This window comes from Sphaerodactylus townsendi, linkage group LG05, assembly GCF_021028975.2.
Source record: "Sphaerodactylus townsendi isolate TG3544 linkage group LG05, MPM_Stown_v2.3, whole genome shotgun sequence".
Classification (NCBI taxonomy): domain Eukaryota; kingdom Metazoa; phylum Chordata; class Lepidosauria; order Squamata; family Sphaerodactylidae; genus Sphaerodactylus; species Sphaerodactylus townsendi.
Genome location: NC_059429.1, coordinates 76,502,103 through 76,706,878, shown reverse-complemented (window position 1 = coordinate 76,706,878; position 204,776 = coordinate 76,502,103). Strand labels below are relative to the sequence as shown.

The window sequence follows — 204,776 nt, the reverse complement described above, 5'->3', positions numbered from 1 at the left end:
TCTGTGTGCACTTCACTAGTTTTTTGTACTAAGTCCCAAAATATGCAACAAATCAAATTAAAGCAAACATTAATGTATTTCCATTTTCCATTGCAAAACCTGTTCATATTTGGACAAGTCCAGCCAGGAAAGGAGGCATGAGGAACACTTCATTCGTGTAGGAGCAGCATGGTATTTTTTTTTCAAAGGAAGAGGTATGCAGGTCCCTACAAGGCCCAAGTTTCCAATCAGATTTTTTGTTTTGCATTTCAGACTTCTTGCACCACCAAGTGAACTCCAGTTATCTTAATGAATCTGGAAATTCCCTATAGGTGGTTTTAAGGAACTGCTGTTTGAGCTAGCATCCTCACCTTTTAAAATCCCATTCTGTTCATCTGGAAACACTGAAAACCAATTACCCAAATAATGAATTGTTTCTGTGCTCACATGCAGTCAATTATTTGTCAGGCTAGTTCAAGGCCAGTTTATGAGCCTCCAATTTAGCCAGAGACACAGACCAAGCAAAAATGTTAGACTAGGTTGCCTTAGCGGAGAGGTTGTTAGCAAGTTCATTGCTACTTACCAGCTGCCCAAGTTTCATAACGCCCACTTAACTAATACCACAACAAGCACCAAGTTCTGCTCACAAGCCAGAGAGAGAGAGAGAGAAAGAACGAACACAATCAGGTAAACAGCAAAGGACAGACACAAAAGTTCATACACTAATCAATAATCATGTGCATCGGTGTCAGCAAAAACTCACTTCTTCAACTTAAAAAACACAAACAAAACACATCTCTGAAATACACTTTGGGTTGATTCAAAAGGATTTAGGAATAAGTATGCATAAAATTCTAGGAAGCTCACATATAGACATTTAATCAGATTCAGGGGTCTGACAGTTTGGTCCTGAATTCTACAAACTGTTATTGCATGTACATTTGAGTATCTATAGTTCTTACCTAATCTAGAAGTTTTTAGGCACAGATTTAGAGTCTGTGGTATAAAGTAAAACTTAGGGTGTTTTCCCACTCACCATGACCCCCCCCCCATGCCGCGCACTGCTCTCAGGGCGCATCATTTCTGGTGCGTGCCTGGGCGTCCCCACACCCCCGCGCTCTGGGCAGAGTCATCAAAAGGCGCCGTTTACAAGACCGCCAGGAATGACGCGCGCTGAGGGGGCGCGACAGCGGCAGCGTCGGGGCGGCTGCACTGTCGCTGCCCCTGTAGTGGGGAGTGCCGGGGGACCCCGCACTACTTGAGGAGAGTAGCACGGGGCTTAAGGTAAGTGGGGAAAGGCCCTTAGATTGTATTGTCGAAGGCTTTCACGGCCAGAATTACTTTGGTGCTGTGTGGTGTCGGGCTGTATGGCCGTATTCTAGCAGTTACAACACGGCCATACAGCCTGGAACATGGCTAGTACACGGCCATACAGCCCGGAAACCATACAGCACCCAAAACTTAGGCCGTTTCCGCATGGCCACAATTAGGGTTGGGTCAGTGTACAACCGGGTACAACCGGGTACAACCAGAAACAACCGGGAAGACGGCGCTGCGGAGCGCCGTCGCCCGGTCGACCTACTGTCGCCGCAGCCGTCCGGCGCGTCACCGAGGCCTGGGCACATGCCCCCCTGCCCTGCGCGACATCGCAGGGCAGGGGGGGCGTGTTCCCAGCCCTCAGCGACGCACTAGACGGCCGCAGCGACGGTAGGTCAACAGTTAAAAGGGGGGAGGGAGGGCGCCTTCGAGCCACTGCCGTTCGCATGGCAGCGGCTCGAAGCCGCCGTTTTCCGTAAACCTCGCTGGGGAAGCAAGGTCGGAAAATGGCGGCTTTGCGCCACTTGGGAGGCGCGAGGGCGGCACGGCTGCGCAGCAGCTGCGCCCCCTGTGCGAACAGCTCTCTGGGGACAGCGTTTTTGCCGTCCCCAGGGCGCTGTTAATGGCCCGTGTGGAAAGGGCCTTAGATTCTTTCTCGGTGTCATTCAAAACTCTCCTAGTTCATAGCTCAACTCCCAATTTGAAAAAAATTACCTATCTATCATACTTTATTCCTCTTCTCCTCCAAGGAGCATAGGACAGTTTATATGGTTCTCCCTACTTCCATTTTACTCTGACAACCCTATGGCATAGGATAACATTCTGGCCAATGGTCACTCAAAGAATCTCACAGCTAAGTAGGTGTCTGAATCCAGACCACTTCAGTTCCAGTTGGCCTTATTAACCACTTAACCACAACACTTGCTCATTAATACATCACAGGTTTTTGACAGAATTGCAGATCCCAGGTGAGTAAGCTAAAAAAGAGCACCTATTGATCAAACCACCAAAAGGCTCAGACAAAAGATTCTATTATCAGGCTTAGAACAAACTCCAGTCCCCAGATTTTGAATAAGCATTCCCAAATGAAGAAATACTGTACTTTTAATACAGAGAAGTGGCTCTTACCCTAGTCAGGCTGACAACCTCAAAAATACTCTCAGCTCCTGGTATCAATTCTAGGTACAGAGATAAGGCGCCACAAGTCTTGCTTGTTTCCATTAAATTAAAACATAGTTGTAGGGATGCACTGCTGACCCAGCAGCACCGTAAGTAGAGCGCTGGCACACCGGTGCTCCTACGGCCTTCTGGTCGCACCGCTCCCCCACCCCTCATCCCCCGCCCCCCCCCCCCACCCCCCCCCCCCCCCCCCCCCCCCCCCCCCCACCCCCCCCCCCCCCCACCCCCCCCCCCCCCCCCCCCCCCCCCCCCCCCCCCCCCCCCCCCCCCCCCCCCCCCCCCCCCCCCCCCCCCCCCCCCCCACTCCCCAACCCCCCCCCCGCCCCCCGCCCACCCCCCCTCCCCCCCACCCCCCCCCCCCCCCACCCCCCCGCCCCCCCAACCCCCCCCCCCCCCACCCCCCCCCCCCCCCACCCCCCCCCCCCCCCACCCCCCCCCCCCCCCACCCCCCACCCCCCCCCACCCCCCCCCCCCCCCACCCCCCCCCCCCCCCACCCCCCCCCCCCCCCACCCCCCCCCCCCCCCACCCCCCCCCCCCCCCACCCCCCCCCCCCCCCACCCCCCCCCCCCCCCACCCCCCCCCCCCCCCACCCCCCCCCCCCCCCACCCCCCCCCCCCCCCACCCCCCCCCCCCCCCACCCCCCCCCCCCCCCACCCCCCCCCCCCCCCACCCCCCCCCCCCCCCACCCCCCCCCCCCCCCACCCCCCCCCCCCCCCACCCCCCCCCCCCCCCACCCCCCCCCCCCCCCACCCCCCCCCCCCCCCACCCCCCCCCCCCCCCACCCCCCCCCCCCCCCACCCCCCCCCCCCCCCACCCCCCCCCCCCCCCACCCCCCCCCCCCCCCACCCCCCCCCCCCCCCACCCCCCCCCCCCCCCACCCCCCCCCCCCCCCACCCCCCCCCCCCCCCACCCCCCCCCCCCCCCACCCCCCCCCCCCCCCACCCCCCCCCCCCCCCACCCCCCCCCCCCCCCACCCCCCCCCCCCCCCACCCCCCCCCCCCCCCACCCCCCCCCCCCCCCACCCCCCCCCCCCCCCACCCCCCCCCCCCCCCACCCCCCCCCCCCCCCACCCCCCCCCCCCCCCACCCCCCCCCCCCCCCACCCCCCCCCCCCCCCACCCCCCCCCCCCCCCACCCCCCCCCCCCCCCACCCCCCCCCCCCCCCACCCCCCCCCCCCCCCACCCCCCCCCCCCCCCACCCCCCCCCCCCCCCACCCCCCCCCCCCCCCACCCCCCCCCCCCCCCACCCCCCCCCCCCCCCACCCCCCCCCCCCCCCACCCCCCCCCCCCCCCACCCCCCCCCCCCCCCACCCCCCCCCCCCCCCACCCCCCCCCCCCCCCACCCCCCCCCCCCCCCACCCCCCCCCCCCCCCACCCCCCCCCCCCCCCACCCCCCCCCCCCCCCACCCCCCCCCCCCCCCACCCCCCCCCCCCCCCACCCCCCCCCCCCCCCACCCCCCCCCCCCCCCACCCCCCCCCCCCCCCACCCCCCCCCCCCCCCACCCCCCCCCCCCCCCACCCCCCCCCCCCCCCACCCCCCCCCCCCCCCACCCCCCCCCCCCCCCACCCCCCCCCCCCCCCACCCCCCCCCCCCCCCACCCCCCCCCCCCCCCACCCCCCCCCCCCCCCACCCCCCCCCCCCCCCACCCCCCCCCCCCCCCACCCCCCCCCCCCCCCACCCCCCCCCCCCCCCACCCCCCCCCCCCCCCACCCCCCCCCCCCCCCACCCCCCCCCCCCCCCACCCCCCCCCCCCCCCACCCCCCCCCCCCCCCACCCCCCCCCCCCCCCACCCCCCCCCCCCCCCACCCCCCCCCCCCCCCACCCCCCCCCCCCCCCACCCCCCCCCCCCCCCACCCCCCCCCCCCCCCACCCCCCCCCCCCCCCACCCCCCCCCCCCCCCACCCCCCCCCCCCCCCACCCCCCCCCCCCCCCACCCCCCCCCCCCCCCACCCCCCCCCCCCCCCACCCCCCCCCCCCCCCACCCCCCCCCCCCCCCACCCCCCCCCCCCCCCACCCCCCCCCCCCCCCACCCCCCCCCCCCCCCACCCCCCCCCCCCCCCACCCCCCCCCCCCCCCACCCCCCCCCCCCCCCACCCCCCCCCCCCCCCACCCCCCCCCCCCCCCACCCCCCCCCCCCCCCACCCCCCCCCCCCCCCACCCCCCCCCCCCCCCACCCCCCCCCCCCCCCACCCCCCCCCCCCCCCACCCCCCCCCCCCCCCACCCCCCCCCCCCCCCACCCCCCCCCCCCCCCACCCCCCCCCCCCCCCACCCCCCCCCCCCCCCACCCCCCCCCCCCCCCACCCCCCCCCCCCCCCACCCCCCCCCCCCCCCACCCCCCCCCCCCCCCACCCCCCCCCCCCCCCACCCCCCCCCCCCCCCACCCCCCCCCCCCCCCACCCCCCCCCCCCCCCACCCCCCCCCCCCCCCACCCCCCCCCCCCCCCACCCCCCCCCCCCCCCACCCCCCCCCCCCCCCACCCCCCCCCCCCCCCACCCCCCCCCCCCCCCACCCCCCCCCCCCCCCACCCCCCCCCCCCCCCACCCCCCCCCCCCCCCACCCCCCCCCCCCCCCACCCCCCCCCCCCCCCACCCCCCCCCCCCCCCACCCCCCCCCCCCCCCACCCCCCCCCCCCCCCACCCCCCCCCCCCCCCACCCCCCCCCCCCCCCACCCCCCCCCCCCCCCACCCCCCCCCCCCCCCACCCCCCCCCCCCCCCACCCCCCCCCCCCCCCACCCCCCCCCCCCCCCACCCCCCCCCCCCCCCACCCCCCCCCCCCCCCACCCCCCCCCCCCCCCACCCCCCCCCCCCCCCACCCCCCCCCCCCCCCACCCCCCCCCCCCCCCACCCCCCCCCCCCCCCACCCCCCCCCCCCCCCACCCCCCCCCCCCCCCACCCCCCCCCCCCCCCACCCCCCCCCCCCCCCACCCCCCCCCCCCCCCACCCCCCCCCCCCCCCACCCCCCCCCCCCCCCACCCCCCCCCCCCCCCACCCCCCCCCCCCCCCACCCCCCCCCCCCCCCACCCCCCCCCCCCCCCACCCCCCCCCCCCCCCACCCCCCCCCCCCCCCACCCCCCCCCCCCCCCACCCCCCCCCCCCCCCACCCCCCCCCCCCCCCACCCCCCCCCCCCCCCACCCCCCCCCCCCCCCACCCCCCCCCCCCCCCACCCCCCCCCCCCCCCACCCCCCCCCCCCCCCACCCCCCCCCCCCCCCACCCCCCCCCCCCCCCACCCCCCCCCCCCCCCACCCCCCCCCCCCCCCACCCCCCCCCCCCCCCACCCCCCCCCCCCCCCACCCCCCCCCCCCCCCACCCCCCCCCCCCCCCACCCCCCCCCCCCCCCACCCCCCCCCCCCCCCACCCCCCCCCCCCCCCACCCCCCCCCCCCCCCACCCCCCCCCCCCCCCACCCCCCCCCCCCCCCACCCCCCCCCCCCCCCACCCCCCCCCCCCCCCACCCCCCCCCCCCCCCACCCCCCCCCCCCCCCACCCCCCCCCCCCCCCACCCCCCCCCCCCCCCACCCCCCCCCCCCCCCACCCCCCCCCCCCCCCACCCCCCCCCCCCCCCACCCCCCCCCCCCCCCACCCCCCCCCCCCCCCACCCCCCCCCCCCCCCACCCCCCCCCCCCCCCACCCCCCCCCCCCCCCACCCCCCCCCCCCCCCACCCCCCCCCCCCCCCACCCCCCCCCCCCCCCACCCCCCCCCCCCCCCACCCCCCCCCCCCCCCACCCCCCCCCCCCCCCACCCCCCCCCCCCCCCACCCCCCCCCCCCCCCACCCCCCCCCCCCCCCACCCCCCCCCCCCCCCACCCCCCCCCCCCCCCACCCCCCCCCCCCCCCACCCCCCCCCCCCCCCACCCCCCCCCCCCCCCACCCCCCCCCCCCCCCACCCCCCCCCCCCCCCACCCCCCCCCCCCCCCACCCCCCCCCCCCCCCACCCCCCCCCCCCCCCACCCCCCCCCCCCCCCACCCCCCCCCCCCCCCACCCCCCCCCCCCCCCACCCCCCCCCCCCCCCACCCCCCCCCCCCCCCACCCCCCCCCCCCCCCACCCCCCCCCCCCCCCACCCCCCCCCCCCCCCACCCCCCCCCCCCCCCACCCCCCCCCCCCCCCACCCCCCCCCCCCCCCACCCCCCCCCCCCCCCACCCCCCCCCCCCCCCACCCCCCCCCCCCCCCACCCCCCCCCCCCCCCACCCCCCCCCCCCCCCACCCCCCCCCCCCCCCACCCCCCCCCCCCCCCACCCCCCCCCCCCCCCACCCCCCCCCCCCCCCACCCCCCCCCCCCCCCACCCCCCCCCCCCCCCACCCCCCCCCCCCCCCACCCCCCCCCCCCCCCACCCCCCCCCCCCCCCACCCCCCCCCCCCCCCACCCCCCCCCCCCCCCACCCCCCCCCCCCCCCACCCCCCCCCCCCCCCACCCCCCCCCCCCCCCACCCCCCCCCCCCCCCACCCCCCCCCCCCCCCACCCCCCCCCCCCCCCACCCCCCCCCCCCCCCACCCCCCCCCCCCCCCACCCCCCCCCCCCCCCACCCCCCCCCCCCCCCACCCCCCCCCCCCCCCACCCCCCCCCCCCCCCACCCCCCCCCCCCCCCACCCCCCCCCCCCCCCACCCCCCCCCCCCCCCACCCCCCCCCCCCCCCACCCCCCCCCCCCCCCACCCCCCCCCCCCCCCACCCCCCCCCCCCCCCACCCCCCCCCCCCCCCACCCCCCCCCCCCCCCACCCCCCCCCCCCCCCACCCCCCCCCCCCCCCACCCCCCCCCCCCCCCACCCCCCCCCCCCCCCACCCCCCCCCCCCCCCACCCCCCCCCCCCCCCACCCCCCCCCCCCCCCACCCCCCCCCCCCCCCACCCCCCCCCCCCCCCACCCCCCCCCCCCCCCACCCCCCCCCCCCCCCACCCCCCCCCCCCCCCACCCCCCCCCCCCCCCACCCCCCCCCCCCCCCACCCCCCCCCCCCCCCACCCCCCCCCCCCCCCACCCCCCCCCCCCCCCACCCCCCCCCCCCCCCACCCCCCCCCCCCCCCACCCCCCCCCCCCCCCACCCCCCCCCCCCCCCACCCCCCCCCCCCCCCACCCCCCCCCCCCCCCACCCCCCCCCCCCCCCACCCCCCCCCCCCCCCACCCCCCCCCCCCCCCACCCCCCCCCCCCCCCACCCCCCCCCCCCCCCACCCCCCCCCCCCCCCACCCCCCCCCCCCCCCACCCCCCCCCCCCCCCACCCCCCCCCCCCCCCACCCCCCCCCCCCCCCACCCCCCCCCCCCCCCACCCCCCCCCCCCCCCACCCCCCCCCCCCCCCACCCCCCCCCCCCCCCACCCCCCCCCCCCCCCACCCCCCCCCCCCCCCACCCCCCCCCCCCCCCACCCCCCCCCCCCCCCACCCCCCCCCCCCCCCACCCCCCCCCCCCCCCACCCCCCCCCCCCCCCACCCCCCCCCCCCCCCACCCCCCCCCCCCCCCACCCCCCCCCCCCCCCACCCCCCCCCCCCCCCACCCCCCCCCCCCCCCACCCCCCCCCCCCCCCACCCCCCCCCCCCCCCACCCCCCCCCCCCCCCACCCCCCCCCCCCCCCACCCCCCCCCCCCCCCACCCCCCCCCCCCCCCACCCCCCCCCCCCCCCACCCCCCCCCCCCCCCACCCCCCCCCCCCCCCACCCCCCCCCCCCCCCACCCCCCCCCCCCCCCACCCCCCCCCCCCCCCACCCCCCCCCCCCCCCACCCCCCCCCCCCCCCACCCCCCCCCCCCCCCACCCCCCCCCCCCCCCACCCCCCCCCCCCCCCACCCCCCCCCCCCCCCACCCCCCCCCCCCCCCACCCCCCCCCCCCCCCACCCCCCCCCCCCCCCACCCCCCCCCCCCCCCACCCCCCCCCCCCCCCACCCCCCCCCCCCCCCACCCCCCCCCCCCCCCACCCCCCCCCCCCCCCACCCCCCCCCCCCCCCACCCCCCCCCCCCCCCACCCCCCCCCCCCCCCACCCCCCCCCCCCCCCACCCCCCCCCCCCCCCACCCCCCCCCCCCCCCACCCCCCCCCCCCCCCACCCCCCCCCCCCCCCACCCCCCCCCCCCCCCACCCCCCCCCCCCCCCACCCCCCCCCCCCCCCACCCCCCCCCCCCCCCACCCCCCCCCCCCCCCACCCCCCCCCCCCCCCACCCCCCCCCCCCCCCACCCCCCCCCCCCCCCACCCCCCCCCCCCCCCACCCCCCCCCCCCCCCACCCCCCCCCCCCCCCACCCCCCCCCCCCCCCACCCCCCCCCCCCCCCACCCCCCCCCCCCCCCACCCCCCCCCCCCCCCACCCCCCCCCCCCCCCACCCCCCCCCCCCCCCACCCCCCCCCCCCCCCACCCCCCCCCCCCCCCACCCCCCCCCCCCCCCACCCCCCCCCCCCCCCACCCCCCCCCCCCCCCACCCCCCCCCCCCCCCACCCCCCCCCCCCCCCACCCCCCCCCCCCCCCACCCCCCCCCCCCCCCACCCCCCCCCCCCCCCACCCCCCCCCCCCCCCACCCCCCCCCCCCCCCACCCCCCCCCCCCCCCACCCCCCCCCCCCCCCACCCCCCCCCCCCCCCACCCCCCCCCCCCCCCACCCCCCCCCCCCCCCACCCCCCCCCCCCCCCACCCCCCCCCCCCCCCACCCCCCCCCCCCCCCACCCCCCCCCCCCCCCACCCCCCCCCCCCCCCACCCCCCCCCCCCCCCACCCCCCCCCCCCCCCACCCCCCCCCCCCCCCACCCCCCCCCCCCCCCACCCCCCCCCCCCCCCACCCCCCCCCCCCCCCACCCCCCCCCCCCCCCACCCCCCCCCCCCCCCACCCCCCCCCCCCCCCACCCCCCCCCCCCCCCACCCCCCCCCCCCCCCACCCCCCCCCCCCCCCACCCCCCCCCCCCCCCACCCCCCCCCCCCCCCACCCCCCCCCCCCCCCACCCCCCCCCCCCCCCACCCCCCCCCCCCCCCACCCCCCCCCCCCCCCACCCCCCCCCCCCCCCACCCCCCCCCCCCCCCACCCCCCCCCCCCCCCACCCCCCCCCCCCCCCACCCCCCCCCCCCCCCACCCCCCCCCCCCCCCACCCCCCCCCCCCCCCACCCCCCCCCCCCCCCACCCCCCCCCCCCCCCACCCCCCCCCCCCCCCACCCCCCCCCCCCCCCACCCCCCCCCCCCCCCACCCCCCCCCCCCCCCACCCCCCCCCCCCCCCACCCCCCCCCCCCCCCACCCCCCCCCCCCCCCACCCCCCCCCCCCCCCACCCCCCCCCCCCCCCACCCCCCCCCCCCCCCACCCCCCCCCCCCCCCACCCCCCCCCCCCCCCACCCCCCCCCCCCCCCACCCCCCCCCCCCCCCACCCCCCCCCCCCCCCACCCCCCCCCCCCCCCACCCCCCCCCCCCCCCACCCCCCCCCCCCCCCACCCCCCCCCCCCCCCACCCCCCCCCCCCCCCACCCCCCCCCCCCCCCACCCCCCCCCCCCCCCACCCCCCCCCCCCCCCACCCCCCCCCCCCCCCACCCCCCCCCCCCCCCACCCCCCCCCCCCCCCACCCCCCCCCCCCCCCACCCCCCCCCCCCCCCACCCCCCCCCCCCCCCACCCCCCCCCCCCCCCACCCCCCCCCCCCCCCACCCCCCCCCCCCCCCACCCCCCCCCCCCCCCACCCCCCCCCCCCCCCACCCCCCCCCCCCCCCACCCCCCCCCCCCCCCACCCCCCCCCCCCCCCACCCCCCCCCCCCCCCACCCCCCCCCCCCCCCACCCCCCCCCCCCCCCACCCCCCCCCCCCCCCACCCCCCCCCCCCCCCACCCCCCCCCCCCCCCACCCCCCCCCCCCCCCACCCCCCCCCCCCCCCACCCCCCCCCCCCCCCACCCCCCCCCCCCCCCACCCCCCCCCCCCCCCACCCCCCCCCCCCCCCACCCCCCCCCCCCCCCACCCCCCCCCCCCCCCACCCCCCCCCCCCCCCACCCCCCCCCCCCCCCACCCCCCCCCCCCCCCACCCCCCCCCCCCCCCACCCCCCCCCCCCCCCACCCCCCCCCCCCCCCACCCCCCCCCCCCCCCACCCCCCCCCCCCCCCACCCCCCCCCCCCCCCACCCCCCCCCCCCCCCACCCCCCCCCCCCCCCACCCCCCCCCCCCCCCACCCCCCCCCCCCCCCACCCCCCCCCCCCCCCACCCCCCCCCCCCCCCACCCCCCCCCCCCCCCACCCCCCCCCCCCCCCACCCCCCCCCCCCCCCACCCCCCCCCCCCCCCACCCCCCCCCCCCCCCACCCCCCCCCCCCCCCACCCCCCCCCCCCCCCACCCCCCCCCCCCCCCACCCCCCCCCCCCCCCACCCCCCCCCCCCCCCACCCCCCCCCCCCCCCACCCCCCCCCCCCCCCACCCCCCCCCCCCCCCACCCCCCCCCCCCCCCACCCCCCCCCCCCCCCACCCCCCCCCCCCCCCACCCCCCCCCCCCCCCACCCCCCCCCCCCCCCACCCCCCCCCCCCCCCACCCCCCCCCCCCCCCACCCCCCCCCCCCCCCACCCCCCCCCCCCCCCACCCCCCCCCCCCCCCACCCCCCCCCCCCCCCACCCCCCCCCCCCCCCACCCCCCCCCCCCCCCACCCCCCCCCCCCCCCACCCCCCCCCCCCCCCACCCCCCCCCCCCCCCACCCCCCCCCCCCCCCACCCCCCCCCCCCCCCACCCCCCCCCCCCCCCACCCCCCCCCCCCCCCACCCCCCCCCCCCCCCACCCCCCCCCCCCCCCACCCCCCCCCCCCCCCACCCCCCCCCCCCCCCACCCCCCCCCCCCCCCACCCCCCCCCCCCCCCACCCCCCCCCCCCCCCACCCCCCCCCCCCCCCACCCCCCCCCCCCCCCACCCCCCCCCCCCCCCACCCCCCCCCCCCCCCACCCCCCCCCCCCCCCACCCCCCCCCCCCCCCACCCCCCCCCCCCCCCACCCCCCCCCCCCCCCACCCCCCCCCCCCCCCACCCCCCCCCCCCCCCACCCCCCCCCCCCCCCACCCCCCCCCCCCCCCACCCCCCCCCCCCCCCACCCCCCCCCCCCCCCACCCCCCCCCCCCCCCACCCCCCCCCCCCCCCACCCCCCCCCCCCCCCACCCCCCCCCCCCCCCACCCCCCCCCCCCCCCACCCCCCCCCCCCCCCACCCCCCCCCCCCCCCACCCCCCCCCCCCCCCACCCCCCCCCCCCCCCACCCCCCCCCCCCCCCACCCCCCCCCCCCCCCACCCCCCCCCCCCCCCACCCCCCCCCCCCCCCACCCCCCCCCCCCCCCACCCCCCCCCCCCCCCACCCCCCCCCCCCCCCACCCCCCCCCCCCCCCACCCCCCCCCCCCCCCACCCCCCCCCCCCCCCACCCCCCCCCCCCCCCACCCCCCCCCCCCCCCACCCCCCCCCCCCCCCACCCCCCCCCCCCCCCACCCCCCCCCCCCCCCACCCCCCCCCCCCCCCACCCCCCCCCCCCCCCACCCCCCCCCCCCCCCACCCCCCCCCCCCCCCACCCCCCCCCCCCCCCACCCCCCCCCCCCCCCACCCCCCCCCCCCCCCACCCCCCCCCCCCCCCACCCCCCCCCCCCCCCACCCCCCCCCCCCCCCACCCCCCCCCCCCCCCACCCCCCCCCCCCCCCACCCCCCCCCCCCCCCACCCCCCCCCCCCCCCACCCCCCCCCCCCCCCACCCCCCCCCCCCCCCACCCCCCCCCCCCCCCACCCCCCCCCCCCCCCACCCCCCCCCCCCCCCACCCCCCCCCCCCCCCACCCCCCCCCCCCCCCACCCCCCCCCCCCCCCACCCCCCCCCCCCCCCACCCCCCCCCCCCCCCACCCCCCCCCCCCCCCACCCCCCCCCCCCCCCACCCCCCCCCCCCCCCACCCCCCCCCCCCCCCACCCCCCCCCCCCCCCACCCCCCCCCCCCCCCACCCCCCCCCCCCCCCACCCCCCCCCCCCCCCACCCCCCCCCCCCCCCACCCCCCCCCCCCCCCACCCCCCCCCCCCCCCACCCCCCCCCCCCCCCACCCCCCCCCCCCCCCACCCCCCCCCCCCCCCACCCCCCCCCCCCCCCACCCCCCCCCCCCCCCACCCCCCCCCCCCCCCACCCCCCCCCCCCCCCACCCCCCCCCCCCCCCACCCCCCCCCCCCCCCACCCCCCCCCCCCCCCACCCCCCCCCCCCCCCACCCCCCCCCCCCCCCACACGGACACCCGCGCTCCCGCTGCTGGCGCTCTCCACCAGATGAAACCTCCGCGTCTCGCCTCTTCCTTAGCGACGACCCTGCGGGGATGACTACAATAGTTCTGTGCTGAAGGTTCTGCTGCTGAGACTTGTTTGAAGGTAAATAGAAGGGCCATAAAATAGACACTTAGTTCATTTTATTAATTTCAAAAGAACACATTGGAAGAAACTTAATTGGGAATGTAAAGTATACATTAAAGAAACACATGAAGTGGTGCTCATATGGAATGGTGGCACCAGGGATCCCTGCACCTTTTCTTCTTCATACCTATAACTTTATGGAATAGAAAATAGTATTCCATAGTATTTATGGAATAGAAAATAGCAAGAAGAGCCAGCAAAAAATCCAGAAGAGCCAGCAAAAAATCAGACACTTAAGGCCCCCAAAAGGAAAGAGGTTGATTTTAATGACTGCAACTGCTCTGGGGTTCTGCTGCCCCCTACCTGTATCCCACCACTCCTTGGATATGAGCAAAGAACATATTAGTTGTAAAATCAGATACATCAACAGAAGGGCAGGAAGGAGAACTTGGTGTCCATGTTCTAGTGAAAATTGCTTCAATAGTGAAAAAAAAATCCTCACAATATTCTTGAAGCAGTAGTTGAATTTGCAGGAAATATATGATCTTTCAACGTTGGTATCAATGTCCTCTTTCCCCAGAACATGCCAAAAGAAGCAGGCAGGGACCTGTGCACTGTAGCATGCTCAGTAGCACAAAGAAAGATCCATAGGAACCATTCTGGCCTCACTAGCTCTAGGACCCAGCTGGAGACTCGTGTTGAGATCCATAATGTCTAGTAAAAGAGCTGTAAATTAATCCTCAAACATTCCAAATGGGAAAATGACATATAAATGCACTAAATGCCTACTACTAAAACTCACTGCAGGACAATGTTGCACAATAAATGACAAACCGTCTCAGCTGATAATAGATGCACATATACCATTCTTAAAAGACACCTGTTATCTTAAAATGTATATCTTAAGCCATGTGCCAGTCGCAAAAGTCATATAAATAAACAGAGCAGAGCTCAACCTATGGCTCTCCTGAGCCTAGAACGTATCATGCTTGGTTTCAGCAGCACATCAAGGCCCCAGATGAAGTCAACTTTGCTGTAGAAAAACAGTGTGATAGAATCACAGCTTCCAGGCAGACACTGAATAAGCAACAAGATTAGGAAGAATTATGGGAATTCTGTAACTGCCTATTGTATGTAAATTTTATAACAGCACAAATGCTTTTGGCAAAATGACTACATAGTTAAGCATGCACATGTTTAATATTTCAAGACATAGACTCAGAACCCTTTGGTATTCAAGGAAAAGTGAAAGGTCCACACCGTGTTCACCTCCAGATTGAGTTCAGATTGGTAACACTGCATGGCTCTGTCACATACGCAAACCAATTCAGCTGGCAACAAGCCACTGTCTTTCACAGTCCACAGCAGCAGCAGCAGGAGGAGGAGGAGGAGGAGGAGGAAGTGGAATGTCATAAATTTGCAGTCTCTGCAAATATAAAGGCAACTCTGATGCCCAAAATCTACATATTTGACAGGAAAACAAATGGACAGTTTATTGCTCAGCAAACACACAATGCAAACTTCCTACTGGCCCTAGAGGTATCACTACCAGCAGTGTCAGAGAAACCTGGAACATTGATTCAAGGGAAGAAACAGTGAATTTTTCATCAAGGGCTAGAGAGACAGATTGATGCAGCAAACACCCAAGAGACAGGATCAGAGCTGTTCAAAGGCAAAGTGAAAGATCTAGTTGAACTACTCTCATTCCCAGGTCAGGCATTCACAGGTAAAGCAGAAAGGCTGCAGCAAAGTACAGGTCATGAGCGCAATAGAGTTTCTCCCCCAGATTCTGATCAACATTCTTGGGTTATAGAAAAGGCTGAACCTGTCTAGTGAACAAAACTATGTTGAACTCCCCAGGCATCTTATCAAAAGAAGAGGTCAGAACTGGCATAATTAGAAACTTGGTTCATACGCTGAAATGGAATAGACATCATTTCTTCCATCTTCACACACCAAAATGAAGTTTTCACCACTGACAGCAAGCATCTAGGTTACCTCACCTGACTCTGGTCATTCAGCACCACGTTCTCAGCCTCAAAATCAAAATTTGCAAAGACCTGGTACCAAATGGGTAGTATCCATAGATCTTGACTTTTTTTCTGAGCTGAGTTTAAGACCTGGTGAAAGACACTGTTTGTCACATCAACAGGAAATGGTGACCACCATATAACCCTATGTGTCAATGTGGGACGGGGGAGAGGAGAAGAAGAAAGGAATAGTTTGGATTTATACCTCCCCTTTCTCTCCTGTAAGGAGTCTCATAGTGGCTTACAATCTAATTTACTTTCCTCTCCCCACAACAGACACCTTGTGAGGTAAATGGGGCTGAGAGAACTATCACTAGCCCAAGGTCACTCAGCAGGCTCCATGTGTAGGAGTAGGGAAACAAATCTAGTTCACCAGATAAGAGTCTGCTGCTTCTGTTGAGGAGTGGAAAATCAAACCCAGTTCTCCAGTTTAGAGTCTATCTGCTGTTAACCATTACACCATGCTGGCTCATTACCCAAAAAACATTGATTTTAAAGGAACATTACAAAAATGAGGAGACTAGTCAGAAAGAAGCTGAAGGGAGAATCAAGGGTGCCATAGATGTCTGGGGTTACTCAGAAGTTACACTAATTGAGGCTTAGATGGAATACATGCCCTAGATTAGGAAATGTACCACCAATGTCTAAAATGACTACTCTGCGATTAACAGCCTGATCAACAAACTCATAAAAGGCTTTCTTTTAAAAATTGGAAGATTTACCGAAACTATGTAAACAAAAAAAAGGAGTGTAGGTTCTGTTTAAGAAATTAAGCAGACCATGAGAAGAACAAAAAGAATTTGAAGAGCAAATTGCTAAAACAAAACACATTAAGACAAACAGTCTTTAAATCTATCAGGACCAGGAAACTAGTCAGAGAGATAGCTAAGCTGCTGAATAACAGGCCATGTACATTCTCCTCTATCAAGCTCCAAAATCTGAAGCAAGTTTGGCTGGATGTGTAATGAATGCCAGCATTTAAAAAAGATATTGAAGCTACCAGGGGGAGGGATGGGGGTGATAGCTCTGTTGTGGGATGCTCCATAGAGGTTCTCTCTCTAGTTACTTGCACAGAAATAAGGAAAAGAAAAAACACAACTTGTTGCCATCTTCTGACAAAGAGGAATGTATGTGTGTGCACAAGTTCACAAAGAACAAAAACCCAGTTTCTAAATTTTGATATGATGGTCTTAAAAGTGACCTATTTAGGGATTAAATGAAAGAGGAAGAAAGAGTTATCATGACAAAGTGTTTATTTGTAATACAGCTCTAACTCTACAAAGATCACTCAAGTGTCTCCTGTATCTCAGCCTACAGGTGGCTTCATATTTTATCCTGCAGAATCACTTTTTAGAAACACAATTTTTCAAATGGAAATTACTGGGCATTCCCCCTCCAGTCCCCAAATCCTAGCTAGTTAATTCAGACATCATTGGGTTATGTTTTCCCCCTCAGAAGACCAACAGTAAAAGGGATAATCCTGTTTGTTTTGCACTTTGGTATGCGGGATTTGGAGTTCATAAGCTTACGCACATCTGCAATGTGCCATTTTTTCTTTTGCATGATCTCCCCCAAATCCCTCATACAGCACTAGAGGCCTTCAAACGAAAAAGGGAAATACTTTGCTGCAGAGGAGACAGGCTTACTCTGGGAAGGCAGAAGATCAGCTGCTTCCACATAGAGGGCTTTTTCTCCATTTTGGTTCTGAAAATTTGGGGTAGGAGCCAGACCTCCGCACAATGTCATGCTGAAATTGACCTGCTTAACATTTATCCCTGTCCTCAATACATTCTTTACCAACTCTGCTTTACTCTGATCTTTTCATAAAGAACACAGCCCAAGCACATTAGCATACTGTCTGGAAGGAATAATACCCCATCCCGTAGAAGTCCTGCCCACATAGGAGCCATTTTCTTGCAGCCATGCTCTTGTGAGCACTTTTTCCTCAGCATTTTTTCCTGCTGCATCTCTGGGGGACATTTTGAGGGCCTTTAAAACTGGGAATTGCTATGCACACCATAAGACTCTACTGCCATATCTATTTCAAATTTTAATAGCATCATTATAGCACTATAGTACATGCATAAACAAAAGGAATGAAAAAAGCAAATCAACAAATAACTGTAGTAGCCATGACGATCATGTCCCCAAGAGTGATGCCTCCAAGACCCTCATCCAAGCACATGTAGAAGGGAAATGTTGGATGGAAAGACAGAAAAGGTGCACAGCAAATTAACACATGTGGAATGTTGTGCATCAGTGAGAATGGTTCCGCATTTTCAGCAACAATGAAAGCAGCAGGGGTCTATTGGATTCTGGCCTTTGAGGGGAGATAGACTGCTCTGCGCCCTGCTGCAATGGTTTTGTTCAACACTTTGCAGGTAAAATCTTTTCTGTCCAATCTGACTTGAACTGTACATTGGCAGTAGGAGGATCTGATGGTCCCAGGGTGCCAACTGGCCCAGTTGTGTGAGATACCGTTTAACCTGTCCAGTGTGAGGATGTGAACAGGACTCTTGGAAGTTTCACAGCTTTGTCCCTCCTCCCTTCTGAAATAGGCTGGGAGGTGACTGGCAGACTGGGACCAGAAGACAATAAATGCTGCCCTGAGAGAGGCGGTAGCCCCCCTTCCTTGAAGGGTGTGGATGCATCCACTTCTAAAAAACTCACCCTGGACCCAGGAGATCCCACTAACAATTAAGCAGTTCCAAATTTCCATTTTTCAGCAGTGACTGAAAGAATTGTGGCTATATTGTCGCTTGAGGGATTCCTGAATGATGTGGATTGTTTGGATCCATTACTGTCTGTTTTCAGGCCTGGTTAAGGAATTGAAACAGCCTTAGTTTCAGGATATGTGCTGAGAGACAGGGATTAACAGGGAGTGCGACGCTGTTAACCTCATGCATATTTTAGCTGCTTTTTTGATACCATTATTCAGCTGCTTTTGATAATCATCGTTCATCGTATACTTCTGGACCATCTTTTGGGGCTGGGACTGGGAGGCACCATTTTGCAGTAGTTTCAGTTCAACCTTGAAGGTATGTCTCACAGTGTGCTGCTGGGTTGCTTCTTGGCCCCTAGCAGGGCCGGAGCGAGAGGGAACTGTGCCCGGGGCATGCGTGTGCCATGCCACACCATGCCACGCCCCCAGTGCATTGCTCACCCCCCATCCCCTTGGCACTACGTCACTGGTCCCTGGTCTAGGTGATCCAGAGGTTTAGGCTGAGTTACCACCAACATGCAGATAGCAATCAGCTTTGTCTTGCACTTCTAGCAGTTCTTGGGAGAGCTAGAGGAGCTAGGAACAAATGCCTGGGGGCAAGTTTTGGATAGATGAGGGTGAACAAGCTGAAAATTCTGACAAAACAAAGGTACTACTAGTGGGGTGAAGGTCTGACCCAAGATCTGGGATATCTTCTATTCTGGGTAGAGTTGACCCCCCCCCCCCCGCCCCAAGAAGCAGCTTCATAGCTGCAGAATACTTGGATAGATGGCAGTAGTGGTTAAGGATTCCTTTCACCAGGGAAGCCAGCTGTGCCTCTACTGTAATGCAGTCTATAAGGAGCTATTCTTGCAATATGGATGGAAATTACAGTTGCTACAGAATGCTGTTGACAAGAGTAGGTCGTAGGAAACCTATTACTCTCGTCTTGTTCTATCTACATTGGCTCCCAATGTTTTCCCAAGTGCTGATATTGGCTTTTAAAGCACTATATAGTTTGGAGCAGTGGTGGGATTCAAATAATTTAACAACCAGTTCCAAAAGGACTCAGTGGTGGGATTACAACCAGTTATCAGAACTAAACAAAAAATTAGCTACCGGTTCTACCGGACTGGTATGAAAAGGCTGAATCCCACCACTGGCTTGGAGCCAGCATAACTGAAGGACTGCTTGTTCCCATAAAAACCAATCTAATCACTCTGATCATTTTCAGAGGCCTGCTTCAGGTGCCCCCATCATCTATAGATATGATCATTTGACCCCCGTTCCCATGGGCAGTACGTCCCTGTGTGGGGAAGCAGTACATGCTTATTTTTCTTTGCTGAAGACAGTTTTGCCCATTTTATTCCATCTGGCAAAAGTAAAATGACAGGGCTTCTTTTTGTCTTCACCTACTAAGCAAATCTTTCTAAAACATTGGGGGGAAAAAGTTATCTATTTCATTCCGCCATTGGTAAAGCAAAACTAATCCCCAAACCCTGGACAAAAACTGTTAAATATGTTTTCTGATTTATCTCACATTGACACAACATTTTAAAATGTTTTAAAAGAAAGAATCCAATATATGATATGAATGTCAGGCAGTTGTGTCCCTGAATATAATTTTCATCACAGGCGGTATCATATACGTGCCCATACTAATTATGCAACTGCATTCCAGATCACAAATGTGAGCAGCCAAGAGCTAGAACTATGGTAATTTGCAATCAGTGCTATACACTGCCTCTGATATAAACACACTTACCAGCTTTGGCCACACACAAGAGATAAGAGAACAAATAGCTCCTTCCAGTCATGCCTATATCTTCCAAACAACTCTCATGTTCTTGGCACATGATGGCAATACATCGTATGTTTTGCAGCCTCTTTTCTTATAATCCTCATTCCAAATGGTCCTTTTCATCTCCAGCAATTATAGAAATACAACCTAAAAACCTTAATACCATTTGGGAAGAGAGGCCATACAGAAACCAGGGCCAGAGACAGTAGAGAGTAAAGCTGATAGAAGTCTAAGACCAAAACTGCAATCTTGTGCACATTTATGTGGGAGTAAGTCATACTACAATAAGTGGAACTTACTTCTGAGTAAAAATGGATAAGATCAAGCTTGTCATGCCCCCATGGCACAGAGGCTTTTGTTATTTCCCCACTAAGCTTCAGTTTCCCCATAGTTAGCATGGATTTAGTTCATTGTTAAGTCTTCTAAGGGAGGGTATTTTAGTTAGCCCCTGTCCCTTTAAGACATTTTCCAATAGGCAGTCTTCCCTCTTTACCCAGCAATCCCGTTTTAGCTCTGGCCAGTCAGTCAGAGCAAGGTGCCAAGGGTAGCTGGGGACTGGAATATTCGTGATGTATATGATGATAGATAGAGCACAAGTTAAGGTTAACAGCAATTAGAACCAGACAAAGACTGAAAAAACTAAAAGGAAGCAAAACACAGTGGACGTTCTTGAAAGCAGCCAAGAGAAGACACAGTCTACAGCTTCAGATCTGCTCAAGACAAGCAAGTACTCTGATTTAGATAGACCAAAGGGAGGAGTTAGGGTCTTAATCCTCTTAATAAACCTATTGTTGAACTGTTGAACCTGGCTTGTGTCTCCCACACTCTCTCCTAGCCAAGTAAAGGGACCAAAAACAGATTCACTTGGGGGGCAGAACAAAGCTTCCGAAGTTAAAGGACATTGAGCACATACTACAGTTCAGAGAACATACATGCTTATTTGAAGGCAGTGGCCCCTTGTGAATGTGGCATGACCCCTGGTGGTTAAAGGAGGGAGATCAGACTCAAGAATGAGAGGCTGTTGTGAAGTCACTGGAAGCCCATCGAGTAGACAATGGGGGGTAAAAAGGCTCAGTACAGGTTCTTGAGGGTGCAGATAATTGGGCCATGTTTTCTACTAGATTCTTAGAGTTTGAAATGAGGGTCCATTTCCTCCTCCTCCTCCTCCTCCTCCTGCATGTCACGACTGGGTTCAATGTAGTTATCCTCAATGAAACCATCATCATCTTCTGGGTGGCAACCAACTGCTCCACAGTTCCTCCTGGAGGTCACATCCATGTCAGTTTCTCCCCAGTCGGGTACATCCTCAATACGGCTGCTCCCAACTGAATGAGAATCTGGCAGCCGCTGGTGATGGTAGCTGGCACGATTCCTCTGGAGCAATTTGCATTTTGCAATTAGTGCAATTCCAATGGAGATGCCAACAGCCAGAAGCACAAAAACAGCAAAATACACCCAGTTGTTTACAACTTTTCCAGGTGGTGGCATGGATGCTGCAAAGGAAAGACAGATGGGTGGGACTGGGTGATTCAGGAAATGCCTGTGTTCTCATTGAGGAAAGACCTTTAGCCTCTCTCTCCTCACTCAGTGGGTCTGAACAGAAAGCATTCAGTCCCTGTCCAGAATACAGCAAAAGGTCTCTGACAAAAATGACACCCATTTCTTTGGAGAAAGCCAAATCATGAAAATTGATCAGGTGTTGCTATTGTTTAGCAGGTGCCTACTTTAAATCAGTGATCTGCACACAATACACTGGGAGGAGAATGAGATAAGAGACCAGGAAATGGGTCTAACGACATTTGATAGTTATTAATGTCAACACACGGTCCAAAGGATTACTGTATTTACACAGCTGCCAGCTACAGTGAGGTCTCATACAGTGTTACATTCCCCCATGCCCCCTTGAATTTTACAAAGTTATCTAATCTTGGCTTAATGTAAAAGAGTGGCATAAAAGGTAACTCAAAATGATTGGAAGAAAGTTTGTGGACGGTAATCTCTAAGATAACCGTAAGAAAAACAAAGGTGAAAATTCTTCTTGGTTGGTTTGTGGATCAGGGTATTTTGAAATTTGGTTGCTGGATTGGGATGCAGGAGGAACATAGCCTGCTGACTGTCAAGGAGATTTCAGTACAGACAAATTATTAAAATCTGGAGAAGACAATGGCAGGAAATGTATGATCCAAACACATGAAACATCGTTAAATCTGAGCAGGTTCCTGTTTTTGTTTTGTTTTTTTGGGGGGGGTTGTTTTTTAATTTCCTCAGAGGGAATAATCTGTAGACATTAGTTGGATGAAAAAAGAACGTAAAAAGGAAACTGCTTAGATGCCTCGTGATAATTGAGATAATAGCACTTATTTCCTTGGATGTGTTCATTCAGAAATTATCCATATATATCAGGGCTTGAGCCCACACCAGTCTCCTTAAACAACCACAAAGACAACAGGGCCACCCACGGGACCTGACTTGAATATTGATCAACCTCTATTATCAGGGCTGTATGAGGAGGGCAACTCCATGGAAAATAGTGCCATGGACAAGGGCTGCTCCTCTGGTTGCATGCTACCATACCCAGTTAGAGTGGGAGCTACTGCATGTGGCCATCTCCTCAGATTTCTTAAATCTCCTCTAACCATACTAGAAACTTTTGCTTTGTTTTGATCATATCCTTCAGTGGAGAGAGAGAAGCTTATAACAGTTGTGGAGAAACTGGTATCTGGAATTACTGACTCATTTGTTAATGGCTTTCCAGGAGCACAACTATCAGGTAGACTTTTCTGATCAAATGTGTTATTCCAATGAGCAATATTTTCCAGTAAAAAGTAAGTATTGTTGGAAACACCTCATTAAAAAGGTAGGCATTCACCACTTATATGGATGTTTAGCACAATGTTATCTCTCTGTCTGTACTGCCAGTTCTCTAAGTGCATCTGGATTAGCAGTGAATACAACATATATCAACCAGCTAAATGCAGAGATTTTGTTGGGCCCTATTTTTGAAGACTATTACAAAACTCCAATTGGTACAGATTGGAGGTGCAACTGATAATTGGCATACTATTGTGGAGGCATCACACCAGGCATAAAAGGATTTTTCTGACTGCTAGTTTGTTTCCAGGCACAATTCAGAATGGTGATGCTTAAAGTTATAAATTGTTTGGGGTCGAGTATCTGAAAGACCACCTTTTCCCATACAAATCTGTTCCAATCTGGATCAGAGGTCTTATCCTATGAGCTTCCGTCTGATGTGACTGTTAGAAGAATCAAGGCCTTTTCTGCAGTGATGCCTTGATTATGAACATGCATACACAGAGCATTCTGACTGCAGCTTACTCTTTTAAGCTTTAGCAACAGGTGAAAGCATTCTTGTTTAAATCTTATTTTAACTGCTGACTTTTATTTCAGCTAATCTACTTCTGCTTATTTATGGTCTTCTAACAGAATTTACTGAAAGGGGTTTTTTTGCATTTTATATCAGTGTGAACTGGTTCAGCTACATTAGCTGGGACTTGGGAGGCAGTTTAGAAAACGTTTAAATACATAAATAAATGAGGACTTTGTTCTCTCAAAAAGGTCTGTTTGAAAACTATCAGACAATGACTATTCCTATGCTGAGTGGAGAAAAATGCCTCATGAGAGATCTATGGAATGGTCTGTGGCATTTACATCTTATATTTCAGTGATGGCAAACCTTTTTGAGACCGAGTGCCCAAACTGCAACCCAAACCCCACTTATTTATCGCAAAGTTCCAACCCGGCAATTTAACCTGAATGCTGAGGTTTTCTGTGTATTGTCGAAGGCTTTCACGGCCGGAATCACTTTGTTTTCAGGGCCTGGTTAAGGGTTGTGAAATGGATGTGCTGGGCTGTGGCTGTGGTTTCCAGGCTGTATGTACATTCTAGAAGCATCCTCTGAAGATCGCCAGCCACAGATTGAGCAGCATCGCTGAAACGTCCTCTGAGAGAATGCTGGCCCATCTAGAAAGCATCGCATCAAGTACAGCCCGGAAACCACACAGCACCCAAGCTGAGGTTTTCGTTTAGAAAAAAACGGTTGGCTCTCTCTTCCTCCGCTCCACCCGCTTGAGCAGGAACCAGCCTGTTCTAGCATCCAGCAAGCCCCACGTGCACTGCTCTGTGCCTCTCTAGCATCTCTGCCTCCTCTGTACCCCCCCCCACCCTCAGTCAGCAGCCACCCAGAGCACAGGCACCAGGCCTGCCAGGCGAGTCCTCCCTGCTCACCACGGTGCGCGCATGTCATGCTCAGTGGTCAAGGCCAGCCTAGATGTGTGTGTGTGGGGAGGGTGATTTTCCACCCCCACATCACGAACTCTGTGTGTGTGTGCCCACAGAGAGGGCTCCGAGTGCCACCTCTGGCAGCCGTGCCTTAGGTTCGCCATCACTGTTATATTTTGTTTTGCTTAGGCCCAAATCACATGAATGTAGTAGCAAAGAAGAATGCTGAAATGAAACTGTGAATCAAACTTCTTACATGGCAGTTAACTGATTCAAAAGCCCAGCCACTTCAAATGCACGCTTCAGAAACCTGACATTCACATATTTAGAATTGCCTTTCTGTTTTTTGCACATGCATACTGATAGCAAGAGAGGGTCTGAAAAGCACTTTAAATACGATGGATTAATTCAAACTTACTGTAATTTGTTGGTGGTGCTGTGGCTTCTTCCCGACGAAGCCGATATTTTGTTCTCTGGACTAAATCCTGATAATTGAGAATAGTATTTTCCTGAGTCTTGAATTCTGGGTGTGATTCATGTAGGATCTGTTTAACTAGAAAACAAGAACTAATATGTGGATCTCAAGACTGACGTTGGTTCCATCCCACCTCCATTCTAACATGGGTCACCAGTTTCTTACAAGATCTTACAGCACAGCAGATCAAAAACTTTTCACCCACTTACCAATTTAAGATAGTCTAAAGTCACTTATCAATTTGCAGAACAAATCATAAAGAAAGATTAGATTTAGACAGTGGTGGGATCCAAAAAAATTAATAACAGGTTCCGATGGTGGTGGATTCAAACAGTGGCGCCGCCTCACACACGCACCTCCAGTCCCTATTGGGCAGGGAGGTTGCTTTAGTAACCCCTTCTCAGCACTCAGAAAAAATTAGTAACCACTTCTAGAGAAGTGGTGAGAACTGGTTGGATCCCACCTGTGGATTTAGATGAAGGTGGCTTGAACACTGGTGGAAAGAACCAATGACATATCTAGGAGGGACAATTAAAGCCTATAAAGAAACAATACTATAATATATAAAAACATAGTAAACAAACAAGAGAAAATCAAATTTTGGTAGGAAATTAAAGATCAAGGAAAGAATATCCAATGGCTGACATATTTTCAAATAGCATCAAGACTTAGAAGAAATCCAAAGATAACAGGAGGTATCTTAAAAGAAATTTCAAGAATTTGAAAAAAAATCAATCAGCAGGAGCAATGCTTCTTATGAAGAATTCACATTATTACTTAAATATGATACCAAATAACAAATCAAAACTTGCATGACAAAGCGAATGCAAAACTTTTCAGAAGAGATTACCTTCCAGCAATGGGAATTACTATGGACTAAAAGGGTAGAACTTATATGTCAATCCTTAAAAGAAAATCGGCATAGAAAGTTTTTCAGATGGGATCTAACTCCAAAAGATATTAGGAAAATTGATTAAAAGTACAAGGGAACATGCTGGAAATGTGAATCATTGTTTCATATGTGCAAAAAGGTGAAAAGGTTTTAGAAAGACATGCAAAAAATACTGAAGTTTAAATTCCAAATGGATTCAAATACCATGTTGTTAGGCATCCTTACAAAAAACTTGCCAACAAAATTACAAGAACTATTTTTGTACTTATTAACAGCAGCCAGAGTTTCAATAGCATCCAATGAATCCTCCCTCAAAACCAAAATAACTGTAGAAATTCTCTGTCCCTCCCTTTGATTTTTACTGAAAGAAGGCTTGAAAGCTGGTGATACTGTTGTGGTTGCCTAGCAATGAACATAGAGAGCATTCATTTCTTAAAGTTTCAGGTGTTGTTTCTACTATTTGTAAAGTTAATCCCAAGTTTTTAATTTTTGTTCATTTTTATTAGATTTCAGATTTTTCTACACACTTGGAGGTTTTTTTTAAGTTTGTAGAAAGTTTTGTCTTGTCTGTTCATGGCCCAAATTCCTGGATTTAAGTATACACAGATTTGTCCATGTTGAGAATGAGATATATTGATTTGCACGTCAGTTAAAGTACAATTCCCTTTCCTTGCCTCACCTTCTCTTTGTTGGAGTCCTTGCTGGACAGGAGTTATGAAGCCATTGTACACCCATGGATTCCCTTGAAGCTTGACGTGGTGGATTTGTTGCACAAGTAGTGGAATGAGTTCACCTGCAGAGGACAGCTCATTGTTTCGAAGGTCCAGCTCAACAAGGGTCCAAGGAACAGGGAATATGGAGGGGTCAAGAGATTGAAGTTTATTGTTTTTTAGGAGCAGCATGTGAAGGTTCCTCAAGCCTACAAAGCTCTTTGGGTGTATGATAGAAATGCTGCAGCTGCTTAAATCCAACAGTTGGAGAGACTTGAGGTTACAAAATAGTGCTGGATAAAGAGTAGGAATGATATTACTGGAGAGGTTTAAGGAGCGCAGAGAAGGGAAGCTTCTCAGAAATTTTCCATGTTTGGGTATTTGCAAGGAGTTAAAGGACAGATCCAGGATGGTAATATTTCTGGGGAGGGAGCTTGGAGCATGGTGAAGATTCTTCCCACTGCAATCAGCCCATCCCTGTGAAAACATAATACATGCATCTCAAGAAATTCAAGCATCATCTACTGAATCAGGTTTTTTACAGGAGCTTATCTGAAGAAAATAGTGCCCAGGGCAAGTACTGAAATTGTGTCCCCCACCCTGCTCCACAAACTTGCTGACCTCCAAGTGGGATCTTTGGCTATTACAATTGATCTCCAGAAAACAAAGATCAGTTCCCCCTGGAGAAAATGGCTCTCTTTTTTTTTTTAAAGTGGACTCTATGTCTCTCTTTTCAAAAAATAGTTTTTTTATTAATTTACAAATCACATACATAACTTTCTGAAAGAATTATCCAGAAAAGACTAGTTTTACAATATGTAATTCAACAATTTCACTGTACCATTCCTTCAATGCAAATTTAAAAGACTTCTTACTGGAAATAAATCTAATCCTTATTTGTCGACTACTATTTATGCATCTAAACAGTTAACTACTCTCCTGTACTCAATAAAACAGTGAGATTATCACAAATCATATACATTACTAACTTACATCTCTCTTGGTTTACTCACACCTCCTCCGGTGAAAGAAAAGTTTTTTTAGGAATGACCATCTCTCACTTTGAACACTTAAGCCTGGGCAAGTAAGCACCAGATCTCCAGAATACCAAATGAATTACAAGTAGTACTAAAAGTACAGCCCCACCCTGTACAGCCCTTGAAGCTCTGGCAATTGGCAGAGGCCAGTGTGTGCACATGGAATGTGGGCTGCAGGGTCACAGGACAGCAGGATTCCCTTCCCCCTCCAGCATTGCCCCCTCCTCCACATACCCAGGCATGGGAAAGGAACTGTGAGAGCTGGAGTGTTGGGCTGCTGGTAGAGGTGGCGTTTCTCCTTCACCTTCTCTCTGCCGCAGCCCAACCATCTTGTGCCTAGCCAGATGCAGTGATCCGTGGCAGCCAGCCAGGCAGAGGACATTGAGGGGGGGACTCTGGGCTTCCTTGCGCCCCCCCCCCCCAGTTGTGTCTTGGGCACTGGCCCACTGTCCTCCCTAAATATGCCAATGATTTTTCAATTAATATCCCTTCCCTAGCAGAATCACTGGGCATTAGATGTCAAAAATATATTGTAGATTTTACCTAAAACTGAAAGTCATGGGAATCCCTTGACAAGTAAATGAATAAATTGTTCTGTGGTCAAGTATGTGTTTTGCATACAGAAGATTCAGGTTCAGTCTCTGGCAACTCCAATTAAAGAATCCAGTTAAAGAATCAAAGAAAGACCATTCTTTGCTTGAGGTCCTGGAGACCTTCCGCCCATCATATTAAGCACTACAAAACTAAATGGGCCAATGGACTTATTCAAGGTTGGGCTTGCATGTTACACAGTGAAAGTAGTCATGGTTTGCAAGAGACATCACTTTCAGTAGTAAGTAAACAAATAGCAAAGAGTTTAATGAAGTGATGAATTTGTACTGGAAAATTACATTGATGGATGGAGAAGACCTCCTGCACTCATGACTGCACAATTAAGCAGTACACTGGGAGCGCAGAAAACACTAGATGAAAAATGCAGGATTTGTTACCAGCCAGCTCCCCCTATCCCCCTTGCTGACCCTGCTAATCTGACTTCCACCACAATCCATCTTTTAGACAAGCAGGGATCAGTATGGGGGTTGGCACTGCTAGTTGAAGACTTTGATCCCTTTTCCTCTGCACCTAAGAACTTTGTTTCAGATTGCAGGCTTGTTAATCATCCAGTTTCAGAAAAGATAAATTCACACTGTGCCTGACTAAAAGTGGAATGGTTATTTCACTGCAACCCTCTACATAGGATTAAGTTCCATTGAACTGCATGGGATTTACACATTTGAACAAATGTGCACAGGATCAGACTGCAGGATTCTTAATGTTGTGACTGTTGATTAGTAAATAGCAACTAAAGAAGCCAGCCTGAAGGCAAGAACAGTTGCCATAAAAGACAGCTAGGGCGCATTGTTTCCACAGTGCTAACATTCAATCAACTAAGGTTGGTAAGGATTATCCTGGAACTAAACCTCACATAGAAGAAACAGATTATCCTATGCCTAACAGAAGCATTCCTTACTCACCTGTTGGTCAGTGTTACAAGGATGTCCTGACACCACAGACCAGATCCAGAAAATGATGGAGACCCAGATGTACAAGGAATCTGCCATTTTCCTTCAAGAAGCTGCAAAATGAAGAAAAAACAAACATGATAGTATAAAGCCATAGGAGGAATATAATAAGACTGTGAAAAACATGCCTCCATTTTATAAGTCAGGGATCACCAAACTATGGCCCTCCAGATTCATGGACTACTGTTCCCATCAACTCTGTCTATTGGTCATGCTGGGAGAGGCTGGTGGGAATTGTAGTCCATGAACAACTGGAGGGCCATAGTTTGGAGACACCTGCTGTAAATAAAGGTGGTGCATGTCAATTCAGGGACTACTAAAATAGCATGCAGTTTTCCTTATTATCCAAATTATATGTGTGCACGCACACAAAAATGTGAAGAACTAAAAACGACATGAGCTTTGCAGTTACGAGGTTAGGATAAGAATGCAGGATTAAGATCGGGACGCAAACTTGGTATTAAAATTCAGTTAGGACAGAAGGGCCTGAATTTTTCCCTTTCCAATGACTCTTTGAACTTAGATATTTTCTGTTACTGTGTGTGGCCTGATTTCTTTTTTCTCCATCTGCTGACCATCACTCAGGAACATGGTCCATTCTAACATTCATTTCACCATTCTACTGGCTCTGTGCAAAGATCAAGTTCTTGATTTTGACCTCTGGCCTGAATTCAGACCCTCAGTTTGTGTTTCGCTTCCTCACCTGTATAGCTTCCTTCAGTTTGTCTTTCACATCTTGCCTTGAACTGACATTCTGAGCCTTTTAGGACTGAATCTGAGGAGAGGGAGGTAAATAATAAACAGTTACATTTGGAGGAGGAAGTGCTGAGTAAAATCAAGCACTGACCTTCCTAAAATAGAAACGTTTTCCTGACAGGCCTCTGTGCTGCCTTTGATGACTGTTGCCTGAAATCTCTAAACTAAGTCTGAAATCTCTAAACTGTTGCCACATAGAATGTTGTTTGCTGACATTGCTGTATACAAGATACACCAAAATGCAAAGGTTTGCCTTGTTCGGGGGGGCGGGGGGGGACTGGTTTCCTGACCTCAGCTCCATGCGGCAAACTTAGTTCTACAGTGCCAGAGAAGACATTCCCTTGCTCCCAGCTTCCCAAACGTACCTTGCTATGAGGACTAATCGTGTCTCTTTGAAATATTTGCCACCTTTGCCTGGCCCCCACTCTTCCTCAAATAATCCCAACTGGAGGAAAAGCCTTTACCTTGGGGGTTACGCCAGGATGGGAGTGTTCTGTCTCTCTTCTTTCTCTTTCTTTCTGTCACTCTCACTCTACTTCCTGGGTTTGTGTGTTGAGGGAGTGGCAGGTGCCTGAGAAAGTGCACATCTGACCATGGTAAAAGGTAAAGGAGGCTGTTACACATTAACTGGAATTAGCCTCTCTTGCCCTAAGACAGAATACAGAAGGGAGGGGTGCCCACAAGTCACCTTGTTAACACAAACACAAGGAACTTTAGTAATACCTCCAAAGAAGTTCTTACAGCCAGGATCAAATGTGTATGCATTAATTGTAAAAGACAGCTTTAGGGCATCCCTGCCCTTTTGTGGTTTTTTTTTTTTTTTGGAGAAAGAAAATCCACATTTTATTATCTGCCTGAGACAACAAAGGAACCTCACCTACCCTTGGTGTGAAAGATCAGTGATGAAGATCTCAAGGTAAAAAAAAAAGTTAAATGCAGCTGTATGGGGTCCAATTTAGAGTGCCTTAGAGAAGGGAAGGGGGATATTTAACCCTATGCTGTTTTCCTGATGCAAACCCCCCCCCCCCCCCCAGTCCTCCTCTACAGTAAGAAATGTGCAGTTATCATATGGAATATGTGTGCAGCGTGCCAGTGTTTCTGCTTTGGGGGCTCTGGTTTCCTCTCTTTGTGGTGCTATTAAAAATAGTCATGGCTACAAAACATAGCTGGAATCACTGCTTGCTGGGAGATGTAATCTGATAGGATGGGAAACAGAAAGGAGGAGGAGATTTGGACTGGGTCCAGTCTACTTGAGTAATGCAACTATTGTTGTGCCTGCTTAAACTATACAATAAACCTAGTTTTTTGAAGTTAAATTACTTTCAGCTGCTTTACACAATAATCCTGTCTCCAAGCATACCTGCTTAAAAGAATATAGATGCAAACAGGAGGCTATCTCTTGCCAGCTGTCAAGCACTGGGGCTTATAAAGGTTCCTGGCCACTGCAACAAGGTACCAAATCTCCAAACTTATGGGATCCTCCATTTTTAAACGCTAGAGATGCCTTGGTAGTTTCTACACACCACCAATTGGAAGTAAACCTTAAAAAATTCAATTCTAGACTGTGAAGAAAATGTACATTTTGCCCTTAAGTTCACTGGGAGATAACTTACCCAGCATGACAACCATTTGGTCTTTCTCTTGGCATGGCCTAGCTAGGTCATAAACAACAAAACCCCTTATGTTTCCACAGAGGAGATTAGATTTTCAAGGACCATATTCTAAAACCCAACCTGCCAGATCAGCATGATTGATCTAATGGGCCAAACGGATAGAAAGGCCATATAACTCAGGTCACATGGATTGGAGGAAAGATTCTGTTTTGAGGGAGACAGAGAAACAGACTTGTCCAGTCTGATGTCTACCACTGCCTAGCTTTGCTTAAATTGGAACTTGTTTTATTTTCCTTTATTTTCTTTCCTTTTAATAAAATCTTTAAAAACTCAGCGGTTTCAGAGTATCTGGATTAAAGAACCCTGTTTTCGGTACGTTACATAGGAAAGGGCACCACACACATCCCTTTTTCCTTACACAGACTTCTCAACATCAACCGAAAATACACCCTCAAGCGTATGTCTGTCTGCATAAGGGAAAGGACTAGAAGTTTAGAAGAGCAGGCACATCATGCAAGGACGTAGGTAAAGGGGGGTTCTCAGGTTCAACCCCCCCATTGCATGTCTGAAGCTCCACCCCGTTTGTGGGTTTTTTGTATTTTAAAATGTTTTTTTGGTTTTTGGCCTGCAGGGGGCGCATTTTTAGGCTAGCGGCACCAAAATTTCAGGGTATCATCAGGTGACACTCCTGATGATACCAGACAGGTTTGGTGAAGCTTGGTTCAGGGGGTCCAAAGTTATAGACCCCCAAAGGGGGTTCCCCATCCCCCGTTGTTTTCAATGGGAGCTAATAGTAGATGGGGCTACCCTTTTGAGGGTCCATATCTTTGGACCCCTTAAATCAAACTTCACTAAACCTAGGTGGTATCATCAGGATAGTCTCCTGCAGACACCACCCAGGGTTTGGTGAAGGTTGGTTCAGGGGGTCCAAAGTTATGGACTCCCAAAGAGGGTGCTCCATCCCCCATTGTTTCCAATGAGAGCTAATAGAAGATGGGGGCTACATCTTTGAAAGTCAACAACTTTGGACCCCCTGAACCAAACTTCATCAGACGAGTGGGGGGCGGAGGGCAGGGCAGGGCAGGGGAGTCTGCCATCCCTGGCCTCGGAGAGCTGCTTTTATAAGCACTGAGACCACGGATGGGGCTTGGGGAGGTGTGGCCACGCCCCCGGGGTGGGTGGGGGCATGATCTCACCCCCGAACCCCCCATAAAAAACCTAAACCTACGTCACTGGGCACATGGGTAAATAACACCTAGAAGTCCCTTCATTCAAAGTGGCAAGTTTTAGAGCCTTTATTACAAAGCACACAGATAAAACTAATAGCGGATAAATCTACAGAAAAGTAGAAAGAATTATAGAATACAAAACAAAACTCAGCTGTTTGCTTTCAAAAGCTTACTCAAATGCTTCAGACAGTGACTCTCTGCCTGGGAGAAGGATCAGCTGCCCCCCTTCATTCCATATCTAGCCTGGTATCCAGTGACAGGCTGCCAGGCCAATGGGCTCGCTGACCATTGACCTGTTGGGTGACTGACAAATGGTTACCACCTTGTTGATCATTTTTTAAGTATCTCATGGGATACAAGCTTGCTTTTTGGAACAGCCAGATAGTGGGGTGCCTTGATGGTGGAAAGTGTCATCAAATTACAGTCAACTTTCCGTAACCCCTGTAGGATTTTCAAGGCAAGAAGCCAACAGAGATTGTTTGCCATTGTCTGTCCTACATAACCGACCTGGGCTTCCGTGGTGGCCTAACCTTCCTTAATTTGAGTGCTTACGGATGGAAATATTTAATGTGTGGGCTTGGATCCACCAGTAACATAGGGACAATGACAATTTGTATTGATTCCAAAAAGTTCAAAGAGCATGCAGAGATCTGGAAAGATCAGTATTGGCATCACTGTCCAGTATAGCACCAAACCATTGGACTACTTGATTTCTCCTCCTTGAGGAACTATTCCCTGCCTGATTTTAATGTAACAGTAGACCAGCTGTGAGAGGAATTGCTGTCTGGCAAAGAGTAGGAAAAGTATGGCCGTTTCCCCACTTTTAAAATGACGTTGGTTTCGTCTGGTCCAGGACCTTTTTAGCGCGAGGGTCATGTTCCCCGGGCTCCCCCACTGCCCCACACTCTGCGCGGGGTCATCAAAAGGCACCGTTTTGAGCAGCGCCAGAATGACCCACGCTGAGGGGGCGCAAGAGCAGCAGAGTGGGGGGGCTGCGTTGTTGCCGCCCCTGTAGTGGGGAGTGCAGTTGGACCCCGCGCTACTTGGCGAGAGCAGCACGCAGCAAACAGTGAGTGGGGAAAGGGCCTATGTCAAGGAGAGCCAAGTACTCAGGACAAGGGGAAACATCAAACACTCCCCACCTTTTTTCATATGCTATTAGAATGAAACAGACTATTCCAGCTGGCTACAATAAGCACACTCACCTTATCACCTCACCGCTTCTCCTTGTGCCCTCCGGGTCTTAAAGAGGGTTGTTTTCTGTACAGATTCCCTAAATTATTTGACACCAGGATGGCATTGTTACCTTGTAGCTGAATTCCCTGGTTTAGAGTGGCTTCTCTAATTGTCTGAGGAGAATTTCCTCCCTTCCTTTGGCAGGCTGCTGACTTTTCTTCTATTAGAGCTAGCCAAGTGGGCCAAAGCAAAGCTTGCTTATGTTTTTATCTTCTGTATGTTGCCTTAAGCCTATGTGTTTTAAATAAAAGGTTTCATCCCCTGAACTGCTCTGGAGTTGGGTGGACCTGTCATCTGAAGATTATGTAGCCTTAAGGAAAGAACCATTTGTCCTAAAATTATTTTGATCTGAGGGTTCTTTTTAAAATATTGACATGCCCCCCCAAATTTCTTTCTAGTCAGAAATAACATCGGTATTTTACCTAAACATTACTATCTGAATTTTATTGTTTTTAAAACAGTGTTATTACATTTTAAGACAACCTTCCCCCATGATGCTCAGGGCAGTGCACATGATTCTTCCTTTTGTTGTCACAATAATCCTGTGTGGTAGATTAGGCTAGACCACAAGGTTACCATGTGAGTTTTGTAACGAGACAGGGCCTTGAATCTGTCTTTCTCCTGTCATAGTTCAGAACTGATCCCAGCATCACATGGGCTACAGAGAGGTTCAAGCTTTTAGGTCCCCAGTGTCATCAAATAAAAATTAGTAATGTTTCATGTGGTCACAAACCACTTGTAAAAATCAACGTGTCTACATTTGAGGCTTGCTTTGAGCTTGAGGGTCAGGTCAAATGGCTTTCTTGGTTCTCCAATTAGCTCTGGTTCTGACCATCTACCCTGATTTCATAAATAAAATACTTGAAATATTTCCCAAAATAGCATATTTTTTCCAAGAAACAAAATTGGTAGGAATGGCCTCTGCTTTGGAAAGGATGCAGACAGAATGTGCAGTTTTTCTTGTCCCTCCCAGTAACAGGAATAAAAGAGACAGGAAGCCAAATGTCTTTGCTCAGTGCCCTTTTTATCCCTATAGCCACCTGGCAGTCCAGGACCTGCTTCCTCTATGGTAGCTGATAGGAAACTGCTGGAGCTGTGAGTGATCCTACCCTTCCCTAGAGAACGAAAGATTGCTGACAATTCTCCCTACCTTGCAGCTTCCTTCTAAACACAATCCACCTTTCCCTTAACCAGAACCTCTTGATACACCCCATCCTGACCCTTTAACATTCTGCCAGCTAATTTCCCCATATGATTTATGTTCTAGATTAGAGTTGCCACTTTTGTTGCTAGTGATGTCAGACACCTGCCATTTGACTAATGATCTGTTCTCCATTCATAAATAGGGGCCCAATTTTTGTCAAGCAGTTCAGTTGTTCACAAACAGTTCAAGCCTGTTCAGTGGGTAACTTTTCATAAATTCAAACAGTACAGTATATTGCAATTGGTAGTGTTTCATGCATGTACATTCTCACACAACTGGATGGGAGTCCTACTTTTGCACTCCCTCACAGATATGTTACTGGTGCATGCCAAATATATAAACAAACTGTGGCCAATGAATCAGTCAATCAATAATTACAAATAAACAGGTTTTTTAAGTCTTAAGGTTTGGTGTTTAAGTACATGTTATTTATGTCATTTTACATAAATGTGCTTTGGCTTTATTTAGGCTGTCATTGTACTGTCAAAATATCCCTGTGTGAGCATTCCGCACAGTTCCCAAACCTGCACAGGGTCTGTCCCGGTGTCACCCCACGATATTTACTTTAGCCCGGGATTTTAAAAAATCACCAGTTTGGAGGTTCTTTCTAAAAATCCTGGTGTTACCCTGCTTGTGCCTATACGATGCAAAAACCAATCAGGAGCAGGGGTGGTTTTATTGTCCTGCCCAGCAGCCTGATCTCCCCACCTGATGTTCATTCAAGCTGTCACTCAAAAACAACAGCCAATCAGAATGCGGGACGCAGGCAAACTCACAGGTGCTTGTAGTTGCCACTCAAACACAACAGCCAGTCAGAACGCGGGACACTGGGCTTGCTCTGACATGCTTCCAAAGTAAATACAGAAGTCCGGCTCGTGTGGAGCAAACTGGAGCATTTCCGACTGGATCTAACTCTGCTCCTGGGCAGAAGCAAGGAGCCATGCAAAGGGAGAACCCGGGATAAAAAAGCCCAGGTATATATGATCCCCGGTGTAATTGTGCCATGCAAAAGCAGCCTTAGTTACCTGACTGAACTATCCATGACTGTGGGAAGTAAAACTGGGACTTCTGAAGCATCTGGAAAGGCCTTGAAACCTAAGAAACTAGTCATTTGGGGGCATATTATTTACTAGTGGGACTTCCTCCCCTTTGTACAATCTAGTCATTAAACTGCTACAGTAAAACATACGTAGGACTGTGGATTCATGCTGGGAACTCAATTCATAGGCGTGCAGAGATCCTCTGTTGATTGCAATCACAGCACTTGGGGGGGAGTAGGAGTAGGAGGAGTTTGGATTTATACCCCACCTTTCTCTCCTGTAAGGAGCCTCAAGGTAGTTTACAAGCTCCTTTCCCTTCCCCCCTCACAACAAACACCCTGTGAGGTGGGTGGGGCTGAGAGAGCTTCAAAAAACCTGTGACTAGCCCAAGGTCACCCAGCTGGTGTGTGTGGGAGTGCGCAAGCTAATCTGAATTCCCCAGATAAGTCTCCACAGCTCAAGCGGCAGAGCAGGGAATCAAACACGATTCCTCCAGATTAGAATGCACCTGCTCTTAACCACTACACCACTGCTGCTCTTTCCATGACTGTGGGAAGTGGTTTAATCTTTCCTCACATGCCATTTACCCAACATAAAACAGCCTCAGGGGCCACTATTTGCTCCACAGGAGAAACCTATTTGCAGACATCAGCACATGCCAGTTTTCCCTGCTGGCGCAAAAGGCAGCTCCCTAAGGCCATTTTAGGATGAGAAAATGTTAGACCCTTTCTCCCCACATGCCATGGCTGCAGTCTGAATTGGGCCCTGCACACCTGAAAATAAAGCTTGCAAGGCACTCATGACTGACAGTCCACGTGGCAGACCCGGGGGGAGGGATGCAAGGAAAATATAACATAACGTTAGGCCTTAAATCCTTCTGGGTCAAAAAGACAGGCAGATAAGTCATTTTTCACAGCTGGGACTCTGAGCAATCTGAGGAGCTCCATTACTCATGGGGAAATAGCACAGAAGGGAAGAGAGAGTTGAACCTTTCCAGCCATGGAACTTTGGCATCCTGTGTAATCTGCCTCTAATTTGTAGTGTAGATACATCATCGAAAACATAAAGCTAAATGTTCACTTGTACTCAAACATCTAGTTCCTACCATTGGAGGGAGCTATGACCACACCATGACCAAGCGGCTTTATCTGCCTCATTTCATACATGGAGCAAGCACTCCGTAAAAGGTGCTGCAGATACTGTGTCCAAAATTAAGCAGGGGTCACAATACGTATTTGTGGTGAGGGGCAACAAATTACATAATGCAGAAATTACATAGTTCCTACTCACTTCTCAGCTTTTATTACTATACACAGTTCACAACCAGGAAAGATATTTTAGTTCCACCTTTATTATTTAGCTGCAGCTTTCTAAACACTGGAACAACTATTCATGTGTATTTATGCCTAGTGGGATTTGTACAGACATATAGAAGAAGGAGGTGAATGTATGTATTTGGCCAGTGGGTTTAGGAAAGGTCAAGGAGAAGTCAGTTCCTGCTTTTACAGTCTGCCAGTGAAGCTATATTTGCCAAGCAGCTGTCCCTGTGTTTACATGCAATTTCTCTAAAGGAAAAAAAAAGGAGTGACTCTTGGAAGACTGGCTCAGCGGGTGGAGTGGGGTGGGGTAGGGTGAGGTAGGAAACCTGTTGCCTTTTACCAGCATTTCTCATGTGATTCTTAAAAGTCCTTTGTATCTTTCATGTGCTGTTAGATAAATATGTAAATATTTTTATGTGAGATAAACGGTGGAATCTACCAGCGTAGAGTCCATTGCACATTCTAAACAATGTAGCTTTTAAAGTCACGTTGAGACCAGCATAATAAGGAGGCAGGAACAATCTAAATGCTGATTCACAGAATACAAACTGCATAGCCCCTTCGTACACATGTGTAACTAGGAGTTTCCAGAAAGGGTCTCCCACAGCTGTTCTTTACTTGTTGGGGAAACCCACTTATACTGCTGCCAACAGCTACTTTTCTCTAAGAGGACAACTAGTGACTTCCAAGGGCCACTTCAGTTTGGAAAATAGGATGAGGGGGAGACTGAAGCCCCTTCACCCTGAGCGCCCTGGTCCCAATCTAAATTGGTCCCACATGCGCCTGGGAATTGCAAGGAACTCTAGGCACACATCTGATGCAGAGTACTTATGGCAAACACATGTCTACCACATGGATTTCATAATGTGTGGGCCAAAGTGCTCCAGTAGTGGTCCTTCAGACTTCTGCAGAAATGCAAAGCCACAATGCTAGAGTAAAAACTAAAACTGATTATCTTTTCTGTGCTAAGCTACTCACAGCAATACAGTCTTGTGGCAGCCAAAGCTATGTGTTTCCAAATGCTCACCACTCCGGAGATTTACCATCGCTTAAAGACTAGATTATTCGATCAAGAATATCAATTTCTCCTGAGCAAAGCACAAAGCCCTTGCTCTCCAATATTCTTTGGGATTATCCCTCAGAAATCTAGCCCTGCTATATACCTGGAACAACTTGTTAATTACAGTTGTAGATGGGTCATGACTAGAACAAGGTGTAACTCTTTCCCATCAGGACATCTTCAAGGTCGCTTCTCTAGTATTCCACAAAATGAGCGTTGCAGTCGATTTTGTCCTGATACAACTGATTCACTTTCTCATATTCTGCTTCACTGTTAAAAATACAACAACATCAGAACTGATTTGAGAACTGTATTACCAACAGGATTTATGCTCCTTTCTGATAAGATAAAAATGGCTAAACTTCTGAATAACTCTAATGTTGAAATCTCTGAAGCTGTTGCTATATTTTTACTCTGTGTACTGCAAGTTGTGCAATAATGATCTTCTTATTGTATTTGGAATTCTTGACACACACCAGTTTTATGCCTAAAAAAAAGGTTAAAAAAATGCTATGTGTTTCAGTGAAACCACTTCTGACGAGGGTCTTTTTTTCTCAGTAGCACCTCTTGGGCCTATGTCCTTCAGGAAACTCAGATTCTGAATCCATATATTGTTGACTAATGCCCTATCACTGTGTGAGAGAAGTCCTTTGCAAATGGGATTGTCTTGTCCATACAGAAAATCTAGTTTCTAATGGTTTTTGTATAGGTTGCCAACTCTATGGTGAGAAATTCATGGAGATTTGGGGATGGAGCTTGGGGAGGGCAGGATTTGGGGAGGAGAGGGACTTTTTTTGCCTTCCAGTCACAGCTGACTTACGGTGATCCTGCAGGGTTTTTAAGGCAAGAGATGTTTGGAAGTGGTTTGCCATTGTCTACCTCTGTGTCATCATGACCCTATTATTCCTTGGAGGGCTCCCATTCAAATACTAGCCAGAATCAGGAATGGGATTGTGTGACTGGCCCAAGGTCACCCAGCAAACTTCCATGGCAAAGTAGAGATTCCCTACTTGTTTCCTAGATCCTAGTCTGACAACTTAACTGTTACACCACACTGGCTCTGAACCTTGGCAGGGCATCATGCCGTACAGTTCATCTTCCACAGCAACCAAGGGGAACTGATCCCTGTAGTCTGGAGATCAGCTGTAATTCTGGAAGATCTCCAGGTCCCTCAGGGAGATTGGCAACCTTATTGCCATAGTGCAATGATAGACCAATATCAGATGGTCTATGGATGCACAGATTAAACAAAGGTATCTGACATTGCTCAAACACCCCCCTAGATTCTGCAACAAATCATGTGCTGTGTTTGCTTCTAAGATAATTGCCCTGGGATCAAAGGCGGTTTGTAAAGGCTGATTCACACAGGTATCTCATGAAGAGAATGTTGGTTCTTGAAAGCTTATACCCTGGAAACCTTGTTGGTCATTGACAAGCATCATGCTGGCAGGGGGTGTTGAGAACTGTAGTCCATAATATCTGGAGGGCCGCGAGTTTGACACCTGTGAGCTACTGTATTTGAATCTTGCTCTCTCCCATAGGTATCATCATTCAGTCCATTACCCCTCCACAACATATTACTGAAAGACTCACAATGAATGTGTGAAACTGCTTCTCTCGGAAAACCCTGAGGTTGTAGTGATGTGAGATGATATGAATGTGGTGCATGATATGTGATGGGTCTTTTTTATATGGTGTTTCAGACATCAAGTAATATTCATGCAACACGTGTTGCCATCACATTTTATTTGAATGGACTCCTTACCTACTATGCTGTCCATATTCATTGCCACCTCTGCTAGCATAATTACTGTGTAATACATTATCTACTCAGAAAAGAGGGAGGGGGGACAGATGCTTTGTAATCTAGTTTCTTTGTATTTCCTAGCTGGATTTTTCTCCTTAATTTGTTTTGTTTCAATGTGTTGTTGGGCTGATCTTGATTATTCTTTCAAGGATAGGTTTTTTTAAAAAAAATAATTATCATTGTTTCTCTTTATACTAGGTTCAGGGACAATCTCCTTCCATTTTAAACACCTCTATCTAAATATTTGCACACATTACCTAGTTCTGAAAGAAGCATTGGCTTGCTTGTTCTCAGTTTCTTAAACGTTCTCCTTCTGCGTTTGAAGTAATATTGCTACAAGGACATATCTTTAAAGAGTACATTGCTATGCACTGCACAAAAGCCGATTGTGGGTTATAGGAATTCCAGGGCACTAGCCCTGGTAAGGTGAAGAGTGGGTATAATGTATTCAGCTACCCCAGGACCTATGTAAGGGAATCTGACTTCCTGAGTTCTGTGTCAATAGTCGGAAATAATGAATGGGTTTCCTTTTCCTGTCTATGCTTGCTTTAGATTTTCAGTGGGATAATGTGTGGCCAGCCATGTAGCTGTTCTGCCTTTCTTTCATCCTAAAAGTTGTGTGAGAACAGTTCTTGATATGGTTGGACTTCTCTGGTGAGATTCAGCTGCATGTCTTCACTTCTAAGCAGTGTGTGCAGTTGAAGAATAACTGTGCATTTGAGATTCATAATTATTGCACTGATTCTATTCATTCTACAATATAGTGAATCCATTCTATTCCCTATTACTATATATGGATGTGAAAGTTGGACCATGAAGAAAGCTGACAGATAGGTAGTAGATTCATTTGAACTGTGGTGTTGGAGGGGAGTTTTATGGATCCCATGAACAACCAAAAAGACAAATAAGTGAGTTCTAGATCAAATCAAGCCAGAACTGTCCCTAGAAGCTAAAATGAGTAAACTGAGACTATCATACTTTGACCACATTATGAGAAGACCAGACTTACTCGAAAAGACAATAATGTGTGGAAAAGTCGAAGACAGCAAGAAAAGAAGACACAACATGAAATGGATTGACTCTATAAAGGAGGCCACAACCTTCAGCATGTTAAAGGTTGTTAATGATAGGACATTTGGGAGGTCATTCATTCATAGGGTCACCATGAGCTGAAAACAATGGCGCAGCACCAACAGGGCAGGAGGTGGGGCAGGGGCGGGTGGCACCGTGGCAGGGGCGCAGTCCACATGTGTGCCCCGGACACAGTTCCTCCTTGCTCCACCCCTGGTTGAAAGCGACTTGATGGCACTTAACACACACACACACTATATTGGGAAAATGTTGGGAAAATGGCACAGGTGGAAGAGACCGAAAACCCTTCTCCAGGCATGCCAAAGTCGTTATCTGAATTGGCCCACAACTCCCAAGAATTGTGTTCATAGAACAGAACTTCAAGTGCAGTCTGACCAAAGTGTTTGTGGTAGCAGCATGTCTACCATATGGAATTTTGCTGTGTGAATTGACCCTTTAGGATCATAACATATACAGGTGGGATTTATGCACAATCTAGCTTTATAATATGTGAAATGATTTTTGTGAGCTGTAGGACGCATATGATGTTTCTGTGTAGTGTTCTTGAGTGTGAGCATCATGTGCCCCAGACTGAGGCTCCTCCAAGGTAACTTCTAGAATAAGTGATGCCTTGCCTGTATTGCTGGTACTTGAACATCTTGCACAAGCGTGGGAATGGGTGGTAAGCAGAAACTGGCTAAAGAAAGATGGATTGGCAGCCACATTTAATTTCCTCCCAAACATGTTTACCTAAAGAGTCAACTGCTATTGTTCTCCAACAGGACTCTCCCACCCTCTTGACCAAATCTTGGCCCTTTGTTTGTTTAGTGAAAACAAGGGTCTCAGAAGGGCATCATTATGTGCTAAGAGGGCAAAGGCAAGGAGATAGCCTTTTCACAACCCAGCCAATTTAAACAGCCAAGTAAGTATATTTGATTTCGTTAGGTCAGCAGAAGTCCTGCCTATGCTATCCTGCAAAAGTCCATCTTCATAAAAGCAGCAGTTTAGCTTGTTGTGAACAAAGAATGTGTTGAATCTTACAGAATTCAGAACAGAACACATTGTTTCAGCATGCCATCGCAGCATTCCTGGGAGATGACTGAACAGTGGTACAGTAAAGATTTGTGTGAGAGCTGAATCAGTTATATGGCGGCTTTGGCATGCCTCAACCACTACTTAGATCAACTGAAACAATACTGAAAACATGTCCATGTGAATGAGTGCTCAGAGTGCTGGCCACAAACTCCATTTGAGTGAACTGAGGCACCACACCTCTCTTCTCCCCACTGGAAAGAGTGAACCTGCACAACCCACAAGGAATGAAGGGTTCTTTTTGTTACTAAGCAAACGAGCAACTGTCTGAGGTGCCAGTAGCCAGAAAAAGGCTCTTTGGGAAGCTCCTGGGGCATCCTGATTTTAAAGCCCTAGCTGTGCATTTTCTGTTGTTATTTGCTTTTTATGAATACTATGAATATGTGCGGCATCTGATGTGCAGCACTGTGTTACAAAACTGTATGTGTATATAGCCTTCTACTTTTGAAACACACTGAAAATACATTTGGAGACATCTAAAGTTACATACATAGCAATTCTCATTGAGAAGGTAACTTAAATGAAATTTGCCCCCCCTTCTGCTATAGACCCCTCCCTCCATTTTGTGTTTAGGGACTACTAACTCCCTCCCCCTCCCCAACAAAATTTCAAGGGGCTAAGTGGACTGGTACGGGAAGGAAGAACCTGTAAAATGTGTTACTCTTTAGAAAACTGGGTGGCTGAATCCAGGCCACTATCTTTATCAATCTTTGTTATTTCTGTTTAAGAATCCCAAGTGACAAGCACACTAACGGATACTGGGTTGTCACTTATTGCTGTGCTTCAACGTTCCTCAGCAGCTATTGCTTGGGGACACTATCTTCTATAACCAACATAGTATACATAGTGTTTGCAGCAGAGACTACATTGGAAGCAAGGATTTTTTGGTTCACAGTTCAATCTTGTAGGGCTACACAAAACCATACACGATACTGAGAGTTTCATGTCCAGCATCTTCATGGGCAGGGGAGGGGACACAATTCAGATCAGGACCACAGCATGAGCAGGGCAGATAAGCGTTTACCCATGTATTGTTTTCTTAAACTAAAGCAGTCTAAAGGGAGTTATTCTTTGCCCTACTGGGACAAACATAGAACTATGTGAAACGCATTAGCTGTATTTGAAGTGGTGGCTATGCAGAACTGGCCTGTCTATGTGAAGGCTAAAGTCCATCAGATGTGATGAGGGATCTCAGGGAATTATTTCTCAGTAGATCCTTCAAAGAACAGGTTTCCTCTGCAATGAAAAAGATTCTATGCCACTTCTGTAATCTAAGCAAAGCACAGATTTCCAGAGGCTGGCAATCCATGCCTTGATGGTTAATTGCCTTGATAGGAGCAGCGGTGGCATAGTGGTTAAGAGCAGATGCATTCTAATCTGGAGGAACCGGGTTTGATTCCCCACTCTGTCACTTGAGCTGTGGAGGCTTATCTGGGGAATTCAGATTAGCCTGTGTACTCCCACACACGCCAGCTCGGTGACCTTGGGCTAGTCACAGTTCTTCTGAACTCTCTCAGCCCCACCTACCTCACAGGGTGTTTGTTGTGAGGGGGGAAGGGCAAGGAGATTGTAAGCCCCTTTGAGTCTCCTACAGGACAGAAAGGGGGGATATAAATCTAAAACTCTCTTCTCTTCTTAATCAGGAATCCACTTACAGTATCCATCTATCAGCTTGAAAATCCTTGTTTTTGTCAAGACCTTATTGATGCAGAAATGAGACACTGCAAACCAATCCCATCCCACACTGTGATCCAGTTCTCCCTCCGCCTTCCCTTTGGGAAGCTGAATAAAGGGAGCCCCCTGAATGCCTCTAGAGTCCTTTCGTGCCAATCATCTCTCATTTGGTGGTGACACCTCCCATTACACGACTGCCTCCTGCAAGAGCCAGAGACAGCCAAGGAACAATGGGTGGAGAGCAGGAAATGCTGCATGGGAAACAGGATTCCATGTCACCGCCTGTGGGGGCCTCTAAGCTTTCCTCCCCCAACAGCCTCACTCTGGCTGAACCCCAGCCAAGAAAATCTTTGCTACTAAAAGTTTCTGCTCATCATGTGCCCAGTCCATTCCCATCACTTCCTGTACTGCCTGAGGGTTTTCTTTTATCCCCATGCTGATGTTCCCCAGTTAGTTTTCAAAGTGACCATGGATGAAACAAGCAAGCTCTATCACCTCTGCAGATGAAGATGGCGGTGAATAAAGCGATGGAATGGGCAGAAGGGCTGAGGCTCCAGCCATATCTATAGGACAAGTCATCATCTTTTAAAGGAAAATCCAGACCCCACCTCTTGCTGTATTCACTGAACTACATGTGGGGCCACGCAGACAGGGAGCATTTCCTCCCAAATCGGAGGCTGTCTGGTACAAGTTTCCTTCCAGCTACTATAGCCTTTGCAAAGCAATGGAGGACACTGAAACAGCAATCCTAGAGAATACACACGGCGCATGAAAACCATTCCCTTTTGGATTTGTGATGTCTGGGTTCTGTTGGCAATGGGCACATTCAGGAAAATGGCACTGAAAAGAATTTGTCTTCTAGCCTTCTTCTGGCGCCTGACAGGTAAAAAGAATCCTTTCTTCTCAAGGAATATTGTGCTGGTGCGGTGGGTTGGGGTGGGTTAGGGTCTTCATTTCCACAGCTAGTTTAGTGTTGGGAATGAAAGTGTGGTCCATGACTAGGATCCTGTAGAAAAACAGAACTTGCCCTACAATCTGGGAGTCAGTGTTTGAGCAAATGCTCCCTACTTCATTCAGTCCATATTTTCCTCTATAGTTTCAGTGATCTACTTTTCAGTGTTGATTTTGTAGAGTCATTTGGATTGTATACACAGGTTGTACGTATAATTTTGATTCACCGTGAGTGTTTATGCACAACATCCCTCATTTATATGTCCAATATACATATGTAAAGCTGATTTCTTGGTGCCACAAATAATACTGACAAATCTGACAGGGAAAATTCGGGGGGTTGAAACAACCAGTATGACATTCATATGTTTACCAATGGTTTATTCCCAGTGCTGGCAGAAATCAGTGCTGCTGATTCCACTGGGGAATTTCTGGGTGGGGAGGGGGGAGGAATACAAGTCACCCTAACTAGAACTCCCATTGTCTGGCACCTAATTCTGAGTTCTACAGCATTTATCTCCTATCCACCCAGCAAGAAGGAGAAACTGTAGAGAGAGGGGACTAACGTGGAAAACTACAATACTTACCTTAGCCATTAAGGAAAGCTAGCAGTGGCAGGGGTTCAAAGCTCTCTGAACATCTTCCTTTGTTTATAGTGCCTTCCTCCAAGTCCACATGCTGCACTAGTCATTAGTTGAACCAGATTTAGCTATGTCCATCGTCATCCCCTTTGCTCAGGCATGCTTGGCTTAGCCTTGGTTGGAGTTATATTGAAAGAAAAACTACAGTGTCCAGAAACCAGTTGGAGAAAATCTCATTCTCTTTCTGACTGCAAAGTTGCCATCATCTTTCAACAAAAGAGTTTCAAAGTGAGACTCCGGTGAAACATGGTTGAACTGGAACATTACTACTTTCTCACTAGATTGAAATGGGACTTAGAGGGTTTTGGTTTGGTGGGGGGAAGGGCTTTAACTGAATTTTATCTCAAAAGCTGTGACTTTCCACCCATTTCAGGTGTTAACTATTCACGTAACTCGTGAATGGTCTTGGTAGTTTCCCCAGTAATTGTGAAATTTACATGATTACATTTCACTTGGTACTTTCTGTATTTCAAAGGCCCCTTGACTCCACAGTTTGTTTTCCCTCAAGTCTGCTTCTTAAAGTGCCGTAGTGAGAAGCCCCTCATAATTTCTGGAGAAGTAGGCTCTACTCTACAAATGCATATTCTAGAATAAGATGTTGATAGTTTTGAGGTGTCACAAGACCCTGATTTATTTCTGCTGCATCAGAGTAACCCAGCTACTTCTCTGGAATCATATTCTGCTTGTATTTTTACCATGTTTTAAAACAGTCGGGGGGGGGGGGGGGGCAATTACATTTCTGATGGCATGGAAAGAACTAATCCCTTTCCCCAGCCCCATACCTCCAATCTAGATTCCCTCCCTGGCTTCTTTTCAGGGCCAAATTTCACATCCTGAATTCCAGTGGCGAGATTCAGATCCATGTCATCTGCCCTAAATAACTGCACTCAGCAAAGTTCTTTGAGCATAGCTTTTTGCAGATCATTCTAACCATCATTTATGAAGCCAAAGGTAGAAAGAATGGATTGCTGACAAAATGTGACTGAAAGCAGTTTCCAAAGGAAGTAAAAATCTTTGCAAAATCTTTTCAAGGACCAGTTCCAGTTTTTGGGGGGATCTGGGCAGACAGTGTCCAGGGCCTCCTATGCTTACCTGCCCGCATTCATCCCCCTTCCTCTGTCCATGAGCAACCCCTCACACCACCTGCAATCACAACAGTTCACTCTGCATACCTGCCTTTTCCTGATGGTGCTGGCTGGCAGGTGCGGTAATGAGTGACACTGTCATGGCAACCAGGAATGCTGATGCTTTGTGCACCATTTGCATGCCCATCTCCAGTAGCACTAGGCAGCAAATTGCAGTGAGGAGCACAGGTGACAAAACACTCACAAACAAGCAATGGAAGGGTGTGAGTGTAAGCATCAGAGGAAATGAGTGAGCAACAAATTGTTGGGGAATTGTTTCCCTATTTGGGTAATAAGCAGAGTGAGAGGAAAGACCAGGAGACTTTTGCTGTGATTATAAAAAAGAAACTTTACTTAACTAAATCAGGGTAGGGTATACATGGAATAAACATAACAAATCCTTACTATTCTAGTACAAACTTAGTTGCAGAACTTAGGCACATGTGAGCCCACATGTCGCCTAGGCATTCACCTCTTAAGGTGAATCCATCTTACAGGTACAAGAAAAAACCTCTTGTGTGTGAGACAAAGAAAACATAGTTAACTTTATAATCTCTGACCTACGTGCTCTGCCTCACCTAAGCAATGTCGGATTAACTGCCCAATGACTCATCAATGAATTGATAGCAAGACACTGACCTCACTAGCTAATTAACATGCACGCAGTTAACCCCTTGTTGTCAGGATTGTGACAGACACTTGCAAATCCTAACACAAATCATCAGTAGTGGACCTTGTCAGATGCTATGGGCCCTGGCACTGACCTCACCTCAGGGTATGCTGATGTCACTTGTGTCTCTCTTTCTCTCTGCCATCACTGGTCAAACATTAAAAAAGTGAATAAAAAGCCTGCAGGCTCTTAGGGCTCTGCAGTCACCTTAAGCTTGATGATGATATGCCAGAACCTGTCCAGTCCCATAGTAGTAGTATCATTTTCATAGTATCATTTATATATCATGATCACATATGTGTATGTGTTCAGAAGGAATTTTGCCTCTGCTGAATGTTCCTAGATCATTAATGTACTGCCCACCCATTTTAAAAATATGCTTTTCAAAGCATTAAAATATTCCTTAGTTCCTTCACAAAAACACAAGGGCAGATGTTTTGATTGGTGGATGAGTTGTTTTCCAAGCTATATTGTATGCAGTCCGAGACAGAAGAATAATATTATTTTTTAACTTGTTAGATAAGAACTTCCTATTTTACCAGGGAAACACTGACAGAGAGTGAGCACCATACAAGGCCTATTTATGAGTGATATTAAAAGTGCTTGCAATTCTTCACATACTTGCTCTTGTGGAGTCTATAGAATTTTCTCTCAGACAAGGATATGGAGAAGAATGGATAATAACTGAAACTGTTTTCTGTTTGTTTTTTAATGCAGGCATAAATAGGTTAAAAAAACAGGCCTGATTTCATAATGGGCCCTATATGCGAGTCCTTCAGTGGACCCCCATGGCTGACACTTTGCTGCTTGGGGCTAGGTTCTAGAACAGTGATTTTCAGGAGTCAGACAGAGCTGCTGTTATTTTCTGTTCTTGTAAGGCCCGGCTGTCAGTGATCATGCATAGCACATGGTTCATAGACCTCCTCCTCCCTGCAAAAGCTCTCTGTTGCATTCTGTCTCTTCTGTTACCTTGGCTTGGACTAAGTGTACTTTGCAGCAAGAAGTCTCCCACCAGGGACTACTAACCTGCAAGAGAGAACTGGGGTTCTCCTGAAGTTACAACTAGTCTCCAGACTACACAGATCAGTTTCCCTGGAGAAAATGGCAACTTTGGAGGGTGGACTGTGTGGCATTACATCCCCACTGAGCTCCCACCCCTCCCTAAACTCTACTCATTCCAGGTACTGTTCATAAATCTCCAAGAATTTCCCAAGCTATCCATCTTAGCTGGCCTCCCTCCTCTTCCCTTCCCTTGTTCCTTCCTTCTTCTTTCCTTTACCCTGTTGTATTGTTCTGTACTCCTCCTTTTTTACACCACTCTGATTCATTCCCCTCTCTGAATGAGTCTACAGTCCATTGGCTGAGGCACCAAGGAATTAATATTGTAATTATGATATGTTTTTACTGTGTGGAATTAATTGTTGAGAGCCACTTTGAGCCCATCTTGATAGGATATAAGGATAGGATATAAAACTAATAAATAAACTGGCAATCCTGTCTGTCAGCATGAAGCCCCCACTCTTCCTTTCCTTGTATGCGACTGTGATAGTATGTCACTTCCTGTCATGTAGTTGAAGCCAGTGGGTTCTACACTTTGTCATGGCCTTGAAAGTTGGCCCTACACTGGAAAGGTTGAAAACCACTGTTCAAGTACAACAAGTATAGCAAGAGTCTGGTTTTACTGCATCACTTGCATTCCTCGTAGCAATAATCCTGGCATTAGGGAAAAAATAGGGCCCACAGATGGATTTAAATTGGGAGCTGTCGGCCATGCTGAAGCTGTAGCATTGCCCTGATTTCTCAAATTAGGCTGATTATCATTCTTTGAATGCTTACATGGTCAGGGATTTTATTTTATTTTTTCAATGGAAGCAGGGGAATAATAGAGATCACTGGAACCAGGAGACCTGTAAATGTTGGGAATAATTCATGCTGAACTTTGCATATGCTTGGATATATGATATTTTTTAATCTTTTCAACTCATGCTGCTTGTGGTTACTTGTATGGAGACCCTGTCAATGACATGGTTTGTGTTTGTTTTGAGTGGAGGTGAGAGCAACACCTGAGAGGGTGGGAGCCTATCAATACGATTTGAGCACTGATGCTTGGGAAGCAGGCATTTAAAAAGGCCACCATTGATTTCCTCCATCTAAACTGACCTCCTCCAGCTGCTGTTTGCCTTGTAGGAGGAAAACACAAGTATCTGAGTGGGACAAAAAACCATTTGAAGAATTCATTTACAATGTAGTCCTAACCAGAGTCTTACCCTTAGAAGCCCACTGACCAATAGATTTTATAAGAAATAACTTTGTTTAAGAATGTTCTATTTAATTTGCAAAACAGCATAGAGGAATATCAGGGGGTGGAAAGATCAGACAACCCTTCTTCCAGTGACTTTGGTTTAAAACATGCCAGGAGATCCATTATCTCTTACATAACATGTGAAGAACAGCATTTGGATAATGATAATTTTTTTGCAGGAATTATATTTATGATTACAGATACTTTCATTCAGGAGTTTGCAGTGGTGTTTCATGGCTTGTGTTTTCTATTTGATGAGAAGACTGGAAAAATTGAACAGACAACAATGTAACAATTGAACCAATTATTTTGGGCCGGGTAAATTTTCCTTTGCTTATGAGCTGCAAACAAAAGCTGAACAGTCATTTAGAATGTTCCAGTTTTCGATTTCCAGAACTGAGAGCTGGAATTAGCTAGATGGCCTCCAAGCACCTTTCTACTCTATGAGTCTTTGCCCAGATAAGGATATAGGATTGGCAAGCAATTTTCTTATCAGTTGGAACAAACAATAGGGAGAATAGCCTCCCTGCTCTTATCAGCCATTTTATTCAAGGATGGTGCATGACTCCTCTGTTATCTCCCCCTATCTTACAGGGCCATAAAAGAGACACCAGCTGACAGACCCCACATGTATTGTGTAATGAGATTCTGAAAGACACTGAGTGCACATACATGCATTCACCTTAACTTGGGAACTATTATCATGAACAATTTCTATAGCATTTCTTAATGTGCAGAGTGATTTACAGAAAAGTTCTAATTTATTTGGTTGGTCCTAATAAAAGGAATTATAAGGGTATTTTTAAATTTTTATTTTACTTTGGGACCAACACAGCTGCTAAAAGCTTCTTTCTACCAGAAAATAAGGGTTATGTCATTGGTAATAAGGACAGTTGGATCTTAGATCAGATGAAGAATTTATACTCTTCAACTGTCCCTACTTAACTGGTTTTCTTGCCCCTGTTCCTTAGTAAATCACTGGTCCTTTTTGCAGAGGGGAATACCTTGCAAAAATGTACAGTGTGAATAGTTTACATTGTCATTATTCAGGTTTGGTTCCCTTTTCAAAGTCTCTGAAAAAGTAAAATCTAAGGAATGTGTCTTTAGCACATATTCATATACTGCATGCACATTAAAGTGTCACATAGTGCACCACTGGCCACTTCACCCGCTACAGCTGTTGATAACTTGAATGATGATATATCTTTAAAACAAAGGACAACATCCACTTGGCTTTTCAAACAGAGCAGGACAGGCAGAGTAAATGAAAACGATACAAAGCATAGAAGAGCAATGTGTCATTGAAGAGAGTTGGGCAGTACTGCATAGTATAATAGGGGCGTTAGAGGTGTGCTCCGATATTAATTTTTGAAAAGTTGAAGCACGTCTCTGCCTGCCCCTGTCATCTTTGGTGGCAGTACTAGGAAGCACATACCCTGTGATACCTAGGTCAGTACTCCAAAGGACGGGGAATAGTAAATTGATGAGATTTAAGAGTCCCATGAAGGGACTCCCCTTTCAGTCCTCAGCATCTATAGAAATTAGTATTTTGCTGAGCAGGGCAATTTTCTCACTTCTAGGTCTAAGGGTGAGTGTGCCTGGTTGCTTAGAGACCACTCTTAGGAATCTGCTGCACTTTTAAATGAAGACAAATTGGCTTTCTATTTTATAGTAGAGATTGGACTAGATTTTGAAGCCTAGAGACTGCTAGGTGTGCACTATGCTGACATCATTCATTCTCCCTATCCACAAAATGACTCCTTCTATTGTTCTGATGCAGAAGCAATTCTGGATATAACCGTGATTGCCAATGTCCTGAGCCCCTCGCACATCAGCTTCTACCTCTCCTGTGTGACAAGTGAGCGGAACATGACTCTCCTTCTTGAAAGAGACAATAGAATTGTCATGACCCCACCGAAGTCCAAGTTCCAGATCTATAAGAACAGCAGCAATGAGATCCAGATGCGTGGCTTCTCTCGGGCAGACCTAGTGGGCATCACATATTGCTTGGGACAGACCCAGACAGAACAAACAAGGATAGTGTATGTACATAACAACATAAACGGTAAGCATAAAATGAGATTCACATATAATGGACCAGAAAGTGTACAAATTGGTGGTACCTAAATGCTTTCTAAGTGAGATGTATGTATAATTTGAAGTAAATATTTCACATTTGTTCCTTTATCCAATTACAACAGAACCGATACTAAAGAAGTAGAGTTCTCTCTCTACTTCTTCCAGGCAGTCTTGGATTTCCTGTTTATGCACAACAAAAATAAACACGGGAAATCAAGTAGTGATCATCTTTAATTTTTTCTCTTCACTTAATCCTGGGTTCACCAACTGATTTATGTCCAGGGAGGCAGGCAGAACCCAGAGCTATGCAAGCAAATTACTCTGGCTGGAAGCGTCTCTACTTCCCTTGAACCTTATGCTTTTATGCGATCCAACATCCCTCAAAGTATCCCTCAAGTATAGACAATTAGTAATATTTTTAAAAATAATCATAGAACCAGAAAGAAATAATCATAGAACCAGAATCATATACCAGAAAGTAGACTGACAGGTTTAGAGAAGAAACACACGCATGCACACAATGCACACACAATTGTGTCTAAGGAAAGACACAAAATGTAATTACTATAGCATAGAAATTATAAGGCTGTGTTCAGCCAAGCTGCTAATATATTTTCAGAAACAAATCTTGCCTTCTGATGTCAGTTTCACCAATGCAGCACAGATAGCATCTGATCATCTAGCGATCAGGTTTTTTTAAAATGCACAGCCTGACAGAGTTAGAGATGCTTAGGTTCAGCTTCGCTTCACCCAGCCTAGAAGTTACTGTCATCCCAGAGCTACACCGGCGTGAAAGGAAACACCAGCACAGCTGGGTGTGAACTGGGGTGAGGATGAACAGACTCTAGTCTGCTTCTAAAGGCATTTCAGCCTGAGAATGCCTCCAACGCAGCCATAAGTCATTTTTTTCTGTAGCGCTTTCTGGGTGGCAGCAGGTTACTGTTTTTCCTGCTGCTTGCTCTGCCGCTTGGAACTCCATTGGAGGCAGTGTGGCTGTGCTGCAGCAGTATTGTCGCTGGACACCACTGAACTGCCCCCCCCCCCCCAGATTGGGCTGTAAGTCTAATATACCAATTATAAAGGCTATTTCGACCTTCCTATAAATAAAGCATATCTATTTTCATGACCCCTTCATAACAGAACATTATGAACAGTAATCTGGTCCATTCTTGTATGTTATCCTTTCCATCACTGTATGTGGGGACATTTGTGAACGTTATGAGCAGGATGAGATGTTCCAGTAAGTGCTGATATAATGACAAATAAGCCCCCCACACACACACCAACCAAGAAAAGGACTGTTAGTGTGGTCCTCTCTTGAAGAAAAAAAAACCTCTGCAGGTCCTGCTGTCTAACCCTATTTTTATGTGATTTTGCAGCCAACCTGGTCCCAGAAAAGGCAACACAGACAGTCAGCCTCTTTCAGTCAGCTGAGCTTGTTGCCAAGATAAAGCATGAAAAGAACACAGATATTTTGTGGAAAAGGAATGGTAAGTGCTTCCCTTCCAGTTGCATGACATAGAAAGATCTGGTCCAGAAATCTGGTCCCCAGGTGTGCCACTTGGAACACATCTCCCTGTGATGATGCAGGAAAGCAGCTGTCTTATGGAAATATTAGTCTTCTGTTTATGTCTGTTATGTATACCTAGCCCCGCCTTGTGGCGTTGCAGTGGTGCTTGGTATTTTCTCAGGTCTTCTGCTAGTCTAGCGCAAAAATATTGGCTGTATGGGCACTGATCTGTATATGCTGTAAATCCAGAGGTTTCTTATGCTCTCTAACCAATTTCAGAGTTAGCTTTTCTAATTCTCCTGTTTTTCTCACCTTTTCTCTGTGCAGGCTCCTTCTATCAGACCACAGACAAGGGTGAGGTGAAGGGGAATCGATTCACTCTATCCCTACCATCTGTGAGAGTAGCTGATGGTGGGATTTACAGTGCCTCATTCATGGGGGACAGCCCCTTATCAAGTGCTTCCTTCAGGCTAATTGTGCGAGGTGAGATGCAGACTACAAAACCGCTTCAAGTCCAGACATGTCATGTGTGCAATTCGCTTCTTGAACATTAGAGGCAAAAGGGTTCTTGTACCATTATTAGTTGCACGGAAAAGGTAATTTCTGCAGAGGCAGTTTTTCCTGCTCTACCACATGACAATCTATTGCCCTGTTCAGTTATGATTTGGATTCTGGCTCTTCAACCATGCATAACAGAAGAGTGCACAACCACAGTCTTCCTGATAAATGCAGTCTCCATGTTGTGTGAACAGGACAATGTGCCCCAAGGCTCTGTGACTGCAACAGACTAACCATCTACTGGTTTGGAGTTCTCAGGGCCAAATCAGATGAGGAGCCAGAAGCTAACTGTTACCTTTGAAGATAGGGAAAAATTGCTGGCTGAGAGTATTTAACACTCCTTCCTCTGCTCCTTCCTTGATTTAAACTATGCCTACCAAAGTCACAGCTCAGATATATACAAGGAAAGTTTTGCCCCAGCTCGCATGCTATTGGAAACCTTTCCCCCTCCCACTTTCCCACAGCATCGTGGTTCTTCTGTGTACCTCCTGCATTTTCTTCATCTTTTCTGTGATTTTCTCGTGATATTTTTGGGAAAGTTGCAACAAAGCTTGGTGGCACTACTATGGATTAGAATGGCTGTTGTGGGTTTTCTGAGCAGTGTGCCTGTAGTCTGGTAGTTTTAGCTCCTAATGTTTCACTTGCAACTGTGACTGGCATCTTCAGAGACCACAGATGAGGGTGAAATGTTGGGAGCTAAAACCACCAGACCGTTGCTCCACAACCCAGAAAACCCACAACAGCCAGTTGATTCCAGCTGTGAAGGCCTTTGACCAGAGGTGTCCAACTCTGGCGTTTCAGATGTTCATGGACTACAATTCCCATCAGCTTTTGCTGGCATTGGCATTGTTCGAACCCTTAGCCAATTATGTATTGTTAGATTAGACTATAATGATATATCAATTGCTATACTTAAAAAGAACTGAGAAAGCCCTGAGTGACATTGGGGACAATGCCAAGGGATTGGATGAGCACTTGACAGGAATGCTGTAGGGCAGCTGATCCTGTATTGTGCAGAGTTAGACTAGCTGGCTTCGTTGTACCCTTCTAACTCTATGATTTTATGGGTCAGAGAATACACGGGGAATCTACCATGTGGATGTTTTGTTGTAGGGATGTAGAGATCCTCTGTATGAAGATAGACCCACATGTACAGCTCAGGGAAGGGGTATGGCTCAGTAGCAGAGCATCTGCTTGTTATTCAGAAGGTCCCAGGTTGAATCTCCAGTGTCTCCAGGAAAAGAGATCAGGTAGCAGGTGATGTGAAAGGTCTCTACCTAAGCCCCTGGAGAGCTGTGGTCAGTCTGAGTGGACAATACTGATGTTGAATGATCAAAATTACCATTTCAGTATGAGGCAGCTTCTGGTGATAGAGCTAAACTATTATCCCTCCCCTTAAGCCCTTTAAAGGACAGTTCCTTCTTCCCTCCAGACGAGCTTTGGTGTTTTCATCACCACAATTCAGCTGTGAAGTAAGAGAAAGGGAGTTGCCAGGCCAGGAGCGGGGCAGGGCAGTATAATCATTGGCAGTCAGTGTGTCTGCACCAATTTGATGGAGGGATGGGGCAGGTTTGGGGGCAGGGACAGCTGTGAGCAGCATGGGAACAAGGTATATGGATACCATGTTTATGCTACAGCTTCCCCAGCAGGAAAGTTATTCCCATCCCAGTGTAGAAGCAGGCAGAAATCTTGGGGTCCAACCTGATGGCTCCGCTGTTATTGTTACTCCCTGTTGCTGATTGGGAACTTCCATCTCTCTCTCTCCCAGGTTGTGCGGAGAAGAAATGGGGTGTCCTTTGTGACAAGGACTGTTCTGACTGCCTGAACGGAGGCATATGCCACCACATTGTGGGAGAGTGCATCTGCCCACCAGGTTTCATGGGTACCCGCTGCGAAAAAGGTAAGAAGCATTATGCTGTTGAATTTATTGAGAAATGATATTTTTGCTCTATGGTTGAAGGCTATAAATGTCCTTGTTTTCACAGAGTAGCAGTGACAGATTCTTGCCTTTTCCACAGTGGGATCTGTGTGCTGGGTCCCAAGTTCTATTTATCCATCAACATCATATGAAGTACACATCACTGCTCTTGCTCTTGTGATTTCCATGCCCACCTTATAAGATGCATGGACCTCATATTCCCCCAGGAACAGCTCACCTGTAGAGTATGCCTCCACAGCCATTATCTGTTCTACCCATTTAGCACTGTACTGCAATCATGTAAAGTAAACACACAGTTGATTTTGCTTTGCTTTGAAACTAGAAACCCAGACATGCAAATTGTGTGGCCAATGAAAATACCTGGCTGAACCCTGTTTGCTATGAGGGGTGCCCAGAATGGAAAAAAGCCAACACAATTCAAGAACTTCCATACATGTGTGCAACAGGATTCAGAAGGGCATTAAGTACAGTTCAGAACCGTTTCAAAACTTTCATGCAAATTTGACTTTAACAGCAGGAAAAGCAGAAGCTTCCTTTCTGCTTTACCTGTACCACCTCTGCTGTTCATTGAAAAGACAATACTGCTGGTGTGCTTTTCTTCAAATATTTTCAGTAAACGTAACAAGCACACCCTTTTCTCTCTACTTCCCTTGGCTAGGATAGAAACATGCACTAATGAGAAAACACATTAGATCTGGGTAAGCATCTCTAGGCAACTGGTAGGAGGTGAAAGACCATGTAGTCCCAAGGTCTGGAGCTCTGCAAAGAGGACAACTGGAGAGAAGGGGCTTGGGCTTGGATTTGAATACAAAGATTACAGTGACATCAAAACAATGGGAAACTATGAATTTGGGGCTTGGTGCTGACATCAACTAGATAAGGTTAAAAGAGCAGGAAGTAAGAATGAATAAGCCAATAATGTCTGTAGTGGATGCAGTTCTCTGACAGGCACCTTCTTTCCTTTCAGCTTGTAGGGAAGGCAGGTTTGGGCGGAACTGCCAAGAACAGTGTCCAGGTGAGCAGGGCTGCAGGGGGCTGGCCTTCTGCCTGCCTGACCCATATGGCTGTTCCTGTGCTGCTGGATGGAGTGGCCCCCAGTGTGGTTCAGGTATGGCTAATTATAGCCTCCATCTTCTGTTCAGCCTGCCAGGGCTATGACAACTCAGTACATTAGGGCTCCAAATTAGAAGGGGGTGGAGAAGACTCTAGCTTGTTTGCTCAGAATGGGAACAGCATGGGGGACTGTATCTTCTGATCTGCAAGACCAAAGCTCGTTCTTGTTTCTTTCTCCATAAATGTTTGGCAGCATCAAAACAAATTTGATTGAATAGAGAAAGGTGTAACCAGATCATCGGATTTTTGTACTAGTTAACATTCCTTGCTTTACAAAGACTGTGTGGCTCACTACCCAGATGCCCATCATACAATTTCTTCATCAGCTGAAGCTTCAGACAATTGAAACAGATACAAGGGGCCAATAGGATACAGTCTGTAAAAATAATGGGATAGCAGCTGGGATCTGACTTTCACAGCATAAGAGAAGTCTATCACATCAGTCCCACATTTTGTTTAAGTGCCCTTGGACTGGAGAAAGCTAAAGTTTACTGTTACCAAGAGAAATGTCCAAAGACTGGAATTTGCCTTGATGTAAGTGTAAGGTGACCAGATGGTCACCTTTGTAATCCGGGACAGGGAGGTGGCTTCTGGGGCTTGCCGTTTGCCGCCCTGTGACAGAGCAGCAAACGGCGAGCCCCAGAAGGCCATGCGCTCCTGCGGCCAGGCGCACGGGAGGCTGCCGCACTGCCTTGCGCCCCCAAGGCAGTGCAGCAGCCTCCCCACAATTGGGACAATTTGTTTGACCCGCGGGACGCGAGACAAATTGTCCAAAGGCGGGACGGTCCCGCCAAAAGCGGGACGGCTGGTCAGCATATGTAAGTGCCAGTTGCCAGTGCAGTCAGAACAAAACTTTCCTTATGTGACACTGACAATATAAAATGAACTTTTCCACCTTCTGCATCAAAAAAGTAATGTGAAAATTGAACTGCAAGATCTTTCAGGGCTCAGTGAAATGTGGTGAGGCCTCAATAAAGGAGGGCTGGTTAGGAAACTAGGATCTTAGGATAATATTTAGAGAATCAAATTTCACCAGTCACATCAGTTGTCATGCGAACTTGCTGTGTTGTCATTTGTCACTTGGTTTCCCTACGATGTTTGTAGAAACTCCAGAACCTCCCCCCTCCACCTCACACACACACTTAGTAGTTTCATGCAGCCTTGGTTGGTCTATCTGCTGGGACTCTGCTTGGCTGACAGCCATGAGAGAGTAGCTTCCTCCCTTTGTTGTTGTTGTTTTTTTTTGGCATCATTTCCCTTCCATTTGGACTCAACATGAAGGTCCTTGAGAGCAGGAAGCTCTGCAGCAAAAAAGAAACTCAAAAGTTGCTAGTTTGGGTACCAGCTGCCCTTTGTAGGTCCCAAAGTTTATTCATCACATCCTTGGGCAAAACACAAATAGGGCTGTTTACATCTTCTCCTTCAACCTATGCTTAGCCTGTAATGCCAAAATCAGACATATGTTTTAAAACACGATTTGTCATTTAGGAATCTACTCCACTTCACTTTAAACATATATTCACTACTCACAAATTATGACTTTCCTGTCTTAGATGCCAGCATACCTGCTTCAGCCTGTATGAGAGAATACATTCCCCCACTTGTTTACCCTGGATTCCTAAATTGCAATACAGATATCCTTTTCACCTGCCTTTTATCATTTCCTCCATTGTCTTCAACAAAACAGTAGTCCACTGGCAATTTAACACCTAAGAAAATTTAATCCAGCACAAGCTTTTGTCAATCAGAGCCCATTTCATCATATCTATTAATCACAGGCTTTTCCACCTGGAGTTTTTTTAGCTGCTTCTGGCCCCACACTGCTGCTTCGGTTTATCCCCTGATCTCCGCATGCATTTCTGTGCATTGAGAAATACATATTGAGGCGTTTTATTTCCTGGTTTTTGGAGACCACTTTTACCCAAAAATGTTTCTCTGGAACCCGACTTTGAGTCAGTTTTTGCATCCTGCTTGATGTTTCTCTCCTGAGACAGCAGCCGCCACCCGGGATTCCCTCCGAGCCGGCCAGAGCGTCGACAAGGTGCAGGGAGGGGCTATCCAGCGCTGGCACAGGGGAAGCCGAGCAGCCGGGCCACGCCCTGTATCCCGGGGAGCCGTTTGCCCAGTCGAGACTCAGGGGAGAGGGCCGGGAGGAGAGCAGCAGCGCCACGCAGCCCGCCATCCAGCCGCCCTCAGCGTCTGAGGCCCGAGGAGGGGCCAGGGGAAGACAGGCAGCATCACGGTCCAATCACGGAACTAGAGGGAGAGCTAGGGACTGGATCGAGGTGGGGTTGGAGGAAAGGGGGGAGAGGTGAAGCAAACTAAGAAGGGAGGGGCTCGAGCAAATGTGCGTGGGCGTTGATGCCTGAATCATTGTGGAGCTGCGGCATCATTGCAGCCGGTAGTGACGAGGCTTCTCGGACTCCACTTCTAAGGCTACCTAAAGCAAGAGGGAACTGGAGCCGCACTCCGCGTGTCGCCCAATCAGAATCCCGACCAAAGGGGGGCGGCGGGCACTCACAGTTTCTGTTGGTTTTCTTTGTCCTGCTCACTTCCACTCACTGTTTAATTATCAAACTATTGCAATCAAAACATTTCCTCTTGTCCCCCTCGCTCTCAATACAAGTTATTTCTTTTTGATAAAAAGGCATCAAGCCTTGTAGCAACAAGTTTATCAGGTTCTCTGAATTCCCAGTTTCATTTTTTTAAAGTACCGGTCTGTTCCCTTGCAATATATCTACATGAGGCTTATGTTCTAGCCCTTTCCCTCATGGAGATATGCCTTTTCCCTTCTCTCTCTGCAAGGGAAAGGGATACTTGCTTTTTATAATGAAAGCTGGTGATTCAGAGAACCTGTTCTGCCTATTTGTACAACACCCCAGTGATAAAGCAATATCTTATTGCTTTTTTAAAAAATGTGGAGAAGATGCTAAGATGCCCCCAAGGACATCACTGATGAAGATGGCACCCTCCTTTGAAAATAGTAATTATTGAAGTGATGAGCAGAAGAAAATCAACAGACTTCAGAACTGTGAAAATGCATAGGGAGGGAAGATGTGCAGAACAGGCACACCCAAACTGATTCCAGTACTTGTGAACTGACTCCCAAGAAAATCAGGAGTAGGTCGAATGTGCAGAAAAGCCCCAGGTTAATACCTTTGTTGGAAGGCAGGGCATTTGTGTTGTTTGAAGTCTTTAATAAACATATTTCAGCCTGATGGCTGTACAAATTTCATGCATTTGATGAAATGACCTCTGATTCACAAAAAAAAATGCTGGAATATGATTTGGTAGTCTTTAAGGTGCCTCTGGACTCCTGTTTTATTCTGCTGCCATAGACCATTATAGCTACCTGCTTGGAGTAATCTTCATTGCTGTTGTTTCCTTCTCTGCAGTGAAACTGACATTCTTGGAAGAAAGTATTGTTATTTTATTGATATTCTCTCTGAAAGGAAAATAGAAAAACCTGCTACCCTCTTTGAAGAAGCTGCAGTAGTGAAATGGGGAGAAAGAAGAAGACAGGAAACTGGCAAGGATTTTCCCCCAACCTTGTCAGTTTCTCTAGATCACTGATTAGGAATGGTGTAGGAAATCCGCAGGACCAAACCTTCTTTTGCACTTCCTGGAAAGAGAAATTAAAGTGTGAAAAAGCCACTTTCAAAGGGCTGCACCAAAAAATAGTAGGCTGGCAGACGACTCAAAATACACTTCAGAATGACATGGAAAGGCAGTTGCTGTCAAAAGTTTCTTATTGGGGTGACAGGTTGGTTAAGGACAAAACCACAAAATGCTGAGGTGTGAATCCTCACAACCTCAGGGTATTGAGCTACTTCCAGTCCCCTTAAGTAACCTGCCAGCCAGAGATGGAGGGACAGAGAGTTTCCAGTCTTCCTGGGTCTAACATCAAGAAGTCAGCCCTGCAAGGTAGGATGCTTACAAGATGGGGGAACAGCAAGGATAAGATCATTCATATGAAATATCCAACTTAAGCATATTTGCAAGCATTGGTTTTCTAAATGTAGATGCTCCCTGACTAAACTGAGTCCAGCAGAGTTTCAAAGTTCAGAGGGATGTAGTCAGTTGCTGGGATGCAAGAATATGGTGAGGTTTTGGCTTTTCCCCCCACCTTGTCGGTCACCTTCCAGAGTTTGGCTGTCAGCTGGGAAAAACAGGACACTGGATTACAGAAGGACCTTTGTTCTGAATTAGCAGGTCTTTTCTTATTTTTTGTAAATGTTGAAAGGTAAATCCGCCTTCAGGCATGTGCTGAGACAAGCACATTCAGATCTGCTCTAGAGAGATTCATAGGCTCAAATACACATTAAGTGGCCTGATATTCTAGACCCATGAACTCTGTTTCTTGAGACATGGTCAGAATCTGAGTGTGGCTTCTTGTGTTCTTCCCATAGCTTGTAACCATAGAACGTTTGGCCCTGACTGTGCCCTGGAGTGTCACTGCCAAAATGGAGGCACTTGTAACCGGTTCAGTGGGTGTATTTGCCCATCTGGTTGGCATGGACAGCGTTGTGAGAAATCAGGTAAATGCACCTTGGAATATGTATTTCAGGAACCACAGGAGTAGCAGCAGTTGGTCACAATGCCAAAATGCTGCCAAACAGAGAAATGTAGTTACTGGGTGGTAGTTACTGGGTGGCTATAGATGAAAACAGGATAAAGAGCATAAAACACATTGAACCTTAAAAAAATTTTGTTAGTAAAATGTCAATAATTTAAATTTTTTTATGATGTCCTGTGCCAAGACCGGATCCCCCAGATTATCAACTTGGTCTCACACCTGGAGTTTAATCAAGGCTCTCAGCCTGTAGTTAGCTGTGTGGCAACAGGCAACCCACTCCCTGTGCGTGACAGCATTGAACTGCGCAAGGCTGATGGAACAGTGCTCACGGTAAGACCCCGTAATGACTTAGAACAGTTCCTGTCCCATCCCTGTGTCCCGAGTGTGACTTTCTCACCATCCTTGTGTCTGCTTATGACCTAAATCATTTTCTCTCTACAATTCCCGCCCCCCAAGTTCGGACCCTGAACTTTTCTTCCTGTTCATTAAGCCAAAGTTTATTTAATAAGCTGTGTTTATTGATACTTGTTTGCAAGACCATCTAAGTTCATAAATATATATTGGAAGGTTAAATAAGAGGAACCTGGAAAGCACAGTGGTTGGATCACAAGAAGTCACTCTAAGCACAGACCATAGCTTTAACTTATGGCCAATTAGTTAGCTTTAACTTATGGCCACAAACCATAGCTTTAACTAATAGCCAATTAAACACTGCTGCTCTGCCCCAAAGCAAGGGAACATTTCCTTTGGGGCAGAGATTTCTGTACTGATACACCGTGTATTATAGCACTGCAGATCCCAAAAGCTCCACGGTTAGTGAAAGCAGAGAAACTGCAATGTTTTCCATTGCTTTGGGGTTTCTGCTCCTTCCAGTTTCCCACACAAACACACATTCCTCGTAGGCATTTCTGGGGGATCACTGGACGGCTTTTGTAAAAAACCCCCAAAATATCAATATCATACAGAAATATTGACATCACATGGAAATATAAAGATTTATAGGGCTTTAAAAACAAAGCCAGAAATCTTGTGATGACCAGAAGCAACCTAGAAGTGAGTGCAGGGAAGCTGCCCAGCAGGCAGTGGGGCGTGTCCTCATGTTTAAACAGAGAAATGCAAGGAGACTCCATTATGACCCCACTGCAGATTTAAAAACCCTGAAGAAAACATTCCATGTGCAATGGGTCTTTGTCTGAATTGAGCTGTAGCATCTTATGTGTTTAAATATTTCATCTTTCCTTTCTTCTTGTAAATACAAAACATAATTGTTCCATTTCACTTCCCTCTTTCTTTTTACAAAGCAAAAGACACATCCCTGTTACAGTTTTATATCAGTTCAACAGCTGGTTTTGGGTTTGCATTTTATTGTTCTGTTTAAGAATCATGGCAATTGTGGATTGGTGAGAGTACTGAGAATGTTCTGTTAAACATTCCCAGTCTATCTCACGGAACTAGAGTTCCCTGCAAAAAAGAGGCAGTTTCATTAAGTATCTGGCCAGAGCTTCCACCTTGTATTCACATGAAGAAGAAAGAACCTCTTATTTCATAATTAGGTGACAAACCTTCTATTACCCTTGAACATGTTAAATAAAATCAAGGATAAAGCAAACGACAAGGTGAACACATTGGAAAAGGTACAGTAAACTTTCAAGGACACCTTTTGCTCCTATTGTTTTACATCTCCTACAATGTCAGGCCCATATGAAAGGGCGCAGCTGAAGGTGGAAGAAGGTAGATCTTTAGCAACTGTGCCAAAGTAAGTGCTATTATATCACAGCAATCAAAACCAAGTTTACATTTCTGGGGGGTTGACTATTCTGACTCAGACTTGAAACACAGCCAAGCAGTCTCTGCTGCCCTATGCACTGAGTGGGATTTTATTTATTTATTTTATTTTATCTACCTTTCTCATGGAGACTTAAGGCACAAAACGGTGTAAAACTATGCAATCAAATAGTAAGAGAGAACTCTCAAGCAATGCATTTGGACTACCAAAATTTGGCCCCAGACGTTCTCTTTTTTTACAATTCAAATGAATTCAGCAGATTTCATCTTGTTGCTTCATGAAGACTTTCCAGGATACCCAAGTCCTGCTGGCTATTTTTAATAATTGTACATGTTTTCATTCTTAAGGGTAGATGTGAAGCCAGCCTTTCTTTGCACCCACAAGGAACTATGTTTCCAGAAATTACATGGAAATAGAAGACCGGGACAGGAAATTACTGCGATATATTTTCTGTAAATAAGTGACTGTGTTATTCTTTCCTGTCCAGCCTATCAAAGCTATAATGGAAAAGGACATGACAACCTGTGAATTTCGGGTGCCACCACTTGTCCTCTCTGATACTAATTTCTGGGAATGTCGTGTCTCTACCACTGGTGGGCAGGATAGTGGCAAGTTCAAAGTCACTGTAAAAGGTAAGACAGCAAGTCAGGTGAAATTTCAGGGATAGAGCTTTGCCATCCTCTGCTTCTGGGAAATGCAAAGTCATAATGGAGAACATCTTGGGCTGCTCAGGAGTGAAATGTTACCACACAAAGATTTTGTAAGATTGGCAAAGAAGACATTGGCCCAAAGTTTTCAGTGACTCTCTTAAGATATCTGTCCAGATAACATGAGTGCCAAGTATGCAAGTAGTATCTCTTTGATATAGTATTGATTTTCAAGTTAAGAAACCTGGGAATTAATTGGAGATAACAGATGGTATGAGCCAGGGAAATGATTGCATGACAAATTGATGGCATGGATCTGTTTTAATGGTTCTGTTCTTTCCCTAGTGCCTCCTGTCCCACTCATCCCTCCCAGACTTCTAGCCAAGCAGAGTCGGCAGCTTGTGATATCTCCTGTGGAACATTTCTTGGGTGATGGACCTATCATCTCTATCAAGGTTCTTTACAGGTCAAATGATGACACATCTCACTGGTCATCTATTGTAGGTAAGGGGTTTATTGCACATGGCTGGAGCAGTCATTCCACCCATGTGCATTCACTGCAGGGCTGCCTCTGTGCCTGCTATAGCTCCAGTTCTCCAGCTATACAAAAAGGGCCCCAGGAGAAGCCACTGAGTGAAGCAAAATATAATCACCTTAGCTAGTCATGGAGATGTACGGCTTCTTCTGTAATATGCCACTACATGGTAAGGTCCAGCTGGCATGTCTGAGATGAAATCATTTAAGCATAGTAAAGAACAGAAAGATATATGATTATAAATTAACTTTCCTGCAATGGTCATCAATCATTTCAGAAACCTGGTATGAACATGTTTTGAACTGCCTTTCTATTTTAAAATGTAAATACCAACAGCAGGAGAAAAGCTGGAAAGGTTTGTTCAATTATACTTATTAATTGGCTTCTTGGTTTGAAAGGCAGCAATGGCATCAGAGAGGTTTCCCTGCTGAAAGCAGGATAAGAGAAAGGAACATTAGGTATGGCCCAATGAACACAGAGCTCTAGATCCCCCACCAAGTCCAAGCAAAGGGTTCTGCCCTGTGGTTCTTAATAGTAGAAACAAGACTGTACTATTAGACTCTCCACTAATGGGTTGTAATCTGATCAACAGTTGACAATATCCAGAATATCACCCTGATGAATCTCCGACCTGTCACCGCCTATCTTGTTAAGGTTCAGCTAACACGCCCTGGAGACAGAGGAGAAGGTGTCATGGGGCCTCAGGCTATCATGGTAACAGAATGCCAAGGTGAGTACCTGATGTTTAAAGTGTTAGGGTTACCAACCCCCAGGTAGCACCAGGAGATTTCCCAGGATTTAAAGTGATCTCCAGACTACAAAGATCAGTTCCCCTGGAGAAGCAGCTACTTTGGGGCATTACACCCCATTATTTATTTATTTAACAATATTTATAGCCCACATCATACTAGCATCTCTGGACAGTTTACAAAAGTTTAAAAACAATAAAAACAATTAAAAACAATTAAAACAGCAATAAAAATTACATTAAAATAACTCCAAACCTTGCTTTCACCCTCCCCACCACCACCCCACCAGCAGCTACAAAGAGGGTTTCCAGAAGGGTAACCAAATTTCTGGGTGAAGGGGAAGGTCTTGGCTATACGCCTAAACCAGGGGTAGGGAACCTGCGGCTCTCCAGATGTTCAGGAACTACAATTCCCATCAGCCCCTACCAGCATGGCCAATTGGCCATGCTGACAGAGGCTGATGGGAATTATAGTTCCTGAACATCTGGAGAGCCGCAGGTTCCCTACCCCTGGCCTAAACCCATGAAAGGTAGGCGCATGGTGAATCTCTGAAGGGAGTTTATTCCACATTTTTGGGGGGGGATCATGGAAAAAGCCATCCCATGTGCCTGTGCCGCCACACCCAGTGCGGGGAGGTACCACCAGGACCACCTCCCCCGCATGATCTCAGTGCCCTGGCAGGGACATGTGGGCACAGGTACTCCTTCAGGTAGGCAGGGCCCAAGCTGCTTAGGACTTTTTAAGTCAATGTCAACATCTTGAATTGGCCCCCGGGAGTGAATTGGGAGTCACTACAGTTCCTTAAGGACCAGTGTGATATGCATTTGGCCAGATGTACGGGCTAACAACTTGGCTGCTGCACACTGCACTAACTCTAGCTTTCGGATCGTCTTCAAGGGCAGCCCCACGTAGAGTGCATTACAATAATCCAATCAGGAGGTTAGCAGAACATGTCACACAGTGGGCCTGGTCTCCTTTGTCCAAAAATGGGCAGAACTGGTGAATCAGATGGAGCTGCTGGAAGGCCCTCAGGGTCACCACCGTCTCCTGAAGCTCAAAGGACAGCAATAAATCTAGGAGCACCCCCAGATCTTGCACCCAGTCCTTCTGGGGCAATACAACCCCATCTAGAACTGGGTGCCCTGTGATCTTGCCATAGGTGGCATTCCTAGAAGCAACCTATCCACATCCTCGGACCTCATCAACTGAAATTGATCCAATAAAACTGGATTGATGGTGCTCTGGACACCTCTACAGTATGCTGTTCAATGGTGGAGTCCAATCCTGTGCAGATATGAGCAAATTTATAGCACCCCCTTCCCATCAGCACTGGAATATGGCCCTCAGCCCCTGCTTCTTCCCTGCCCAGGCACATGCCATTTATCAGCTAACTCTTGCTACAAGCCCCCAGATTAGACACCACCTCAAACCTCACTAGGTGCCAGACCAAGCCTTCCATCTCCCACTCAAAAGGAGGATGCTGGCAAACTTCTTTCCAGTCACCCACTCAGGATTACAGTCCACTCTCCCAGGGCTATCCTCTCATACCAGCCTTGTGCACCACCAGTACCAACCACCACACCCAACCACAGGATCTCCCCTCTGTACCCAACTGCTGGCCAAGAACACTCCTCTCAATTCATGTTTAACCATGAGACCACCCACACCACCCTACACTGCCCCTCAAGCCAATTAAAATTCAATAAATAATAATAATAAAATAAGGGCCTGCCCTACACCCCCCTTTTACTACTGCCCCAGAACCAGCGTATCTCTTGTAGGCACAGAAAGCTGAATTGCCCCATCCCTGCAGTAGATGAAATTCATCCCAGGTGAGTACAGAAGAACTACAGCCTTCTTCCATTCCCGGCAGAGTAGCAGAACCCATTGATGTCCCTGTACCTTCTAAACCCCACTATCCCCAGACTCCATCTCCAACTCGCCAGGAATTTCCCAAACCATAGCTGGCAACCCTTAAAGAGCCAACTGAGGTACTGCAGAATTTGAAATGTGTATGAGTAGAGGGAAGAAGGGATGGTGACATCAGAGAGTTGCTTCTTTAAGCATGGAATTAGGGGTCTGCAGGATGCAGAGAAAAAAATGGTCCTGTTTTTCAAGGCCTTATGTGAACCTATCAGGGTTTAAGTTTAGGCCTTGCCCTCCTATCAGTTGGAGACGATATATGCAAAGCATAGTGTATTCTGAGATGAGACTCATTTGTCAGTAGTATCGGGCCTTCCTTCCTTTATTTATTTCATTTATTAGACTTCTATGCCACTTTTCCCTGTAATGACAGGCTCAGAGCAGCTAACATCACCATTATATACCTTAATAAAATGCACATAACAATAAAATAAAACAACAGCAAAACCTGGAACCTTAAATAGGTAGCAATGAGGGGTAGCAATTAAAATTCCAATGTTCTCCCATACCCCCACACAATAAAGATCTGTAACAAAGAAAAAGGGGAGTGGAGAAGAAAGGGAGGTCAGCCAAGTTGGAACAACCACTGCTGTCTTCAATTGTAGGAACAGCTCCCTCTTACAGGCAGTGTGGAACTGTTGCAAATCTCATAGGGCCCTGGTCACACTTGACAGAATGTTTCACCAGGCCAGAGGCAGAGCAGAGGAGGCGAACACTTTTTGGGCCAGGGATTTCTAGTATGTTGATATATGCTAAACATAATGCTTTTGAGGGACATAAGGGGAGAGGCAGTCTTGCAGATACAAAGGTCCCAGGCTGTTTAGAGCTTTACATGTGAATACTAGAACCCTGAACCTAATTTGGTACTCCACCTGGAGCCAATATAACAGATAGAGCACTGGCTGGATGTGGGCCCTCCACAGCATCCCAGTGAGGACCTGTGCAACTACATTCAGCACCAGCTGAAGTTTCCAGATCAGTCTCAAGGGAAGCCCTGCACAGAGCAAGTTATACTAATCCAGCCTGGAGGTGACTATTGCATGCATCACTGTGGCTAGATTAGAGTGAGACAGGTAGGGCACCAGTTTGGCTTCATTTGTGACCTGGGCCCCCACAGAAAGTGAGGTATCCAGGATCATGCCCAGGCTCTTGACTGATGGCTTAGGTGTCAGTTCCACACCATCAGGAATGGGGAGCTGGCAACACAACATTGCATCCCTCTGACCCAGCCACAGAACCTCTGATGGATTTAATTTCAGCTTTCTCTGCTGCATCCATTCCACCATGGCCTCCTGACAACTGGCCGGATTTATTATTCCTTAGATGGATTATTCCTTAGTCATTAGACACTGTATAAGAATTAAAACCTGCCAGTAAGCTCATGGTCAACAAATAAGACCATGATCAACAAATAAGGCACAAAAGGAAGAGGAAATTAACCGGCTGACCCTTGTGACAGGCTCCAAACAACTCTTCCACCATCATCCAGAGCAGTGCTTCAAGGCTCAAGAAGCCATAGCAGCTTTTTCAAAAGGAGCCAAATAAACATGCTACATGCTTGAGGAAAATAAGTTTCTTTTTAAGTCATATTTGGTCATTGACTGTAAATAAAGTCTTCTTTTTTTTTAAAGCCATGTTTCCTGAAAACATCAGGAAAGGGCCAAAAAATTATAACGGAGTTGGAACAAGATATATATGTCAATAGAGGAATGAAGATAAGGAGAAGCAGAGCTCACTGCTCAATAAAAAAAAGAAAGAAAAGCCCTGGTTCAACTGTCTGCCTTGAGAGAGTAAGAGGGTGCTGAAAAAGAACTATTTTTTCTAACACTTGAAGTTGTAAGTGAGAGCAGTTATCTACTAACTGATAAGTAGAGTAATAGTTGTAGGTTGCATTAAAATTGGTCTAGGCTGAAATGAAATTGGTCAGAATTCCAGTCAAGTTGACCCTGTTTCTCTGTTTCGTACAGAGCCAACTGCCAAACCTGTGATTGAAAGTTCTTTTGTTGAAGGAAGAAATACACTTTATGTCAATTGGAATTTACCCAATAGTGATGATGTGGCCACCGGGTTTCTGGTCCGGCTATATGACTCTGCTAAGGTGCTCATACATCAGGAAAACATCTCATCCATCATTGTACAATCTGCCAGGATTCCAAACTTGAAGTTCAACAAGGACTACAGTCTGGAGGTGTTAGTCTATCACTGTACCGGACTAGGACCTCCTTCTGATTTGTACAAGGTCAAGATCAATAGCAAAGGTGGGTGATGAAATGTGCCACCTGGGCAGGCTCTGGTGGAAATAGGAAGGATCCTTGATCCTAGGATGGGTGAGCATAATCCACAGCACTGTGATTGCCAGCCCTCCCCAGTCTCATTGATCTGAAAAGCCTAATTTTCTTCTTGCTGTATGACAAAATACATTCCTAGCTCCATACATGTTGTTGGACTGCCCGTAGGCTCTTACGGAAGCATTAGCCCATGATTTCTGGGTGTTTCCCTGGGTAAATGAGCAGGTGCCTGGAACATCCTGTCCTGCAGCTCTTCATTGTTTTCTGGCACCCTAGTGGCCTTCCATTAGCCCTCTCTCAAGCTTGCTATTCCATGCCCTAAAAGGCCCCTAATTTGGCATGGCACACATTCCAAGCAGTTGGGGAGTGGAGGCAATTGCAGTACCAATGGCTCTACCACTTGCCCCCCAGGTCCCTCATCCCCACGGTCTCTCTCAATGGAGTCCCTCGCTGACAGCACCATCAAGCTCACCTGGCAGCCCCCTGAGTACCCCAATGGTGGCATCATCATGTACACAGTGGAGGTGCAAAAGCTGGGAGGTAACAATGAGCCTCAGTGGGTGGACACAGACAACGGCTGGGAGACTACAAAGATCATCACAAGGCTCAACACCAGCACATCCTACCAATTCCGTGTGCGAGCCAATTCTCATGTGCCAGGCGAGTGGAGCAAGCCTGTGAGAGCTGCAATTCTAGATGACGGTGAGTTTGGTTGGCTGCTGTAGTGGGTAGGATTCAAGGGGGGAAAGCAACACAGTGGGGAGAATACTGGCAGGGGAGAACAACTGACTCCTGGCACATCACAAATTGGAACAGTCAAGAGCTGAAGCCCTGATCCCCTGCCCAGGGAGCTTGTGGAAAACAGTGGCTTACATCCCTGTACTCTGTACATGGCCATGCTGTCTTCATCACAGCATCAGGTACATGTACAAGACATCTTATTTCCACTTTTCCTGCAGGAGCCCTGAGCCAAGTGCCCGCTCTGAAGAGCAAGAACTTGTCCCCATCCAACCTAGAACAGCAGTTACTGTTAGCCATTGTGGGTTCTGTCTCTGTCACCTGCCTGACAATACTGTTTGCCCTCCTTGCCCTTTTCCTCATCAAGAAGAACTTCTTCCACCGGCGTCGCACTTTCACCTATCAGTCAGGATCTGTAAGTGGTTTTTGTCCCTGACTCATCTGTCCTCTGCCCTTAACTCCAAAAGCCTCTTCCCTAAGAAAACATTCCCACCCCACCCCCAAATCCTTGGGCATTCTTGTTTCACCAGTTTGTTTCTCTGTTGGGTGCAAAGTGCTGCCAATATCCTGTCCACAAACCTTCTCACAGGGGGAAGAGACCATTCTGCAGTTCAACTCAGGCACATTGACCCTGACTCGCCGGCCAAAACCGCAGCCTGAGCCACTCAGCTATCCTATTCTGGAATGGGAAGACATCAAATTTGAGGACATGATAGGGGAAGGGAACTTTGGGCAAGTCATCCGGGCCATGATCAAGAAAGACGGCCTCCGAATGAATGCAGCCATCAAGATGCTGAAGGGTAAGATGCCGCACAAGAGCAAATTTAATGGACTTCAGTTACAGGAGACCATTTATACAAGGAGTACTTACCCTGAGGCTGTTTGCTTCACAATGGGGCTTCCCCACATTTCTTCATTTGTCCTCAAGGAAATGTCCTGCAGATTCCTGCCAAGCTGAGCCACCCTTTTGCCTGCCTATTGCTTCCTCGTTGTTTCTGCAACCTCCATTTGGAAGCTTACCTGCCACGTGGGGGGTGGGAGAGGGTTCAATGGTCAATCATCCCTGTAATAGACATACTGTATTAGATTTTTTTTAAAAGGAACTCTCCTGATCTCCCTGAAATGCCAGCCCCAAAGAGTGGACAGACTGCTCCTGTGTAATAAGAGAAGGCAGGGAGGAACAGAAAGCCCAAACAAAGCCAAACACACAATGATATCCTTCACTTTCCCTGAGAAGCAAGACAAAAAGTCGCACTTTCGCTGGTTTCAGAAACTGACTGAGAGTCTAAAATGCTGTGAGTTCTGAAGGGGGGAAACCTGTCTGTAACTGAGAATCTAACCCAAAGGGAATGTACACTCACTGCAGAGCAGGCCACAAGTGCATAAAAGGCCTACATTTCAGTAGAACATGAGACACTTCCTAATAGTAAATGGGCAGGGGGAAGGGACTCTCTCCATCGCTCAAAGTCTTGAAGCAGACATTGCACGGACAGAGTTTTGAAATATTCTAGATATTCTCAATATTCTCAATATTCAGAGCCCTTCGGGGATGGGCAGTATATTACATTAAATAAATAATAAATAATAATAATAATATGTATTTGGGGTCTGAGGAGATGGCCTATAAGGCCCCTTCCAACTTGCAGGACTGTGACCATGATAACAGATGCAAGAATAGACTCCTACTCTGTGTGCAAGAGACTGACCAATTAGTTTCTTTGTTCTCTTGGTAGTGGGATCTACACTGAGTGGCGTGCACACATTCACACATACACTGTACTTTCCATTGTGTGCAGGGCAGCTGCCCAGACAAAATATAAACTCACTAGACTTTCCTTCCATTGTTGCTCACAAGGGAGGACTGATTTAAAACTCATTTCCGCCTCAGGAAATTCTATTTTGTGAAGATAGCTAGAGATCTTTAACAGTGGATTCTAAGCCATGAAACTACAAATCACAGGAATCTGTGGGTAAAACATTGTCTGCTCTTGAACAGCAGAACCATTTCAGAAGAACATAAGAAGGAGCCTTACTGGATCAGACCAGAGTCCATCTAGTCCAGCACTCTGCTACTTGCAGTGGCCCATCAGGTGCCTTTGGGAGCTCACATGCAGGATGTGAAAGCAATGGCCTTCTGCTGCTGCTGCTCCTGAGCACCTGGTCTGCTAAGGCATTTGCAACCTCAGATCAAGAAAGATCAAGATTGGTAGCCATAAATCGACTTCTACATAAATCTGTCCAAGCCCCTTTTAAAGCTATCCAGGTTAGTGGCCATCACCACCACCTGTGGCAGCATATTCCAAACACCAATCACACGTTGTGTGAAGAAGTGTTTCCTTTTATTAGTCTTAATTCTTCCTCCCAGCATTTTCAATGTATGCCCCCTGGTTCTGGTATTGTGAGAAAGAGAGAAAAATTTCTCTTTGTCAACATTTTCTATCCCATGCATAATTTTATAGACTTCAATCATATCCCCCCTTAGACGTCTCCTCTCCAAAGAGTCCCAAACGCTGCAGCCTCTCTTCATAAGGAAGGTGCTCCAGTCCCTCAATCATTCTCGTTGCCCTTCTCTGCACTTTTTCTATCTCTTCAATATCCTTTTTGAGATGTGGCGACCAGAACTGAACACAGTACTCCAAGAGGAGAAAGTCCAAAGCACAATGCAGTTTCCCATGATGGTTCTTACATACAGAGTGAATAGCCAGGCCATTCCCTCTTACGTTAGTCTGTGGAGAACTGTAGAACCGACATGTGCAGAACTGACATGCAGATGCCCAAGACCATGCTAGAAAACTGAAGTTGATCCCACTGCCCTTTCACAAGCGCATGCACTGATTGTCATCAGTTTGCTGTCACATAACATGTGAATTCATCAGAAAAGGACTTCTCTCCTGATGGGTGAAGGATGTTTAGTCCTCAGCCAGGTGCAGAGAGCATATTGTCCCCTGCTGTACTCAAAGGAGGCTCCCTACTGTGCTGCTTGAGCTGGTCTGGCATCTCTATCTCTCTTTCAGAATTTGCCTCTGAGAATGACCACCGGGACTTTGCTGGAGAACTAGAGGTCCTTTGCAAGCTGGGCAACCATCCCAATATAATAAATTTGCTGGGGGCTTGTGAGAATAAAGGTAAGCCCCCTTGCCAACCAGCTCAGCAATATTTCTGTTTCTCCCTTGCTTACTTCTCTTTCCCTGCTTCTTCTGTCTTTTGTCACTCAAACATCCTGCTGCAGTTTCAGATGAGTCACAGGGCCAGCACCACTGGCAAACCTGTCAAATGTGATCCAGGTTTTCTGTAATTTTCCACCCATCTTGCACACACCCTACTTGGCAAAACCTATTTTTACATAGCATGTCAGTTCATAGATAGGAACATCTGGTGCATTATCATAACGTCACATTTTCATTATTCTGTTTCACCTTCTTCACCAAGGTGTTTCAAATTTTAGGCAGTGCCCTAACGTGTTGTGATCTGACAATCTCTGTCAATCTCCCAGGTTACCTATATATTGCTATAGAATATGCACCCTATGGGAACTTGCTGGATTTTCTCCGCAAGAGTCGAGTCTTAGAGACAGATCCTGCTTTTGCCAGGGAACACGGAACAGCATCAACCCTCACATCCCAGCAGCTCTTGCAGTTTGCATCTGATGTGGCCAAAGGCATGCAGTATTTGAGTGAGAAACAGGTATGTCGGTCTCCATTTTTCTGGGATTGGTTGGGGTAATGAACCACAGGGACAGACTGACATATAACTGGCCAGGAAAGCTCCTTCAGAGGGCCATCAGCAGTCAGGAATGCACTGCAAAGTGTTCTCCGCTCAGCTTGCTCCTAGGTGGCTTTAAGATCCCAGTCCATCCTGATGCACCAGCTCCTCTGTGAAATGAGCAAGGAAAGTCTGTATAGGTGTCTGTAATGGAGAGTGAGCAAAACAATGCACACAATTCCAACCTGGGATGCTTTTCACGTACACCAAATGGCAAATCCATCAATAAGCAATGTAAGAAGGGCTGTGCGTTTAGACTGGAGGGTTGGTCAGAATGATGGCATGGTGAATGAATGTGAGAATCTAAGTCAGAAGTGGGAAATGCTAGCCCACTAGGAAAGAGAAGGCAGAATGTGAAGTGGGATTTGGTGTCTTGAATAGTTCTGGTTTGCCAGAGGAGTTTGTGAGAACTTTGTAGCTCAGGGAACACCAAGACACTGCAGTCCTGGCTCTTTTGTATCACCCACTAAAGCCACAGAGTAGACAGAATGCCTCTGCCTATGAGTGTTTCCCCCTCTGTTTTTCTTCTAGTTCATTCACAGAGACTTGGCTGCCAGGAACATCCTTGTGGGAGAGAATCTGACCTCCAAGATTGCTGACTTCGGCTTGTCCCGGGGGGAGGAGGTCTATGTAAAGAAGACAATGGTGAGTCTGGGTCATAGTAATTGAATTAGGATACCTAGAATGCCTCTCTGCAAAAAATCTTTCTCTTTCTTCAGTTTTTTCATCAATTTATTTTCTGTGTTGTCAAGTTGTTCAAGTACTAATAAAAAACTTTTCATCAAAGTTTTCTCATCTATTCTATGAAACGGTGATATGGTTTCATTTCATTTTTTTCTACAGCATCCTTACAGTAGACTGTCTGCTTTTCCAACAATGTCTCTTTTTGCAGGGCCGCTTGCCAGTTCGCTGGATGGCCATTGAGTCCTTGAATTACAGTGTATACACAACCAAGAGTGACGTGTGAGTGATTTATGCATGGAGTTGGGAAAGGCAATGTTCTCCTGTCTGGTGGGCAGCAAGTGGGTGAAGGGTTGCAATTTGCAGTTTTTCCCTTGGTCAGCTTGCAAATGTGTGATCCCTTGGTCCTAACCTGGCTGTGTGATCCCTTGGTCCTAACCTGGCTAACTGAAATAGAACAAATGCAATAACCAAGGCTACTCACTAAAAAACCTCTTGTTGTTCTACCTTTTAAGTGTCCAGTCAATCCACTGAACCTAAATGGATATGCACATTCAAAAAATGTGTGTGAAATAACATGCAATGAATATTTGCTTTTCCCTTCTGTATTACAATAACTTATCAGAACTAAAATTATCTCCAAAAATGTGCATGTTCTACTGCAGGGTTGAGTGTGCTAGAGGAACTTAGCCTACATCCCAGCTTTCTCTTGCAGGTGGTCATTTGGGGTCCTCTTGTGGGAAATTGTCAGTCTGGGTAAGTTGAAGTCTTGTCCAGTGAGAACACCTTGGGCTCTGTTGCCCTTCATTATTTTGTATCATATTTGGGTACCATGCTCCTCTGAGTCCTGTTTCAGCAGAGGAAGGGTGAGATAGAAATATAAATAATAAATAAATAAATAAATAAATACTGCTTATGCATTTCTTCTGATCTTACATCTCTGCCCTTGATGTGCAGCATCTTAGAGTGGGTATGTAATTTTAGCAGGCAGCTGACTATAGATGTGGAGTCACCACATTTTAGGCGGAAAGACCATCTTCTTTCCTAGACTAAGTTCGGGGAAAACTTGTTTTTCCTGTTTGGACCCAAAGGAGCTGTGCATAGCGCTGATGGAGCAGTGTTTGTGATAATGAGGAAGCCACTCACCCTCTTCCTTGGAGCAGTTTCTCAGATTTAAAAAGGCTGGTGTTATTTTTAAAAACATAACATAACCATTTCAGCAGATAAGCTTATAAGGGGCTTTAAAATTGTGTTAAAGGTAAACAGCTTACCTACACTAGAGGTGGGTGAGGAAATAAAGAGGAAATTAGCATTCAGTCAGGAGGCTGTATGTGGGTCTTTGGGGCATCACAGTGGGCCACAGAGCTAACACTGTGTTAGAAAAATTTGCAGGCATTCTACAATGACTTCTGCTCAGGAAACAGATGAATTTGCGCCCACTTTCCAGTGCTTCCAGCCAAAGTAGGAATCATCACTCTTTGGGAAGCAAAAGCCTTAAGTTAACAAATATTCCCCAAATGGGATTGCTGTCTTTATAGGAATTATGGACAGAGAGCACCAAACTGCTATGTAGGCATGCCACATGCAAGTATGCTGGTAAGTATAGTTTCCTATCTAATATACTTTCTGTCTCCCTAGGAGGGACACCATACTGTGGCATGACATGTGCTGAGCTCTATGAGAAGCTGCCCCAAGGATACCGTATGGAAAAGCCCCTCAACTGTGATGACGAAGTGTATGTGCAAACCCTTTTCTTCCCATAATACACAAATACACATTGCATCAGAGGGTTGGACTCGATGGCCCTTGTGGTCTCTTCCAACTCTTATGATTCTGTCTCTCCAATTCTCTCCTGCTGGTGCTGACTGACAGGCCAGTATCCCTAACAGTTCCACTTCCTCCACATCTTTTATTTTGTTCTAATCCCCCTCCTCCTCTTGCAGGTATGAGCTAATGCGCCAGTGCTGGCGGGACCGGCCCTATGAACGCCCACCTTTCTCCCAGATCTCAGTGCAGCTCATTCGTATGCTGGAAGCCAGGAAGGTATCTCCATCCAGTGTATTTCTGCCCTGCTGTGGACACACACAAACCTGCTATGTTGCTACTGTGTGTGCTTTAGAAGTACCGGAGAGGAGAGGGTTCACAGTCAAATCAAGCAAAACTACACAGTCCAACATCACCCCAACTATCATTACCACACCTTCAGATGAGGTCTCAGCCTCGCTCCTTGAGGCAGGATGCAAATAGTCTTTGAAGATTACAAGAAGCCAAGTCCTGTGTCAGGCAACTGGAGCCTCCAGTACCCTGCTGCGAAGACTTGTGCCAAGAGGCACATTGAAATGGAGCTTGCTCTCAGCGTGATCTCAGGCCTACTATGCATGCAGGGCTTATCCCACAGCTCTTTTCTTTGCAGTGGGCTTTTCCTGTGGTTTTCAGTGCTAACCAGGAATTCCCCCAATGTGAAGCTTCCCCAGCCAAGCTAGCTGCCATTTCCTTTACGCACTGCTTGTTTTCCTGCCTGCCGCTTTCTCTCTCTCTCTCTCTCTCTCTCTCTTTTAAAAAAAGAACACTCTTTGGCAGTTCTGCTGGCCAAGTGTGGGAGGAACTGCTGTTAAGTGGGTGGGGAAGGTTGGGGAAGGCAGGAGGGGAGAGCAAAGCTGCAGCAGGCTGAGCATACACAACATATCTTTGCTTTAACAGCAAAAAGAATGGAAAAATTGCACTTAAAGAGGTTTTGGAAGTCATGGGGTTTCTCTGATCTGCCTTGCAGTGAGATCTAGAGGAGGGAAATATTTGCACAACCAAGAACCCACCTCAAAGGGCATGCACCCTCACTGCAGAGCAGACTACAAGTTCATAATAGGCCTCAGTGTATGTGCAAAAAAAAGTGGCCCATCATCTCTGTCCTTGCATCAACATGATGCACAGAACATTGGGGTCCAAATATCACCATTGTCTTTTCTAGGAAGGCCCAAAAAGAAAGTATACTCTCACATGCTCACACGGCAGTGATCGGGGGGGGGGGGGGGGGGGGGGGCAGCCTACTGAGGTGGCTTCTGATGTGATTTTTCTGTTTCCTTTGGCAGGCCTACGTAAACATGGCTTTGTTTGAGAATTTCACCTATGCAGGGATTGATGCAACGGCTGAGGAGGCTTGAAGGACTCAAGCACCAACTCCCCACTTGGAGCATAAACAGGATACATATGGAAGAGGAACCTGCTGCAGACAATCCCCAAGACATGCCACACAGTTTATGCTGGACACAGAGCAAAGAGAGACCTGGCTAGTTTAGGCGCTCCTGCATGGACTCAGCCCTCTTGCCAGTTTCTCTACAAGAGCACGGACAGCCCACATCACAAATAATGCCAGGGCCCTCTTCAATTAAGATGGTGCACAGACTTTTAAAAAATGGCACCTGGGACTGATTTTATTCTACTTTTCTTCCAAGGAACTCTGAGTGGTGTGCACTGTTTATCCTTTTCCCCATTGTATAGTCCAGGGGTAGGGAACCTGCGGCTCTCCAGATGTTCAGGAACTACAATTCCCATCAGCCTCTGTCAGCATGGCCAATTGGGAAATATAGAATATAGTATAGAATATAGAATATAGTATAGTCAAAGCAAGTCCATGGGGTAACTTTGTTTTGAGAGTTAGTAACTAGTTCAAAGTCACCCAGCCATCAGCAGGCAAGTCACTCTATTGAATGAGGATTTGAACCCAGGTCTCTCCAGTCCTCATTTCCCACTGCTTTACTTTTTTTTTTGAGATTGTTTTCCACAGCCTTCTGTTTCTCTTTAAACAGGTACCATGCACAATCTGGCCAAGCACATCCTCCATAACATTATAAACTGTCACACCCTTGATTAATTCGAGGAGCGATTTCTCCTTCTCCACTTGTCCTTCATTTTTGCCTCCTTTTTCAGAGCTTCCCCCTTCTGCAAGTTTCTCTGGGTTGGTCAATGCGGTTAAATCTGTAAGTAAATCTGGGGCTAAGGTATTTGTAGAAAAGAAGAATTATGCTAGAACATCCATGCACAAAGAAAATCCATGTGTTGCCAAAAAGCAGGTGCATTTGCACAAACAGGGTAAGGTGTTTTATTCCCAAACAGGCAGAACTGACTTGGTGCAGCCCCGTGTCCTGAGATCAGTGGCTGGCTGGAAACAGCAAGTTTCTACTCACTGTGGAATAATGCTGACAGGCAGCAGTGTTCAGTGAAACAGAAAGGAGAGACTTGGCGGAAACTAAACTAAACAAGCGTAAAAGGGATGCTTGGAACATCCTCTGGAAATCTGGGGAGAGAATTATGATATTCTGTGCAAGTGAGAAGACTACAGTGGGGACATTCTTGCCCTAGGACCATTTGACCTTCTGCAACAAGATCTTGCTAGCTACAGTGTGACTGGCTTTGTCCTTGAATCCGGAAACTGTTGTGATGGGGAGGGAGTCGGAGGAGAATCTATTCCACAGAGCACATGTCGAAGTGAGAGGTGCAAAGCGGACAGCATATAACAGTCAATGCCTCCCACCATTCTATGCTGTCTCTGCCTCCAATTTATACTTAATAAAGGGTGTGTAAAGAATTTGCCAGTGGACATTGTTCAGTGCAGTAATGACAGGTTGGCTGGCTGCTGGCACTGCTAAGGAGTCAGTGTTGTCTTTTGCACTTTAGGGCATGCTGGCCCTGTTCTTGGCTGCAGCTGTTTCAGAGCGGAAAAACAGGCATCCCAAACTGGAAAAGACTTATATTATCACGGCAAGATATGTAAGCAACTACCCTACTATGTTCACTATTGTCTAGCATGCATTTAGACCAAACTATTGCCAGAGCTATACAAAGACTCAAAAATGTGGCTGTTTCCTATTAGATGATGTTCAATTTCCAGTCTACAAATGCTGCCTCTGTAACTAGCAAAAGATAAGGGATCCCTGAGCTTTTCCCACTAGGAAAAGCCTCAGTCCTGCAGAGTGAACTATAAAGGCCTATGTCTATTAGAATTCACTTTTTTTGCTTTCCTTTTCAGTCTTTTTAAAATAATTGCTTTGGGTTTATTAAATCTATTTTACTTCCTGGGTTTTGTTTTCATTTCACCTGAACACAGAAGGGGCTACCCTGACTTGGGTGGTCCAGGTTAACCTGATCTCATCAGATCTCAGATGCTAAGACGGGTTGGCTCTCATTAGTATTTGGATGGGAGACCACTGAGGAACTCCAGGACTACTACATAGAGGTCCATTCTGCACAAGCCCCTGCAAATGATTTCAAAACTCCCCGTAACATTTTTAAATGTTATGCGTGTTTTTCTTTAAATTGAGAGGTAAGTTGTAGAAGGAATGGGGGCCAGGAGGAGGGGGATGAGAGAAATTGGTTGACACTGGAGAGTGAGTAGACAGTAGAGTGTGTGCTGAACTGACAGTGTGTCAGATTGCAAATTGTGCATAAAATTTAGCAGAGAGACAGCAGTCTGTGTTGAAGATTGACTGGGACCATTTCCGTACGGCTGAAAAACAGCACCCTAGGGACAGTAAAAACATTGTCCCTGAGGCGTTGTTCGCACAGCTGGCGCGGCTGCATCGCCCTCAACCGGCATGAAAATGCAGCTTTTGAAACTGACAAATTGCAACAATCACCATTGCACACATGATGAAAGACAATTATTTATTGCAAATTAGCAAATCACCTTAAGTAATTAAATTTATCTTCCACCGGCTATTATTGCTGCACAGCAGTGGCAACCATGTCATGCAGTGCCTCATATTTCCTCTTTTTCACCTCGAGGCACTCTGGCTGTGCATTAGCCAGTGTTAATTTGTGTCAAGCCAGATTCCTCTGCAGTCCATCAAATAGAAATCACACACTGGGATGACTGCAGTTGAATAGGGAATGGGCAGCCCCATCCAAAAGGCCTCTGCCTGGACGCTGTGCCACAGCCACACTGACCCGCCCTTCCCAAGGAGGCTTCTCGGCAGCGAGGGGAGGCTAAGAACACAAAAAAGCCTCCCCACTACTGGAGAGCCTCACTGGGCTTAATGGACTTATGCCACCGGCCGCTAGCACAACAGGGTTGATAGCTTCGTCAGCTTCTCCCCAGCCATACCCTGGGACTGCTGTCACTATGCTGCTGTTGGGGGTACGGGGGTGCTTTGCAGCATTCAGTGCTGTGTCTCACCTTTGGGGAGGGCTGAGGAGGCCACCCACCAGCTCCACCCCTCCACTAGTGCAAGTGCCCCAGTGAGGACAAATCCACCAGCATGGCCCTGCACTGGTCCCAACAGTGGATTCATCCCCCTCTGCTTTGGATGGGGCCATAAGAGCATTGTGAAATCCCCTACAACAGTCTGTAGTTCTTGGCGACTGTTCCAGGACTGCATCATGATGATTCCATATCCTTATAGGAAACTGAGGGTCTCTACCAGCTGTACCCTCAATATATGTAGAAAAGAAACATGTGAGCACCTGGTGTCTTTATCTGAAAATGTGGTGGCAAGCTTATCAAAACACTTCATAATCAGTCTTCAAGTCAACATTTGTTATTTTCCTGATGACGACTCTGACACACATGAAAATAATACTCTTTGACTTCAGTGTGTGGAAAGGCAATCCTCACTGCAGGAATACAAGCCTTCTCAAAATTATGAGGGCAGTTTTCCATGTGGGCTTTTTTCTGTGTGGGGATTTTTCCTGTAGACATACATGACAGTGGGCTTTTTTTCCTGTGGGTTTTTTTTTCATGGAAAATTTTCCCATGTATCAGGAACAGCTGCCAGCTTTCAGGTGATGGCAGGAGACCTCCTGAGATTACAACTGATCTCCAGGTGACAGAAATCAGATCCCCTGGAGAAAATGAATGCTTTGGAAGATGGACTATGGCATTATACCTCATTGTAGTCCCTTCCCTCTCCAAACCTGGTCCTCTTCAGGCTCCATCCCGTAAATCTCCAGATGTTTCCCAATTGAGAGCTGGCATCCCTAATCAGGAACACACACAACTTTTCCTCACCTCACTCCAGATAGTAGCCACCATAATTTATCTGCTAGAAAATACCAGTGAGCAGAGGAGATTCTATAGACTGTTGATATTTGGTGAGCCTTACCAACCTCTTCCTTCATGTCATCCTGTACAGGGACAGGGAATGTTTGCTTCCTGCTCAAGGGGCCTGTCCCCAGACACTACCACAAGGACAGGACATGCTCCCTATCTCATAGAAACAGTCTCCAGGCAGGGCTGTCACTGTCACATACCGTGCCATGGTGGTTTGGCATGGGGAAGTGGTGGGGCTAGGGCTGGAGGAGGCTTCTACCCAGGCTTCCTGAGCAGCTGGGCTGACACTTCCCAGATAAGTTTCCCCTGAAGAGGTCCAGCAACAAAGGCTCAGAGCTCTGGGTCTCACTGCCTCCTAAAGCCCATGATTTGCTCGGAGGTCAGGACACAACCTCTAGTTCTAGTTCTACAGATGTATAATTCCCAGCCCTGGGTGTGACCTGGCTGATCCACAACTAGCATGGCAAATAGTGTACACTCAGGGGACCCACTTCTCTTACTTGCCATGCTCCTGCTCACCTTTTGGCCTATGCTGAAGTCTGACCTCATCACAGATGAAGGTAAGATTGCAACTGTAACAGTGCCCTTATTTTGTGGGTGGGGGAGAAACTGAGAAAATTAAGCATAACTTTTGTTTTGGTGCCTTATTGTGGCTCTAAAACTGTAACATGTGAATGTAAACCAGGTAGATAAACCTACTTGTAGCATAAGTGTGTCTGGGGAAAGTGAGGTGGCATAGAGCATTCAGATGGGACTAATGCCAACTGAATTGGAGTAGAGTTGCCACATCCTGACACAAAATGCTCTCCTGTTCTTTATGAACACCAGCTATGCCAAGCAATACTTCCAGACTATCCTTTGGTTATTATTGATTTAATCTATTGACATAACCATCTTGTTGTCAAGATTAATTTCTTTGGCATCTCTGCTGTCAGCCAGAAACAAACGAGGCTTATCCAGTCTGATTTACTGCATCCACTTTTCTTCCTTCCTCAGAGTCCAACCTCTCCCCCTTCTGAGTCAAATCCCAGTTATCTAGCATTCTCTTAAATTAAGCCCACAAGCAGCTCACAGACAGGAGGAATGTTTCATGAAGGCTTTGCTCAGAAAAACGATGCCTCCTCTTTCACTTTGCTCCCACTGTTGCTCAGTACATAACTATGGAGCTCCTTTAAAAAAATTATTTGGCATCTAGCCATTTATTCTAAAACAAAGCATGTGATTCTGATTCTGAGCTTTTCTAGCTCCAGAACTTGCCTACTCATTGCGTGCAGAAAGGCACTTTAAGTAATTAGTTCTTTTGACTAATCAAGTTTAGGAATATATTAAGAGGACAGAAACCCCAATCAGATAAATTTTTGCTTAGGCTATGATGAAACTCATATGAGGGATGGATAATTAAACCTCTAAATTGCTCCTGGGTAAGGTGTTATATTAGGTGTCACCAGTCAGGTTTCTTGGGTCCTCTATGGTGTGCATTGGTGCTTCCTAATTATAAATTCAGTCCTTTTAATTCCTTGCAGACGCTTATGCCGTAGGGATTCTCCATATAATTTTTCTTTGTTTCTGTCAAGCTAACAATTCCACCCTTTCTCTTTGACATCATCCTGTTTGAATTCTTTATAAAAGGAATTTCTTATTCGGAAATTCTCTCCTGAGCCAAAAACAAGCTTGTGGAGAAATTCCTCAAGGGGCTGGGTGTCTCAGGGGAAACTAGATTGTATCTATAACAGAAAGAGCATCCTAGAAATACCAGTCTGCCATTTGTATAATCCACCACAGCCCAAAACTCAACATTCAGCATGAGAGGCAATGTTATTAGTTTGGGAAAATACTAATAATAGAAGCCATATAGGAGCTCGTTTCTATGATCTCCGTTGAGATCCACTACATAATAGCTAGGTGCTTTTACCTACTGGAAAAGAGAAAAATTGCCTGTTTTATTCCTTCCTTGCATATCTGAGGGAAACTGTATTTTTTTCCCTTTAACATCCTAAAAAAAATATGAATCATGATCGCTGTAAAGCTCACCTGATGAGCTTCCATAGCAGATTGGTGAATTACCTGGGTCTTCACTGAAGCTCTGGGTCTACTCTAACCACTATATCACACTGGCTTTAATAAGATGGCTGCTATTGAATATTACAAGCAGCCAGGCCTAGGTGAGGCAATATCAAATCACCTAATGGCTGCTGCCAAGTCTGACCCTGATGAGTCCTCCCTCAAAGGCCAAAACATCCCTGTTGCTGGCTATCCTTTCCTTCCAGATGCTCCCTGCAAGAGGCAAAACCAGATAGCATTTAAAACAATGCTGTATTCATGAAAATACATATACCGTACTCTCAATAACAGTTTATCCAACAGTAGGCATTTCTGCACACTCCATAAACCAGCTTATTACCAGAAACACCCTGCAAGGTACTCCTAATGATTAATGCTGTAGTAAAGATTTTTTACATTTACCTGTCTGCACTAGTACAGGAGCATTTACCTACCAATCAGGTTTAAGAGGGCCTGAGCTCTACTTGGCTGACTCATGTTGAGTTATACCCATAAAGGTGGCTTGTAGAACCCTTCCCTTAATGAAAGTCTATAAAATTGAAGTCTATAAAATTATGCATGGGGTAGAAAATGTTGACAGAGAGAATTTTTTATCTCTTTCTCACAATACTAGAACCAGGGGACATCCATTGAAAATGCTGGGGGGAAGAATTAGGACTAATAAAAGGAAACACTTCTTCACACAACGTGTGATTGGTGTTTGGAATATGCTGCCACAGGAGGTGGTGATGGCCACTAACCTGGATAGCTTTAAAAGGGGTTTGGACAGATTTATGGAGGAGAAGTCGATTTATGGCTACCAATCTTGATCCTCTTTGATCTGACATTGCAAATGCCTTAACAGTCCAGGTGCTCGGGAGCAACAGCAGCAGAAGGCCATTGCTTTCACATCCTGCATGTGAGCTCCCAATGGCACCTGGTGGGCCACTGCCAGTAGCAGAGAGCTGGACTAGATGGACTCTGGTCTGATCCATCTGGCTTGTTCTTATGTTCTTATGTTCTTAAGTTATAAGTTGCCACACATTGCTGAAGTGCCCAAGCCAGCTTCCCCTCCCCCACCCCCAGTTGGGCATTATAAACTTTTAGGGACAGCAGATTCCTTGGAAATAAACACTAGTTTGCTAAAAAGTTCCAACTTGGTTGCTATCTTAGGGCAGTACCTGTACTGGAGCTCCTGGGCCCAATATCATTTCTCAAGTGCAGGAGAAAAAAAGATGCCCTGAGTTATTCTCCAGCCTTCCAACTCTGCCATTCTCAAATCTTTCTACCAGTTATTATTTTCATTATGTATACAATTAATCATTGACATATATGAAGCTTTATAGGATGCAGTAAGCTTCCTGACCCCACGGAATTTACAATAGAGAAGGGCAGGGGAAATGAAGACAAAGGAAAATTGTGCATGCAGCTGAACTAGTCAGGATTAAGACTAAAAAAAAGTAAGAAAATGTAAATGTGTGGGCTCAATATCTACAAATTAAAAGTATAAATCTAAACAAATATAAAACACATATCCTGGCTCAAATAATAGCCTCACAAATGTACAAAAATACAAATGACTATTATTGACCCTGACCAAACATATTTTAGCCCATTGGCCTTCTTCAGTGGTCAAAAATATTAACATTGATCATTCAGGAAAGGCCCCAGACATTAAAATACTACATTCATAATCTCAAAAATAGATCAAGATGAAATGTAATAATAATGATATTGTGACCAAAGGCAGAGATATAAACCAGAGGCCTCTTGCTTAGTGTCTTGCTGCCATGGTCAGGTACACATAACCTATGGTAATTCAGTTGTGTGCCTCTCTCTCCAGGTTAAGGGATAAAGTGATGTCTAGAGCCAATATTCAGGTATACATCAAAATCTCAGAATGGACAAATCTGTGGATACTTAAATACAGAGAGTGGAGCCATGAAAAGACAAGAGAGTTATTTCAACAAGCTTTACAGAACAAAATTTGAAATCTTAGGGAGGTTAAAACCCACATAAAATAACAAAAACAGAGCCTTTAGCATTAAGAAACATATTATTATTATTATTATTATTTATTAAATTTGATAAACCGCCCACCCCCAAACGGCTCTGGACGGTGTACAACAAAATCACAACTAAAACAATGTGCACAATAAATAAGTGATAAATAGTTAAAATACATAACTCAGAATAAGCAGCATTCTAAAACCCAGAAAAACAATATTAATAATACTAATGATGGCTCCCAGTCCCAAGTCCGGGAGGGGACAGACAGTACCGAAAGATGTCACATCAGTAGTGCCAATGATGGTACAGCACGCAACACAGGGACATCCAATCTGCGGCTGGCCTACCCAAAAGCCCGGTGGAACAATTCGGTCTTACAGGCCCTGCGGAAATCACTAAGACCCCGCAGGGCCCGCACCGCTGATGGAAGTGTGTTCCATTAGGCAGGGGCCAGGGCTGTAAAAGCCCTGGCCCGGGTAGAGGCCAGCCGCATCACAGAGGGGCCGAGGATCATCAGCAAGTTGGCCTCAGCAGAACGCAGAGGCCTACCAGGGACATATGGGGTGAGACGGTCCCGAAGGTATGAGGGTCCCTGTCAGTGGCCACACAGGCCCTGTCAGTGGCCATTGTGGGGGTTGCTAGGCAACTACAAGAATATTGCTGCCCTTCAAGTCTTGGTTTCTGTCAGTGAAATTGGGAGAAGGGAGGGGAGAAGAGTCCTTTGCAAGGTTAGGATTGCCAGCAATTGGTGGCAATCTCAGGGATGAGGACATGGGGGAGCATGATATCCTGGGTGCTGCTACAGTACTTCCAGGGAAACTCCAGAAGCAATTTAGAATAGCTCTAGGAATTATAAACAGTTCATAAAGCTATCCTATGTCACTTCTGAGTTTTCCACAGAAGTTACAGGATAGTGCACAAAACTTTTAACAACATTTTATCCTGCTGTTGCTGGAAGTGGTGGAGAAAAGAATGGCTGCCGGCAAGAGGCCCAGCAGCCATATACAAGGCTGTCTTGGCCCTTGAGGGCGGATTTATAGGGGCCAGGCCTGGCAGCAACCACCAGGCAATACCACACAACTTGCATGGTTCACGTGGGACTGGCTGAATCACAGAAGTCAGTATGGAATGTAGTGCAGTGGTTACAGTTCATACTAGGATCTGGGACACTTAGGTTCAAATCCCCTATACCTTGGAAGTTCACTGTATGATCTTGGGCCAATCACTGCCTCTCAGCCAAACCTACCTCAGAGGGTTGTTGTAAGCATATAATAGAGGAGAGGAGAATTATGTTAGTTGTTTGTGAAGGAAGGTGTGGTATAAATGAAGCAAATAGTAAATATAATAGAAGATTGTGCGGATGCTAAAAAATAGATTGGTTGGTAGATGGGAAGGAAAGAAACAAGTAAAGAAGGGTGGTGACGTGGCAGATGCCAAAAGGAAGGAAAGAGGATATTGTGTGGGGAGAGGTATACAGAGGAAAGTTAGGTACCCTGCACTGGTCCTTGCAGGTTCTCCACTACACAACTGGGCTATAGTTTTCTTGGGTAGAGACTGCCAGGGAAGATGAAGACAGGGGAATAATTAAAGACAGGTTGGCTAGTGGATGGGAAGGAAAGAAGGTAGCAGGAAAAGGAAAAAGGCTGAAAGGTTTTTCAGAGAAGGGAAGTAACAGGGTTGAAGGGTGTTCCCATCAAGTACTTGCAGGTTCCCCAGTTGTCTCCCCAATTAATAATTTTCACCTGACTTTGGGACAAATTTCACATATGTACATATGCACAATAAAGCCTTGACTTTGCCCTATGAAAAGCTGTCTCTTCTGAGAAGAGTGGTGAATATGTGTGTAAATGTGTGCTTAACCTTTTCCATTCTTTATTTTTTATTTATTTATTAGATTTGTAGACTGGCCCATCCCCAAGGGGCTCTTACTATTCTTACTATCTTTTCACTCAAAATTCCTTTGTGCATGCTGCCCTCATCCCCAACACAAATCTGGAAGCCCACAGAGGAAGAGGCACCTCAGGAAACTATTTTGAGTGGGAAAATAGGTGGTGGGGAAAGGGTTACACACATTTCTCTACACTACTCCTACGTTCAGAACTACAAGCTCTAGAGGCTGCTTTTCATTTGTTAAAGAGTCCAGGATTTTGTTGCATGAATGTGCATGTGATATGTAGCTTGCTCCCTTATCTTGGTTCCTTACACTTGCATTGAGGATGCTATCTCCCGGGGGCAGGAAACTTTATTTTCCTTCCATCTGCAGGAGCCTGCCGCAAAACCACATGGTTATTCTGGGATATTTGTTTACGACAAAAGGCGTATAAGACCACATGCTAATATAGGATGCTGGAGATGGGATTCCCCTTTGACTGGTCCCCTTTCAGCCCATCTATATTCCTTACTGGATATAGTTCTATACATCCAAGGTAAAGAGAGTAAATAACTTGGTCTAAACAAGTGAATATACTTTATAGAGTAAGAGTTATTGGAGAAAACACATTTTAATGCGCATATCTAGAAATCAAGGACCCAATATTTCATTGCTGCCCAATGCTGAACTAGATGTTAGGTACAGGATCTGTGATCAAATCCCAACTTCTTTGAAAAGACTTCAGAGCAGCAGCAGAAGTGGACTGTGGTGATAATCTGGGGAAGAGGGGAATTAACCATAGTGGTGCTTGGGCAGGCTGCATCATCCAAGTACTCCAAGATTCAGTGCTGGGCCGTCCTTTGATATATGGTGCCATCTTTTCCGAAGAAACTCTCACACATCCTATTTGACCCAAACTGATTACACTTATGGAATTGCATCTCAGCCTGAATCATCGCAACTGGCAACACCTAGAGCAAGTAAGAGCATCACCATCTGTCTTCTAAGAAATTAGCCCATCTCCTTTAATTCTTTTATGACTTACCGTATTGGTATTTGGTATCTAGAATTATCAACAACTGTCTCCAGCAGAAACTAGTTTGACAACTTCTATCATAGACTTCCCTTGATGCACAGTGTGTCTGCCAGAAACCCTATGATGTATCTGATTAGGCAATTCATTTAAAACCTTTTCAGTCTCAATTTTTGGGCAGTTCTCTTGAATGTAGTTTGACAAAGATACATGATGAAGTATATCTTCATCGTGAATTGATTTTTGGGTGGCTCTATTCTTACTGCTTCCTACTTTTGTTGTAAATATACTCATTGGGCATTGGAAAGGAAATGGCCGGTGATAGAAGGCTTCTTAATGTTTTAATGGACAGATCCCGTCATACACACATACATGACATGGGCAAATTGGCAAAGCTAGTTGGAGTTGGAATATCAGCTATCAGTGTAACTGTTTTGCTATGTCAACAACTTTCTCTTTCAAATACATTTTCTTCCTTATATATAAACATTTTCACAACTGTATTCCTGTTTGCCTTGTCCTTGCTCTTCCTTCCTTCCCTAGGTGACAAACACTCCTCTCCTCATATTGCTTTACGTCTCATAGTTCAGAGCAAAGTGTCGACTTCTGCAAACAGCTGGCTTATATTTAAAATTTTATTTGTGAATGTATGATTGCAGTTGTATTCATCATCAGTTATAATATTGCTGGGAACACACTCCTTGTTTCCTTATTTCTCTACATAGAGGCTGCTCTTCTGGCAGAATCACCTAAGGATGTCTTCTGCTTTTCTCGAACATTTGAAGATCTTACCTGTTTCTGGGATGAGCCAATAGTAGAAATGAAGATGGACAGAGCGTATCGCTTCTTCTACACCTACAAAGGGTATGAGACCTGTAAAGTAACTCAGTCCAAGTTGCTGGGGAAGGAAAGCCACGCAAATATGTCAGCCTGGATTCTGGTCCCCAGCAGGTGTGGGGAGGGGGGGTCCTGGAGGAAAAGCCCTGTGTCTGTAGTATGGTTGCCAACCTCGTTAGGACCTGGGGATTTCCTGGAATTACATCTCCAGACTACAGAGATCAGATTCCCTGGAGAAAATGGATGCTTCGGGGTGTGGACTCTATGGCATTGTACTTACCACACAAAGATTCATGACCTCCCCAGGCTGCAGCTCAAAATCTCCAAGACTTTCCTAACCTGGATCTGGCAACCCTACCACCCCATCCCCTACCAGTGGTTAGGGGGACCTGGCAACCCTAGTCTGTAGCAATGGGGTGGGATTTGAAATTCCCCTCTTCTTTCAGACAGGGTCAGCAGGGGGTACAGCAGAGACATCTACAGCTCTCTCTGTGATTCTCTGACTTTTTCCATTCATTCCCCATAGAGAACGGCACAGAGAATGCATGTTAACCTCCAAGAGACAGAGTGATGGAAGTTGGCGCCATATCTGCATCTTTCCCAGTGACCATAATAGTGTCAAACTCTTTGTAGAGCTCTATATTGAGGTGCTAGACAACTTTACCAACTATACCACACTCTCCCAGAATCTCTCAGTGGAAACTGTTGGTAAGTCTTCCTTCAGATTTGGGAAACAAGGAAATGTGGAGTGGGTGAAGAACTATCTGGGCAAGCAAGTTTCTGTGCAGTATCTAGCAACACACAATGTGATGAGGGACAAGCTATGGTAGATGCTACTGCCTAGGCAAATTTCACAATAATATATTCAAATTACCAATGTTAGTTCGATTATAGTGCAGCCATGTTGTTTGCAATCAAAACCATATTATTTAATTTAAATATTTAACAGAACACAACAGATTTACATATTCAGTTTATCCTGTGAATATTGTTTTGTACTGCTATAAGTCAGATGTTGCTGGGGCAAACCAAATGATAGCTTGTGTCAGCAAGCCATGATCATTTCAAGGAAGGAAGACCATGGAAAAACACTACCAACATTCAGTCACCTCTTAGCCAGACTGCCAGCTGGAGGTAGATTATGGATCCAACCTACCACTACTTTCCCACCCAAGGGAAGTTCTAGGCCAGGGATGTCAAGCATGCAACCTGGGGCTGGATGCGGCCCCTTAAGAAGGCTTATCAGGCCTGTGAGCCAACCTCACTCCTAATCTGGTGAGCCCACAGTGAGGTGGGATGAATGCAATGGGGGACAGAAGAGGCTGATGCCCTAGGTGCCACTTGCGAGGGTCACTGGCACATTTGGCTGCCCCTTCCCCCCTGCGCCCCTACCCACTAGCCTCTGCCTACCATGCACCCACCACTCGCCCAACACCCTGATCCAACCAAGTCACATTTATGTTATATCAGCCTTTGTAACAAATCAGTTTGACACCCCTGCTCTAGGCTGTTGCAAGCTGTATGCATCCTATAAAATATCCCCAAATTATGGGCTTTTTTGGCATGAATTTCTTTCTGTCAGTTCTGGCAGGGCCACTAAGAAGTGGGGATTGGAGGGACAACATTCAGGGGGCCCAAGTCAGCTGGAAAGCCCCTGAAGCCAGAGTCATGCTGCATTCAAAGGACTTTCCATTTTTAACACAATTCTGACTGCAGCCACTAGAGGTGCTGGGAAGTCTGAGCACAGTAAAAGGTACTCTGACTATTTGCTAGACTCGCCTTTCTGCAAGACTGAAGTAAACTTCCCTAACAGGTCATGCTAAAGCCCATCAACCAATCCAGCACTGGAGCAAGACAAAACTGATGGGTGCTATAGTAATTACCAGCCTGCAGCCTGCTAAAAAGGTCATTTTCTCCAGTAGTCTAGTCTTTTAATCTTCCTATCCCCCAGTTCAGCCGATCTTTCAATAGTTAGTGTTGCAGCAAGACAGAATATTTCCATGCCTTTCAGTTTTGGCCCTGGCTGATTTCTTTTATCGCAAAAACAGATTAATGGTAATGGCAAGCAAAGTGGTGTTTTGTTGCCGTCCAAGGGTGGGAACCTCCTCAGTGGAGCCCTCTCCCAATAACCACATAACACCTCTGCTGGGATAAATCAATTGGCCATAGCCATTTTATTAAACAAAACGGAAGTGTGAGGCCTAGCATGGATCTGATCGCATCTGCATCATGGCGAAGCTCCTGCAGGCAGATGCCCCGTACTGGAGCTTCGTTCCACTGAGGGGCTCTGCCGGGTGGACACTCCTGGCAAGAGGTGTTCCCCATTTGCCCTGTTCAGCAGGGCAGTTGTCTCTTGCCACCGTTGGCCACTCAAAAAAAAAGGGGGGGGAGGGTGAAAGGCACTCCCTAGCTCCCTTCCCCTGGCCCTTCCAAATAATATCCATGTGCCAACCGCCAATGGCTATGACAAGATAACATGGGTAACCCAACTTAGAATTTAAGAGGGATATTATCATTAATGGAAAAGGAGTTCAAATCTCTGACAGTGTGATTCCACCTTGTGACCCTTGCCATTCACCAGACTAACAACAAAAGAAATGTTTAAATCTGTTTTCTTTCATAAACAATAATGTGCAGTACAACAATGAAATATGGCAAACCAATGCAGAAACAATAATCAACATGTAATAGTTCTGGCCTGTTGTGCAAAACAGGCTAGCAGGGTCTCAGTCCTTTGCAGTTTTCTCTAGCTGTGTCCTGTGGCACTGTTGATGGACTTGCAGCTTTGCTGAGTCCTCTCTCCTGGTTGTCAAGCCCTCAAGGGTAACCCTGAAATGTGCAAATATAGTTCATAACTACAGGCCTCTAACAGATCTGAAGGAATCATTTATATAGCACCCATTGTAACATTTTATAACAGGAAACCAAAATACAAACTAATAGTCAATCAGTATAAATACAATATTCCCTTCTCAACATTTAATACATTTCCATACCTGAAATGTGCAAATATAGTTCATAACAACAGAACTCTGTGAAGTAGGGTGGCTCCAGTTGCAGGCCTCTAAATCTGAGGGGAAATGGAGCCCTTTCTTCCTTATATGGAAAATCTGAGCTCTTTAGCCCACCCCCACCCCCATTGGACCCTGGGTTACACATGCATTAACAAAACATGTAAAGATATGGAGAGGTGGGCAGGCAAATCGTCGGCCGGCCGAAGCACATGGCCAGCACAAAGGAGGCTTGGTCCTTTAAAGGCTCGGGCCAGCCCTCCCACTTTCCGTGATGTCTGCCCTGGCCTAACATGGCCAGGGCTCTGCTTCCTCCCTTACTTGGGCAGTAGCAGCCAGCTCAGCTCCGCCTACCCACCCCGAGTGGCAACTACAGCCTGTGGTGATTCACAGCTGTCTTCATATCTGGTTTGAATCGGGGTCATATGGGGGGCAGGTGGAATCTTTGCCCAAGGACCCAAGGTGGCTCTCAGCAGTCCTGGATTCTGTACTCATAATCCCACTTCCTAAAAACCTTAGTGGGCAGGTGCCATGGTGCCCACAGGTACTATGTTGCAGACCTCTGGGCTAGAGTCTAAAAAAATTATAGAGGGAATTCAAAGAAACTGCTTAAGCTATTGTTACAACAGCATATCAATATCCTAGTGTCATTTTTTTAAAAAAATGTAGCCATGATTTTAATATATTGATGTAAGCATAAGCAAAAAATAAAAGGGGGTGCAGTGGTGCTACCAATGATGACAGCACCCTCCATTGAAAATCCTGATTATTTAAGGCATATGGGAAAGGAAATAAACTGATTCCACAACTGTGAAGATGCAGAGGGTGGGCTGACATGCAGAAGCACTGAGCCCAAACTGATTCCAAACTTGTGGTTTGATTTCTTAGGGTGAAAAGCCCCAAATCCAGATGTTTGGCCAGTATTGAGCACTCTGACTTGGGCCTCCTTCCCATCAAAGTTTCCTCAGTCCTGGATGCGTTTCATCCAGGCCATGCCTTGTCAGAAGCTGCTTTTTGGTTACTTTGCCTATATTTAGCACATTTGTTTTGGATATTCTTTCTGTGATGCAATCAAGCAATGAAGGAAACAATATAGTGAAAAGCTGCTGCAGCAGAACTTGTGGCTACAATACAGAAAGGAGACATTCAGTGTCAACTTCAGAAAGTGTCAACTATTTTGTTATTTCTAGGGAATACACTGGGAAATTCACTTTATTCCGTAACCATAGCTGGACTGGACAGCAGGAAGGAGTCCACGTAGTCTTGCTGCAGTTACAGCCAAGCCCCCAGCATTCCTGGCCACCTCTGCAGATTCCTCCATTGCCAATTAAGTCCTGGAATGTTTCTGTCATCTAGGAAAGCATTCCCACACAAAAATATCGCTGAATATACAGAGTATTAAAATGCATATTTTATTCATTCTTGTATTCCTTGTGCTTCCACATGCAAACCAGTGGTGATATTTATTACACCAGTTAGATCCTGGGGTTATGGCATCTCTGTTTATAGATCCCTATAATTTTCAAGATCACTGTTATGTGTAGAACTGCAAACATTATTTCATGGCTTGAGTGGTCCACCCTCAGTGAGTGAAAGCAATGCATTGCTTTTGGTGCATGCAGACTCCAGCGCACATCAACATATGCATTGCATTCAAAAGTAATGAGGTGCACAAAAACCCACATTCACGTGTGCATTGTATGGCTGACATTTTTCTTGTACTGCATTGATTTCAAATATGCCTTTGGACAGGCATTTGGAAACACATCTATAGTATATCTCCCATTAAAAAAACAATGCAGTGCAAACAGACCATTTGCACTGAGTTGCATATTTGGATATATATCCCATTAATTCTGGGGAGAAAGGAGGTTCAGACCATTCCCAACAAGTTATCTACCCCAGAGTCAATGTTGTTGAGAAGTACTTTTTGCCTTTTTTTCCCCAGCATTGTGATGCATTCATGCATCTCCCAGAGTTTTCTCAGCTTTTCTCTCATCCTTCTCGAGCCTATTTTGCTGCAAAACTTTGAGAAGATTACAGTAAAGCCTGGATGGCTCCATGCTGAGTGAGTGGGAACATTTCAGTTTTCCCTGTCCCTGCAGCAGCCATTTCTGCCCCCCACCCCCACTTCCTTTCAGCCACCAGGGAGATTTTTGTCTTTTTAAATGGGCAGTTGAATACTGCTATACAACAGTATGCATAACAGGTTTTCTGAATTCCCAGCTTTATTTTTTTTTAAGTAAGAGTCTCATTAAATGACACCTCTGACACAAGTTAGTTTGAGAAATTCCAGCCTGACTCATTTCAGAGGTATAACTGAGGACTCACTTTTGACAGTATTTTCTGCCTCTACTTGGCCTTCCTTCCCATCCACACAGTGTTCTTTCAGAGACTAAAACATGATGGGGCGAATGCATATGTGGATTTTGAGTATCTTGCAGGAAACCACGGGTCTGCCTGAAACTGGGAAGTGGGCAAGGGACAGTTGGATGTAAAAATACTCGAAACTGTCTATGGTATTTATTTTGACTACGTTCCATGTTTCCTACAAAGGACCAAGGGAGCTTGACAAAAGATATGTCAACAAGCATCAGTAACAACAGTTAAAATGATAAAAGAAACAATAATCTAACTTGCCCAAATACACAATTCTAAAATTCTAACTTGCCCAAATACACAATTCTAAAATTCTAACTTGCCCAAATACACAATTCAAAGCACAATTCCCTCCAAAACTAGCATATGCATCACATCGCTGAAATGGCTTCTGAAACAGAATGGCTTTGACTGAATATTCCAATCAGTTTTAAATGTTTGGAATAGGACAAAACTGGATAAAAATGTTTGCCATAACATATTAGCATTACAGAATTGTTCATGATGTGAACATAAAAATTGAGGACATTCTTGTTCAACATTGCCTTAGAATATATTTTATTCTTCAACATTTAATCAATATATGAGTTAAAAATAGGGGTTATGAAAATAGGGAATGATGGTGTCATGTGATATACAAATGGACATACACTGGTGTGTCATGACCCTCTAATGTCTTAGCCTTGGTCCTGCCAGATTTCTTTCTACTGAATGCTTACTGCTCAAGCAGCCCTAGGAATGTTTACCTCATCTCCCTCTGTTGTACCAGTCTGCCTTTATCTGAGCCTGAGAGAGAAGGGGGAGTTGGAGCTGAGTGTTTTCATCCCAGTTCTCACCATCTTGAAGAATGTGTGTGTGAGTGTATGGGAATATGGGACAGGATCTTTCCAGTGGTGGGATTCAGCAGGTTCACACTGATTCGGTTGAACTGGTAGCTAATCCCACCACTACACACACACCCTGCAGCCCACTTGAGCCAAGGGAGCAGCAGCTGGCGGGCCCACAGCTTGCCACCAGCTGCTGCCACCCCCAGCTCAAAATCCATATGTGGTTCCACTTGCTTCCTTATCTTTGGAGGCAGCAGGACCATCACTGATTGAGGTTGCGGGGAGGCGGAAGCAACCAGTGGCAAGCTATGGTCCCCCTCTCAACCTCCATTAACAGTGGCCCTGCTGCCTCTGAAGACGAGGCAGCAGGGCCACTGCCAATGGAGGTTGAGCCAGGGGTCGGAGGGGGGCAACATTTCAGGAATGTATTGCAAACAGAGGAGTAGATGATTTTTCCCCTAATGTTGGGGGGGAATGGTTTACTCATGAGAAACCATATAAACCATATCAACTGAGCACAAGCCCTGGGTAACGAGTCCACTGAATCTGACACATCAAGGGCTTGAGGTTTTGATTTTCTTTAAATGAAAATTAACAGGAGGGTTCTCCCCACCCCAGGTCTTTGTAAAAGCCGGAACATTACAGGAAAACACACATGCAATCCAGTGTCATGTCTGGGATCTGTCCTTTCTTAGTCTTGTTCAACTGGGGGCAAGAAGGCGGGAAAGAGCTTGTTGCTGGGAGAGGGGAGATTCTCAGCCACACAATTTGTTCTCCAGGGATGCGGGCACGGAAAACCAAAAGCGAGACTAGTGCAAATAGCAATTAAGGGCCGATTCAGAAATTTCAAAATGAGGTTTCTGGCAGGGCGGCCACCAGTTGTTGAGTGGGGAGGGCAGCACCCCATCCCCTTTCAACCAGAAACAGTTGTTAAATTATTTGAATCCCACCATTGGACCTTTTCCTCCACAGGGAAGGAAAGAGAGGGGGGATTGTGGGCCTGATATATCTATGCTGGGGGATATAATGCTTTGCCTGTTCTAATGTACTCAGTTCTGACAATATAAGTCAGCAGCTTTCCTATACTTGCCATCAATAAGTGAGAATTCTGCTCTCAAAGTACTGATTCCTTTATTGATCACGTCTGGAGTATGTAGATATCCAGGTGAAATGTCCCATCATGAATGTTGCTGCACATTTTGATTAAAAACCATTTCAGCAGTTACTGGCATTGTAAGTTATAAGATCAAAGGACGGTACTGGAGGCAGTAGAAAGAGAAGGCTGCGTCAACTTTTTCTGTCTCAAAATGTACTCAGGTTGTTGAGGGACTTGCTGTTCTGGGCTTAATTTGAATTAGGACTGTTTCTAGTAGTGCATACTCATATGGCTAAAATGGTCAGCTGATGCTTACATTGCAGTGTCAAATGCAACAAAAGTAAGGGTGCAAACTGTAAGTGCTAAGCATCTAAGGAGACAGATAATGCTACCAAAGTGAGGTCCTTTCAATATGCACTCAGTATATGACATCCTGCTCCACCCAAGCAGCTCCAAAATAAAGAAGTTGCAGCTGCCAAGATGTGTGTCCACATAGTCACATGTGGGAGGAGGAATGCAGGGTTGACTTTAAAATGAGGCCAACTGAGACAGATGCCTGTCATCAGCCTCTCACTCCACCCATCTGTCTCCTCCACAGCCTCTTTTGCCTCACCTCCTCCACTGCCAGTACTGGAGCCAGAAAAACAAGTCCTCTTTGCCTTTTCTTAAATACAGAACAGCAAGAATTGCTTGCCCTGTAGGGCATCCCAGGCTCTCATAGAATTGTAGAGTTGGAAGAGACCCCAAGGGCCATCAAGTCCAACCCCCTGCAATGCAGGAACACATAATTAAATAAACTGGCCATCCAGCCTCTGTTTTAAAAAAAACCAAAGAAGGAGACTCCACCACACTCCGAGGTAGCACACTCCACTGTTGAACAGCCCTTATTGTCAGGAAGCTTTTCCTGATGTTTAGGTGGAATCTCTTTTCCTTCACCTTGAACCCTTTTCCTTCACCTTGAGAGATTTGTTTCTCTCATAAGAGCTTGGTGGTCACCTTTTTGTTTAGCCTGGCAATGGGAAACAAAACTAGTAGCTAAACTCCCTTGAGAAGAAAGAGTTTCACAAGCATTCGGGGAGCCTTTAAAGGGTATACACAGCTTGCCCTGCTGTTTTTAAAGAGGACCAAGGGAGAAGATGATGATAAGTACCTGCTCCAGCTCCTAGGCAGATGATGCAAGAGGGAAATGGGGTAGAGGGGCTGGCCAGCCTCATTCAACATTGTGGGTGAGCAACATGGCTCTGATATGGAAATCAGTCTCAATTGTGGGTTGCTGGGAATTTTTAGTGCAACTTTTTATTTTTGTTGTGCACTTACAATTTCATTAACTTTAATTTTGCCTCTCTTCAAGTCTGTTCCATTTCATATAATTCTGATGAGAGAATCTTGCTATGGATCAAACAAAATTCATGTCGGTATTGTGAGAGATCTGCCAGATATTTAGCTTTTCCCGTTTTAGACAGGATGCCAAATACACCCCCCAGAAGCCTCAGCAGGACACTTCCCTTTCAGTGACCCCTCCCTCATCATTCACTGCCAGCAAACAGGAACAGAAAGAATTTTGATTTTTATCTCCTTTGTTTGTAGGTCTTATTTCTCCACCAGAGAATATAAGAGCTGAATGGCCAAGGGTGGCAAGACAGTTGCATGTGATGTGGGATCCCCCACCCCTCAGCTATGCGGAATTCTTGTCCTATGAGGTTCTTTATGGTGTTGAAGACTCTGGGCAGCCCTCTTCCAGGGTATGGCTTCTGTAGGGAAGTGTGATTGCAGCTCTAGACCTGCAGGGGATCTGGCAAAAGTCAGGCTTTGTACTGCTCTTGTCCATTCTTACTCCTGCTTGGCTCTGTCTCTTACAGCTTGAAGTGAGGAACAGCCACACATGCCGCCTCAGCGATCTGCTACCTGGGCAGCAGTACCACATCCAAATCCGCACTAAACCAGATGGCCTGTCTCTTGATGGGCTCTGGGGCCCCTGGTCTCCATCAGTATTAGCAGAGACAGCCCATCTCCCTGGTGAGTGTGATACTGGCTGGGAAGCAATTAGATAGGGACCTCAAATAGGATGCAGCGTGAACATGCCCTAGATTTTTTTAAAAACAAGATGAGAGCAATAAAACATGCCAGCACTTTTATGTCAGGGCTACAAAAGTTGCTGCTACATTTGGTGTAGCCATGGTAGCAAAGTCCCACAACCAGGCAAGGAGAGGTTAAAACAAATTAAAGCTAAAAGCCACTGTTCATGTTAAGATGTTTCTACGCTGAAAAGGCATGAAACCCACACACTGCATTAGAAAACATATTTTGCTACATACATATTTCCCCTTATATTAATTTTATTTCTATGCCACCTCTCTAAGAAACTCTCTTGAGGCAGCTTACAGCTAAAGCATGATATCAACACCAAACAGAATTAATTAAAGTTAATGAAACTATTGCTACAATATTAATAACTACAGTCAGAGTATAAACACACCACAATACACTTAGCAACAGCAAAGGGTCTCATCAAACAGGCTACAACAGACTATAAAAACAAGTTAAATATCAACTCCTGATCACAACCCTGGGCATAAAGGAATATGTTAGCCTGCTGCCTAAAAGATAGTACAGCTGGCACCAGGGAAGCTTCAAGGAGCACGGTGCCACCAGTGAAAAAGTCCCATCTCTGGTCACCACCTGCCCTCCCTCTCCACGTAAGGGCACAGAGAGCCAGAATTTCCAGAACAGCACTACAGAATATGACATGATGGCAGCCTTATATACTGATATAACTTGTTGGAGATAGCCTGCTAAGGAAATGTATGATTTGACAAACGTAAAATTGCATGTACCTTGAAAAAAGTTTAGTCATGAAAGATTTCTTCAGAAGAAGGTTTAAAATGAAAACACCAGCAGCAGCTAAAATACTTTTAATAGAGTAGAAGATGCACATCCACAGCTCATGCCCATGTAAATATAAAAAATAAAAACAAAGCACCTGTTGTGGGGAGAGGAAGGGAAAGGAGTTCATAAGACACCTTGAATCTCCTTACAGGAGAGAAAGGCAGGGTATAAATCCAGACTGCTCCTCTCCTTCCACCTCCGCTATAGAAGCAGCAGTGAGTGGATGGAAGTGGGCTGAAACACATGCCCTGTGCTGCTGTGCTGCTTTCCATGCCTCTTCCACTTGCAATGCATTGTCTCAGTGCAGAAGTGCTGAAGAGACAACAACCGCATGTCCTCCCTGTTCCTAAATACCCCCCCCTTCCCCTTCCCAGCTGAATTCTGGCACACAAAGCACCACAGATCAGGGGGAGAAAAACAATTAAAGGTTTGGGGCGTGATTCAAAAATTGGACATTTTGAAGGTTGTGCTTAATTCCCACCCCTTCTCCAAACTGTCTGCTGGTAGAGGACCAAAACAACAGACTCCAACAACTACTCCACGTTGACCGGCACTATTTCTGTGTGGGAAAACTGCTGGAGGGAGGCAAGGCCCTTCCTCTCCTGCAGTGGAATTCCAAGGCTATTTGGGCTCTCCTTTGTGTTTTAAAAGCCATTCCCCACAGCTGCTGTGGGAAACACAAGTTGGGTTGAAGGAACCAGGGCCAAACTTGTTAAATAACCTGAGTGTGTAGTTTGGCCCAGAGTACCCAACATTCTGCTCAAAGCCATCCCAGTTTCCCCTTTCAGCCAGATCAAAGGACTTTTCAAAATCCGGCTCGAAGGGGAAAAGTACAGGAGTCATCATATGCCTTGTACTTGGAATAAGCATGACAATGTGTGGAAGCTCCCCACAAAAGCAGGGACATCCAGCTGGCTACACAGGACAAATTCCTCCTGTAGAAGCAGCCCATGTTATCTTAGAGCCCTTGTCTTAGAGCCTGTATCATCACTCTGCACACAAACACCCACCAAGAACCTCAGCTTTAATCTGATGGAGTTTGAAAGACAAAGCTGCCATATAGTGTCCTTCCATCACCCCACAATATGATTTCATGACTGTGTGGCTGTTTCAAAATACGGTACTGTTTTGAGGCGGGTTGTTTTTGTTTTGCTGGGGTCACACGCTACCATAGATGATCAAACGGGGCACTGACAAAATGAACTGATCCTAAAACTAGAGGTCATGTAATTAAATTAGCTTACAACAAACAACATACATATTCAAAAAGGATTGCCACAGTGTTTGATAAACTACATTAGCAATGGTTTATTGGGTAATGTGCCTGGTTTCAAAAGGCTGCTAGATAAATTCATAGAAGATCAACACTGTAATTGCTTTTAATTAAAATGATTGTGTAGACTCTTGCAAAATATTAAAATTTTCTCTTGCAAAATATTAACTAGAATAACAAAAGAAGATGATAGGCTCCACAGTATATTATTCATTGCTTGTTCATTGTTATCCTGTGCAAGACCTGCCTGCCACTGTAATCTGTATTTTTAGTTTCATGGACATTTATTTGACCCAGTAACATTTATTTTAAAACCGTTAAGAGATCCTTAAAAAGCAGTTTTGGAATACAAGATACTCTGAAAGCAAGTACTCCCAAGGGAGAGATACCCATGTTCCTTGTCAGTATCCTAGCACTTATCACTGGAATGTTAAAACTTAAACGAGGGGAAATTTCCATTTCTGGTTGTCATAGTCATTCACAAAACAAACCAAGAATTAAGCCACAGAGTCTACAGAAAACTGACCCATACTGACCAATATCTACGCAAACACTCCAATCACTACCCATGACAAAAAAAGAGAGCATAATCGAAACTCTGGTAGACTTGTGGATGGATCTGTGAACCTCACATCCAAAATGGATCTGTGAACCTCACCTTCTCACCGATGAACTGAACTCCCTACACTGGGCTCTGCAAGCAAATGGCTACTCCACAACAGAAATAAGAACTATAAAACCAAGAGAAAAATGCAGGACTGAGGAAAATCAGTACCATGCAATGAAGGTATTTCTTCTGTATATCAAGGGAATCACCAATCAAATGGAAAAACTTATGGGAAAACATAACATTCAAGCAGTCTTCTGGTCCACCAGAAAAATACAACAAATGCTATAGACAGCACAGGACAAGAGAGACACTCCCTATTATCTCCACAGGAATCTACTGCATACTATGTAGCTGTGGACAAGTATATATAGGGACTACAAAATTCAGAATTCTGACAGCAGTTAAAGAACGTGAAAGGCATTGCCTACTAATCCGGCCTGGGAAATCAGCAGCAACTGAACATGCTCTAAAGATAACCAAGTCAGACATTGGATCTTATTTGAAGATACAAAAATTATTTGACAACTCCTACAGCTGCTATGTCAAACTAAGCAGGAAAGTGTTTGAAATTCACAAACACCTGGGCAGTTTCAACAAAATGGAAGCGAGTCTGCTAATCAACAAAACCTGGCTATAGGTACTGAGAAACACCAAAATCAAAAACCAGAGACATTCAAATGCAACTGAAAATGAACTCCACCCAGACACATGCTAATGCAACTGCAAATGAACTTCACCTGGACACATGCAAATGTGCCTCCCCTCCCCCACCACTTGTGAGGCAGACAAAACATATACTTCACCACACAATCACTCCACTCGGTGCCACAAAGAAAAAGACATCTTAATATGACATGTCTCTGAAGATGTCATCCATAGATGAGGATGAAACGTTAGGAACAAAAACTATCAGATTCCAGCTGCACAGCCCACTAAACCCACAACAGCCAGTTAATTCCAGCCATGAAAGCCTTTGAGAGTGATGAATGCATCTTGTGTCTTATATATGCTGTTACAAACTAACACAGAGAAATAAGATCTTTCAGAGGCAGTAGGGAGTGATGGGTTAGTAGATAAGGTGGGAAGATCAAGTCTCCATTTTGGGAAAGCAGTTGAGGCACTGTTGGGGCTGACCAGAGGAAAGTCAAAGTTTAGTACCTTGAGTCAGGTACTGTCCACTGTGTGATGAACAGGCCTTGCCAAGGAAAATAGATGCCAAAATATAGCTGAAACGTTTGTTTGAGCTACATTGTGCATAATGCTTCAAGAAACTACTATGTCTCTCTTCATTCTTCTTTCTCTTCTGGCTAGGAGAAATTAGCCTGCTCTGCTTTACTCCTGACTTGCTCCAACTACACTGCCAGTGGGACTGGAAGCCCACAGAGCCTGGAACCTCTCACAGTGTCCTGTACTGGGCAGAGGACAACAGCAGCAGCACAAGGTGACAGAAGGACAGGATGGCTGTTCATGGCACTTATACTAGTGCCATGCTAACCAACTTAGTATTCCACTATGTGTAATGCAGAGTGTTATACTAGGACAGAAATATATTCGTCCAAATGTCCAGTCACCCATAAAGCCAATTATAATATCTTAGTTTAACCTACTCCAGATGATTACCATGAAAATGAAATGAGGGACAGGTCATATGACCTCTCCCATCCCACTCCCATGGAAGAGGGCATTCTCATGATGGCAGGATAAAAATGTGATAGATCAGTTAATTACTTGAACCTTATCACCCCACCCCTCCAAATACAGTATCCAGTGTCATTTTACCTTACATCTTCTCACGTGTCTAGAATTCACATAGCTTGAATTAGCTTTGTGGAAGACTTTTTAGAGATAAACTTTGCTTGGTACAAACAAGGTAGCCTGCCTCCTTTGAAAAATGTTACCTTTCCCCCTTTGAACTTCCCCAAACCAGGGCTTCTGATGCCCACAAAACACCTGTTCCTTTTACGATTTGTTGGTAAACACTTGAAATTTTTCCATGTTCTCTTCCCAACTTATTGTCCAGGTCCACTATCAGCTAGAGTTGCTAACTTTTAAAATGGTTGCTCTAGCTGTCCCTTTAATATTAGTTTGACCTCAAAGCAATTATCAGCAGTCGTTATTTGGGCCATGAAAATGTTATCTGCCCATTTCCTTTATTAAAGTGACATATCTCTGCACCTCCACTGCCATCCTATCAGCTCCTTTATTTATAACAGACACACTGTCAAACTGCCATGGTTTAGAAAGCAAGATTACTGGAGCCCTTGGTGGTCAAGGCTGAGAATGCAGATGATCCAACAAACCCTGATGCTCTGTGTGATCCAATGGAATTCTTTTAAAAAGGACAATTTCAAACAGGTCTGGGAGCAAACTCAGCAGAATGAGAATCTATTTATATACTGTCTGCTTCTTTACCTGATTTTTTTAGAACACAAGCCTGGCATAAATGTGAGGAGGAAGAAGAGATAATTAAGCCACATTATCCTAGTTTCCACATCTGCACCTTCCAGCCAAGCAATAGCAGCAGTTACATCTCTGTTCTGGTAACTGTCACACAGAAACAGCCCCCAGAAGAGGAAAATTACTTCAAAGAGCCATTTGACTTGCACCAAGTGGGTAGGCATCTCTCACATTTCTAGACCATATTTCCATGGGTGCTGTCAGATTGTATTTCTTAGCAGGACTTAAAATGGCCCTGGATGTGTCTAGCATTAGAAATGCAAGCACCTGCTACCGTTTGCACAACATGGGGCTTTGCTATCAAATCAAGCTAAGCTGCTTTGACAAATATACCTCTCCTTCTGATTATAGTGCTCACTACCCCACCAAGGATCCTGCAACCTAGTGTGGGAAAAGGGAAAATAAAGCTGGAGTGGATCACGCCACTGGAGACATTAGCTGAGCACATGGTATATCAGATTCGGTATGCTGTACAAGACACCCTGAAGTGGAAGGTAATATTTTGGTATAAGAGGGGTACATGAGAAAACATTATGGAACATTAATTCATCAAGCTCCTACCTCTGCTTCCATCTCTTAGCACTCTAAAACACAAATGAAACCATTAGGGGAGCATATTTTCCTTCCCAAGCAACAATATATTAGTGGCAGGAACTCTACTCCATACTCACTGTCAGAAGCATCAGCTGTATGGATGGGTGGGAGACTAGCTCATGGTGAAGGATGGAGGATTGTATTGTAGGGAGTTGCACTAATCCCTGAAACATTATGTGTATATGTCCCTTGAGGCATGCAAGACTGAACCAATAAAAAGAAGGCAGGCCATGAAAATGATCCATCAATCCCATGTAATCCTTCAACCCATCTCAAGAGGTTAATTGAGTAAGATCTGGAGACCAGATAGCTCGCATCAAGTCAGTGCTGACTTTTGAACAGATGACTTGGTAAGAGTAGCTGCAAGGTTCTAACCCAGCTTTTCTGCAACAGCAGGTAGTTAGATGCCAGGATGTTCACCTACTAGCTTGATCCTACCCTCTCTCCTACACAGACAAAACTTTATTTTTCCAGTGGTAACCTTTGATTCCCCAGGGCACTCCTCAAGGTCATTGATGTTCAGTCATTATTCTGCTGCAGCTCTCCTTAGATCACAGGTGTCAAACTCGCGGCCCTCCAGATGTTATGGACTACAGTTCCCATCATCCCCTGCCAGGCTCCTCCAGAACCTGAGAATTCTGATTTAGCTGTATCACAGAAAAGTTATCTTTTGTAGCAGGTCTTCTGAACAGCTGTACAACAAATGGAAACTCATCCAGTACACAATTGCACCTCATATTTAATACACATTGACCAATAAAGCATTTTCTAATATCAGTTTGTGGTGAAGGTAAATCCTTAGAGTTTTCAAAATTGTCAACTTACATGAGTCAACAACAACCTACTAACTTAGGCCAGCAGGGGTGGGGCGCTAAGACTAAAGGAATATTGACTTTCTTGCTATGGTTCTAGACATAATCCCTGTTTCTACAAATAATCCAGAGTGTTCAATCATTCTTCATAGTCAACTTTCTAACAAATTTCTCTGTAGTCCCCTATGGAACCATGAATTATTCCCATCTATTTTGTGTGAAGATTTATCTTGGGATGAAATGAGGACAAAGTCAAGGTTGCTTGCTTTCAGCTCTGTAAAGTTTTATTCTTGAATGTATATGCATCAGAGATTGTTCATTTGAGATAAATAATCTTGTGAGACTCTACTGTTTTTTAGCTTGCTGGTTGGCCTTGGTTCAAAACCAATTTGAGCACACACACATACCTGTTGCATGATCTGGTGAGACCCTGATGATCTAGAAAACTGACCTACTTTAATGGTTGTGTGGAATTTGGAAAGGCCTTGCTTCAGTCTCTTGTCCCACTGTGAACTCATAAGATCGTCTTGGGCAAAGCATTATCTCTTGCCTTCATATCTGCAATATGGGGATGATACCAACTTTACAGCTTAAACAACTGTAGGTTATTGTTTGTGAATGTACATTGGGTGGTTCAGGAACTAGCTGGGAGGAAGTGGAAGAGAGCAAAATTAAACCAAATTTTTGCTGACAAAAATACTTTGTAATGGCTTTCTGTCAGTCTTATTACTCACCCAGAACAAAGTCACTTCAGAAGGCTAATCTAGCTATCATAATAACAAAGCTTGGCCTAAGTTCCTATTGTGAATCCAGGAATCTAGAAAACACAGCACACTTGATGAAGACATTCTCTGTGCAGGTGTTGCATGTGCAGTATTCAACAACTTGTGAAATTCTGGATCTGGTCACTGGTGGTCATTACTGCCTACAGCTGCGTACTCAGCCAGATGGACAGAAGTACCAGGGAGTTTGGAGTGCCTGGTCAAGTACTGAATGCATTGAAATCCCACCTGGATCAGGTGAGTGAATAGAACAGATTGAAAATGTTGGCAGCTTGTAATTGACAAGAAATCTAGGCAAGGCTAGATGGCCAATTGGCCATGCTGGTAGGGGCTGATGGGAATTGTAGTTCCTGAACATCTGGAGAGCCGCAGGTTCCCTACCCCTGCTCTAGAGGGACAGATGTTTAGTAAAGATCTGGCATAACTCTTTCAGTGCCTCATTCATTTCTGCCTTAGGGTCAACTGCCTTGAGTGTGGCCATCACACTGTTGTTCTGTGCTGGACTTGTGCTGGGCCTGGGCTGCACCTGCTTTTCCACATACAGGTAACTGACCCCCAGTCTTACTAATGCAAAGCTCAACTCCGCTACTTAAAACTGAGTGTGTTGCTTGGGAAATTTCACAAAGAGGGGGTGATACTTTGTGATCAAGACAAGTTTGTTAGGGAGAAAAGCCTATAAAGCAACGTTCAGTGAGATCAGTCTACTTAATCTGAGTTTACACTGTTTTAATTGAAGCAGCGTGAAACAAAAGCTCTGGCCACCCATCCCAGACCTTCAGCATGTCCTGGATGGATTTCTTGAGGACAACAGCAAGCAGCATCAGCAGGTGAGGTCTTTCTCTTCTATACAAAAGCCAGGAATGTGGTATAGTGGTTAGAATGTTGGACTAGAACCTAGAAGATAGACAAACAGCATGTATTCTGGAGCGGAGAGGGATTTCGGTGTTTCTTTTAAAAAAACACACAAAACTAATCTGTGTCCATATAAAAACATGCACAAAAGTAGAAAATTATAGAAAAAACATCATACCATATAACAAACAAAATAACAATAAAATGTTTAATGTTTAATGAAATATGAATGTGATACAAACGTGATATTCAAATAACATGCACTGGCATATATCAAATAAACAATTACTTATAACCTTAACTACTAACATATTAATAACATACTAAGATATTAATCTAGTTTATCTTAATCTAATTTTAACCTCCACTGGTATCATTATTGGTTGATTTCACAGCTGCTAGTTCTTTAGCTGGTTGTTAGCCTTCATTACAATTCAAGCCTCACCCAGAGGCCTAGGAAGTTGTAATGTATCAAAGTAGTATTCATGCGGATCCCAGGGGGGATTCAGCAACATATAAAAAACACATTCCCACTTCTCATCAAACTCATGTTTTGACGGGCTATTTAGTTTAGCTATGGTAGCACACTCTCTTACTTTTTCCTCCCAAATTTCTGTGCTTGGACATTTTTTGGCTTTCCAACTGATAGCCACTGTTACTGTGTCTGTCATTAGCAAATACAAACACAGTTCTTTAAATTTCTTTGGAAACTTCTTAGGAAGAATACCTAATAGCATGGTCTTAGCAGCAAATGAAAATTTGATCTTCAATCTTTTTTGCATTTTTGCATGTACATCTAACCCAGTGGTTCTCAACCCCTTTTACAGGGGTTGCCTAAGACTCTCTGCATCAGTGTTCTCCATCTGTAAAATGGATAAATGTTAGGGTTGGGGGTCACCACAACATAAGGAACTGTATTAAAGGGTCGTGACATTAAAAAGGTTGAGAACCACTGATCTAACCATTCCTTTTTGACTTTTTAACAAGCCCACCACATATGAAAAAATGATCCAACTTCTTTTTGACATTGCCAACAGAGACTGTTGAAGTTTTTACTCATCTTCGTGATATCTTTTAGTGCCATACCATATATATATGGTATATTTATATATATATATTTACCAATTCTCTTTTAACATTTGGCCAGTAGTAAATTTGATGTTTTTGAACCATAATAGCTCCCATTGTTGGAAAGAGATCTCTTCTTGAAAGTTTTGCATCCATTTCACCTCATAGTCTTTCACTTATTCTATTTCAATATCATATTTAAGCAGGATCTTACATATCCTTCCCAGATGTTGTTTTTGTGATATAAGCTGTTTTTCAAACTCTGTCATGTATCTTAATATTCCTCCCTCTGATTTTAATTCCTTTCTAAGCCTTGAAATTAATTGGAATCATGTCAGTAATTGTATTTTCTTTGCTTCATCCTTTATTTCTTGCCATAACTTAATTTTCCCCTGAAAATTAATCAATTCTTTATAAATTATGTTATTGTTATTCTTTCTCATCTGTCATAATATGCTTCCATAGGAGATTTTAAAGGTGAGAATGGGGGACTTAGTCTTGTGCATGTTTTAATCCAAATTCCAAAAAGTCCTCTCCTTATTACTTGGGAATCTTTTCTAATCAGACCTTTGGCATTTCTGTGATCTTGATACTGCAGCCTTCTTCCTTCCAGGTGAATGCTTTCTTCTGCAACAAGACTCAGGAGAACACACCTTTGACTTGCCCACTGGAAGTCCTGACTGAGATGCCCCTGGATGTACAAAGCTGTGGCTCTCTTTCAGACACAACAGAGCAGACAGAATGGGATAACCAGCTTTCTTCTTACCAGCACTACATGGTGCTGAGTCCCAGCAATACCCAAGGGAGCAGTCAGGAAAATGAATACTTTGATGGCACAGATGATGGGTCTGACACCTTCCCCATTCCCTTGGAACACGGCTTATCCACTACTTCAAAGGCTAAGGTCCACCTTAATTCTTTAACCTTGTGCCATTTACCACTTTCTGCCTTTGAAGTAAAGGAGGAAAAAAGCATAGAGGTTTCTGAGGAACAGTCTGCATCTCCCACCCATATCTCAAACCAGACTTACTTGCTGATGGGCTGAGCATGCTCATCAAAGCTTAGCCCAAAGAGAGAGGATTAAGTACTGTGGATGTTGCTATAAATTAATAGAAATACTGGGCTAGGGCCTGACAGCAATGGATTTGCCTAAAACTAGAAAATGTCTAAAAGGCAGTATCATCCAGTGGATATGTCATACAAGAATACAAAAAAGAAGACTGGGAAGTGGATTGCTTAATCCTGACAGTTGGGATGAGCAACCATGCAGGAATTGTAGATTTCACAGCTCCATTTTGATCTCATTTTAAACTGCAGTATCTACAATTGCCTCTCCTGCTGAGGAATCAATGGCATTTCTTGCCTCACCATTGGACACTAGCATGTAGCTGCATACAAATGCAGCATTATTTGAGCAATTAAGCTTTATTGTCTTCAAATTAAATATACTGTTGCAGTCTGTTCAAATGAACAATTTTATCTCCAGGATTAAGCTCAGCCAAAATTGGTTCTACAGTTTTGTACCAGAAGCTGGTTGAGTAAACTGGTGTCTATATATGTACCAGAAGCTGGTTGACTGGCTGGTGTCTATATATGTCATCAATATGTCATCAATGTACTTCCCAACCACAAACTGTGATAATGGTGTGCAAAATATAACACACACTCTGCTCAAAACTGAAATAGCTCAGATTCAGAGAAATTTGGAAGAAAACCTGAGACATCATAAGGCAATGACATCTGGTTTTTGTTCAACCTTTGTGATTCCATGCAATGCTATGCAACCAGATATTAACTAGAAGAATCCTCAGTGTATCGGGGGACCCCCCCACCCCCCAAGCACTTCAACACAGGAAGATGGAGAGGTTTGATTCATACATTTCCTGCCACCTTTCCCTGAGACAGAGTATAGCCTTGTGAATATTGTTAGAAAATGTTTACTGAATTAGGCAGAATATTAATATTGCTAAAGTGGGAATGGAAACAAATATGATGTACAGAAGCAAGTAGGAAATTGAGAGGATTGTGGTAAAGTATGCAGGATGGGATGAAGAAACTTTTAACATACAGGGCTTTGTGGGGGACCAATTTCTCAGACGTTTTCTCTATTGAGGTGGGCTTATGTTTCCTGTGAGTAATCCTTCCGCTGCACATTGCCTTTACAACTTATGCTGCTGATCAGTAAATAAAAGACTTGGTAGATAGATTGTATTAGGATGTCTTGCCAATTTATTAAATATTTTATTTGTATTCCATCTTTTGCAATCCCCTCCCACCCATAATCTGGCTGTATAATTTCAGACCAGCTGCAGTTTCCAAGTCTTTTCAAAGGCACTCCCCATACAGAACATGTTACAGCAGTCTAATCTAGAGCATATGTTACTGTGGCCTTGCCTTCTAGGACAGAAAGCAGCTGGTAAATCAGATTTAACTGGTTGAATTTATTACACATTAGTATATGCCAAGAAAAATCTGATCTGTCCTGGAGCCAGTGTCTTAATTTTGGGAAAACAAAATGCATCAAGACACGGAGGCCCAATAATATGCTTAAAATACATTAAGAAACCCTTGTTGGCTTAAGTCTAACAAACAGTGAGTGCTCTGGCCTCCAACATATTGTCAAAAAATGATCTAATGTAAAGCAGAAAAGCTCATATCATTTCCAAATAATTAACTGTAGCACTGATGTTCAAATAGCCTGTCTTCACACTTCAAAGCTCTAGAAAAAGCCTGTGGAGCCCATGGCTTAAATGAAAAGGTAAACAATAGTATTTGTTACAGGAATGAGTTATACAGATGTTTCATCAACATGGGTGCTGGCCATCTTCTTCAAGGTTCACAAAGCATCTGCTAGCACTCACAACACTGAAATTAGATCTTATGCTTGAAATTTGCTGCCACAATTGTGTTCCCAAACTGTGTTTAATGGGATACAGGAAGCTCCAGAATGAAGCTCTGATGTGTTTCCTATAGAGTAATTTCATTATTTTATAACATGTAGCCAAAGGCATTAAAAAAGATTCAAAGCCTGCAAGTACCTCTCTCTGAAGAAAAGCTAAAATGTTTGGGGATTTTAGTGTAGAAAAATGGTGACCAGTGACAGAAGTATATAAAATCATGCTAGATTTGGAGACAATGGGCAGAGCAAATATTTCTCTCAAGTCTCAACACTTCAACTCACAGTCATCCAATAACAAACAACAAAAAGCATTTTACACAACACACGATTTATGAAATGTATTTGTCTATCAACTGCTATTAACCCTAGTGGTTCAGTAGAATCTTCTTGTTCAGATGCTACCCTGTGCTCCCTAGAGAAAATGCTGGAGACAGAGGCAAAAGGTATTTGTGCTTCCTGTTGAACAGCCTCTCTATGATTTCTACTGGACTCAAAGGGATTTAAATGGGTCAAGAAATCTAAAGGATTATCAGATGCTGGGGTAAAGACACTACCCCAGGAATCAAATGCAAAAGATCTGTTGTCTCCCTGGCTGCAGCTTGCAGCGCCTGTGGGAAGGAAATTTTATTGATGCAAATATTACTCACAAGTGAATTTTGTTTCTCTTAACCGAAAAGCCACTACATAGAGGAGATCAGTGTACAAATTCACCCATAACTGCAAAGATTGCTCCTTTGAATCAAATGCTCTGAAAAAACACAGTTGGTCTGTTAAGGAGCAGGAATCACGTAGAGCAATGCCTAGTGCAGAGATTAGACTAGTACTATGCCAGTTAACCCGTTAACTGCAAACAGGAACATAAAGGATTCGGAGATTTCCTATCCAAGTTTAGACTGGAATCTTTGCTCGACACCGTCGATCGAGTAAAGATACGGAAACGGCGAACGTTCCCCATTGTGACAACACAGATGACCGGCTTCCTTTGCTCACGCCTTTGCTCCACCTCTAGAATACGCAGACATATGCTAAGCCACGCCTTCTAACTGAAGACGAGCCAATGAGGGGAGGGAGAGGGGAGGTCTCTTTTACTCGCTCCTACCGTTACATTCGAAATAGCCAATAGTGGAGCGAGGTGGCCAGTTTAAATCCTGAATGCGGAAAGGAGCCGGAAGAGTTTCATCTGGAGCGACCGAAACAGTAAGACGTTTTTCGGAACTGGGTTATGCTCCCCAATTTCCCCCTCCCCTTTTTCCCTCTTCTCTTTTTTGTGCGTGGGGCGGGGAGGGCTTCTCTTTGCTGGTCGCCTCGTTTAGGAGTTTTGAAGCGCATCCCAGAATACGGAGGCTACTGAGTAGATCGCCCGCCTTTAAATAGTTAAGTAATTGGGGTGTATATTGTGCACGACCCTAGGTTATGTACATTGCTGTCCTGAACAGTAGTCAATATGTCTCCAGGCAAGAATAGACATGATCTTTACACACTTAATTACGCTTTAATGGGGTTGCTAATCCAGCAATAGTCATACTTCTCCTAGAGGCAGCACTCCAGGGGCTACCTGACTTGAGTAGTGACCGTGTGTTAACCCACACACACACGCACACACCCAGTATAGAAAATAAAATGTTGGGGGAAAGGTCTGGTCTTCTCTGGTGTATTTCCATCGGCAGAAACTTTATCTACATGACACACACTCCTCAATATATTTTAGTTGTTTCTAAGGTTGCCAGGTTCCCCCCATCCCCATGCTGGTCACCAGTGGAGAAGGGGGAAGGTACAGTTGCTAGATTCAAGTTGGGAAATTGCTGGAGATTTGGGAATGAAGCCTGGGAAGGACAGGGACCTCCAGCAGATATAATCCCATTGAGTCCACCCTCTATTTTTTTCAGGGGAGCTGATGACTGTAGGTGGAGATGAGCTGTATTCCAGGGAATCCCCAGGTCCCACCTGGAGGCTGACATCCCCAGCTGTTTCGTTTCTAAATCCACAGTTAGATCTGTTCCTCAGTACATCTAAAAACTTTTTGGAATGGCCTTCAAACCCATCCCCCAAAATAATTGCTGGGGATTCAGAAATCATTTCTGACCCTACTCTGCTGTCCTCCACATTTCTCATTGTATTCCTCATTTTTGTGGCCTTATTGCTCTCTCTATCCTTGTAGCACTTCATCCTGATGGCCCAGTTCCTATTTGACAGTGACTTGCATGGCCTGTTGAAGCTGGATGCCCCTATACCCAATGCACCTCCTGCACGATGGCAACGCAAAGCCAAGGAAGCTGTCAATGGCAGCACAGGCCCCTCTCCAGACACAACTCTTTCTCCCATGAAGCCAGTTAACAGGTCTCACAGCACCAGCAAAACTCCCTCCAAGACACCAGGTAAGCTGTGGTGATCTCTTGCAAGGATTTAGGTAAGGGGGTTGTTTTCCCGGGTTTAACACACACACACACCCTTTACATGTCCGAAGCTCCACCCCCGTTTGTGGTTTTTTGCATTTTAAAGTGGTTTTTCAGTTTTTGGCCTGCAGGGGATGCAGTTTTTAGACTAACAGCACCGAAATTTCATGGGGTTTTTGGGAGACTCTCCTGATGATACCATCCAGGTTTGGTTCAGGGGGTCCAAAGTTATGGACTCCCAAAGGGGATGCCCCATCCCCCATTGTTTCCAATGGGAGCTAAGGGGAGATGGGGGCTACACCTTTGAGGGTCCATAACTTTGGACCCCCCTGAACCAAACTTCACCAAACCTGGGCGGTATCATTAGGAGAGTCTCCTAAAGGTACCCTGAAAGTTTGGTGCTTCTAGCTTAACAATTGTCCCCCTGACAGCAGGCACCCCCTAAATTCCCCCAGATTCTCCTTTTAAATCCACCCCCTTTGGCATGGATTTATAGGGAGAATCTGTCCCCGGTTTAATCATTGAAAGTGATGCTGTTTCAGGGTGGGGGAGAATCCACCCCAAAACAGCATCACTTTCAATGTTGTTTTAACTGGGGACCCCAGATTCTCCCTTTAAGGTGGATTTAAAAGGAGAATCTGGGCTCCCTAATTTAAACACCATTGAAAATGATGCTGTTTGGGGATGGATTCCAGCATTTACAGTGGCTGCCCATGGGAGGCGGGGGTGCAAAACTCAGATTTTGCACTGTGCTCCATTTTCCCTAGGTATGCCTCTGCCTGGAGGGGAGGGCAGAAGGGACTGCCAGCTGCCGGCTGGGAGCCCAGCCAGTGGGGGGGGGGGCGCGGTGGAGTCTGCCATCTCTGGCCTTAGAGAGCTGCTTTTATAAGCACTGAGGGCGGGGCAGGGCTTGGGGCAGAGGCAGGTGGGGGCATGGCCCCATCCCCCGAACCCTCCCAATAAAAATTATACCTATGTCCCTGATCTCTTGCCTTGAGTAGTGCTACTTCCTCCTCTCTGGTTTAATGTTGCTGCGCTTGACCTGCCTCCTCCTGCTGGTATTCATCACTGCCAAAAAGTGTCCATCCCTCTCATTGTTCTGACCATGTTGTTGAGCCTCCTTAAATCCCTGTCTTGCTTTCTTTTTGGCTTTGAGATCCAACACAAAACCTTTGTCATCAAATCATTCCATGGTCTGGCCCCCTGCCCTCATATTATCTCTGCCCATGACATTTGCTTCACCACCTTCAGCCATCCAAATTTCCTCAAACTCATAGTATCATAGAATTGGAAGGGGCCATACAGGCCATCTAGTCCACCCTCCACCTGCTCAATGCAAGATCAGCTGAAAGCCTCCCTGACAAGAGTTTGCTCAGCAGTTGCTTGAAGACTGCCAGTGAGGGGGACCTCATAACCTCCCTACCCAATTCCACTGCTGGACAACTCTTAGTGTAATTTTTTTTCCTAATATCCAGCTGGCACACTTCTGCCCGTAATTTAAAGCTATTATCATGAATCCTATCTTCTGCTGTCAACAGGAACAGCTCCTTATCCTTCTTTCAAATACTTGGAGCCTTTCAAATACTTGGAGCAGTCATGCCCCTCTTCAACCTCCTCTTCTCCAGAACGAACATTGCCAAGTCCCTTAGCCTTTCCTTGTAGAGCTCAGTCTTCAGGCCCTGATCATCCTGGTTGCTGTTGTCTGCATCATCACCATTCTCTGTCCACATCCTTTCTGAAGTGAGGCCTCTAGAACTGCACACAATACTCCAGGCAGTGTCCAGCAGAATTGTGACATCTTGCAATCTGGATGTTATGCCTCTGCTGATACATCCCGATACTATATTTGCCTTTTTTGCCACTGCATCACACTGGCTCATGTTCAGCTTATGTTCCACCGTATCTCACATTACTGAGTATAATTTGGTGTATTTCTATCCTGCAGGCAAGTCTGGCTCCAAAGCACAGAACACTCCAAACAAAACTGGAGGGGACAGGTACATTCCCAATCGCAGTGCCATGCAAATGGATGTGGCCAACTTCCTCCTGACTAAAGAGGAGTCCTCTGATGAAACACCTACAAAGAAGGTGAGGAGGTCATATGCATGATCTTCAAATTCTTCTCACTGAAAGCAAGTTCTTTCAGCGCTTAGCTGTACACAAGTCTTGAAAGCTTTCCCCAACTACTGCCAAGCAGTTTGTTTTAATAGTAAATATAGCGTTTGCAGGCAGGCAGTTGTGCTAGCTTTCAAAGCACACCATGCAGATTTTTATGTAAGTTCTCTTGAGAAATATGCTGGGCTAAAAGTCTATCATAATACCTTACACTAACTAAATGCTTTTGAATATAGATGTCCTATAGGAAATATATGTGAATTCTGCTTTAGAATACACTGGATTCTATGTATGATCTTACGTTTAAGTGAGATGCTGAGCTATGAGGTCACACATTTTAGTGAGATGCTGGGTTATGAGGTCACAGTCTTTCAAGCAAATCTTTATAATTCTGTTTCTACTTGCTTGGCCTCAAGGTATACAGATTCACAGCTGAGCTCTGTATTCAGTGGAGGTGCCCTTAATCTTTTCCCCCCTTTTCCTTCTGTTCTTTCAAGGAACATCAGAAGGCCTGGGCAATGAATCTGAACGGCTTTGATGTAGAAGAGGCAAAAATCTTGCGTCTGAGTGGGAAGCCCCAAAATGCCCCTGAAGGTATCCTCCATTAAGACGTATCTGACACAAACAGTAAAAATGTGTGGTGGAATATAAAGTTGTCACTTACTGAGTTAGTATTGTTCCAGACCAGCGGTTCTCAACCTTCCTAATGCCGTGACCCTTTAATACAGTTCCTCACGTTGTGGTGACCCCCAACCATAAAATTAGTATATATAAAATATAAAAAGACCGTTTTCTGATGGTCTTAGATGACCCTGTAAAAGGGTCGTTCAACCCCCAGGTTGAGAACCACTGTTCTAGACAGACCCATAAACTACCTACTGAAAGAATGCAGCTGCCCAGAGTCCCTGGCACAGAACAGTTACCCAATGCCTGCTGCTGAGGCTAGTTGGAGACACCCTGTATTGAAACAAGGACTTCCTGCATGCATCCATCACCAAGTCAGTCCTCTCCAGAAGTGCTGAGGTTAAGTGGTTGGTACTTCTGCTTCAACAGCATCCCTTCTGGGTTGTGCAAGGTGCAGATGGGAGGCAGACTTTATGTGAGAAACATCCCCCAGCCTGCTGTAACATGAATGGAGCTAGCACAGATGCCTTCTTGGGTGACAGGTAGGTAAGTCTTTCTGACTTGCCTCTGCCTGACTGCAGCATGGAAAGAACACAACTTCTTGTACAAGGTGCCTTTGCTGCTTTTTAAGTGGTACTGTTTGTTGTCTACTTCATAAGACTGCTATTGCAGAATATCAAGAACCACCCTTGAAAGTGTTGCTGCTCTTTTTTTTTTTTTTGGTGTTTAGAAATTATAAACATTACAACTAGAACAGTCAACTCCCCTCGCCCTTGTTTTTTTTAAATTGTAAATCATAATATGATGGGTAAGCCTCGTCACTGTTCTCAGAACTCTCAGCCCACAAGGAGGCAGGCAATGGCAAACTACCTCTCAGCGTCTCTTGCCTTAAAAACCCTACAAGTCAGCTGTGTCTTCATAGCAAAATCACACACGCGAGCCTTGCCAATAACCGAACATGATTTAGTCCTAGGCAAGCAGTGTTTAACTGTCTTTCATTTTAATTTTGCCATAGTAGCATCATTCATTTGATTACTCTCTTACTCAGCCATTGAGGCAATTTATGATATGCTTCAGTGCTTTGCCTTGGGTATTCTGGTAATAGTAGCATAATAGTACATCTTGGCTCTCCTTGCCAACAATTCTGCGCACACTTATACCACAAAGTGAGTGGCTGATAGACACCAACTGAAGCGGAAGCCATTCTGTATCTTGCTCAAGGTTTATAACAGATGTCTAGTTCAGAACAGCAGCATAGCTCATCACTGATTGTGCATTCCCCATTGAAGGAGGCCTTAATTGCAAACAGTGGGTCTATATGTGATATCTTATCATGGCACGTGACTGTCGTAGCTACTTTATGTTCTTCAGTTTCTTAGCCTAGTGGTGGTCTTGACGAAAAGGTTTTTTCTAGCAATTCAGACAAACGATGCAGCCGAAATTAGCAGTGATGAAAAAGGAGCCACTGACATGATTAAGAAACCATTGACTGCTCATACTGACATGCTTCTCTCCCTTCTCCCAACCCAAACTAGGTTACCAGAACAATCTCAAAGTGCTCTATAGCCAGAAGAACACACCAGGTTCAACTCGGAAGACTGGTAGATACATAGCCTCCATGTCAGATCGGATTCTAGATGCCCCAGACATCCGCAATGATTACTGTAAGCAACTTCGTTCATTAAAGGACACTTGACAGTGAACTTTCTGACATACAGTTCTGAGCATGTAAAAGTGCCTGTTTTCTCTGCAGGGCTTGAAATGTCTTACAGTTTTGCTGTGTGGTGGCTTGCTATGGAAGGGTTGAGCCTCATAGTGCATTTGGCCATTGTGGGGGGTGAGGAGAGATTAAGCTCTATTCAGTCTTTCTCCTGAGGTGGGGAGAAGAGAAAATTAGTGGCAGTAGTGAGTTTTAGGCTACCAGCTGGGCCCAGTGAATTCACCCTTGACACTTATCTTGTTATTTCATTTAGATCTGAACCTTATTGACTGGAGCGCCCTCAACTTTCTGGCTGTGGCTCTGGATAAAACTGTGTATCTGTGGAACTATGAGTCCCGAGAAATAATTCAGCTCATGCAGATGGAACACCCAGATGATTACATCTCCTCTGTGTCCTGGATCAAAGAAGGAAATTACCTTGCAATTGGAACAAGTAATGCAGAGGTCCAGGTGGGGAAAAGGAATATACTGTTCCTCAGAGGTGTTTAGCTATAAGTATGGGTAAACATCCCTGGGCAGTGAAGGAAGCAATATTAGTACAGATATTATGAACAAGGAAGGAACTTGCATGGACATACCATTGTGTTAGAATTGTCAGCCAGTACTTGTGTAATAATTGGCAAAGCTTCCTGAACATCCTTTGAGCACTGTGGGCAATATAGTAGATGTATTTAGTGCTTGTTTCCACAGACGCATGGTTCAATTGGTTCCCTCTGTAATTATCTTAGTCCTAACTGCTCTCCTGTACTCTGGTAAGATCAAACAGGACATCTTATGCTTTTCCCACATTGAAGACATTGAGCAATTATCAACTTAGAGTGATGTGCAGTGATGTTCTAGAGCACCAGATAATTGGTGTACTAACTCTGCTTGTGGTGTTCCTAGCTGTGGGACATCCAGCAAAAAAAGCGTCTACGAAATATGATCAGCCACTCATCCCGTGTGAGCTCCCTGAGTTGGAACAATTACATCCTTTCCAGGTAAGAGAGGTCCAAGGTGCTACTTGGTATGTAGGAGTGTAGAGGGAAGCAGGTAGGCAGGCTTCTCTACATGATAGCTGCAGTGGGTTTACTTAGACTTCAGCCTGCCTGGGTTATAGACAAAGCTTACTGATACTATGTCCTGTTTTTGGCAGTGGGTCACGGACTGGACACATTCATCACCATGATGTTCGTGTGGCAGAGCACCATGTAGCAACACTGGCTGGCCACACACAAGAAGTGTGTGGACTTAAGTGGGCACCTGATGGCCGTTACATAGCTAGTGGGGGAAATGACAACCTGGTAAACATCTGGCCAAACACCCAAGGGGACAATGGGAGACCTGGTCCTGTGCAGACATTTACACAACATCAGGGAGCTGTTAAGGTAAGCAGAGGGACATACGTGTAGAGACATGTGCCATGTTGCGGTCAGTTCTCACTACAGGGCAACTGAGAAACTGTTGTGCTGCTTTTCATTAGGCTGTGGCTTGGAGTCCATGGCAGTCCAATGTACTGGCAACAGGAGGTGGAACCAGTGACAGGCATATCAGGATCTGGAATGTATGTTCAGGCGCCTGTCTAAACACTGTGGATGCGCAGTCTCAGGTAAGGCATTTGTTTAACAGAGGCCATAGGTCAGGGGGAAGAGTACATGCAGAAAGCAAGTCAGTCCCTGTTATCTTCAGTTAAAAGGGGTGGGTAGTCTCTGAGAACCTTGTGTCTTACCAGAGTAAGCAGTACAGACCTTGATTACTCTGGCTTAGTTGGTAAGAAACACCTTCATGTGACAAATGGATGTAAAGAGTTCAACAGTAGGTTTTGCTAAACATGTGTTTTGCTAAACAATATGCATGCTACATAGAAGTAAGTCACATTTAATTTTCTTTGTCTGCTATAACAAAACCTTTTGATTGATAGGTGTGTGCTATACTTTGGTCTACAAATTACAAAGAGCTTGTGTCTGGCCATGGTTTTGCTCAGAACCAGCTTGTATTATGGAAATACCCAACCATGTCCAAAGTCACAGAGTTGAAAGGTAAGTTTGGGAGGAGAAGTAACATCTCCAGCAGGGAGTTAATCTGATTTACAGGCCAGACTGAGGAGCATGACAGCTGCCTTCCTCACGGAAGGATTGTCTACTTTTTGAACACCTGAAGACAGTGGCGGATGGAAAGGGGGGATATTGATAACTGAGGTGCAGATAGTTTGTCAAGCTGAGTTTGTGCTTCACAGAGGATCTAATACGCAGTTTTCTCTATCTATCCAAGGTCACACTGCTAGAGTGCTGAGCCTGACTATGAGCCCAGATGGGTCCACAGTAGCATCAGCTGCAGCAGATGAGACATTGAGACTTTGGCGCTGCTTTGAGCTGGATGCGTCACGGAAGAAGGAGAAAGAAAGCAACACCAAGAGCAGCATCATCCATCAAGGCATTCGTTGAGTCTCCTCTCACCCCTCTCCTACCATATTTGCCTTATGTACAGGACTTTTTAAACAATTTAATAAATTTCACTCTCCTTCTCCAGAAGTGATGTTGGTGAATAAGCAATAAGGTATTATAAGACAATAAGCATTCCTGTGAGGTATCAGCAGGGACTGGGTTTCTATCCAACTGTCATGAAACATCAGTAAATCAAAAAACTGATAGAAACCTAAACAGAGAGTGCTGAGTAATGTCTGATGCTTAAGATAAATCGGAAGCATTCTATTTGTCTGCTGAGTTGCATACTTGGCTGGTTAAACAAAAACTAGATTTACTGTTGACTTGTTTTAACATGTTGTAATACTGCTTTGAGTTTTTTCTAGATCCATTATCTTGTGTGTGTTAAATGCCGTCAAATTGCTTCCAATTCACAGCAATCCTATGAATCTGTTCTCCAAAATGTCCTTTCGTTTACAGCCTTGCTCAGATCCTGCAAATTGAAAGCTGTGTCCTCTTTATAAAAGTCAATCAATCTTATGTTGGGCTTTCCCTCTTTTCCTACTGCCTTCAACTTTTCCTGCCATTATTATCTTTTCCAATGACCCTTGTCTTTTTTATAATGTGACAGAAGCATGATAGATTCACTTTAGTCTTACAGAACAATATATTTAAAACAAATTCTTATGGGTGTACAGTTGGAGAAAAGACCTACAGGGTAGAGGGAGGAATCTCACCTGATGCTGTGCTGTTACATACACTTCTATAGTGACACGCATGTTTTTCTTCCAGATCCCAATTTGGATATAATATGTACTCTTCTTGTATCACAGGGCAATTTCATACCTTGTGCTCTTTCGAGATTGAAAGGTGGAGTTAAGTAAGGAAGTTACACCCACAGACATGTATTTCATGTGGTTCCGGGATCTTTTTAAAAGCCTACAGAGACACTGTTCTACAACAGCGCTTGCTAGAATGAAGATGATTTTTTTTTCATCTTGGTGAGAACTTGGCAAAGGAATTGGTTGAACTGTGCCTTTTAAGGATTTCACACAGGAATTTTGGAACTAATCTTTATGTTCATTTTTAGTGGAAGCCTTTAGTGTCTCAAAAGCAGTGACTTCAGAAGAAATAGTCCCACAATATCATATTGTGTAAAAGGCTAGCCTTGGTGGTAACAACTCACATCCAGCCAGTCACCACTGCACACATGGCTTGGGGGCAGGGCTTACACAGAATGGGTAAAAAAACAATACATACAAAACAGTGGAATGTGGCAATTATTCACTGTCTCATGCACTCGCCCTTCTCCCCCACCACTGAATAATTACAGTATAGTCTAGTTGCCTGAGGAGGAGCAGGTGCAGGCCGCTCCTTATGGGAGGGTTGCAACTGCTGGCAGCTGCAACTGTGCAATTAACTTGCTTGGTGATACAGACATCCAGCAGGAGGAGACAGCCGGTGACACAGGACCAAGTGGGGAGGAAAGACAGGAGGTGGTTTCCCCCCTCAGTGGCCACCATTAACTCTTGTATGATGGTGAGGAGGATGAAGAAGGAGCCGGTGACACATCAGTGGGCACCATTACCCCACCAACCGTTTTCTAGCGCCTGCTGTATTTGTGCATACAGCTAGTTTGTGTGTATATATACAGAATTGGGTAAACCTGTGGGAGCAGCTATCCTACTACCCTACCTTTGCATCCCATGCGCTTCCCCTACTTTTCACTATTTCTCCCTCCTGGCTCTCCTTTTCTTACTCCATGACTGTCACTTCCTTATTTTTCTGCCACCCATCTCCTCCAAGCACCTGCTTCCCCCCACCTCACCCCCAACAGCAGCAGTAGCAGTGGCAGCAGCAGCTCTCCTGGAATCACAATGGCTCTCCCAACTACAGAGATCAATTCCCTTTAGGGTTGCCAACTCCAGGTTGGGAAATTCCTGGAGATTTGAGGGTGGGAGAGTGAGGTTTGAGGAGGGAAGCAATATAAGTAGTGTCAAAGACTTTCACGGCCGGATTCAACTGGTTGTGGTGTGTTTTCCGGGCTGTGTGGCCGTGGTCTGGCGGATCTTGTTCCTAATGTTTCACCTGCATCTGTGGCTGGCATCTTCAGAGGTGTATCACAGAGGGAACTGCTACACACTGTGTCCAGATATAATGCTATAAATTCTACCATTCAAAGCAGCTATTTTCTTTAGGGAAACTAATCTCAATCATCTGGAGAGTAGTTGTAATTCCAGGTGATTTCCAGATTGGCAATTCCAGTTCTGGGGGAAATGGCTGCTTTGGAGGGTACTGCATATGGCATTATGCTCTTCAGAGGCCATTCCCCCTTTAAACCACACACTCCAACCCTCAAATGTCCAGGAATTTCCCCCTCTGGAGTTGGCAACCTTATATCCTCAGCCAATCTACCTCCAGCTCTCCCGCACAGCCTCTGCCTTGGAAAACCTATGTTTTTTCTCCACAGGAGGGACCAAACCAGTTTACATTATTCTCCTCTTGCTCTTTTTATCCACACAACAATCCTGTGATGTAGGTTAGGCTGAAAATATCTGTCTGGTGCAAAATCACCCAGTGAGTTTCCACAGCAAGATAGGATACAAACTTGGGTTTTCCAGATCCTATTCTAGTCTAACTTCCATACCACACTGGCTTTCACAGGATTGCTGTTGTGGAGAATAGCAAGCAGCCAAACTTACCTGATTGATGCAAGTTGGGTGTTATGAAGTCACCCAGAGGTAGCCGCCAGGCCTTGGGCTGCCAACCTCCAGGTAGAACCTGGAGATCTCCCAGAATTAAAACTGAACTTCAAACAACAGAGGTCTGTCTCCCCCAGACAAAAAGCTGCTTTGGAGGATAGCCTCTATGGCATTATATCCTGCTAAGGCCTCTTCTTCCCCAAATCCTGTCTCCCTCAAACTTCAACAAAATCTCCAGGGAATGCACAACCTGGAGCAGGTAACCCTAATCAGGCCTGGCCCCAGTAAGTCTTCCTTCAAAGGCCAGAACAGGTCTAAAAAGGACCCTACCCCCTTTCCCCTGACTTTTACTGGCAAAACCAAAGCCTGGAATCTGTGATTGCCTAGCATGGTGTGATGTAGTGGCAGGATGTAGTAGTGCCTAAGAGCAGATTCTAATCTGGAGAAGCAGGTTTGATTCCCCACTCCTCTACATGAAGCCTGCTGGGTAACTTCCGGTTAGTCACATTTCTCTCAAAACTCAGCCCCACCTACTTCACATGATGTCTGTAGTGGGGAGGAGAAGGGAGAGCAAGTGGAAGCCATTTTGAGACTCCTTAAAGGTATGGAAAATTCAAGCATAAAAACCAACCCTTCGTCTAAGGGAATCTATTGCTTAAAGCCATACACTCCTTGTATAATTTTTTACTTTTTAAAACTCCCCAATATATGTGTGTGTGTTTTGAAGATTTCAGATTTTTCTGCAAACAGGGCGGGGAGGGGAGGGGGTCCAGGTTTTTAGAAAGAACTGGCTTGCCTGTTCACAGCTCCAGTGACCAGATCAATGTATCCAAAGATTCAGCTCACTTTGCTATTAGAATACAAGAGACACACAAACTCCACAGGGATTCAATAGATACCTATGGCATCTACTAAACTTTTTTCAAACACAGCTGGGGGTGTGTGGTTCAGTGATGTTCAATAATCGGGTTTCCTCAGTTCTTACTCTAAATATGGGAATGCCACAGGGCTGTGTGTTGAGTCCTTTATTGTTCACCCTTTATACATATGATTGTACTCCTGTCTATCATAGTAACACCATTATCAAATTTGCCGATGACACAACGGTGGTGGGGCTCATCTCTGGAGGGGATGAGTCTGCATACCGGAGTGAGGTGGACTGTCTGCTCTCATGGTGCAGGGAAAATAACCTGGTTCTTAATACTAACAAGACAAAGGAGCTTATAGTGGACTATAGAAGGAATAGCTCAGAAATTCGGCCCTTGACTATAAATGGAGATCAAGTAGAGCGGGTGGCTAGTTTTAAATTTCTGGGCGTCATGATTAAAGAGGACCTGACCTGGGGGGCAATACAGGACTGCCGTGAGTGAAGTTAAGAAGGCCCAGCAAAGACTGTACCTATCTGAGACTCTTTAAGGAAACAACAACTGGATGGGAAAAACTCCTGGTGTCCTTTACAGCTGTGCTATAGAGAGTGTCTTAACCTACTGCATCTGTGTATGGTTCTCCAGTTGCACAGTGGCAGATAGGAAGGCGCTCCAAAGGGTGATCACTACTGCTCAGAGGATTATCGGCTGCCCTCTCCCCTCCTTGGAAGAACTCTACAATTCCCGAAGCCTAAAAAAAGCCCAAAATATTCTGAGAGACCCGTCTTATCCAGCACACTCTCTTTTTGAACTGTTACCATCCGGCAGACGATACAGGTCTATCAAAACTAGGACAAAGAGGCTTAGAGACAGCTTCTACTCTAGAGCTGTGGCTATGCTAAACTCCGTGGCTTCGTGTTGATGTGTTTGGGGTTGTGTAGGGATGGGTGGAGGAAGGGAAAGTGAGGATGGGGTATGAGTCTGAAATTGTGTGCATCGAAGAATGCTGCTGTAAATTTCGTTGTGCGTGCACAATTACAATAAATGGTTATGCTTAATCATATGTAAGTCTACTTGGACGAAAGAACTACTGAATTTTCCAGGGCTTGCACAGACACAGCTGCCTTAGGAGCAACAGCAAGTCCAGCTTTACCTACTCTGACCTAAGTTGGACTCGCATTCAAAACACATGCTCTGGATTAAGCTGTGGTCCCTCTCTTTATTGGGAAAAAACCCTATCTTTTAAAAGTAGACTCTTTTCTAGAAAAGAAGCTCAAATGTCTTCACTTCTGGAAAATTCTTCTGACATGCATTTGCCTTTTTAACAGCGAATATAGTTTACAACAGGCTCGTTATTGGTATAAAAACAACCAGATGTAAAGAAGTTACAGCATTTTCTTCTCCTCTGGCCTTTTCTGCTAGAAGTAATATTAACAAAAGGGGCAGGAAGAGACTAATCCTGGTAATTATTCTATTACCCTCCTATAGAACCAGTTATTATATTAATAATGTTGTACACATTTGAATACATTTGAAGACTTTTTCCATTTTTAATCCTTGTCTCATGCAACTGTCAGCTGTTGAATCCTGGTCAGGAAGTTGTCTGTTCCAGCATTGAGCTAGTCCTGTTCTTGGAATGTTTTAAGTTTTATTCCTCTAGATGATTGATTTTTTGATTAGCCAAAGTCTGACATTTAATTATAGAGCAAGAATATAAATTAGACTATAAATTGTAAACTGTGGTTTAATGTTTATTAGAAATATCTTTTAGAGGTACTATGACAGGGTTTAATATTGGACTGGGAGCTCTAGCGTTTAGCTCCACTTAACTGTAAGTTTATTGAACTAATCATTTACTCTCTGCCTACTTCCCAGGATATCTATAAAAGAAAAATGGAGGAAGAAAACACACAATTCATCCTGAACTCTTTGAAGGAAGTGTGCTAAAACAATTCTTTATCCCATATCTCTGTGAATTCTATTGTCTCAACAAGTGAATATGACCAAATTTTATATAATGATTTCAAAATTCCACACTTTTATTTTTTGGATCTTAGAAGCTTTTCTGAGACTTTATGCAGATGACTAAATGCAATCATCATGCGAGACAGCAGAGAACTTGCACATTCTCCCTGTAAAACTATAATTTCCTCTGTCAACCCAATAACAGTCATGGGGTGTTTTGCATTGCCTTTTAGATGGGTTAGTCATTTAACTTTTGGACAGCCCTGTAAGCACTGGGTGAGGGAAGAACCAAATTAGCCACCTCTGCTGATACAATGAAAGAAATACAATATTACTGTTTTCTTATGATTAAGACATGTCTACAACCTCAGGAACCCATAAAACTTGTCTATAATCTATTAGTGTCACTCATACACAAGGCATTTCTATACTTTCCAAGCAGTATACTGTTTTGATAAGCAACTTGAATAGAATCCAATTAAATTAAAATACCTAATCAGAATTTTTAAAACATAAAGTCCTGTGGCACTAGAAGAACAAGTGAATAATGGGATATGTTTTTGTGCTTATGAGCTGTTTGGATTTGCTGAAGGAAGCTAAAATTAACTGCTAGTGGGGTAACTTATAAACATCAAAGGATTATTTTAAGAGAAACCATATAGCAAACTTTAAAAAATGCTCATGAAGGGATAACACAAAAAATGACATTGTACCATATCTAATTTAAGACTTGCCATTAAACTGATACTCCCTTCAGCAGTAAAGGTTTAGACACACCAGCCATGATTAACAGAAATACTGAACAGTGTCCATGATGGAAAGCAGACTTCTTGACAACACTGCAAGCTGAGCTATAAGATAGCTAAAGATAAATGCTGTATTAAAATGTACTGGTAGAATTTAACCAATGCTACTTTTATGGAAGAGCCATTCATTATTTATTGTCACATCTCCTCAGAACAGGTTAGTTATAAAACAGATGTAGCATGAAGTTCAGTGCAGATGTGAAGCAACAACAAAATCATAGAGTCAACCTTAATGGCACCTTTTACAAAAAGCAGTAAAGTGCAAGAGGGGTCAAGGCCGGTTCTGTATAGGATATTGTATAAACGTCATGCTTTTTTCTCCCCTGAGCATGGGCTTCACCAAAATGTTAGTTTCCTTCTTGTAGTGCAGCAAGATAGTGATGACAGGATTCCTAAGAAATGCCTAAAGTGTGTGCTAATTAGGGGTGAGGAAATAAGGCCTTTACAATCCTTTATATATGAAAATAATTTGTATTTAAAGTAAAAACGAACATTTTTCAAGAATTCAAAGGTTGACTTTAGACAAATTGCAGAACTACTGCTATACTTCTACTACATACACATTTCTTCTTGCTCATTCCTCAGTTATTAAATCCTCACATGGGCAATAATTTGCAGATGACATTCATTTGTTGTAAAATAGGCTTGTAAAAAATGATTACCTCTGGTAATCACTAGTAGAGACCGTCTGTAAATCTGGAAGAGTTAAGTTGTTGAAATGTGCCTTCACATAATTGCAATGTATTAGTGACTGCTTGACTTTATGGTTTATAGTTTGCTGTTATGTCTGTACAAGAAAACTATGGTTTGCACTTCCCCCTGCAAAGCAGGATTGGAAACCACAGATAGTTTGAAGTAATCCTGGTTGTGCAAATTGGGAGGGCTACCAAAGGGGGTGTGAGTGGCAATGTACAGCAAGTAAATTAGATTAGTATCCAAAATAAAGTCAGAAAACCTATTTTCATTAACAGGGTAGATGTGACTGGATGAGTTCTGTTGAAAGATGTTAACCGATAATGCCTGGTACCTGCAAGTGTAACCAAATATTGCTGATGGAACAGATACATTCTCTTATGTACGTAAAATGTCTTTGTTCAGGACCCATAATCTGGATTACAAATTGCATCCATTTCTACCTCACTGCTGAGGGTAGACTTTATAACCTTCAAGTCAGTTCAACAAAGTGTAGCCTAGTATAAATCTTGAGATATAAACTGTAAATTCTACAGTGCCTTAAGTTATCATACTCAGCAGGATATACCGGCAGTCATATTTAGCATAGAAACACCACTTACTATGCTGGCAGCAGAGATTTAGAAATTGCTATACGTACTAACACTGTTAAAACAGGCTTCTGATAAAACTATGTCTCAAATGTATGGTTTTCCTATTTTGGGGGTAGTTGTGGTGGCTCCATTTATCATCCCTACACCAGCTGTTGGCAACCCCCACCCCCCCCAAAAAAAAACACAAAACAAACAAACGGGGCTTCTTCAGGCATAGCAGGACATTGCCAGCCACTGGAGCTTGGGCAAGAACAAGAGCCACTGCAAGGGAGGAAGCAGATGGCCTGAAATTGTTTCCATATAAGGAATGAAAAGAGTACATGCTGCTTCTTGGACTGTTGGGGAGGAAAAGCAGGAGCCCAGGAAAGGTGCAGCTCAGTACTTATGAATAGGGCTGTGGGTAAAGAAAAGGTGGCCAAAGGGGTGGGAGGAGAAGAGAGACACAAGAGTTCTGACAACATAATGGTCAAGGGCAAAAAAAAACCCCACTGATGGCAAGCTACACCCAGAGAACAATTACAGAGGTTCAGGAGGTTTTGATCCAAGTGTGCAGCTGCAAATGGGAATACAAGCAACTGGAATCCTAAAATAACACCATCTACTCAACTGTGCCACATGGGAAGGCTTCCTCTACTTCTCACCCAGGAATATGCCCTTGAAATCAAGAACAAGAACCACTGTTCTCTTTCTGTCCATTTATTTCTGTGAATACAAGTGAGCTGCTTAGACAGTAGGGAGGAACCTCCCTTGGATGTGTACTCCCCAAGGCTTAGAACACAGGGAGCTTCTGCTCCTTTGGAGCAGATCCAGTTAAAACAACAACCAAAAGAGCACACAGCAACAGCATGCAAGCAGGACAACGGAGTCCTATTTCTTTTCCCTGGGCTTCAGTGCAGCAAGAACTGTGGTCATCAACCCATGGGGAGCATTATTGCTAAACTCCAGGGATCAGAGCAACCAAAGCTGGAGATGTTATGTGCAGGGATGAAGACTGAGGCCAGCCAAGGCAGCATGAATGAAACCCCTGGCCTGTAGCACCCCACCTGCATACACAGCAGGAATCAATATCTCTGGGAAGTCAAACCCAGGGCAACAGGGGCCACTCACATTCAAGTACGAATGGCAGGGCACCAATGTGGAAAAGAAGATGGAATGAATGGAGTGCAACACAAAAGCAGGGAGATTAAAGGAAAAATTCCCACCTGGACACAAGAAATACATAGAACTAAATGGAAAGATGTGCCCCCGTGGGCAGTTACAGAAAAGGTCAGGACTCTGCTTTGGTCCAGCTCTGGAGGCAGCCTAAACGAGGGCAGACACAGGCACTTGGGACACCATGGGCTGGATCCAGCACCGACAGCCTTTCTTCCTCGGGACAGCTGAAGGCCAGGCAAGGAGGGATACAGGGCAGTGGAGAAGGATGCTTGGAACTGCAAAAAACAACAGTCTGTAGGCACTTGTTCTGGCTAGCAGGCCCAGATATGGGGCTAATTGGTCTGAGTCACCTTGGTCCTACCCCCTTCGATTGGCTTTAGTTGGCTTTGGTTTTCCCATTAGCAATGACACCATTCTCATGGAAGCCGTTGTGCTGGGACTGCTTCGTGACCTTGGGTAGACGCTTGCCTTTGGTATAAGACTGGTACCAGAAGTTGGAGAAGAGGATGAAGAAGATAACACCATAAATCCAGATGAGGTGGATGAAAATTGGATACTGGAAGTCACAAGTGCGCATGAAGTAGTACTGGGAGGCATGGATAGAGACGAGCACAAACTGCACCTGGGAACAGAGTCAAGCATAATGTTGCTGAAAGGAAAGCAGACAATTGAATCCCTTCCTCCATTTGCAGGAGATGATGGGTAGGTCTATAGTCCAATTCTGGGGGGTGGAGGTGGCTTTAAGAGCCAGTGCAGGGCAACGCCAGCCTGTTTGCCCACCCTATCAGTGTAAAAAGCATGCCAGAAGGCGGGGGGAGGAGGGGGATCTGGGAGGCAGGTGGGTGCTATAGAAGTCCACAGCACCTGGCCCAGAAGAGTCCCCAGTCCCCAGAACTGTGTCAGGATCCTCCTGGACACCGGCATAGCTGAAGGTATTCCAGTGGCATTCCTGTGGTGGAGCTAATGTTAGTTGGCTTCCACTGGACTTTTGTGCTGGAAATGCTTTTGGTGCCGCCAACAGACTTATGCCACAAAAATAGTGGTGTAAGTCTATGATGGGGCTCTTCAGGCAGCAGAAAGAATTTTGAATTTTCCTTCTGCCTGAGCTGCCTGGAGCCCCATTGAAAGTGGTGCAGTGCCACCTTTTCCACACCATCCCCAGATACTGCAGTGCTCCCTGCCCCCCCTGGTTTGGATTGCGCATAGGCATCATCAGCTCCCGATTGAGGAGGACAGCTATGAATCTAGCAGAGATAGCTAATACCCTGTTAAGGCCTTCTGGATTTGGACAGTAACATCCAAGGGGAGAAGTATGGCAGACAAATGGTTCAATTGGTTTGTACCATAAAGACAAGGATGTTGGTACGAATTATCTGCTGCACTGCTTACCAGCTGAATGGCTGTGATATGCTTCTTCCACCACAGGTATTTTTGGAAGGCAGGTCCTGCAGCTGACAAGCCATAGTAGAAGTACATTACTACATGTACTATAGAGTTCACCATAGCATGGAATGAGCCCATTCCTCCTGCAGGGGGGAAAAAGATCCAGATTGCAACCAAATCGAAGGTCAGTGTAGATTAAGCAAAAGAAGCAAAAGGCTTGTTTGAGACATCATGGTCCATCATTACAAAGCAGATATTTTGTGTACGTTGGGACCATACTCCAGAAGTTGTAGGTCTAATAGATGTGTGAAAGTGAGAACAAAATGTGTGCCTCCCATTCAGAGCAGAGATTTGAACCTTGAAGGATTTGAAAGTACTCAGGCCATTTCCAAGGCTTTCGCTTCCAGTATGCAGCAGGCCTTCACCAAGTAATCCAACAGGCAAGGAGCTATTCAGGTTATGTAATGTGAAGAGTGCTGGGAAACTTTAGGTTTCAGAACACCAGAGACATTATCATGGATACAATGGGGCACAGTGGTCCACAACTTCATTTCAATAAACACTCTACGGGTTTTGCCTACACCCTAGGTTTTACCAATTGCCATACAGTGGAACCTCGGTTTTCGTTGGTAATCCATCCGAAAATAATCAATGAAAACCGAAACCGATGAAAACCAAGGCAAACTTTTCCATAGGAATCAATGTAAATCCAATTAATCCGTTCTAGGCACTCCAAAAAACATACCAAAAACACATTTTTTGTGAATAAACTGTCAGAACATGTGTAAATGTTTAGATGAGCAAAATCTAAATGACAGCTGGACCCTCCTGCTACCAGGTGACGTGTGCAGGTGACGTGTAACGTCTCAACCCTCCCCCCCCCCCAACTACGGCTCTTACCAACGCCACTGACACTCTCAACTCAAGTGATTAGGCTTAGCTTCCCGGTTCCCCATCCCCAGGCAAGGAAGGCTGCGCAAAAAACTGCTGCGGCTGGCTGCTTTTTCCTCGATGTGGTGTGGATGTTTTGTGTTTTATGTTTTTGTGTTGTGTTTTCCTGCTTCTTTAAACATGCTACGTGGAGCAAGGGAGTTTTTATAGTCGGCAAGTCTTAATGCAAATTGGGCTGAAATGCGTGAAATGGCTATTACAAGACGATTTCATACCGCCTTCACAATATACCGGCAGAGTAAGGCAGCTAAGGACCCTGGGGAACCCTGGATTACAATTCCTGGTAGGAGGCTGAGACCTAAGGCAGTAGGACAGAAGGAGGAAGAGAGGGTGCCGGGCTGGTGTTTTTCTAAGCTGGGAAAGGTATCAATTCAAGTCTGCACTTCCAAGCATTTTTTTCTTACTAATGCACGATCTCTTTAACAACAAAATGGAGATGAACTAAAAGGCTACAGACTGTGAAGAGCAGGTTTGGCAAGAACAGCTGTGTTTTATTAATTACAGAAGCCTGGCTTCAATCACACATTTCCTGATCGCGGCAGTTGAATCCATATCTGGCTTCACTTCTTTCCGGCAGGACAGAAGCAGTAAAGATTCCGGCAAGCTGAAAGCGGGTTAAATCTCTATGTGAACAAAAGCTGGTGCACTAATGCAATGCATCCTGCCGGGGGTCACTGCTCAAAGGATTTGGAAAGTATGACTGTTAGATGTAGACCCATATATCTGCCATACGGGGAGTTCAAAGTGTGGTTATCATCATTGCAGTATACATTCCACCTGATGCTTCAATGCTACCATGGCTTTGAGCTCTCAATGTACAACATTGTTGACAACCAGCAGAAAAGCATCCTGATGCTGTGCTCATTATAGGGAGGAGGAGACTTTAATCATATTACCTAATTTAAAAAACAGTGCTCCCTAAACTCTTCTACCAGCATGTTAGGTGCCCTACGAGAGGATCCCAATACATTGGATATTAAAGTGTATACCAACATTAAAGGAAGGGATGCCTACAAGGTGATACACTATTACCACACTTGGGTCAGTCAGACCATTTGTCACTTTGTTTCTAGCACCAGCATATATTCCACTTGGGAAGGCGTGGTGTTGCCTGTAATAATAAAGACTGTGAAATCCTGGCCTGATGATGCCTCCGAACTACTTCAAGATTGTTTTGAGACAACAAATTCGGGATGTTTTCTTACCACCCAGATCTGGAAAAGAGTATACCTTCACTGCTGTTCTTGGAGTTATATCACCTACTGCACAGACGTACTCTTATCTGTGTGGATAAGCCGCGATCCGGATTTACTCCAACCATAAAAACCCTGGATGACAACGGAGGTTCAGCCGACTTTTGCATGACAGGAATATTGCTTTCAGATCTGGTGATGAGGCAAAATATTAAACCAGTGCGGCGAAAGAGCCAGTCTCAAGAGAGGTATTAGACAAGCCAAGATGAGTTATAAAGAGAAAAAAATTGAGGATTATTTTTAATAATAACAACGCCCATGAGGCAGGTGTGGCAGGGGATTCAACAAATCACCAATCATAAAACCAACCAATGACATCTCTGTAGATGGGGATTCTTCTTCTCTGGCAGAGCAGCTAAATCTCAATTTTTTTTTTGCCCGCTTTGAAACGAGGTTTATCAGAAGGGAGATGACACCAACAGCCACTCAGGTGATTGCAGCTCACACCTCACTGTGGAGGAAACATGAGGTACGGAAAAAGGCAAGTTTCCTTTGAGGGCTGTGAATCCAAGCGAAGGCTGCTGGACCGGATGGGTATTCCCGGTCGGGTGTTAAAGGAATGCGGCTTAACCAACTGGCTGGTGTTTCTTACTGGGATCTTTAACTCGATCTCTATCCCAGTCCACCATCCCATCTTGTTTGGAAAGCTTCCACCATTGTTCCACTACCAAAGAGATTTCCTGCTGACAATCTTCAGGGATTATAGACCAGTGGCACTTCCAACCCCCCCATCATCATGAAGTGTTTTAGAAAAACTGGTCCATATAGGCATATTAGTTCTTAACGCCTTCCAGATACATTTGGATAAACATCAAGTTCGCATATCGGACTAATAGATCTCACCCGGAGGACGCCATTGCCATTAGCCTCCCGCACTGCTTTGACGCATCTGGAACATCAGGGGAATTATGCAAGCGAATGCTTTTATGCGGACTTTTAGTTCCCAAGCATTTAATACAATCTCGCCACAAAGACTGGTGACGAACTCGTGGATCTTGGACTCTCACATTCAATCTGTTTGTGGATTAGGGACTTCTTGTCTGGACATTCCCAGAGGGTTAGACTGGGAAATCGGGTTTCCTCAGTTCTTACTCTAAATATGGGAACGCCACAGGGCTGTGTGTTGAGTCCTTTACTGTTCACCCTTTATACATATGACTGTACTCCTGTCTATCATAGTAACACCATTATCAAATTTGCTGATGACACAACGGTGGTGGGGCTCATCTCTGGAGGGGATGAGTCTGCCTATCGGAATGAAGTGGACCGACTGCTCTCATGGTGCAGGGAAAATAACCTGGTTCTTAACACTAACAAGACAAAGGAGCTCATAGTGGACTATAGAAGGAATAGCTCAGGAATTCAGCCCTTGACTATAAATGGAGATCAAGTGGAGCTGGTGGCTAGTTTTAAATTTCTGGGCGTCATGATTCAAGAGGACTTGACCTGGGGCGTACAGACTGCTGCGGTGTTTAAGAAAGCCCAGCAAAGACTGTGCTTTCTGAGACTTTTAAGGAAGCAACAACTAGATGGAAAACTTCTGGTGTCCTTTTACCGCTGTGCTATAGAGAGTGTCCTAACCTACTGCATCTGTGTATGGTTCTCCAGTTGCACAGTGGCGAATAGGAAGGCGCTCCAAAGGGTGATCACTACTGCACAAAGGATTATCGGCTGCCCTCTTCCCTCCTTGGAAGAAATCTATAATTCCCGAAGCTTCCAAATAAAAGCCCAAAATATTCTGAGGGACCCGGCCTCATCCAGCACACTCTCTTTCAAACTGTTACCAATTCTGGCAGTAGACGCATACAGGGCTCTCAGAACTAGGGACAAAGAGGCTTAGAGACAGCTTCTACTCTAGAGCTGTGGCTATGCTAAACTCCGCTGCTTCATATTGATGTATTTGGGGCTGTGTAGGGATGGGTGGAGGAAGGGGAAGTGAGGATGATGTATGAGTCTGAAATTGTGTGCATCGAGGAATGCTGCTGTAAATTTCGTTGTGCGTGCACAATGACAATAAAATGCTTATGCTTATGCTTATGCTTATGCAGATTAGTACCGAGTGCACAGCATGTACCGTGTGCAAGCCTGATAAGGTAAGGGCACCTGATTGGTACCACAAATGTATATAGATAGCTCAGACAGCAGAGTGATGTGTGCCTGAAAACACCTATGGTCTGGCGAAGCACTTTGTTAGTGGATAGCAATAAATAGAACTGCACTGGTGACTGTGTGTCTGTCAGTTCTTTTCTACATTGCATCCTACAAGGTGGTCTTCTCCGAGTAACCGCTGCTTCAACAGGTTATGGGCTCAGATTCTGCTTTTACTCGTGAGTAACTGTTTGTGTTGCTGTGCGCTAAACAGTTTACGGCTGCACCATGGCTGCGTCTTTTGCTGGCTTGCCTCTTGAGCGGCTAACAGAGCATAATTACGTGACCTGGTACCTGAAGATGAAGGCTTATCTTCTGCGTGAAGATCTGTGGTTATGAAGGGGATAGCCCTAATATGGTGTATAAACTTCATCGTTCACTGTATGGATTGATGCAAAGTGGCTGTAACTGGTATTGCTGCCTTAATGTGAAACTGAAGGAATGTGGTTTTAGCCGTACTACTGCAGATGCACGTGTATATGTCAGAGGACAAGCAGTAGAAAGAGGAATCATACTTGTGTATGTAGATGACATATGTGTGTGCGCTAAGACAGAAAAACAGTTAGACAGAATATATAAACAACTGTGTGAAACCTTTGTGGTAAAAGACCTGGGAGAAATAACTCATTACCTAGGCATTGACATCAAGAATGTGAATGAACAAAGCATCCTCATGAGTCAACAGAAAAAACTCGAAGCCGTAGTGAAAAAGGCTACATTAGATAACAGGAAAACTGCTGCAACTCCCATGACTGTTGATTTCTGTAAATCATCTAGTACAGAACTGTGTAATAATCCAGAGTTGTACAGGTCATTATTGGGTAGTTTGATCCATATCTCAAACTGGACACATCCAGATTTGGCATTTCCTGTGAGAAAATTAAGCTGTCATGCTGCAAAACCAACACAACATGACTGGGAAGGCTTAAAACGTGTAATTCGTTACCTCAATGGTACTGCTGATCATGGATTGTTGATCAAGGCAGAACAACAAAGCAATAAGCTGTGTGCTGTAACTGACAGCTCCTTTGCTGATGGGGAGAACCAAAAATCCTGCACTGGATTTGTAATAACCTATGCAAATGTTCCAGTAGCATGGAGCTCCCACAGACAGACATCAGTCAGTCTGTCTACTTCCGAAGGTGAATTCTGTGCAATATCAGAAACCTGTAATGAGTTACTGTGGCTGAAAGCGTTGTTGACAGAACTGGGTGAAAATGTGGCCTTTTTCAGCACACAGTTCTATTGCTTTTCTGCATTTCAAGTTACCACTATGCATACATGGTGGATATTATCTATCATGTTATCCTGCAGTTACTGCAGTTATCCTGCATCTTCTACTTCTGTAGTTTCATCTTCTGCACTGCCTGACATAAGTCTGATACCTTTCTATGCGGTTTCTAATTTTTGAATTGCTTAATAAATCTCTAATTATATTTGAATGAATTGTTTTACACTGATTAATCCACCTCAAATCTCAGTGAGAAAGATGAACTATAAAGTAAAAATGCATATGCATTGACTCCTTGTCCACTTACAGAACACTGTGGTGTATAATATAAGTCTGTTTTCAATAGGCCTGCTTATTATTGAACAGGGCAGTTTTGGTGCTTCCCAAGAGGGAAAGTATGAACAGGTGATTCCTACATACCACAGCACACACTAGATTATATCAGAAAGAAGAAACTAAAGGATGCATATCCATCAGAAGAGCCAATATAGGAACATTAGCATATGTGGGGATGTTATCTATATACTGATGAAGCCATAGTTTTGAATTACTGATCATGATTCCTCAGTTCACATAACAGATAAGTTGCATCGAAGTCCAACCTCTTTTTCCTCTTCCTGCCCCATCTTACCTGGTCCAAAGCTGGCACCCCACCACCAGCTATACGGCAGAACTGAGTGATGAAACACATGCAGGAAGGTCACTTGCTCAGTCTTCTTTCTTAGGATAAATATCACCTATATTAAGAGTGCAGAGTAAAATGACTATTTTTATTCCAACAAATCAAGGCAGAAGAAACAGAGATCTTAAATGGTATCAGCTGAATAGTCCCTAAGCAGCCTTTTAAAGGAGTTTCAAAAATTATGTCCAGCTCAGAACAACTTCTCTAAACTGTGGGCTTGGAGTACAGAGTCACCACACATTTGTAAAAACAAATTAACCCCAGAAAGACAAAGCTGACAGCCAGTCCTACTCTGCCATCCATTTTCTTCATTTTTTGTACCCGAGTGCTGATGAAACCAAAGAACATAGGTCCAAGACTATCAATGTCAAAGCTTCTAGATGCCTGAGAAATACAAGCATAAGTGGGAAACACTTACCGTATCCAACAGTTCAATGAACTTAGAGAAGACAAAGATCCAGGACACACGGACCATCTACCAAAGAAGAGAACAGAAGTCTGAGAGTCCAACCATACTCACCCCATTATACCATGCCTTCCTCCCCTCCCCATCCTTATTTTCTCTTCTGCCCTCCATTGTTCCCTTCAACTTTTCTAGTATGTTTATGGGTTATGCTGAAGCCACCACTGTTCACATCCAAAGTACAATGCATAGGGTGCCATGGCAGAAGACAAGGTACTGGAAAGAAAACTTACTCGAAGTGCCTTAGGATCCTGGGAAGTGTCCACAGGGTCACACCTCCAGGAGTAACCAGTCAACCAGCCTGCCATAAGGAACTGCAAGAAAAAGATGCCAGTTAGGGTACATACTTCTTCCCCAGTGATCCAATCAGACGTCTTATGCACTAGATGTGGTTTCACTTATCCCACTTGTGCCCTTCAGACATGTCTTAGGGCACTGCCATCTCAAGCAAAGAAAAAACCTGTGGAATTTTCAGCTGAGGTGCAATTTTCATCAAACCAATATTCATATCTATCTTCCCACCATAAGGATTTCAAAATGTATTTTACTTGCTCTTGCACACCCAATTGTTGTAATGTTTAATCTCCAATATACTATAAAACATCCACTGAAGTACAGAGATATGTTTTAAGACTCAACTCTCAATGTACTTCATCCATCACAAGATACTATCAAAATCATTAAAGAAAATTGGAGTGCCAGTTAAAATATTGTGCATACTTACAAATACTCAAAATGAATGGTTTACCATATAAGGAATGGTTTACCATACAAGGAAACATTTATGCTACGTTTCCCATATACTACAGAAAACTGCCTGATGTTACATTATGCACATTTACAGGCAGATGTGAGCATTTCAGAGTTCTTTGATCAATTCAAATGTAAAAGATATAGCCTTGAAAGAATTTAATTCAGTGTAAAAGAATATGCTACAGATGCAACATCATATGGTCTCATGATCTTAAGTAACTAGAATATATACATACAATGTAGGTTACAGAATCTTGCAGGAAATACACACCATGCCTGACACACTACTCTTTTCACCTGTCATTTGCACAGGAGAAGTATTCAATCTAGAAAACTGTTGAGATTAACATACCTTTCAAAACCACAAGAACATTCTATCATATTCTCTATACTGACATCCTGTCTTTAGCAGAAGGCCTTGCATGGGCTGTAATGTTAGCAAAACATTCATAGTACTTAGGAAATTCCTGAAGTTTCAGTCAAACTTAATCTTCCAGTCAAACTGTGAGCCTCAGGGTAGTTTCAAACATTCAACGTTCAACAGAAGTGGTAAGATAAGAACTTTCTCTTTCCATGATTGTGTGTCTTACGTAAAGGGAATGTCCTTCTATCCAAAACCCAAATGTATGATAAGAGAAAGTATGGGTAACTTATGCTTATATAGGACATCCAAAGCAGCCCATAGTTGCTAATAAAAAACCTGAGTAGTCATAATTAGTCCTGTGTGATGTAGTGGTTAGCACGGGACTAGAATCTGGGAGATCCTGGTTTGAATCCCTGCTCTACCATAAACATTTGTGGGTGATTTTGGGACAGTCGCATATACTCAGCCTAACTCTTCACATTGTTGTTGTGAGGATAAAAGGAAGAATAGAATGATGTCAGCCATGTTGGGTCCCCACTGGGGAGAAAGTTGAGATATGAATAACCACCCCCTTTCATGCTTCCCCACAATAAAATGAGGGCTAGATGCAACTTCAAGATGAATGCCAGATTATCAGGCTAACAAATACACATGCTATAGGGCAACAACTAAATGTTCATTCTGAAAAAAAGCATGTTTCTACTACTTACGGTTGTTTAAAAAAGGAAAGGGTTTTTTTAAAGTAAAGTGACAATGCTCAAAGAAATCTCAGGACAAAGGGTGAGAAAGGTTGAACACTATTTCTAGTGATGGAAAGTTTGTGCAAACATTTATGTTTTGAGAACTAAGAATAGCCTACCTGGGGAATAGAATTTCTCTTCCATACTCTCAGCTCTGGTTATAGAGAACTTTACTTTTACTATCAGGGACTAAGTCTTTAAGAGACAGTTAATACAAATCCCAGCAGTCCAGGTTAACAGTCAAGAAATTCTCCCTAACCTTGAGAAGTTGGCCAGAGGAATAAATTGCTTGGGTAGTCAAGAATTTTCTCAGGAAACTTTATTAGGCATGGTTTAAATGCCTAACTATGTACTGCATAGAGAATATATAATCACATTGTAGGATGATTACAAATAGAGTGGAATTCTCCAGGTAGAGCCCCCTGCTTCGTGACTGATGAACGCCCAACTTCTCCATCTTCGCTGCTTTAATAATTTGTGATTGGAGGTGCCTTGAAACAAACAATTTTAATTGGCTCCAGCATAGAGAGAAGACTTACCTCATAAACTATGTAGATAGATAATGCTACCATGGAGAAGTTATAAACAACCATAAACGCCTTGAGGTTTAGAGGCTTCCGGTTGGCCATGATTCGTGGCCCCAGTGACAACACAAAGTAGGCATAACTCAGCAAGATACCCGTCATAAGCCAGGGTGAACCCATCAGTGGATACTTTGCAATCCGGGGGTCTGCAGGAAAGCAAGCTGTTTAGAGGCATGCAGAGTAACCCACAAAATTTCTTCAGTTCTGTTATTTGCTGCCCAATGCACTCAACAAAAGTTTCAACCTTCTAGGATACAACTACAACCTCAAGAACTTGCAGTTCTAGGAGGAAGGGAAGAACAGTGTCATATTTTCCACCCAATTATAGTTTGCATTTAAAAACTGTATGTAGAAACTCTCTGCCATGACAGCTTTGCTACTTGGAGCCAGGTCTCCTGTAGGTGCCAATGGCAAATGGGCAAATGAACAACTGTTCTATACAAGTGCCTTCTCTGTTGTGGCCCCCACTTTATGGAATGGCCTGCTTGAAGTCAGGAAGGCTCCTATTCTCCCATCTTTCTGCAAATTATGCAAAATTGAGTTATTTAAAAAAGCTTTTCTGATGAAGCCTTATAGACAATAATGTTAGACAAAAAGGACAAGAAGCACAACAATTGTGTTTCTTACTACTTCTCTTCTGTAACACACTGCTTTCACTCTCCACTCCTTTTTAAACTTATATCATATCTGGATAATTTCTACAATAGATCCTTTCCCTTCCCTCCCCCCTTTTTTTTCTCTCCTACTTTTATTTTGGTAATTCTGTACAATAGAGATGAAATATTGTAGTCATATTAACTTGTAGAATCGTAACCGAATTACTTATTTTAACCACTCTAATTACCTTTTCTCTTTCTGTAACTGTTGTTGAATTTAATAAACCATTTATTTTAAAAAAAGCTTTTCTATGCAGGTAATAGAGTTGCATTGTACTAAATCAGGGGTAGGGAACCTGCGGCTCTCCAGATGTTCAGGAACTACAATTCCCATCAGCCTCTGTCAGCATGGCCAATTGGCCATGCTGGTAGGGGCTGATGGGAATTGTAGTTCCTGAACATCTGGAGAGCCGCAGGTTCCCTAACCCTGTACTAAATGTTTCACAAAGTTACTTGGATAAATTATTAAAGACTTTGGTCTGTATTGATGTATATACCTTGCTGAAACTAGGATCCTACGATATAATTTTTGCATCATTTAATGTGTTATGTTATGTTATGCTGTGCTTCAGTTCTGTTTTTAGACTTCTGGTTGGTGCTACAACACAAATTTCTATTGCTATTCAGATGCTGAGGGGTACAATTTCAGTACTTGCCCCAGGCACCATTTTTTGTAAATACGCCTCTTGCAAAAGGCCATGGACGGTCTTCCCCCACCGGCAAAGAAGCTACCATAAGAAGCTCTCTCTCTCGCTCTCGCTCTCGCTCTCGCACTCACTCTCTCTCTCTCTCTCTCTTTCTAGCTCTCTCCTTCCTTCTTTCCTTCCTATATCTTTTCATATTGCTTAAATAGCGCAATAAATTGGTTTACTTCTACTAGTTCATGTTTTATTTGTGAAATACATACAGGTGTTTACAGTGTTAGAAGTTGCCTTGAATTTGCAATAGACCTAATACCAAGAAAAAGGTGTGTGTTTGGGGGGGAGGGGGTGATGGCCCAAAACCATTTGAAAATCACTGTTTCAAAATATACTCTGTAGTGATGACAATGGCAAATAAAAAAATACTTTGCCACCACTATTGGATCTGCACAGTGTAGGCCAGTACTGTGGTCAGAAATCCATTGGAATTTGACCTGCAAGTGGTCAAAGTTCTAGAGATCCATTGGGATTTGGCCTGTCTAGTGGTCTGCTGTGACCATTTTGTTCAACACTTTGCAGATAAAAACATTTTGCAGTGACAGAATCAGAAGGTGACAGGGTGCCAACTTGTCCAGCTGTTTGGCTTACTTTTCATTTTATTCAATCCAGGGACGTGGGAATTGTCCTTGGAGGTTTGAGGCATATCGTCTGCTTGTAGGATATTTGCCATTCCTTGCTACTCAAATCTGTCAAGAAGGTCTGACTGACTAGGTTCAAGAGGCTTCAACAAATGTGAATAAAACCAGGATTGTTTTCCTGCCCATGTTTGCAGTAACAAAACTGGGGAAAAGGGAAACTGTTGTCCATTTGCAGAGCAGGGTGGAGAAGCCAAGAAAGACAGGTGTCATTTAGACTTCTCAGCAGTAACTAATGTTTAGGCACACTTACTCAGGAGAAGACACCATTAAGATCAGTAAAACTTACTTCCCAGTAAACAAAAGAGTGGCGCTGTAAAGCTTGGGAGCAACAGCCGCAGAAGGCCATTGCTTTCACATCCTGCATGTGAGCTCCCAATGGCACCTGGTGGGCCACTGCGAGTAGCAGAGAGCTGGACTAGATGGACTCTGGTCTGATACAGCTGGCTTGTTCTTATGTTCTTATGCATATTTCTTTTAGCACTAAATCCCAGCTAATCAAGTTTTGAAAGTAAACACATAGTCAGTCACTAAGGCTAAAATCCTAAGTGAGCTTTCTGGGAAGCAAATCCTATGGAACCCAACTTCCAAGTAAGCAAGCTTGGGCTGCCTTCCTCACTGGGTGCAAACCTCACATTACTGAAGCCAATGACTGGAAGGCATTCCCCTGTCTTGGGTCTGGGTTTGTTGGCTTCCATGCCTGGGGAAAAAGGGGATGGGGAGAAGAAGGGAGAGGGGAGACAGATGGTGGCGACTGTCCTCTGTCTGTAAATGCCTGCTTCTGCTGCTGGGTCTTTGGAGTTTCTCTTGATACATGGAATAGTGGTTTTGACAAATGCTGTGCTTAAAAATGAAATATAATGCTCATAGTTGTTTGGGACTATTTTACACTGTGGAAGCATGCTACTTTCACTTCTGCTTAACAACTACTGACTGTACTTAGATCTTCTCCTTGAACAGGATATAGTTAATGCCACCTGGAGCAGTCACCCCAGCCCTGAAACAGGCTATGGTGCATCCCCCACTAAACAAAGATGGCCTGGATGAAGCTTTCCTGAGTGAAGTTGATGGGTTCCAATTCCTTTCCAATCTGGTTTCAGGCCAGGTTATGGGTCTGAAACAACCTTGGTTGCCCTGGTGGATGACCTGCACCAGAGATGGACAGAGAGAAGATAGCCCTGTTAATGCAACTGCTTTTCGGTCCCATCGATCATGGCATCCTTCTGGACCACCTTTCTGGCCTAGGACCAGGAGGCACTGTTTTGTAGTAGTTCAACTACTACTTGGAGGATAGGTTTCAGAAGGTGATGCTGAGGGACTGCTACTCAGCTCCTTAGCTTTTGGAGTCATGCGAGGCTCCATCTTGTCCTATATGCTTTTCAACATCTACACGAATCATCCAGAGATTTTTGTTTCTTTAATAAACCTTATTATATTTTGTGGTGTTTCTGGGTATGGGGGCTTCACTTTGAATCCAGTACTTGAGTCCTTTATTGGCTTCAGCTACCAGATAAATTTTTTTGTGGAACTCAGCTGGCAAGTGTTCTACCTTGCAGGGCTGACTTCTTGATTAAGACTTGGTAGTGCTCTGCCCCTTGGTCTGTTGGCTGAAGGGTTAGTTCAAAGGACGTGATGATGCCTTGTTACCTTGGGGCCTCAGGTCTTATTCCTGAGTATTTTGGTGTTTTGCTCTTGTCCAACCTATCATCATTAAATAAAGAACGCTCAGCTCTATCTATCCAGATGATTCTATAGAGTCTGCAGAAACCTAAACTGGTGCCTGGAGACCATTTTGCAGGAAACAGGCTAATACACTGAAACTTAATTCCAAGAAGATGGAAATGTTAATCAGTCACCTGTTCAGGATGGGGCTGCGCTCTCCTGGAAGGAATATGTCCATACTTTGGAGGTGCTATTAAACCTATTGCTAAGTAAACAGATGACAGCTGTGGACAAAAATGTATCTTACCAGCTTCAGGTTCAACAGGTTAGCCAACTGCAGTCTTTCCTGGCAGAAAAGATCTGGCCACTGTGGTTCATGTCCTAATCACATCTAAATTAGATTGCCGCAATGTATTCTATGTGAGGCAGTGCTTGGAAACTGTTTGGAAACTTAAGTTGGTGCAGAATGCTACAGCCAGGATGTTGGTCAGAGGGGATTGTAGAGACCCTATCACTTCAATCTTGGCCTGTCTATATTGGTTCTCAATCTGTTTCCAGGCACAATTCAAGATAATGATGTTGAAACTCCATATGGATTGAGACCACAATACCAGAAAAACCATCAACTTCCTCACAAACCTACCTGATCACTACAGTAATCTTCCAAGGCCGTGATTTGGGTCCCCCTGCCTTCTGAGATTAAAGGGGGGCAACTCAGGAGACAGCTTTCTCAGTCATGGAACTAAGCTTAGAACATCTCTCCACTGAGACTCGGTTTGTGCTTTTCTGTTGCAATCTTCTACCAGTGAATGAAGGGGGGTTTTTTAGTTCAAACGGCATTCTCTTAAGGATCCCTCCTTCCCACCCTACATTTTAATTGTTGCTTTTATATTTTTGTATGTATATTTTAACTTTGGTTTAAACTTTGGGGTTTTTAATCTGTTAGTTCTCTTGTTGGCCCTCATGAGGCCAGAAAGAAATATATATGTATAGTATATAGTAAATAAATAAAAGCCAAGGTAAAGTTCAATGTTTGACCTAGTTCATAAAGGACAGAAAGCCTCAATGGGTATGGAATTTCAAAGGTGAGACACTACCACTGAAAAAACTCTGTCTCGGTTTGCCTCTCACCTTACCACTGTGGCATGGGCACAGATTAGGGCTTGATGTACACAATATAGGAGGAGGCAGACTTGTAAGCACCCAGAATCACAGCATTCAAGTCTTTAAAAGTAACAACCAGAACTCTGAATTATGCCTGGAAACAAACAGGCCACTAAAGTAAACCTGTCAGCACAGAAATGATATAATCCTTCTATCCAAACAGACTAGTTATGTAATTATGGATCAACTGAAGTTTCCAAAGTTTTCAATTTCAGCCCTACATAAAGTACATCATGGTAATTTACCCTGGATGTCATCAGAGAATGGATCACTTTGGACAGATCATACTTTCTGAGGAACAGACATAGTTGGCCTATCAACCAAAGCTAGTAAAAGGTGTTTTGTATTATATATAAGAGACTTGAACTTCCAACTGTATACCTGGATCCAGCAACACCTCCAAACCATGAATCTGTTCCTTCATGGGGTGTGAAATCTCCTCCTGGTCAGACCAACCCTCAAGCAGTTTCTTCTCTGACAAATAGCACCTTATTCTTGACTGGCTTATGCCCTCATCCATTCCATTACTTTTTCAGGCATTTGTGCAAAACTAACACAGACCCTCCCCACTCAGGTGTTAGAGAGAAACAGAGCTGTGGGTCATGTTCAGATTAGTGGCACATTATTATTCATCCTCAAATATTTTCTCCCAACGGCCCCATGCAGATGTTAAAATACAGAAGAAAAAATGGCCCCTGAGGGAACCCAAAGCATAAATGCCATGGAACCAACATGCAATCCCCTTACCCCCAGGAACTAGCCAGCCATATATGAACAGGATCCTTATTTCTAACCCAGCCAGCCTCTCCAGAACAATGACACAATGGATTATATCAAAGCTGCCAAGAGGTCCAGGAAAATCAACAGAGATGTACTCTGGCCTCCTGCACTGTCATTCACCCAGCATAGATTTTCAATCAGGGCAACAAAGACCACGCAGACTGAAACTGAACTGAACTCACTTAGCGGCTCGGGGGCCATCTATGCCTATTGATACGTCATCTGTGGATCTTCTCATCACCATTCCTCAATGTGGTACCTGCCCTATATTCCAGGAAAATCAGTAAGGCTATTGTTCTGTAGGAATTGTGGCTGGCACATAGTTCTGAGCTGGGAACAGCCACCACTGCACAAACTGGAGTACAGTTAAGCTGCAAGCCTCCCTGAGGTGTGGCTTCATGCCGGGGATGTGCCTGTCCTATCCAACAACCCACATCCTTTTCCATAGCCTCAGTACTCTCCTCCTAATATCTGGGAAGCTGCCAGAAGGACAGCACGTTGGCTGCAGGATATAATATATCAACTTCTTTCCCCTCATCCTGCTTCAGTTCAACTCCTATCATAATATTTCCCTCTGCCCACAATACCTCAGTATCAGTGCACATTCTCCATTCATTAAGTACATATTAAGCAAGGTTTATGCTATTCAGCCCCTTGGCTGAACAAGCAAAGCTCACCTGCTCCCTCCAGGAAGCCTTCATACATATTCACCAGTGAGTCCATGGCAGCAGTACCAGCAGCTGTTCTGTACAAGGAGAAACAACATGGGTCATTCAAATTGTGATAGGAACATTACTCAATTCTGCAAGTTTGCTTCCATTTGAACATCCACATTTCATCTTGTTTCCCCTTTGCATGAATCACCCCAGCCTCACTCTGGTCTTTATTTTTGGACCATTTTTCATTTACCATTCATATCAAATTTCCCCCCATTAAATAGACAAATTCATCAGCGTTTATTTGTGCATCAGTAAGTCAGCATTATATATTATTATATAGATGGTATAAATACCATTAAATATGCTCCAAGACATCTCAACTGGAAGTTTACCGTTTCTGCTACAGCTAGCTAAATAAGTAGAAAAGGACTACCATGAAATGTCGAACCCTTTGCCCTACCAGGCAACACAATCACCAAGATACTGTGGGTGTTCTCCTATCTGAACCAACTCTAAGCTACTCGCAACAAAACTGATGCCTCTTTAGTTGGCAAAAACACACTCAATCAGGAACAGGCATCACTGTCTCAGTCTAGGCACTGTCACTGTCTCAGTCTAGCAAAGCCCACCATCTGAAATAATTGAAAAATGGTTGTCAGTACTAACACATGCTGTGTATATATGATCTTTCCCAAAAAGAATTAGGAGACACTACAGTGCATCACCTTCGGTTTGGTGGAAGCTATTCTGCAACAATAGCTAGCTCCAGACCCAGCCCAGCTCTTCATTACACACCATCAGCCCAAAGAAAAGGAAACAGGCAACACCCTTCTCATACCATTCACTCACCAGCACAGGATACCCCTCCCCAATGTAGAGTGAGAGATAAGGCAGTCCAGAAGTTGTTCCTATGTTACTGCATCAGCTTCCAAAGCACAACCCTTCTCTTTATTTACAGCTTCTAGCTCCACCTAGAAGAATATGCTCAACCCAAATATCTCAAGATGGTTATAGGATCATTACTGTAGCCTTCATCAAAAAAAAGTTCTTGAAATATTTATGTATCTGACTGGGGAGTCACACAGCTGTTTTAGCATTTTATAAGTTGGGCATACCTACATACATGCTCACACAAAGTCTCCTTTCATAAATCTTGTAGCTAATTCAAAGCAAACAAAGAAGATTGGTGGATCCAATATCAAAGTATCAAAAAGGTACATAATATCCAAAAAGCAGAACTGAGCTTAAATCAAGCATCAACTCAACTGTGATAAGACAGATGTAAAATTACCTACACCACACCAAGACTCCAAACTAAAGGACTGTACGACTCATTCATTCATATTCAACAACACATGGCCAACACCAAAATCATCCACAGCCGCTGTCTTCTTCAACCCAGTCATATGAGGGGCCACAGAGCCCTATCTGGTGGGTCGTGAGCCTTTACAGAGCCACCATAATTTTTCAGTGTTTTTTAAGTACTTGATTCTGCATAGAAAGCTGGAGCCCCATACAAAAAGAACAGCAGGACAATAAGTGCAATGCCTATCCAAAGCCTATCCTACCCTCTGCTCCTCCATTGTGGTTTCTGCCCTCTTTACTTCCTTCCCTGAACTCAGAATGGGTGCAGAAGCCTCCAGAAATTCCACCTTTCCAATGGCTAACAGGTTCTCATTTGGGGAGAATCTTCAACCACCTTCCTCTCTAGCAATTTGGGAAGTCTCCCTTCTTATACCTCGTCACTCTACCCCTTCATGTCCTTGTTTCCCTATCAATGGTCTCTCGACTGCTGATCTCCCTCAAAATTGTCTTCATTCCATCTCCCATGTTCCTCCCTTTCTCTCTATTGACCACTGTCCTTCCCAGCTCAGATGAGCAGTACTGTCTCCTTCCCTCTCATAGTGCCTTTGCCCAGGGCAGAGGTTGGTCATAAAAGAGTTTCCTGTTGAACAAACACACCAGTTATCATTGGCATTGGGGCTGGCCTTAGCTAGATTTCCCACTGCATTCTGGCTTGGCCTGACACCTTTGGTGCTGTTGTATCTTTTTCTTTCAGAGTTGGGACTGGCACCAGCCCAGGCAAGTGCCACCCAGCCACTCTGCTTAGGTATGGCCCCTTTGGTGGCCATCCCAGTATGGTCCAGTGCTGGTCACACCTTTAGAAGGATCTTCCTCTTCTGCACTGTGGGGTTAGGGCAGGGGTAACCCTGTCCGGGAGTCTGGGCAGGAGGCTGACTCCAGACAATAAGGTACAGTCGTTCACATTGCAATCCTGTACAGAGTTACTCGAATCTAAGCCCATGGATTTCAATGGTTTTAGACTACAGTAATTTTGTATAGGATTGTGCTATCAGTGGTGGAAGGTATCTGTCCATGGCTTTAACCCTTGGGCTGTTGTTCACTATGGTGCTCAATCTTTTTTCCCTATCTCCAGCTCTTTTGGTCTGCTGCCCATGGTCCTGGTTTGACGTTAGTGGGATTATATCTCTGGGTCCTCCCCTTCCTGCCATACGCAGGCAGTTCCTTGGGTCTCCTTAGAGCTAAAAGTGGGTTCCTGATACTGAATGGTTGAAGATCAATGAGTATTCTGAAGACTTATGATAGGAAACATCACATACTGCCTTGTGTAAAAAGGGAATGCACATGCATTTTCTTCATTTAATACAAAAGCAAGAGTAGAACATTTACTTGTTTTTATATTGTAGTGTATTGACCCAAAGCAGTTGCCATAGTTAAGATGTAATTAACAGTCAGCATTTGGTATTTAACGAGTGCAGCTGTTCGGAATAAACTGCTGTGTTTTAACCTCATTCTCTTGGATCTTTGAATATTGCATTGGCCACGAGGATGGGATTTATGCTTGGAGAGTCTGGGAGATTGTGAAGAACGGACATTGAGTTGTTAGTGAATTATGGCTTTCCAAGGACAAATGGAAGAATTTAACTTGGAATTTCCTTTGAAGTGGCAGAATTATGAAGCCAGATTAGAATTTTATCTACTGGCAAATGGTGTAGTTGAACCAGAGAGGAAACGTGCAGGGTTTTTTTTTAGTGTTTTGTGGAGAGGGAGGTTTTTGATTTGGCTACAGCTTTGATAGCTCCGAAGAAATTATCAGCAACATCATATGAAGAAATAGCAGCTGCTTGAAGGGGTCATTGTATTCCCCAGCTGTCAAGATAGCTATACGGATTTTTTTTACATAAACGAGATCAAGAGGCAACAGAAAGCATCATGGAACACGTAGCAGAGTTGAGACGCTTAGTCCAATATTGCAATTTCTCTAATTTAGAAGAAATGTTATAGGACTGTTTAGTTTGTGGCTTGTGGCTTGAGAGAGGTTTGTGGTTTGTGGCTTGAGAGAGGTGCCACTGCAAAAGTTGCTGTTTGCAAAGAAGGATTTAACCTTTCAAATGGCATATGAAGAAACTTTGATGTTTGAAGTTGCTGCGGCTTCCACCTGGGAAGTGAGACAAGCCAGAAGCCCACAGAGCCAGAAGCAAACAGCTGGTGGTGGAACTGGTTACCCAGTTTTTTTTTACATAAACGAGATCAAGAGGCAACAGAAAGCATCATGGAACACGTAGCAGAGTTGAGACGCTTAGTCCAATATTGCAATTTCTCTAATTTAGAAGAAATGTTATAGGACTGTTTAGTTTGTGGCTTGAGAGAGGTGCCACTGCAAAAGTTGCTGTTTGCAAAGAAGGATTTAACCTTTCAAATGGCATATGAAGAAGCTTTGATGTTTGAAGTTGCTGCGGCTTCCACCCGGGAAGTGAGACAAGCCAGAAGCCCACAGAGCCAGAAGCAAACAGCTGGTGGTGGAACTGGTTACCCAAGAAATATAGAAGTTCAGAGACTGCAGCATGGCACAATGAGAACGGTAGGAGGGTCAAAGCAGAGAGGAATGTTGGTAACAGTAAAATGTGAAAGTTATGGTGGGCAACATGAGAGGCAGGCTTGTAAATTTAAAGAGGCACTGGGGGGGGGGGTTGTAAACGTTGGGGGCACTTTGAAAGAATATGCAAAGTGAAAAGAGATCAAGGAACAGGGAGAAGGGCCATGAGTCATTCTCCCAGTTACTTGGCCACACATTCTGTACAGGCGCCTTGTGGTTACCCCCTAATTAATCAAGCAATGGAAAAGCCTTATTTGGCCACACCTTCTGTACAGGCGCCTTGTGGTTACCCCCTAATTAATCAAGCAATGGAAAAGCCTTATTTGGCCACACCTTCTGTACCAATGTCAAGTGACTCAGGCCAAGACAGTCAACCCTTACCAGGACCTTATAAGCGTGCCCTGACAGGCCAAATGGGACAAATATCATGCAACTACGGTATTCAGCAGATGTGATCAACCATGTGTAGCCAGTAATCTAGTGGAAGTTGACAGTGACTGTGAGGACACAGGATGTCCCTTGTGTGATAGAAGTAGTTTCTGGTTTCAGCATTTTCCATTGTCTCACGGGACACATATAAAACATTCTGTTCTCAGGGAAATTTGAATATGAGATCTTTTGATGACTGATTATCAAGGAAATGGAATACCCATGGTGGGCATGTGTGATGCGCGGGTGAAATATCATGTTTGAAGGATGGTTACAATTGCTGGCAGTGGAAGGGAGGCATACTAGTCTGCTGGGGCTGGACTGGTTTGGAAGGCTGGGAATTGTGATTACAGGAATACATGGGGTGAGTAAAGCAAAATGGGATTTACTGTTTGAAGACTTTAAAAATGTGTTCGCTGAGGGATTGGGACAGTATATAGGGGTCCACCCTTATCATTATGTCTTGACCCCACAATAGCTACAGTATGCTTGAAACCATGGTGAGTTCCATTCGCTTTGCGATCTAAGATTGATGCTGAATTAGTTCGATTAGTACAGTGGTGGCGAACCTTTGGCACTCCAGATGTTATGGACTACAATTCCCATCAGCCCCTGACAGCATGGCCAATTGTAGTCCATAACATCTGGAGTGCCAAAGGTTCGCCACCACGGGATTAGTAGAACAAGGAATACTGAAGTCAGTTATGTATGTGAGATGGGAAACTCCAATTGTTACCCTCCTGAAAGTTAATAGAGAGGTGAGCATTTGTGCTGATTATAAATTTAGAATCAATAAGGCTCTCCAGAAGCACTGCTATCCAGTGCCAGTGGTGAGTCAGTGGTTATCAACACTGGCAGGAGAGGTTTTTGCAAAATTAGATTTAGCGCAGGCATACCAGCAGTTAGGGATGGATGATGCTACGGCGGAAGCCCGGACTATAGTGACTCATAGGGGGACATTCAAGGTAAAACTGTTACAATTTGGGGTGAGTACAGCTCTTAATGGAGGAGATATTAAGAAATCTGCCAGGAGTCATACCATATTTCGATGATGTCTTGATTATGAGTATGTCTGAGAAGGAATTGATGGTATGGGAAGTACTGCAGTGTTTCTAAGATGTGGGATTACGCCTGAAGCAGGAAAAGTGTGTGTTTGAAATATCACAAATAAGAGTTTTTGGGGTATATGATAGACACAGAGGGGATCCACCTGACATCCGCAAAAGTAAGGGTGATCCAGAATACCCCAGTGCCAAAGGCAAGACAGGAATTGCAGGCATTTTGGGGACTTTTGAATTTTTATCATTCATTCCTGGAGCATAAGGCTACGGTAGCAAAGCCATTACATCACTTGTTAGATAAGCAGGCTTTGTGGCAATGGACAAGTCAGCATGAAGAGTCCATTGGATACTCACCATGAAGGGCTTTTCTACTGGAGGGAAGGGAAGACATCTTGCATGAGATATGCTCTTCACCACTTGCAGAGAGGCAGGACCAATCAAAAATCTTTAACGTCATTTCCTGTAGAGGCAGAGGCGTCCCTCCCATTGGGCAAAGCGGGCAGTTGCCCAGGGCGCCCCCTTGTGGGGGGCGCAAAAACTGCAGGTTCGTTTGTGGGATTTTTTGTATTTTCAGTGTTTTTTCCGTTTTTGGCCTGCAGAGGGAGCAGCCTTTAGACTCTCCTGATGCTATCACCCAAGTTTGGTGAGGTTTGGTTCAGGGAGTCCAAAGTTATGGACTCCCAAAGGGGGTGCCCCATTCTCCATTGTTTCCAATGGGAGCTAATAGGAGATGGGGGCTACACCTTTGAGGGTCCATAACTTTGGATCCCCTGAACCAAACGTCACCAAACCTGGGAGGGATCATCAGGAGAGTATCTTACTGATATCACCCAGGGGCAGGAACAATACTGAAGGGAATTGACCTTGAGGACCTCTGCAGGAAATGACGTTAAAGATTTTTGATTGGTCCTGCCTCTCTGCAAGTGGTGAAGAGCATATCTCATGCAAGATGTCTTCCCCCCCAGTAGAAAAAGCTTTTCAAAATGTAAAAAAATGTAGTCATCAGAAAGTGTATTGGTTCATTTTGATGAAAGGAAGCCATTAATTCCAACTTGTGATGCTTCACCTTATGGAGTGGGAGCAGTATTGAGCCATCAGTTGGAAGATTCGCATGAAGCTCCAATTGCATATTATTCTAGAACATTGTCAGCAACTGAGCGAAATTATGCACTAATTGATAAGGAGGCACTGGCAATTGTGACTGGAGTTAAGAAGTTCCATGATTATGTATATGGGCAGCCCTTTCTTATTGTAACAGATCATAAACTATTGCTGGGATTGTTTTCATCAGAGTGCCAGACACTACAGATATTGTCCCCTAGAATGCTTCAGTGGGCAATGTTTCTAAATGATTACGTGTTGCATATGATTACGTGTTGCAGCATTGGCTGGGTAAGCAGATTAGCCATGTATATGCATTAAGTCGTTTACCTGGTCAAAGGGAGGAGGAAGATCACTCCCCATTATTAGAGGTCTTTAATGTTGGAATTGTTACCTGAACCTCCATTGCAAGTGGCAGAAATAGCAGAAAAGTCAGCAAAGGACCCTGTCATTGCTCGGGTTTTGAATTGGGCATGGAGGGGATGGCCAATGGGAAAACTACATGAGCAATTTAGGCCATTTGTGGCAAAACAGCATAAATTATCAGTTGCTTATTATGGGGGAACAGACCATGACTAGCAGCTGCTGATAGGCATACCCTCCATGAACCTGTTTTATCCCGTTTTTAAAGCTGCCTATGCCTGTGGCCATCACAACAACTTCTGGCAGAGAGCTCCACATTTTAAGCACTTTCTGTACAAAGATGTACTTTCTTTGGTCCATCCTGAATCTACTGCCCATCAGCATCACTGGATACCTTCGGGTTCAAGTATTTGGGAGAGGAAGAAAAAGTTATCTGTGTCAACTCTCTCCACCCTATGCATAATACCTCTATCCCCTTTAAGTGGTCTCTAATCTAAACTGAGACATCTCAGACTTGTCAGCCTTTCCTCACAGGGAAGGAACTTCTAATCATCTTTGTTGCACGTAGTTTTTCTGTACTTATAAGTAGCACAATAAAGGAAAACATGAATTCAAGATGACAGCAATTAGATACACTGACTTAAAATCTAGTTAAGACCAGGTACACAAGATGACATTCATCCATGAAGAACCATTTAGTATAGAAGGCTTCATGTATGATTAAACCCTTAAAAAGCCAACTTCAACATAAGTTTTTTAAAAAGTTATCCAGTCTCATACCCACAGATAACAAGCAAGACTGGTTGGAATGTTTCCAATATGGCACCATCATCATACTAATTAAATAGTTATGAAGCAAATACTACAGTTATGAAGCAAATACTACAGAAATGTCCTTGGGTTTACTGAAAAGAACCTCCAAACATCACTACTAGAGGAAAAATAGCACTGACATGACTAGGAAACAACAGGAGAATTAAGGAAAACAAAAACTGGAGAGAACTAGAAAAGTATTCTTGAAAATCAGAAGGAGATTAAGAACAGGAAAACATGGTGCAGGAAAGTAGGTGTAAACTCTGTATGCTAAGAACTAGCGACAAGCTGTTGTTTTTGTTTCTGGGAACTATAATGTGTTTCTGTTTTACAGAGCTTTCAACGCTTATACCGTCAGCTGTCCCAATTGTGAAAATCTTGATGGGGAGGAGAGAGAACGGACCTACAGCTATAACAGTGGTGGCAAACCTATGGCATGGGTGTCAGAGGTAGCACTCAAGAGCACCTTGGTATTCCTCTGTGGGCACACGCAAAGGGGTCAGGAGTACGCCACGTGGGGAAATGTCAGCGACCCCCCCTCACACACACACATCTAGGCTGGCCACTCAATGGGCCGCTGGGTATTAGCATTAAAACTAAGACCTAGTTTTGGGAAAGCCGTGTAGGTAACCCTGTTAAGCGCTGTTAAACCCCACTGATTTTCAGGTGAAGAACTAAAGCACGATCCTTTACCTGGGAGTAAGCTCGGTTGCTGGCAATGGGGCTTGCTTCTGAGTAAACTCTCCTAGGGTCGTGAGTCACTCATTGGAAGAGTTGCACAGTTGCTTCAAACCAAAGCCAATGACTACCACCAAGCTTACTCCCGAGTAATGCACACCTCAGAGCCAACCATTTTTTCTAAACTAAAAACCTCAGTATTCAGGTTACATTGCCGTGTTGGCACTTTGCGATAAATAAGTTGGTTTTGGGTTCCAATTTGGGCACTTGGTCTCAAAAACGTTCGCTATCACTGAGCTATAACAACACAAACCACAAACCATTATGACCAGCTGAGTTCTACCTTTAATTAGACTGTTGAGGTAAAGCTCCCTCTGCAAAGTACTAGGAAGACATTTAAACAGGCTAGATAAAGTTTCACAGAGGAACTTAGAGCCACTTCAGAATGCATTATTCTTATGTACCATTCATACAGCCATAGCTCAATCAGAAAAACCAATTTCACACAGCTAAAAGATACTGAGCATGATAAAATAAATATGTAGCCTAACCCATCTGCTGAGAAGCAAGCAGATTACCTGCCAACCCCCCCCCCCCCTTCTTACCTAGACATAGCATATGGGCATCCCAACCAAGGAACTTGTAATAAACCACTAATTCCTATACTTCAACAATCACATATAACCTCATCTGTTAAAAAATAAAAAGCACATCTGGCCGGACCTAAGCACCACACCTTGCACACAACATACATAAACCCCAGATTTCTTTCATGCCAAATCAGCACTGCACAAACTTACAGGAATTGTTGTGCTTGTTCCATCAAATATGGGCACAAACTTGAGTAGCCTGTTTAAGAGCAGGACACAATTCTGATTAGCACTCTTCTACACAGAGTGCCAAACCCACACTGCAGCCTGCATGGCAATGGTACCCTACAATCACTCAGACTAAGGAAATAATCCTTTCTGAGTAAACTAGGAAGTGACGATGGAGACTAGCGATGATCCCAGAGGCCTGTTTCCATACACTGAAGACCATGTAGGATTGCCCAAGCACTACATATTCCTGGTCCTGAAACGTAACAAAGTTATCAAACAGGTTGGACTGGAAGGGCAGCCTTGGTAAAAATGTTCCTCTGCCTCTACTGGCTGTTTTTTTTTAGAAGTGGTGGGAGAACTGAATGGCAATCTAGGCTTAAGCAACAGAAATACATTGATAGTGACCTCTCTCCACCTTATTAAAATGAGGTTCAAACACAGCATGTAAAGTGAGGACCTCTTCCACACAATAATTTTCACCAATCTCCTTGTTATCAGTTCAGCACAGGAACAACAGGACCTCTGTATGGGCAGCCATCCCTGCGCCCCACTTTTTCCAGGGTTTTTAATTGACAATTTGAATACAAATGTAATGTTATATTGTCATATATAGATTCTGTATTCAGATTTAAAACAAACAAAAAAGCCCCTCTGGTGATGTGTGTGGGGGTGAACAGTCACTGTGAGAGACCAGGGAATGGAAAATTGCACTAATGTGGACAGAACTAGAAAATTGTGATTTCCCTAGTTTTGCTGTGATCAATCCAAAATGACTGTAGTAAAGAAGATTTTGGAACGAAAACATAAAAGATGGGAAAGCTGGAACACTTAAATATCTAACATATAGATGATAATAATACATTAACTTCTTTTTCAATATCTGGGGATTATTTTTGAAAATTAATGTTTAGACGTATAATAATCACCAATTCAAGTTTTTACTTTATCACTATTTGTTCTACCATACTGGTTAAAATTATTACTGCAGTTATCAAGTATCATACAGTTTATTTTATGATGAAAATGATCTAAATCTCTATTTCCTACTTTACGTCTGTTCCTTTAATTAATAAAAAAGTAAAAACAAAAGTAAAAAAGAAAAAAGAAAAAGCTGGAAGGTGGACAGTACACTGGACTCCCACTGTGCTGTGGGAATGGGATAAAAACCATTTCCCTGCAGCATCCAAGTCAAAGCACACAACATGTGTAGAAGACCCAGCAGCCAAGGCCACCATTTTTCTATTTCCATAATTAAAGAATGAAGGCTGAAACAACATCCAGGAGTCTGGAAATCATCCATTTCCCAGGATGATGTATCAAGGGATTAAAGCTATATCTATGAACCAAACACCCCAACCCCTTCCTGGGTGCTCCCATGGAGTGGTCCATTAAAAACATAATTGGAATTGATTCCAGTTATGTTTCTGCCTTTATAGCTGAAACCTTTTATCCCTGAATTCCAGCTCCACTGACTTCTGCAGACAGAGTCCTTGCATCACCATAAGAGATGTGTCAGGCTTCCAGAGTAGTTGCATCTCCAACCCACAGAGGTTCCAAAATGAACAACACAAAGCCCAGCACCCACGTGAGTGGCTTGCATAGAAGTGTTGTGTGCCTGGTACTGCCACCCACATGGCAGCAGGGAGGAATCTCTCAATAGCATATTGATGCTCAGTGATGAGGGAGGGAATTGGAATGCTTCTAGGACTGTGCTGCCAAGAGGGGCAACACAAGCCAACCAGAGCAACAGAGAACAAGCAGCTTTGGAATGAGAAGCAACCCTTACAGACAGAGAGGTGCCATTCGTATGCATTTCCCCTACATCTCAAACACAGCGCTGGTCACACAGTACACTGGACTCCCACTGAACTAGTTCAAGCTTTCTATTGTATCCACAAGGACCCAGTGGGGGTGTTACTTCACTTTAAATGCAATGCATCATTCCAATAATCCCTAGGACAGTGGTGGTGAACCTTTGGCACTCCAGATGTTATGGACTACAATTCCCATCAGCCCCTGCCAGCATGGCCAATTGGCCATGCTGGCAGGGGCTGATGGGAATTGTAGTCCATAACATCTGGAGTGCCAAAGGTTTGCCACCATGGCCCTAGGATCTCCCCACTGTAACAAGGCAGTTAAAAACTGTGATAAGACAGAACTGCCCTAGAAATCAGACAGGCCGCAAAAAGGGTCCCCAATAGTCAATCAAGGCCTGGCAACCAGAAGAGGGAGCAGAACTTCCTAGATTTGGGACAGCAAAGATATCTGAGTGTGAAGCAGTGCTGGTGTGCCTTCACCCAAGAGAGGATTGCTGAAAAGTCACTTGGATGACAGTGGAAAATCTATATTAGATGCAGATGAGATCCAGTACCTAGTTCCAGTCCCATGATTTCCTAGGATCTTTAATGTCACTGCTGCTTAGTGAACCTCAGCACTCTACTATGCACCCTGAGAGGATAGAGAAGCCTTTTGGGCAGGTGGGTAACATCTCCCAAAGGGTCCATTTAGTTTATATAATGGCATCTGCACTGACATGCTAGGAATCAGAACCATGTTACTTTAAGTAGAAGGACTATGCCGGTCCCCTGCATGAAGCTGAAGAAAGCCATCTCGGTTTCTGATATAAAATGAGGGCTACGTTTGCCTAAAAATAATAAAGATTTTCAGTTCAATACATGAGGTTTCACTAAAATGCAAAGATCAGACTCAAGTCACCACCTCAACGTGTACTCGTTTCACAAGGATAAAATCTGAAAATGTTTACGGATTAATTATCTAACATTCACTCAATAAATCCTCAACTGATGTTTCTGTGGGTGGATAGATTGGATTCACTTGTGGCTGGAGTGGAGCTGGCATTTGGACAGAAAGTTAAGAACTAGGTGATGCTCAAAAACTCAGCTGTGCCACTTGGAAAGCAAGTTGCTGCTTTCTATCAAGGTCATTTGGTTCACTAAACCTCCCTTTTTTCAGACTCAGTTGACCTGAGATTACTCCAAGGGCAGCACAATGCTGAGCACATTAAAGACAACCGGGAAAGTGCATCAGGTTCAGAATGCGGTAGCCTAACTATTGTCAGGGGCCACATCATGCCTACTTTAAAACAGCTACACTGGGCATCAGTTTGTATTCAAGGCTCTAGCTATAACATTTAAACGCCTTCATGGCTTAGAAACCACATATTTATAAAGGACTCTCTCTCCCCTATGTGCTAACTATGGCTGCCACCTACTTGCTGTTCCTTCACATCTATTAAAGGCCAAGTGGGCTACATGCTTTTTAAATAGTAGTTCCCACCCTGTAGAATCCACTGCTCTTAACTGCTACACCATGCTGGAAACCAGGGCCCTCAGTTTGCAAGACCTGAGCAAGGCTGTTAAATTTTGGAGGACATTAATTCATAGGGTTGCCATAGATTAGATATGGTTTGATGTTACATAACACACATTTATGTTATTTCTGATTTTATAAGCAACTTAATTATATCTTTTGATAACTATAGTTATTTATTAAAATATTTGTACCTGTTTTCCTTTGTGGCTAAAGGAGGCTTACAGTTTCAAATTTTAAAACCCATAAAGTACATTAAAAGACTATGGAACTCCTTTCCCACCCCCCACGCCTTCAACCTAAAAGTCCAGGAAAATAAGTTGGCCTCTGAGTGCTTCCTAAAAATGTCCACAGATAACATCCCCCACCTCCTCAGAAATGCCATTCTAACCTGGAGAACTGGGTTAGATTCCCTACTTCTCTATGAGTGACACACTCTAATATCATCATTCCATGGTGAATTGGGTTTATTTCCTCACTCTGACACATAAGCCTACTACAGGAAACTGGGCTAGTCACAGGTTTTCTGAACTCTCTCAGCCCTACCTACCTCACTAGGTGTCTGTGATGGAGGAGGAGGAGGAGGATTTATATCCCCCCCTTTCTCTCCTGTAGGAGACTCAAAGGGGCTTATAAACTCCTTTCCCTTCCCTCCTCACAATAAACACCCCATGAGGTAGGTGAGGCTGAGAGAGCTCCATAGAGCTGTGACTAGCCCAAGGTCACTCAGCTGGTGTAGTGTACAGGCTAATCTGAATTCCCCAGATAAGCCTCTACAGCTCAGGCGGCAGAGAAGGGAATCAAACCCAGTTCTTCCAGATTAGAGTACACCAGCTCTTAGACACTACACTACTGTGTAGTGGGGTGGGGGAGGCAATTGTAAGCCACTTTGAGACTTCTTAAAGGTAGGGAAAAAGAAGGTATATAAAACCAACTTTTGTTCTTCCTTAATTGAGTCAATCCATCTTCTGTTGGGTCTTTCTCTTTTCCTTGGCTGCCTTGAATTATTGTCTCTTCTGGTCATTCTTTTCTCCTCATAATAATACAATAGTACAATAGCCACAGTACAGTAGCCTCAGGTCAGTCATTTTAGCTTCTAGGGGAGTTCAGGCTTGATTTGATCTAGAACACACTGATTTCTTTTTGGCAGTTCATGGTATCCCAAAAAGTCTCCTCCAACACAACATTTCCAAGGACTCTGCTTTCTTCCTGTCAGCTTTCTTCATGACCCAATTTTCATAACCATGGTAATGGGAAATATTATGGCATGAATCATACTTATCCTTATACATAAGAATCCTTATCCTTATACTTAAGAACCTTTTCTAGTTCCACCATGGCTGCCCTTCCCACTCTCAATCTTCTTCTGACTTCTTGGCTGCAGTCTCCCTTTCGGCTAATGATTGAGCAAGAAATAGTAAGCTGTTTCCTCACTGCCAATCTTTCAGTTTCCTCACTGTCAATCTTAAAGTTGAGAGTAATTCTCTAGTAGCATTAGTTTTATCTTCTTGATGGTCAACTGTAATCCTGCTTGCACTTTCTGGTTTAACTTTCTCCAGTAGTCATTTCAAGTCTTCCCTATTTTCCCTAATGAGGTATTCATCAGCATATCTCAAATGGTAAACATTTATTCCCCAATTTTCATTCCACCCTACTCTAAATCAATTCTGGGTTTTCTTGAAGAGACAGGGAGATAAAATGCATCTTTGTCTGATATCTTTGCCAACTGGAAACCATTATGTTTCTCCATATACTGTCCTAACAGTAGTTTCTTGTCCAGAGTACAGCTTGTGCATCAAACCAATCAGATATTGTGGAAAATCAGTTTCCTTTAAAACAAGCCATAGTTTTCTGGGATCCAACACAAAACTGTGTTGCAATCTATGAAACCCAATCTATGAAATCCAATATGATCCCTAGTGCTTTTTCTCTTTCTTAATCCAGCTTAAACATCTGGCACTTATCATTCTATACATGGTAATAAACTTTGTTGTAAGATTTTGATCATTACTTTACTCACATGAGAAATTAACACCATGGTCCAATAGTTGCTGTAGTATGAATAGTCTTCACCTGCCTCTTACTCTTCAAAGGGTAACCCTCCAGTGATAACCAGCTCCACAGCCATTGAGACAGCCAATGAGAAGTCACTACAGAATACTGAAAACAGCAATTTTGCAACCACCTGAGATGGTATTCTAGGATGAGCCTGAGTAACTAACTTAGAAGCAGGATAGTTCATAAGCGAATAGGTGCCTCTGGAGATCCAGACCATTCAAATTTCAGAAGTTAAAACCTGCATCTTGAATTGTGCCCAAAAACAAATAGACAGCCTAGAAATAGGGAGTTGAGCGTTTTGGCACTCCAGGATGGAAGCAGGATTAACAATTCCTATCAGCCCCTGCCAGCACGGCCAATTGGCAGCATGGCAGGGGCTGATGGGAATTGTAGTCCATAACATCTGGAGTGCCAAACGTTCGCCACCACGGGCCTAGACACATGCTCCAGCTACCGAATAATGTGCTGCTTACTCCAAACCAAGAAGATGGGCAATAGTATTTGAACGAACTGAATTGTATCTGGAAACTACAAAGGCAGAACTGCAAGGAGCACACTTCAACAGTCATCTAAGCAGCACCCCCATTCCTCCCAGCCTATATAACACAGTGATGCCTCAAAGAGAACCACAATTCAGCACCACAGACAGATAAATTTTATCTTTCTCCCTTCACCACTTTTAGGCAAGGTCTCCTCTACCCCAGAACAGAGGTACTATAATTTCTAAGTTAACGTTCATAGCCTTTTCAAAGTAGGCAACCCCTTCTCCCCAACCTACTGAAGAACGATATCTGTTATAATTTAAAGAAAAGGCAGCTAAGCAGATAAAGGGTACAAAACCAACTGGCCTTTTTATTTTGGAAAACTGATGGGTAGCAGCTTTTACTCAACAATCTACCCTGGTATAGTCGTCATTTGTGACTACATTTTCTTTCCACCTCCCAACTGCAGTTCATAGGGACTGCCAGCAGCAAGTAACATTCCTAAATAATAATATAAGCCTAGTTTAGATAAGTATCCTGCTTGCTCCCAGATAAGGATACACCACGGAACTGCTGAGGAGCCAACAACATAAAACCTGTTACAGAGTGAAAAGAGATTGGCTATTACCTAGTGAGTTATGCAGTGAGCCCAAATTGAGATTCTTGATACAGTTCCAGAGCAAGAAGAGTAGCACCCCCCCCCCAAGGAAAACAGAATCTAATTTTATGATCTGGTCACATGGGATGCACACTCGCAATAATCAGATTATAAATCACTTGTTAGCACAGATAAGGAAAAGAAAATATAAAGTCCCTAGAAATGTGATGCTTTCCCCTAGAGATCTAAAAAATTTTCAGTCCTCACTTGCTAGTACTCCACAGCATATTCATTTAGATACCAACACACGTACTATAGAATCTCATCATGGACAGCAGTTTCTTATTATCTGAAACCATACTTTGTCTCACTAAAAGATAGATCCTCAATGCTGAATAAATCCACAGCCACTTCGACCTTCTTTTTATTGAAAGGGGGTGGTAGCCATTGAAAGGTTTGAGTTTTGAAAAGCCAATAGGTGGAAAAGAATCCCTAGGTGGTCTCAATCAGAATGTACTTAAAACAGCCATAACAGCCCACAAAATTTCAGAGATATGGGTGTTTTTACCTGCGATGGCCATTTTAGAAAAATCAGGAGAGGGGCTCCAAATTTTTTTACAAAAACTGTTAGTGGGGGAGAATCCTCAGGGGCCACTGAGCAGAATGCAGTTAAAACTGCTGTGATAGCCTAAGGGATTCCAGAGATACACATGGTTTTAACCATGAAGGCCATTTTAATATCTAGAATTTTTATTACAGCAGAAACACACTACTTTCGCTTCCTATGAATAATGCAGAACCATATTTTTATCTTTTGGTGGGCCAAGTATGGCATGAAAGTATTCCATATCCATAGCTCAAGATATGACCTCTCCACACACACACTTTTCCATTTAAAAACTTTTACGCCTAGAACAACTGTCACAGGTACTTCTGTACTTCTCACCCATTTTCTGTACAGAAAAAAATGCATCCATGTGCTTGAATCATTGTAAAAATCATCTGATGGCCATGTAGGAAGGCAACTTAAGTTTTCTGCATTGTTCTATCACTCGTTAACAAGTATGTTCTAGTAAACACACAGTTTTAGTCCACTACTTGCATATTTTCTGTACAGAGCTGTAGACATTTGTGATATTCTTTTCTCTCCTCCAGTGTAGGAAAAAGCTGTGCCAGTTCCACTGATTCCAGGAAACCCCCACATGCCCACTCCGTCTTGAATACAGTTTCTGCTATTCTTAGCAGATGGGGAACCTTATTTGAATTTCTCCTTCAGAACAACATGTCTGCTCAACAGTAAAAGAAAAAGCAGATAGACAAGAAATCAGAAAACCAGCATGGCTTCCCTCTTGGCATTTTCAGCTTCACAGGGGATGGTAAAAGAATACCAATGGGACTGCAACCAAATTTAGTCACAAGACAGCATGGGTCAGCTTCCATGTTAAGCAGGTAGGTATTTTGTCCTCTTGCACATTAGACAATGAACATTACCACTATTCATACATTATGCTTTTTTTGGTTTAGCTGAAGATAACTATTTCAAAATGCCTTTGCAATATTTATTTATTGTTTCAACTTCTAACTTGCTTTCCTCCACCACAGCAAGCTCAAAGCAGCCAACAGTAATATTTCATTTCAATAAAACCAACATAAATTAAAAAACAATAATATACAATTCCAAAGCCTTTATTGGCATTATAAATTACAGAGTTAGTAAAAGGGGGCATTTATCTACTAACTGAGACATTAAAATATTAAAATACATTAAAACAACGTTGAACATTCACAACATTCACGCACACATAAAATAATTTAGCCGTTACTAATATGTAGGCAATGATTGCGCCTGACCAAATAGTTCCTCAAAAAACTCGCAACATTCTCACATACAAGATCACAGGAACCGTTGAATAGAAAATTCATAGTAGATGGTAGCCTGACATCGTTTGAGCTCTCTATCAATGGACAGATGTATGTAGAGCGTAACGACTCGTACATTGGACATTCCAATAGTACATGTTGAACAGTCTCAACAACAGCCATATTACATTGGCATAACCTGTTCTCATATGGAGTGTTATTATACCTGCCAAGAGTCATAGCGTTAGGCAGAGCGTTAAAACGAGCCAAAGTGTACGCTCTGCGTTGTTTGGGATTGCACAAAATGTATAAATAGTTGGCACTAAATAGTATATTTAAGACACCATAATAATATACAATAAAATATGGTGTCTTAAATATACTAACCCAAGAAGAAAGAACAATTTAAATGTCAATATTTCTCACACATCCCCCATTACATAATGCCAATAAACATAATACAGGAAAAGAAGGAGAAGGGAGGGTAGGAAGGCCAGCTAATATGGATAAAACTGGTGATGCCCTCAACCATATGCCTGATGGAACAACCCCATCTTACAAGCTCTGCAGAACTGCAATAGGTCCCACAGTGACCTATCATTTGACAGAGTGTTCTGTCAGGTCAGTGCCACAGTCAAGAAAGCTTTGGTTCTGGTTGAGGACAGCTGGATACTTTTTGGACCAGAGATCTCCACTAAGTTGTTATTTACAGAAAGTAATGCTCTATGAGGATATATACAAAGAGGTGGTCTCACAGATAATAAGGTCCCAGGCCATTAGGACTTCAAATGTTAATACTGAAACCTTAAATCTGATTCAGTACTCTAACCAGAGTCAATGTAGCTGAGAGAGCACTGGCTGGATGTTAGCCCTTCCCGGTGTCCCAGAGAGGAGTTAGGCAGCCACATTGTGCACCAGTTGAAGTTTCTGGATCAGTCTCAAGGGAAACCCTGCACAGAGTGAGTTACAGTAATCTAATCTGGAGGTGACTGTTGCATGGATTGTTGTGGTTAGTTTGGGGCAAGATAGGTTGGGCACCAATTGCCTACCTGACACAATCAACCCCTTACCTCATGAGTGCTAAGTTTCAATAAGTTCAATGAATGGAAGATTGTTTGGAACGGAATAGATCTGCCAAAGAGCTAAGTGTGAGAAGGGAGGGGAAAGAAGTAAAAACGAAAGTGAAAACTTTTGGGCAGAATATTTCACAAGTCTTGGAATCTTTGTGTGTCTAGCCTGAGATTTATTATATTATTCTCTCCCTGCCATCTATAATGGCAGCACGCCATAAAAGAAACCCAAGTTTGGGAATATTTTGATGAGGTTTTTCTAATGATAGGTAAGGCAGGCATTATTCTAAAAATGAAACCTTCATCTGGTTATAAATATTAAGACCATACCCGCAAGAGTGAATCTTTATGTAGAAAACCATGATTTAAATCAAGTCTTGTCGACTAGTGATTTAAACTGATTTAATTTAAATCAAATCTACTCAGCAACTGGCCAAATTATCTGAGACAGAACTAGACCAGACGCTGATCAAAAGTTACAGCTGGGTGTCATCAGCATATTGGTGACAAACCAGCCTGAAACTCCAGACCAACTTGATTTGAGGGTGCATACAAATGTTAAATTACATCAAGCAGAGGACCCCCACCCCAGTAAACATCATGATGAGGTTCTCTCCCCTAATGCCTGACCCTGGAGAAAGGAGATCAGCCATTGTAAGGGTGTCCCCCATATATCAGCATCAGTCAGACAGTGAGCCAAAAGCCCATGATCAAATAAGTCAAATGCTGATGTCAGATCAAGAAGAACCAGCAGGGCTGACCTGCCTTGGTCCAAGAGAGTGACCAAAGCAATCTCTGTCCCATTATCAAGTCAGAAGCCGGACTGAAATGGGTCCAGTGCTGTTAAATCTTCCAGGAATGGCTGAAACTGTTCCACTGTTGCTCTCAACTACCCTACCCAGGAAAGCAAATGCAGGCAGGATTCAAAGGATCTAACAATGGTTAGATTCTTCAAGAGTGGATGTACCACTGCTTCTTTCAACCCTCCTGAGAAGACCCCTGAACTCAGGGACAGATTTATAATATCTCTCAGGGCAGCCCACATGCCGCCACCACTAGTTTTCACCAGCCATGATGGACATAGGTTCAATGGATAAGTGGTAAACTTTACAGCAGCCAGAGTCAACATTGGCCACTGAATATAAGGCCAGAAAACAGCCAAGGAGCTTCCAGTTTTGGGCTTCCTCTGTTCTGGGCTCAGAACTCTCCTGAAAATCAGTAAAGTGCCAGGCCAGCAGCCTCTTTAACAAATACACTCTGGATTGTAGCTGTGTGCAAAGAACATAACACAAAAACTAGGCAAAAAAAACACAACAGTTTAAGCCAAGTTTGGGGACAAGCAGGAACACATATGCTTGTGCATGATGCATTTTCTTCACAAATGAAAGGCAAACTAAAAACAAGACCAAACCAGACTAGCTGAGGATATCAATAGCTGCTGTAGTTCTCTGCTGTGACCTAGAACAGGTGGGATAGAAGTTTATCAGGGACTACATATCCTTTGTTAAGAGAAGCATTTTAATTTAGTCAGCAAAACCTGTATTATTATGACTTAAATATGGCATGTAGCTGGGCAGAAAATTGGCAGCATGGTCATTTAATAAACTTTCTTGGTACACCATGGAGAGTCAATAATCCTTGCCCCTTTAATATAACTATAACCAAACCAGTGGCCACAACTCCTCCCAGACAGTGCTCAGAGCCTCCAGCATAATCAAGAGTTTAAAGTAGCATTGCAAGAATAAAATTATCAAATTAAAATCCTCGTTTCTGAAATCATATTATACTTGTCAAGGTGTGTATATCACACTAAACTTCAAGGAGGCTGTATGTAATTGCTCTCAACCTACATTAGTCCTATTCTACAAATACAGGATTTGAAAAAGACTTTGATGCTATCTTTACTGCTGGATGAATCACAAAGGGGGGGCAGGAGTAGAGATGCACAGCTTTACTCTGTGTGCCATCCACATATCAGGCAAGATAGCAGCAACTCAAAACTATAAAGTGGGACATTAATCATGATTTGGGTCAAGCCTCATAAACCAACTCTCCCAATTTGGAATAGGCAGCTAAAATGACAACTGCAAAGATTCTTAGAAATATGGTTCTCGTATTTAAGATCTTCTCCAGCCCTAATTTCATTCATAGGTCATCATCTAAACACAGCACCTAAAGGTGCTGTGGCTGACTGCCCTGATATTTTACAAGAAGCAGCTTGTCTGTTCTACTGCCAACTCATCAGAAATACAAGGAAACAGAGTTCCAAGGTTTCAGATATTATTTATTAAAACTCCTCAAGCATAAAATACTGGAATGTCATAACCACTACAACTTAATTACAATGTGACTAGCTCCTTTGGAACAGAAAGAGGAAGATGGATGGCTTTTTGCCTCAGACGTTTGTTTTATCCAGCACAGAACAGAAGGAATCTGTACAGCCTTTCTTCCTGACCATCATATAGTGGAGAATCACAGAGTGAAAGACATTCAACAGGCTAATCCTTCTGAGTGAGAACTGAATACTGCTACCTACAGTTTCTTCAGACATTTAAAACATTTTGTGTACAAGATCACCACTGTGGGGATGGTTTTCAGGTCTGACTCCGCTCCCCTCCAAAACAGAGCAGGACCAGGCCAAATGATCTGTGCCTTATGAACTGATATTCCCTCAGGTCACGCTTCAGAACATCTTTAGAAATGATACAATCTCAGCCTGTTCACCCATAGCCCTCAGTCCTTACAGGGAAAATTTGGCCCACCTTCCATACAGACCAAGTTATTAGGCAAGGGTAGCTCACATGACTGAAGTAAAGGGGGATGGGAAAAGAAAGGGGTGGGGAGGAATCAGCTGGTATTAACTGAGTTGAACTCCAGCACAGGCCAAAACAAGCTCCTCATCACTAACACCGCTTTCTTCCGGCAGATCTGTTCTTTCAAAAGCTACATGACTGAGGGGAAGCCACTTAACTTTACGTCAGGGAGCACTTAATAATCTCTGCCTATTGGTAAGAGCCACACCTGCTGAACGTCTATTATTCATCCGTTAAAAGCACAAACTCCATGAAGAGAGTTAACCTTAGGGCCGATGCCCACCCCCCACTCTCCAGGGGCCATATCTTCAGGAGACTGACAGGACTTTAGCAATCCACCGTTTCCTTTTCCACAGAGATCACCGCGGACAGAAAGAAACTCTGAGCACTGCGATGGGGCGGCCTCCCGGCCAGCTTGTTATTTTCCCTCAGGGCGGACCGGCAGCGGCCGCTGTTTTCCCTTCTGCTTCTCCAACCTCACATCGTCCTCGCCACAGAGTGCGCCGACAAGCGGCACAAAGACCGCGCCTAAAACCACCCCGCGCGGGCGAAGTGAGCGACCCTCCCCGGTGGCCGCTTCCAGACTCCCGCCAAGGAGGCCCCCGAGCTGCCCTGTCAGGAGGGCGAGCCCCGCGCGGCCTGCAGCATGAAAAGTCGGCCAAAGCGCGGGGCGGGGGGAGGCACCGGGTGCGGCTCCTACCCCAGCCCAGAGACGGATATACCGGGCCCCTGCAGGGCGCGGCCGGCTAATAGGGAAGGACTCTCCGTTTCAACTTCACGAAGTTGGCGGCCCGAAACACCATCGCGACCCGCTCTGGAGACTCCCAGTGGCTGAACTCACCCGCCTGACGAAGCGAGGACTGGTCCCCTCCCTGAGAGCTGCTCGGGCACTTCCTCTTCTGCGGTCGCGCTTCCCAGTCACCCCAGAGTTAAAGGGGACCGCCCCGAGAGCTCCGCTGCCAGTGATTGGCCGCGTCCCCGGTGAGTCCGACAGACCTCACTGGGGAGGAGTCAGGCTGGGGCGAGAGGCACGAGGCACGGGAAAGGAGGGGGCAGGGAGCGAGGACAGCCCCCTCCCCCATGTGTGGGGCTGGGCCAGCCCGCGACGTCCCCGCCAGGGAGGGCGGCTTGAGGCAGAGCCGTCGTGCTTCCCTGTGAGGCGCGAGAAGGTTAGAAGAAGCAGGCGGCAGGCTTCCCAGATTGTGGGATTCATTTCCGATCTCCGCATTTGCAGTTCAGTCCTATATATATTATTGGCAATTTCCTTATTTTGTTGGGGCTTCCTTCCGCCCAGGTGACTGTGTATAGGTTTACATCCTCAAAGGGTCTTTTGTCAACCCTGCTATGCTGTTCGAATTCCAGCTGTTGATCTGTTCATACTGAATTTTCCCAGACGTGTTCAATGTATTCACCACTGTAAACTTTCCGTAGCGTGATAATCATGCTTTAGATTATTTTGGTTTGCTACCATATGTTTTCCAACAGGTTCAGCGTGAATTCATTCCTTCGTTGTCTAAACACCCATGTATATCATATTATAATGCCAATAATTAAGACAAAAGTAGTGACTGTTGGGAAATTGCACAGCTTTAAGGCCCATGATGAAGAAACTGAAATAGTCAACCAAAAGAGACAACGCAACCAAGAAATCAGGCGATTGAGGCTAGTAGGGACAGACATGAAGCAGAAAAGATTGTTATGTGTCCATTGGATGTGTCCATGGTGACCAAGATCAAGATTTGTGTCATAGTATTCCCGATTACTAAGTATGGATGAGAAAGTTGGGGAATGAGGAAAACTGACAGGAAGAACATTAGTCCATTTGAAATATGGCATTGAGGACAGTTTTACAGATAGCATGGGTTGTCAAAAAAACCCACCCACTTACACATAAAAACACTCAAGGTTGAACTCTCTCTAGAAGCGAAAATGACTACACTGAGGCTATCATACTGTGGTCACATGGTGAGAAAAGAGTCACTGGAAAAGACAATAATTGTAGGAAAAGCTGAAGGCGGCAGTGTAATCCTAAATACGTAGGCAGACTACACTCTTAATTGGGGGAATTAGCCACAGAGACAGCTAGCAAGAGAGGGTAACAGATCTATAACCTATATTTACAGTGACTGTCTGGGCAGAAAAACTCTTCAATAAACAGGCTGCCGTAAATAGGAAAGTTTTATTAATAAACAATGAAAAACCAAAACTGTATATTTTCAAGCTAAGAATACACACACACAGCATTCAAGAGCTAACTAGCAGGAAAGGGAAGAAATTAGATAGCATTTCAGGGGTGGGTGACAGTTTCCAGTATTGCAGAGGTGACATTCAAAAAGGCAATACTGAAGAGGGAAACAGCCAGAGTTTTCAGGAGCAAAAGGAAAGAGACTACTCGCAAGTGGGAGGGGGGAGTGCGCACAGATCCAAGACACCAAGGTGCACGCATAATGAATGACCAAAGAATATTTATATGTTAAAACGAATCCTTAGGCGGTATGAGGTAAGTTGGCAGGAAAAATTGATTGCTTCTTAAGAGTTCAAGCAAAAGAGAAGAGAGGCTTTGATGGTGCTTCACAACATGCTTCACAGCATTTTTCTTGAATAATGATTTATGGAAAGCAAGGTGGAGTGGGCACCAGTTGTCTGGCCCAACAGCAGAAGGCAGTTGGCATGATGCCTGTTGCGGCGATTCATGGAGCAGAGAAACATTCCCGCGCTGGTGACCCCTGAGTGGTCTGCGTGGCCAATCACCATGCAGGACTCACTTCCAGCCAGTCATCACACATGGCTTGGCTGGAAGTAAGTCCTATGAGGCGATTGGCTAAGAGTTCATCATCACCACACATTTCATTCTTACTGAATTATGTCTTAGGATATTAAATTTCTCATCTAATTCTAAGTGTCTTTTACTTTTTGGATCAACATCGTAATATGTTTATGCAAGTTTTGTTCATGTTTCAGCAACAGCTATTTATGATCTTATTTATTATTCCATATTATGGACTTATTACTGTACATGATCAAATTTGTATTTATGTGAATAGGCGCCTGAATTAGATTGCAGCAACAGTAAAGGTTTCACATGCTGATGATGATGTTATGGAAACATGGTTATACCATGGAACACGTTTTTCTGTTGTAGTTGCCAATGCTGCAGGCTTTGCTGTGATGGACCGGTTAATTCCCTAGACAATTTGGATGTGGGTAAACTCTGGAGTATCAAATTAGCCTGTATTTGTGCAGCATGACAGCCAGGAACCTTGGGCTATATAACATCACAACCCAACATTAACTTGCACTCCTTGTACTCTGGCCTGTGACAATTATATTTTGGGGTGTTGTGTTGTTTCCGAACTGTATGGCTGTGTTCTAGTAGCATTTTCTCCTGATGTTTCACCTGCATCTGTGGCTGGCATCTTCAGAGTTTTGCTTTGGGGGTGGGGGGTGGGGGTTTGCTTAATATTTTTCAAGAAGTCCAAGTCGCAGGGATCAAAACACAAGCAGTTTATTCCATGAGTTACACCACAACAATAGAATAGAATAAGACCTGCAGCTGCACTAATTAAGTACAGGCGCTGACTGCCAATTACAGTTCAACAGCTGCAACTGCTTAAGTCAGTACACTACATCCCTTCCCCCTAACTTCTGTAATAATCTGGCGGGACTCTCTTCCGTTCAATCCGTCTCAACTCCTGCTCTCGTTTCTGGTTCTATATTAGTTCCTGACCCTGCATCAATATTGGGCTTTGTGATGCTTCATCGCCCTGAGTCGCATTCTGCATTGGTGCCATCCTTGGTTCTTCTAGTACAGGGGTCGGAAACCTTTAACACCCAAAGAGCCATTTGGACCCATTTTCCACGGAAAAGAAAACACTTAGAGCCGCAAATACTTTCTGACGTTTAAAATGAAGATAACACTGTATATATTCTGATGCAGGGAGAAGTTCCCTTCTTTGGGGCCCATTTTTACCCATCAAAGCAAAAAAAAAAAAAAAGGGGGGGGGGGTAAAAAGCCTGTTGTTTGTACATGATTCAAATGACCAGCAATAGAACCCCGTTTCACACATTTCTCTTTTCTTGTGTTGAAAGACACTGATTATGCCCCCAAAAAAGAACCCCCTCAAATTCCACTTGGGATGGTGGATCAAAATTGGTGCCTTTAATGGGGTTGTCAACTTCTGGGGGGGAGGCTGAACTTCTCCCCTCCCCCCCCCCTGAGAAAATGTTTGCCGTGGAGGATGGACTTGACAGCCATCTTCCTCACTGAGCATGGCCCCTGCACCGGTCCCAAAGGCCACAGTTTCTGAGAATCTACCCCCAAATGTCCTCCCTCCCTTTGGTTGTGGCTGTATATCTCCATCAGAAAATATTACATGAATGTCGAAGGCTTTCACTGGGGCAAGGATGTAGGTAAAGGGGGGTTCCTGGGTTCAACCCCCCCATTACATGTCCAAAGCTCCGCCCCCTGTTCAGTTTTTTGTATATATAGTGTTTTTTTCCAGTTTTTGGCCTGTAGAGGGCGCAGCTTTTAGACTAGCAGCACCAAAATTTCATGGAGTTTTTGGGAGACTGTCCTGAAAATACCACCCAGGTTTGGTGAGGTTTGGTTCAAGGGGTGGCAAAGTTATGGACTCCCAAAGGGGGTGCCCCATCCCCCATTGTTTCCAATGGGAGCTAATAGAAGATGGAGGCTACACCTTTGAGGGTCCATAACTTTGGACCCCCTGAACCAAACTTCACCAAACCTAGGTGGTATCATCAGGAGAGTCTCCTAGAGGTACCCTAAAAGTTTGGGGCTGCTAGCTTAATACTTGCACCCCTGACAACAGGCACCCCCTAAATTTCCCCAGATTCTCCTTTTAAATCCACCCCCTTTGGCATGGAGTTACAGGGAGAATCTGAGGTCCCCAGTTTAAACACTGAAAGTGATGCTGTTTCAGGATGGGGAATAATCCACCCCAAAACAGCATCTTTTTCAATGTTGTTTTAACTGGGGACCCCAGATTCTCCCTTTAAGGTGGATTTAAAAGGAGAATCTGGGCTCCCTAGTTTAAACACCATTGAAAATGATGCTGTTTGGCGGTGGATTCCAGCATCACAGCGGCTGCCCAGGGGGGCGGGGGGTGCAAAACTCAGATTTTGCACTGGGCTCCATTTTCCCTAGCTACGCCTCTGCCCGGAGGGGAGGGCAGAAGGGACTGCTGGCTGCCAGCCCAGCTGGTGAGGGGGGGCGGGGCAGGGGAGTCTGCTGTCCCCGACCATGGAGAGCTGCTTTTATAAGCACTGAGGCCAGGAGTGGGGTTCGGGGAGGTGTGGCCAAGCCCACAGGGGCAGTGGCTTAATGTTCATTGGGCAAAGTGGGCAGCTACCCAGGGCTTAGAAATTTTGTAGGGCATGCTCCTGTGTTTTTATTTTTTTGTGTTTTTTCACGTTTCGGCCTGCAGGGAGCGCATTTTAGAGGTATTGGCACCACAATTTCAGGGTATCATCAGGAGACTGTCCTGATGATACCCCCCAAGTTTGGTGAAGTTTGGTTCAGGGGGGCCAAAGTTATGGACCCCCAAAGGGGTAGCCCCTGTCCCCCATTGTTTCCAATGGGAGCTAAGGAAATGCGGGCTGCACATTTGAGGGTCCATAACTTTGGCCCCCCTGAACCAAACTTCACCAAACTTAGGGAGTGTCATCAGGACAGTCTCCTGATGATACCCTGAAATTTTGGTGTCACTAGCTTAACAATTGCACCCCTGACAGGCACTCCCAGAAATTTGGCCAAGAATCTTACTTCTGCATTGATTTTTTCCCCATTGATGTCAATGGGGAATTTCTGGTGCAGCCTGTGGGGTGCACATTTCTGAAGGCACAGTCACAAAACTTTCAGTGTATCTTCAGGAGACTGTCCTAATGACCCCCCCCCCAAATTTGGTGAAGTTTGGTTCATGGGGGCTAAAGTTATGGACCCTCAAAGGAGCAGCCCATATCTTCTATTAGCTTCCATTGGAAACAACTGGGGATGGGGCACCCCTTTTGGGAGTCCATAACTTTGGTCCCCCCTTGAAACAAATTTCACCAAACTTGGGGGATGTCATCAGGACGGTCTCCTGAAGATACCCTGAAATTTTGGTGTCACTAGCTTAACAATTGGACCCCTGACAGGCACTCCCAGAAATTTGGCCAAGAATCTTACTTCTGCATTGATTTTTTTCCCATTGATGTCAATGGGGGATTTCTGGTGCAGCCTGTGGGGTGCACATTTCTGAAGGCACAGTCACAAAACTTTCAGTGTATCTTCAGGAGACTGTCCTAATGACCCCCCAAATTTGGTGAACTTTGGTTCATGGGGGCTAAAGTTATGGACCCTCAAAGGGGCAGCCCATATCTTCTATTATCTTCCATTGGAAACAACTGGGGATGGGGCACCCCTTTTGGGAGTCCATAACTTTGGTCCCCCTTTGAAACAAATTTCACCAAACTTGGGGGATGTCATCAGGACGATCTCCTGAAGATACCCTGAAATTTTGGTGTCGCTAGCTTTAAAAATGCTGTTTTTTGTGGAACCCGGCAGGCTTCATGTACAGGAGCAATGAAACACAAAAAACCCAGCATTTTTAAAGCTAGTGACACCAAAATTTCAAGGTATCTTTAGGAGACTGTTCTGATGACACCCCCCAAGTTTGGTGAAGTTTGGTTTGGGGGGCCACAGTTATGGGCCCTCAAAGATGCAGCCCCCATCTCCTTAGCTCCCATTGGAAAAAAATGGGGGATAGGGGCTACCCCTTTGGGGGTCCATAACTTTTGCCCCCCTGAACCAAACTGCACCAAACTTGGGGGCATCATCAGGACAGTCTCCTGAAGATACCCTAACATTTTGGTGCTGATACCTCTAAAAATGCACCCCCTGCAGTCCGAAATGCAAAAAACACCAAAAAATAAAAATGCATCAGAGAATCTCGGATGTTACCGCAAGTTCAGATTGCGCAGAGTTCGGAGGGGGCGGGCTTGGGCCCTTGGCCCTCCTAGCACCTCCGATCCAGATCAGCTTGGCCCGATCCATGGATCGGGCCGAGCCGAACTGCCAAGCCTTGCTGCCTGTGCTCCACCTCTTTCCAGCCCTGCTGCATCCTTGGATGGATCTTTGTGGGGTGGCAGGACTAGCAGTCAGGGGCACACATGCACCTGGCCGACCCACCTACCGTGCTGCTCTTCCCCGGATGCTGCCGCTGCCTGCTGCCGCTTGCCTGCCCCCTGCATCTCGTGCCATTTCGCCAGTAAGGGGGGCGCCTCAGTTCAGCCGGCAGGGAAGGGGGAAGCTACAAGCCACCAGGGGAGGAGGACAGGGGAGCTCCACCTCCTTCCGCTGCCCATGGGGGGCATCAAACTCAGGTTTTGCCTAGGGCTCCAGTTTGCCTCGTTATGCCCCTGCACAGGGGCGGGTGAGGGCGTGGCCTCCCCCCCAAACCTCCCCCATAAAAAATCTATAGCTACGTCACTGGATTGGGGTGTTGTGTGGTTTCTGGGTTGTATGGCCATGTTCTCTTAAACACAAGTCTTACAGGGTCTGAAAAAGTCTAAAAAAGTCTTTAGTGAGATTTCTACTTTAGAGGCCAAATTTTCAGTGGCCCATCTCATATCAGTTTTTCAGAACAATCTATGTCTTTCTGAGAAAAAAGTGGGTTCTCTTGAGTTTCCTTTTTTTTGTCTTCATGCATCAATTAGACCTAAATGATAAATCAGATCGTATTTTTAACTTTAACTATCTCAATTTTTTCAGCCCAGTCCAGAAGCTCTGCTACCACACTGCTTCCAAAGGGCTTTCAGGCAGTGTGGGGGGTGCAGCAAAAAAGAAAAAAAATCTCGGCCACCTGAAAGCCCTCTATAGGCCTGAATGGAATGATGCCACCCTTTTAGGTAGCATAACTCCATGGCCTGGGCTGTGGCGGTTCCAAGCTCTAAAGGCAGGGGGGAAGCTAACTACAGTCAGCTACACTCCCGGGAACACCTCCAGCCTCCCCCCCCCCCATTCCCACTGATAGGGAGGGAGCGCTAATGCGGCACCCAACACTGCATATGGGAGTCCCAGAGTGCCTCAATGTCCATCTGGTGATGTTTTTGCCACCTGAGTAAGTGTCCCAGAGAGAACAAATTTGCCAGCGCAGGTCCACACTGCATCTGGAAGTTGATTTTGTTCCCCACTTGGAGGGCCATTTATCACCTAATCTCCACCTCTTTCTATGCCATATGTAGGCTTTGCTTAAATCTGCTTTAAATTGCTCCCTATGGTGAATGGATCTACGTAGGAAGCTATTTACTTAAAAGAGTGCTGAAAGCACTAGCATTGTATTGTAAGGAGTGCAAATTAGAACTTAATTATCAGAAAACCAAAATCCCAAGTATCATTCATGGAGCACTGATGGTCATAAGATTAAGCAGGTTTCCTGTTTTAAAATTCTGGGGGTAGTCCTCCACTCTACTGGCAGTAGAAAAGCTCACAGGGAATATTTTGCTGGAAATCCACAGAGAAGCTCAACTGCTGCTCTTAAATTCCTTAAGACAAAAGGTGGCCGTTATATTCCTGTAGCACTTAAATGGTTTGAAGCCGAGTCAATTGTGCACAGTTAAGCCCCTTCACCAATTTCATGCCATTGGAACTGGTACAATCTAAATTTTTAAGATCAGCCCTTTAAGTTTCAGAATGTGTCTCTAATGCTACTTTGCAACTAGAATAGGACCTCATGGGAGAGGAGGCCGAGTGTGGGTGGCCATACTTTTTTCTCCCATTTAGTCTGGTTCCATTGATTATGATTGATTATTTTCAGTCTACATAAAAGCAGGCAGTGGTATCTACAATATTATCTCCGGGTTTTTCTCCCCAAGTTTTACTCAGCAAGGCCTATGAACGAGCCAAAGAAGCTATCAAACACTGTGTATTAAGAAAGTATTAACTACATCATGGTGTAACAGTATAAAAACTGCAAGTTTAACTCTGTATTATTGCTAGTTAATTTAATAGGTACTCTACCTCTCTTATGACATATTTTAACTGATCTTGAGGAACCTAGACATGGGAAGGATTTTATGCTGGCATGATGCCATGCCCTCTCTTCACCGGTCCTTGAAGACCAATACAGGAAAACTCATTGGGAGAGCCAGTGTCCCTGTGAATCTGGGCACATAAAAGCAATAGAACATGTGTTTCTCCAGTGTCAGTGCTATAAAAATATATGTACTACTAATATTTCATCACTGCTGCATAGATTTCCAAGTCACACAGGACAATTTTATATTTCATTGTTGTTTACAGATAACAATCCTAATATAACCTACAGTGTTGCCACGTTTTGTGTAGCAACACTTGAAATATGTTGCAAAATTGCCTGTGCTACAAAACAGGCTTAATGAATACTAAGTACGTTTTACTAGAATGCACTGTGATCTAATAGTTATAGCCTTTTATCTGCCAATTTTCTTGTTCCCATGCCTCGTTTACTTTTAATATTTATGCTCTTATCCCATCCCCTTTATTTTTCCATACTGCTTTTGTTTTCCCAGTTTTCTTCTGCCAGTAAATTCTTTTAGATATATAGTTTTGATATATTTTATCCTTTTAATCATGAGTATCTTATCTACCTTATGCTGGTCTACAATCATAATAAAGATTGATTGGTTGAATGTAGGCTATTTGTGGAACAGAAAAAGATTCTTGGCACAACTACAGGTTTAAAAAAACTGTAAGGAGAGTCCTGCTAGCTAAGACCAATGGTCCATCCTCCCATTTTCTGTAGTACATTGTTAATATCTGATTTCTAGTAAACAGAATTGAATATATATGATACGAAAATACTGACTCAAAGTAACAGGGCAGGCGGCACTGCGGCAGAGGCACAGGGTGCACATGTGCCCCATGCACAGTTCCCCCTCCCTCCACCCCTGCAGTCATGGTAATATCCTTTCTTGTGTTGCTGTCTAATAATCTTACAGCTGTACAACCCATTTAAGGCATGCATATTTGCTTAAATAGTAATTTGATAATATTTATATTTGATGATATATTTGATAATAAAAGCAATAACATTTAATTGACATAATAAATATATTAGTATAATTGGACATCTATCATTACATACAGGTATGATCCTGGCTTCAATCCATTACTCTGAAATCTTGTATTTAACAAGACATATTTCCAGTGTACTATTTAAACAGATTCTGCAGATAATATCTCTGGGCCTGAGGTTTTTGTTCTTTGAATATATTTAATTCCCAAGTGTTCCTCCTATCTGGAGATATCTAAATATGTAGATAGGGGGCACATTTACCCCAAATAGTTATTTCTGCAGACTTGGAAATGAAAATGGGGGAGGGGGTTAAATTCCCCTGACTTCTAAAAAAAACATTGTTTATGCAGACAATGCACTTACTGTTGGAACGCGGCAGCAGTGGCTGCTGCTTCAGTGGAGGCAACTGTGGAGACACCAGGAGCTGCTCAGGGGTCCACTGTGGTAGAGAACATGGAGAGTAGCTGTGGGAAAGGAGGAGAAAGCCAGCAGCAGTTCCAAGCCCAGTTGGGCTGGCAGGGGTAGAGACAGATGCTCTGGGCCCAGTCAGGCTGGCTGGGGATGAAAACAGCTGCTTTGGGGGAAGTCACACCAGATGAGGACATCAGCAGCCACTCTGGGCCTAGTTGCAATGGGGGAGGATGGAGGCAGTCATAGGTGGGGAAAGCTTCAAGGATATGGGCAGGTTAGGAGAGCTTCAATGGTGGAGGTAGGCAGGGAGATCTTCAGGGTAGGGATGAGTGAAGTGGTAGGGAGATCAGCTAGGGTGGTGGGTGCATGGAGTGCCAAGGGTGGGAATAGGTGATGAGAGCAGTGAGGGCTGGAGTTAAATAGGGAGAGCTGCAAAGGTGGGGGTGAGTGAAGGTACAAGGCTGGGGGAAGTAGCAAGGGTGGAGTAGATTGATGGGGAAAGGTGGGGTATGTTGTCAGACAAGTGGGTTGTGAGAAAGGGGGGAATGGGGTAGATCGACAAGTAAGGTAAGGGGAAGAAAGAGAGGAAAGACTGTTAGAGAAGTGGGAAGAGAGAGTGAAGCAAAGTGGTAGGAAGGCATGCACCCTCACCACAAATTTCTTGCAGGTACCCACAAAGAGGTCATGACAGCAACAGTCTTCCTAGCAACTTACAGGTACACTGCCTTTGAATTTGGAGGTTCTCATGGAGGCAGAGGACATCTTGTCTGGGTGTTCTCCTTCGCCAGTTGCAGGGAGGCAGGAAAATAAATAATTATTTATGGCCTCAGGATAATAAGGCTAACAAAGCGTTCAAAACCCACTTTAGAAGAAGAAGAAGAGTTTGGATTTATATCCCCCCTTTCTCTCCTATAGGAGACTCAAAGGGGCTTACAATCTCCTTGCCCTTCCCCCCTCACAACAAACACCCTGTGAGGTGGGTGGGGCTGAGAGAGCTCCAAAAAGCTGTGATTAGCCCAAGGTCACCCAGCTTGCATGTGTGGGAGTGCCCAGGCTAATCTGAATTCCCCAGATAAGCCTTCACAACTCAAGTGGCAGAGCTGGGAATCAAACCTGGTTCCTCCAGATCAGAGTGCACCTGCTCTTAGCCACTACGCCACTGTTGCTCCCTATAAGAGGAGTGCTAATAAGAGTATGGACAAAATATAAAAATAAATTTCATAGTAGCACCCCAATATGCATATCCAGACAGAGACTTTATTAATAAAAGAAGATGGTGAATGGGGAAACAGGATAAGGCATTGAGAGGTACTTGAAAAAGTAGGTAAGAAAGTTAAAACCAAGAAGCCAAATTAAAATATAAAATAAGGAATGCCATTGGTTCACCTATCTTCAGTTGACAGAAATGTTTAAAATAGATGAAGAAAAATGGGGATTTGTAGAAGGTAAAACTGATTTTGAAGAAGCGCTATGTGATGATAAAAAAATTGGAAAAATGTATAAATTGATACTTTCTTTAAAAATAGAACAGGAAATAGTGAAAGATGTGATAGTTAAAATGCCGCTGTAGCATCATGGGTCCCCTACCGCCCTTCCTTCCTTTTTGATATATGTTTTAGAGGGAATTGATAGCAGGCGCCATCTTGGGTTAATACTAATATTAATTTTATAAGCTGCATTTTAATGGGGTAGGGTTTATTTTTATTAGAGCCATCTTATTTTATATTTATTGTATTTAAATTGATTGTGCTCTATTTAAACTGTACACCGCCCTGAGCCCTCCGGGGGAGGGCGGTTTATAAACCCAATAAATAAATAAATAAAATAAATAAATAGTCAAATGGGCACAAAATACTCCCTATCTGATGCTAGCCTCTCACTGGTCTATCAATCTACATGGAAACCAAGTTCAGAATTAGACAATAGGGTAGAATTGCTTTTTCTGAAGTACTAACTTGATGTCCTGGTTGGCATATAATTTTGGATGGCATATAATTATAATGTTGTGTATTGATGGGCAGTAGAAGATTAAAGGTTAAAAACACTATCATATTTAGAAATGTATTTAAGGTTGTGATGAAAAGACAACTTTTACTAAGTCTATGTGACTGTCGTGCCCCTGGATTATTCAATAATGAGACTCTGTATTCAGATAATTTCTTTATTGTGAAACAGCATCAGGGAAAAACATTTAGAATTCTATTGCCAGAACCGAAAAGTAATTGCCAAAACATCTTCCATTATACCCCACATCGTGCCCCTCCATGTCACATAACACCACCTCCTTAATACCAGTTCCCAAAGGGGTTGGCACCCCTCCAGTCCCACAGTCTAGACTCTAGAGACAGCATGGCCTTCACTTAGGTCAAAACAACCCACACTCCCAGAGCTGGGAAGAGCAACAGCTAGCAGGTGAGCATATGAGACTTTGCCTGGAAAACAAATAAGCAATAAACAAACAGGAAGAAGGGGGAAAAGAGAGAAGATCCCAATTCCTCCCGGGAAACATGGCAGGATCGAGCCAGAACTGGGCAGCTCATAACAATGACAATACTTCACACCATGCATTATTTCAACAGTTTCCTTTGGTTGCCATCCTGAATTTCTTCAATTTAGAGTCACCCTCAGAGATACAAGAAGAAAGAGGAAAGAAGAAAGAGGCACGGTAGTGTGAACATATCATTTTTGACAGTAGTAATCCAAAGTAAGGTGAAAGGCAATTTCCTCACTGGTGATTAATCCCAGGAGAGCCACTCAAAATATTGAGGTTTTGTTGTGTTTTCCCCACTGCCAAACCTTGGAGCACAGATAAATCCTGGCTCTGTCGCTCCCCCCCCCCCCCCACAATCCCACGTCTCTCCTGTACCTGGTTGCTTGTGCAACTTTTTGGCAAAACACGTTGCCAATCTGCATTGGTGGGGAGGTTCGGGGACCTGATGTAGTTCAATTTCCCACCGTTCACAGTGACGCAAATGCTGCAAGCCAATCAATGCGCGCATAGTTATTTCTTTTTGTTTTTGTCACGTTTGGTTTCGTTTCGCTCGGCTTCTTCTGTTTTGGTCTAACCTCTCTAACGAGAGAACGAGAGCAAGGGGACGCTCGGTATAACGTTTAAACTCAGAGGGGGTGCCTTGCTCACTGTCTCACATCTTCATCGACTGATGTGATGACATGAAGACAAGTTCCTGTCCCAACACGGCACGACAGCCAATCAGGAGAGACCCGCCAAGCTGATGGCGCGGCAATGGGGATTGTTGCATTTCTGGAATCTGATGCAGGCCTACAAGTCTTCCCTGGAAAAATGGTGCAGTGAGGATGTTGAATCCGCAATGAAAAGTTGTGGTTCATTTTGAAACTTGGATTAATCTACTTTTAATTTTCAGTGGGAAATCGCCCTCTGATCCCCTTGCCTCTCCAACATTTGACTTAAACAGCTGCTGAACAGCCTTGAAGCTGCACAACTGTGTTTGCTAACATTGCAGAATTTCTCCCTAATCCAGATGCTTGGTTTTAAAATGTACTTGTTTGGGTGGCTCTTGCCACACAGTTCATTTTTAATTTTTAAATTGAAAGCAACTGGGGGGAAAAACTTTTTTAAAAATGTTCAGGGTAAGCATGTGCATAGGTGATAACTAAACTCCTGTTTGGTTCTTGAAAACATGAACATGCGTGAAATACTGTGAAATTGAACAGATCAGCAACCACTGACATGGCTATAAATGGATTCGGCTGCTTTGCTCACTTTGCACACAGCAATTATAGTCTGTTTGGTGAGAAATGCAATTCTCATTGGGCTCTGTAAAAACATGCATGTGTGAAATTCCATCAATTGTACATTACTGTCCTGTCTGAATATGTTAAGAAAGGAACCTGCCAAACAGGCTTGTGTGGCTCATGAACAATTGAACAGCCTGACAAAAAAAGAGATCCCTGCTTTCAAATGGCGAATAGAATGTGAGTTGAACTGGAAGGTGAACAAGCATCCCTAAAATAGTGAGAGAGAGAAAGGCTATGAACCAAGATGTACACAATTCAAATTTACTTCTATAAACTAACAGCCCAATCTTATGCATGTTTATTTAAAAGCAAATCCCACAGTGTTCTCTGGGGCTTACTCCCAAGGAAGTATATCTGTCATTGGGCAAGGCACTGTGCCTCAATCCCCTCATCTCCAATATACAGATAATGTCACCTTCTTTTACAGGGTTGTAAGGATTAATTCAATCATATATGTGAAATGCATGAAATGTTCTATACATATTATTTTAAAAACTGTTTTTAAAGAGTTGTTTTTACTGCACATTAGGCCTAAAGACCAAGGTATAGGTTGGGGTGTTGTGGGGTTTCCAGGCTGTATGACTATATGTTCCAGTAGCATTTTCTCCTGATGTTTCACCTGCATCTGTGCTGGCATCTTCAGAGGATCTGATGGTAGTAAAGCAAGAGGAGTATATATACCTGTGGAATGTCCAGGGTGGGAGAAAGAACTATTTGCATTGATTGACAAGTGTAAAGGGTGCAATTAGCAAGTTTGATTTTCATGTGTTGAGTAGAATCCACCCATTTTAGCATATGTAAGTAACAATGAAGTTGCATAATCAATTAATGAGGGCATCTACATAGTAGTTGCCTGGCATTTAAATCCATTTGATTACTTCCTGCCTGGAGACTTCCTGTGTCTGGGTGGTGTTCACTAACCATTGTCTTGATTGTAGTGTTTTTAAGTACTGGTAGCCAAACTTTCTTCCTTTCTGTTGAAATTTTCCATATGCTTGTGGATTTCAGTGGCTTCTCTATGTAGTCTGACGTAGTGGTTGTCAGAGTGGTCCAGAATTTTTGTGTTTTCAAATAACATTCTGTGTCCAGCTTGGTTTGTCACGTGTTCTGCTATTTCTGATTTTTCCAACTGAATTAGTCTGCAATGCCTTTTATGTTCTTTGATTTGTGTCTGGGCACTGCATTTTGTGGTCCCTGTGTAGACTTGTCCACAGCTGCACAATACGCGGTAGACTCCTACAGCAGTTAGAGCAGTGGTGGCGAACCTATGGCACTCCAGATGTTCATGAACTACAATGAACTACATGGCCAATTGGCCAAGCTGGCAGGGGCTGAAGGGAATTGTAGTTCATGAACATCTGGAGTGCCATAGGTTCGCCACCACAGAGTTAGAGGATCCCTCTTATCCTTCGCTGAATGTAGCATTTGTTGAATTTTCTTAGTGTAGTTTGTTTGGAGGTTATGTTTCTTCATCAGTTTTTTTTACAATTTTTTTAATTGATTGATTGAAATTTAATTTATATACCGCCCTCCCCTGGAGGGCTCAGGGCGGTGCACAACATACTAGGAACAATAATATAATAATACAAGGCCATAAGGCTACATATGAAGACAATATCAATTTCAGTAAGTCCACGAATCAGAAATTCAAGATCAAGATAATACTATCAGGTTAACAGCTCATAACAAGTTAAACAATTTATGATAACATCCCCAACATTAATATAGCATTTCACAACATTAATATAACATTGCATAACAACAACAATATAATAATTACATAATAACAGTACCATAGTATTTCAAATAAAATAACAATAATGCAACAACAACAATACAACATAACAATATCTCCACTACAATTCCACAACAACCCAACCTACAATAAACCTCACTTCATAACAATCAACATAAAAATTTAACCTGACATAGCATAAGATTGAAAAATAGATGGCGACTTCCCCCCACCCCGCAAAATTTATAGTCTAGAAACAACCTAAGTAGAATAGCCTAAACAGCAACAACAGTTTTACCTACACTAGCAAACTCAAATTAGCGAATACATATTAGTCTACTTCAAGTTCTTGTCTCACTAACACTACTTTGACACCCTACAAAATCTAAGAACCCTAATTCAACTACATCTATTTTGAAATAATGAAAAATAATGTCCAGTCTACAATGTGGCATGTAGTCAATTCCAGCATTAGTAAGCTCCAGCGTTCTCCCAGCGCTGCCGCCATGTTCTTAATAGGCAAGACCTGCTCTTCACTAGGGGACTCTCTGATGTCTTTTGGGCGAAAAACACTTGAAAGTTTGTTCTGGGGCTCTGCCACCGCCCCCCCCCCCCCATCGCCACATTCCAGGCTCTGTCAGTGGGAGCCGTCACATCGCAAGGAAGTCCCTGCCACCGAACGCTTACTCCATCCAAGCATCCTCCGGGATAGGCAGGCGTCACAGTCTTTACCCGGTTTCGGGATTGATTGTGGGATGATCAGCATAGCTGTAGGGATTCATTTCTGTACACCTGTGCAGCTATGCATGTTGGAGGAAATTTTTAAAAGAGAAGCATCTGTGTGAAGGCATAAAAGCAACCCAAATTGTTTACATGGGCTTCAGTCGCTGCCTGCACAACACACATGTGAACAGGAAAAAGGAAAACGGGTTCCTTTATAACAACTGCAACCCATTATACATTTGCTGTGTGGAATCAACCATTGCTATCTCCCCATATGCAGAAGAGACAATGAACGAAGGCGAAAAATGGAGTTTTCCTAAAGGGCACTAACGGGCATTCTTAACACTTCATTATGCACCAGCCAATTCTTCTTGCAAAGACAATTCAGCCCCAAGATCATGGCAATAAGTTTGTGTGAATTGGTCTGTGATTATTCTTGTGAGATCTAAATGGCTGTGTTATTTATGAGCAGGCAGGGCTGAATGCTTCTTCGCTTGCTGAAGGTGCTAGATTTTCCTGTTCCTTCCATATGCCCTTAGTAATTACAGGGTTGTCTTCTAGGATGGAGGTGTACCCTATCTGCCTAAACCCAGAGCTTTCTTCCTTAATTGTGATAAGCTGTTTTCCAGCTGAGTAATGGCCACTCAAAATCACTCCTCTTTATCAGTGCATCTAGCTTTCACTCTGCACAACTTAATGTGAATAAAATAAAGTATTCAAGGCCACTCCTGTTTTAACTTTTGCATTGTTTCCTTCCAATGGAAATAACACATTTGAAGCCACTCCTGTTCCTCTCCCCGCCACACCCAACATTTTAACTTTAATTGTAGCAATGGGATATAGTGAAGACTTATTTTGAAGTTGGTAAATGGATTCTAATCTGTGACAGAAGTTTGAGAGAAGAAATTACATAAAATATGTCAGAAGGACAAAAAATAATTAAAAGCAAAAAACCTCTAACAATACCTGAAGAAAAATGAAGGGGTGTGTGTGTATTGTCATCAAGTCACATCTGATTCATGGTGACCCTGTGAATCAATGTCCTCCAAAACATCCTATTGTTAACAAATGAGCCAAATCAATGGAGAACAGGTGTCAGTGATGGCAATAAAATTTGGGTTTGGATCCCATAGATTTGTTCTCATAGCAGTAGCAATTTCCTCTGGTGCAAGGAGCCCTCTCTCAGTGCATAAGGATTTTCCAACTTTTGTGTCAGTGGAAGGCAGCCCCACACTTTAGACTTCATGCCTTGGGTTCAAAACTGAATCAGAAATTAGCTTGGAAATGTAAGCAACTGTTGATCTATCATCTGATCCAAAGAAAGAGCATTATGTTAAGTTGGATGTAAAGGGCCCGCTTATATTCCAGGCGAGGGAGAGATATTATCCCACCTCTAGCCACCAATTGTAACAGGATGGGTGGCCTACAATCAAGGTTCCCACTACACTGACCAGTGGGGTTTCCTTGGCCACCCAAAATATCCCAGGCTAGTGTTCAGGGATCTTTTTACTCTGCTGCCACCATTAAAGAGAAGGAACTAGGAATCCCAAAGCTGCTGCTGGCTGCCAAATATAATAAAGGTTCCCACCTCACATTTGCTCTTGGTCTGAGGGGAATGTCTTTCAGAGTCCCATGTACAAAAATGGAGGGAACTCAAAATTGGCTGGGATTCTAGTCTCTCAGACAGGCACTCTTCAACCTCTCACACACAAACGCAGGCTGGCACGAGGGTAACTTGAACACAATGAATTAAATTTATTTTAAAAACAAAAGAAAGGCTTCTTAAACTGGCTCAGAAAGGTACTAACGCTTGATGGTTTCACAGAGGTTCACTTAAAAGTTACAGAGCTTCAGTTGTTATTTAGGTTTCACACACATACACCGACACACGCAGGTGTCTCTTCAGAAACAACTTGGCTTTTATACACTTCGCTTTTCCTCACAGACAGACACTAGTCCTTTCTGATCCACAACCCACTGAATACACACACACACACAGTCTATGCCCTGTGAGATTCTGGCATACAAAGCCTCCCTCTCTCACACTACTCCCAAACTGGCCTCACTGCCACTGGATCGGGCTTTTCCCAGACTGGTGTTGTACAGGGGCAGGACAGACTCCTAGGTCTGGTCAGTGTCTACTGACAAGCCTCTGGCCGGCGCTTCACTCTGCACCAAAAGCCAGTGCCTTCCTTCCTCTCACAAGCTTCCTTCGCTTGAGGAGAGTCACTAGATTCCTGCCAGCTGTCTGAGCTAGACCAGAATTCCTTTACACCAGAGATAGAGCAGAGAGACCCCACTCCACAGACTCTGCTCTCTGAACACGAGCTGTTCTCTTCAGAACTCCCAACAAAGAACTGTCTGACAGGCTCTCTCTGTCTTTCTGTTTATCTAGCAGCGTTTTAGCACCCCCTTACATTGGCCAGGGGCAACAGTGCCTTCCATCGACCAATCACCTTGCTTTTATTTCAATTAGGGCCTGCTGCCTTACTTTTATTGTCAGGCCTCTTTAAGCAGGCCTGCTTCACACCAGCCCTTCAGAGTGGGGCAAGTCTGTTACATTGGACTTGTCTGAATTACCTCTCCTGCTGAAAAACAACCTTGACATCACCTTTAAGCATCCATGATCATCCAACCACCTGTGTAGATTATTCCTACTGTGATACTGTTACTTGCAACTATACACAAGGACTTCATCCTTGATTAACTTCAGACAACATCTTCAGATGTCAGTAGCCATTGGGTGCACATTCTCTCAGGAGGTGAAATAGATGATACTATCCTATGTTCATATCCTTGGGTAACCACCATCCTCACTTCACTGTCCTGTCATAAACTGCAGTCACTTGAATTCTTCCTGCTGAGCTACATTTTGGAGATTGAACATTATCGTTGTGGGTGGAATTGGGACAAGGATCAAGGAATAGCTTGTTTCCTGTATCCTTGTTGACGTACCTCCTGATAAAATTGATATTTGACTTAAGTTGACAAGGACAGATGCTCCTGCTGTGTTTTGTACTCTGATCCTGCACTAGAGATCTCTATTTTTATTAGGACCACTATTATCCATATTATTTGTTGTTGTTTTAGCCTTTTATTTATTGTAATTTAGATGCGTATTTCAAATTAATCAATCATAGTCTTCCTTTAGTTATAATTGTCAGAATGCTCTGGTAGGAAGGGGGAAATGTCTGGGAGTGCTTTTGCTTTTGTAGGTGCATCACTATCTACTGGCTCTGACCTTGGAGTTCTGCGGCTGGGAAGGGCCTCCAGGCTGGACATTTCTGCCTGTCTCTGTTCCCATGTGGGGGTGGGGATTATGCTATCCATATTATCAACTGCTTGGCGTCTTTTCACCAAATCTGTCTTCTTCTGTCTCTCATATATCTTCAATAAAATAGTTGAAAACCTACAAGCATTTTATTGTCTGAGCAGGGGACTGACAGTAATATTCTTCCTATTACAGCCTTATTCAAACTATACCACTTAGGTTTGTTGGCAGTCATTTTTGCCACCTTTTGGCACTACTCACATTTCTTGAAATTGACACTGACCCCCTTCCTCACATGTGCTCTGTCACCTACTGCTTCTCTTAGCCAGCTGCTGCTTTCACTCACATTGATTTCCAAGATACTGGTATTTCTACATGTTACTGTTTCCCATCCTGGGAATGTTTGATTATAGCTTATTTGTATTGTCATTGTATCTTCTACAGTTACTTGTACTGAGAACATTCCAAAAGGCAAGAGACACCCACCAACACCTTTCCTGGCCACAACTTAACTTCAGTAACACAGGGTAAATTCTTGTTCTGTTGTGGCTGTTGCTTTGCTTTAAAAAATTTGCACAGTCAATCAAATCTTCAGTAATCAATTGGAAGTCTTGCTGGGCAAGACTCCTGCCTCACCCCACTCAGTTCCTAAAACAACTTGATGGGCACCATGCTCCAATGCGTACCACATTGAGGACAACTTAGAAAATGTTTCACCATGGGTTCAGACATGTTTGATTTTACTACTGTGCTCTAAAATGGTGTCCTCACGGACCGACATGTTATTCCAACATCAGGCAAATTACAAGGGCAATGACTCTGAAAGCCAGAAGCTCTTCCATGCGGGTTGTATGGACTCCCAAAAATCCACAAGGACTCCATCCCATGCAGACTTATTGTTAGTGCGATTGGTTCCCCCACATATGAACTGGCAAAATTCTTGACTTCACAGTTACAAAGCCACATTGGACACACAACGCATTATGTTAAAAACTCAGCCCACTTCATAAAAAAAATTAGCAATATCCATCTCAACCCTAGCGACAGACTTATCAGCTTCTATATTGTCTCACAAAGTTTCAGTGAAAGACACACTCGCACTCATCAGCCAGATTTTCCCAGACGACATCACAGCTTTGTTTCAACACTGCCTAATAACCAGCTACTTCCAATGGGACAAGGATTACTATGAGCAGACAGATGGGATAGCCATGGGAAGCCCCCTCAGCCTGGTGATTGCCAATTTTTATATGGAACATTTTGAGAAACAAGCCCTCAAAACAGTACCCAGAAACCTGCAACTTGGTTTCAATCTGTGAATGACACTTTTACAATCTGGAGCTGTGGCAAGGAGGAACTGCTGAAGTTTCTGGACCACCTTAACAGCATCCACCCAAACATCCAATTTACCATAAAAACTGAAAAAGAAGGAAAACTGCCTTTTTTTTTTGATGTCTTGGTCTTTCGCAGACCCAACCACTAATTGGGCTGCACAGTATACAGAAAACCAGCACACAGAGACCAGTCTCTACATAAAAACTTCAACCACCGTCCACAACAAAAAAGGGGTATAATCAAAACTATGGCAGATTGTGCAAAATGAATTTGTGAACCTCACCTCCTCCCTGATGAAATCAATCATCTAGACTGGGCTCTGCAGGCTAATGGCTACTCCACAACAGAAATTGGAAGAGCTTTAAGGCCAAGATAAACCCAGAGAACTGAGGAGAAACAGCCCACCACAGGAAAAATATTTCTACCGTACATCAAGGGAATCACAGATCAAATAGGGAAACTGATGAAAAAACATGACCTACAAACCATCTTCAAACCTATCAGGAAAATACAGCAGATGCTATGCTCAGCAAAGGACAAGAGAGACCCCCTCACTTCTGCAGGAGTCTATCACATACCCTGTACTGTGGAAAGGTCTACATGGGAACCACAAAACGCAGCATTCAGACTCGTATTAAGGAACATGAAATACTCTGTTGGCTTAACCATCCTGAAAAATCTGCAGTAGCAGAACATGTCCTAAACAAAACTGAATATAACATTTTATTTGAGAACACTGAAATTCTGGACAATTCGTAAGGTTACTATGTCAGACTACACAGGGAGGCCACTGAAATTCACAAACACCAAGACAACTTCAACAAGAAAGAAGAAACCGTGAGAATTAACAAGGCTTGGCTACCAGTACTTAAAAACACCAGAATCAAAGGCCAAGGGTGTGCTAAATTAATGGACAATGGACTCCACCCTGATGCAGGATTTGCATTCACCAATACTGCTGCTGCTGCAGGGAATGCAAGTGTGACTACTATGTAAATGGACTGATAACCCCACCCACAATACAATGCACACAACCACACCTTGGCATAGCAAGTTCCACCCAAACACTTACTGATTGGCTCCCCACCCTGGGACAATATATACCCCACTAAACAATATATACCCCACTAAACATTCCCTTCTCACTAGACACAGCGTGTAACAGACCTCTCTCTGTGATACACCTCTGAAGATGCCAGCCACAGATGCAGGCAAAACGTTAGGAACAAGATCTACGAGACCACGGCCACACAGTTGGGAAAACCCACCACAACTGACACAAAGGCTTATTTGCACACACACCTCTGTCTTCCTATATACATATAAATGACTCTGAAAGCTTTCCTTACACTTCTATCTTCATGGACTTGAAGGAAAATTAAAGGATTTTTGCATAATTAATATTAACCCTAATATAAATTTAAACAATATGCAAAATCCATGCTTCCACATATGTGTAAGAAGTACCCTTATAAATTCTCCATGTGTGTAATATGATTATATACTCAAAATATATACTCGAGCCCTTGTGTAATATGATTATATACTCAAAATTATATACTCAAGCCATTCGGGGATGAGGCGGCCTACAAATTTAATAAATAAATAAATAAATAAAATCACCATTACATATGGAAAATATTGTATTTTCTGAATATGAGGAGAAAATTGATGAAGATACACATGAAGTTTTTAGTGACTCCAGTTAGGTTTTCACTTTCCTAGTTCTCCTGGTTTTACACTGCAACTGGAAATGTGAGTTTGTTACAGAAAAGGATGGTTCTAAAAATATTTTTGGATATTTTTTGGCTGTTCTTGTTTAACACTTCAGGGTGTTTCTTTTCCACTAGTCTTTTTGTTTTGTTTTGTTTTGCTTTGCTTTGCTTTTCATGACAAGTTCCAAAGTGAGGGGAGAGAGAAGTTCTGTTCAGAAAATGTTAACCATCACAGTTTCCATTGCCAGCTATGGTGGAATCCCCACTGCTGATTAATCGCATGATACTCACGCAAAATATCCAGGTTTCACAACGAACTCCTCACAGCCTGATCGCCGAACACACATTCATCCCAGTTCTGGTGCTCTGTCTTCCTCTTATCACGTGTTTTTTAAGAATCTGTATGGATGTGCACCTTTTTAAAAAACATGAATCCAGATCGGAGGGCAGGATCGGGGGTTGAATGTGGATTCAATTTTCCTGCCATACAGAGTGACGTGGGGCCTTCCGGCCAATCAGATCACTGCGGGCTGTGTGCAATGCACACGCAGCCTCTTTTTTTGTTTCGTGTCAGCTGAGTCTATTGTTGTAACGTGTACACAAGGGAACAGGTACTGCTGAAATGTGTGCACAAGAGAATATTACTTGTTTAAACGTGTGCATGAAAGAACAGTACTCACTTCAACGTGGGCACAATATAGGCAGTGATGCTGTGCATATGCGCTTACGTGCTCACATTAACACGTTTTTTTCCGTGCCAAAAAAAAGTTCCCACCCCAACATGGCAACATGACAGTCAATCAGGACGAGGAAGGAAGAGTCGCTAAGCAGATCATGTGTTTGATCACGCAGTAGTGGGGATTGCTGCACTGTTTGAAAGCGTGATTGAGATGGATGTCCTCATTACTCATGCCACAATGGGGAGGGTGAAACCTCCATGAAAAGGTGCCGTTTCTTTTGAAACCTGGTTGTATCTAGATTTAATTTCTCAGTGGGGAAATGGCCTATGAGAGATCATTCAGCAGGTTAAAACTAATACTTTAATACCTGAGAACCTCCATGAGTCAGGGCAGACTCTGTGACTTTGCTCTACTGAATGTAGAAAAAGAAACTAAAAAAACCCTGACTTTGATCACAATATAGACCAATTTGCACCTGTGAAAGCAAGGAAGGTACAGCTATAGTTTTCATGTAGTGCCATAATTTGTTAATTAAAAGATTAATAAGATTGACTTGTATTTTTGAGCTGATATTATGGTAAAGTTATCTAAAAAATAGGTGTCAGATGTTTGGACGGGGAGCAATTTCAGTGCCTGCCCTAAGCACTATTATCCATAGATAAATCCCTGTTGCTGTCACAGAGAATTTTATTTTATGCTTTGAAACCTAAGGCCTTAAGAACAACTATGATGTGTAGGATTTAAGAAAGTATTTACAGAGCTAGCTTTGTTATTTTCTGTGTATCCTGTCCATACTAAATTGTATTCTGTTTGATTTTTACTTGCTTTTTAAAATGTTGTGAGTTTTCTGATCCAACTCAGAAGCGCTTGGTTATGTTACTAACAGTGACTGCCCTTGTTGCTACATGGTGGCAGTGCAAAGGGGATGTGATCCAGTTTACTCAGAGGTAATGGCATAATAGATTCCATTCTTATCACAACATGCCTCTGAAGATGCCAGCCACAGATGTGCGTGAAACATTAGGAGCTAAAACCACCAGATGACTGCCAGTCAGTCCAGAAAACCCACAACAGCCAGCACAGAGTTTCTCCATCTTCTACTTCTGATGATGTAATCTACTTGATCTCCGATTGTAATCTACATGGCCATTCTGTGATGCCCATGTATGCAACCATCTGTTCAATTGCTTGAAACATGTTCACAATGAATAAATTGTTGTCTTCACAGAATTCTATGAGTCACATTCCTATTTCACTTCATGCTCCCAAATCTTCCAATAGTATTTGATTTGATTAGTATTTGATTTGATCCCCTTCGGGGATGAGGCGGCTTATAAGTCAAATGATAAATAAATAAAATGAAATTTGTCTTGTTTCCTATTTTTGCACTCCAGTCACCTATGACTATCAGCACATTTTGTTTAGGTATGTGATCAATTTCTTCCTGGACACATGCATAAAAACATTCAACTTTTTCCTCATCAGCTTTGTAGCTGGGGTGTAAATGTGGGAAGATGGCTTTCCATGAAGGCTGATGATATTATTCAGTCACACTTTGCATTATCTGAATTAAGGACTTTATAATGCAATATGATGCCATACAATATTACATATAATGATATATTTATTATACATAAATAAATTAATTTGGTTAAATGAAGGCTGCCTGAAAATTCATTCCGAACATGAAGTAATCAGTTTCTACTGAATGCATATTTATCTTATCTTGTGTACTGGTGCACACACTGACCATATGAAAAAGTGCCAGGAGACATAAACTAGTGTGTAAGAATATGGTTTTCCATACACATACACACAGAAAGTGTGTGTGTGTGTGTGTGTGTGTGTGTGTGTGTGTGTGTGTGTGTGTGTGTGTGTGTGAGAGAGAGAGAGAGAGAGAGAGAGAGAGAGAGAGAGAGAGAGAGAGAGAGAGAGAGGGCTACCAGACCAGAGCTACCCTCTGGTCCAGGAGTACCTGTGAGCATTCCTGCCCTGACTGCAAATCAAGACTCCACATCTTTGAAAAAGGGATGATTTCTGGATTGCCTCACAACAAGACTTTGCCATTTTGACTTCTCCAATTCTGCCGACCACAACATATCAGCCAAAGTTGTTGTACTGCACTTGAGGGAATGCCCTCAGTAGTCCAAGCTCTACTTGGAAAAGAGAGGGATCTACTTGGAAAAGAGAGGACTGACCTCTTGGCAGATGAGAAGGAAAGTGGTTATGGTAGGTAGACACGGAACCAACAAGGATCCTGGTTTCAAGAATAGTTTGGAACTATTGATCCTACAGTGATTTTGGGAGCTGCATTGCACAATATACTGGCTATTACTTTATGGAATCAACCCTTGGCAGCTTTGACGTTTGAGATTTACCCTCATTTTCTCTAAACACACAGAACTACTTGTAGTTCCATCAGTAGCCTGGAGTGTTTAGGAAATGACCGCTATTGCGTAGTGCCATTGAACTATCATAAAAGACACTATCGCCACTTTGACTGACATGTTACAGACACTCAAGTTAAAAAAACACACTACAGAATAGCTCTTGGGCAGCAGGAATATTGTTCAAGGTGAAAACCAGATACTCCAGAAGGAGAACAAACTTCAAAAACCCTATATTTACATACTTAGCACTTCTGTGTAATTATATATTTAAGATGCTCAAAGCTGTTCACCTACATTATCTCAGTAATCTTATAGCAACCCTGGAAAATAGGTCAGAGTTATTATCATACTGCAATTGGAAGTTTACCCAAGGCCTTTTATAATAAATGTTTGGGGTCAATGTCTCCGCCCTTGCTCTTACTCCAGGAGACCACAAGCCTCATTGAAGGTGCACTTTGTCCGTCACGCAACGAAAGGATGTGGCCTTGATACAGTCTATTTGGGAGTCAGACAGCTCGTAAAAACCCAGATGGCTCTTAGCAGCATGCTCAGCAGTAGAAGGTAACCAATCTGAGTTCCTACCATGGGCACTGAGACCCAGGGGAGCTCTAATAAAGGTTGGGTGGAACAGCCAACTCTTTAGAAAGGTCCAGGGGAAAGGGATAGTGAGCTCACCAATTTAAAACAAGGATCTATTGGCCCAGGGGCCTGTCACTCCCCAAGACAGGACTGGGGAGAGGGAGCTGGCTGAGCACAGGGTGGGCTTTCCTTTGGGGAAGCATTTAAAAACCTGACCAGGGAGGAAATGCCAGACACATTCCCTTACAGAAGGGAAAAGGTAATTAGTGGAACAGAATGTGGAAATGGGGTGAAGAGAAACCTTCTTTTCTTGCTCTATTCTGAGGATTTATCCTGGGACACTTGCCCAACTAAAGCCACCCTGGAGAGTGAAACAGCCCTGGCCTCAGAACTGACTTAAGTAGAACCTGAAAATAAATTACATAATGCAGTGCTGTAGTCTATACCACAAATAGTAATGAAAGACTTGTAGTAGAGTCCCATAAAGAGGTCACTGAGTGAGGTATTGAGTGCCATCAAGTTGCAGCCAAACTCATAAGGTTTTCAAGGTAAATGATTAAGCAGAGATGGTTTGCCCTTCCCTCCTCCTGAAAAGTATTTCCTGCTAGATCCAAGTACCTATCTATTGGTCCCATTCAAGCACCTATCAGTTGGTCCAATGTAAAAATCCCCCTATCAGTCTAAGCCATAATATTAATTTGGCATGTAAAAATCAATCAAATTGATATTGTCATGCCATTATACACCATTGTTCTCTAGCTGCAGAAATTGCAAGTGGAATGGAATCCATTGTAGCATAAGTAGACCCTAATGCACTCAGAGAGGGGCACCAGATGACCAAAGATCCCAAGATGGACAGGGCAACTGCAAGAAGCAATCCTAATACTAACTGCAAGTTAATAAGTATACCTGATTATTTAAACTAAGCTCAGGGAAACCAAATTGTGGAAGTTGCATCCTCTATTTTAAAAAAAACTGAGGTGGTGAGGAACCCCACATAAAATACTGAAACAAAGTATTAATTTTATTAATATATCTGCATGGTAAATGGAAAGGAATTGCTTGTAAAATATAAATAATCTTTCGGCGCCACTGCTGCACACTTTTTGCATAACCAAATCAATTAATAGTTCAAATGAGAAGTATACATATTTACTGACCTTGGACTGCACTGCTTCCATCCAACCTGTTCCTGGCTCACATAATGTCCTTGTCTAATCTTACTGTTAACCCCTTAAGTGCCTATTGTTTAACCTGACTCAGCTGGATGTCACAGTTTTAAAGTAACATTAAATAAATCCTTGTAAGTCCAACCCCTGCCCCTGCCCCTCTGGAAAAATACTTCAAATTTTATGAACAGTAAAATTCCAGTTGTGACATAATTTACTTTTGTGTTTGCTGGATCTAGCATAGCTATAACAAAGAATCTCAGTGTTTCAAGTATATGTCCAGCTTCCAGGAAATGAAACACTAATGAAGTTTCCACTACCTTGTTTCTGATACAAGATAAGTATTCAAAAATTCTTAATTTCACAGCTCTAGATGTTTTCCCCTCTTAAAGGAGATGACATTCAAATTTGATAACATGAATTACGTATTTTGAATTGTAATTAGAAAAAAATGATATAAAATATATTATAAAAATTTCCCTTTTATAATTCCTCTCTGGGTATTCAAAAATTTGATTTCCATAGAATATCTACAAACAGAGCATGAACCGCATTAAACTGCCCACAATATGTGATTTCTTAATCCTCTTTCTAATATCAGACTTAACTAGTAGGTCACCGATACTCTTGGTACATCTATTCCAATGGAGTAATTCTTTGCATCCTGGTATATCCAGTATTAATGTCCAGAACTTGTTTATTAGCTCTTTGATTCTATAGCTAAATGGAGAATATGTAAAGCCACAGGACAGTATGTTGGTGATTATCTTTGTCTGGATTTGAAATAAAGTTTCCCTCTCAAATCCACTCTCTTGTCTTAATGCCTTAACTATGAGCCAAAGATTTCCTTTCTTTAATAAGGCACACCTCAACAAATTGTGCTGCCTTCTTATAGTCCTTGGTGATGTTAGAATTCCTCTTCATTCTAAGAAACAGCCCATGAGGGATATTGCACTTTAAATGTTGAGGGTGGTATGAGTTAAAATGCAAGTATGCATTATGGTCCATAAGTTTCCTGAACAAGGTGACAAGAAGTTTTCAGTGCTTGTCCATATTTACTGTGGTATCCAAAAACAAAATGTGAATGATCCTGTAAACTTTATACTGGGGTGCAGGATTGACATTTAAAAAATAACTCCACACATCCCCCATTCCTGTAAATCATGAATAAATCTAATATAAAATATGTCATCATAAAATTGATTCAATGTAGGATTACATAAGGTTCTGTGCTTGAAATCTTAACCATCATAAAATGCTAAGGGATGGAATGTCCTGATGATGAGCCCTTCACCAATGGGAAACATTTCATCCCCTTCCTGGAGCAGTGGTGTCTTGGCCCCACTGATTCACAGGCTGCACAAGACCTCCGCATCTCCCCACCTCCAGCAGGGAGGTGGGAACCCTATCCTGCTGGCTGGTCTCAGTGTGCTAAATCCAGCAGGCAGGATGGGGCACGCCTCTGTCCCTACCCCCCTTCCCCAGGTCCACAGGTCTCAGGCAAGGAGGTTATGGGCCCTATCCTGCTTGATGGGCTCAGTGGGCTGAGTCCAGCAAGCCGCATGGGCCCCCATGCCTTCCCGCACCAAGCATCCCCATTCCACCCTCCTCTCACCGCAAGCCACACTGCCCAACCCTCCCTGTACTCCCAATTCTTTCCATTAAACTCTCCCTACCATCACCTTGCCATTCCACCCCACCCTCACTTTCCCCCCTCCAAACCTCACCTAACTCTCCCTGCATCCCAAGCCACTTTCCAACTCCCCCGCCCTAAGCCACACCTTCCAACCCCCTACCCCAAACCTCATCTTCCACCCTCTCCACCACCCAATCCTCACCTTTCAACTCTACCACCACCTCAAGCCACTCCATTCCATCCTCCCCTACTTTTAGCCTCACCCTTATGGTAGACCAGTTCTCGACCAGCAATAGGACACTTCCCTGGCCTGGCTGCTTGGTGTAAGGAACCTGAAAGGACTAGAATCAAAGTAACTTCAGCAGTTCTTTATTTCTTAAACTTCCATGATGCACAATACACGGAATGCAGACTCTGACCTTTCCCCACCAAAACGCTGCTTTTACGAGCTCTCTGGCCCCCGCCCACAACACCCGGCAGATTCCCCCCTGAAACGTAGATTCTCACGCAGACAGAAAGTAAGACTTCACACACATATAGTAAGCACAGATAGACAGCAAGGTTATGATAACCAAAATCCTGGGCACACAGCCCAGTCTGAGGAATGTTGCCAAGGCCAGGCTGATGAACAGAAAGCAAGAATCAACCCACAACTTTACACTCCGCCTCCCCAAAGAAAGCTCCCTCCACTCCTGGCTTGTGGGGGAAAGACTTATGAAAAGCAGAAATTAAAGAGGGGGCATCAATATTTTCAGCATAAATCCATTGATTATGGCCAGAAGGGTATCCAACCCAAGAGACTAAATATTGTAAGCGTTTGCGTGAGTAGCGGGAGTCAAGGACGGCGTCGATCTCGTAGTGCTTGTGCCTGTCAATAATTACTGGTGGGGGTGCTTCCGATGGGTCGCGCCAAGCATCTGAATCTGGAGCCCGCTTGAGTAAGCTAGAATGAAACACAGGATGAATGTTACTCAATGAGTTGGGTAATTCCAATCGAGCAGTCACATTATTGATCACTTGTTTAATCCGAAAGGGCCCTATGAATTTCTTGCCAAGCTTGGAATATTTGTGCACATCTCTGAGGTTCTTTGTGGACAAATAAACCCATGCCCCGACTTGTAAGGGAAATTCAGATCGATGTTTGTCTGCTTGTGTTTTTTGCGATTCTGACACTTGTGTAAGTGATGATGACACCGACTTCCAGCCCTCAGCCAATGACCGGATCCATTCGCCAAACTCCGGAGGCTGCAAAGCCTGATCTGGGAGAAGGGGCAAAGGAGGGAAGGAACATCCCTACACCACTTCAAATGGAGTTGTATTGGTACTACTGTGCACTGCGTTATTATAGGCGTACTCAGCAAAAGGCAACAGTTCGAACCAATTGTCCTGGTGATAATTGGTGTAGCAACGAAGATACTGTTCTAGTGTTCTGTTAATCCGTTCCGACTGGCCGTCACTTTGCACGTGGTACGGGGCAGCGACCGCGGAGGTGGTTCCCAGAAGCTCCAGGAACGCTTTCCAAAATTTAGATACAAACTGGGGGCTGCGGTCAGAAATTACCTTCTCTGGTGAAGAGTGCAGGCAGTAGATATGTTGAATAAACAATCTGGCTAATTTGGGGGCCGAGGGAATGGTGGGACATGGAATAAAATGCGCCTGCTTCAAGAAAAGGTTCACAACCACCCACAACACAGTATTTCCATGGCTTTCCGGGAGATCCGTAATGAAATCCATGGATATTATTTGCCAGGGCTTGGATGCTGCTGGGATGGGTTGCAACAACCCATGAGGTTTGCCAGGGATGGACTTGGCTTCAGCATATGTGGGACAGCCTTTTATGTATGCTTCAATGTCTTTGCACATAGTGCGCCACCAAAATTGACGTCGCAGCAGGTGCAGCGTTTTTAATCCGAAATGTCCAGCTTGTCTGGCATCATGGCCAGCAAGTAAGACTTGTTTACGTAATGTCGGCGGGACGTACCAACATTCACCCCCTCTCCAGACCCCCCCCTTTGAGCTGTAGGAGGGGATCTGAATCCTCCGCTGGGACGTCTCGCTGTCCCACCTCTTCCAAATGATGCAGAAAGGGCGAAATGACATCGGGAATGATCGGTGAAGGGGGCGGTATGGGCGCGGACGTCTGGGATAGGGTGACCGCCAATCCCAGTTGTGAAGGCGAGAGAATAGTACGGGGAATAGCTCGCAAGGAAGTATCCGCCCCTTGGGTAGGCGGGAGAGCGCATCCGCCAGTCTATTACTTTTGCCAGGGAAAAAAAGAACTAAGAAGGAAAATCTGGAAAAGAAGTCAGCCCATCGCAACTGCTTAGCAGACATTTTGAGAGGGGTAGATAGGGCTGCCAAATTTTTATGATCCGACCAGACTTGGAAGGGATGGGTAGCCCCTTCCAACCAATGCCGCCAAGTGCTAAGCGCTTCTTTGATGGCAGCCGTTTCTTTATCACCTACGGTCCAGTTGAGCTCCGTGCCGGAGAATTTTTTGGACAAGTAAGCCTACGGGACTAATTTATTGTCTTTATTTTTCTGCAGAAGGGCTGCCCCCAGCGCTTTGTCTGAAGCGTCCACATGCACAACGAATGGCATGGAGGGATCTGGGTGTTTTAACACAGGTTCTGTGGTAAAGGCTGTTTTGAGTAGGTGAAAGGAGTCCTGAAAGGCAGGGGACCAAGGGAGAGGTGCCCCAGGTTTAGAAGCAGATGGCCCTTTACCCTTTGTTCGGAGTAAGTCAGTGAGGGGCAACACAAGTTCGGCAAATTGAGGAATAAAATCCCGATAGAAATTGGCGAATCCCAAAAAGGACTGTAGTTCTTTTCGGGGGGTTGGAATGGGCCAATTAAGTACAGCAGCCACTTTGACTGGGTCCATTTCCAAGCCATCTGGTGATATTCGATAACCAAGATAATCCATGGAGGTATGATGGAAGGCACATTTAGACAACTTCACGAACAAGCAATTATCGAGGAGACGTTGCAGCACGGCTCAAACCAGGCAAACGTGCTCCTCCTCCGTTTGCAAATATATAAGTACATCGTCCAAATAAACAACCACTCCTTTAAACAAGAATTCTTGTAGCACATCATTAATGAGAGACATGAAAGCCCCTGGGGCCCCAGATAATCTAAAAGGCATTACAAGGTATTCATATTGCCCGAATTTAGTGTTGAAAGCAGTTAAATGTTCAAAACCTTCTGCTATCCGTACTCTATAATAGGCCTCCCGTAAATCAAGTTTTGTAAAAATCCGGCCCGTCCCCAAAGCATCTAGGAGATCTTTAATGAGAGGCAATGGGTATTTATTGGAGACAGAGACTGCATTTAGTCCTCTATAATCTGTGAACAGCCGAAGGGTACCATCCTTCTTTTTAACAAACAGTACAGGAGCGGCGTAGGTACTTTTTGTAGCCCGACGGATAAATCCTCGAGCTATGTTCTTATCCAGGAAGGCACGGAGTTCTTTTTCCTCAGTAGGACTCATGCGATATATCCTACCCTTGGGAAGTTGGCCTCCAGGGACTAACAGGATCTTACAGTCCGTGTCACGATGGGGGGGGGGGTAGTTGGTCACATTCCTGCTCCTCAAACACTTTAGACAACTCCCAATAGACCCTGGGAATGCCCTCTATCTCAGAGCTGGGGGAGGCCTTGAGAGCTGTAGGGTGAGGACAATTGGGGGATTCTGGACAGTCCCCCGGCGGTTCCCCTTCATGCATATGATCCCCACAAGGAGGGTCAGTAAAGCGGACGATGCGCTGGCCCCATTGTATAGTTGGCTCATGGGTCAGTAACCAGGGCATACCCAAGACTATGGGATGTTTGGCGACCGGTGCTAAGATGAAACTACGTTTTCCCCAGTGTTCAGCACAACGTAGGAGTACTGGTTGAGTTTTAAAACGTGCGGGACCTTCGCTTCCCAGTGGACTGCCATCCATCTGAGTGAACAAGATGGGTTTGGTTAAGGCAAATCCGCTCGAGGCCCAATTGTTCAGCCACTTGGGGTCTCATCAGGCAGTGAGAACAACCAGAGTCTATCAGGGCGCACGCAAGGATGCGTGTGTGTTTAGCAGGGTTGGCCAGAGAAGTCATAATAGTTATGGGGACACCTCCGTCACTCACCGCGTCTGGAGCGGAATTCTCCTCCAAAGGGGCCGACGAAAGGCTTACAGCGCTTCCCGATTCAGCACTGTCTTCACTTTCCTCCAAGTCCTCCTCCACGACCGCCTTTGACATTCCCTGAGGGCCTTTTGGTCCCGGTTTGCGGGGTGTTTTAGCGGTAAATTTGCGTGGAGCTGGAGTGGGGGCTTTTGGCTTCTTTGGGCAGTTGGCTGCCATATGTCCAGGACCCCCGCAATAGAGGCATAATCCCAGACGACGGCGACGATCCGACGTAGACTTGGTGGTCAGTGCTCCCCCGCTTGTTCTTTTTGTTGGGGCAGTGACTGTTTTGGTTGTTGGTTGTTTCGGTTGTTTTCCCGAAGGCGCGTTGGAACGAGTAAGACGAGTAGCGATGGCACTGCCCACTTCAATCCATTCTGCTATAGTACGTGGTTCTTGGAGCATCACCGCCCATTTACAGATCTCTGGATCCACAGCTTCATAGAAGTATTCACATTTCATGCGTTCCGGCCAATCAGGAAGTTTACTGGCCGCTGCTCGGAACTCCTGGGCAAGTCAGCAAAAGGACGGTTGCCTTGTTTGATGGTTTTAAGAGTCTTACTGGCCTTATTGACCACATCTTTATCCTCAAAGCGAAGTCGGAGCCCTTGGAGCAATTCAGCTACGGTTTGACGTTCATCAGCACCCAATTCATACAACTCCACGAACCATTCAGCAGCCTCTCCATCCAACACAGATCCGATGTCTCGAATTTTTTCCGCCTCTGATCGATAAAGATCATTGAATTCCTGCATGTGGGCATCTAATTGTAGGATAAAGTAAGGTAACTTGGAAGCGGTCCCATCAAAACGCGCTGGAATGCGAGGTCTAGGATAGCCCCTACCCGGAGCCGGTGCAATTCGTGGTGCAGGAACGGGTGCTGGAGCCAGCGGTGGCTGAACTGGGGCATGTGGCGGCTGAACTGGTGCAGGCGGCGGCTGGAGTGGTCCCGGGGGGTGGATAATCCTGGGTTGCGGCTGGGGGACTGCTCTACGAGATGGATCCACCACGTCGACTAGAGGAGCTGCGGCGACGGGGGGTCAAGCCCTCGTTGTAGCGTCTGCTCCGGTTGGGGCAGACCGGGTTGCCGGTAAAGTTGGCAACCTGTCCATCCAGAGAACTCTTTCTAATTCCGCCAGTTCCCTCTCCTTACGCGCGAGTACATCCCGTTGTTGATCCAGGGCGTCTCTTTCACGTTGTAATCTTACACGTTCGGCCTAATGCATCGCAGAGTCGACCTCACCCTGGGTGTGAAGGGCTTTCAAGCTTTCCCTCTGACGTTGAAGGTCGAGCCTGGACTGTTCCATCACCTTATCCTGGACTGTAAGATCACATAGAAATGGCTGGCGAAGGACCTCCTTCTCTTGGGCCAGTTCCTCTTCAAATTCTTGGCGCTGCTGTTGGCGTTCCTCCATAAGGGCTTCCCGTTCCAGTTGCCAATCGCGTTTAGCGGCCTCGAGAGCCTTAAGTTGGTCGGCCCATCGGGTTGGTTCTGGTTCAAGGGGCTGCGCCAACTCCCCTTCAGGTAAGGCGGCAGCCCCTGCAAGTTCGTCTGGATCCGGTGGTTGTCGATCGCGGGCATCTTCCGCGAAAGAAAGTCGGACTCGGGATTTGCGTGTTAAGTCCATTATGCCCTTGGTCGCGTCTTCAGACACCGGTAGGGCTAAATCCATGGAATCCCGGGGAGCTGACGAGCGAGTAGTCCCCTTGGGGCGCGCCCCGGTGCTCTGCCATTGGTGTTCAGGAGGAGGTTCCTCAAGGTAACGATCCAAGAATTTCTCTAGAGACTCCTGGGTGTCACCATGGATGGTCGACAATCCGATTTCTTCGGTGACTGTTCACATCACCGGTTTATAATCCACATGTTGGCAGGTGGTGATGTGCCGCTCTCGAGGGGCACGATCCATCGACACTCCGCCACCTGGGTCACAGAAATCCTGACGAACCTCCAGACGTTCGGTAGACACCGTGCGTCTGGCCATCAAGGTAGCCTCGTCCACTTGCTCCTGCAATTGGAGGAAAGCCAGGCTTCGGCTAAGCCGGGGCCTGGAAAGAGCCACCAGGGAGATGGATTCGGCCAGCTCCTCTGGTTCAGCGGATGTCGGGAGAGAAGAGACGAAGCCCTCTTTGGGGGCTACCGTACCCTCCTCGTACTCCGAATTCAAGGGACCCCGGAATCCCAACTTCAGCATGTCAAAAGACATCAGAGTCCAACAGGATCGGATGGGTGGCCAATTGAGGACCACGGTCAATCCGAAAAAATTGAGAGAGTATGCATAATGTAAGGGACCTGAAAGGACTAGAATCAAAGTAACTTCAGCAGTTCTTTATTTCTTAAACTTCCATGATGCACAATACATGGAATGCAGACTCTGACCTTTCCCCACCAAAACGCTGCTTTTACGAGCTCTCTGGCCCCCGCCCACAACACCCGGCAGATTCCCCCCTGAAACGTAGATTCTCACGCAGACAGAAAGTAAGACTTCACACGCATATAGTAAGCACAGATAGGCAGCAAGGTTATGATAACCAAAATCCTGGGCACACAGCCCAGTCTGAGGAATGTTGCCAAGGCCAGGCTGATGATCAGAAAGCAAGAATCAACCCCAACTTTACACTTGGCTCATGGTTCCTAACCGCATTGATTTTGGAAAGTCATGGGAGGAATCAGAGAGTACATCCTGTGTCCCTATTTTACCTGTGTGTATGAACAGGTATCCAGTGGAGAACCTGACATTGCACTGTGTAATGCTTTTCTTTACGTTAGCATTAAAATTTCAATATTAAAATTTTTGGATTGTGCTTTACCTGGATTTGAGTTGATAAGCTAATGGTCCTTGAGGCAAGCCCATGAATGGGTAGGCTCATTCACACCACTCCAGTTATTTTGAGTAACATATCTACTTGCTCATGTTCTTTGCAACAAGGTGAACTGGGGCAACATTTTTATTTGAAAGAGATGTAAACGTCTTAATATTCCATAATGTATAAATATCCCCAATTCCATTCTGTCTCATATCTGCAGGCCTCCAACCATCCTTATAGCCCTTTAATTTCCCTGTAATGGGTTTCCTTCTTTCACAAACACTTTGCTGTTCTTATTCCGTGTGTGGTTGTCTGAATAAATGTTGCAATCATACACTAGAAATAGAATCAGAGAATGGAATAATAATTATTCCCAGAGGGAAACAGAGGAGAATAGGGAAAGTGCAGTTAATTGTCACGTCATGCTGATCATTAGGCACTGCAAGCATTAGGTAGGCACTGGAGGCACTGAAGTATTAGGTAGTTTTGTAAACATTTGTATGCTGAGTCTGCTGACCTCCCCACCCCACCCCACCCCATCAATGACATAAAACTGAACAGAAACAAATTATGCCAACAAAAACAGATGAGTGAAGTATGACAAACATGTCAGATGAAGCTATCTAATCAGCAGTTAAGAGTTCACTGATCTCCCCTCATCTCCCAAAAAAGGTTCTGCAAATTTGAAAATGGAAGTAATTTCCACGGGGGCCCTAAAATAGTACTCGGCTTCTAGGGAGAGATATGCTATGCCTGAGTGACATGAGGATCAGAATGGTCGCCAGTTCTGCTCTATGCAATTCTGAGACGTAAGCACCACCAGAAAGGGGAAAGTGCTTACATTACTTTTGCTTGTATCGTCTTGGGTGTAATCACCGCAAATAAGGGGTTGAAAGCAGAATGGAATCAATAAACACTACATACCGCCCCTATTGGGAGTCCAGTTGGTATATAACAATCCATAGTAGCACAACAGCAGCGGTATCTGACAGGGCCAGAGAATGGGAAACACGAAAGCTGTACAGCTCATAATTTAGTTCAGAATTATTACTTAAATCCTTTTCTATTTTGGCAGCAGCTGAGACTGAGATGAATAAATGCAAAAATTATCAAACAAATTATCAAACAAAATTATCAAACTATAACCTCTGGGCGCATTTGACAAAAGGAGGAATGGTGCCAAGTTCATCAATACTGTGATGATTTCAATGCAACACCTTGCCAACAGGCAGGAAAAGCATGGCAATGTATGTTGGAATTATCATACAGGATACCCACAATCTATTTATTTGGAACAAGTGTGAGATTATTCTTGATGCTTCTTACATTGCATATGAAATAATTGGACAGCAAAGGAAATGTAGAAGAAATGTGCATTCTCCTGGGAGATGCTGAACCCTGGCAACCCCCTTTTTTGTCAGGGTGTGTTCTCTCTTCAGCAGGTAAATGGCACATGCGTAGGGTTCAAGGAGGGAGCACCAACCAAATTAACATCACAAATGCAGTCCGGTGAGGCAGGCTTCATCAATCATGGAAAAATCTCTTTGGGAGCGTAGCCAGTTCTGGAGGAGGTGCATAAAGGGTAAATAGAGAAAGGTTGTACTGACCCGAGCAGCCATCCTGGTTCTCCTGTCAAGCAGAGGTCTCTGGCCCAGTAATGATGCCCCAGCCCCCAAAAGGGCTGCCCACAGTGGTGACAATGATACCATTTCACAACCCTCACCCTTACCTTTATCTGGAAAGGTGTGAGAAGTAGTTGCAACAGGGGCAATGTTTATATTTCATGTAACAACTGTCCCCCATGAACCAGATGATGATGATATCTGAACATCCACCCACTGCCACCTGCCCCAAGAGCT

General features: G+C 45.8%; 5 protein-coding genes and 1 long non-coding RNA gene across 11 annotated transcripts; 3 read left to right on the top strand and 3 right to left on the bottom strand.

Moving 5' to 3' along the window:
* Positions 1 to 20,043: 20,043 nt before the first annotated feature.
* Positions 20,044 to 29,512, bottom strand: LG05H1orf210 (linkage group 05 C1orf210 homolog). 4 transcript variants are annotated; one of them, XM_048498390.1, is made up of 6 exons: positions 29,422 to 29,512; positions 28,905 to 28,976; positions 28,154 to 28,254; positions 25,572 to 26,079; positions 23,944 to 24,078; positions 20,044 to 20,779 (listed from the first exon to the last, which is right to left on the bottom strand). In XM_048498390.1, exons 3-6 carry the CDS (start codon positions 28,238 to 28,240, stop codon positions 20,412 to 20,414), a joined length of 1,098 nt encoding a protein of 365 aa, XP_048354347.1. In that variant the 5' UTR covers positions 28,241 to 28,254; positions 28,905 to 28,976; positions 29,422 to 29,512; the 3' UTR covers positions 20,044 to 20,411. The 4 variants fall into 4 exon arrangements, with proteins under 4 accessions (XP_048354347.1, XP_048354348.1, XP_048354350.1 ...); XM_048498391.1 differs by having other exon boundaries at positions 29,323 to 29,455; XM_048498393.1 differs by lacking the exon at positions 28,905 to 28,976 and having other exon boundaries at positions 29,422 to 29,499.
* Positions 29,513 to 43,637: 14,125 nt separating this feature from the next.
* TIE1 (tyrosine kinase with immunoglobulin like and EGF like domains 1) lies at positions 43,638 to 78,944 on the top strand. Of its 2 annotated transcripts, XM_048498725.1 has the most exons (23): positions 43,638 to 44,185; positions 50,771 to 51,055; positions 52,449 to 52,559; positions 52,907 to 53,062; positions 54,906 to 55,037; positions 56,044 to 56,184; positions 60,599 to 60,727; positions 60,950 to 61,095; positions 63,039 to 63,183; positions 63,544 to 63,702; positions 64,326 to 64,463; positions 68,373 to 68,663; positions 69,105 to 69,395; positions 69,653 to 69,846; positions 70,021 to 70,231; positions 72,446 to 72,556; positions 72,925 to 73,115; positions 73,725 to 73,838; positions 74,086 to 74,156; positions 74,590 to 74,630; positions 75,513 to 75,609; positions 75,818 to 75,917; positions 76,961 to 78,944. In XM_048498725.1, exons 1-23 carry the CDS (start codon positions 44,071 to 44,073, stop codon positions 77,030 to 77,032), a joined length of 3,441 nt encoding a protein of 1,146 aa, XP_048354682.1. In that variant the 5' UTR covers positions 43,638 to 44,070; the 3' UTR covers positions 77,033 to 78,944. The 2 variants fall into 2 exon arrangements, with proteins under 2 accessions (XP_048354682.1, XP_048354683.1); XM_048498726.1 differs by lacking the exon at positions 52,907 to 53,062.
* A 2,292-nt stretch (positions 78,945 to 81,236) lies between these two features.
* On the top strand, positions 81,237 to 109,562 carry MPL (MPL proto-oncogene, thrombopoietin receptor). Its single transcript, XM_048496032.1, has 8 exons — positions 81,237 to 81,476; positions 88,595 to 88,733; positions 89,233 to 89,414; positions 97,607 to 97,761; positions 97,879 to 98,035; positions 105,890 to 105,977; positions 106,170 to 106,260; positions 107,967 to 109,562. The coding sequence occupies exons 1-8, from the start codon at positions 81,377 to 81,379 to the stop codon at positions 108,396 to 108,398; spliced, it is 1,344 nt and encodes a 447-aa protein (XP_048351989.1). The 5' UTR covers positions 81,237 to 81,376; the 3' UTR covers positions 108,399 to 109,562.
* Positions 109,563 to 111,359: 1,797 nt separating this feature from the next.
* CDC20 (cell division cycle 20) lies at positions 111,360 to 120,046 on the top strand. Of its 2 annotated transcripts, none has more exons than XM_048498980.1 (11): positions 111,360 to 111,449; positions 112,411 to 112,627; positions 114,591 to 114,733; positions 115,258 to 115,354; positions 116,920 to 117,048; positions 117,358 to 117,554; positions 117,990 to 118,084; positions 118,240 to 118,471; positions 118,567 to 118,692; positions 119,005 to 119,122; positions 119,355 to 120,046. In XM_048498980.1, the coding sequence occupies exons 1-11, from the start codon at positions 111,405 to 111,407 to the stop codon at positions 119,525 to 119,527; spliced, it is 1,572 nt and encodes a 523-aa protein (XP_048354937.1). In that variant the 5' UTR covers positions 111,360 to 111,404; the 3' UTR covers positions 119,528 to 120,046. The 2 variants fall into 2 exon arrangements, with proteins under 2 accessions (XP_048354937.1, XP_048354938.1); XM_048498981.1 differs by lacking the exon at positions 111,360 to 111,449 and adding an exon at positions 111,494 to 111,625.
* Positions 120,047 to 125,953: 5,907 nt separating this feature from the next.
* ELOVL1 (ELOVL fatty acid elongase 1) lies at positions 125,954 to 167,460 on the bottom strand. Its single transcript, XM_048497391.1, has 8 exons — positions 167,312 to 167,460; positions 145,114 to 145,181; positions 138,794 to 138,984; positions 136,631 to 136,711; positions 136,353 to 136,409; positions 135,884 to 135,989; positions 129,676 to 129,812; positions 125,954 to 128,908 (listed from the first exon to the last, which is right to left on the bottom strand). The coding sequence occupies exons 2-8, from the start codon at positions 145,157 to 145,159 to the stop codon at positions 128,663 to 128,665; spliced, it is 864 nt and encodes a 287-aa protein (XP_048353348.1). The 5' UTR covers positions 145,160 to 145,181; positions 167,312 to 167,460; the 3' UTR covers positions 125,954 to 128,662.
* A 28,836-nt stretch (positions 167,461 to 196,296) lies between these two features.
* LOC125432962 lies at positions 196,297 to 204,390 on the bottom strand. The gene is made up of 2 exons (XR_007244574.1): positions 204,244 to 204,390; positions 196,297 to 196,886 (listed from the first exon to the last, which is right to left on the bottom strand). It is a non-coding gene; the product is annotated as an uncharacterized LOC125432962 (long non-coding RNA).
* Between the last annotated feature and the right edge of the window lie 386 nt (positions 204,391 to 204,776).

Excerpts from the sequence above, each read along its gene's own strand:
- MPL (XM_048496032.1), top strand. The coding sequence starts at position 81,377 with ATGGCAAATAGTGTACACTCAGGGGACCCACTTCTCTTACTTGCCATG. Across the intron at positions 89,415-97,606 it reads TCTCTCAGTGGAAACTGTTG|GTCTTATTTCTCCACCAGAG; the intron begins GTAAGTCTTCCT and ends CTTTGTTTGTAG. Across the intron at positions 97,762-97,878 it reads CTGGGCAGCCCTCTTCCAGG|CTTGAAGTGAGGAACAGCCA; the intron begins GTATGGCTTCTG and ends TGTCTCTTACAG.
- ELOVL1 (XM_048497391.1), bottom strand. The coding sequence starts at position 145,159 with ATGGACTCACTGGTGAATATGTATGAAGGCTTCCTGGAGGGAGCAG. Across the intron at positions 135,990-136,352 it reads TCATTGAACTGTTGGATACG|GTGATATTTATCCTAAGAAA; the intron begins GTAAGTGTTTCC and ends CTCTTAATATAG. Across the intron at positions 128,909-129,675 it reads ATATCACAGCCATTCAGCTG|GTGCAGTTTGTGCTCGTCTC; the intron begins GTAAGCAGTGCA and ends CTCTGTTCCCAG.
- CDC20 (XM_048498980.1), top strand. The coding sequence starts at position 111,405 with ATGCGGAAAGGAGCCGGAAGAGTTTCATCTGGAGCGACCGAAACA. Across the intron at positions 111,450-112,410 it reads CATCTGGAGCGACCGAAACA|CACTTCATCCTGATGGCCCA; the intron begins GTAAGACGTTTT and ends CTATCCTTGTAG. Across the intron at positions 117,555-117,989 it reads CAAGTAATGCAGAGGTCCAG|CTGTGGGACATCCAGCAAAA; the intron begins GTGGGGAAAAGG and ends TGGTGTTCCTAG.
- TIE1 (XM_048498725.1), top strand. The coding sequence starts at position 44,071 with ATGAAAACCATTCCCTTTTGGATTTGTGATGTCTGGGTTCTGTTGGCA. Across the intron at positions 52,560-52,906 it reads TATTTTGTGGAAAAGGAATG|GCTCCTTCTATCAGACCACA; the intron begins GTAAGTGCTTCC and ends TTCTCTGTGCAG. Across the intron at positions 53,063-54,905 it reads CTTCAGGCTAATTGTGCGAG|GTTGTGCGGAGAAGAAATGG; the intron begins GTGAGATGCAGA and ends TCTCTCTCCCAG.
- LG05H1orf210 (XM_048498390.1), bottom strand. The coding sequence starts at position 28,240 with ATGGCAGATTCCTTGTACATCTGGGTCTCCATCATTTTCTGGATCTGG. Across the intron at positions 24,079-25,571 it reads AGGACTCCAACAAAGAGAAG|TTAAACAGATCCTACATGAA; the intron begins GTGAGGCAAGGA and ends CTTGTTTTCTAG. Across the intron at positions 20,780-23,943 it reads AGCACCACCAACAAATTACA|CATCCATGCCACCACCTGGA; the intron begins GTAAGTTTGAAT and ends TTTCCTTTGCAG.